Consider the following 288,358-nt stretch of genomic DNA (forward strand, 5'->3'; position numbering starts at 1 on the left):
TGAAGACAGCAAGTCTTCTGATCTATCTTCGGGAGTCACACAGCATCACTTCTGTGGCGCTAGACTGGTGACCGATGAGTCACAGGGCCCTCACAGATTCAAAAGAGGGGGCTGACTATACAAAAAGCATGACTGCCAGGAGGTGTGGCTCACAGGGGACTGTACTGGGTGGACTTGTGTTTCCTGGAAAGGATATGTCCAAGTTTCCAGTACCTGTAAATGTAACTATTTGAAAATAGAGCCTTTTCATGTGCAATAAAGTTAAGAATCTCGTGATGACATCATCCTAGAAAGGAGAGGGAGATGACTCATGGGGGGAAAGACAGATGCAGACATCAGAGTGATGCAGCTACAAGCTAAGGGATGCCAAGGATTACTGTAAATGTCCAGGAGTGAAAGAGAGGTATGGAATGGCTTCCTTCAGAACTTTCAAAAGGAACCAACTCTGCCAAACCTTGATTTTTGACTTCTGATCTCCAGAACTGTGAGAGAATAAATTTCAGTTGCTTTAACCTCCTGGTGTGTGGTCATGTCTGAAAACAGTTCTAGGAAATTAATAAATGGGCAATCTTTGGAGACTGCTAAGTCGCTTCAGTCGTGTCGGACTCTGTGTGACCCCAGAGACAGCAGCCCACCCCGCTCCGCCGTCCCCGGGACTCTCCAGGCAAGAACACTGGAGTGGGTTGCCATTTCCTTCTCCAATGCATGAAAGCGAAAAGTGAAAGTGAAGTTGCTCAGTCGTGTCTGACTCCTAGAGACCCCATGGACCTCAGCCCACCAGGCTCCTCTGTCCATGGGATTTTCCAGGCAAGAGTACTGGAGTGGGGTGCCATTGCCTTGGCTAGCTATTACAAAGTATAAACTACAAATTGGTACTTGCCATGGGCATTTGCCATCTACCTCTACAGGGATTAAATTATGTGCAGCTGCTGACCTTCAACACTCCCTGGTAGGAGTTCGGGGTGGAGAGCAGAAACGAGGCACTTTGTGCTCTGGGAAAAGCAGGCAGGACAGGTCTTCAGATAGTTAGGTATTTTCAGAAGCCGATTCTATGAACCCAATTCTTGTATCTCCTCATATCTAGAAAAGCACTAATATCTGTCCTGGTGACGACTGTTCTTTATAACTAGCAGTAACCTTCTACAAAAAAAAGTGTGCTTGACTACATGTACTGTTCCTTCACCAAAATCACATATACACTGACCTTCCCTCCTGCCTCTTTGGAGCAGCTTCTCGGAGCTATCTGAGGCGCTGTCTTCTGGGCTGCAGTCTTCATTTTGCCCCAGATAAAACTTCACTTGCAACTCTCACGTTGTACATTTTTTTAAGTCAACAAAAGTTTAAAATTTTTTCACCATCTTACTGTATACAGATTTTTAAAATCATGTACATGATTGTGTTGCTAAGATTACTGCAACAAAAATAGAGGTGAAACTTTTCTTAAATGAAAATGAGACTTTGATTTTCTGATATACAAAGAAAATAAGGAAACAATGAACAGGCCGGGGAAACAACATAAACAGGCCTGAAACAGTTAAGTAATCCTGGCTATTCTTTAGCTGTTGCTACTGACAAACACTTGTGGCTGGATTCACCCTTCACAAGGCCAAAAAAAGCTAATTACTTTCTGACTCCGTATGAATTGTACTCTGCACCTGGCTTTCTTCTCCCCCTACACTCTCTGGGAGCATTCTGCAATTTCAGAAAGAAGATCAGGTCTGATAACTTCGGGGACACCAGACCCAATTACTGACTTGCCTGATGCTGGCAGTGGCCATTTTGAAACTTTGCAAAAGAAAAAAAAAAAGCAAGGCTTTCATTGAGATATAAAATGTCCCCCTATTCCCCAGAGAAGGGGGCACAGTTCTTGAGGCACTTGCCTGCTGTGTATTCCCCCTTGCCAGGCAAAGATAGAATCCATTTTTCTCATTCCTCCAAAATTCTGTCTCCATATTTCTTTTCAGCATTGGTGCACAGAGAGTCAAGATTTTTGGCATCAGTAGCAGTTCTCTCCTCTTGGCTATGCCTCTTATAGAAGGCAGTGCAGAGAAAACCATAATTATAAAAGTTGTCTACAAAAGTTGTTATTTATATGTGCCAGATTTAGCAGATACTAAAAAGAAAATGGTGATTATGGATAACTTATTTTTCTTCACAACTGCTGTGAAAGTTCTACTAGAAAGCTCATGTGGACTGAAAATATCCTTAGTGTTTTCAAGTTTAAAAGGAATATTTTATTTTAAAATACTTATAGGTAAAAATTCTGCAGTTCAATAATTCATGGAAAAGGAAAGCTTGATGTGAAGAAAATATAGATTAAAAAATTACAAGCATAATAGGTCTTCAGTTTGAAAATGCTAGCACATGACTCAGTGAAGCAAATGCCCAATTTGCATTTGATCTGTTTCATAAGTTCAAAAGTCAAAAGAGGACAATGTTTTCCCTTCCCCATCAGTATCTCATCAGCCTGAGGCCAGCTCTGTGTAGAGGCTTCAGAAAACACTGCATTCAAAATGAAGTACTTTAATGAACACAAGACTTAGAGCTACAATAGATGATGCTAAAAAGTTAGGAAATGTGCATCTCCGTTTTCAAAAGCCTCTGACTGAATTAAAGAAACCCACAAATTAAAGAAACCCAGTTCATGTTTAATTGAACATCACCAACAGTCTCTATGGAGAAATGATGTATCAATTTCTTCAGGAGTACTTGGATACTGTTAAGAAATTTTACCTAGTCAGCATGGAATCTGCTGTCGTAAATACTGCAGAAGAAAGCAATAAGATTAATTCCTGGGTGAAAAGCAAACAAATGAAAAAGTATCAAGGACCCATTTTCTAAGGCTTCACTCTGCCATCCTGGCTCTGGTGGGATACAGTCTATTTCAAAGGGCAGTGCAACCAGGACCTTGATAAAGAAAACACGGAAGGGGGAGAATCTTAGCTGAACAAGGATGTGAGCAAATCCATGCAGAGGATAAAACAAAGCAAGTCCTTTAATTTCACCTTCCTAAAGGATGTGTAAGCCAAGATTCCGGAAATACCATACAAAGCAAGCATCGTTTTGCTGATCCGAGCTTCATCGATCGTGCTGAGCCAAGCATGACTTGGCTGCTGCCAAATGGAGTAAATTGTCTGCAGAAGCTTGAGGATAAACTCACCACTGAGAAAGTAACAGCCTGGGCAAGCTCACAGAATATGGACAAGAGTGATGTGGATTTGTACTTAACCTCAGTTGAAACTGGAAAAGAACTGGGGCCTCAAGGGCTTTCTGGGAGACTTGGGAATGGTGGACCCCTTCAGTCAGTGGGACACCAACTCCTCAGGCACCATGGTATCTAAAATCCTGCACGAATTCTATCTGGAGGTGACTGAGAAGGGCATAAAGGCTGCAGCTACCATTGGTGTGGAAACTGTTCCAGCATCATTACCAATTTATGAAAATTACTATTGTGATCACCCTTTCTCTTTATCGAACATTAATAAAACCAACAGCATCATGTTCTTTGGCAGATATTTCTTCCCTTTAGATGCTGTTAGGCTGTCGTACTTTTGGGAAAAGTTCACCAAGTGGTTCCAGTAAATTGATTGCTAGAAATGATGAGTTCTCTTTGCTTCATTTCCCTTTCCAATATCATAGTCATCACTAAGAATTTAATAGATTGAAGTAGAATGTCCATCAATCTCTCTCCACATACATGAGAAATCCACTTTTTTCCCCATTACAATTCCCTTTGGACAAAATTTTTAAGGTAAAGGAGTATTTCAATACTATTATCTTCTAAACTTGAAATATCTGTACCTTCTAGTAGTCACTCTCATTTCACTTCAACCCTTAAAATTAAAATTTTTTTAAAATAAGAGCTTTTATCTGTTTTTTGGCTGTGCCATTTGGCTTGCAGAATTTTAGTTTACCGACCAGGGATTGAATCCAGGCCCTCCACAGTATTCTAACTAACTGGGGTCCTAACCAACTGGACTGCCAGGGAATACCCACACCCCCACCCGCCTCAAAAAAAAAAGCTTTTATTTATTTATTTTTTTTGCTTTTAACGACGTGGCCCTTGCCTGCCTCACCAATCTCACTTTTAACACTCTTTCTTTCGTTCACCTTACTTCAGCCTACTCTGGCTTTCTTTACATTTTTGTTTTTTTATTTCTCTCCTCAGAGACAATTATTCGCATTAGTAAACCCAGCTCTTGATATTGTTAACCTCTCTCCATCCAGTTTTCAGCTCAGACATCACTCCTCGGAGAAGACATCCCCACTCTATCTACAGGGTATCTTCTTCCTGGCCCCCTCCCGGCCCCAGCTGCTTCCCAGCTCTTCTTCCTCCTTGGTTTCCTGTTTAGCCATTTTCCACCATCTAAAATAATTTCATTTCCTTCTTATCTGTATCATATTATATATAATATTATCTCTGTCATTGCTTTACAAGACCATGGCTCAACAAACAGACTTACATCCACTGTTGAAATGTTCAATACCGAGAGCCATGCCTAACATACAGCAGGTGCTCACATCTGCTGCCTGCGTTTGGAAGAGCAGAGTCTTAACCACCGGACCACCAGGCAAGTTCCTCAAAAAATATTTGTTGACTAAATGAATGATGGAATAAATAGAGGCCAAGGTGAGAGAAAACATGCGGGAACTTTAAATGGTTGAGTGTGGCTGCAGTGTTAAGTTGGTAATCAGAGGTGAACCCAGAGAAGGAAGAAGCTGTCACATCAAGAGGCTCATATGTCAGGATTTCCCTGGTGGCCCCGTGGTTAAGCCTCCATGCTTCCAGTGCAGCAGGTGCCTGGTTTGATCCCTGGTTAGGAAACTAAAATCCCACATGCTGCATGCCAAAAAAGAGGGGTTCATGTCATTATAATTAACTTGCATTTTATCCTAAAGGCAATAGCAAGCAATACAAGATTTCTGAGGAAGTAAGTGGTATTAATGGATTTTATTTTTTAAAAAAGTGAACCTGGGGCCAGTGATAGATGGGTTGGAGAGGAATAACAGTGTAGAAAGGAAGACTAGTCAGGAAGACGCTGCAGTGATTCAAGGAAGAAATAAAGGAGTATGAGTGTGTAAATTAATATATAAGCAATGGGAGTAAAGAGAGGATGCAGACTTCCAAATACACCACCTGGATAACTCAAGTTTTTATACAGGAGCCTATAGAAAATTTCTTCAGAGTTATTCTCACATTGCATTTAGATTTTTTTTAAAATTAGGTTTAGTTCAGTGTTTTTAGATAGAGAACTCTGTTCTTAGAAAGAGGTAATTGCCAAACATGGCCAGTTATCAGGATCAACATGGGCATTTGTAAAATAAAGAGGAGTAGGCAAGAATCTGCCTGTAGTGTGGGAGACCTGAGTTCGGTCCTTGGATTGAGAAGATCCCCTGGAGGAAGGCATGGCAACCCATTCCAGTACTCTTGCCTGGAAAATCCCATGGACAGAGAAGCCTGGCGGGCTTCAGTCCATGGGGTCGCAAAGGGTCAGTCATGACTGAGTGACTAAGCACAGTGTAGTACACACCGGCAAGAATTACGAGTTTTCACACATGACAATTCAGAGACACCTGCAAAACATCAAAGCAGGATTCTGGGTATAGAAATCTAGAGTTTGATTATTCTAAACTAGATACAGAAATTGGAATTCTAGGTAAAAGACCCATCAATGAAGTCATTATTTGTGGATTAGACCATCTGGAGAGAACCTAGGACAGAATCATGGTGAATACAGACAATCATGGAAGGGGAGACAAAGAGAAACCAAGAAAGGAGACTGAGTAGGAGTGGCAAGCAGGGAGAAGAGGAAAAGCAGGATAGTGAGAAGAGTTCATTGTAAGGGGCAGGGGCCAATGGTGTCAAAGCCACTAAGACTTCTTCCTGCTCGACTGTGGCTGTCCTGGGAAACAGTACTCCATCATCTTCTCTGCTGCTGCTGCTGCTGCTAAGTCACTTCAGTTGTGTCTGACTCTGCGTGACCCCATAGACGGCAGCCCACCAGGCTCCCCCAACCCTGGGATTCTCCAGGCAAGAACACTGGAGTGGGTTGCCATTTCCTTCTCCAGTGCATGAAAGTGAAAAGTGAAAGTGAAGTCGCTCAGTCATGTCCGACTCAGCGACCCCATGGACTGCAGCCTACCAGGCTCCTCCGTCCATGGGATTTTCCAGGCAAGAGTACTGGAGTGGGTTGCCATTGCCTTCTCTGTCATCTTCTCCAGTGAGCACTATCTTCAAGTGACTGCTGAGTCCCCATCTTAAAATACACAGAATCACAAACTCATTCCAGAAGAACGTCTACTTCTGCTTCATGAACTACACTAAAGCCTTTGTGTGGATCACAATAAACTGTGGAAAATTCTTAGAGATGGGAATACCAGACCACCTTACCTGACTCCTGCAAAACCTGTATGCAGGTCAAGAAGCAACAGTTAAAACTGGACATGGAACAACAGACTGGTTCCAAATTGGGAAAGGAGTACGTCAAGGCTATATATTGTCACCCTGCTTCAGTTCAGTTCAGTTCAGTTCAGTCGCTCAGTCGTGTCCGACTCTTTTCAACCCCACGGATTGCAGCACGCCAGGCCTCCCTGTTCATCATCAACTCCTGGAGTTCACTTAAACTCAGGTCTATCAAGTCGGTGATGCCATCCAGCCATCTCATCCTCTGTCGTCCCCTTCTCCTCCCGCCCCCAATCCCTCCCAGCATCAGAGTCTTTTCCAATGAGTTAACTCTTCGCATGAGGTGGCCAAAGTACTGGAGTTTCAGCTTTAGCATCATTCCTTCCAAAGAACACCCAGGACTGATCTCCTTTAGAATGCAGAGTACACCATGCGAAATGCCAGGCTGGATGAAGCACAAGTTGGAATCGACATTGCCGAGATTGCTGGGAGAAATATCAATCACCCTAAGATATGCAGATGACACCACCCTTATGGCAGAAAGTGAAGAGGAACTAAAGAGCCTCTTGACGAAAGTGAAAGAGGAAAGTGAAAAAGCTGGCTTAAAATTCAACATTCAAAAAAACTAAGATCATGGCATCTGGTCCCATCACTTCATGGCAAATAGATGGGGAAACAATGGAAACAGCGAGAGACTTTATTTTCTTGGTCTCCAAAATCACTGCAGATGGTGATTGCAGCCATGAAATTAAAAGACACTTGCTTCTTGGAAGAAAAGCTATGACCAACCTAGGTGGAGTATTAAAAAGCAGAGACATTACTTTGCCAACAAAGGTCCAACTAGTCAAAGCTATGGTTTTTCCAGTAGTCATGTATGATGTGAGAGTTGGACTATAAAGAAAGCTGAGCGCTGAAGAATTGATGCTTTTGAACTATGGTGTTGGAGAAAACTCTTGAGAGTCCCTTGGACTGCCAGGAGATCAAACCAGTCAATCCTAAAGGAAGTCAGTCCTGAATATTCATTGGCAAGACTAATGCTGAAGCTTAAGCTCCAATACTTTTGCCACATGATGCAAAGAACTGACTCACTGGAAAAGATCCAGACACTGGGAAAGATTGAAGGCAGGAGGAGAAGGGGGCGATAGAAGATGAGATGGTTGGATGGCATCACCAACTCGATAGACATTCAGTTCAGTTTGATTGAACTGAATTGAACATGATTACCCAAGGGGAAACATGGGATGGGAGATATGTTACAAATTAGGATCTTGTAATTAACATACACACACTACTATATATAAGATAGATAACCAACAAGGACCTACTCTATAGCACAGGGAACTCTATACTCTGTAATAACCTATATGGAAAAGAATCTACGTATGTATGTGTGTGTATGCGTGTCAGTCTCTCAGTCTTGTCTGACTCTGGGACCCCAAGGACTGTAGCTTGCCAAGCTCCTCTGTCCATGGAATTCTCTAGGCAAGAATACTGGAGTGGGTTGCCATTCCCTTCTCCAGGGGATCTTCCCAACCCACAGATGGAGGTCTCCTGCATTGCAGGCAGATATTTTACCATCGGAGACACCAGAGAAAGCCAAGGTATGTATATGTATAGTTGAATGGGTTTGTGGTACACCTGAAATTAATACAATGTTGTAAATCAACTATACTCCAGTAAAATATAAAATGAAAAAACAGTGAATAAAAATTTAGTTTCTGTAAGAAATATTGGAAATATGCAGTTAAAACTGTTAGGGTAAGCCAAATACTATTATCATCATATGGATATACCCTGTTCAAATGTGTTAATGATCTTATTTTGGAAATATAGAGTTAAGTGTAAAATTTTCACTCATATTAAAGTATTATGCAGGACAACAACAAAGAATCAAAATCACTGGGCTGTGAATTCATATTTTTTGAAAAGCTTCCCAGGTAATTTTGACATGTAGTGGGTTAGGGGATGATTAAGTTAAACCAATCGCTTAATCCAATAACAGAAAAATTATTTAAAAGCATGGGACAGAGACTTAAAAAATAAAAAAGTAGGCAGAATGTCCAAATAATTTTGATAGCATATATTATAATCTCCCTTTAGAAGGAATAGGGTCAATTACCTAATTTTCCACAGTTAGGTTGCATTATGATGCCGTAAGATTAAAGTAATGCCCACAGTAGAAAATATATCATTTTCAAATAACTTGAGACAAAAAAAGCTGGTGAATAAGAGAGAGAGCTCAAAGTAAATAATTATAAAGAAACATTTCTCCAAAATCTGTTTCTTCAACATATACAATGACATTTTAATGTATTCAGGATGGGAGTAGGGAAACTTTTTACATTACACTGAAAGACAAGAATGAGATTCAGGTAACAACTGGTTCTATGCCCTAGAGAAATCTGTTTACAAAATAGGAATGTTGATTCAGCAATGGATCAGGACAGCGAATTGGAAATGAACTTTTCTTTCACTGCTCCAAATAAAAGGAGGAAAAGAAATGTGACACGGAGTGACTTTGCAAATTTTCCAGATGTCAAAATTGGTCTGGGTGATTGATTTATCAAGACATTTAAAAATTCTATTTTCTACTCCTAAGTAATCAAATGTAAACTGGTGATCAACAATGAAGTAAAAGTGGAGCTCAAATTCCATTCAGTTAATTTTAAAATGTATTATTTTTGAGAACCAAGTCCTTCTCCTGGCTGAGTTGAGGAGATTTCCCTTCAAGGAACAAGGGCATTTTTAACAGACTGGGGGACTCGACTTGCATAATAGTCATAATTCCTCAGTGTGGCCAGGACTCCGGCCGAGTTCATGTGCTTCACTTCCTTGTTATACTGAAGGGCATTTCCATGGATATCGGTTAACTTGCCTGTGGAAAAAACATCAATACAATGTCAATGACTGATCAGATCATCTAAGTGTTTCTTGCTTCCCTATGTAATAATATACAATGAATGTTGGATAAAATAAGGAAGATGAGAAGGGACCACAAAGCTTAAGTGTTAATTTCACTTGCAGTTTAAGACTAACTAAAGGCTATCATTATTTTTTCCTCCTTGATTAAAATAGTTTTTGTTTTTGTTTTTTGCCTTACTGTGCAACACGTGGGATCTTATTTCCCCAACCAGGGATTGAACCCATGCCCCCTGCATTGGAAACGCAGAGTTTTAACCACAGGACCATCAGGGATGTCCAATGCGAGTAGGGAAACTTTTTACATTCCTCTGAAAGACAAGAATGAAATTCAGGTAGCAACTGGTTCTGTACCCTAGAGAAATCTGGTTTACAAAACAGGAATTTTGCAATTTATATTTCTTGGTATCAATTAATTTCTTTTTTTCTGGAGTGATTATTTTCCTATTGATTATATTCCATCACCCACAATTCCTGCTTTCTAAAGTATTTCCTTCATTCTACCATTTATCAGTAACACTTTATTTGGTAAGAGTTGAAGTATGTTCATAAACTATAACTGTGTCATATTACAGTTTCATTGAACATTTTTGTTTGTTTTCTGCATTTTCTCCTGCCAGCCCCTCTCCCTCTTTAAAGTGTATTTTTAGCTGCACTGGGTCTTCGCTGCAGCTGACAGACTTCTCCAGTTGTCAGGCATGGGCTCAGTAATTGCAGTGGGCAAGCTCCATTGCAGAATGTGTGATCTGAGTTTTCCAGCCAGGGACTGAACTTGCATTCCCTGTATTGGCAGTGCAGAGTCTTGACCACTGGACCACCAGAGAAGCCCTAATGAGAATGAGAATGGATCATGATGTATTTACCTTCCCTGTCATGTAATGTGCTAATGAGGTATTGATGCAATAATGTACTAGGAGAAATGACAGACTGAAAATCGAGCGTTTAAGAGTCGATGTGATCACAGGCATTCCCTGGCAATCCAGTGGTTAGGGCCCTGTGCTTTCACTGCTGTGAAAGTGAAAGTCGCTCATTTGTGTCCAACTCTTTGCGACCTCATGGACTATACAGTCCATGGAATTCTCCAGGACAGAATCCTGGAGTCTGTAGCCTTTCCTTTCTCCAGTAGATCTTCCCGACCCAGGGACTGAACCCAGATCTCCCTCATTGCAGGGAGATTCTTTACCAGCTGAGCCACAAGGGAAGCCTGCGGCCGGATTCAGTTCCTGGCTGGGGAACTAACATCCCACGAGCCACGTGTTGTGGTACCCCTGCCCCAATATAGATGTGATCTGATGTCTATCTGAATGTGAAAAATCATCTTGCTATGTATGTATCTATAGTATTTTTTGGAGTCAGAAAAAAAATTCCAAGTCTATGATCTTCAGCCCTAGCCCCGAGACATTTATCAATATTGGCTTAGAAGAAACTAACTGAGGTGAGGATAATCACAATAAATATTCTACTTTTCAAGAGGAAAAAAAAACCCTAAAAGCATTAAAGCCATACATTAATAAGGATTTCATTAAGTTAACTACGTGAAGATCAAGGTCCAAAGGAGAAACTAACTCAAGAATGAGTTTGCTGGAAATCTACTTTCTTACCTATAAAATGCAGGGGTTGGACTGTATAACCTCTAACTTTCCTTCTATCATTTACATTTTAAGAGTCTAGGTAAAGTAATACTACTGAAATATTATGTCCCAGCATAATATGAAAACTGTATAAAACCTGTATAATTTTTTAGCATAATATGAAAACTGTATAATTCCCCCCAAATAAAATGGACTAACCTCCGACAGCATGTAAAATGACTTCTGGAGCACAGGTGTCCCACTTCTTGCATCCTGGACTTGCAAATACATAAGCAGAGGCTTTGCCTTCAATCAGCTGAATTATCTGTAAGGTTAAGAGAGTAATAATCCCTTGACCATGAAATGACTGAGGTACCAATAAAGGGAAACTGCTAGTTTTTTTTTCTCAAGCATTTTGATTCCTCAATCAGACTCGACTTAGGTTAAAGCCTTCAGCAGGTATAAATGACATGAGTATTATGAAGAAACATACAGAAAGACATGCATAATTTATACAGTGATCTGAGGAGGGGGGGAAGTAGTCAAATAAGCTATAAGGAGGATATCTGCAGCCTCTTCATATTCCAAGTTAGGAAAATAAAGTTTTCCCTTTTTTATGGTGTTTGTTTTTCTTTTTATTGTGAAAGCTATATGTATTTTGTTGTAGAAAAAGTAAAGTTTTTTAGTCTTGCAAAAATTTGACCATTATTATGTAAAGAAGACAGAAATATCAGCCAGCACAGTAATGTATAAGTTGTGATAAGTTCTAATAGATGTGTGATGCTGACTAATCCAACAAACAGTTTCATAAGTCTTTGTTTAGGAATCATGTGTGTGTGTATGCTCAGTCATGTCTGACTCTTTTTGACTCCATGGACTGCAGCCCACCGGGCTCCTCTGAACATGGAATTTTCCAGGCAAGAATACTGGAGTGGGTTGCCATTTCTTTCTCCAGGGGATCTTCCCAACCCAAGAATCGGACTTGTACCTCCTGCGTTTCCTGCATTGCAGGTGGATTCTTTACCACTGAGCCTCCTGGGAAGCCATGTTTTAGAATCATATCTGTTACTGTTTCTGCTACCAAAGTGTGAATTTTAAAAGACTCATATTACTAACATCTGTAATATTCATATAAAAATAAGGTTGCCAATAGAAACTGTGTGACTCTAAACATAAACTTGCTATCAGCCCCTCATTAGCCACTTGGCTTATTTTTTGGTTACACTGTGAAACAATTAGTACTATAAAATTCAGAATGCAAATATCGAGATGAAAAGACCAGCCCAGGAGAATGAGAAGAACCTCAGTGAACACAAGGTAACCAGCTATTCCTTTTAGGATTACTGTATTCAAGAACACCTTCAAACCATTAAACCTTGCTGTAGACTTCTGAGTAAAAGCTTTCTCTTTCTTTGAGGAAATCTGTGTCAAGTCTTTATTATGTGCCAAGAACTGTGCCAGGAATACTTTTTGAGAGAAGAGGGGCTAGTTGTAACTTTTGTTAGATTTTCAAAGAAGTCCTTGATGCAAAAAAGTTAAGAACTGCCCAACAAAGTCTTTTCATAGAAGAAAAAGAGGTGGGGGGTTGTGCAGGATAGGGACTTTGTTCCAATGGGGAATGGTACCCCTTGGGAATAAAAGAGGTAATGGGTTTTGTAGTTATAAAAGGAGTAAAGAGAAATCATATTTCAGGGAATACCAGGAATATATTTTTACTTTTAGATGTTTAAAATTTTTTTTTCAAAATACTGTTACTTCCAGTTTTAACCCTCTTACAAGCAAATGCTTTTGGAAAAGGATCTAGAAATAGCTGATTATTGCTTCCAAAGGGTGTGTGTGCTTAGTCGCTTACAAAGTCGCTCATGTCGTGTCCAACTCTTTGTGACCCTATGGACGGTAGTCCACCAGGCTCCTCTGTCCATGGGGATTCTCCAGGCAAGAATAATGGAGGGGGTTGCCATGCCATCCTCCAGGGGATCTTTCCAACCCAGGGACTGAACCCAGGTCTCCCGCATTGCAGGCAGATTCTTTACCATCTGAGCCACCAGGGAAGCCCACTTCCAAAGGATAAGGGAGGAGAAATGAATTCCATTCAGTTCAATAAATATTTATCATTTGTCACCCTTGACATACAAGTGGGAAAAACACATGCTTGGGGGCATTTGGGTGTCAGGATATAGAGGCATTTACATCCCATTCTCAGCTGCTGTGAGGTGGAATCACCCAGGGATGTGGTGCAGGGGAGTGCCATGATAAGCTGTGTGTTTTCATCGCTCTAGTGGCACTGTGAGGACATGGCCTTGAACGGGGAACCACTTTGGAAGCTGCCGTAAAGTTTGGATGCGGGACGATGACAGGTTTCAACTAGGGCACTGGCAGTTGAGACAGATGAGACTTTAGAGGAGAATTAAAAAGATCCATAAGTAGGATCAGATTGATAGGATGTGAGGAAGGAAGGAGGATACGATGACTTTCAGGTGTCTGGCTAGAAGAGTTAGGAAAATGGCGATGCCATTAAGCAGATAGGAAGTAGCGAGTGGAACACATCTGGGTGCTGGTAGAGAGAGGATGTGCTCCAACTGGGGATACTGAATTTGAGACGCCTGAAGGATGTCATCATGATGATAACCAAGGGGCAATCAGATGAGAGGAGATCAGGGATGGAGATCAAACTGTGTTTCATTTCACCATGTTCTCAGGATGTGGGCCTAAATGAATGAATGGGGGAGGCATCCAGGGAGGGGCAGGCAGGCCCATCCTTAGAGTCTGTAGAAGATCTAGGAAGTAATCCAAGAGGGTCCTTGAGAAAATAAAGACTGGCAACAGGCATGGGGCCTTATGCAAATGACTTATATTATCACTGAACTCTCTTAGGTTAAAAAAAGGCTTGAACCACGACATTTAAAAAAAAAATCAAATGTTGCTGAAATGTGTCTTTAATGGCAGATAACGATCTTTCTTCTCTTCTCCCAAACTCTGATTTCACATTTTGTAAAAGCTCAGTTATTTCTTTCAATGATTCAGTTGCATTTCAGAGGAGATGATGGACACATTTTCATACCTTATTTCCTGCTCCTCCCACTCTCAGCACATCATCAGGGTTCATAGCAGTGATGCAGTCCGTAACCAACTGGCTGTTATGGGACCGGGTTGTTGTGATGATGTGTTTGCCGGCGGGCGCTTCTTTCAGCTGAAACCCGAAGGCACCTAAACCCAAAACTCCCCAGATAGTTCTCCCCAGCACAGCATCTGGTCCTGCCTGTGTAAACAGATGGAACAACAGCAAAGCTTGTCATCACTTAGAGAAAAAGGCTCATTATAAATACAACATGTAGTTATATTAGGAGCATGATTTAAAAAATGGTAATGTTATAAAGTACAAAACAGTATCATCAACAAAGAAATTTTCCTGAGAGGATCAACTGATTATTCTCATTGTTGTTTTGGTTGATGATTGGGAGTTCCCTTGTGGCTTAGTGGCTAGGATCTGGGTTTCATTGCCATGGTCCAGTTTCTACATCTGGTTGTGGAACTGAGATCCTGCAAGACATGCAGCACAGCCAAAATAATAATAATAATCACTGGACTTCAAAAGTATGGAAAGAAAAAAAAAAAGTGTGGAAAGAAACTTCTGGTTATTGCCTGGAGTCTTCAGGAAAGGCAATATCACATACTGATTCCTGGTCCTCTTAGAATTATCCAACGGCCTCATTATTGTATTTGCAAAGAGCTGTTTTGCAAAAGGTACATAAATTCCCAGGAAATGAAATATCACGTATTGATTACTTTTCATTGTCCAAGGAACAACAGGGATCACATTACTATGCGAACAGGAAACGGTGATAATACATTTGGCTGCTACAGAGACAAAGTGACTGAAGAAGCTAATGCTGAAAAGTGGCCGTGGATAATGGGGTCAGGGTTAAAAAATTTTACTGACAATTACGGTGGTAAAACGACAATGACAATGCAATCCCAGAATCTGTATTTTCCTTTGCAGAGCTCAAAGAATTTTCAACCACATTATTATAACGATAGACTTTGCATAGAAAAACATAACCTGTATTTCGAGGAAGCTAAACCTGAAGCCTACAATGGTTAACACAAAGTCATCGAAATATCACTATAGCAATAGAGTGGATATACAGACATGTATTTTTACTGAATACTAAACATGTACCAGGCACCATACTAAGAGCTTTACATGTATTATCTCATTTAATCCTCAGAACAGTCCCATGTAGTAGGCATTATCATCCTTATTTTACAGATGAGGAAAATGAGTTTTGGAATCATTCAGTAACCTGACCAAGGACTCTATAGTATAGAGTATAGTGAAGTTGCTCATGTCCGACTCTTTGTGACCCCATGGACTGTAGCCTACCAGGCTCCTCTGTCCATGGAATTTTCCAGGCAAGAATATTGGAGTGGGTTGCCGTTTCCTTCTCCAAGGACTCTAGGGAGATCATAATCAAACTGAGGCTCCTCTGTGTTCAAAGCCAGTATCTGTTATCACTGAACTAGACTATCTACCTCAGTGTACTTGTCAAAATGCTTTCACACACATCATTTTGTATACCCTAGAGCAGTACTCTGGGTGCTGTTACAGTGAAAGACGCTTGTGTTGCAGGGTTGGATTCCCTGGGAAGCTGGCTCTGAGTTAAGAAGGGTGTTTATGAAGGACTGCCCTTGGGATCCACACTGTGCAAAGGAGGGGAGGTGGTGTGAGTGGGCAGAGGGAGAAATTGAGCTATGATGCAGACCCGACCACAGCTTCAGCCGACCCCAGGGGGAGCTCTGGAGCCCGAACGGCTCCTCAGGGTTATACCAAACTGGGGAGAACTGCCGGGAGCCAGCACGGGAGTTCCTACCCGTGACACAGGTCATGCGGAGAGGCCTGATATGCAAAGGCAAAGGCCTGATATGCAAAGGGCCCCCCTGGATCTGCCTGAGCATCTACCCCAAAACCAGAATCTGTTTTACTATTTTACGACTTTCACCAACTCCTCTGACATTAACGGGGGGCTATCCCCGACCACCTTTCTCTAAAGGAATTCAACTTAGAGCTCTAGTTAATTAGCCTCCTGGGCATAATAGGAGTGTTTCAATCCAAACCCCTCAGATGGCTCTCTAACTTGCCTGACAGGTTTATCCGGACTCCTACAGCTACGCATACGATTGTTTACAGCCTCCCAACTGCGAGAGGCATGGGAAGCTTAAGGTATTCAAATAGTATAGAGCCTCTCGGAGGGTTAGAAATTGTTAGAATAGAACTAGTAGAAGATTTCATTGTTGAGCCAATGCTTGCCGCCAAGTTTCCACATCCCCTGTATTGTATCCTTGGAAGTGTATTAATTAATATAGTTGGTATATAGAAAAAATAAGTAGTGGCCTTGGTGTTAACTACTTTAGACCCTCAAGGTAATAAATTCTTTCCTTTGTTGTAAGCCCACTGCACCTTTGCCCTATAGGAATGCAACTTTATCTAACACCTTCGGAGGATGGCGCCAAACTTTAAAATAATTACTCTTAGAGAAAATAAGTCTTATGGTTGACAAACCTTTATCAGAGTCATAAAATGTTAACAGGTCTTCTGGCCAGAAGATGATGTAAATCACCTAAAGCATTTGTATACAATGATAAGTTTGCAGAAAAGAAAGCCTGGTTTCGATAAGGATCAAAGACTGCTGACTTTGCATGATTTTACACCCCCTGTTATCCTCTATGCACAACTTAAGGTATATAAGCTCCCTTTGAAAATAAAGCTATGGGCCTTGCTCAAAGCTTGGTCTCCCCGTGTCGTTCTTGCCTCCTTTTCTTCTCTGTTCTTCCTTCAGGGTGACAGACTTGGAGCGTGGGGGCTCTCTTGAGACCACTTACTTGCCTAGGCTTCTAAGACCCACTTGAGAAGGTGCCCAGGGTGAGGCACCTTCCGCGATTTGAGAGGGCGCCTGCGGCCTCCATGGTCTGAGCAAGTTCAGTGTCACGAACTTTATTAGTTTCCCACATAAACCAGTCAGGTCAAGCCTTTGTGTCTTTCTCCTTTTAACTATCCTTTTAATCGCCAACGCCATCCTCCTGAGGGAATCCCTGGATCCAACCGGGGCTCGACCCCGGTAGAGAACATATCACAAACTGGGATGAAATGCCAGGCCTTTACACCTATCCAATCATCAGCCACTGGAAATGGACGGACTGCCTGGGGGAGGGCCGTGTCACTGGCGAGGTGGTTCTTTACAGGCGAGGAGGCTGGCCTCCAAAGTGCTGAGAGCACTCTGCAAATGGGGAAACAGAGGAACCAAAGAACAGGCACTGGGGCTCAGTGCATGCTCGCCTGCTTTTCCTGTTTGCTCTAGCATCTACACCCTAGGAGAAGCTGGACTTTTCAGAGTACTGACAGGCTCCGGGTACTCATTACACTTCAGCTCAACTGCCGAGACCAACTTCATGCTCTTAAGAAACCTATTCATGGGGACCTCCCTGGTGGTCCAGTGGTCAAGATCCGTGCTTCCAATGCAAGGGGCGTGGGTTAGATCCCTGGTTGGGGAACTAAGATCCCAAGTGTTGTGTGGCCAAAAAATTAAAAATATTAAAAAAATAAGTAAATAAAAACATTAAAAAAAAAACCCCTACTTATTAATTCAGCTCTCCAGTCATTCTGAAAAAGAAAGGAAAGCATACTTAATAGGGGGATATGAGTATTCTGGGCCCTAGAAAACTCACACGCCCTGTGTAAATAAACACGAAGGTAAAGAGGACGGGACCATGGACTCTTGGCACCCTGGCAAGGTAAATGCAAACCCCACGAGGCAGCCGGCTAGCCTCCCTCTGAGCTCCTGATCTCTCAGCCTCTCTCACTATCTCTCCCATTCAGAGTAGCCACACCAACTGTCTGGGTGTAGTAAAGGCTAACACTTTCATCTTACTGATGAGACAAGTAAGATTCACAATGGTTAAGGAGCTAGCTCTGATGTTCAGACAGACTGGGTTTCTTTGTACTTTGCCATGCTCTTTTTTTTTTAAATTTTATTTCCTGTTCAGAATTCTTCTTTTAAAAATTTTTATCTGAGGATAGCTGCTTTACAATGTTGTGTTAGTTTCTGCTATACGGCAAAGTGAATCAGCTCTACATACACATATATCCCCTTTCTTTTGGATTTCCTTCCCATTTAGGTCACCACAGAGCATCGAGTAGAGTTCCCCGTGCTATACAGTAGGTTCTGCCATGCTCTTTTAATTAGAGTGCTTCCCAGCTTCAGTATCTGTTAGAAGCAATAATGCAGTCTGAATTGTGAGAAGTGCTTTATGTGACTAAGAGAGCAGTACAGACTGCGGACTGTGGTTTAGATCCCAGATCTGCCAGTGACCAACCAGGGCAAGTTATCTGTCTCAGTGTCCTCATCTTTTGAATGGGGATGAAGGTGTCCTTAAAGAATGATGGTGCACCTTAGAATGAGATAATGCATGTAGATCCTTGAGTCTGGCAGTACACAGGAAGCTCTTGATAAACGATGAAGATCTTAAATTGAACATTCAGCCTTGAAAACTACCAACAAAGCTGAGTGACTTTTTCTCCTTGTTGCAACAAATTTTAAGGCATAAGCAAGAGAGAAGGAAGAGACAAAGAGAAAGGGAGTGTACAGAAGGAAAGGTGGTAAAGGGACAGGTGACAAAGGAGAGAAGCAGAACAGGGGAAAATGAGCTGGGGAATGGCACAGACACTGGCTTCCTGGGGTACCAAAGCTGCCTACTTCTTTCTACCTACCAGTGGAGCCAAAAGCCTAGCTATTTTTCTCACCTTTGCGTCATTCCTGGGTTCCCTTAACTTCTGATTTTCATTGTTCTGTGGAAAGTGAATACAAGTATTCTAACTTCAGAAAGAAATGATGGAAATTTTTAGTAACTCCAAAGCACTTAAACCTTTTTTTTTTTTTAAAAGGTGCCATGCATTGCAATATTATCTATGAATTAAATGCCCCTCTTTTAAGGAACAGTATTAGCTTACCTTAAAGTTTACATGACACTCTTAAGAAGCACACGACTATAACTAAAAAAGTTATAATGATATACACAGTAGGAAAAATCCAAAGTTATCTAAGAAGTAGAAATCCTGCTCTTAACTCAATCTGGACATTCAGAAGTAATAGTCCCTGTTCTAGTTACTTTTTTCTCTAAAGATCTATCAAGGTTCAGTTCAGTTCAGTTGAGTCGCTCAGTTGTGTCCGACTCTTTGTGAACCCATGAATCGCAGCACTCCAGGCCTCCCTGTCCATCACCAACTCCCGGAGTTCACTCAGATTCACGTCCATCGAGTCAGTGATGCCATCCAGCCATCTCATCCTCTGTTGTCCCCTTTTCCTCCTACCCCCAATCCCTCCCAGCATCAGAGTCTTTTCCAATGAGTCAACTCTTCACATGAGGTGGCCAAAGTACTGGAGTTTCAGCTTTAGCATCATTCCTGCCAAAGAAATCCCAGGGCTGATCTCCTTCAGAATGGACTGGTTGGATCTCCTTGCAGTCCAAGGGACTCTCAAGAGTCTTCTTCAACACCACAGTTCAAAAGCATCAATTCTTCGGCACTCAGCTTTTTTCACAGTCCAACTCTCACATCCATACATGACCACTGGAAAAACCATAGCCTTGACTAGATGGACCTTTGTTGGCAAAGTAATGTCTCTGCTTTTGAATATGCTATCTAGGTTGGTCATAACTTTCCTTCCAAGGAGTAAGCGTCTTTTAATTTCATGGCTGCGGTCACCATCTGCAGTGATTTTGGAGCCCCAAAAAATAAAGTCTGACACTGTTTCCACTGTTTCCCCATCTATTTCCCATGAAGTGATGGGACCAGATGCCATGATCTTCGTTTTCTGAATGTTGAGCTTTAAGCCAATTTTTTTCACTCTCCACTTTCACTTTCATCAAGGTTACACTAATGTAAATACCTTAAGTATTTTATTTCAACAATTTCCTTTAACATTTCATGTGATCTAATGGTAATATTACTGATTTGGAAGTACATTAGCCTCTTGTTCTACAGAAGACAATATCTTGAGAGTATAGTAGAAAGTCAAAGCAGATTAGAGAGAAAAAGTAAGAGGAAACAGTGCAAGAGCATATTTATTTAATGCTGACCATAATTTAGGCATTATGTAGAATTACCTGCAAAACAACATGGCTAGCCTCTTTTCTTGATTGAAATGGTTCACTTCTTCAATGTGCTTCAAGCACCACCTGTAAATCAGGTGCCTCAATGACCAAGCTAATCAAGAACCATATCAGTAATTCCCAATTTTGCTTATGATTTGAATCATAAGGCATATGTAAAAAAACATATACAACACATACAGTGTGTCTATGTATAGTCCCATAAATACATACATATTCCTGGTATCATCACCCCCAGAGGTTCTGACTCAGTACATCTGGGGTGTGACCTGGGAATCCTTACTTTGAAAAGTTCCCCCAGACTGCAGGTGCAACCAAGCTAGAAACCACTAGATTAGATAGCATTAAGAATCATAGAACACCATAATTATTTATCTGAAAAAATATTTCAGTATCATTTAAGAGTAATACCTGGTAGTTGTAATATGGCTGGTTAATAACTCCTGCTATGGCTTTTCCTTCATAAGCAATTCCAATAAGTACTGTTACATTGTCAAGAAGACCTAAAAAGAAGAAAACTCATATCAATTACATAACTCATGTTATGATTCATCAGCAGCACATCAATGCCTTCCAAGTTACTTTTGCAATAAAGGTAAGGAATTTACAGTGATTCAACCAGAGATCAAATTGCCAACATCCGTTGGATCATGGAAAAAGCAAGATAGTTCCAGAAAAACATCTATTTCTGCTTTATTGACTAGGCCAAAGCCTTTGACTATGTGGATCACAATAAACTGTGGAAAATTCTGAAAGAGATGCGAATACCAGACCACCTGACCTGCCTCTTGAGAAACCTATATGCAGGTCAGGAAGCAACAGTTAGAACTGGACGTGGGAACAACAGACTGGTTCCAAACAGGAAAAGGAGTACGTCAAGGCTGTATATTGTCACCCTGCTTATTTAACTTCTATGCAGAGTACCTCATGAGAAACGCTGAGCTGGAAGAAGCACAAGCTGGAATCAAGATTGCCGGGAGAAATATCAATAGCCTCAGATATGCAGATGACACCACCCTTATGGCAGTAAGTGAAGAGGAACTAAAAAGCCTCTGGATAAAAGTGAAAGAGGAGAGTGAAAAAGTTGGCTTAAAGCTCAACATTCAGAAAACGAAGATCATGGCATCTGGTCCCATCACTTCATGGGAAATAGATGGGGAAACAGTGGAAACGGTGTCAGACTTTATTTTTGGGGGCTCCAAAATCACTGCAGATGGTGACTGCAGCCATGAAATTAAAAGACACTTACTCCTTGGAAGGAAAGTTATGACCAACCTAGATAGCATATTCAAAAGCAGAGACATTACTTTGCCAACAAAGGTCCATCTAGTCAAGGCTATGGTTTTTCCAGTGGTCATGTATGGATGTGAGAGTTGGACTGTGAAAAAAGCTGAGTGCCGAAGAATTGATGCTTTTGAACTGTGGTGTTGAAGAAGACTCTTGAGAGTCCCTTGGACTGCAAGGAGATCCAACCAGACCATTCTAAAGGAGATCAGCCCTGGGTGTTCTTTGGAAGGACTGATGCTAAAGCTGAAACTCCAGTACTTTGGCCACCTCATGTGAAGAGTTGACTCATTGGAAGAGACTCTGATGCTGGGAGGGATTGGGGGCAGGAGGAAAAGGGGACAACAGAGGATGAGATGGCTGGATGGCATCACCAACTCGATGGCCATGAGTTTGGGTGAACTCTGGGAGCTGGTGATGGCCAGGGAGGCCTGGCGTGCTGCAATTCATGGGGTCGCAAAGAGTTGGACACGACTGAGTGACTGAACTGAACTGAACTGAACTGACTGATCCTTGATTACGGAGAAGGCAATGGCAACCCACTCCAGAACTCTTGCCTGGAGAATCTCAGAGACGGTGGAGCCTGGTAGGCTGCCGTCTATGGGGTCGAACAGAGTCGCACATGACTTAAGCGACAGCAGCAGCAGCATCCTTGATTAAACCTACTTTTGGCAAAATACACAAATTATAAGAGAGTGCTGACCAGGGACAGGAGTAGGAACTATGGCCACTTAATTGAATTGATTGATACACATGGTCTCATTAGTAACAATCTGTAAACCAATTAAGTAAATCAGCCATAACTCCACAGCCATCATTAGATTCCTCTGCGCTCCCCACCATCACCATCTGACTCACTTCTGCCTGCTAGATCACTCTCGATTCCAGGATCACCATCAAGATTTGTATTTCAAGCCTCTAAATTAAGATTTCTCACAGTGTGGACGATGAACTAACAAGCAGCATCAGAAAGAAAGTGCAACAAAGTGCTAGTCGCTCAGTCGTGTCCAACTCTGAGACCCCATGGACTGTTGCCCTCCCGGCTCCTCTGTCCGTGGGATTCTCCAGGCAAGAATACTGGAGTAGGTTGCCATTCCCTTCTCTAGGGGATCTTCCTGACTCAGGAATCAAACCCAGGTCTCCCACATTGCAGCCAGATTCTTTACCATCTGAGCCACCAGGGAAGATGCCATTAGAATGAACGGGCTCAATTTTTTCAATACAGATTCTTAGGCTCCTTTGTAGAGCTAGTAAATCAAACTTTCTGGACGTGGGGGCTGAGATCTGAACCAGTTGTTAGCTGCTCTTATACTCACTTAAACTGTCTAGAGCTCTCCTATTTCTCAATGGATTATAGAGACGTTTTCTGGAAAAACACACATACACACTACAGAATTCACTTGTAGATGTGTCTCATCTAAGGACAGAGAAAGTTTTTTCTAGTGATTATGAGACATTTTCTTTTTTTAAGCCATGAAGCTGAGAACCGATACAAGAAAACCCACGCTAATCTTTCTTTCAAAAATAAGAATCTAAGCTTATGCTGTGCTCCTAAAATCTACCACTCTGGCTCTGAGCCTGGTCCATTTCACTTCAATGTTGCCAACTTTAATTTGCTGCTTTCTAAGTCTGCTGATCTTAGATAATTTCAGGAGGGAGAAATATTGCACTATGTTTCAAAACCCATCTTTAGAGGTGATGCTGTGAAGTGAGACAGCAGTTCTCAGAGGAGGGGAGTGAGGCATGTGCACCATGGGATGCTGGCAGAGCAAGGCAGTACAGCAATGCTCTTGGTTTCCTACCTAATAAAGTTGGGGGTTCAGTACAGTCTCTTTGGTTACACTGGCTTAATGTCAGTTATTCTTGTGTATGGGACCTTCGGGTTGGTTGTAGTGGGGGGATTGGTATTTGAACTGGACGTCATATACTAGTCCTATAGCTGCCAAATACAGATACAAAAGCCAAATACAAAAGAGATACTAACCTTCAGTATATTCCTTGGTCCCATCCAGAGGATCAACCCAGACCACAAGCTAAAAAAGAGAACATGTCCAAATTAAGCATATAAAATTTTAAAAAGTGGAAATAGCCTGATGGTTCAGTGGTTAGGACTCCTCACTTCCAATGCCATGAGTCCAGGTTTGATTGCTGGTTGGGGAACTAAGATCCTGCTAGCCTCACAGGACAGCCAAAAAAAAAAAAAAAAAACCCAGAAATTAAAAAAAAAATTGATTTAAATAGATAAACTAAAAACTATCTTTTGCATTTCTGAAATTATGGGAGGCTTAAGCCAATGTCATCAGTTTTGTAATAATCAAAAAAAATAGTAAAAAAAGTATTTTGTAACCAAAGATACACAACACTATAAATCAACTGTTCTTCAATAAAATTTTTTTAAATATAAAATGCTGAACTGGTAAAAGTTTATTGTCACCTAAACAACTACAACACATTGCCATGAATATCCTGAGCTCCAGATTGTGATACAAGGAAAACTTTAAAGTGGCAGCAAAAATGTGTTGTGTGGATACTACTCATATATAAATGCTGATTTAGAAAAAATAACGACAGTTTGACTATCTTAGGGACACAGTGTATATATGGCCAAGAAAAATGAATTGTTTATAAGACTGAAATAGAATAGACAAGAAATCCTCTCTTCTTAGGACTTTCAATATGATTCAGGATACACAGTCATGAACCACTAGAATTACAACACTTGATGTGAATTTATGAGGGCATATTTCTGATGGAAGACATCATGTCTTTTCTTTCCATACTCCATATCACAGAACAAAGCACCTGACTCATAGTATGTGTTCAATGAATGTGTGTTAAATAAACTAAAACGTGAACATTAAAGAAGTGTGATAGCTATCTGAAGTCACAGATTTAATTTAAGCAACTATAAAGAGCAAGGGGGGTAATTTTTATGGCCTTCCAAAAATATAAGGCAGCGATCCATTTCATCACTTTCCAGTTCCAATTACCCATGAAAAGTTTTACTATCAAATCTACTAAATAACAAATTAGATTTTCTTCCTAAAAGTATTATCATTATCATCATTATCGGCCATACCATGCAGCTTGTGGTATCTTAGTTCCCCGACCAGGGATTGAACCTGGGCCCCCATAGTGAAAGCACAGAGCCCCTAACCACTGGACCACCACGGAATTCCCCCAAATGTATTTTTAGTAACAGTTTTAGAGTGAAGAGGAAATCAACAGAATGAGAAAATGAACTCAAAACCAACAGGTGAGACATCCCGTATGGTTGCCAGACATTTCTATGTTGGCTCTAAAAGATTTCAGGTTCCTGGTTGCCCTGTTTTTTATAACTACCAACTTTTTATTATGATGGCAGATTTTATTTCCTTTACTACAACAAAAACAGAATATTAACAGAGGGGTAAGTAATAGTATGGGTCATACATCTTCCTCCTTGATAGCACTGTACTGTGATGGGCACGGCTGCTTCAGTATCTCCTCCCACTGACCATCTTCAATCAGCTCTTGATCCACGTCTTCAGGAGGCAGATCCTAAAGCAGGGAATACTGGTGATGACCGAAGCTATTTGCTCTTTACAGAATACCCTCTGTCTCAGTAACAAGTAATGCAGCATCATAGGTTTCACTAGGTCTTTCTGTTTACCATTTCTATTTGGAGCTTTTAAAGCTAACGGAATAAAATTGCAAAAACAAATCATATATGGCTCATCAAAGTTGATTACAAAGGGTCCTAACTTCATTATCCTGAAAAGATTAAAAACAAAAGAACGTTTAAGTATTACACATTTATCTACACAAGTGGCTCTGATATCAGCTATGTCTTACTCTCAGATATATGAGATGTCAACTCCTTCACATTCACAGTGTTAGTCTTTGAATAAATAGGCAAGTAAATGTTAACTGAAAAAAAAAAAAACACCAAAAAACCAGGAACAACAAAACTCATTTTATTTCAAAGTTGGAGAATTCTGCTCATCTTATACTTTGTATGCTGAATGTCACAAGCGTAACCACATTGTCTATGGTCAAGAACTGAGACATCTGGTCTAGAAATAAACCAAAATATTAAAAGCAGACATTGCCTGAAAGTTCAAGGAACATCACAGCTATTTTTATGTTAAAACACAAAAATACAATGCTTGCAATCATAAAAGTAGTGTATAACAAAGTGACAATTACAAATCCATATGGTGAACAGGGATAAAAAAAAAAACATGGTATCCCTGACAAGTCTTACCTCTTCCCCTATAATTGTTAGTTTGGGGAACTTCCGTGCCAATGAAGAACATATGCTCACTTGAACTAATCGGTCAGCTTTGGTCTGCAAGTCTGTTGCACAGGTCTGCAACAAAGAAAGTACATTTTAGCAGAACTAATAAAGTTGTTCTTTGATGTCTCATGTGATTATCTATATCCATTTAAATTACAGTCTGTTTTAAGACTGATGGAGCTTAACATCATACGAGTCAGCTAATTTCTTGGCTTGGTTTTCCTCATGGGACTTCTAGTGGCTAAAGTTTGGAAACGAACTTTTAAATTATTTAGAACATTTTCTGCCCCAGCTTACAAATTCCTTTTATCAGATCTCTACATTAATCTTTTGCTCAAACAGGTTGACAGGAAATTTATACATTTTTCAAGGCAGTTAACAGTATTCTGATATGGATTCTTCTATAAATTTCAGTCACGAATCCTAATTCTAGTAATTTAAGAGGTCCTCAGAATGATTATTTCTTATTTCAAAATTCTTTGTTTTTAAACTATAAAAAATATGAAAGTGAACAGCAGTAATATTTACTACCTAACTCACCTATGGCATTCAACTCAATCCACATGTCATAAAATCACACTTGTAAAACACAGTGACCACTTTGTTATCTTGTTTTCAACCAGTTAGGATATGTCACAATTTATACATGCCTGTTTAGGTGGATTTACAGATTATCTTCAACAGGAAGAACTTTGGTAATACTTTGTAATGAGATAAGGAATGACTGTGAAAATCAAATTTTTTTTCTGCAACACTGAAGTTTGCTGCTTATCTCAATGCAAAGAACAATTCTGCTAGAATGCAGGGCTGCAAAGACAGAGAACTTTGTTCTATTTCTTAAAGAACTGTGCCTGGCACATAGTAGGTGCTCTGTAAATAACTGTGGAATGAAACTACGAGAAAGGTCTGTTGAAATTGAAGATTACTCACTTAGCAGTCAAGTTTAGAGAGCACTACTTCAGAGGGAAAGACACAATGACAGTTATTCAACTCTATGAGGAAAGCTATCCCAAAGACTCGCTAGGTAAGACATTTCCTGCTCTTTCTACTGACACAGTGCCAGACCTCACCACTCTGGATATTTTGTGTGACAAATCTGATTTTTTCCTGTCTCTTTTAAAATGAGGTGTCAACAAGTGGATATGAAGTACCAAGAGTATCTGACCAGTAGAGAGGACAGTGACATTATTATCTTTTATCTTTTCTTTCTTTTTTAAAAAAATACGTATTTATTTATTTGGCTGTGCCAAGTCTTAGCCGCAGCATGGAGGATTTTTGATCTTCGTTGCAGCATGTAAATTCTTTTAGCTATGGCAAGCTAACCCTTAGCTGCAGCATATGGGGTCTAGTTCCTCGACCAATGATCAAACCTGCGCCCCCTGTATTCGAAGTGCAGAGTCCTGCCTCTGTATCACCTAGGAAGTCCCTATTATCTCTTTTTCTAACTTGAACACTGTATTGCTATGACTCTTTAGCTATACACTACAAAGTGGCCCATCTAATATAATCACAACAGAAAATCAATTTAAACAAAGTAAGTGAAGCTAAGGGGAAAATATGCAAAGATATGATCCAAAATATTGGCAGTGGTGGCCTGATAGATGATTTTGTACTTTTTGCTAATTTTTTCCACTTTCTATGTTTCATAATAGAGAAAATGATAAGAAAGACAAGATAGCAAGATCAGTAGCCTTCTAAAGTAGCTGTTTTACACTGTTAATCTGTCATTGAGCATGTATGTGATCAACTAAAACCTCTTTTTCAAACAAATTTGAATCAGACTCACTCCTAAGTACTTGAACACAGAATATGGGACTCTATAATTATTCCTATTATAATATCTTGTTGAATTTGGCCCATCTTTCTCAGAGTTGGCAACTATTTCACATACTTATTCTGTGATCCAATACATTAACTAGCCCTCCCAGCTTCATTTTTATTGACAAATTTGATTAGCATCCTTTTTTTTCAGCCTCCTCTTTAACAACACTTTGGGAAATACGCATTCAATAAATTTTTTATACTGTATTTAAGTTAATGGCTAAAGAGAGAAAGACAGTCAAGAGCAGAATCCTCTGATCTGTCACCAATGACCCCTTTCCAGGGTGAAAGTGTATAATGAAAAAAACTGGAGGGTAACTGACATTGTTCAGAGTTATGAGTACATTAACCAAGGTTCAGGATAAGGGATGGAAGATGTCATTTATGTATTATAAAAAACTTGAGTACTTTCTGAAAATGGAAAATGAGGTACTATAATATTTTTTAAAAAGTTTGATTCAAAATCAATTTTGACTTCAAGATCAAAATACCCTATATATCTTTTTCCTATACTATTAAGCCCATGAATCTATCAAAAAAAGAAATAAGATTTATTTTACTTGTTCTTGTGATTTTTAGTCTTAATTTTTAAGAGCGGTTATGCTAAAAATCTTATAATTAGTTCACAGGAACTTATTTCTAAGTTTTTTTTTTTACTTGTATATAAGGTCCTTATTTTTTATATAAGTAGCCTTAAGTAGATGCTTGACATCATAAAGGAGTGTTTAAACTACATCTCTATTTCAAACCATTAAAATGTTTATAATATCCTAAATTTTCCCACTTTGGTAAAACTACAATACAATTTTTCTTAAAGATTATGATGAGAAGTCAAATTTGTAATGTGAAATAACAAATCCTGTGGAAGAAATTATGTTTTAAACTAGAACACATATAGGGTGGACTTCTTTTAAAAATCAACTACCATTCTAAACTATCTTTCTGATAATTTACCCAAGTTTTTAGTTATTATACTGGAAAGAAAAACTTTGCTTTAGGTTTCTTTTCCATGAAGAAAAAAAAAATCTAAAGCTTGAATATAAGGGATACTTGTTTAAATGCCAGATTTGACCAAATATGTTAAGTTCACTAAGGACAGCATGACTCTGCCTGAAGCAGATTATTTCAGGATATGAAGCTTGGTTCCAGTGCTCTGGACCTGGACAGTGGTCAGAAGACCCAGTCATACAAATAAAAGCTCTGGATGTCGGAAGTCCGGAGCCCTATTCAGAGCAGAAATGGAACCCATTTGAACTAAGGGTCTTGCAGGCTCCATAAGGAAGCCACTGACTACTTCAACTATTAGTGTGTCTAGATTGGTACATCCTTTTACCTAAACCTCAACGAACAATAATGGAGGTGGTATGAAATGAGATGAGACTTTCAGTACCTTCTCAATGATACCCAGGTCTCCTTCGGCGATAACACGCCTGACTATCGTTCCTGCCTTTTGAGCAATAGAATATGCTGAAGCCACCAACCGCATCAACACAGTGGGACTGGATGCCATGATGGGCCCTAAAGGGAAATCAAGAGAAATGTTCTGTTACTTTCAAAACCAGCTGCTGGTTTCATTTACCTGAATTCAATTCAACATGTAGATATTGAGCTCTTCCTTGGGACGGTTTCAATTAACTGTGTAGATTCTCTAATAAACATCTACTGAAAGAGACCTGGGGAAAGGCTCCATTTCAGCATCAGCTCTCCCAATAAATTCAGCAGTATTCTTTTTCTCAGCAGGTGGGAAAAAGAGGTATAGAGGTAACTGGTTTAGGCCTATGAGCATGTGAAATGTTTGATGTATGATGTGTGTAATGTGCAAATGCTGTCCATTAAAAGGTGGTTCAGGGGCTAAAAATATACTATGTGCCCTGCTGCTGCTGCTGCTGCTGCTTCTGCTAAGTCGCTTCAGTCATGTCCGACTCTGTGCAACCCCATAGACGGCAGCCCACCAGGCTCTTCTGTCCCTGGGATTCTCCAGGCAAGAATACTGGAGTGGGTTGCCATTTACTTCTCCACTAATGAGAGCTAATATTTTGTTGGGCTGCGGGTGAGATACTGTAACCTAATGTCTATAAAACAGGTAATGCCAAGAGAGGGATGAATAGCATAAGGGACGTTTGCGTACATGGGAAGTGTATGTATGTGTGTGTTTAGTCATAGCCAACTCTTTGCGACCCCCTGGACTGTTGCCCATCAGGCTTCTCTGTTCATGAAATTTTCCACGCAAGAATACTGGAGTGGGTTGCCATTTCCTACCAGGAATCTTCTCAACCTAGGAATGGAACTCAAGTCTCTTGCATCTCCTGCATTGACAGGCAGATTCTTTACCACTGTGCCACCTGGGAAGCCCTTATGTGGGACGTATTAATAGTTTAAAAGGGGAGGGGTTGCATGTGATTACATTTAGTTTCTGAAACCCAATGAATATTCCTTTAGACATTAAATAAAATTTCACCCGCTGGTTATTTACTACCATTCTCACCAGGGGCTTCCCTGGTGACTAGAATGGTAAAGAATCTGTCTGCACTGCAGGAGACCTGGGTTCAATCCCTGGGTAGGGAAAATCCCCCGGAGAAGGGAATGGCAATCCACTCCAGTATCCTTGCCTGGAAAATTCCATGGACAGAGGAACTTCGTGGGCTACAGTCCATGGGATCAAAAAGAGTCAGACAGGACTGAGCAACTAAGACTTCACCAGCAGCCAAATAGAACAAATAGCATGGTCACAGGAGTGAAGACCAATCATTTGGGAAAGTGAGGCGTGTCATGTAGCCCCTGGCCCAACAAAAAATATGGAAAAACAGTCTTTAGGATCAAGTATGGGACTTCCCTTGTAGCTCAGTCGGTAAAGAGTCTGCCTGCCTGCAATGCAGGAGATCAGGGTTCGATTCCTGGGTTGGGAAGATCCTCTGGAGAAGGAAATGGCAACCCATTCTAGTATTCCTGCCTGGAGAATCCCATGGACAGAGGAGCCTGACAGGCTACAGTCCATGGGGTGACAAGAGTCGGACACAACTTAGCGACTAAACCACCACCACCAGGATCAAATATATTCCTCTTTGAAAATACAGATTCAAATCCTGCAATCTTACTGACTTTTAAAAATTGAAGTATAGCTGACTGACAACGTTGTATTAATTTCTGCTGTAGAGCAAAGTGATTCAGTTATACATATACATACACATTCTTCTGTACATTCGTATTGATGGTTTTGATGCTGAAATACACTACTCACGTCCCCTCTGAGGCTGAATCGCTTACTTCCCCATTTGCTGAAAGGGCTGTCCACAGATGGCCTTTAGCTGCCACCTTTCTTAGGGAATTTATCTGAGAAGGGTCATTTTACCCAAAACTGGTCAACAGGCAGACATAAAGGCCACTGCTCATTCCAACTGGGCTGCTGCCCCAATTCCAATGGGCCATTGTAGCTTCCAAATACCCACTGGGTAGGCTGAGCCTTAGCTGGGGCTACACCACGGCCCAGCTTCCCACCCCCACTGCCCGCCGGCTCATTCCTAGTTCCTTCACGCTTCCCATGAGGAATCCTGACAATACTCCCTAATAAATCTCTTGTGCTCAATCCTTGTACTTTGTCTTGTATTTGAGGCCTAGGGGGAACCAATCTGGGACAAAAACTCTCTCACTTCTGACCAAATCAAGTCACCATGATCTCAATGCAATAAGGGAACACAACACAGAATAGAAAGGACATTATTAACCTCAGTTCAGCAATAGCCATCATTTTCCCACCAATTTCTGACTGCATGTTTAATCTGATGCACTTTTTAACCTCTTGACACCTTTTTTTCTATCATTCACATTCTGTTCACGGGGATAATGAACATAATTGAGACAATAAACATGTGAAATATTTGAAACCCCTCAGAAGGAAGACAACTGAAACTGATGTAATAAATAGCATACTGGGACCAGTATGGAACTAAGATAAAAATAAAATGGGTTTCTTTGTATCTGAACACATAGAAATTGTCTGGAACTAAGATAAAAACAAAATGGGTTTCTATAAATCTGAATCCTGTTTATCTTATTACATTATAATCAGGTTAGATTCATTTTCTTGGCATACTGAGCACTAATGTGGAAAAACTCTTTACAATGATAACTATTAATACTTCAGCAATAACTCAGAGAGAAAACAGGAGAAGGATTTAGCAAACACTTCGTTGATCTATCTCTACTCCCTTATATCCATGACCAGCCATGGAATTGATTTTTTCTGTGCTGAAAAAAGTAGTCTTCAGGTAGCTGATCTCTACTCCCCAGGTGTCTTAACCACTGAGGATATTTTAATGTGCTCGTGGGCTCTTTCAGTCCCCATGTTTTATACAATGCCATCTGTGAAAGGCGGATCATTTTCCCACACTGTATAGTGTTCTAACTTTTCACAGATATCATTTACCTTTGGACCAGTTCAGTAACCATCCCAGCCTTGGCAAGCTTCATATATGACTAAAACCACTTGCTTTTCTGCTTGCCAAGGCCACAGTATTTTCTTTCTAAAGAACAGCTTTAGGCTTTGTCTTATTACATTCCTCAGAAAATGAATGTGCACCATACTTATGAATCACCCTTTAAAACAAATACCAGTTTTATAAGAATGTAAAAAATCAGGTTTGATGTAAAGCACAATGATTTATAAAGACATCTTGTAAATCACTTTTAGTTAGCAAAGGAGAGAATATTTCTACTATTTTCTCTGAAGTACTTCTTTGATCCACACTGAACTACTGATAAAATATTAGGCTGTCCCCAAGCCCTAGTAATTCTCTTAAGTATTTTTTAAATAAATGAACAGAGTTTTGGCTCTTTGTGTAAAGAAAACATAGCTAATCATATTATTGCAAAACCTGTAAAAGACCTTCCTATTATAGACAGGATAAGTCCCCTCCCACACCCTAAATGAGAATTACCTGTTGATGGCAAAGGTGAAGGCAAAGCAAGGCCAAAAAGCTCCTTCTGCAAGTTCGTCACTTCCTTACAGCAGTTCAGATTACATCCACTGTACTTCCTTCTCTATCAGTTTTACACCTTCTGGGTCCTAAAACACTGTGTTTTGTGAGCATGTCTCTCTGAAAGCTCACTCAAAAACAGTACAGGGATTAGAGATCCTGATACTGGGAAAGATTGAGAGCAGGAGAAGAAGAGGGCAACAGAGAATGAGATGGCTGGATGGCATCACTGACGCAACAGACGTGAGTTTGAACAAGCTCCAGGAGTTGGTGATGGACAGGGAAGCCTGGCATGGTGCAGTCCATGGGGTCACAAAGAGTCAGACACGATTGAGTGACTGAACAACACAAAAGGGGTTAAAGACACAGGCACCGGAGCCTGTCTCCTGTGTTCAATTCCCGGCTCTGGCGCACATTAGCTTTGTGACCTTGGGAAAGCCACTTAAATTCTCTGTGCCTCAAGCGGTAATAAGGAACTAACAGTAATATTGTAACATAGAGTCGTTATAAATATTAAATCAGTCCTGGCACAAGGTAAACACTAAGTAATGCTGGCTAACCATGATTACGATGACTGTTCTCATTACTGACTATCCTGCAGGGACATTCAGTTCAGGGACATTAGGACAGCGTTAAGGGCAAAAAAATCCCTATAGCTTCTGCGACGTTATTTTGACTGAGGATATAAAGTGATAACCAGTATGACGGTGAATCGCACACAGTTCAAGCTCTTTTCCACAACATTCTGGGCTTGAGACTTAGAGCAGGGAAAAAAAAAAAAACTGTATGACATTTAAGGCAATCAACCTAACATCTATCACTTAAGAAATCTTTATAGTTGCTAACAGGGCTCATTCAGAAGGACAAAAATAACAGAAATCAAATGATCCATTTCTTCCCAAAGCTTGGGAGTGGCTTCTTGAACTCAATACAAATGTGGTGAACATATGGAGATTAGGAACTGAAAATACATGATGAATTCCCTATCAAAATACTAAGCTTATTTCTCTTTTGGAAACTGACTGTAACAGAGCAAATTCTAAAAAAAAAAAAGCAATGGGCAGAGATACTCTCCTCACCAGTTATCAAAATAGGATATGATATAAAATTATAGTAATTAAAAGTTTAGTCCTGGACAGAATTCGAGACAAATTAATGACATCAAATTCCAGAGTTAGATCCAAATACACTAAAGGTTGTAATTTAAACCACGGAGGAAACTTAATTGTGCAAAACATCGTTTATTGCTAATCTTCTAAAAAAAATGTTGGAATTTTTTGCACTCTTTATAGCAATGTAAATTCCAGACCAAACCATGATTTTAAGACTAGACAATGAAAACATAGAAGTATAAGAATAAAACATGAGTGAAATGTTTTATAAATTTGGAAAAGGACTTTTAAACATGACTAAATCCATTGTAGAATAAATTGATAAATCTGACTGCATAAAAATTAAAACATTTATATAACCAAAACACGGTAAGCGAACAGATCAGTGACAGAAAGAGAAAAAAATTTGTATTACGTACTAGACAAATGAGCTAATTTTTGTTAAAAGGACTTACATATATCAATATGCAAAAGATGAATAATCCAATAAAATTGGGTAAATGACACCAATAATAGGCAATTCTTAGAAAAATAAAAGTAAAAGCCTTGAATCATGACATGTTCAAGTGTTAGTCACTTAGTCATGTTCAACTCTTTGTGACCCCATGGGCTGTAACCCACCAGTCTCCTCTATCCACAGGATTTCCAGGCAAGAATACTGGAGTGGGTTGCCATTTCTTCCTCCAGGGGGGGATCTTCCCCACTCAGAGATCAAACCCAAGTCTCTTGCACTGCAGGCAGATTCTTTACCATCTGAGCCACCAGGGAACCCTCAACTTCATTAATTATGAAAGAAAGGCAATCTAAACCAATGAGAAAGGATTGTTCATTTGTAAGACAGGCATAGGTAAGAAAATTTGGCCAGTGTTCACTACAGTGTGAGGGAAAATCCTCCTGATCATTATTACCAAGGATATAAAGTGGCGAAACCTCTTTTTTGAAAATCTTATGAGCAGTAAAATATACACACCTTTTAAACTAACATCTACATTTTCAGGGAATCCAAACATATCAAGCAAGTCTACAACCAGAAAAGACAGTAGGAAGAACGTGTGCTAATTTAACGAAATTTAATTTTAGGCGTAAGACAGTCTCTACAAGGTAATGGCAAGCCACTCCAGTACTCTTGCCTAGAAAATCCCATGGATGGAGGAGCCTGGTGGGCTGTATTCCATGGGGTCGCTACGACTCGGTTGCGACTGAGTGACTTCACTTTCAGTTTTCACTTTCACGCAACGGAGAAGGAAACGGCAACCCACTCCAGTGTTCTTGCCTGGAGAATCCCAGGGACGGCGGAGCCTGGTGGGCTGCCGTCTATGGGGTCGCACAGAGTCGGACACGACTGAAGCGACTTAGCAGCAGCAGCAGCAAACTCCGTCCAGGTTTGCCTTGTTATTTCAACAATATACAGCCATAAAAAAACCCAGGGGCATGAAAATAATAGCATGGATAAATAATCAAAATACTGACACTGAAGAATCTAGGTCCGAAGTTGAAGTATCTGGAGAGGCACCCTGACTGACGTAATTTTTACTATTATTATTATTTTTTACATAAAGCCCTTGAATCTCTTCGTATCTGTGCAGAGGACTGGAGTTAAGAGGACGAATAAACTACTCAGATCTGCCTAAGGCCCTTGCGCTGACCCGAAGGGGACAAAATTACTTACGGTGACAAGACTGGGACCAAGTCAGACGAAACACCCTTCAGGGGTAACCAAAAGAGCGTTATCAGGCACCAGGTCCCGGGCAGCGTTCACCCTCCTGGGATAGGTCAACAGTAGATGCAGAGCAAACCTACCTCGGCTACTGAGCATGCGGCTAATTCGGCGCAGGCGCAGAACAGCTACTTGGTCATCCCCGGCTCTGACTCCCCACCTTCAGGAAAACTCCACTTTCGGGTTTTCTTCAAGCTCTACGTAGGTGCCAGTCTCCTGAAGTCAAAACGAAAGGTGTATTAACTATTCAGGAATCATTCTGGCTTGCAATGGCACCCACTCCAGTCCTCTTGCCTGGAAAATCCCATGGACGGAGGAGCCTGGTAGGCTGCAGTCCATGGGGCCGCTAAGAGTCGGACAAGACTGAGCGACTTCACTTTCACTTTTCACTTTCATGCATTGGAGAAGGAAATGGCAACCCACTCCAGTGTTCTCGCCTGGAGAATCCCAGGGACGGGGGAGCCTGGTGGGCTGCTGTCTCTGGGGTCGCACAGAGTCGGACGCGACTGACGCGACTTAGTAGCAGCAGCAGCCCTCCAATCCACTTTGTGCGCACAGTTCATCCTTAAGATACTTGTCGGGTTATTGATAGCGCCCTGCGGCGGCGGGCCAGCTGCGTAACCTCCAACACTTGGGCGTCCTGGACACCCCCACCTTTGCTCCCCTAAAGAAAATTTTATGCAGAAGTGTGTTACTAGCGCTTACTTTTTTTTTTTTTTTTAAGCACTTTACCAGATTCATAAAAGTGCCTGTGACTTTCATTTGCCTGATGATAAGTCCTGGAAGATTGTCTTCCTAGTAGAATGTATCATATTAGTTTTTTTTTTTTTAAGCATCGAAAAAACAACAACAACAACAACCCAACCTAATTACGATTTTTATTGCAATGCTGAAAGTTAAAACAAGCCAAAACAAAAATTGTCTGTGTATTTATTTAGGCTGTATTTCTGGTGCACGGGAGAGCTGACCTGTGGTGAAAACAGCACTGTTTTTTTTTCTTTTTCTTTTCTTCCCAGTATTCAAAAGCATGGCACCATGATTAGAATATGACAGAATAAAATAATATGGCAGAGTTAATAGCAAAGGTATCAGTTGCAACAATAAAGGTAAATTGTTTAAACTCATCCATTTAAAGACAAATTTTCTGATTCATTAGAAAGCCAAACCCACTCTTTTATCAGAGTAGAATTCAGGGTGAGAAAAATTATCAAAGGAAACAGGGAGTTTGCATTGTTAAAGGTATCCTTCATATTAATAAATATACTTTATTTTTAAACATTTTAAAATTAAATAATCCATGACCACAGTCTCATTGCTCAAACAGAAAAAAACTGAAAGACTCCACAGCCATCTGCTCAGGCCTTTGCTTTTTTCGCCCTAGTTTCATATGCTTTATTTTCTTTTCAGTTTTTTAAATTGAAGGAAGATTCATTAAGTTCTATAGTGCTTTACAATTTTCAAAAATTTCATGCAGAGTTTCTTATAATCCCATAATAACATTTTTCTCTCTGCTGCTATATTGCCCGCCATCACTAGTTTTTCTATATTTATGTCTGCTTTTCTGTTTATTGACTAGTTTGTTGTATATTTTAGATTCTATATATAAATGATATCACACAATATTTGCCTTTCTCTGACATTTCGCTTAGTATAATGACCCCCAAGTTCATCCTTGTTGCTGCAAATGGCAAAATGTCATTCTTTTTTAAGGCTGAGTAATATTCCATCGTGTGGCAGGAGAAATATCAATAACCTCAGATATGTAGATGACACCATCCTTATGGCAGAAACTGAAGAGGAACCGAAGAGCCTCTTTTTTTTTTTTGAAGAGCCTCTTGATGAAAGTGCAAGAGGAGAGTGAAAAAGCTGGCTTAAAACTCAACATTCAAAAAACCAGGATCATGGCCTCCGGTTCCATCACTTCATGGCAAGTAGATGGGGAAACAGCGGAAATAGTGACAGATTTTATTTTCTTGGTCTCCAAAATCACTGCAGATGGTGACTGCAGCCATGAAATTAAAAGATGCTTGCTTGGAAGAAAAGCTATGACCAACCTAGACAGCATATTATAAGGCAGAGACATTATTTTGCCAACAAAGGTCCATCTAGTCAAGGCTGTGGTTTTTCCAGTAGTCATGTATGGATGTGAGAGTTGGACCATAGAGAAAGCTGAGCAGTGAAGACTTGATGCTTTTGATCTGTGGTGTTGGAGAAGACTCTTGAGAGTCCTTTGGACTGCAAGGAGATCCAACTAGTCAATCCTAAAGGAAATCAGTCCTGAATATTCATTGGAAGGATGCTGAAGCTGAAGCTCCAATCCTTTGGCCACCTGATGCGAAGAACTGACTCACTGGAAAAGACCCTGATGTTAACATTGATTGAAGGCGGGATCATTGAAGGCGGGAGAAGGGATGACAAGAGGCTGAGACGGTTGGATGGCATCTCTGACTGGATGGACATGAGTTTGAGCAATTTCTGGGAGTTGGTGATGGACAGGGAAGCCTGGCGTGCTGCAGTTTCCATGGAGTCAGAGTCTGATAGGACTGAGCGACTGAACTGAATTGGCAAATTGCAGTCCAAATGGATGGGGATACGCTGTATGTGTAAATTACACAGCAATTTTCTAAGACTTGGAATGAAGAGAAAGAATGTAAAATATTACATTTATAATTTTATATTAATTACATGTTGAAGTGGTAATGTTGGTTATACTGAATTAAATAAAGTAAACTTTAAAAGGAACGCGCCATGATTGAAACGTGAGCTTGTGGCGCGGGCCACACCTCTTCCCGCCCTCGTAGTCGGGAAAGCTGCCGCCAAGATCCGGATGTGGATCGCTCCCCGGGCCGCGTTGCGCTCCCCGCCTCTTCCCCGCCCCGCGCGCGTGCGCACTCCCGTAAGGCTCGTCTCCGTACTCTAGGCTCCCCGTTCCCACAAAGCCCGGCCGGAGCCGAGGCCCCGGCGCCCTCCCGGACGCTGGGGTTGGCCTGGCCCGCCATGCGTTGGGGGCTGCGCCCTCGCGGTCCGGGGGAAGCGGCCCTGGCCGCGGCCTGGAATTTGTGGGTGCCACCCCGCCTTCCTTGTCGACCTCGCTGGCGAGGGACAACTGGGAGCCTTTTGGTGCGGTCAGTCACCGGGGCCAGTAACCAGCCGCAGAACTCGAGTAATGGCAGCTATCGGGACACGGTGTTGCTGCCGCAGACCAGCTTCCCCATGAAGCTGCTGGGCCGCCAGCAGCCCGACACGGAGCTGGAGATCCAGCAGGTACGGGCGGGCCTGTGCTCCGCGGGGGCCGGGAGCGGGGCCTCGGGAGGGGTCACGGGCCCTCCCTGGAGCCACGCCTGGGCCACCCACATCCAGGGCAGGGCAAGGCAGGCCCGGCCGCAGGCTCCAGGCCCTCTTGGGCCAGAGGTGTTGCGATCAGACCAGTGGGAATCATGCACTTCCCACAGGTTGTTCTGGGTGAAAACACAGGTGCAGAAACCTCTAGACAAGTCCACTAGAGGTGGCGGGTTCCAGACCGGAGTGCTAAGCCGGGTCTCCTGCATTGTAGGCAGAGCCACCCACCTACCGTCTGAGCCACCAGGCAAGTCCAGCGGTCAAACAGCTATGCTCAGATAGCATGGATGGAATACAAATGCCAGTTTTAGCTTATACAAAACTAGTCGAATTTGGGCTCTTGTCCAGTGATTTTGTTTAAAGTAAATTAACATGTACACATATAAATAATGCGATCCTGAGAAGAAGTTGAAGTTCACTTTTATGGTATCAATAGGTCCTTAGTTGGAAGGTGGCTTGTTTGAAGGGTCAGGTAGCTGTGGTTACTTCGTCTCAGTCCTCTTCCTCACCTGTGCTTCTGTCTCCTGTATTAAACTGAACTTTCTAAGGCCAGAAATTCACTTGTTAGTTTGTGTAATTCTAGGGTCTTTAAAAATCCCTGATATTTTGGATATATGGGATTCATGGGGTCGGAAAGAGTCGGACACTACTGAGCGACTGAACTGAACTGAACTGAAATATGCTTAGCTTAAATATTCTTATGACAGCTCTCAGAGTTCCAGACTCATAAGCCTGTTTTGGCCATCTAGTTTTTTAAGTGTTCCATCCAGTACCTTCTGTATTTCTGAAATTGTGACAGTTTCAGATACCTTCTTGTATAATCTTCACACCAGCTTGGTGGGTTGAATATTATTAATTTTTTTTTTTTTTTCAAATGAGGGAATAGGCCTACAAAGGCAAAGTGACTTGGCCATCGTCACACAGAAGATGAGGGAAGGGGAGTGGGATTGCAATCAGTGTTTTTCCAGACTGAGAGTAGCAAGTATTGAGGCCAGAGCATAACAGGAATAAGATATGAGAGAAAGTGTGTGTGTGTGTGTGTGTGTGTGTGTGGTGGGGAATCTACAAGTCCTTCAACATGGAGTGGAGGGGGATGGAGTTCTGAGACAATGACCAAGAATTCTGTGGTACTAAACCTTTGTAGGGCTTCCCAGATGGTGCAGGGGTGAAGAATTGCTTGCCAGTGCAGGAGACACACGTTCAATCCCTGGGTTGGGAATATCCCCTCGAGGAGGGCATGGCAACGCACTGCAGTATTCTTGGCTAGACAGTCCCATGGACAGAGGAGCCTGGCAGGCTACACCCCATGGGGTTGCAAAGAGTCCGACATGACTGAGAGACTAAGCACAAACCTTTTAGGGTGCTGTACACCTTCATACAGAGCTTAGACTTTAAACTGAAGTCTGCAGGGTAACTGTTGAAAACTTTTAAAAGATAAGTACTCAGATGTGTATTTTATTTATTTTTTATGTTATTAGAAGGAGTGAAGTTTTTTTTTAATAAAACATTCTTAAACTTATTTTCTAATTGGAAGATGTGCATTTTAGAAAACTCACCTTGTGTTTTAGAGTTGAAGATATTGGAATGTGATAGGAAATAAACTGGTGCTGAGTGTTATTTATGGCAAGATTAAAGTGTATGTGTTTATGTGATATGCAGACATTGTTGTTCTTTTTAAACAGAAATGTGGATTTTCAGAACTTTATTCTTGGCAAAGAGAAAGAAAAGTGAAGGCTGAATTTTGTCTTCATGATGGACCTCCTTATGCAAATGGTGACCCTCATGTTGGACATGCTTTAAATAAGGTAATTTATAATTTTGGATATAAGATGTGGGGGAAAATCTTTATTTAAATACACTTTGGAAAAGAGTATATTCTAACATTACAGCAATTATGTAAATTTGCATTGACATAAACTAAAATGTCTTAATAGAAAGCAGCAATGAACAGTTTTAGTACCGTGTGAAAAATAACATCACTGGTATTTGCTTTGAACTTATTTTATGTTAATAAGTATCATATTATTCAATAAATAATTAATGAGCATCTGTTATGTGCCAGATATTGTCTAGACTCTGGGGATAACAGTGAACAAAATAAGGATAAGTCCTGTTTTCATGGAGCTTGTGATCTAAACAGGAAGGCACAGAAGGATAAGTAAAATGTTTAATATGGTAGGTAGTTGCTAGAGACTGAATATTTGTCTCCCTCCCCTTGCAAATCATATGTTGAAACCTAATCTCTAATGGTGTGTGGAGGTGGGGCCTTTGAGAGATGATTAGGTCACAGAGCTCCCTTGTCCCTGTATGCTATGTGAGGTTACAGTGGGGAAAATGGGGGTCTATGAACCAGAAAGTGGCCCTTACCAGATACTGAATTTGCCAGCCCCTTGATCTTGGACTCCACAGCCTGTAGAATAGTGAGAAAGACATTTCTCCTATTTATGCCACCCCATTTATGCTAATTCTCAGACACTCTGCTGATGTCCAAGAATTGCTTGGTTGTATGTGTGGGAACCCCCCCTGCCCCCCACCACACACACAATCACACATACAGACAGACGTATACACACACATAGAAATTCTTCTCAACCCAAACTGACTAAGAGATAGTAATAATAAGTACTTTAGAAGAAAATATAAGAAAGGGAAAACTAATAGGGCAGGTCAGTTGGGCAAAGTGCAGTTTTACTGAATTGATCTGGGATGCCCCCTTCACTGAAAAGATGACATTCCTGTAAGGTCCTCAAGGAAGCAGGGGGGTAAGCTGTGGGGTATTTGGGGTAAGTATAGCTAAGTGAAAGAGGAGAGTGAAAAAGCTGGCTTAAAACTCAACGTTCAAAAAAACTAAGATCGTGGCATCAGGTCCCATCACTTCATGGCAAATAGAAGGGGAAAAAATGGAAATAGTGGCAGACTTTATTATCTTGGGCTCCAAAATCACTGTGGATGGTGACTGCAGCCATGAAATCAAAAGATGCTTGCTCCTTGGAAGAAAAGCTATGATCAGCATATTAAAAATCAGAGACATCAATTTGCTGATAAAGGCCCATATAGTCAAAGGTATAGTTTTTCCAGTAGTCATGTGCAGATGTGAGCGCCGAAGAATTAATGCTTTCGAGTTGTGTTGCTGTAGAAAACTCTTGAGAGACCCTTGGACAGCAAGGAGATCAAGCCATTTAATCCTAAGGGAAATCAATGCTGAATATTAACTGAAGGACAGGTGCTGAAGCTGAAACCTCAATACTTTGGCCATGATGTGACAAGCCGACTCATTGGAAAAGACACTGATGCTGGGAAAGATTGAGGGTAGGAAGAGAAGGGGCAACAGAAGGTGAGATGGTTGGATGGCATCACTGAATCAGACGGAGCAAACTCCGTGAGATAGTGAAAGACAAGGAAGCCTGGTGTGCTGCAGTCCGTGCGGTTGCAAAGAGTCGGACACAGCTTCATGACTGAACAATAGCAATAGCTAAGTGCTTCCCATGTGGTTCAAGTGGTAAAAAAATCTGCCTGCCAATTCAGGAGACACAGCAGACACAGGTTAGAGCCCTGGGTCGGGAAGATCCCTGGAGTAAGAAATGACAACCCACTGCATCCGTGTGTGTACTGAGCATACACACACAGTGCCAAGTACAAAGGCTTGAGGTGAATTTTCTTGGTGTGTTTGAGGAGGATAAAATGAGGTTTTGGTATCAGGGTGATGCTGGCCTTCCAGAATGAAGGCTTCCTGCCCTCATCACTATTTTGGTTTCTATTGCTATAATTTTTTTTTTTTTGCCAATTGCAAAATTTCAGAAGGTTGAAGCATAACAAATTCTTCTATGTCTGGCTTCTTTTACTTGTGCAGTGTTTGATATTCATACATGCTGTTATGATGTCAGTAGTTGATTCCTTTTTAGTTGTCAATAATTGTAGAGAAGCATTCCATTGAGAGAGTGTACCACAATTTATTTACTATTTTTTTCAGTCCTTTATTTTTATGTGTACTTTAATGGAAAGTTTGGAGAGGACATGACCTTGGACATCTGTCTGTATTTTCACCACCAGAAATCTGGTCATTGAACAAGTCAGTGTTGCTATTAGAGCAGAATTATATTATAATATGTATTACATATTGTATTAGACCTTCCATGGCGGCTCAGACAGTAAAAAGTCTGCCTGCAATGCAGGAGACCTGTGTTCGATCCCTGGGTTGGGAGGATCCCCTGGAGGAGGGCATGGCAACCCACTCCAGTATTCTTGCCTGGAGAATCCCCATGGACAGGGGAGCCTGGTGGGCTATAGTCCACAGGGTCCCTGAGAGTCAGACACGACTGAACGACCAACACTTTCTTTAACTTTCTTTCATTGTATTAGACCATTTAATTGTATTGAAAACGTCTAAAACTTTTGAGATGTTACACATATTGCACATTTCTTGGTATAAAGTTTGTTAGCTTCCACAGAGGCCAAATCATGCTGCTTGATAGCTCATTTTCAAATTATTAGGCATATTACATCAGATGGTAAAAAAAGCATTTATTTCTTTTCATGGATAGAACTGAAGTGCTTTTTTTTTTTTTAAGTGCACACTATTTGAAAGCAATTTCTTTCAAATTTTGTTTTAGTTAGAGTTTATATTTGAAGTAATTATAGATTCAAGTGCATTCGTTAAGAAAAAAATAGAGAGGATTCCGTATACATTTTACCCAATTTCTCCAGTGGTAAAATCCTGCAAAACTGCAGTATTATATCATAACCAGAATGTTACATTGATACATTCAAGATACCGAACATTTCCATCAAGAATCCCTCATGATGCTCTTTTATAGCTATATTTATTTCCCTCTTTTCCCACCATCTCCTTAACTGTTCTCTACATCTATATTTTTGTCATTTCAAGAATGCTATATAAATGTAATCATACAGTTTTGGGGGGTTAACTTTTTTCACTCAGTGGTATATATTGTATATTTACATCTCAATTTGGACTAGCCAGTTTTGATGCTTATTACTGCTGGTGGCTAGTAAGGACTGTATGAGATACCACAGTCTAGAGCATATGTGCATGCTTTCCTTTATTCAGTTAAGTACTTGTAGAATAGGGTGTATATGCTTAGTCGTGTTCGATTCTTGTGACCCTGTAGACTGTAGCCCGACAGAGTCTTCTGTCTATGAGATGCTGCAGGCAAGAATCCTGGAGTGGGTTGCCACTTCCTTCTCCAGGGGATCTTCCCAACCCAGGAATCGAACCCAGGTCTCCTGCATTGCAGGCGGATTCTTTACCGACTGAGCTACGAATAGTGGCAGTCACCATTCTAAATGCTGGAAGTTTACAGATGAAGACAGATGGGAGCTCTGATTTCAAAGAGTTTGTATTTTCCAGGAAGGGACAGATAAATAAATAAAACAACTTCAAATAGGGATAAATAGAAAGGATGTTATTTATATTGATTGATGTAAGTAATATACATAACAAAGAGTATACAAATCTTAAGTATGTATCAGTAGATGAATGTTTTTGTTATATGACTACCCCCAGATTGCAAGGCCCCCTGCCCTTTGGTAAGAAGTCTAAAGGAGTTTTACATAGAAGTTGTGAGAGGAATGTGTATTATCTTTTCTACTTTTGAGAGACATGGAAGGGAAGATATATTTTTCTGGACTACTGCATTATTTAATTTTGGGAAGAAGGAATTGAGCCTGGAGCCAAGTCTGTCCTTTGCCTTTGAGCCTCCATTTTTCAGTGGGTATATATATTTTTTCAAATTTGCTGCCCGGCAACCCACTGCAGTACTCTTGCCTGGAAAATCCGATGGATGGAGGGGCCTGGTAGGCTGCAGTCCATGGGGTCGCTAGGAGTCGGATAGGATTGATCGACTTCACTTTCACTTTTCACTTTCATGCATTGGAGAAGGAAATGGCAACCCACTCCAGTGTTCTTGCCTGGAGAATCCCAGGGCCGGGGAGCCTGGTGGGCTGCCGTCTATGGGGTCGCACAGAGTCGGATACAACTGAAGCGACTTAGCAGCAGCAGTATCTTAAGATGAGCTAGTAAACAGTTACAGAACTTTACTAAGAGATCTACTGTGTTATTTAGGGTTTTAGTAGTAACAGAGTTAAGCATAATATTTCATACTCTAAGGGCATTATAAATTCTGCCTTGATTCTGTAATATTTATGAGCTAAATATACATAATATTATATATAATATTGGATTATTCACATAAATAATTTTTTTCCATGAGAGTAAAGCAAATTATAATTTTTTACTCTAATTTTTAGGAAGTTCAGATTATTTCTTAAAGTGGTAGTGTGGATTGCTTATTTGCATACTCCAACTTAAAAAAAAATTAGTAATCTTGGATATAATGTTTTTCACTTTGAAATCTTTTGTAATTTGATTTCTTCCTGGGGGAGTTAATGACATTTTAAAAATCAGATATTTGTTATGCTTGTATTTATGTAGAACATAAGTTGATTTAATAGGTAATTCTATATAAATCCTTTAAAGTTGGATTTTATTAGTGTTTTAAAATGATACTAAGAGAACATAAGTTGTAGGCCACATGCTTTTTGTATGAATGATGATTATCATTTCATCTTTGCAGATTTTGAAAGACATAGCCAATCGATACCATATGATGAGGGGTTCCAAAATACATTTTGTTCCAGGCTGGGATTGTCATGGGTTACCCATTGAAATCAAAGTATTATCAGAACTTGGTGGAAAAGCTCAGAATCTTTCAGCTATGGAAATTAGAGAGAAAGGTAAGTAATCTCTATTTCTGTTTCAAAATGTTATTTGTAAACCATAGTTCCTTGGAAAAGTCAGGACTTTATCAAAGACACTTGTTGCTTTTTGTTTTTTGCTATTGTTTTTTCACTTATAATGAGATCAGTTGGAAACCACTGTGTCACAGAAGATTCAGATTTTGTGTAATTGACTTTTGTGAGAACTTTGAAATTATTATTTTTGTTATTGTTTTTATTTACTTTCTTGGCTAGAACCTGTTGACCTATACCTAAACCAAAAGTAAATTTTAAATTAAAATTTATTTAGAAGTCTCTTTTTCGGTCCTTTCCTTCAATAGAGTGAGTCAAGGAGGACTCGTCTGATCTTATCTGTTAAACTATTGTATAATTGGATATGATTTTGAAGATCTCATACTTCTTGTGAAACAGTATGATTGGTTACACTAATTAATTGTGTGTGTGTGTATGTAATGAAATAATTATTCTCTGACGTTTTCTTAAATTATGAAGTAAGAGTAACTTTTCCAGTTTGTTTTTTTTAAATGTAAGATCATTTTATGATCTCTGAATAATGGAAGAGACAAATTTTTATAATTTTTGTATATTTTTTTATAATTTTTAAAAATTTTGAAATTTTAGTTAATTTTAGAATTTGTTGTAAGTTATCTGCTGAATACTTTTAACTTTGAGGATAACTTTACTTTTAAACATTTTTATAGTCTAAATTTTGTGTAATACCTGCATTTAGAGAGATACATGCTAAGCTGTATTCAAGAATTTTAACTCATTTTCAAATTGTGTGTGATGCTTTCATTTAGAGATATACATGCTAAACTGTGTTCAAGAATTTTAACTCATTTTCAAAAGGCTTTTTGTTTATTGATTTTAGCTAGATCATTCGCCAAAGCGGCAATTGAGAAACAGAAATTGTCATTTATTCGCTGGGGAATAATGGCAGATTGGAATAATTGCTACTATACTTTTGATGGGAGATACGAGGCCAAGCAGTTGAGAATTTTCTACCAAATGTATGATAAGGTAATAAAGTTTTTTTTTTCCCTTTGAGTATGTTGAATTACCTGTTACAGAATTCCAGCTTTCATATATCTTTGTCTTTTATAGGGCTTGATTTATCGATCTTACAAACCTGTGTTTTGGTCTCCTTCATCAAGGTATTTATGTGTTTTGGGTAGCTAAAGTGGAGAATTTTGTGGGACTTCCAAATATTTATGTTTAATGTTTTTAAACCTTAGGACTGCATTGGCTGAAGCAGAACTTGAATATAATCCGGAGCACATCAGTCGCTCAGTGTATGTAAAATTCCCTCTCCTGAAACCTTCTCCTAAGTTGGCATCTCTTCTAGGTAAGATTTATCCGTTGTTTGAGTTTATTAAACTTAAGGAATTAAAACATTTGATTTGCTAGCATATTTGAAATTTTATTTTCACAGATGGTTCATCTCCTGTTAGTTTTTTAGTCTGGACCACACAGCCTTGGACAATTCCAGCCAATCAAGCTGTTTGTTACATGCCAGAATCAAAGTAGGTATATTACAGCAATCTTTGTTTTGTCCACAAATAGGATCAGTTCCATTTTTTAGCATTATTTTGATCTTATTGCATCCTCATTATCCTCTTAAAATTAGTGAATTATCACTTAGTTTTTATGTTCATATAGATTTTATTAAGCTTTAGAGAATACTACTTAAGACCTTATTTTCCAGCTTCTTTGGAAAAGAAAACAGAAATGTAAGGAATGAAGTCCTTTGAAAATAGTACTTTTTTTAATCTTAGTTAGTTTTTCTGAAGTGATTCGAAACGTTTAAAATGTTATCTGTGGTTTTTCCTTTTTCATTGTTAGCAGCTTACTCCTCAATTTTATTTTAGGTATGCTGTTGTGAAGTGTTCCTCATCTGGAGACTTGTACATTCTAGGTGCAGATAAAGTAACATCTGTTGCTTCTACTTTGGGAACAACATTTGAAGTTATTTCAACATTTTCAGGTGAGGATTTACAGATACTCTGACAGTCAAAGTCATTAGAATACTGGGTTGATCTGCATTCAGTACCTTGCTGAACATTGCTCATTGTGAATAAAACAAATATGGCTTCTGCCTTTCTAGAATATATTTTATATTGATCAAACTGAAGGAGAATATACATTAAACATGATAGGAGCATAGAAAATATGAACATTGACAAAGTCACAATAGTTGAAAAAAATATTTTTGACAAATATCCAGTGGAAAATTAGAAAAATGTCCTCTATACAATATAAAATGTGCAAATTTTCCTTTAAATTTTTATTCAAAAGTAAATTACTGAAAACTATTTTTATCTGATTTGATCAAAAGAGCTAGGAAGGAAATAAATCCCATTTATTTTGGGGTATATGATTTTAATAAGGAAACTGAATAAATTCTGAAAGTTATTTCCAAGATAGCATTTCTGTCAAAAGAATCCTTAGTAAGCTATAATTTGGGACTCCTAAAGTAGTGGCTGATTTTGAGATATAACTATGGAAATCTAAGGAAGTTTAAAATAACCTTTGATCTTTAGGGATGGTATATCTTTGAGTTTCTTATGAAAGAAAAAAGATCACAAGTTCAGTTCAGTTCAGTTCAGTTCAGTCGCTCAGTCATGTCCGACTCTGCAACCCCATGAATCGTAGCACGCCAGGCCTCCCTATCCATCACCAACTCCCAAAGTTCACTCAGGCCTCCCTATCCATCACCAACTCCCAGAGTTCACTCAGACTCACGTCCATCAAGTCAGTGATGCCATCCAGCCATCTCATCCTCTGTCGTCCCCTTCTCCTCCTGCCCCCAATCCCTCCCAGCATCAGAGTCTTTTCCAATGATTCAGCTCTTCGAATGAGGTGGCCAAAGTACTGGAGTTTCAGCTTTAGCATCATTCCTTCCAAAGAACACCCAGGGCTGATCTCCTTCAGAATGGACTGGTTGGATCTCCTTGCAGTCCAAGGGACTCTCAAAAGTCTTCTCCAACACCACAGTTCAAAAGCATCAATTCTTCGGCGCTCAGCCTTCTTCACAGTCCAACTCTCACATCCATACATGACCACAGGAAAAACCAAAAATGGAAAGATTGTCCAGCTGAATAGAGAAGACCTCAAAATGTATCAGTTCAGATATAAGCCAGTTAGAGGTTTAAACAATCTTAACAAAAATCAAAAAGTTTTTAATGTCAAAGGCATAAAAGAAGCTGCAGAATGTTTAGTATTTAATACCATTTGTATCTTATTGGTACATTCGGTAAGTTAGAGGATCTGGTATATTCTTAAGTGCATACCCTTCACTCACCTCTTTTTTTAAAAAAATTGATATATATAGCATTGTATTAGTTTAGACATTTGGTATAATGATTTAATATTTGTATGCATTGTGAGATGATCATCATAATAAATCCAGTTAACATCATCATCACACATAGTTAAAAAGTTTTTTTCCTTGTCATGAGAACTTTTAAGGTCTATTCTCTTCAGTTCAGTCACTCAGTCATGTCCGACTCTTTGCGACCCCATAGACTGCAGCACGCCAGGCTTTCCTGTCCATCACTGACTCCCAGAGTTTACTCAAACTCAAACTCAAACTCAGTACTCAAACTTGAGTCGGTGATGCCATCCAACATCTCATCTTCTGTCGTCCCCTTCCCCTGCCTTTAATCTTTCCCAGCATCAGGGTCTTTTTAGATGAGTCAGTTCTTCGCATCAGGTGGCCTAAGTATTGGAGTTTCAGCTTTGCAGCAGCCCTTCCAATGAATATTCAGGACTGATTTCTTTAGGATGGACTAGTTGGATCTCCTTGCAGTCCAAGGGACTCTCAAGAATCTTCTCCAACACCACAGTTCAAAAGCATCAATTCTTTGGTGCTCAGCTTTCTTTGTAGTCCAACTTTCATATCCATACATGACTATTGGAAAAACCATAGCTTTGACTAGACGGGTCTTGTTGGCAAAGTAATTTCTTGCTTTCTAATATGTTGTTTAGGTTGGTCATAACTTTTCTTCCAAGGAGCAAGCACCTTTTCATTTCATGGCTGCAGTCACCACCTGCAGTGATTTTGGAGCCCCCCAAAATAAAGTCTATCACTGTTAACTTTGTTTCTCCATCTATTTGCCATGAAGTGATGGGACCAGGTGCCATGATCTTAGTTTTCTGAATGTTGAGTTTTAAGCCACTTTTTTCACTCTCCTCTTTACTTTCATCAAGAGGCTTTTTAAGAGGTTCTGTTCTCTTAGCAGCTTTCAAATATACAATATAGTATTATTAATTACAGCCCACCTCTTTTTTAAGTGCAGAAGATAGTAATAGACTTCATTGACATTTTAGATGTTGTTACAGAAGTTGAATGGCATGCTCAAAAGGTTTGTAAAAGTATAAGGTTAAATTTAAAGATCCTTTTTCTAGACTGCTTAACTGTTTCAAATTATCACTTTGTAGAGAATTGATGGATTGCCATTTTGATCCACCATGTTTCAGAGCAATTTGTATACTTTTCATTTCTGGCTGAATAATCTAAGAACAGCTGGCTTTCTATTTACTAAAGTAGTAGGAATGTTGAACAGCTGAAATGGAACATTTTTGGGGGGATAGATTTTCTTTCCAGAAAGAAATGTCAATTGTTTCTCAATCATCTGGGGATCTTTGTTGGGAGGTGAGGAAGAGTATTAAGTATTATAAGCACTAAGTATTGGGGCTAAAGGAAAGTTCATAGATAAAGTTTACTTTGCTCCAAAGCTGTGGTTTCCATACTAAAAATGCGTAAAGAGTACAGCATAAGGTTGTAGAGACTGGTGTTACTTGTCAATCTGATTTCTAGAAAAGGAATCAAAACACAAACTAAAGAGTTGATTTCTCTAAAAATCAGTGCTGACTTTTTCTCTCTTAACAGCATTAAAATTTGCATGGAAAAGAATGCATCCTAAAGTAATTTCCCTAGTAATTCAGGTATTTCCTGGTTATAAAATGCCAAGTCATCCAAGTGAGACAGCAAGGAAGGCTTGTGATTTTCTTCAGAAAAGGGAATTTTGTCAGGATTTTATAAGAAAATGTCAGTTTTTCTCACACCTCTTACCCATTGTGCTGTTTTAAGCAAAATGAAATCAGCAAAAGAGCTGTCTTTTCTATGAAATGTCCAAAGTTAAAAGATTTGTGTTCTTCTGGTGATATGTCTAGGCAGTATAGTTTTTATTGCTCTATGGCTAGAAAAAAGGATCATAGAAGTGGAGAAATTTATAAAGGCAGTTTTTTTTGTTGTTAAATATCATTTAGTTTGGAAAGATGAAGAATGATTTGTGGGGAATATCTGAGGCATAAGGGGGCCATTGACCATTCTTCAGTTATTAATGCTAAGAACTAGATAGAATAAACAGACCTATTTAGTATGTTGGGCAAGTGGATGGGTAGAACCAGTGAATCATTTTAAAGCTTGAAACCGTTTATTTTTAGAATGTATGAAAGAAAGATTAGTTTGTGAAGCTCAACTCAAGAGGCAGTAAAGTTGGGAAACAGCAATGGTGTAGAGGGTTTCCCTGGTGCCTCAGTGGTAAAGAATCCACCTGCAGTGCAGGAGATGCAGGTTTAATCCTTGGATCAGGAAGATCCCCTGGAGAAGAAAATGGCAACCCACTCCAGTATTCTTGCCTGGGAAATCCCATGGACAGAGGATCCTGGAAGGCTATAGTCCATGGGTTTATAAAGAGTCAGATATGACTTAGTGATTACGTGATAACAACGACGACAGAAAACTTCATAGATGATGGGTATGGTATATTATTAAAGGGAGCTAGAGTTATGTACAATATTAGAGTCAGACTTGCCTTTGAACTTGAATTCAGTCATTTGTTAGCCATGTAACCTCAGACAAATTGCCTATATTTTCTTGTTTTCTGATTTGTAAATTGGAGATAATGTTAGCTGTTTTGTACTATTATGAAGGTGAGGTCAGAGTTTATGTTGAGTCCAGTGTACGGTGGGTACCCAGTAAATGTCAGGTATTATTTATCAGATCTTACCTTTTCAGGGTAACATTATGAAAAGCAACAGCAATGAGTTCCCATAGAGATAGTATTAGAACCTGCTGGTCGTTGACCCACTGATCTAGAATTTTTTTGTCCTCTGTTCTAAAAGGCACATAACTGTACATAAATTAGAGGAATGTTCTTGAGTTCATTTGATTATCTATTTAATTTAATAATTACCAATACTTTAAAGCATTTACAGTGCAGCAAGTATTGTGATATGTTACCCAAAATGCTTAACATGCATCAACCAGTTTATCCTCACAGCAGACCTGTGAGATACAAACTGTAATTACTTACAGTTTATAGATTCCTGAAAGTCGCAGAACAAGTAAAAGGGAAAGCCAGAATTTGAGCCCAGCCTTGTCTCAGATTTTGCTCTTCTCAGCCTGATATCTGTTGCTTTCCTTGAAGAGATAGAAGAATCGCCATATAAAATAACTCTCAACTGTGCTTTTCTTTCCCCACAGGTGTGGACTTGGAAAATGGTTCTTGTGCTCATCCTTTAATTTCTGAGAGGGAGTCTCCTCTTTTACCTGCCAATCATGTGACCATGACAAAAGGAACCGGGCTGGTTCACACAGCCCCGGCTCATGGTATGGAAGATTACAGTGTAGCTGCTCAACACAACTTGTCCATGGTACTGCTCCTCCTTTTTCCTTTTTAATAATTGCTTTTGTAGAATTGAAGTGATAAACCCTAACATCTTTACTTTTTGATAATAAATGATAATTTTTGTCTTTATAGTTAAGTTGTGAAATGCTTTTGTGCAGTAAACCTCATTAGCTCATACTAACTAAGAATCATTTCCTAGAATCAGCACAGAATTGGCACAGAGTTGAAATTGAAGAATACATAGTAAATAGGGGCATTTTTTTCCAAGTACTAAGTCACGTAGACAAATTACTTTCAAGCCCTGAAAAATGGTGAGTGGGTTTTGCTTATGTGAATGTGTGCTTAAGTCGCTTAGTCATGTTCAACTCTTTGCAACCCTGGGGACTGTAGCCCACCAGGCTCCTCTGTCCATGGGATTTCGAAGGCAAGAATACTGGAGTGGGTTGCCATTTCCTGCTCCAGGGGATCCTCCCTGACCCAGGGATCAAACCCGCATCTCCTGTGTCCCTTGGATTTGCAGGTGGATGCTTTACCACTGAGCCACCTGGGATACTGGATAGTTCCAAAGAGCCATTTTTTTCAGACTAAACCATCCTCTCAAAATTTATTTTACACATGAGTTACTTAGCAAGTTTTTCTATTTAGTTAAAGACAAGTCTCAAAGTCATCACAGTGTATATACACGGCCACAGATCTGTAAGTTAACAGAAGTTTTTAGTATATCTTGTTACTTTTTATTATTAAATTTTAGGTATGTGCTTTAGTAATACAGTTTGCCTTTTTGGTGATTTAAGTGTTTAAATTCACAAATTCTGATTGACTAAGAAGTGATACCTAAATTTCAGTACAGTGAAAGACTAGACTATAATGAGATGTTTTATACATTATATATTGTTTTGCCAGATATTGTCATAAGATAGAAAGTCTTGATGCTTTATTTTAATTGTTCAGAACGACTCTTTGTAGGATTGTTTAGTGAATGAAGATGGAGTTTTCACAGATGCTGCAGGTCCTGAACTTCAAAACAAAGCTGTTCTTAAAGAGGGAACAGATGCAGGTGAGTCCTGTGTATGTTGATATTGTATTTTTTTTTTTTTTCTTTTTTATGTTGATATTGTAAATATGCATTTTCTGAGAAGCAGCCAGCAGTAATCTTTGCTGACAGTTCTCTCAATCTTGCACTTTCAACAGAAGCAAAAAGCGGAAATTGTATTTTATTTTGCCACGTGGTGTAACATGGAGTTTGGCACTTTTTTCATCTTTCACTTTGAATTGCCCTACTTGTTTAATCACATCAGGGCCGTCAGCAGGGAGTGGTGTTACCTTAGAACAGCAGAGAGAGTCATTAGCAGTGTGAGTTTTGTGGAAGGATGAAGTCCACCTTGGAGCTGGATGTTGACTGAATCACTCACTCACTCCTCTAGTAACTCATATCACTGACCTACACTATGACCTACACCTTTCTTTGCCCACACCACGACTAAGGCCAATTAGATCTGGTGTATTAATTCTCCTAGGCTCTTGTCACAAACTGCTATAAGTTTGGTGGCTTAGAACAACAGAAACTTATTCTCTCACAGTTCTGGAGGCGAGAAGTCTGAAGTCAAGGTGTCAGCCAGGCTCTGCTCCCTCTGAAAGCTCTGTGAAAAAGTCCTTCTTTGCCTCTGCCTAGCTTCTTTTGGCTCCGGTAATCCTGGGCTTTCCTTGGTTTATAGCTGCTTTCCTTGGTTTATAGCTGTATCACTCCAGTCTGCCTCCATTGTCCCCTGTCATTTGCTCTGTGTGTCTCTTCTCTGTGTATTCTTTCTTCTTCTTACAAGGACACCAGGCATTGGAATTAGGGCCCACTCTAATCCAGTGTGGGTGGTTTAGTCGCTTAGCTGTGTCGGACTCTTTGTGACCCCATGGACTGTAGCTCTCCAGGCTCTTCTGTCCATGGGGTTTTCCAGGCAAGAATACTGGAGTGGGTTGCCATTTCCTTCTCCAGGGCATCTTCCTGACCCAGTGATTGAACTCACATCTCCTGTGTCTCCTGCATCACAGGCAGATTCTTTACCCACTGAGCTATCAGGGAGGTCCAGTGTGACCCCATCTTAGTTGCAGACTGCATCTGCTAAGTCACTTCAGTCGTGTCCAACTCTGTGAGACCTCATGGACTGCAGCCTACCAGGCTCCTCCATCCATGGGATATTCCAGGCAAGAGTCCTGGAGTGGGGTGCCATTGCCTTTTCCGAGACTGCATCTACAAAAGCCCTATTTCCAAATAAGGTCACAGTCACAGGTCGTAGGGGCAAGGACTTAGGGGACAAAATTCAAGCCAGTATACCTGGTTTCTTTGGATTACCTGGAGACCATTTGAAGATTCATAGTATGAGAGACTGTGACTCTGGATTTGAGATATAGAGTTCTAGGTGTGTTCTGTTGTCTTTGAGAAGAGCCCATGGGAATGGCATACTTTGGAGTCTGCTTAAGGTTTTACAGTTTCTGCTTTTTTTGTCTGGAGATTCCCAGATTATGCCTTTGCTCCCTGGTAGATGGCTACTCTTCCTGTCACCTGTTGGCCCAGATTTCGTACTCCCTGGAAGTTTAGAGAGTTATTAGGGTTTTCATAGTACTTTTTCATTGTGTCTAATGTAAGTTGTTTTTTGTTTTTTAAGTTATAATGATGCTTCAGGCTGCAAAGAATTTGTTGAAAGAAGAAAAATTGGTACACAGCTATCCCTATGACTGGAGAACTAAGAAACCAGTAGTTATTCGTGCCAGCAAGCAGTGGTTTGTAAATATCACGGATATTAAGACTACAGCCAAGGTATAAAGGGCATCCTGCTGTAAGGGTTGGGTTTATCATTCCCTCATTCATCCCTTCCCCAGGATGAAAGGTTTATCTGTGAGGTTGGGGTAGGGTTTTGAGGGTAGAAGGAATTAAGGCTATTATTAATTGGTTTCATAAAATTGTGGAATTTTAGATGTGGAGGGACCTTGGGTTTCTCCATTCCATCATGACATATGTGGAAACTCATGCTTAAAAAGGTTAATTAGTTTGCTCTAATTTCCTGCCCAGTGTGAAAGTAGCATAAAATTATGACCTGAGTTCAGCAAATTGTTTAAACTCTCAGAACCTCAGTTTCCTCATCTGTATAAAGGTGATAATAATGCCTACCTCATGAGATACGTGAATAAGAGTTCCCAGAACAGTGTCTGGCACATAATAGGCATTTACCAAAATTCTTTTAAAACCCTTTGCTTGAAGGGTTGAATTGAAATCACAATTCATTTGAAAAGCTATTACTTTGAGCTAACAATTACTTTATAGCTGGCATTTTAAATATTAATTTAAATTAATTAAAGCTCTTTCATTCAATACATAGATGTATCTGTGTGTGTGTGTATCTCATGAATAACTTGATTCTATTAAATGAAAGAACTCAAATACCATATTTTGCTTTTGTTTTTCAAATATATATTTGTTGACCATGCTGAGTGTACAGATACTTTGCTTTACAGCTTGCATATAGCAGTACTGTTATTAGTTGGTTCATTTGTTGGCCTGGCAGTTTGGGGCCCTTGCCAAAGCTATGGAGGCAGTTAATACTTTCTACATTCATGTAGATTGGAGAGCTGTGCTATGGACTGTTTCTTTGCTTTGTTCTGTTTTTTTTTACATTTCTCTATAAAGCCTGTTTTTCTTACCTGTAAATGTAGTTTGTGACTTTCAGCTCTGCATAGATTTTTGTTGCAGAACATCCGAATCTGATGCTGATACAGTACGCTGAAGACAAGTTTGTTTTCTTAACTTCCTTATGGAAAATTTTTAGTTAATCTTTGCAGAAATAGAGAAAATAATATACTGCCATGTTTCCATCACCCAACTTCAACAATAATCAACTTTTTGCCAATTTTATTTTTAGCTACATCCCTACTCATTATCTACACTTCCTACCCATTGGATTATTTTAAAGCAACTTTTAGGTATTATGTTTTCCATAAATATTTCATCATATATATCTGACATTTAAAATTAAAACATAACTTTCATGCTGTTATTACCACCTTAAAAAATAATAATTATTCCTTAACTAAACCGTACTACATAAAATTAGGTTGTATTTCAGTATCCTTGTCAACCTAAGACAGGAGCTTATTTCTTAAACATTTAAAAAAGAAACCTGGAAATCAAGTTTGAATTGAGTTTAACTGAAGTTTAATAACGTGTAGTACTTCTATTAAACCTGTTATTACCAGTTTTGATCTAGGAGTGTTTAGAAATTAGTATAAAATCGCTTGTCACTTCTTCAAAGGTGGAGTCTGCTCTTGATGTTATTTATTAGATCCTTTGTGGCCCTGTTTTAATATCGCCTTGTTTGCTCTGAAATCTATGGTTTTTTTGAGATTAGTTTCTCTTTGGCAGGGAGAGGGGGCATGTAAATGCCTATAAACTTCCAAAATAAGGAACTGTATCATGATAAAGAATGGGAGTTCTAGAAAATTTGTTCTGCTTTCTCTCACTGAACTTGATTTGTGAATCAATTGCAGGAATTGTTGAAAAAAGTGAAATTTATTCCTGGATCAGCATTGAATGCCATGGTTGAAATGATGGACAGGCGGCCATACTGGTGCATATCAAGGCAAAGAGTTTGGGGTGTTCCAATTCCTGTGTTTCATCATAAGACAAAAGATGAAGTCTTGATCAACAGGTAGAACTCTTTCAAAATTTTTCAGCACTTTAAAGTGAGTTGTATTTTCTTCAAAAATGGAAAAATAGTGGACTATGGAAAACTCTTGATATATGTTAAATAAAATAGTCTAAAATAACTATCTTTTTTAGGGAAGTAAAATATAAATTTCAAAAAGATCCTTTCAGATGGGTGAAGTTTTAACAAATACTGGATTATTTTCAGTATTGATAACTCAGAATTAAAGGCATTGACTTTTTTTCTTTGAGAATTCATTATTCCTGACTGTGTGCCTAGCACTGTGTTGGAGTAAGGTGTCAGGAACCCAAAGTGAGCAGATTGAGTGGCCCAGTATGTAATTTTGATTTAGGAATCAGTGTCGGTCTTTCACTCTGAGTCTGTTTTTTCTCTCAGTAGAAATGGTGTTAGGTAATTGTACAGATAATTTAAAATTTAAGAAACTATAATATAGTTGAATGCACTAGTTATTTCTTCTTTTTTTGTTTAATTTTCTTTTTAATTTGGAAAGATAATACGTGAACCTAGTAAACAATTCAGAATAGAAGAGCTTATACAATAAAAAGGTTTTTTTTTTGCTGGTCATACACTAGACCCTTTTTCTGAGGCAATAGACAAGACTGACATGGTCCCCGCTCTTATTGTGGTAATAACCTAGCTGGTTTATCTTCTGGCAAATTAGGGTGGCTTTCAGGATTGTTACTGTTATTAAGAGATGTGGAAAAGGGAATATTAATCATTTCTTTTGGGAATATATCCTGAATTTTCATTTTTTTGAAAGTAATTTTGTTTCAGATTTTTTTTACTAAGTTATTCTGTAATATGAACAAAGAGTTTGACTACATTTTGGGAAGTATTTTCACATTTTATCAGTTGAGGATCCAGTGAGGATTTTGAGGGCACGGAGGCAGCAAGTAATGGAGAATTCAGGAGACAGCGAGGGGAATTCAACATCATTTTTGTAAAAAGGTTGTGCTTTTCATTGACTACATTATTAGTATGCTGTACGTGGTGTTTTTATGAATATATATATTTTAGTTTTTTTTTAAATTGTCGATCCCAGTGTTTTGTTTTAAATTACCTTTCACTGCATGTTGGGTAGTTCTGAGTATCCTTGGTGTGAAGGCTCCTTTTCACTTTGAAATATTCTTGTGTCACGACTTCAGGGAAAATCTGACACCTTCTGGCAACATGCCTCAGAAAGAACTAAAGGATTTGCTTTGAACCCAAAATAATTTGTTTGCTTCCTTTGTAGAGGATATGGCATTTGAGAAAGGCCTTGAGAATTGGGCAGGAAATGGGGGAAAGTACTTAGCAAGTAGTGGTATTAGAAGCTGAGGAGCCAGAGTGGCAAAAACATAGCACGTATAGGACTGTAATGGGGCTTTGGGGTGTGTGTGAGGGGAGCAGAGAGGTAAACACCCGAGAAAGCTTGACTGGGGCAAACTGAAGTCAGCCTTGAATACCAGGCTAAGGAGTTTAAACTTTTAAGTAGGAGTGAGGAGTAAGAGTGTGTTTTAGAAAAAGAAGCTAGAAGTTAGAGATCAGGAAGTGATTGTAAGATTATTGCAATATTATTACAGTTTCGAGCTAAGACTCTTTGACCCAAATACTGTTGCTTATATTTTTAAAATTTAGAGCTTGATCACATAAAAACTAGTATCTTATTTTCCCTACTGAGAATTAAAGTTGAGATAAATTTACACAAGTATTGCTTAAATTCCTTATCAGGGAGTTTTCCTTGAAGGAAATGTTTATAAAAACACTGTGATTGTTCCTCACTCTTTTCTGCACTTAGAGAGCAAGATTTTTAGGGAGTTTCCCTGAAGTGATTGAAGTGTACCAGTTGTACATATTAGTAAGTAGAGCAAGCTGGTTTATTTGACCATTATTTAATCACTACAACAAAATGGTACCTAGGTCAATTGGTCAGTGACGTAGGTGAAATAAATGTGAGCTTTGTCAGAAAAAACAAGCAGATTTTTTTTAGGTATAATTTGTGTTTTATTTTCAGTCAGTTTGTTTACATGGTGAGTAACAGATTCTTTTCTCTGCATTGAGCTTTGTGTTGCTTGCGTGGTATAGTTGATTTCTGATTTTGAAGTCGCAGAGATATACAGAACATTGGCCTACAGAAATGACAGACAGACTTAGTCACATTGTCTGTCAATTCATAGGTCATTTTCCTGTACACCATTTCTGAATAATAACTCTAATCCTCTTCCATTTTTGGTCCTTTAAGTGACATAACAGTTGATTTTTTTTTTAATGGATGTTAATTCTTAATTATTTGTCAATTTTTAAATACCACATGAAAGGATGTCTGTGTTTTTTCCTGAATCAAGTGAGAATCAGGTGACCATGATTTTCTTGGTCTTCCTTGAATGTGCCTTTACACTGCAGTGAATTGGCAGCCATCAAAAGTAACAGCATCTCCACTGGAAATTGACGCACAGTCCACATGGAGTTGCTGTTACAATCGATGACGCCGTTAAGAACATCAGAAGGTTCCCTTCGCTTTGCAGGATGAAAGTATAAATTATCTCTTATGTAGTTTCACAGAAGAAAATCTTGATTTATTCTTTCCTACAGAAGTTGAGAGACTGGTAGATATGAAACTTTGATGTTTAATTTTTATTTTGAATTAATGTTCTCATTTGTACTTTATATTCATATTTGTATTTTCTCAAGAAATAATTCCACTTTTGACTTCAGTATCATTGATCATTTATCTTAATCTGTGATATAACATCTTTATAATTTAGGTGGAAATCTATTACTAATTAGTAAAGACAATTACTCTTTATATAATAAAGATAAATATAGAAACTAGGAAGGAAAAAAAGTTATTAAGTTTCTTTCATTTCAGAACATTTAAGTGTTAATGCAATAGTTAACATGCATTTAGGAAACTTAGCCCCTGATTTACAGAAATATGAGAAATTTCATTAGAAACATGCAAGGAATTTCAAATTTGAGTGTTAGATTTAGCTACCTCAAATTTTTGCTTATGTTAATAATAATGACTTATTTGTGAAAAAGTTCGATAGTATTCATCAAGTAAAAATTTCTCCAAAATTGTTTCCTGTCATCTTCAAAATATAGGATTAAATTAAAAACAGACACCACCCCCAATTTCTAGAATTAAATGTAGTAAATAAATATGAAACATTTAGCCTCTTACCTCATTCTTAATTCCAGTGACTTCCAGAAGAAAAAAATATTATAGTCCTTAGCATTTTTGCTTTTATAAAGACAAAACGCAGGGAACTGAAATGACAGCAACAGTTTCTTCATTACCTTATAATCTTAATGCTGTTTGATTTCTAGGAACACGCTAAATAAACTTGAGCCCAGTTGATATCGAAGTTCAGAATGATTGGTTGATGTGGCAGTGGCTGGTTCTACCTAGTGCATTTTCACAGATTGAAACCCAGGAAGGACACATAATATGTGTATTTAGATAAGGCCATTGCGTAAAGTACAAAGTTTTATGATGGACTTATTGCTTTATGAAATGCAGCATTAAGATGGAAGCATAGAGATTATGTAGTGATAAGTGGTTTCACCCACTTTTATTAACAGTAGTTTATACTGATCTTTAGGTTATAAGTTAACTGTGTGTTTGTGTTAAGTTTAGCATTTTATTAACAAAGGGGGGATTTCTTATATTTCAAAAGATAAATTTTGACTACTTCTTATGTTCTATTTTTCAGAAGAATAATATCACTAGAAATTGTTTTAAAACTTTAAAGCACAATCTCAATTTTGTAATAAGAAGTTACACTTCTAAGTATTTATCCTAAGGAAGCAAAAGGACTAACATCTCTTATACACTAACATCTCTTGTATAGATATAGATATATAGGTAGATAAATGTAGGGATGTCTAATACAATTGTTTATGAAGAAACATGATATGAAAAAGAAGAAATAAAGTCAGTTTGGGAAGAATTAATAGGTGGCCATTAAAAATTAATAAATTAATAGGTAGCCATTAAAAATGGTAGCTTAGCTCTTTTTTTTTTTTATGGTTTTGATAGATTGTTTAATAAAATAGCTACAGGAAAAAAGTCTAGAACATCGTATTATATTCTCATCTTTGTAGAGCTACCCCAAATTCCTCATGAAATTATCCTCATTTAATTTCAGTTTTCAAATTAGAATTTTATCTTCCTTACATTCCTTAGGGAGCCCCTAAATAATTACTAAAATCTGAGCTTATCAGCAGGGGGAGTTAAAAATGAGAATCATCTGTCACAGACTTTAATCCAAGCAGCCTAAGTAGCTTAGCTCTTAATGGTTGCCTGACTCCCTCTGTATGAAAATCAAATAAATGTAGCCCGTCCCAACATTTGGCTGTTTCTAAGTTTTTTACAGTGCTGTAATGAGTACTTTCTGAGCACTTATACAGCATTTACTTGTATTTCTTACCCAAATTACTTTTCAGATTTTGTTTGAATATTAAATTTATCTTTATTTTGCAATCCACTGTGGTCATCTCAAGTGTGAAAGTTATATGTGCTCATTTATTTTTATTGCAAATTTTATTTTTAAAACTGCCACAACTTTTTGGGACATTCAGATCACCAGAGTATATAGGTCAGGAGAAAGTTCTCACTTTGTTATACCAATTCCATGCACTTAAATTTTGATTTGTTTGGGTTATGAGAATGTTTTTATCTTTGAAATCTGCTTTCTTATTTGTTATAAATTTTGTTCAGCTTTTATACTCTAATTCAGAGTTGTCTTTATTTTCCTTTAAAAACATATGTAATATAGTTGTCTAAGATCTCAAAATAGAGTTAAGTTGCAGAAGAAAATGCCTTTAGGGTACATTTAGTACATCATATTTTTATATTTCATGATAAAAAGGAAGGAAGCAAGTCTTGCTCTAAATGTTAGTAAGACTTGGTCTATTAATGTGGCAGAGCTTCTCTCCCCTCTTAAAAATGCTTTGTATTTGTTTTCAGTACACTGGAAAAAAACATTTTTTTTGTTCATCTGTGTATGTTGGGAAGAACACAAAATAGTCATTTTCTTAGTAGTATGTATTTGATTTATGACAGGCTTTTTGAAATTAGATTTTTTAAAGCTACTACAGGATTATTTTCATTGGTGTAGATAACATTGTGTGGTTACATCAATTTTAGTAAGTATTATTAGGTAAAGTAAAAGAAAAACAAAATAAAACTTTCCTCGTCACTGAAATAAGGGACTTTTATGTGTTAAAAAGCATATTTGCAAATAAGGTTTACATACTACAATACTAAACTTTTTATATTGGACCATTATTTTGTATATGTAAATAAACTACCTATATCTTTATAAGGAAATGTAGCAATTAAAACTTCAACTTTAGTTAGGCTAGAAGTGGTTAACTAAACTTGATGGGATTCTATAATAATAGTTACCTTAATAACATGTCAGTTGCAAAATTGAAATCTTTCTTTGCTGTTGGGTATTTTTCATTACAGACTCTCACTAAGATACTTGAATATAGTTAAGTGATAATTAAAATATAATTCTGAAACTTCATTGAATTTATCTGTGACTTAGCAATATAAAAAATAATTTCATTATAGTTGGATTAGGCATTCTGAAATGGATATGCAAGTATCATCTACAATTGTAAGGAGACTAAAATATTAGGACTTTTTTTTAAGAATAAAAATTTTCTAGCCAAGATGTGGAAGCAACCTGTGTCCATTGATTGAGGAAGGGATAAAGGAGATGTGGTACATATGTACAGTGGAATATTATTCAGCCATTAGAAAGAATGAAACAGTGCCATTTATAGGAACATGGATGGACCTAGAAATTACCGTACTGAGTGAAGTAAGTCAGACAGAGAAGGAGAAATACCACATGGCATCCCTTATATGTGGAAACTAAAAAGAAATGGTACAGATGAACTTACAAAACAGAAAGAGACTCACAGAAAATGAGCTTATGGTTGCCAGCAGGAAGGGGTAGTTAGGGAGTTTGAGATGGACATGTACACACTGCTGTGTTTAAAATGCGTGACCAGCAGGGACCTGCCGTGTAGCACATGGAACTCTGCTCGAGGTAATGTGGCAGCCTGGCTGGGAGGGGCGTTTGGGGGAGGATGGACGCACGTATATGTGCGGCTGAGTCCCTTCACTGTTCACCTGAAACTGTCACAGCATTGTTAATCGGCTGTACCCCAGTACAAAATAAAAAGTTCAAAAGAAAACAAAAAATAAAAATTTTCAAATAGTCTTCCTTCTCCCAGCATTCCCAATATCCATAGAAACTGAAGCTCAGAAGAATAACGTGATGTATTCCTGTCAGTATCTAGTAAGTTGCAGGTAGACTCTGGTCTTTGGACTTGGTGCTTGCTCTGTCAGCGCACTTGTCTCTGGAGACTTCCTGCTCCTGACTTGTCTCTGGTTCACGCCTTCATCCTGCATGGGTACTGAGGGTCTTTTTGCCTTTGCCCAGCAAACCCCAGAGAAGGGGAGTATGAGTTCACAGATGCAGTGTTTGTCTTCGTAAAAGAGTTAGAAAGGCTGAAAGTGAAAGTCACTCAGTCGTGTCTGACTTTTTGTGACCCCATGGACTGTAGCCCACCAGGCTCCTCTGTCCATGGAATTCTCCAGGCCAGAATACTTGAGTGGGTAAGCCGTTCCTTCCTCTAAGGGATCTTCCCAACCCAGGGATCAAACCCAGGTTTCCCTCATTGCAGGTGGATTTTTTACCCTTTGAGCCACTAGGGAAGCCCAGAAAGGCTGAAAGGAGAAGTAAACCAGAATTGAGCCATGATTTGGGAGACACAGTTTCAAGGCCTCGCTTTTAATTGTGTTACTTGCTTATAAGGCCCAGCATTTAAGGAACCCCAAGACACAGAACAGTTTATCTGTCACTTTAGCCATTTTTAAATGAATCCAATTAGAGAGGTCTTATAAAGTCCTTTTATTAATAAAGGTATACACATAAATATATATATATAAAACTTGTATATACACAAAAACTATTTTGAGTAATAAAATCCTAACATCATGGGAACCCACTCCAGTATTCTTGCCTGGAGAATCCTTTGATAGTATCTCTTTTTTGTTCTAAGAGTAATAGCGTTAGATTTATTCAGATTTTCTATTATAGTATATTCAGTTTTCTTAACTGATACAGTGTTCTGTGTAAACTATATAAAATAGTAATATGTAACTAAATATTGTCATATAACTAGGTAGTTATTGCACAAAGTTTTTATGGTCTCATGTCACAAAAAGTTTATCTTTACTGTTAAAGTCCATATGAAATGTGTGACTGTATTAGAAATATGGACTTGTGCCCATTTACACATCCTTATGATTTATAATTTCTTCAAAATAAATGTAACATCATACTTTTTCAGTCTATTCTTTGAAGTATAACCAACTTAAGTATTTTGGTTTTCAATTTGTAGAGCATATTTAAGTTATAACACTCATTTGGTTTTTGCCTCCCATAGCAATTTTTCATAAACACTTCATTTTATCTGAATTATCAGACTTAGAGAGATTTAGTGATTCATAATACATGGTCATGATTAATAACAAGTAGATCCAGGTCAGGAGCATAGAGGTTTTTTCTATCCACTCCTTCCATTTCTACCAACTCTTGTAGACCTGCATTCTTAGTTACTTGTGTTAATGGAGTGTGGTAGAAAGGAGGATAATTCAAAAGTTGGCTTTAGTATACATACTTTAATCTTTAAATATTAATATGTATGTGTGTGATATGTGTTTTGGTAATTGGTTAACAAAATTAACTGTAAAGTTTCCTGACTTCAAAGAATCAGTTTAAATAATAGATATTGATTACATCAGATCAGATCAGATCAGTCGCTCAGTCGTGTCTGACTCTTTGCCACCCCATGAATCGCAGCACGCCAGGCCTCCCTGTCCATCACCAACTCCCGGAGTTCACCCAGACTCACGTCCATCGAGTCTGTGATGCCATCCAGCCATCTCATCCTCTGTCGTCCCCTTCTCCTCCTGCCCCCAATCCCTCCCAGCATCAGAGTCTTTTCCAATGAGTCAACTCTTCGCATGAGGTGGCCACAGTACTGGAGTTTCAGCTTTAGCATCATTGCTTTCAAAGAAATCCCAGGGCTGATCTCCTTCAGAATGGACTGGTTGGATCTCCTTGCAGTCCAAGGGATTCTCAAGAGTCTTCTCTTACATTCTTCTTCTTATTATTATTCTTCTCTTATTATTGCTTACATAATGCCCATTAATATGTGCCAGACACTGTTCTAGGCATTTTGCATATAAGCTCAATTAATATCCATAATAGCTCTCTTAATGATACTTTATTATTTGCATTTTTGCAAACTAAGTAAGGTACAGAATATTGAGTGCTTTGCCCAGGGTCACATAGCTAGTAAGTGATAGGGTCAGGAATTAAATGAAAGTTCTCTGGCTCTGGGGTCCATGTTCTTTTTATAAATTTATTTTATTGAAGTATAGTTGGTTTACAATGTTGTGTTAATTTCTACTATATAGCAAAGTGACTCAGCTGTGTGTGTGTATATATATGTATACACACACACATTCTGTTTCATATTCCTTTCCATTCTAGTTTTTCACAGGACCCTGAATATGGTTCCCTGTGCTATGCAGCAGGCCCCTGTTGCTTACCCTTTCTATATGTAATAGTTTGCGTCTACTAACCCCAAGCTCCCAATCTAGCCACGCTCCCCTCCTTGGCAACCGCAGGTCTGTTCTCTGTGTCTGTGAGTCTCTTTCTGTTTCATGGATAGCTTCATTTGTGTCACATTTTAGATTCCTTGTATTAGTAGTATCATATAGTATTTGTCTTTCTCTGTCTGACTTCACTTAGTATGGTAACTTCTAGGTTCCTCCATGTTGAAGCAAAATGGCATTATTTTGTTCTTTTTTATGGCTGAGTAATATTCCGTGTGTGTGTGTACACACCACATTTTCTCTCTCTGTTCTTCTATTGATGGATATTTAGGTTGCTTTCATGTCTTGGCTGTTGTAAATATTGCTCTGTGAACATAAGGGTACCTGTATCTTTTCCAATTATAATTTTCTCTGGATATGTTCCCAGGAGTGGGATTGTAGGATTATACGGCAGCTCTATTTTTAGTTTTTTGAGGACTCTTCGCACTGTTTCCATAGTGGCTTCACCAGTTTACATTCCTACCAACAGTGTAGGAGGGTTCCATTTTCTCCACACATGCTCTGTTTTCTTGACCACTGTATTCTGACTTGGTGGAAAGCAGCTGGGGAAGTTGTAATGTTCATAAAGCTGTGATAATAAATTAAAAGTATATTATTCCTGTGAGAAAATTTAGTGTAGAATTTTCCCTGAGTTTAATTTTCAAATGATTTATAACTATGTATCTTTATCTTCCCAAAGATATGATCAGTTTCAGTATGCATTTGATACACATTTACTGGCTTTCTTTTGTGTGTTAGGCATGCATTAAGTTTTACTGGATCATCTCATCTAGTTTGTAGTCATCCTGACAAAAGTATCCAGGATCACTAAAATGCAAGTTCCACTATGGTGGGAATCTTATCCGCCTTGTTAACTGCTGTAACTCTAGTGCCTCGAACAGTGACCAAGATGTTGGAGTACTCAGTAAATGTTTTTGAATAAAAATTGTACTATTAGTCTTAACAGAAGGGACAGTCAAAACTTAGAGAACTTTTACTACTGTGTGTGTCATGTATATGAAAAGTAGCAGTTGGGAGATAAGCCTGGATATCTGTTACCAAAACCCATGCTCTGGTACAGCATGGCCTCTTATGCAGATGAATTTGGATTCAGTCCTGTAAGTAGTGAGGGGGCACTGGAAGTTTCTGAGACAGGGTTGGTGTGATAAAAGCAATTTTAGGAATGCAGAGATGTATCCTATAAATTAAATTACATGTGTCATATAAAGGAATGCGAATAGGGGAAAAGTCAGACCATTGCACCAGTCTGGTAGGAGGCAGAGAGGTTGGACTAATACTAGTATCTGAACAAAGAACAAATTTGAGTACCATTTTAAGGTGGAACTGAGGGAATGTATTGGCTTAATTTGAGCAGAAATTGGAGGAGGTAGATAATTAAGAGGTTTTGAATATAGGTACTTGGATAGAAAATAGAAACAGGGCAATTAGTAACCAAAAAAGAGGTATCAGGAGATATCCTTATTTAAAAAAAAAAAACTTTTTTTCCTTTTTCTTTTAAGGTCTACTTATGACCAATGACAGTAGCAACGAAGTAATCAAATAATTGAAGATAATATGACTAAAGTTTGGGGGAAAGATAGGAAAAAATGTCCTGCATATTGGGAAAAATACCCTGCAGATAGGGGAAAAAAATCACCACTTTGTAATTTTTTAAATGTTTGCTATTAACCACAGTAACTAATTGAACAGTTTTGCTTTGTCCACCTGAAAATAGCCAAACCATCGAGCACATTATTCAACTAGTGGAAGAGCATGGCAGTGATATCTGGTGGACTCTTCCCCCGGAGCAACTTCTTCCGAAAGAAGTCTTATCTCAGGTACGTTTCCCTTGGACTTAAACAGCCTTTGTGTGTATTGCATGATTTAATGACAACACGAGAGGTTCCTGAGAGTTAAAAAGTGGTGATGCTATCATGTCAAGTTCATGAGTTTAGTCATCATAAACTAGCAGCCAGAGCAGTTTGAGAGTAGACAGTTTGATTTCACGAGAGAAGCTGGGTGTTTGTGGAGCAGCAGAGGCTGAGCGGGGGGGGCGGTTTGCTGTCTCCCCGGGGGCCAGGATTGACTGCAACTGCTCTGTTGGTTGTGTAGAGACACGTGTGATGTGGGAGAATAGTGCCTAACACTGGTGCATCAGGGCCTTCATAGGACATGAGTTCAATGGCATCGTACATGGAGAAATCCAAACTGGAAGATAATTGCAAGAAAATGAACACAATTTACATTTACATTAATACATGTGTAGGTGGCCACAGTCACTTGTACATGTAGATGAAGTAGTGAAGTAGTTGTCCCTAATGGCAAAATACTTAAGAAATGTCAGTGTAAAATGTGAATTTAATGGTTGTATTTCATTTTCTTAAGACTTTTTTTGGATATTAATTGTAAGTATCATGGTCTTTGTGTAATTAAAATGTTTTTACGTTGTCTTATTAGGTCGGTGGTCCCGATGCGTTGGAGTATGTGCCAGGTCAGGATATTTTGGACATCTGGTTTGATAGTGGAACTTCATGGTCTAATGTTCTCCCAGGTAATCTAAAACAAGAGGTCTATTGCCTGTCAGGCAGTTTTGAAAATTAATGCTATCAGAAGAAATCTCTAATCAAGAACTTTTTTTTTTTGCTTTTTTTGGAAGTATATCTCCTACTATAGTATAATTTTAAACCTGAAAGAGCCACTGGCAATCATTTAATCCAGTGTCTTCTATGAAATTTTATATAGAACCATAATACATAAGATAAATAAAGGTGGGAATTTTCTTCTTCCTCCCAATCAGCTCGTTCTCTTTGACCTCCTTGGCAGCCCCAAGGTACTGAGTTCTGTAAAACCAAGTGTGGAAATCACTGAAATAGCCTGACTGCATCTCATTTTTCAGAAAAGGACACGAGATTGAATTAGAATCACATTAGTTGGTGGTCACACAGGTTAGTGTCAGAGTAGAACTCGGGCACCCTGCTTTTCCGTTCTTATTCTTTGGTACTCCATTACCTTCTCACAGCTTTCTCCCCTCTTGCCACAGACAACTGACTGGTTTCTCCTTGCTCATGGTTAGGGTGAGCTTTTGACTCCGTGGATAAAGAGGAAGGAGAGATTAGGCAGGGATCAGAAGGGAGTAGAGCAGGTACACAAAGGGTGCGTTTAGATGTGAGCAGATGCCTTCAAGGATACTAAGCGAAAGGGGAGAGGTAAAGTGTCCTCACTGAGAGCTTACGGACAGGTACAGGGAGGTTACAGGGATGAGGCGGTTTCCTTTCTGGAGCAAAGGAATATGGAAAAACGCCTTGCATGCTCCGCTCACCATTGTTGAAGGGATTGACCAAAATCGTGGTAGGTTTTACTTGGGGTATCCTTCTGGTAGTAGGCCTCGTTATTGAGAGGACATTAGCATGATTCCTAGCAGGTAAATGTGTTCCACTGTTTGGGCCTTTCTTTCCGCCTAGGAAATTTGAGAAGTAAAATACGCATAAATTCATGTTCACTCTGTTTTATAGCTAAAGTGTACATAAAAATTCATAATCAAATATAAGTTAATGTATAGTATGATTTTTATGTAGTAATGTTCAGTTGTAGTAATGTTTAATAGCAACAATATTAAATAGTTTCTAATATTGTACTCAAGAGAAAATATTGCCAGTTTAGGCACTTTGTTTTCCTAAATTATATTGAAAATGTAAGCAGATAACACTCCATAAGGTTGGTAGGTAGGTTAAGTAGTGTTATAAACAGGAAAAAGAGTTACCTCCTACTGTGTTTAGAGTAACATCCTGCATTTCAAAATTGCATATGCCATATATGAAATAGTGCTTTTGAAGTATTTTTCAAAGTTCATTAGCTGCTTCAGCCTTGATGCGATAATGTTGATTGTAAAAACTCCCCTCTAGAGTTACTCTGAGAATTAAATGACAACAATAAGGTTATTAGATACTCAGCAAATAACTGCTGAATTAATAAAAATAGTAGTTTATTTTCACTAAAGATTTAACTGGTAATACTGATAATTGACAGTCATTATGAATTAGTTTCTAATTTAGATAATATTTTAGCTGTCTGTTGTTTGGAAGATCATACTGCAAAGTTTATTTATCTTGGTTAATAAATTGACAGTAAAGGTAACAGCTGAGGTGAATGTAGTGTGGCCATTGGGTGGAGGATGACACAAGAAATAGGCAACATGATTACTTTTAATATTTTAATAAGTATTCATTTCCATTTTTTAACTTTAATTGACTTAGATTTCTGTGTTTTTTTTCCATATTTATTTTGGAGGTACTGACCAAAGAGCAGATTTGTACTTGGAAGGAAAAGACCAGCTTGGGGGGTGGTTTCAGTCTTCCTTATTAACAAGTGTGGCAGCAAGGAATAAGTCGCCTTTTAAGTAAGTATTACACCTGGGCTGAACGAGTGAGCATACCTTGAGTATTTCTGCTGAGTACTTGCCAGTGTGAAATAATATGTGCTGAATAATATGTATGTGATAAAACACTGCCCTTAGTTAGTTTACAGGCTTCAATCTCATGAGAGAAATGTTTGAAGTAAAAAAAAAAAATAAGACACAAAGGAGACAGTAATACAGAAAAGTTCTTTCACTCTGATACAGATCCTAAGTCCCAGAAGTAAAACCGGCATTGACTGGCGTAGTAGAGAAACCCACGAGAGCTTGACCTTAAATATGGTAGACACGGATAGATGTAGAGAGGATACTCCAGTTTCACTAGGGACAGTCTTGATCAGATACCTTATATTTGTAATTTCCGCAAGTGGTTAATGAACTGAAACATTTTTTTAGTGAATTTTATTAAATTTGGGGTTCTTATTTCGTTACAGATAATAGCTTTTCCTTATTCAAATATGTGGATTCTACCCAGAACGATTCTTAAATGGCTTAAGATTTTTGCCATCTCAAAATGAAAACTCTTCTGAGTAATCGGCATGTTTATGTTTCTAGTATAACATGCTTTTAAAAGTCAATGGAACAGATATATTTCTCAAATTGCCTTTTTGAACAAAGATAATTTTGTGGTGATAATTTTTTTTAAGACATACTTTTTCTGGTTAGTTTTAATGATCAAAATCAGTACATTATAGATGATCAGAAGACAATTGTTTAGTGAATGTAAGCATAAAAATATTTTCTGTGTATAGAGAGGTTAGTATTTAATAATCAGGATAAATAAGCAGCTTAGAATTATACTTTGAAGAAAAATTTTCATATATATTCTGGCAAGAAAAATTTTTTATATTTGTGTCAAACTAAGACACTCTTTTTAAGCTATAAGTCATCTTCAAAATGTCCATCATAATTGTGTTTATTAGTATGGTAGCTCATTTGTCTTCTTAGGACAGTGGTTGTTCATGGATTTACCCTTGGAGAAAAGGGAGAAAAGATGTCCAAGTCTCTTGGGAATATCATTGATCCTGATGTTGTCATCAATGGAGGACAAGTAAGTGGTTCCCTAAAAACTCATTTTATTTTTGTTTTAAGGCTCTTAATTTGGCAGCAAGACCCTTAATATAGTTACTTCAATGTAAAAAAAACTCACAAAACTGATTTTTATACTCGTAGCAAACGCTTTACCATGTTTTAAATCTAGACTCTTTAAGTTTTGTGTGACTTTTTTGAAAATGTGAAGGATTGGGATTGTTGTGGCTTTTTTGACTTATTTCAGGTCTGAATCTCCAGTTAGGTTCACGCTATCCCTTTTTTAATGGTCTGAACTTTAAAACTTTATAAACTATGGTTTTACAGTTAAATAGAAACAGTATAAGAAAAAAAATGAGACAGCAACTTTCATTCTTGGACATTATACACTTTAAAGCAACTCATTAAAGAATATCAAATCTGGGGCTGCTGGTAATTTGGTTTATTTTGGAGTTGCTTTCAGAAAAGATACTGCTTATCTGTTCTTTAACCCTGTCGGCTTTTAACTGCCCTCCTAGAGTCCAGTAATCACATCTCTTGGTCAGAGTAGCCTGGGCATACCGAGAGGGAAGCACCACTCCTGCTCCACCCCGGCCCGTCCCCCATCGCAGGGCATCCAGGGCAGTACTCTGACTGCCCGCCTGCCGTAGTAGCTGTTTACAGATACCTCAGGGAAGACACTGCACCAGGCCGCAGGCCATACTCCCCCTTTTCCAGTTGCGTTGTTTTTTTAGATGCAGCCGGATCTCTGAAATTGTTAGCTTATTTCATTACAATACAGGTACATTTTATGATCATGTTGTATTCAAGCATGTCAGAATAGGAGTCTTACCTAAACACCTGTTCATCAAATTGTCATCAAAAGCTATTTATTGGTATGTTTTTTTTTTCCCTCAATGAAAAGGATCACAGCAAAGAGCCCCCCTATGGTGCTGACGTGCTTCGCTGGTGGGTTGCCGAGTCCAACGTCTTCACTGAAGTCACAATTAGTCCATCTCTACTGAACGCTGCCAGAGATGACATTAGCAAGGTCGGATCACTCCTCTTTCTGTTCCTTACTATTCCTGAATGAAAGGTTACTGAGTCCTTGTTAAACTAATGAGGTGCGTTTTGTTGGCACTTGCACAACTGAATGAAAATGCGTTCTCCACATGTTGTGAGCTTTAAAAAATAGCGTATGTTAATTTATTTGTTTAGACATGTAAGTGGTAATGTTAACATTTTTATATACTGTCTTTTTAATATTATATGTAATTACGCTGATTTTAATATACTTTCTGTGTGCTCAATGACCATTCACATTTATTCCATTTATTTTTACCTGCAAAATATTCTCATCTACACTGATGAACAGACTGGGCCACTGACAGGTGATTTGCCCTAAAATTTTAAAGAAATATAAAGAAAACTCAGTTTTATTTATAAATTACAATGGTTGTTTCTATAACTGAGCTTTTGAAATGAGATGGTGTTTTTTTTGCACTTTGTCTTATTTAAAAGGAATGATATAAAAATAAAGTATTCCATTAGGAAGGTAACATGAGTTGGATAAAAATTATAGAAAAATAAAACAATTTCAGTAATAATTGAAGGACTCATATTTTTTGACTGCATATTTCTTTTTTCTCAATGTTTCTAGCTTAGGAATACACTCCGCTTTCTTTTGGGAAATGTGGCTGGTTTCAACCCAGAAACAGATTCCATCCCTGTCAACAGCATGTATGTCATAGACCAGTACATGCTACACTTACTGCAGGATTTGGCAAACAAGGTGAGTGAGCATTAATACGCTTTTGGAGGTAGCACAGTTGGGGTGCATGTTGAGTGGAACCAACTTTGTTAGAAACAGTAACTAAAGCACTGAGGAAAGTTATACTTGATCAGTTCCACATGTTCCTAGGTTGACTAGGTATGAAGTCTTAGAATTCTTCTGGTTTCTCAAAAAAGACGAGAGTAGTGCCTGGTGGCAAAACTAGGCCAGGCTTCTCCTCAGACCACATTTTCCTCTGAAAATCAGCTCCATGTATAAGAAGGAATAAAGTTGAGGTGTACTTTTATTTGTCTGCAGATGTATAGAAATAGCCATCTCAAAAGTACAGCAGTAACTGAAATGACAGTTCTTAATGTGTCTTGTAAAATACTCTCTCATATATAAACACAAGTAATTTGTATTTTCTCAAAAATTGGAATTGCTTGCACTTAAGTCAGAGTTGTACATATAGACTTTTGCCCAGTTTTATTTTTTTTTGTATAAATTAGGGAACATTGGTAACTTTTACCCTTTGCTGTTTTAGAATAATGCTGTTTCATCACTTAAAACTTGATCTTTTCATTTGATGCCTGTTCTTTTGTAGAGTCCAGGGTAAATTATTCTTTTTTTTTTTTTCTGAGGATAGTAGTCTTTCATATCCAGAAATAACCTTTCAAAGATCCTTAAATGCTCTCGCATTTTTCCTGTTTTGTGTTTGTCTGCCTTTGAAACGTATTTTTGAAAAGGAACATATTCTGCTCATGACGACTTGCATTTTTATTTGCTTATCCCAGCTTCCAAATTTATTTTGGTTTTGTTCCCTAGATTAATGATTCATATAAGCAGTATGACTTTGGAAAGGTTGTTCGGCTTTTACAAGCATTTTATACCAGGGAACTCTCCAATTTTTATTTCAGCATAATCAAAGACAGGTATGTATGACTGAACATTCAAATGCTTAACAAACAGTGCTTGACTGTCTACTCTGCTTGGCAAATGTTGGAAAGCAGAGGCCAGCAGTGGGGGGCCTGGGCCATTATTAAGAAGTTGGATTCTTGAGTCAAGTCTGATTGGGCAGTTTCACCCTGCTACTTGCTAGTTTGATGAGCTGAGGCAATTTATCCTATAATCTCAGTTTCTTTATTCATAAAATGGTGATGATAATACCTATCTCAGAAAGTGGAAATGAAAAGATACAATATGAGTAGCATACTCAATGCTGTGTTTGACAAAGCAAGTCCTCAATAAGTAGTAGCTGTGACTGTGAGGGCATGAACACAGTGCTTGTTTTCAGGAGTTTGCTGGCCTTTAGGCGGGAGAAGTATTCAGGTAATTATTAATATAATAACATCATATAACATCAATGATGCCCTTTTAGAGGCAGGCTGCATGCTGTCTTCATGTTTTGCTCCTGTAGTAACTCAGCCAGTGTGAAGTGCCCGCCCTACTCATCAGCACCTCAGGGACCTTCTACTGGGATTACAAATCCCAGTCCTTCCCTTGACGTGCTGATAGGGTCATAAGTAAGGGTGGGGTGCCTGCATGCTTGCTAAGTCGCTCAGTTGTGTCCTACTCTTTGTGACCCCATGGACTGTAGCCCGCCAGGTTCCTCTGTCCATGGAGACCCTCCAGGCAAGAACACTGGAGTGGGTTGCCATGCCCTCCTCCAGAGGATCGTCTCAACCCAGGGATCAAACCTGGGTGCCCTGCATTGCAGGCAGATTTCTTTTACCACCTGAGCCACCAGGGAAGACTGTAGGCCTGGGGACTCGAATCTTAAATACCATCATCTGACGTACTCATTTTCTGTTCACTGAGTTGTCTAGATTCTAGCTATTATCGATCTGTAAAACAGAATTGGACATAGCATAGCTCTGAGTTTTTGAGGAGGTGAGCACACCTGGAAGGAGTCAAGTGGAATAGAGGATGTAGTCAGAAGCGCTGTATGATGGAATATTTTATTCTCTAATTAGAAGACAGAGCCATAGGCTTAGGCACCTTCAGAATAAGCTCAGCCTGAGGCCGGTCCCACCTTGGCCGTGATTGTGTACAGCATGTTGTCAACTGCTCAATAAGTTGTTCTTGTCCAGGCTTTATTGTGAAAATGCAGATGATCCCAAACGACGCTCTTGTCAGACTGCATTAGCTGAAATTTTGGATGTAATGGTTCGCTCTTTTGCTCCCATTCTTCCTCACTTGGCTGAAGAGGTATTCCAGCACATACCCTATATTAAAGGTAAGAAATATTGATTTGTTCTCTGAGTGAGAAAGACCCGGGCTGAGGGTGCAGCATCTCCTTTTATCTGCTTCAAGTAAGAGGCACACACTCATCTATTAATACAGTGCCTGCTTTGTGGCACCATGCGTCTTGGTTCAGCAACTTTAGTTTCTGCATCTCATCTGTGTGTAGAGGACTAGGATGAATTTCAGCATATCTTTCAAGCCACTTTAAAATGCTTTCCGAAATATATTAGCAGCTTGGCTATACTGAGAAGTCACTTTTTCTTATATACCTTTATAAATGTCAGAAATATATTTTCAGTTCAGTTCAGTCGCTCAGTCATGTCCGACTCTTTGCAACCCCATGAATCGCAGCACACCAGGCTTCCCTGTCCATCACCAACTCCCGGAGTTCACTCAGACTCACGTCCATCGAGTCAGTGATGCCATCCAGCCATCTCATCCTCTGCCGTCCCCTTCTCCTCCTGCCCCCAATCCCTCCCAGCATCAGAGTCTTTTCCAATGAGTCAACTCTTTGCATGAGGTGGCCAAAGTACTGGAGTTTCAGCTTTAGCATCATTCCCTCCAAAGAACACCCAGGACTGGTCTCCTTCAGAATGGACTGGTTGGATCTCCTTGCAGTCCAAGGGACTCTCAAGAGTCTTCGTATAGTGCCTGCTAGTGAATAGTTTTCTAATTTTTTTTCTGTCTGATTACATTAAACTTAGAGAAAATTAGAAATTTTACAGTGAGGATGTCACTCCTGATCTTATAACCCACAGACATCTACTGTAATATTGGGATATTTCTATTTTAGTTTCTTCTGGGCATCTTCTGAGATCTTACTGTATATCTTGTCCTTTGTTTACATTTCCAAATGTTGATGTAAATATTTGGTAAGCATTTAGGATGCCAACAAAGGTCCATATAGTCAAAGCTATGGTCTTTCCAGTAGTTATGTATGGATGTGAGAGTTGGACCATAAAGAAGTCTGAGTGCTGAAGAATTGATGTTTTTGAATTGTGGTGTTGGAGGAGACTCTTGAGAGTCCTTTGGGTTGCAAGGAGATCAAACCAATCAATCCTAAAGGCAATCAGCCCTGACTGTTCATTGGAAGAACTGATGTTAAAGCTGAAACTCCAATACTTTGGCCACCTGATGTGAAGAGCTGACTCATTGGAAAAGACCCTGATGCTGGGAAAGATTGAAGGCAGTAGGGGAAGGGGACAAGAGAGGATGAGATGGTTGGATGGCATCACCGACTCAGTGGACATGAGTTTGAGCAAGCTCCAGGAGTTGGTGAAGGACAGGAAAGCCTGGCACACTGCCATCTTATGGGGTTGCAAAGAGTCAAACATGACGTAGCAACTGAACAACAACCATATTAATTATTACCCACAAATAACAATCCTTATTTCCCATGAATACTAAACGTGTGATGGTTTGAGTTTTATATACAGTTTAAAAATATATATAAATTGGTTTAACTTTTTTTTTTTAAGAACCCAAGAGTGTTTTTCGTACTGGGTGGATTAAAACCAGTTCTATCTGGAAGAAACCTGGACTGGAAGAAGCCATAGAAAGCGCGTGTGCAATGAGAGATTCATTTCTTGGAAGCATTCCTGGCAAAAATGCAGCTGAGTATGAGGTGATCATTGTGATTGAGCCTGGGCTGCTTTTTGAGATCATGGAGGTGAGTCACAGTTTGTTCCTTTTGAAATGGGGTTCATATCAAAGTGCTCCATGTAAAATCTGGTTTCAGAAGACGTCGATGTAAATCAGTTCAGTTCAGTCGCTCAGTTGTGTCCAACTCTTTGCGACCCCGTGAATTGCAGCACGCCAGGCCTCCCTGTCCATCACCAACTCCCGGAGTTTACCCAAACTCATGTCCATAGAGTTGGTGATGCCATCCAGCCATCTCATCCTCTGTCGTCCCCTTCTCCTCGTGCCCCAAATCCCTCCCAGCATCAGGGTCTTTTCCAATGAGTCAACTCTTCACATGAGGTGGCCAAAGTTTTGGAGTTTCAACTTCAGCATCAGTCCTTCCAGTGAACACCCAGGACTGATCTCCTTTAGGATGGACTGGTTGGATCTCCTTGCAGTCCAAGGGACTCTCAAGAGTCTTCTCCAACACCACAGCTCAGAAGCATCAATTCTTTGGTGCTCAGCTTTTTCACAGTCCAACTCTCACATCCATACATGACTACTGGAAAAACCATAGCCTTGACTAGATGGACCTTTGTTGGCAAAGTAATGTCTCTGCTTTTGAATATGCTATCTAGGATGGTCATAACTTTCCTTTCAAGGAGTAAGTGTCTTTTAATTTCATGGCTGCAGTCACCATCTGCAGTGATTTTGGAGCCCAAAAAATAGTCTTGACAGTGTTTCCACTGTTTCCCCATCTATTTCCCATGAAGTGATGGGACCAGATGCCATGATCTTAGTTTTCTGATTGTTGAGCTTTAAGCCAGCTTTTTCACTCCCCTCTTTCATTTTCATCAAGAGGCTTTTTAGTTCCTCCTCACTTTCTGCCATAAGGGTGGTGTCATCTGCATATCTGAGGTTATTGATATTTCTCCCGGGAATCTTGATTCCAGCTTGTGCTTCTTCAGCCCAGCATTTCTCATGATGTACTCTGCATATAAGCTAAATAAGCAGGGTGACAATATGCAGCCTTGACGTACTCCTTTTCCTATTTGGAACCAGTCTGTTGTTCCATGTTCAGTTCTAACTGTTGCTTCCTCACCTGCATATAGGTTTCTCAAGAGGCAGGTCAGGTGGTCTGGTATTCGTATCTCTTTCAGAATTTTCCAGTTTATTGTGATCCACACAGTCAAAGGCTTTGGCATAGTCAATAAAGCAGAAATAGATGTTTTTCTGGAACTTTCTTGCTTTTTCCATGATCCAGCGGATGTTGGAAATTTGATCTCTGATTCCTCTGCCTTTTCTGAAACCAGCTTGAACATCTGGAAGTTCACGGTTCTCGTATTGCTGAAGCCTGGCTTGGAGAATTTTGAGCATTACTTTACTAGCGTGTGAGATGAGTGCAATTGTGTGGTAGTTGGAGCATTCTTTGGCATTGCCTTTCTTTGGGATTGGAATGAAAACTGACCTTTTCCAGTCCAGTGGCCACTGCTGAGTTTTCCAAATTTTCTGGCATATTGAGTGCAGCACTTTCACAGCATCATCTTTCAGGATTTGAAATGGCTCAACTGGAATTCCATCACCTCCACTAGCTTTGTTTGTAATGATGCTTTCTAAGGCCCACTTGACTTCACATTCCAGGATGTCTGGCTCTAGGTGAGTGATTACACCATCGTGATTATCTTGGTCCTGAAGATCTTTTTTGTACAGTTCTTCTGTGTATTCTTGCTACCTCTTCTTAATATCTTCTGCTTCTGTTAGGTCCATACCATTTCTGTCCTTTATCGAGCCCATCTTTGCATGAAATGTTCCCTTAGTATCTCTAATTTTCTTGAAGAGATCTCTAGTCTTTCCCATTCTGTTGTTTTCCTCTATTTCCTTGCATTGATAGCTGAGGAAGGCTTTCTTATCTCTCCTTGCTGTTCTTTGGAACTCTGCATTCAAACGGGTATATCTTTCGTTTCTCTTTTGCTTTTTGCTTCTCTTCTTTCACAGCTATTTGTAAGGCCTCCTCAGACAGCCATTTTGCTTTTTTGCATTTCTTTTCCATGGGGATGGTCTTGATAGTACATTAAAAAAAAAATTTGTAAGTTAGGATTTCTGTCTTCTAATCCTAATATTAATCACTGATTCTTTGTTTCCAACCTCTGTGTGTTTCCTTTTTCTTCTCTTACAAAACATGTACTCTGTTGCTACTTATTTTTTATAGGTTGGGACAGGAAGGTTTAATAAAGTTCTATTTGAAACATGAGCCCTCAGGGCTAGTTAGACAACAGGCAGCACCTGGCAGTAATATCTGAATACACAAAAATTGGGAGTTTTGTGTTAAGGGTCTGGTTTTCTGAGAATTTTATCCATCTGGACAAGACTCAAAACAAAAAAATTTTTTTTCATCTTTTACTCATAAGTTCTGAAGAAAATTCATTTGCGCCAGCAAATTTACCATGTGATCTCAAAGCATTCATCTTTTTATTTTCAAAAGGGCCATCAAAAGTTTCCCCTTGAGATCTTAGGGGTTGATTGACCAGATTGACTTAGAGCCTAACATACTGACTCAAGATTTTTTTTTAGTTTTAATGTTTGAGAAGAAAATTTAGTTTTGTGACTTATGTTTTAACATTTGACTGGTATTATAGTCTACTGAAAAATGACCATCTCAGCTGGTTGGAAGTTCAATCTAAATTTTTAATAATGTAATCAGGTTGATTAAGATTCAGGGCTTGAAATAGCTAGTAGGTATAAGATGGTTGCTCAGGTAACAAAAGTTTGATAAGATCCTGACGTTTTAAAATTGGTAAGTTGGGAAGCTCATGATTGCCATTTTTTAAGCCAGGAAGCTGAGGCCTGTTGAGGCTGTGACTCGGCTGAGGCTGCCCAGCCTGGCACTGAGCTTTCCTACTGCATTCTCATGTTGCCTTGGAGTCATTAGTTCTGAGTAGTAAGCTGAAAACAGTACACCTTGCTTGGATCATTGATACTTGAAAAAAAAAATTCAGGATTTAAAAAAACATGAATGTATTTTCCTTAGAAATTATACTAACTGGCTGTCTGATGGAGTCCTGGATCTGTCACTTACTAATGGTGTAAATGCAATCTCTGAATCTCCTATTTTCTCATGAGTTGGTTTTTTTTTTCCCAAGGGATTTTGTATTACTTAGCTCACGCACTTACTTTGAAGATCAGAATTAAAATGAAAAATGTACAAAAGTGCTTATCAGATATCCCAATTCAGTGTGCTTCAGAAGAGTTCTGAGCATTATTCAGGCTGCCACCGTTGGTCTGCACCGCTAAAAGCAGATCCTTGTTGAGATAGCATCTTAACCCCTCTCCTGTAGGAAGCATGATACAGGGATAAAGTGTGGGCTTTGACGCTAACAGACCTCGGCTGGAATTGCAGCGCATCACTTACTGTTTGGGAACCTCCCTGAGCAAGTTTCCTCATTTGTAAAATGGGGATTAAAAAAATGCTGTTGCTGTTTTGTGAGTTACAGGTAATGGGTGGACATTTAGCATCTAGCAAAGTGAAGTGCCTCGAAGGCGGCGATGGCACCCCACTCCAGTACTCTTGCCTGGAAAATCCCATGGATGGAGGAGCCTGGTAGGCTGCAATCCATGGGGTCGCTAAGAGTTGGACATGACTGAGCGACTTCACTTTCACTTTTCACTTTCATGCATTAGAGAAGGAAATGGCAACCCACTCCAGTGTTCTTGCCTGGAGAATCCCAGGGACTGGGGAGCCTGGTGGGCTGCCGTCTATGGGGTCACACAGAGTTGGACACGACTGAAGCAACTTAGTAGTAGTAGTAGTAAAGTGAAGTGCCTGGCATACAGTTGTATTCTCAATGGATACTATTGATCAGGAGTTTTTAGTTAAAAGCTTTCATACTAGTAAGATTTGATTTATATAATAGTATTAGCTCAGGAGGTGATGGTCCCAAGAGTTCCTCACCAAACATAAGAACTTGCAGTGTCTTTTTATAATTGTTGTGGTAACCTTTGTGGTAACAATTTAGATAGTAACTTTCAAATACTTATGCCCAGATGCTACAAGCTGAGGAGACTTCCAGTACCTCTCAGTTGAATGAATTAATGATGGCGTCCCAGACAACTTTGCTTTCTCAGGAACCACGAGGAATAAGTGAGGATGTGACTGAGCTTAAAGGGACATTTCTAATCAATTTAGAAGGTAAGGAGATGAGAATGATAACAAATACCAGATAACAATGGTATGTGGACAACTGAACAATAATTACAGGTCATCTCCAGCTTAAAGGCAGATACACACTTGGTGAGTGCATCTTTCTACAGAAAGTGAAAACAGTGGCCAGGTTTCTGAACCAGCTAAGTGCCCTACCTGGTGATCTTGGGAACACAGGGGTAGGGAGAGGAGGGAAAACGTCATAGTCACCGTATGTGGTCAGTCTGCCTTACCTCAGTTGGCCTGTGTCCTTGTCCTTTGACCAACCCTACCATCCCTCTCATGTTCAATCTACAATTTATTATGCTCACCCCAAATTACAGTATCGTAGCCACTCATAATGAGTCAAGGAAGTTTTATTGAACTCATTCCCACAGTGATATCTTATAAGCAGACCTTTTGTAGGCATTTGTTTGATTTGAGGATCTTTTGTCAACTTACTTCATTCTCATTGATGGAAATGAAAGCTGAGTAACGTTAACAGAACAACATGAGTATATCTTAGGAACAGTGATGCTGTGTATTTCATAGTAGCTTTTAGGCACCAGCAAGAGGTGGGAGACTCATCTATAGCCATCAGTTTAAATTGGAGCCCTGGCAGCACTGATCATGTAGTAGACTCATATTAATCTGCTTTCCAGAATGTTATATTCTCTGTGCACTGACTAGAAAATGATTTATTTTCTGTCTGAGGTCTATTCATTATGGACAAATGTTTGTTTCCTTTTGTCCAAACCAAGAAGTTTAATGTGGGGGCACTGCTCGTTGTCCCTCTAATTTGGCTCTTTTAAAATTCTTAAGAATGTAGCTGGAGAGGAGAGGCAGTGTAATTATCAGAACTGGACACAGATGAAGAGCAAGCAGGCATGCTCTGCCTGAGTAGGTACAGAACTCCCATGACCTGTGGAAAAATCAGCCTCTCAGGGTCTCAGATTCCTCCTCACCAGTCATCAGGTTGTGTGAGCCTACCATCTTGGCTGTTTCTGTACAAATGTGTAAGGGAAGCAGTATTTCCCAAGGCAGGGAGGAAGCTCTGAAAAGGGGGCACCTGGAGAAATACAGAGATGTACAAGTTTAGTGGCCTGTGAGGAATACTCTCCACATGTTTTTCTTCCACAGGTGGCGATATTCGTGAAGAGTCTTCATACAAAGTAATTGTCATGACAACTACGAAGGAAAAATGCCCTCGCTGTTGGAAGTACACGGCTGAGTCATCAGACACACTGTGTCCCCGATGCGCAGAAGTTGTGAAAGGGAAGTAGGACCTCAGTGTGTGTCGACGGCTTTCTGAGCAAGAACCTCCTGACAGGACTGAGTAGGGGTCTAGATGGGTTGTTTACAGTACTGGAGAGAAATCCAAGATTGAGGATGAGTCCAAGTCAGAGCTACAAGTGTTTTTCTGTAACTAGATAAACAATAATGTGTGTATATACGTATGGAAACATATACATTTGCAGGTGGATCCATAATGGACTTAACTCAGAACATAACACTGAAAATGCTTGCCTCTACAAATGTGCTGAGCGGAAAATGTTTTATATTTTATAAACTTTCTTCACTCAGTATTTAAGTTCTATAACGTCTAAAAATAAAGGCACCTGGAAAATTACTGACTGGTGGTGGTACAAAAGTTGTGAATAGCAAGTAAAAAAATGTGTTTTGAACAGCAACAGTGCAGGGGTCTGTCACTTAGGAGATGAAGAGAGTAATTTCATTCTGCCTTAACAGCAAACATCAACCTTTTCAGAACAGCTAGCTCTTTGGGCTGCACATCAGAAAAAGTCACCAAATATGTCTCATATAAGAGGGGAAAAACACATTAATACTATATAAATGTTAAGGAAACAACATGAAAGCTGAAAATTTATTTCACTAATATACATAAGTTCACAACAATGAACAGACACAGAAAATAGCAGTATATACAGAATTTGACTACTTACAATACATTACAATAGATAATATGGAATAAACAATTCCATATAGGATTAAAATCTTTCCAGGGATGGTTAATTCTATTTAGCAGAAATATAACAAATCCATTCCTATCAGGGTGAGGGAGGGCTTTCACTGTTGCTATAGAGTACTTTTAAAAATATCTGCCTAAGTGAAATGAACCACAATAACTGCTAAGAGAACTGATTCCCTGTATGCTTAGTATTATTAAATGAGTTTTCTGTGATTTTAAATTGTAATCATTTTTTTCAAGAAAACTATTTAAATTTAACTGTTTACCTTGACCCTAGTTGAGTTTTTATAACAAAGGTGAAACTCTTTTCTCCACACCTCATTTTTCTTTTTACAAAAGTAGGATGTATTTAGAAGCCTGGTACTATTATTTCTCTCCATCTGCATTTATCCTGTATATTCTAGTTCTACATCTAAACACAACTTGTAATGCAGAAGTTATGATTATTTGAACCCTTTTGACTTCCTTTGCATTTACAACAGAATTGAAGAAGGTACAGAATGCTTACTTAATGATAACAAGGAAACGTATATGAGGATGGGAGTATATCTAAGAAAAAGCTACTCACTGGTAAATCGGCTTTGCACCAATAACTGCAGTAAGTGCAATGCACCTGTTTCAGAAACTGCCTGTTCTGTGTGAAACTTGATTCCGTTCTTTGTGGCTCTTCATGGTTACAGACTGTATACACAGGTATTTGTTTTCCTTTCCTCTACCAGATTTATTTTAAAAGCCCTTAACGAAACAGTAAAATATTTAACTGCTTTTCTTAACCATGCAACTGAGAATTCAATTTTAAAATTCTCTCAATGGCAAATTTTAGGAGTATAAATCTAACTAGAGACTCAGTGATTTGTTATGGTCCTAGGAGCCGTATTCCAGCTTATTAATATATTCTCAATAATCCCAAAATTTGATTGTGTGTCCTATCAGAGTTCAACCAGTGTTATTATCTAAAATGCTTGTTAGATACCCCCCAAAGTGATAATGGAATCAGAGTGAGTAATTTACTCTTTAACAATGCCTGTAATTCCAAGTTTCTCTGACCAGCCTCCAAGGTTCAGAACTACTTTCAGAGTATCTAGACAAGTCACGGAAAGAACTCATCTTGTAGAGTGCGTGTAACAAGTGACTACAGAATGCCTGATACTCAGAAATCACGTGAATGTGTCTGGATGGGGTACCAGCGATCCCAGCAGAGGCTGAGGGGCTGGACCGCCTGGAGGCCTTTTTCAGTGTTACTGCTGCAGAGCGTATGCCTCGGTCAGACACATGGGCCTTCACCCCAAACACTCAAGGCACCTGAAAAATTAATCTCTCACGATTTAAAATGAAACAGTAATTACCAGGTTTTAGACAGTTCTTATTTGAATGTGATCTCTCTGTTAAAAAGAATTTACATTGGGATATTCTCAGACATCAGACTTTTCCTTTATATTCCTGAAAACAACGCCTCAAATTTGCACAATTGCAAGAGCTGGCTTCTTCCTGAGGAAGTGAAGAAACAAACTTTTGTATCACAACGAGTTGCTACGTGTAACAACTGTGACCCAGGACATGTCAACAATTGCGCTGTATGGCTACATTCCGAAGATTTACCTTGATAAATACTTGGTATTTGTACAGCTCAAAGTACTTTTTTTTACAGAGTTTTGGTTAATTTGGTTTTAATCAACAAATGATTATTCAGCACTTGGACTGCTCTAGGCACTGTAGGGTACAAAATTAGTTGTATTCATCCTCTCAAGCCAGCAGTGAGGTAGGTTTGCTGAGCTGTAGTATCATCACTAAGCATTTTCTATACTGTTCCTAAGAACAGGAAACATGACCAGATCCCAGAAACAGACATTTCTAAACACTTGTAGGAAAAATAAAGTTGGATTTAAATTCTTAGCATCTTTGCCCTTTTTTTAAACATAAGTTTTACAAGATAATACATTTTTACAGTTACCTGATATGGATACAATTTTGAATCTTGGCAAAAAGCAAATCTTAACTTGCATTATAATTAATTTTGCTGGGTTAGATTGCATCTCAGATTCTGTTTTGGCAAGTGCAACAGGTTAAGGGTTCTACTTAGTGTCCATTCTGATGAATATGATGGTTTTGAACCCATTATTCCTCCTCTGATGGCACCAGCATAACCTCCTCTGGGAAAGAAGCCTGTCAGCATCCAGAACTCCAGGGGGCAGTCCCCCAGGATGGGATTAAGCATGATAACAAAAGCATTTTCCCAACATTTATTAAAACAGAGTGAGACAGTTCTCTCATTTTACTGATGGGGACTACACATGAACACATTTAAATTTAATTACAATAACATTTTGAGTACGAAATATAGACTCTTATAAGAACATAATCTGTAAATTATAACCAGTTTTAAATAGCAAATTTGGACAATAAAGCTACTTAAGTGCTTAAATCAAAAATAAACAGGAAAACAGCTTCAAGAGAAATTGATAGTATAACTGATACCTGTTTATATTTTATTGTCAGTATTAACCAAAGGTGGAATTTAGCCAAGACTGCACTTTTTAAAAGTAATGTGTATTTTTATTTACTTTACAAAAGAAAAAAACATACTTCCTCCGTAAAATTCCAGATCTTATTGTGTAAAATAACCATGCACTAGTTCATATTAGAGTCACACAATTTGAGACTGTTTGTAGGAGATAAGTGTCATAAAGGAGGAAGAGATATGGCTTCCACAGCTTCAGTGAGGTGTAAGGCTAAACTATACTGCCCGTGGTTTTCTGGTAAAAGCTCAATGACTTTATTTACTAGTTTAGCTGTTGTTGCAATGGGCACTTCTGTGTTTTGAAGATCCTGGGGGTTCTGCAAATGGAACACAAAAATAACCCATCAGTTACATACAACCAAGTAATTGCTACTTAAGAGTTAGCAGGAGAGTAATTTCCCAATAAAAATGCTTTTGTTCAGAATTAAGAAAATCCCATTTTTCTCCACTATTAAAAATGCATAAGAGAAAGCCTCCAGTGGCTTGTCTGCCTCCCTCATGCCCAGCACTCACCATGGCCTTCAGCCAGGTGCACAGCGTGGGGGGCAGCCTGGCGAGCAGCTCCAGCCCCTCCCTCGTCTGTGTGCGGAGCACGGCGTGCGCCAGCCGCTGCCCGATCAACACCAGCAGCTGGGAGGCCAGGACCTCTTTGTCCTGAACCTGGAGGATGGCCTGCAGGGAGGAGCGTGGACAAACGTACGGACTTCATGTTACTTCTGCCTCTGGCAAGGGTCCCAGTTTTCTGAGTGGCTGGCTCCTTCCTGTCCTTGGGGCTCAGCTCAGAAGTCACCCCTGATCATCCTATTCTACTGCTTATTCACATGATCTTAGTGATTTTCTTCACAGCATTTACAGCTCAATCCAGAATTGAGCGTGCTTCTCAGCTCCCTTAAGTAGACTGCATTTGGAGGAAGGCACCCTGTCTGTTTACTGCTCTGTCCCTCTGCATAAAACAGGTCTGGCATACTGCATGAGTTATACTAAACACTGACCACAAACAGGAATTTGATTAGTTTCTATTAAAAAAATTTTTTTTGGCCAAGCTGTGCAGCATCCGGGATCTTAGTTCCCTGACCAGGGATTGAACACAGGCCCTCAGCAATCAAAGCGCAGATCCTAACCACACTGGACGACCAGGGAATTCCCTAGTTACTTATTTTAATCCTGTTCTACTATTGTGCCTAGGAGTTGTAACAAAGGAAGGGAAAACAAGCTTTACTGGCAACTTTACTGATTCTTTACCCCAACTGCCAGTTTTACAACTTGAGCCCAGAGGACACTCATAGGCTGTTTGTTACCTCCTCTCCTAGGTGGTCAGCTCCGTAGTTGTAGAGTTCCCCCACATAATGCCTCCTGACAACATCTTCATTGACTTGAAGGTGATGGGCCAGGTCCACAGCCAGCACTGGCCAGTCCTGGTCTTTATCAAAAGGGGCGGTTGCTGCCTCTTCTGTGGAGTCTCTGTCTTTTGCAACTGTGTGTCGGGCCTGGACAGCTGCACTGACGACTTTCAGTAAGAACTTGAAGGTGGAGAAACAGATACAGCAAAATCTTGTTAGTATTTTCATTAAAAAATATGCAATTCCAAGTAACTTGGCTTTTCTGTCATTTAGAGTAGTTTTTCCATTATATTTAGTTATCAAAAAATGATACAATTTAAAGAGAAACTAGTTCTCAAAAATACCTTAGAGCTGGTCATCCCAATAGCTGTAATTTACCTGTTGTCGTACAGAAATAAAATTTGGATCCATTTCCCCACTAGGTAATAACTGAATTGAAGTTAAGTCTTTGAAAAATGCATTTTTCCCCTAAAGAAAAAGAAAAGACCAAGAAAATTGATAAGTATGGGCTGTTATGGGGGGGAGGGGGTATAAAGAATAACTCACATACCCATGGCCAATTCAGGTTGATGTACAGCAAAAACCATCACAATACTGTAAAGTAATTATCCTCCAATTTAAAAAATTAAAAAGAACTCATGATTTGACTTTGTCTTTGAACACAACACTTCAGAATTCTGTTCTTTTGATTTTCGTAAGCATTATGGTGAAAGCAGCCTTAAGGGTGAACCCCAGGGGTGCCCTCCTCTCGGTACCCAGGCCTTGTGTAATTCCACTCCCCTGATGTGGGGCTGGTGAGCAGGGTTAGGCAGAGAGGACAGCCTGACACTTTGAAGATCAGGTGACACAGGGCTGTGGCTTCTGCCCTAGAAGCTCCTGTTCACTCTCACTTGCTCTGAGGGCAGCCACCTGGGAGCTGCGCTGTGCAGTGGCCCACGTGAGGAGAACTGAGTCCCGCCAACCTCATGGAAGCCTGTGAGTGCATTTTGATCCCCGCTCTGGTGGAGTCCTGGCTGACACACCAACCGCAGACAAGAGAGACCTTGAGCCAAAGCCGCCTACACTAGGGGAACACGGATCGGGACTCACAAAAAAGACACGTTTGCTGTTTTCAGCCACTGAGTTTGGGGATCATTTGTATGTAATGGGGCTTCCCTGGTGGCTCAGGTGGTAAAGAATCTGCCTGTTAAGTAATAATCGGTAACTAATATATGTATAGATGTGTGAATTGGACTGTGAAGGAAGCTAAGCACCAAAGAACTGATGCTTTTGAACTGTGGTGTTGAAGACTCTTGAGAGTCCCTTGGACTGCAAGGAGATCCAACCAGTCCATTCTGAAGGAGATCAGCCCTGGGATTTCTTTGGAAGGAATGATGCTAAAGCTGAAACTTCAGTACTTTGGCCACCTCATGCGAAGAGCTGACTCTTTGGAAAAGACTCTGATGCTGGGAGGGATTGGGGGCAGGAGGAGAAGGGGACGCCAGAGGATGAGATGGCTGGATGGCATCACCAACTCGATGGACGTGAGTTTGAGTGAATTCCGGGAGATAGTGATGGACAGGGAGGCCTGGCGTGCTGCAATTCATGGGGTCACAAAGAGTCAGACACGACTGAGCAACTGAACTGAACTGAATACATCGTAGGTATTTGAATCCTCTTAAAAATACTTGTTGAACTGTTTAAAAGCACCTGTTTAAGAAAATAGAGCCAAAAAGGAATATCAGAAAATACGGTTTAGAAGTTCTCAAGAAGGAAAAGCTCTTTGCAAGAGCAAAGAGCACTGGCCTGTAAGTTGTAAGATCTGGGCTCCAAGCCCACTCCTTGCACCCAGGTCATCTTGAACAAAGGATTCCACCATTCTAGGGTGCTATTCTTTCAGGTCATGCCAGATATTGCCTAAGGTACTTTCTAGACCTAACCTGTGATTACAGGTCATCTGGAGGGACTGCCAAGAAGCCATTCATCCTTTGGTGATAGAACATGCCAGACTTCTGAGGGCAACCTGCTCCCTCTGAACATCACCTTTTGAGAGTTTTCCCATGCACTCACTCACAGTCTGTAGTTTCTACCTGGAGGTCTTAGATATCGGGGTCTGTTCTACAGAAGGGCCTCCGGGATGGGCAGTATGTGTGCCTTTATTATTTACTATGTTCCAGACACTGTTGAGCACTTGGTGTTGAGTATGTCATTTAACCCTAAGGACAACCAGGAGTCATGACTCTCAGGCTAGGAGAACTGAAACAACTCTACCAGTAAATGCAAAGGTGGGAGGGGCTCTGTGTCACCTGCCACAGCACACTGCTTTGGTACCTGCACGTGAGTCACACAGCTGCCCCAGGCCACTCAAGCACAATCTGGGCTGGGACTAGCATCACCACCATGCCTGTCCAATGCTGGATGTGGTCTCGTTTTGAGAAGTCCCTTTTTGAGGGGAGTACTGAGCTAGACACTTTATTTTTATTTATTTATTTTTTTAAATCAAATTTTAAAGTACTTGTTAGAAATGAATTTCTTAAAATACACTATTTCTGCTTATATTTATTCTCAAACTCATCATGTCCAGAACCCTTCTAAATGGGCTTCCTTTAAATGGCATGTCCAGTCCCCCAAACTTGATATTGGGTTGAATTTTCATCCCCTCTCCTTCACCCTGCACTAGTCTGTCATAAGGTGGCTTATTCCTCAAAATCCCTCCATGATCTTTATTATTTTTTCCCAGGCCACATGGTCACCAACTCCTGATTCCCACTGGCTTCTCCAAGAGGCTTGATTTCCTTGACTGCCACTGGCTTCTCTACTCACCACCTGCCCCATCCCTTCTGCAGACCTCTGTCACATAACTTCTCTTTATCATCTCCTTAATTATGAATGTACCAAATATTTATCGGGTTCCTATTATGTACCTGGCACGGCACACAGACATGGGGACATGGCCAAGAGGTGGTCAGTTCAGGAAATGTAGACAAAGACTCTGAAGGGGAGGTGACACTTAAGTGATAAGTGAGTAACAAACAGGAACTGACCGCATGGAACAGCTGGCTGTGAAAATGGAACAATACAACAAGACAAGAGGTGAGAAAAATGCCTGCCTTCTCCTAGGGGTGGAAGTGGTGAGCAGTGGCTAGAGCATGGGGTGTGAGGAATGGACAAGCGGGAGGAGAGGTAAGTCAAGGGGCGGGAAAGCCGCCTTCTTGGGCTCCACATTTCCACGCGGCAGGAAATAGTAATAACATGGTTAGTAACAGTAGTTGTAACAGTAACAGCAGGTCTCTGCTCTCCCCCTGCACTCATTGCTCCCCACAGGGACAGTGCCTTTGGGAGGAGGAACTGAGCCCCGGCAGCACCCTGCTTTCCCCCTTCTTGAGGGGGGCAGTCCTGCTGCAGGGGCTCCTGTCCTCTGCTCCCAGCACCAGGAGCCCGAGGGGTCTCCAGCGGTGGTCTGGCTGCAGAGTGAGACCAGCACTATGGACACAAGCCCGGGTGGAGAAGCCAGGCAAGGCTGTGTCTTATGTCCCAGCATGAATCTAGTATGACTGAATCTTAGTTTGGGAAGGAAGGTCTGGCAGCAGGGACTATGGAGGGAAGCTGGAGACTGCTGGACCAGCCTAGGGGAGACGATGAGGCCTGAGCCTGGGCCACAGTGATGGAGAAGGATGGGCAAGAGGGGATGCAAGGAAGAACCGACGATGAGCTCACGGTGGCTCTGGGACCCGAGGAAGGGGACTGAGCTAGATGTTTCCCAGGCTACTAGTTTCTGCCACATCACAGATGGTGACATCACTCACCAACTGACCAAGCCAGTGAACTTGGGGGAACAGCAAGTGTAGGTCAAGGGTGGGTAGGGGCGGGGATAGATATTTCAGGAAGGAGGTATGTGCAGCCCACCACACAGGCCGATAGAGGCATTCAGGAGAAACACATGCCCCAAATCCTGGGGACAGGTCAGGCCTGAACACACACAAGAGGGAGAAAAATAACTTATTGAAGATGAATGACGGGTAGAGACGGCTGAGAGGGCCGAACCCCGGGACACCCATATTTCAGGTAAGTCAGAACAGGGAGCCTGACAAAGAATAGAGGACCAAGACCCCCACAGCAAATAATCCTATACAAGACACAAAAGACCAAGTGACTTCTCTCTGATAAGACAGTTCTGCTAGACCCTCAGCTCCAAGAGGATCCCAAGTGCTCTCCGAATTACCTTACTGTCAAAAAGAGAGAGTGGCTTCACGGTCTTGAGAGAGAACCTCATGACAGCGTAGAGGATGGCGCCCAGGACAGAATGGTGCACCACCAGCGGGTAGTGGATGTGCTTCTGATCCAGGGCCAGCTCCACGATGGAGACCGGGCCTTCCACAGTCAGCCAGGCGTCCTCCGTGTCCAAGACGGGCACCTGCATTTCATCCCGGCTGACGTCTGCCTGGGTGTTTTGAGAAGGGAGAGCTATGTTCAGAATCGGAGAAATGACAGTTTGCCAATATCTTAATGAGCTTCTTACCAGCAGCAAAGTAGAAACCCGTATTTTTCCCCATCCCTCAAGTTATAATTAAAAAAAAAATACTAATAAGATACGTCACTATTTTTTAGGCTTACGTCAAAACTTCGAAGAGAATAAACAAAAAACAAGCTCTTTTTATATAGTTCTTTCTGAAGTCCAATGAGTTTCAAAATACTTGATATCTTAGAGACAGTTCAGCATAAAAACACCACCCTTCTACCTCCATTAAAGTCTGAAGAAGATCCCAGCAGCAGCCGAGGAAGGAAGTCACTGCTGTGTCGCTCATCCCCACATCCTGTTTGTGAGAAGGGACATCATTAGCTCCAGCAGGAAAACTGGTAGGTTGTAATCAGAAGAATAAATAGAACATATGCATCTAGTTAACTGCCTTTCCCCACTGAACAGACAGGTAAGAACTGAAAGTCAAGGCACTCGCACATTTTAATCTCTCTGTGTAGAGTCAGCAGATTTTAAAATCTGGCTTTTAAAAAACATGGTTCTGCTCTCAATTTTTAAAAACTAAGTATCTTTCTGTATTGGAAAGAGGCGGTGTTGTCAGTCAGCCACAGATGGCTTGCGTCTGGCTTGCTTAGGCATCTGCTGGCCAAACAATCATGGTGTGTGTGTGTGCAAGAGTACACAAGACAGGCCAACCTGGAAAGTTCCAGGACAATAGCCTGATCTGGTTTCAGAGCATCTTTCAGGAACTGAACCCTCTGAACTAAAGTAAGATCCCCTAGCTGGTGAAGTAAACACCAGACTGATGGTGTGGGCAATGGATCTTTCCTGAAGGGGCCTGTCCAAGGGGCCACTGTGCTCACATGAGGTCTTCTTAAAACCAACAGCCACAAATCCCTGACATCCCTAAGTAATTCATCCTTAAGGAATACAGCATGTGTGTATGTGTGTATTTACACACATATTAACAGTAGTCACAGAGCCACACTCAAGAGCATACAGACAAATTCTTCAACGATGGAGATTTTTCAGGACTAAGGGCCTATATAAAGGCTGGATTCCTGTGTCCTAGTATTTCTTAAAATATCTGTGATAATATTTCAAAGTTTTGAGCAACACTAGCTGGAAAATCCTATGGATGGAGGAGCCTGGTAGGCTGCAGTCCATGGGGTCGCTAAGAGTTGGATACGACTGAGCGACTTCCCTTTCACTTTTCACTATCATGACTGGAGGAGGAAATGGCAACCCACTCCAGTGTTCTTGCCTGGAGAATCCCAGGGATGGTGGAGCCTGGTCTATGGGGTCGCACAGAGTCGGACATGACTGAAGCGACTTAGCAGCAGCAGCATTACTAATCACTGACCTCAAATATAAACCCCTGTATCCATGGGTAGAAACATCATTTAAGACTGTTTGTACAACAGCTATTACATAAAGGTAGATAAAGTTCACTACTCATATGAATCCACTTCAATTATAAATTTCTAATTTGAAAGACAGCAAAAATATGCAATTTTTTTTTTGTGGACCTCCTGTCCACAGTCCAAAGTTGAAGACATCTTGGCAAACTTAGTTTAAACATACTATTTGATGATGTGGAAAGGTAAATTAAAATTGACCATAGGTCATAACCAGTTTCCTTATTAATACAGTGTTCTCTTTCCATTTTTCTTATCTCTCACTACATCATCAAAATGGTAAAAGGCAAAGTTCACCCCCACAGTTAATAAGGTACTATATAAAGTGCAGAATTAACAACTATTCATCTAGTTAAGGAAGATTCACTTACCCTTCGGCATAATCTATCCTTTGGTGCTTTTCCAACCTAAGACAAGAGGACACAAAATGCTGCATTTAATTAGAAATTTAAATCAAAAGGCATTAAACTATGGTATAGAAAGTAAAAAGTAACCAAATTTTAAAAATATACATGCAGCTATAAGTAAATGCAGTACTAGTGTCATCAATTAAATGTTGGTTGTACTAATTTGTAGCATAAAACAATTAATTTTGTGGTGGAACTTAAAAAAATACATATTATGAAAATACATTACACTGGGCTCACAAATCATTCTTTTCAAAAATACTTATTTTTGAACTATTAAATAAGAAAACCCCCAAAGATCAGGTTCCCAATTTCCATAATCAAACTGTGTTGCCTTAAAACCTATTTAGAACCAAACTGAAGGTTACGAATAAGGAGCAGCTAAAAATTCCGCTTGTTCATAATGATACACAGTACTTTTAAAAGGTCAGAAGGAATAACCATCTATAGCAGACAGAAGCTATATTACTGGCTCAGAAAAATCAGCTGATGTTCTTATTCCATAAGTAATTCCTAAGATCCTACTGTACACTTTATACGGGGTAGTAAGTGGAAGATAAAGTTCTGCCCTTCAAGAATATTACGTGACAAGAAAATTCACAGGAAACAGAAAGTGAAAGGACAAAGGCCTCTTCACCTCATCACCTCTCACTGTGATTACTTCAACAGCCTTCAAAACAACCACGTTCAGCCCACCCCAATTGCAACATACTTCATCCTGCTGCCCAAATCATCTTTTAAGATGCAAATCTGATCATATCATTCTTCTGCTTAAAACTGCTCCAAGTCTCCAAGATAAAAATAACAGCTACCGTTCAGTGTGCCCTCCCCGACTGTGCCAGGCCCTCTGCTAAACAGCTGACATACACTAGAAAACCCCAGATCCATAGCCCACAGAGGAGGTTCTCCATGGTCCACTTCCTGCTCCTGTCTCTAGCCTGACCTTCAACCAATCAAAGCTACTTGCAGCTCTCCGAATCTGACACGCTGTCTCCCATCTCCAGGGCTTTTTGTGTAAACATTTTATTCTCACCCTTCTTTTTACTGATTCATACGTATATTCATCCTCCAAAATCAGCCCAGAAGCCTCCCCTTGTCACTCACGTTCCTCTTCTGAGTTCTAAAAGCACCCTATTGCCTGTTTACCATCTTTCCGATGGTGGGTTGAGGGCGGGCTGTGACTTTATTCTCTGCAACCACAGAACCTGGCACCGTCCTTGGCACAGAAGAGATACTCATAATAAATATCTATTGAATGAATGATTATAAACTCTCTGCTTCCTGGTTTAGGGCTGCTAAACCCAACTCAAGTTGTGAGGGTGAGATGGGACAGTTGGGGTAGAATGCTGAACATCTGCACAGCTTAACACATGGAAAAGGCTTTGCATTATGTCTCTCAAGACGGTGGTCAGAGTTGTGAAACAGAGCAACAGTACACAGGCCAAAAGGAGTGAGTTTCAAGAAATAAGCAGGTAAATGGGCAAGGAAGATGAGCACACAGGGAAGAACAGTTAGATTTAACTAAAAAAAAAAAAGTTACCAGTGATGTCAAAGTATTTTCTACAGAAGTCGTGGCCTATAGTGGGGTCTGAGCCGTAGTGCTCTTTATGGTTTAGGAATGTCTGTCACTGTACATTTAATAGCATATGCTGTCATTATGGTGGTAGCTCTCCCAACATGCACTTAGCTGCTGCTGGAGTAACCGACATTCTCCACTGGCCTGCGAGGTGCGCTGCCGCTCAGCTTGAGGCCCAGAGGCAACGCCAGCAGCTTCTCTCCCACTGGCTGAGTTACAGGCTTACCTTTTATATCTGTTCCCAAATCTACCTATGCTGGTTGTACATATTGTAAGTCTGTAATTTAATTAAATAACTAATAAAATATGAATGAGGAAAACAAGGGAGTTCTTTACATGAATACTGTGCAGACTGCTTTAAAAAGATTTATGGAAGACAGTAGCTCACTCCAAGGTCTACTGGATTAGATATAGAGAAACAACTATAAAGAGTAGGGGACAAATTACAAAAATCCTAAGATTTTATACTCAGATGGCATCATTGTTTTAAAGAGACAGGATTTAGAAATTACAGGCAATATATCATGGGTGAGGTTAATGTAGAAAAACTTCAGTAAAACTGCAATCAACCCTATTTAGAGAAAATATCTTGGCCCTACATCCCATGATCAATGAGAAATTGCGTGTTTATATGTTTTAATTTAAAATACAAATCCATGCTTGAATTCACCACTGGTCCTAATCACCTGGGTTAAGAGGCTTTTACAGGATATTGCTCTCTTTCAAGGATTTGGGCTCTTCAAGTCACCAAAATGCCAGGACAACTGAGCATAAATAAAATGCAGTTATCAAATTAAAAAAATAGTCTAACAAGGCCTAATGTAAATAATCTTTCTTATATCAGCCAATTATTAATGGAGCCAAATAAACAAGAAGTCATTATAGGAAACTTCAAATTTAAAATGACCTTACCTTATCCATCAAGTACGTAGCAGCAGAAAACCTTTTGACTAAGAATGTGTTCCACATCATCAGCGCAATGCCTGGATAGCAAGTGAAGTAAAGAAGAAGAATGCTTATATGTCTCCTCTCTCACCATACACAGCAAACTGTTTTCTTCATTAAGTTTATAAAACTACCTGTGTTATTTAGATATCACTTCTTATATCTTATATAATATTTATAAAATTAATAAAAACCTTTATCATCTATAAAAATCAGAACTGGGCTGTGTGAGAGGCTATCCAAATGGCCAATAAGCATAAGAAAAGACGGCGTCATTAGTTATAAGAGAAACAGAGATTAGAACTACACAGAGATATCATTACATGACCAACAGAAAGGCTAAAATTTTTTAATATGACAACACCAAGTGTGGATGAGGATGTGGAAACAGTGGGGCTGCTCACACACTGCTGGTGGGATCACCACCTGGAAAAACCCCTTGGAAAACTGCCTGGCCCATATCTACCTAAGCTACGTATGCCTACCGTGTGACCCAGCAAGTCCTCTGCAGAAACAATCACAAAAATATGTACAAGAGAGTCAACAGCCAAACACTGGAAACAACCCTAAAGGATTTTTCTTATATGTAACCACTAAATAAAGCAATATACAAAAAAAGTATTAAAAAGCAAAACAAAATACAAAAAAAAAATATTTAAAAAGAACTCAACCAAACAAAAAATCTGGGCTTTACATGTCCATAAACAATAAACTGTGGCACTGATACTAGAATTTCTGCAATAGCTGTCAGTTAGGCAGCATAAACATGACATTTCACATATTGCCTTATTACCCACAAAGCTGCTTCTGTAACTAGGAGTGAGGTTATGCAGAAGCCAGGAAACTTACTCAATGTACAAATTGGGTAAAGTGTGTTTTTCTTTTTTAATTGAAGTAAAGTTAATTTATAATGCTGTGTTAGTTTCAAGTGTACAACAGTGATTCAGATATATATACACACACACATACACATCTATGTGTATATACACAAACACACACCCCACTCATATTTATATATATATATTCTTTTCCCTTACAGGATATTTCAAAATATTGAGTATAGTTCCTTGCGCTATACAGGAGGTCCTTGTTGGTTATCTATTTTGTATGTAGTAGTGTGGTAGTGTGTTAATCCCAAACTCCGAATTTATTCCTCCCGTGACAAACTGGGTAAAATTCTAACTTGAATACCAGCCTGTGATCAATGGTAACTTAATTTTATCAGTAAGGATAAATCCTCTAGAGACCTTATTTTCCAAATGAGCCACTTTAAATCCTTTTTCCACCCTTGGAAGAAAGTTAAGAGTAAAGAGATGAATATACAAAATAAATTATAAGTTCTTATCAAGTAAAACAAGAATTTTAGAATTTCTGCAATTTGACCCCATATCACCTGCAAGAAGGTGTTACAGAAGAAGAAATAAACAGCTTCTCTACAATGTATCACAGAGACAAAAAGGTGATTATCTCCCCTTATCTGGACCCAAATCCAGTTTCACCACTTAGTACCTTACTAACTTCCTATCTTAGTATCTCACTAGTTCATTACTGAGTTCCTTGATTAATTCTTACAGGGAAACTCTTCTATTAAATGCAGCCAGCAATCTGGTGACCATTTTTCTACAATAATTTGTAACATTTTTTTCAAGAAGACAACAGCAATCCCCGTGGTAAAGAAGCCAATGGAGAATGCTCATGTTCATTAAAAGAAGCACAAGATGGGAGGGATAGATTTGGAGACTGGGATTTGGCAGACACAAACTACTACATATAAAATAGGTGAACAACAAGGTCCTACTGCACAGCATAGGGAACTATATTTAATATCCTATAACAAACCATAGTGGAAAAGAATATGAAAAAGAACATATATATACATGTGTATGTGTGTGTATAACTGAATCACTTTGCTGCAGACCAGAAACTAACAGTATGGTAAATCAACTCTACTTCAATAAAACATTTTTTGAAAAGACAATATTGATGCATTTATTTTGTAAACAAATGAAATAAACTTAGATTATCAATAAATAAAAGAAAAAGAAGCAGCACAAAGTAATTTCTAGGATACAGTATTATTAGGCTTTGGCTACCCTAACTTTTTCATCAGGACTTACAGTTCTGAGCAGCCCATTCCTCGTTCCTTATCTACCCGTGAACTAGAGGGGGAATTAATAATTCATGCATAATATTCTCCTCACTACAGCTAGCAACAGTCATCAGCTCGGGAAACTGATGGGTGGGGAGAGATGGTGATAATTACCACCAGCCCCCATCTCCTTTCTGGACAGCATTTTTCAAGCAATTAAAACAGCTGGTACTGTGTATGCAGCCACACACAGTAACGTGTTAGGTGGTAGGACCTACTTTATTTTTATCAAATAAAAATTTACCAGGATGTGAATTTAAAGAGATTTGGCTCTGTGAGGAAGGGGATGGGATAGTTAGGGAGTTTGGGATGGACATGTACACACTGCTATATTTAAAATGGATAACCAACAAGGACCTACTGTATAGCACAGGGAATTCTGCTCAATGCTATGTGGCAGTCTGGATGGGAGGGGAATTTGGAGGAGAAGGGATACATGTATATGTATGGCTGAGTCCCTTCCTGGTTCACCTAAAACCATCACAACACTGTTTGTTACCTGGCTATACCCCAATACAAAATAAAAAACATTATTTAAAAAAAAAAGAGATTTGGCTCTTTTGAAAGAAACAGTTACATTTTAAACACCTATTTACTTACCATTCTGAATATGGGCATTAAGAATATGCTTCAAGTGTTCTATTGACCTAACAAAAAATCGTGCTTCCTTGCATAGAGGAAGCAAGAAGAGAGAAAGAAGAGGTATTATTCAATAGTTGCTTCAAATATAAATGGAGACTTCTTACATACATTTCTACATAAACCCAAGAATGTTACAAGAACATGGAATTATTATATAAGAAGAAATTCTGCATAAGATAATGTTAATGGTCTCCCTTACAGTATCTATATAATGACTGATTCCCGGACATCTGGATTCAAAATTTACTGTGGTCTGTACATCACAGCAATGCTCTCTCCAATAAATAGTTGAATTTCACACAAATGTAAAAACAATAGGTTTATTTTCTTTGTAAATATCATTAATTAATTCTTCAACAACTATTTATTGAGCAACTACTATGCACCAGGCTGCTAAAGGCAGCAGACACACTGTAATGAACAAAACAGACCCAAATCCTTGCCCTCACTGAGGTTACGTTCTAGTGACAGAACTAGATGATAAGTACGGTAAGTAAATTATAGAGGATGTTTATAAAGGATGTTAGTGCTAAGTGCCAAGGAGAAAATATTAAAGCAGTGAAGGGAAATAGGAAATATAAGAGGGAATGCTGAACATTCAACTCTTTTTAATCAAGGCAGTTTAAAATTGTGGCCTGTACATTATTAAACATAGCAACTTTGCTAATGTGTGTCAAAAGTTCCCCAAAGGTAACTTCAATTGTTTTGAACCTAGTAAAACTGTGTGTGTAAAATGATGAAACTGGGATAGGGGTTGTTGGATGGGGCAAGGAGATAAATATTTAACAGGAAAAAAACAAACAAGAAAAATGACTATTGATTTTAAATGTAAATAATTATAATAAATGACAACGGCAACACAAATCAAAATGTCAGGCACCATGTGTGTATTTTCTTTAAGCTGCTGCAACTCTTCGAGATGCTACTGTTACGGTCCTCATCTACTTAAGGAGAAAATTGAGAACAAAAGGCTCAGAAACATTCCCAAAGGTCACACAGCCAGGAGCCATGGGGCTGAACAGTGTCTATTATGTAAAGTGCCTTTGGTTTAGAAATGACCTCTGTAGGACAAAGATTTTTAACTTAAATATCGTTTTCTTAAACCTGAATCTGGAACTAATTCACTCAGATTTTAGAAAGTATCGTGCCTTTGTTCTAGTCCTAAGGTTCTTATATGGGACAAAGAGTTCTTATAAGGTTCTTATAATGGGACAAAAGTGTCCCATTTAAGGAAGAGACTAAACTTGCTCCCGTTTAGGCTGTGGGGAGGTCAACTGAAGAGTGATGAGAGGGGCATTTTTTGGTCAAAGTTTAATTGATCAAAGAACATTACTTTGTTTAAAGCACTTATTTTTAAAATGTCTTTATTTAAAATGAAAGTGATTACATGTTCAAGACAACACTGTTTTATTTAGAGCAAGGAAAAATATCATTATCATTAGTATGCATGCTTATGTGTTGAGCTGCTTCAGTCACGTTTCTGTGACTTCACGGACTGTAGCCCACCAGGCTCCTCTGCCCATGGGATTATCTAGGCAAGAATACTGGAGTAGGGTGCCAGGATCTCCTCGAGGGGATCTTCCCCACCAAGAGATCGAATGCATCTCTTATGTCTCCTGCCTTGGCAGGCGCGTTCTTTACCACTAGCGCCACCTGGGAAGCTCCTATCATTAGTATTTTAGTGTGAATTACTTAATCAGTGAGATTTTTCTTCAATGCAACCTGATACAAGGATGATAAAGGAAAGAATTTTGATTGAGGTTAATTTACCAAAGAACTAAGGAGGCCTATGCTCTGAGAACTGTACAGCCAAGAGAAATATACAGCAGGCATTTTCGCATCTTATTTTATCCAGGTGTCAATCCTGAACAGTGGCACCATCATTAAAAAAGGGTGGGAAGAGAAAAACCAGATTCAAGAGATTCAGTGACTGGCCCAAACCCAGACACCTGTGTGGAGCCCTCAAGTCCAGGCCTCCTGTCTCCAGGCCTGGACGGCCTCTTGCTGCTTCCAGATTGAGAATGTCTGGGAGGGAAGACTGCTGGAAGGGGCAGAAAGTGATGCCCAAGCAGACAATCAGGCTGGCATCAGGATCTTTACTCTGGATTTGATCATGATGACTACAGTGTGAAGAACTGTGTATAGGTTGATGCTATCTTACATAGAAATTCCAAAGGAAATAAAAGATGCTCATGGCAACTTATTAAGAATAGGATAGAACACACTGGTGTTGAACACAGAGAAATCTACTAGGCTTGAATCCTGGCCTGACCACTGTAAGCAGTGTACTTACAATCTGGGCAAGGAACCTGACTTCTCTGAGGCTGTTTTCTCTTCTCTAGAGTGGGAATAATGATGACACTGACACTTCATAGGTTTACCGTGAGGATTATATATGAAAAAGGCCTTGTATAGCTCCTAGCATGGAGACATTCCAAAGGGGAAAAGTCAAGTGCTATAAGCAAAGGGAACAGTCCCATGGAAGAGGTAACGAGAGTCGTACCTCCGGGTCTTTATTCCACTGCACGACGTACTCCCAGCAGCAGTGTGCGTGCAGCACGTCCAGCTCGAGGCTGCAAGGGAACTGCTTGTAGGCCAAGTGCAGCAGGTCTGAAAGTTAGAGACAGCAATGTATTACTCCTGCCTGAGGGAGAGCTCCAGCTGCCTTCTTCATGCTGGATTTCCTGTTTACCTATGTTTATGTCTTACCTGGAATGGCTCCCAAGTCCATCTCCACCTCTGACACCTCAAATAAACCTCGGTTAATACCTTCTCTGGGTTCATCTGGGTTTTCTGCATCTCTTCCTTTATTAGCCAGTTTTAGCACTTCAGGGCTGAAGTCCTGTTTAAATATCCACTTGGCTACACTGTCTGCAATGCCACCTACAGTTTGGAGACAAGAAAGAAAATGAACACTGGCAGCATTTGCCAAAAGGAGCCCACAGAGTGCAGGATCTCAATGTCCTCACAAAGACCTAAGTGCCACATTGGGTTAAGCCTGAAGTGACCCCAAAGCCATGAGATTTATAGCAGTGTCACCACGTACCACTCACCATGTGAAGGCGAGTGGGATACTGGATCTCTAAAGGCATCTTTACACTCTTGTAACATATTAGCTAAATATTAATGTCTATACACAATACCTTCAACGTCCACAAATTCAAACTGCATTTTACCAGGCACAGATGAAGGCATGAATACATCTTTAAAATGCTTTCATTTAAACACAAGTGAAAACAAACTCATTAGCATGCTACTTGTGTCAAGCCTTCTTAGGGCAAAATACTATTTTTAATAGTCAAGAACTTGCCTCTCGAATATTTGAGGGCAAAATTTAGCCATAGTTAATTAATGGCATGATGCTGTACCATGTTTCAGTCACCAACATAGTCCAGAAAGTTATAAATCATAAAAAGCATTCACGATGAAGAGTCCTGCCTACTACCTAAAACAAATACAAGCTTCTGTAATGTATTAAAACTTTTCCTCTCAGTATTTCTTCCGTAAACCTTTTTAACAACAAGAATACAAAATCATGATTATCAGCGGAAATAAATGAGACCAGTGTGCCAGGTGATCTAATTTCTTATGCTTGGCTTCTAAATCATTTGATAATTCCCATTCCAGGATCAAGTCCTGATCCTACTGCTCAAGTTAATATTAAAATGGTGTTCCTACAGTTTCACCAGGTGGCAGAACAGAGGATAGTTTGAGTTTACAATTTGGAAATCTTCACAAATCTTATACAGAATGAAAAGACGAGTTAACTAAATTAAAACCATAAATGCCATATTAAATCCAGAAATAGTCATTCTAGTATCAAACGTCTGACAGAGATGCTGGTAATAAGGAGAGAAGTATGTCATTATAAATCCAATATTTTAAGATATTTGTGGTCCTACAAGATGTTTAAGCACAGGAATCCAATGACTTTGGAATAGTAGAAAGTGATGCATTGAAAATGAGGTATAAAGTTCCATAGATATTAGGAGGAAGAAGAGAAAATCCGCAGTTAGTAGGTCATGAGAGGCTTCCTGGAGGAGGCAGCATTTGAGATGGGCCTTGGAAGTTGATAAGAGGTAGGTGGTGGGTTATTTATTTACTTTTAAAATCTGAGTATATTTTTCTTTCAGTCATTTCTATTTAAAACAAAACAAAACAAAGCCCCAGAAAGCTCATACCATAAAAATATAGATATATGGCTACAAATGCACAAATAACTTCAGGTTACCTTTTCCTCCTTCTAACAGCTTTTTCACAGAAAGCTTCGGGAGCGGCTCAGCCTGAAGTGAAGACACTTTGGAGGTCCGGGTGTTCGTTTTGCTGTGAAGCAGAGTCTGAAGCAGGAGACAGTCCTCCAGCTGTTTCAGGAGGAGTTTCCAGTATTCCGTGTCAAGAGAAAGGGCCTCCCAGGAATCAGTGAGGGCTTCCGAGTCAGTTCCTGAAACTGTTTGGGAAAACTAATAGAAAACACCCAGTTGATACTCTGGCTAAGAGTCTGGATCAACATTAACTTGAATGAACTTTTAACATGAAAGCCAACTGATCATCAGGATACATCACAAAGCGATATACAGATGTTGGCACACAAACATTACTACTTGGCTGGATGGAACATGAGGGTGAGGAGTAGACTGGAGACTTAGGGGCAATGCTGATGGAGTTCAGACATTTATGAAGAGACCTGTAGTGAGGCCCATGATTCAACCGACATGCACTGCAAAGGTTTCAGGCCCATCCCTGCAAGTTCCCAAATACTGACGGTTCTTCAGAATGTACAAGCCAACATAAAAAATGTATCTTAAATTTCTCTCTCTCCATTATTAGAAACATCATAAACCAGTCATAATGAATTTAGCCCCAAACTACTGAGACTGACAATGTTGAGTGAATCTCTACAGACCTATTTAAGTATCCTATCCAATTCAATGCAACATCCCCCTAGAAAAAATTTTTTGATTCACCACGAGATACGAGGGCATTAGTCTTGTCTTAATAAATTTTAGTCTTCAAGAGATGGGGAAAAGCCACAAAGTAAAAGGTCTACTGGAAGCTATCATCTGAGTCACTCAACACTACGTGCCAAAACCACCCTTGTTTCTAAAAGAGGGATATAAATGCAATTGTAGAAATTAAGAGCTGAAAGAAATCTGAGAAATAATGCTGTCTAACCCTGAGCCTTTTGAATGAGGACCTGCCTTCTAAAGGCACTCACCACAGACCACCAGCTGTGAACACTAGGTCTCTGCCCTGACTCCAGTGCTTCTCCCCTTACGCTATGTGGAGACTAGGTTCAAGGATGCATGTCATCTGAATAAACAACTAAAGAACCACTCATCTCCAAGAGACAGACAAGATCCTGCTGGACACATATCTCAAATCCTAGATGTTCCACACACTGACGACAATGCAGCCCAGAAGGGGAAAGCGGTCGGGAGCCTGCTGGAGGGGAGCCCCCCTAGAGCCACCCCCCTGCCCACTCACTTTCTTCTCGGTCAAGCTGTTGGATATCTGGGCAGCGACAGCATGCCCGACGTGCGCAGACAACAGCGCAGCCCCGTTGTTCTCGGACTGAATACAGACCGTGCGCATCTGCTGCCACCAAGGGGACACTGACTGGGAATCCCAGGTCTCTTCGATGGCCACTACAGGCAAATGGCAAAAAAAGAAACTCTTAGCTTGGCAAATTTTCCTTTTTAACCTTTGATGTTAAATATAATGTTAAAACCAAGTTTCCCATCGATGTATGTGTGTATTTTTGAATGAACTGGAAAAAGAAGTCTTTATTTTATTCAGAACACTTACATTCCATGCTCTTAGGCATCTTGCTCTGAATCGATTGTAAATCTCTGTTTGGAATACTTTCATCACTGATGAAAACTACTACTGAATGTTTTAATACAACAGATTATTGTTCTCATCATGCCAAAAATAGTAAGAAAAATATTACCTTCAACCACAGACCACTCAATTCACCTCACTGAACTCAGAAAACACACTGTTCGCTATCATTTTTGATGTTGATGCAAAATGTAAATTAAATTTTCATAAAGCACACTTTGAATGTATTAAGAGTTTTCTATGACTACATAAAGGATTCTCTCTAGTGAAATGTTTTGTACCTTCTAGTCTCCTTTTGTTACAAGGAAGTATACTCCCTCCCTGTTTTTGTGGAATTTCAATACTGAACGTTGTTTCTGGGAGTGGAGACCACACTCCCGAGGAGCCAAACCTCAGCGTCCACAGTGCTCACCTTTCATCTTGCTCAGGAGGTACAGCATCGTATGGAGACAGCAGACAGACTGCGGTTTGTCCAAAATATCTTTTTCCTTAGAAAGCCAAACACTCAGGAGCAGAGACTGAAATCAGATTTAAATCTTTATTGTAAAAAAAATATTTACCATAAACAAAATCTTGTACAATTTTAGACCATATGTGTATTCATGAGTGGTTCAGCCTTTCTGGTTGGGAGGTAAGTGCTTGCTTGTTACATGATGTAGTGTGAGGAGAACAAGGAACAAGGTAGCTTGTCTACCTTAAGAGATTCCTTATCTGTTGGGGATCAAAATCTCCCCATTTCCACCACTTCTTTAGGTTCAATACTACCCTTCAGTGCAAGCTTCTATTAAAGAACAAATCAGCAGAGAGGGTACTGACAGTGAGCATGGATCACAGAAGGCTGGCCACAGGTTATGACAGGAGGGCCTGGAGCTGTGGCTCTAGCCCTGGCCTTGGTCATGCAAAGAAACCGGGGACTTGGCAGTGGTTGGTGAGTACGTAATACTATCAAACTCCAATCTTCAAGTCACTGAGTCATGACAAACAGATTTTAAAAGCACTTAAATCAACAGAGTGATTTTTTAAAAATGAGCATATCTACTTAAAATTTTTAAAATTTGGGTTCATAAAATCTGTACACAGATAATTCTGGGCTAATGAAAACTTGAAAGGCATAGTGTCACATCTGTTAAGTGCTGGTGTGTGTGAAAGGTTTTGATTGCCTATAATTCTGCAATGTCTTTATGTTAAAAAAAAAAGCTCTAATAAAATGAAAGGCTGACTACCAGTTTAAACACATTAGTATATACAATTTTCAAAATTAAGAAGAGTAGGAAGCTGAAGGAGAAGTGTGTGAAGGAAATTAACTCAGGAGAATGACCTAAGGCAGATAAGTACCCGACAAGCGTATCTTCCCATTCGACAACAACAACCTCTTGGGGCAGGGCTGACTACTGGGGTTTTACAAATGATAAGTAGAAAAAATAACTTACTTACTAACTTAGAACTAAAGTTTGAACTTAGATCTGCCTGATTGTACAAATATAAAAATATACACACACACTTTCTCCTATTTCTCCCCTTTTTGGTTTAACTTGTCTTTTAACCCTTTCACATCTCTCCCTTGATTAGCCTCCTTTATACTTCATCCTATCCATACACCTTTTCATTTTTTTAAAACTGGGTATGTCCTTTCATATTTGCCCTCATATCATAAGACAATGACAGTATTAACAACAATCAATGCTAATGGTTATTTAGAGCTTATTATGAGCCAAGCCACTAACTGCCTTCGTAAGTTAAGATACACAGAAAGCATTATGGAGGGAGGACAGGATGGGGGTTCACTCTCACAAAAATGGGGTCGTATTATACCATGTTCATTCCACTTGCTACATAATATCCTCTGTCATCCACAAAATTTTGACTGATGCTAGCCATTTATCAACATTATTCCCTCTGTTTTAAACTTCTTCTTAACCTCATACAGCACCGCTGTTTATAACCACAAGGCAGGCTAAAAAAAATGAATTGCCTGCATGGACAACAAAGACATTCCAGAATCATGTGAAAATTACTTCGTCTCAGTGTCTTGCGCACGCACACTGTGAAGCAAATCAAAAGGAAATGAGGGGAAGTGGCAGAATTTACCTACTAGGTTCATGGCCAGGTTGCCATTTGACTCACCCTGATTAACTGTGGAGGCAAAATGTATGTCCGGGGGTTATGTTAAGAGTACACCAGGTTTCTAATGCACTATGTTTCTCAAAGTCTGATTTCATGTCCCCAACAGTAAGGGTTTCAAAGTGCTCACAAAGATTGCCAATCCAAAGGGCTGTTTTAAACTATGTTTACACAAATTAAATGTCATGCCTTCACTCTCTCTTTCCACAGCACTCTTCTCATTTTTTCTTCAATTAACCGCTTCCTCACCCATCACTACATTTAGCAAGTCCTGAAACAAACAAAAAACCTTGTTCTTCTGCTTAACTCTCCTTTTCGTGTCTCTCTGAGATCTGCTCTTTCTATCTCTTGCCCAACTAGGTAATCTCTGCTTATAAGCTAAAGAGTGTTCTTGTTTTTTTAAACTTAAAAAATTCCAAACCAGTTACGCTTTTGTTTATGCGTAGAAAGTCAGTGTAAACAGAGGATGCTGTGGGCGTCTTTAGAACGGATGAGACAATTTTAGAATCAAGTGACAGAAAGATTTTTTAAACTTCAGGAAAAATTAAGGGGAAAGGAGAAAAATAAGCCAAGTATAGAGAATAGAGAGAGGAACGCAGATACCTCGTAGAATATACACACAGACATACACAACAGGAAAAGACGGTACCTGGAAGGTGACTATCCCCATAACTAGTGAATACAAAATAAGATATATTTTCAAAACATCACAGCAAAGAATGTTAGATTATGTATTATTCATAATGTAAACATTTGTATTAGAGATTCACACACTGTAAGTGTGAATCATGTTGTTTCATAATTGTTAATTCACATATATTTGAACAAAAGACTGAATAATAGAATCCTTGAACAGAAATTTACTAAATTCTTCTAACCAAGGAGTATCTAAGACTCGTTAGAACTTCCGCCCAAGAAAAAAATAGAAACTTCCAGGGATCTTTGGTCGGTGCGCCCAATGAGTTTTACCTTTTGCAAAATATCCTCCTATATCATTTACATCCTTAATGTTTTAGTCCTTCACTCAACGGAAATGCTGGCATACCTAGTGTGAGGCCACCTGCCAGCCTTGCCTGCCTATACTTCAAAGAAATCTATCTAGTCAGTCTTTTGGATGAGCCTTATTTCCTAGTCTTTCCTGAAAACTAGGGTTTGTTTTAGGTTACAGAATCTGAAACTTTATACAATTCCATTAAGGATAGTTTTAGACGTTGTGAAAAACTATCAGCTGTTGCCTGTGAATAACATCATCTGTGATTATACTAGATTGGGAAATCTTTTCAAATTAAAAAATGTATACAAGCTAGATTATAAGTACCAAGTTTTCTCATGTACATAATTTCAATAAAACTATTTTTTCAAATATTTCAGAAGGAAAAAGAATTTAGAAAATAATTATCAGGAAAGAATAGAAAAAGCTAGCATTTCAAATAATGTGCCTTTAAAACACTAGTAATAAATTTTGCTGTAAGGCCTATCACTTTTTATTCATGACTGTTATATGTCTATATTCCTCAAAGTCTGTTACTCTTTTAACATTAAATAATAGATGTTAATCTATATTCTCTTTAAAAAAAAATGACTTGAATTTTAATAACTCCAGAAAAATGTCACTGGTCTATATCGTGGCACTGGTTATTAACTGCTTTGGGAAAGAGCAAGATATAAGCAGAACACATACCTGTTGCCTGGTGTACAAACCCATGCACTTTATCTTCCCACAGCCAGATGGTTGAGTAACAGTGTGAGTGCGGGGGCTGCTATTTTGTCTAATCAATGTCACCACAATGACCAAGCAGGCTCTTTTAAAACCTAGTCTTACTGTACACTCAGTTTCTTACTTTAATTCTTGGGCTTTCCCCCCCCCCCCGCCCAAGAGAAGCTCCCTTTTCCCTTCCCATTCATTATAGCCTTTAAGTGAAAATGTCATATTTTTCTCCTTTTTACTCTGCACTCACAGGATTTTTTTAAAATTAGTTAATTATAAATTAAGTAAGGGCTTCCCTGGGGGCTCAGACAGTAAAGAATCTGTCCGCAATGCAGGAGACCAGGGTTCGATCCCTGGGTCAGGAAAAGCCACTGGAGGAGGAAATGGCAACCCACCCCATTATTCCTGCCTGAACAATGCCATGGACAGAAGACCCTGGCAGGCTACAGTCCATGGGGTCAAAAAGAGTTGGACATGACAGAGTGACTAACATACAAATTAAGTAAACTAAAGTGAGTAAACTGTTTTTAAAATACTTTAAAAATACAGTATCTTCTATTACATTTGAAACAAAAATACTTTAAAAATAAAACCCAGCCATAAAACATTTGTCTAGGAAAAAGAATTCAGCCATTTGGAATGTGTGAAATAGTCTCAAAAGAGATGATTTCTTAAAAAGTGTTTAAATTTTAGCCAATTTTAGAAATTTAGTAGCGCAATAATACAGGTCACAGCCTGATGGGTTTAAAGCACAGAAATTTTCCATATAATACACATCACTCTATCACATTATAAAACACACACACACACATACACACACACACACACATATCTATAAAGTAAAGTTTACTAATTTTAAGTTGGGTAAATAATACCATAAATGTGATAAAGTACATCTCCACCCAAAGTTCCCTTGTGCCTCTTTGACTCAATCTCCAACTCCCACTATCAACCTCTAGCAAACATTCATCTCCTTTGTTACTCTATTTTTGCTTATTCTAGTATTTCATATAAAATCAACTGAAATCATCGGTAGGTACTCTTTTGTTTCTGGATCTTTTCACTTGGCCTAATGCTTTTGAGATTCATTTATGTCATTCTGTGTATCAGTAGTTCATTTCATTGTATGGTTACACCATACTTCATCCATTTATCAATTATTGGATATTTGAGTTGTTTCCAGTCTGGGTTGTTAGGAATAAAGCTGCTGTAAATAGTTTATGCCAAGTCTATGCAAACATACATTTTCATTGCTCTTGACTAAGTACCTAGGAGTAAGACTGCTGGATTTTACGGTAAATCTGTGTCCAACTTGATAAGAAACTTTCAAACTGTTTTCTACAGTGGTTGTATCAAGTTGCATTTCCATCATCTGTGTTGAGCATTCTGATTGCTCTACATCCTCATCAACACCGGATATGTCAATCTTTTTAGTTTTAGTCATTCTCTGGGACAGAGGCCATCATGGTTTTATTTTTGCATTTCCCTAACGGCTAATTCCTGAACATCATTCAGGTAATTTTTTGCAATTTGTATGTATGTTTTGGTGACATATCTGTTCAAATCCTTTGCTCATTTTTAAACTGTATTGTCTCATTACTGAGTTGTACAAATTCTTTGTACAACCTGGACACAATGCATTTATCAGATCTATGTTGTGTAAAAGAGACTTGCCTTTTCAATTTCTTAAAAGTCTTAAAAAACAAAAGTTTTGACATTTCATGAAGCGTAACTTATCAGTATTTTTCTCTTATAGTTCATGCTTTTTCTACCTTAAGAAACCTTTGTCTAAACCAAGCTTTCTCTGATGTTTTCTTCTATAGATTTTGTAGTTTTATCTCATATTGATATTTACGTTCCATTGGATTTAATTTTTTTAATATACGGCTTGAGGTATAGGTGTGAGGTTTGTTTCTTCCAGCCTTTGATCAAATTGCCAACATCCACTGGATCACAGAAAAAGCAAGAGAGTTCCAGAAAAACATCTACTTCCGCTTTATTGACTTCGCCAAAGCCTTTGACTGTGTGGATCATAACAAACTGTGGAAAATTCTGAGAGATGGGAATACCAGACCACCTTATCTACCTCCTGAGAAACTTGTATGCAGGATAAGAAGCAACAGTTAGAATTGGACATGAACAATGGATTGGTTCAACATTGAGAAAGGAGTACATTAAGGGTGTATATTGCCATCCTGCTTACTTAACTTATATATGAAGTACATCATATGAAATGATGGTCTGGATGACTCACAAGCCGGAATCAAGATTGCTGGGAGAAATATCAACCACCTCGAATATGCAGATGGTACCACTTTAATGGCAGAAAGTAAAGAGGAACTAAAGAGCTTCTTGATGAAGGTAAAAGAGGAGAGTGAAAAAGCTGACTTAAAATTCAACATTCAAAAAACAAAGATAACGGCATCCAGTCCCAACACTTCATCACAAATAGAAGGGGGAAAGGTGGAAACTGTCAGATTTCATTTTCTTGGGCTCCAAAATCATGCAGACAGTCACTGCAGCTATGAAAGAAAAGCTATGACAAACCTAGACAATGTATTAAAAACAGAGACATCACTTTGATAACAAAGGTCCATATAGTCAAAACTATGGTTTTTCCAATAGTCAGGTATGGATGTAAGAGTTGGACCACAAAGAAGGCTGAGTGCTGAAGAACTGATGCTTTCGAACTGTGGTGCTAGAGAAGACTCTTGAGAGTCCCTTGGACAGCAGAGATCAAACCAGTCAATCCTAAAGGAAATCAACCCTGAATATCCATTGGAAGGATTGGTGCTGAAGCTGAAGCTCCAATACTTTGGCCAACTCATGTGAACAGCTGGCTCACTGGAAAAGACCCTGATGCTGGGAAAGACTGAGGGCAAGAGGGGAAAGGGGCAACAGAGGATGAGATGGTTGGATGGCATCACCGATTCGGTGAACATGAGTTTGAGCAAGCTCCAGGAGATAGGCAAGGACAGAAATCTGGTGTGCTGCAGTTCATGGGTCACAAAGAGTTGGACATGACTTAGCTGAACAATGACCTCAGTTTTAATGTAAACAAAATTTAAATGAAACTGATTAAGCACAATAGAAAACAAGTAGTATACCATATTCATCTATTTCAGCATCTCAATTCTGAATGACAGGTAATAGTTATCTCCTTTTTAAAAACTTTTAAATTTGCAATAATTATAGAGTCATTGGTGGCACAAAGGAGCACAGGGAGGTCCGTGGGCCCTTCCTGCAGTCTTCCCTCATGTTAACATCTTTACACAAAACCAAGAAACTGCCATTGGTGAAATCCATAAAGCTTGTTCAAATTTCACCAGTGATACAGGCACTCATTTTGCAGCATGCAATTTTATCATGTGTAGCACTGCATAACCGTCACCATGCAGACACTCCACCATGGCACAAAATCTCCCTCCCGTTAATGCTTTATAGCCACACCCTTCTCCCTGACATTCACCACTAACTCTTGGCAACCACTAATCTGTTCTCCATCTTTATGACTGTGTTATTTTATGAATGTTATGAAAACAGAATCATGCAGTATGTATCTTCTTTGAAATTTTTTTTCTCTTTGCATATTTTCCATATTCATCCAAGCTACTGCTTCTACTAATAGTTTATCCCTTTTTATTGCTGAGGGGTATTCCATGGTAAGAATGTGCCACAGTGTGTTTATCCGTTTATCCACTAAAGGGCATGGGGCAGGTTTCAGTGTCTGGCTATTATGAACGAAGCCACTTATGAACAACCATGTGCAAGCAATGTGCACCTTTAACTGTACTTCCTGACATCTATACTGCAAAGGGAGGTAGGGCAAAACCCATTTTTAAAGGACTTACATGTTCAACTAAAACAATATCGTGGTCCAGTTACGTAAAGAATCCATGTGCCCATGCAGGGGACATGGGTTAGATCCCTGGTCCAGGAGGATCCCACGTACCTCGGGGCAACTAAGCCTGTGCCCTAGAGCCCGTGCTCCGCAACAAGAGAAGCCATCAGAATGAGAAGCCTGTGCACCGCAACTAGAGAGCAGGCCCTGCTCACCAGAACTAGAGAGAGCCTGTGAGCAGCAGCAAACACCCAGCACAGTTAAAAATAAACAAACAAATGAATAAAAACTAATGTTAGCATAGTCAACAAGTTCTTAGAGGTAAAAGGCCCAAATCCTGGCCAAAACTTGAGATGTGAGTGGGCACGTGATAAAGGGTGTGCACGTGCGTATCTCTACATGTGGGGGGCAGTCAAGAGCAGAACAAGTGATGTGGGGTAACTCCCTTGCCCTTTTCAGAAAGCGTGAAAATGTAGTGCTATTTATATTTGTTATGGCACAGAGATTAAATCCTAACACATATTCAAGGTCTGGGAATGTCTGATAATTCAATAATGCTTTAAGGAAACAGTTTTGTTCTCTAGATAAGATCTTTTTAGGCTAATATGAACATTTTTTTCTGATGATCCCAGTCCACTGTAAATGTATGCATACACAACAGATTCTAAATTTATTTTAGGCCAACCTTGTAATATGCTGGTTATAATTTACAGAGAATGAGAAAAATCAGATATTATTATTCAATTAAATACATGACTATACATTTCCTTGATCGTTTTTAGAAAGTCTTCATGTATGCTCTATAATACACTTTAGACAAGAGTAAAAAAAAAAAAAAAAAAAAAAGAGACAGCCACTTCCAGATGACATTAATGAGGAAGAACAGCATCCAGCAACAAGAAACCTTACCAACAACAGCTGGGGGCTAAGTCCAGCCGACTCCAAAGTGTGACACATTTCCTCAGTGGAGCTTTCTCCACATAAACACTTCCAAAAAAAGAAACTGCCTGGTAAAACAAAAACAAAACACGTCAACCAATGCCTGCTTACCAAACTCAAAATCTTCCTGAATTGCAATCTAGATCCCTAGAGGAGCAAAACAACAGCAGAGAAGGGAAATCAATGGCTCAGTTTGCTTAAGTGATTAAAGCAGAAAGCAAATCATTACATGTCTCACACTGTCTCCTAAGTATACTTTTTAATTCAGTACAACTTTTATAAGACAGTGCCCACCTATCCAGAGAGTCTTCCGTTGACTGTAAAACATACATTCAATTCTTTGGTTAATTAATTTAAAAAGAGGGAGGATTCAGAAAGTAGTTTATCATTCATTCTACCTACCCAAAGCCACATATTCCTCTTCACTTGTCTTCTTTATGTTGACCACATCTTTCTCATATTCTAAATATTCCAGGAATGTTTTCACAGGCAACACACCATCCTTATCATCAGAAAATCGGACAGCAGTCCTGTTGTTCTCTTGCTTATACTTCTCTAACAAGGCCTGGAGCTTAAGGAGTTCTTTTTCATCCAGCCTTAGTAACACGGCCAAGTCCTTAAATTTAGGGAGGAAGGAAGTTATCAACAGACCATTTCTCTTTCTACGACTGCCACTATGTGTCAATTATCTGTCATTATCTGCCATTATCATCTGAAACAAAATCCAAGACTATAAGCAAAAAATGATTTCTTAATTAATATGATAGCTATGGTGTGCTCTGCTGAAAATGTTACTCTCAACTGATAAGTAGGATGTTATTTAAATAAAATAATCTTGAAACACTACATATTACTGGAAGTATCATTCTTAGAAAGTTTCTTGAGATTATTCAATACCCTTCTAAAATGTCTGAATTTTAATAAACATATATTATTGCTTAATCAGAAAAAAATGTAAGTGGTTGTTAATTGCCAACTCTTGTGATTCTGAGGAAACTAAAGAACTATTTGATATTTAATACTTGTTTTAGTAAGCAGCACAAACACTATAAAATAAAAGCAGTGGGCAACAGTCCTCACTGTATCTGCATATAAATCCTCTATATGGCTCTCAGGGTTGCAGAGGTTAAAAAGTAACAGATACAACCTGCCAGTCTTTCAAACTGTTTTCACATCAGATGTGCAGAAACATCTCCTGATACTACCACTGGTGGCGGCGGCAGTTTGGTCGCTCAGTCGTGTCCACCTCTTTGAGACCTCATGGACTGCTGCCCACCAGGTTCCTCTGTCCATGGGATTCTCTAGGCAAGGATACTGGAGTGGGTAGCCACTCCCTTCTCCAGGGGATCTTCCCACCCCAGGCACCCTATAGGTATAACTTAATCAACCTGAACTTTTCTGCTGCTTGAAAGTATTTTTCACTATTGGAGAAGTAATGGCAGAACAAAATCTCCTAAAAAATGGCCTTGTCATTTATCATGGCATTCATAGAGTAGTATTATGAAGAGATCGTTAAAATACTTTATAAAATTCATCTATAATACCAAAGATTAAAAAAAAAGTTAGAATGTGTGCATTATTTTCAATACTGAGAGGAAATATTTTCAGTATTTGCCAATTCTCATTTTTGTTTAAAATTTCTGTTTATTTCTATACATGTATTTACAATAATAGGCAACTGTTTTAAAATTCAATGAGCTTTCAGATATACCAAATATGTTTTTTAAAAGCGTTACCAGTGCCTTGACAAATCACTAAAGTCACTTTAATGGTTTTCCTTTAGATAAGTAAAAGACATGAGACCCTGAAGCCACCAATCTGCGCACGGTCACACAGTACTTGAGGGAAGAGAGGACAATATTTCTCTCTGTTCTCTATCACGAGAAATTCTACTTCTCTGCAGAGAAAGTAGGAGTTTTGTATACTCTCCTAGAAATGAGCAATACTGCACTTGTACTATAATAAGGATTATAAGGTCCTATCACTTTTTTACATTTTGAAGAATAAAACCATATAACATTTTCTACAATTACTTTAAACACACTGATGTAAGATGGACTATCTTAAAAATGTATTCTATTATGTAGTAAACAACAGCAGTATGAGTTTACTAACAACAACACAGAAAAGCTGGTCTCTTCTGCTTGTTAGAATCATTTTCTTTAAAAGAAATATAAAATTTGCTACTTCCGTTCATTGCACAGTTTTGATTAGCAAACCCTGTCAAAAAGAAGTTGTAAGAAGCAATTTTATAAAAGAACTTAAGGAAAACCAATGGATTAATAACAAGCTCAATATTCAAGCCTAAATAACATAAATTTAGGAGCAAGGCACAGAAGCCAGCAGGGATCTTTTAAAGAACATAAACCTTTACACATTAAAAAAAAAAACCTTAATATTTGTACTTCTTTACTATCAATTAAAAAATAATAAATAACCAAAGAGATGATTTTGTATAATGAATAATGGGATTACTCACATTATCAGAGAATGGTGTATCTGAATGAAAATCAGTGGAATTTAATTGACTAACAGACTCATAAAGATGGAGTAATTTCAATTTATTGGCACAAAATTGTAGCAGTCCTTCATCAACAGACTCAAGCTCTACAAGGTAGAAAGAAAAAATACATTAAAGAGAGATATTTAACAGACTGATAAAAATAACTTAATTTTACATAATTTCTTGATGTTCCATTTTATAATATTGCTATATTTTCAATAACAAATTAAGAAGGCAAAAATAATTTTTATATCATACAAAGTGTCTACATTTTTAAATGAAGGTGCTATAATAGTGAGAGAGGAGAAAAAGAAAGAAAACAGAAGAGATATTTTAGTCTAGTACTCAAATTTAAACAAATATTTTGGAAACAGGTTTGAAAACATCCTTCCCTCACTCTCTAACTCAAATGTTGTCTATTATTCTCATACCCTGAGAAAAGACAATTGGAAAGCTGCCTGGCTCTTCTTATCACAGTGCTCAAAGATACTATAATTCAACCAGAAACTGGACTGTAACACATGCATCCTCAAGAGAGGCTGAGAAAGAGACCAAAAGTAGAATTCCACCCACATCAGTCAGGTTTCTTGTCGAGATTATCGCTGGAAAAATACCCACTCTCTGCATAATACATTCCTGTATGATAAAGGCAGACACTGAAAACTTCAAGACTCTGTTATGGGATACAATAACATGGAAGATTGTCTATGTTCTCACAGCCAAAATAAAATGTAGCATACTCAATATTTGTCATTTTTAGGACTCTCATTTGTGGGTAGAACTTGAAGCTAGTGATGTTACAGAACTCCGACAATGGTGTTTGGTTTACTCCTAGCCCAGTGCAAGGTAAATTTTAATAATTTTTTTGATGTTTTAAAAAAATCCTTAGGGGGACAGGGAGATTTTAGAAGTGCACTATACACCTGATCTGCCTCTTGAGAAATTTGTATGCAGGTCAGGAAGCAACAGTTAGAACTGGACATGGAACAACAGACTGGTTCCAAATAGGAAAAGGAGTTTGTCAAGGCTGTATATTGTCACCCTGTTTATTTAACTTATATGTAGAGTACATCATGAGAAACGCTGGACTGGAAGAAACACAAGCTGGAACCAAGATTGCCGGGAGAAATATCAATAACCTCAGATATGCAGATGACACCACCCTTATGGCAGAAAGTGAAGAGGAACTCAAAAGCCTCTTGATGAAAGTGAAAGTGGAGAGTGGAAAAGTTGGCTTAAAGCTCAACATTCAGAAAACGAAGATCATGGCATCCGGTCCCATCACTTCATGGGAAATAGATGGGGAAACAGTGGAAACAGTGTCAGACTTTATTTTTCTGGGCTCCAAAATCACTACAGATGGTGACTGCAGCCATGAAATTAAAAGACGATTACTCCTTGGAAGGAAAGTTATGACCAACTTAGACAGCATATTCAAAAGCAGAGACACTACTTTGCCAACAAAGGTCCATCTAGTCAAGGCTATGGTTTTTCCTGTGGTCATGTATGGATGTGAGAGGTGGATTGTGAAGAAGGCTGAGCGCCGAAGAATTGATGCTTTTGAACTGTGGTGTTGGAGAAGACTCTTGAGAGTCCCTTGGACTGCAAGAAGATCCAACCAGTCCATTCTGAAGGAGATCAGCCCTGGGTGTTCTTTGGAAGGAAGGATGCTAAAGCTGAAACTCCAGTACTTTGGCCACCTCATGTGAAGAGTTGACTCATTGGAAAAGACTCTGATGCTGGGAGGGATTGGGGGCAGGAGGAGAAGGGGACGAAAGAGGATGTGATGGCTGGGTGGCATCACCAACTCGGTGGACATGAGTCTGAGTGAACTCCGGGAGTTGGTGATGGACAGGGAGGCCTGGCGTGCTGCGATTCATGGGGTCGCAGAGTCGCACATGACTGAGCGACTGATCTGATCTGATACTTTTTAAAAGAGGTATTTCTAACATGTTGTATGCACTAAGGGAGGTTTCTATTTGCCAAAAGTCAATTTTACATGTGTTAAGAAAAAAATTTCAAAATCAGGATGCTTACTGTCCTGCAACAGCATTAATATTTATTTATCTGTTTAATTTTTGGTCATACCATGCAGCATGTGGCATCTCAGTTCCTCCACCAGGGAACTGAAGCAGTGCCCCCTGCAGTGGAAGTAGAGTCTGAACCACTGTACCACCAGGTAAGTCCCCTGGAACAGCATATTACGCTTTATCTATTAAGCCACTCTGCTGCTGCTGCTGCTAAGTCGCTTCAGTCGTGTCCGATTCTGTGCGACCCCAGAGACGGCAGCCCACCAGGCTCCCCCGTCCCTGGGATTCTCCAGGCAAGAACACTGGAGTGGGTTGCCATTTCCTTCTCCATAAGCCACTCTCGGCTGGCTTAAATATGAAGCCTCCTGGCAGTTCAGGGGTTGGGACTCTCCCTTCCTACATAGGCGTTGAGGGTGTGATTTTTGGTCAAGGAGCTAAGATCCCATGTGCCTTGTGGCCAAAAAAACCCAAAACATAACACAGAAACAGTACTGTAACAAATTCAATAAAGATATAATTCACACAATAAGCAAGCAAAAAATCACAACTAGATGAAGTCAGTATACCACATACTACATTTTTAACTGATGTTAGGAACTCAGAATAAATTTTTCTAGCTCAGCTGGACAGAATATGGAGTTACAACCCCACAGTTACAGATGTAATTCTTTTCCAGACAAATATATTCTGAACTGTAAAAAACAATCAGAACTGGTCATGTAATCATAGTCTGTGATTCTGGAAGCCCTAGTTCCATTCATGAGGGAAGTGGATGAAAAAATATGGATTCCATACACTGACAAAACATTAATCAAAGCATAGAATTTAGAAAAAAAATCATTATCATGGTCAAAACAACATTACTGAGAGTTAAAATACAATGGCAGCAAGACAGCCTGGTTGTTTTTTTGCTTACCACCAGCTATCTTGTCCCCACATGCCAATGGCTTTCAAAACGCTTTACAACTATTATCACAATAGTCACTTCCCATCATTCTATCTTTCCTCATAATAGATGGATTCAAATGAAAAATATTTACAGTAAGAAAGAGAGTCAACATACTCAGAGAAAGATCAGTAGCACACACTGAACAGGGAATTTTAAAAGTCCCCAATGACAAAGGTATGAAATAAGTTTTCTTCTTTCTTATACATTGTTTCTTATACATATTACCACATCAAGGTAACAGAAGGGCATCATAAACAGTTAATACTTCCTATGGTCAGAGTTACAGAATTTGAGGTGAGACCATAAACAAACCCTATTACCTTGATTTTTTAAAGTGTCCATTAATGTCTGAGTGATGTTTTTAAGGCAGGAAAATGGTAAACGTTCGCTTGCCAATATGCTTTCCAATGCCTAGAAGAAAAAGAGAAAAAAGAAAGTGAAGTCGCTCAGTCATGTCTGACTCTTTGAGATCCCATGGACTGTAGCCTACCAGGCTCCTTCGTCCATGGGATTTTCCAGGCAAGAGTACTGGAGCAGGTTGCCATTTCCTTCTCCAGAGGATCTTCCCAACCCAGAAACTGAACCCGGGTCTCCCACATTACAGGCAGATGCTTTTACCGTCTAAGCCACCAGGGAAGCTGCCTACAAGAAAGATAAGGAACAATTTTCGTACAAGGCAAAGATCTTGGTTTTTCAATTTTACATTTATGCCCATAGTTTCACTGCCCCAAGTTTCAAAGGGAAACTCCATTTTAAGATGTATTAATCATCCAAGAGCTTAAGTTGCATCATAAGTAATATGTAATCAATTTCATGTCATGCCAAATATGGTACCATGACAAGAAGTCCAGACTGAGAATGAAACAACTTGGAAAGCAACTGAGGTTCAACAGGATGGCTGAGCAGAGACAAAGTTATTCACCAGTAAGAGTTTTGTATATATGCATAAATGAAAAGCAGACATTGCCATTGTCATGCCAATAATAAAAGCTGACAACTTAATTACTGCTATGTTACTGTGCTTAAGCATGGCTGGCTGTATCCACAGGCCAATCTAGATGAATATATTTCCCACCTCTCCACGCCTACTCTCCTTCTGCCTACTGGTAGGTATTTAAGAATCTTCATCATTACTTCACTCCTAAAAGAGCAACCATCAGAATCACTAGTGGGTTACACACAGCACTTAAAGTTCACACTTGTCCTTTCATATCAGCATGTTAAACTGAATTTTGAATTATGAGATTAAACAGTATAAAAGGTACGCTATGAATGTGGCATGAGACAAATAACAAATAACAGACTTCATCCAACAACAACTCTGTGTGTCTGTTGGGGAGAAACAGGTGCAGAGAGAGGGCAGCTCTGGAGGTTGGGCCGGCCTAGCATGAGGCAAATGCATGGAGGATATAAAGAAAGTGACCCAGGGACTTCCCTGGTGGCCCACTGGTTAGGAATCCGCCTTTCAATGCAGGGAACACAGGTTTGAGCCCTAGTCAAAGAAAGGCTGCCTGCAATGCGGGAGACCCGGGTTCAATCCCTGGGTTGGGAAGATCCCCTGGAGAAGGGAATGGCAACCCACTCTAGTATTCTTGCCTAGAGAACCCCATGGACAAAGAAGTCTGGTGGGCTACAGTCCATGGGGCCACAAAGAGTTGGACACAACTGAGCGACTTCACTTACTTACTTACAAAGAACGGCTGCCAGGCAACTAAGTCTGAGCACAAGAGCCTGTGTGCCAAACTAGAGAGGCTGTGCACCACAACAAAAGATCCCAAATGCTGAAACGAACATCCTACATGCTGCAACTAAGACCCAAAGTAGCCAAATAAATGAATAAAATATTAAATAAAAAGACAGAAAGTGATCGAAAAAGGCAAATACCTAGGAAAATGTCATCTGCCTCTGTTTGTCTACTATCACACAAGTTAGCGGCTCACTGCCTTACTAATATTATTCAGTCTTCAAAGTCTAAACTGGTTTCTTTCCTCTCTTAACTGTTGTAAAACAATACACAAATTTAACTATTAGGTTGTTTAGTATTTTTTATAAAATTCATAGCTTCATACGAACTTCAGTAGTATTAAAAAAATTAAGGAAACAGTTTGTACTGTTCTAAAGTTTCCTGATTTTATTGTTCTATGATGTAAAAAAGATGGTATTAAAATGAGAAAAATTATGTGGGTTCTGACCCTCCCTTTCTAAGATTGAAGCCCTAAACTGCTCTCTACATGCTCACTCTGTCAAAAGAATCACATTTAATAATGGAAACTTTGCCCCAAGGAAAATGAGAACCTATTAGTACTGTCAGTGGAGTGGAAAACACAATTAAAAGTCAGAAACCTGTCAGTTTTACAATAAAATGATAGTGTTTTTAGAAAATGAGTGCCATAACAGAATAAGAGGGATAGAAAGAAACCAGTATTCACTAAATCATCCTACTATTCAGATGCTGTGTATTATGAAAATGACGCATTTGGTAAGGTCCTATTTGAAGGAGCTTAAAAGATATAAAGAGGAAAAAGCTGGGGAGCTAGGACTAATACATATGAAATAATCAGAAAACAAGTGTAATCAGCCCTCTGTATCCATGGGTTCCTCATTTACGGATTCAACCAACCACAGACTGAAAATACTCGGAAAGAAAAAAATTCCACAAAGTTCCTAAAAGCAACTGTGAATTTGCCCCATACTTGCAACTATTTACACAGCACTTACGCTGTATTTACAACTGTTTACATAGCACTTACACTGTATTAGCCATTACAAGTAATCTAGAGAGGATTTAAAGTATACAAGAGGATGTGCGTAGGTTATATGCAAATACTACACAATTTTATGGGGCTTCCTTGATAGCTCAGTTGGTAAAGAATCTGCCTGCAATGCAAGAGACCCCAGTTCAATTCCTGGGTCGGGAAGATTCTGTGAAGGAGGGATAGGCTATCCACTCCAGTATTCTTGGGCTTCCCTTGTGGCTCAGCTGATAAAGAAGCCACCTGCAATGTGGGAGGCCTGGGTTCGATCCCTGGGGTGGGAAGATGCCCTGGAGAAGGGAAAGGCTACCCACTCCAGTATTCTGGCCTGGAGAATTCCACGGACTGTATAGTCCACAGGGTCACAAAGAGTTGGACACAACTGAGCCACTGTCACTTCACACAGTTTTATAAAGGGACTTGAGCACCTTCAGATTTAGGTATTCACAGGGGGTCCTGGAATCAACACCCCCAGGGAATCTGAGTGAGACTGCAGTCATTAGCCCTCTGTTCTGATTAAAAGCAGAGTTCAGAGGGATCCCTGAGGACCAACGAGCCATGTCAGAACCCAAGCAGCAACGGCAGGGATTTGGGTAAGAGGAGTGGCAGTAACGTAACGAGCTACCATATTACAACCAGGAGCCTGGAAAAGGCAACAAGTCTTGATTATTCCATGAGAAGCTAAGAAGCAACAGGGCCTCTTCTACAGTATCAATGTGAATGTAAATTAGTACAAGTATTTTGAGAAGTAATTTATCAACAACCAGCCAGAAGCTCATACCCTAGAGATTCCACTCTAAGGTATAAACTCAAGAGAAACTCTTACATTTGTGTGCCAGGAAACATTGTACAAGGATAATCATACTCTTATTGTTGGTAACAGCAAAAAACTGAGAACAACGTAAATGTCCACAGACAGTGAATAAATAAATGACAGTCACAGAGTGTAATTCATACATTACACGAGTTAGCTGCAGGCAGCAATGCAGACAACTTCCAGAAACACAATGGTAAGAGAATGGAGTAGGTCACAAAGAAGACAGAGTAGGACTCGATTCACTTCAAGTTCAAAAAAGTGGAAAATGCATCACTATGTTTTAAAGGAGTCATACAGAAATGCTGTAACTACAAAGAAAAGCAAAAGAGGAACACAAAATTCTAAACACTGGTTACTGTAGGAATGGGAGAAGGGATGGGAGGAGGAGGGACATGCAGGGAGGGCTCTTCAGAGTTCCTGGTAACATCCTGTTTCCTAAGGGGGGTGGTCATACACAGCTTTGTCTTATTATTATTACTTAATTTGAATATATGCTATGTATGGGTTTTCGTGTATATAAAACACACATACTTCCATGTATGGTAGTATTACTTAATCAAAAAAGAAGAAAGACAAAAGAGACAATAGAAACTTTTGCATAGGGATGTAAAAAAAGGATGAACATGCATAAAAACACAGAAAGAGGATTTTGGCCTGTCATGTTTTTGGAAGCAAATAGGAAAATACAGATTTTATTAAGAAGGGAATATAACAGTCACTTGGCAGGAAAGATCTTTTATTTTATACACTTACTTGTTTTTTGGTTGCAGGGTATTTAATATCAAGAATTAATTCCTTTATTTCTGTTTCAATCAAATCTAGAAAGAAAATTAACCAAAATAAAATTTTGGTTCACTTTTACGACAGGTAAACTTTATTCTAAAGAAAAACACATGTATTTGCACTATCAGTCAGTCTGAAGGATTTCTGAGTCCTCTTGGAAATTACTGTTTTATTGTTACAAATTTTAATAATCCCTCGATGGCATGCTTCATCCTTCAGAATAATTCCAATAAAAGCTATACATGATTACTTGTACCTCATCTCATTCCACAAAGGAGTTGCAACAGCTTATAAATGCACTAAAGTGTTTTGCTTGCTCCATTTAGAATATTCTATTAACTTTAAAAATGCCATGACAGTATCCTTCATTTTTATTAAAGGACACCTACCAAGATTGGGACATTTTGCTTTCAGCAAGGTTCCCAGTTTCTTCACTAAGTGCATGTCCTTGGCTCGTTCACTCTTCTTATCGCTAAAACAAAAAAATACAACAAGTTCTTAAAGAAAGTGAAGCTGTCTTCCTTCTAATTCTGATACATCCAAATTTCTTTTTCTTTTCTACGCTTCCTATTTAACTTTAAAGGGATCAGTCCAGAGAGAAATAAAACAATAGCTACAAAACAAAGCTATATTTAAAATGAACAACCAACAAGAACCTACTGTATAGCATAGGGAACTCTGTTCAGTGTTGTGTGGCAGTCTGGATGGGAGTGGAATTTGGGGAAGAATGGATACATGTATATGTATGGCTGAGTCCCTTTGCTGTCTACCTGAAACTATCACAACAGTGTTAATCGGCCATACTACAGTACAAAATGAAAAGTTTAATATATATATATATAAAAAAAAGGACTGGGAAAAGTCAGTAGAGGGACATTAATAAGCTGGCATGCGATACAACTTACCTCAATGCTAAGTGGAAAGGAACACTGACTGTTTTCACACTTCCAGACACTGGATCAACCAGGCAGATCTGGTAAGTCTGGGGCTGCCAACTCTGACTAGTAATGTTATTTAAGCCCATTATTTTATAGCCAGGATACAGAAGCCTGAGGAAATCACAAACCAATATGGTAAGCCACGGAGTTTATATGCTGCAACAAAAGATCCACGTGATGCAATGAAGATCCAGGGTGCCACAACAAAGCCCCAAGGCAGCCAAATAAATATTTTTAAAAAAGTAAAATAGAACCTAACTGCCAGGGTTCTACCTTGTTAAAGTGTGCTAGAAAATCACATAACCAGGCTGATGTCGCAGTGGCAAACAAAGCACTCACATGACTTCGTATCATCACCAGGGGAATCGGAAAGAATCTTTCCTTTCCAGCCTCCACAGTGTAAGAAGGGATGGGGACAAGTGGGGCACCAAAGCTGACTTTAATTCAGTAGTGTATCACGGCCTCCTCAGTCAGATTCCTTTGTTATTAAACACTTAATCCATAATTACATAGCAGCCACTCATGGGGAAAAACCACAATAAAGGACATTTTAATTCTCAACCAACTTGCAATCTAATTAAGTAGCTTTAAACAGAAGCTTTACTTGAACAAAAGCATTTCTTTTTGCTGCCAGGAAAAGGCTAGGGTTTGCGGCTTACCTGCAGTACTTTCCCACGTTGAAAGCGCCAACTCGAGGGCCCTGCTGTGTACTCCACACTTCTAAAATGCCCCTTCGTGGTGCATAGATCACAAGGAACTGAGCCACTCGACTTGGACCCTGAGGACTTCCAAATGGGGAAAAGTCTCCCTTTTCTGGCACTCTTTCGTGGAGGTCCTCTACAATCTGGATCCAACCAGTCTGTGCATCTCGATACCCTTAGAGACAGAGGAAAAGGAAAGCCACTTAGATATGGAATCTAGGTTTAGCAGAGCCTTCTGAAGCACTCCGTAATGTTTTAGTCAGGGGGGCTCAAGAAAAGCAATAAATGTATATTCTCTTTTATTATGAAATATATTAAACACAAAAAATTATAATTATGACAAATCCTAAATCGCCAAGTCTCTTTAAAATGTCAGTTTGCTACAGTTGGTTCTGATCACTTTCTTTTTTAAGAAGAAATCAGTTATCATGGAAGGTTCCCTGATTTCCATCCCTTCCTCCCTCTCTTTAAAAAATTCTGGAGAGATTTTAAGGTTCAGATTTAAAGTATAAATCCAATTAAAATAGAAGATCAAACTGGTTTCCTGCAATTCAGGTCCCCTGGTGGCACACAGACAGAGGGAGGACATGGGCTGCAGAGCAACGGGAAGCAACGCCGGCCTGTGAGAAGGAAAATGCAGCTGACATGCCTTCCTATTCCCTCTCTTCCCAGTAACGGGGAGGAAAAGGACAGAGTGCGCCAGCTGCAGAAGACAGGCCACACGGCAGTCATAGCATCACCAGAGTGGATCTGGACCAACTGGTATATATTCTGGAAAAGTCTTGCTGAGAACATACCCTTGAAGTTATTTCAGAAAACAAGCACCAGGTCGGGAGAAATGATGTATCTGCTACCTTGAAACCTATTTCTAAAGACATTTAAACATGTGGCAAGTAAACACTGCAGGAATTCTTTGGCAAGAAGGTAAAAGTGGCCTCAGTCAGGTCCAGAGTTTAAATTTAATGCCCTCAAATCCATTATTCCTCACAATGCTAAAAACAGACCAGATTGCATCAAAATTGTGGTTTCTAACTAACAGTCTCTGCTTACATGTTAATATTAAAGATGATTACAAACAATGAATTCTCCTCTCCTCCTTCGTCAAAAGGATTTATTTTATTCAGGTTGAAAATGTGCCAATATATTTTTAAATCTCCCTTATAGTTAGGTTTGCTATGTGACTAAGTCCTAAATAATGTATTGCAGAAAAAGCTTCGCAAGATTTCTGAAAATAACTTCAAAGTAGACTAAGGTGGTAGTCTTTCTGTCCCCTTCTTCCTTCCTGGGATGCATGTAAGATGGCTGGAGCTTCAGCAGCCATTTAGACCATGATATAACCTTCATGGGGAAGCTACATGGAATAAGACTGAGTTCCTGAGGATGTCATGTGATATCATACTGATCCTGTACATAGCTCTGTGCTTGTCACTAAATGTAACTTCTAACAGACAATGTTACCAAGACACTTAAATGAACTGACCCAGGCATATGGATATGGAACTCAAATTTTAAAAAAATGAATCTTGCTAGGTTTTGCCATCTTGAATCTGAAACACCCAGCATTCTAGTTTTGGAAAGATTTGATTCAAGCACGGCCCTGCAAACTGGAATGAACCTTGCAGGGGCAAGAAACTGAATTCAGGAACTGACAATGTGAGAACTGAAAAGAAGGACATAAGGAAGAGTTTTTAAGTACCTATGCGTTGGTCAAACTTAAAGGATGTGTCAGTTGGACTATGGGTCAAATGTTGTTGATATGATCTGAGTACATGATTAAAAAAAGAAAGAAAGCAAGCATAAAGAATTAAACACTGTTATCAATGAGAAGCTGAAGAAGGATAGCACTGTTCAGCTACTGGGGTAAAAAGCTAACTAACTTTTGTCCTGGATTTTTGTAAGAAGTACCTTTCCACATGCGTATTGCAATTCCTCTAGCTACATCCAACAAAATAACTCTGCCAAAATCATCTGTTACTGCTGCCAGTGTGTTACATGGAGACAGACATATACTTTCACCATGGCGTCTAGAATCTGGAAGCCCAAATCTGATATTTAAAAGAAAAAAGAAAGCAGAAATCAAAGTTCAATCTAGAAATAAATAAAAGAATAATGAAATACAGCAACAAAACAGACTGAATCTGATTTTACATTAATATAAAGAAATATGAATTTTGTATGGATTAATAGTTAAATTCATTAACTAATCACAACAGACATTTTATAATACAAAATACATAAGGAACTTTCTTCTATTATATAATAATACCTAAGTCTTATCTCAAAGATATTTGATACAGAATACCCACAACCTTATTTTTTCAGAGTATCAAGTACAACTATATCTTTCCTTGATTAAGCAATATGTCATATGAAACTACCCTGACAACCAATTAATTTTAGAATACTTTGCTCCTACACTCGCATCTTTGTCTATATTTTCTTATTTCTAATCTTTTCTCTTTCTTCTTCTCTAGATAGCATATCCTGCTGATATCAGTGTAACTGCCTGAAGCAAGAACTTTCCTTCTTCTAAATAGTTATCTGTATACTGTTCTTGGTCTATAATCAATCCTATTAGAACTGTGGGTAAAATAAAAGTAAGGAAGTACTGAGAAAGAACCAGAATAGCTCATTTTGAAAAAACTTCCTGAGACAAAGTACTCAGAAACTTTGTTACATCCATGCAGTGCATAAGGCCATTTGCCTTATTTCTTCATACTTGGGTGACTGGGGATGTGATATGTTAGATGGAAAAAACTCTAGAAGATAATCTTCAATACATTTTGAAGTGACGTGAAGTTGCTCAGTCGTGTCCGACTCTTTGCGACCCGGTGGACTGTAGCCCACCAGGCTCCTCCGTCCATGGGATTCTCCAGGCAAGAATACTGGAGTGGGTTGCCATTTCCTTCTCCAGGGGATCTTCCCGACCCAGGGATTGAACCCAGGTCTCCCGCATTGCGGGCAGACGCTTTAACCTCTGAGCCACCAGGGAAGCCCCAGTAGATAATTAGCTACATCTCTTCAGTTGAAGAACATCTAAAAAAAGGGATAGGTTTTTATTTCCCTTCATGGTGGTACTTTATATTGAGTAATAAAAAAGGATATAAAAACAGAATCAAGCAACACTCATGCCCTCTCCCTGCAAAACCTGACAAATCCACTAAATATCCCCCAGTACTGCTGGAACAAACAAGGAAGCATAAGCCAGCATTATTCAAGCATAATGCTTGAATATATGTGATCCCATTTTTACTTTTTTTTTTTAAGAAATCACTATGTCCTTTTTAAGGTTCTACAGCTTATCAATAAACTAAACTTTTTACTGAAAGAAGTTCAATAGCTATCAAAAACCCAATATTTCTACTGTACATCTAAGTGTACAGTGTTGTAAGCACACACCCAACACACACACACAAAATAAGCCATCTATTACATGATGGGGAGACAAGTGTCATTAAAACAGATAGGAACCACTCTTCTCATGAAGTTTACATTCTGGTAGAAAACATCAGTCTCACATTAATGACTCATAGGAGCTCCAAAGACTCAAGAAATCAATAAATCAGCTAAGCACATGGAAAGACCATACATTTAACAGTCCATTTCTAAAAATACTAAAATGCAAGAGCAGCACGACAGACTTGCCTTACAGCTAATGGGGTAGCTGGTTCCACCTTGGGTTTTTGCTTCTGGAAAGCTTCTTCTTCATGCTTGCTCTTCCAACCAAGCCAACCACTGAAAGAAAGAGCATTTAGACTAAAACCACGGATTCCAGTGTTTTAATGTGCAGACCATCCAAATACAAGTTAAAACTAAGTGAGATGAAAATTAGATTATTTAAACTGATGTCATTACCTGGCAGCATTAAATAAAGCGGAAGTGAGTTTACTTGCCACTGCAAGTGCAACGTGAGATAATAGTGGTTGCGTGCTTCCCTGAAAAACAGAACATTTGAAAGATGACAAATAAACAAAATACACTTTCTAAATGAGATGCACTTTAAAAAGGTAGGGGGTAGAAATATAAGCAGAAGTTTTAACTCTACAGTTGAAAAGTAAAATCACTAATAGTTTATAATCTTCATGATTTCCCTCTTTAAATTGTAGTCAATTAAAAAATCTAAACTAGGACATTGCTGCTGCTGCTGCTGCCAAGTCGCTTCAATCGTGTCTGACTCTGTGCGACCCCATAGACGGCAGCCCACCAGGCTCCCCCATCCCTGGGATTCTCCAGGCAAGAACACTGGAGTGGGTTGCCATTTCCTTCCCCAATGCATGAAAGTGAAAAGTGAAAGTGAAGTCGCTCAGGTTGTCTACTTGAAAGCTATACAGTCGTGTCCAACTCCTAGCGACCCCATGGACTGCAGTCTACCAGGCTCCTCCATCCATGGGATTTTCCAGGCAAGAGTACTGGAGTGGGGTGCCATTGCCTTCTCCGAAACTAGGACATTAAAATGGCCTTATTCTAACAGGGCTATTGATTTCTCATCCATACCGAACTAGCTCTTTTCCCTCTTTTTAAAATATTTTTTTCAGTCAGTTTTTATTTAGAAATACTTCATATTGTACAAAACTTATTTTAAATTTAAGTATAGCTGGTTTACAATGTTGTGTTAGTTTCAGGTATACAGCAAAGTGATTCGGTTTTATATATACACATACATTTCAGATTCTTTTCCATTACTGATTATTACAAGATACTGAATATAGCTCCCTGTGCTATATAGTAAATCCTTGTTGGTTACCTATTTTATATACTGGAGTGTATATCTATTCATCCCAAACTCCTAATTTATCCCCCCCCACCTATTTTTTAAAAATATATTTTTGTTAAAGTAAAAAGACTGTTTGGACAATTCTGAGAAGGGCGCTTTTTATGTTAGAAATCAGAGCTGCCAAGTCTAATACTGCCAAGTCTAAATCTCCCCAATTTTAGGGAGCAGTTTCACCACTTCATCAGCTATAGTTGGCAGCTCATTCTATCTTTACAATTCCTCATTTACTCAACTCCCTCATGGGCCAACATCACTAACAACTCTAAGCTTCTGACTAACTGCACCAATATTTTAAGACAACTCAACTAAGAATTCGGGGCATCAGAAACAAAGAAGGCTGCTTATTTTACATTGACTTTAGTACATTTTCAGTTAATCTAAAGAATTTAGAAGAAAGTGAGTTGAGACTAATTTCAGCTTATACTGAAACTTACAAATGTAAACTGCTTAATCTTTTTAAGGCTATTACCATATCCAATTTGTATATACGTTGAAAATCAAAATCAATGATGAAACACTTACCTCTAAAGCATAGAAGAAGCCTGTAAATGGACTGGACCCTACAGTGATATACTGAGACATGGCTGGTGGGCTGTTTTTAATTGCTGCATTATATCCACCGATATTGGAGGCAGTCTTCATTTGATCAAAAGGGGACAGAGTCATAATACCTAATGACAAAACAGCAACAATATGTAATTTTAATGCACTGAAATGACACTGTCATTTTAGATTACTAGATTTTTATTAGAACTCCATTCTAAAATGCTAACTGCTGAGTGTCATTTAATAGATAAAAGTCATTTTTCAAAGCTACAAGATCAATGCCATAAAACATCCATAAGATATTAAAATTGCCATCTACAATTCCTCTAAGCTATAAAATGTATAAAACAATTTAAGCATTAATTTTTTAAACAGATAAAAACTTCAAATGGTACAAGAAGTATAGAATCTACCAATATCTCCAGGTATAAGTATACTTTTTTGAGGTAACAACTGAAATATTTTCTTACATTGCTTTCCAGAAATGTAGGTACATAAATGACAGCACACCAAATCAACTGATGTGTGCCTTGTTTTTTAAATTTAATAAAATATCAAGGAGACATGCCTCATTCTTGGCAGTCACTCAGAGTATTCCACTGTGTGGTCATGCCATAATTGATCCGACCTTCTGATGGACATCTGAGTTGGTTCTCACTTTTACCACTACAAATAATGCTGCAATATATGACCTTGACAGATCTTTGTATACCTATGTATAAGCTCATCTGTATGGCAAGTCCTCATCAACAGAAGAGCAGGCTCAAAAGGGGATCTACATTTGTAAACAATTTTATTAAGTGCTGTGACACGGCATTCCACAGAGGCAGTGCTGCCTCACGTCCACACCAGAAAGGCAGTAGAGCACCTCTGCTCCCATATCCTCTCCCGAAGTGAAAACAAACCCTTTCAAACATCTGCTTTTTAGTCCAGAAATCCCCAGCCTTCCATAATGAAGAGTTACTGCTGATCTCCCCATGGCGCTAAGAGTAAATGTAGACAATGCTGAGGAGCAGTAGAGGAAAAGCCAACATCATTTAAATTCACCTGGGCGGGAGAGAGAGGAGGGGGCAAGTGAGCTTAGAGATCTAGAAAGTAAAGATCTGCTGCTAGATTTCGTCTCGGGTGATGTCTTCCAGCTCAGATGCTCCTGGTACATAAAGACAGCCGGTTCTGAACACAAACATACTGCAGAATGGAACAGGAGTTATTCTCATTTTCCTATGTATGTACTGCCTCTATTTTGAATGCACTGCTCCTGAAAGACAGTCCTGGGAAAGGAACTGCTTTTCAGGTGTTCATAAGTAAACGTCTTACTGGATTTAGGATTTAAAGTCATCAAATTTTAATCCTTACAAAAGTTGACCTATTCTGAAAGATTAGAATGCCTGTTCTGTGTTTATGAATGAATTCATGATTCAATATACAAAGTGTTTTTATGACATGATTAAATATGCTGACTGTACCAGCACAAAATCAAAGGCTGAATGGTATCACATATAAATTGAAATTTTAAGTTTCAAAATGCTTTCTCTTTGTACTCTACACACTATAGGTGTGTGATTTTGTTTTTTGAGTCACCAATTTTAGCATTATTTTTCACTGATTGAAGATAAATGAAAATATAACTTACAGTCCTTCTTTTTCTCTCCATATTCTTCCAATATAACCATATCTCAAATTTTAAATTAAATTCACATTCACCCTTCTCACTATAAAGAACTCTAAGCATTACTGCTGAGACGAGCTGCCTACTGTAATTACAATGCCTTAAATGCACATTTTTTTTTTCCTTCTGAATTTGTTACTACCTTGTCTTTTAGGGTTTTCCCTGAACATCTGAGGCCTTTCCACACTGTGAAACACCTTACAGTTCTTAATGTAAACTTCCGTAAGGTTAAAGTCACTGGATAATTCTCGAGGCCTGTATACTGGCTAAAGAAGGTCACTTTGATAAAATGGCATTTGAACAGACACCTGTTTGAAGTGAGGGAGAGAGCCATCTAACTAGCTGGGTAAAACTCCAGGCAGAAGGGACAACTGCAAAGGCTCCAAAGTGGGAGGACGCTTGGTGTAGCGGAGGATCAAAAGTAGATCAGCGTGGGGGAACACAGGGGTGAGAAAGGGGCAGTTCTGCAGGAGATACAAGGCCTTTGGGTTTTATGAGGAAGAAGATGGGAAGCCGCTGGAAGGTTGTGAGCAGAGAAGTGGCAAAAATATGAATCATATTCTACCAGGATCATGTTAGCTGCTACTGGGTAAAGACATTTTAGGACAAGAAGAAAGGCAGCAGAAAGACCAGTTAGGATTTTCACTTCCTCAGTAGCTCAGGCAAAAGGCAACGGTGGTGTGGCCTACCATGCCGACAATGACGGAGAGGAGACGTGGTCAGATCCAGATTTTCCGTGAGGGCAGCTGAGACAAAGGTGGACTGGATGAGGACCGGTGAGGAAAAAAAGAGAATCAAGGATGACTCAAAAGCTTGTGGTGCAAGCAAGAGGAGACAACAAGAGAGAAGCACAGAGGAGGACCAAGTTTGATGGGAGAAGTCAAGAATTAGGTTTGGGATATGTTAAGTTCGGATATCCCGGGGGAAGCGTTCACCAGGAGCTGGAAAATGAGTAAGAAGTTTAGTGAAGTCAGGACTGGAGTCAAAATGGAGATACTGTGAGCTGATTTCTTGTTCTTATGTTTCAGAGCTTTGAAAATAGGGGGTGGAAATAAATATTTATTCTTAAATGTACTCCGATGCAGCTTTCATTCTCACCATTCCACTTAAACTTCTAAGAATCAATGAATGTTGTCAAATCTCCCTTCTTGAATTCTGTAACGCATTCCACAGTTAACCATTCCCTCCCAAATTTATACTGATAATCTGGACCTCTTCCCTGACCTTTAGACTCATGTATCTGTCTACCTGGCATCTCCATTTGGAAGTCTGCATCAGAAGTTAACCTGTAAAAACCATAACCCTCCACTCGTTCACTCCTACCGCTTCCTTCTCCTATCCTCTTTTCAGCCACAGCCCGAACATTCACCCAGTTGCTCACACTTAAAAACTAAGAAATCTCTGATTCTTCCCTTTCTCTCTTTTCTAATATCCATCCCTTAGCAAGTGCCAACTACATCTCCAATCTGTTTACTCTCTAGCACCACTGCCTCCTCCTGAGACAAAATCCTCCTTCTCTCTTGTTCCAACAAACTCTTTGCTGGTCTCCTTGCTCTCATTTCATTCTCCTTCAGGTTTTGACCGCATGCCATCCCCTCTCCCCTCTAGACCAGGCCTCTGTCTCTGCTGCTTTCTCTCCCAGAATGCATATCCTACGTTCACACAGTGGCTGCTTCCCATCCTTCGTGTCTCAGGAGAGGCCTTTGCTCACCTGTGTACCTAGTCCCCTCCTTCCTTTACTTCTGTCATAACCCTCTGCTTATTTTCATGATGCTCACTAACATTTTGTTATTACCGTATTTATTCATTTGGTTTAATTGTTTCTCTTTTGTCTCCCCATCACAAGAATCTAAGCTTCATCAGGGCAGCGGTCCTGTCTGCCTTGTATTTCTAGCACCAAAACTAGTGTCTGGGACACAACAGGTATTCGTTCACTTCTTTGTTGAATGAGTTAATCAGACCTTTACATAAAGATGTACATGGAATAAAGCTCATGGCATGCCCCCTCTTTTTTATTTTTCCATTTTGTAGGCTGGGAGATAAATGAATAGAATAAAATTTTCTATCCAGTCATTTCTCCTAGCCTGTTTCAATGTTCCAAAGTTTAATTAACAGAACAAGGAAGTCACCTTGAACTGAACTCAACACTTTGGAGTTTTGCAACATTTCTGTGTTCATAAAAAGTAAAGATAAATGGAATGTCTACCAACAATGTGCTTATTACAGATTATAGGCAGACCTTGGAAATATCGCAGGTTCAATTCCAGACCATCAAAAGAAAGTATCGCAGCCAAGTGAGTAAATGAATATTTCGGTTCCCCAGTGCAAATAAAAATATGTTTATACTATACTGTAGCCTGTTAAGAGTACAATGGTATGGTGTCTTAAAAAACAATGAACATACCTTAATTTAAAAATACTTCATTGCTAAAAATTGCTAACCATCATCTCAGCCTTTAGTGACGCCTAATCTTGTCGCTGGTAGAGGAGTTTGAAATATTTCAAGAATTACCAAAATATGACATAGAAACATGAAGTGAGTAAATGCTTTTGGAAAAATAGCACCCAGAGATTTGCTTGACAAAGGGCTGCCACAAACCTACAATTTGTGAAAAATGTAGTATCTTCGAAGTGCAATAAAGCAAAGTGCAATAAAACAAGGTCTATCTGTATTCCATACAAGAAATGCCACAACACACAAATGAGCTCTGTGTTAGGTATCTTCAGTTCACCCCTCTGGATTCACACTCCTTCCTTCTCTCCCTCCCGGTGTGTGCATGTTATGAACCCAGACTCTGAGCTGGATTCAGACAATGGGAAGCCCCACCAGGAGGTCAAAGACAGAAAAGAAAATGAAGTCAGGATACGTATTTCCTTGGGACCATTGGCCAAAAACCACCCTGCTCTTAAGCTGCTGATTCTACTCATTATCTCGAATGAGTAGAATTTAGGCCTAGGAGGAGCTAACAGTTGCACTGCTAATGAGCCCTGAGACACTGGACTATCCAATTCAGTGTGGTTCTCCTATACTACGACTGTATAAGTAGTTTCTCAGCAAAACCTCATCCAGTTATCTTATTTTTTCTTTATCTTTTATGTGCTATTTGAAAACTCTAACAAGCATATAATATTAAACAGAAAAAATAGGAATATATTTAAAAATAACATTTCCTTCTTCTCTACCGCCATTTCTACTCTTAGGTCAGAAGCCCATCACTTCTTACTGAGATTATCATAGCTTTCTTACTGCACTTAAGTTTCTCGTCTTGACCCATTCAAGTGATTTTTCCAACAGGCTAAGTGATAGTACCATTTTCTTGTTCAGAATCTTTTAAGGACTCTCAACATGGTGATGAGAAAAATAAAACTTCCTGTGCACAGTATCCTAGGCCTTCACAATCTGGCTGCTCCTCACAGGCTGGCCTCACTCGGGCCAGTTGTCAGTTTCTCCTGCACACAACGCATTTCCACCGCCATGTGAACCTTGTTCGCTAAACTGCCTCCCTGATGCTTGCCCTCCTGGCCAAATCCCACTCATTCTTTCAATCTCAGATTGAGGTCAACCTCCAGTTCCCTGATTCCCTTGGGCTTCTCCTCTGCCCCCACCCCGGAGGAATAGGTCCACTTGCTGATTCTGACAACTGTCACATGCTGCTGCTGCTGCTACATCGCTTCAGTCGTGTCCGACTCTGTGCGACCCCATAGACCGGCAGGCCAACAGGCTCCGCCGTCCCTGGGATTCTCCAGGCAAGAACACTGGAGTGGGTTGCCATTTCCTTCCCCAATGCATGAAAGTGAAAAGTGAAAGTGAAGTCGCTCAGTCGTGTCCAACTATTAGCGACCCCATGGACTGCAGCCTACCAGGCTCCTCTGTCCATGGGATTTTCCAGGCAAGAATACCGGAGTGGGGTGCTACTGCCTTCTCCCTGTCACATGCTGTGATACTGTAATTGTTTTCACATGTTTCTCCCAACCAGCTACATGCATCCTGACAGCAGAAACCAAGTCTCTCCATCTCTGCATTCCTCACACCTAACATAACAAGCCTTCAAATACAGGTCACAAGAAGACATACGCTTTGCTCTATACTTTGTTGATCTAAATGTTACATTTTTAGAAGACTGATCTGGCAATTATATGAATCAAACTCATCTGTATAAAACTTAAGTCAAATAGTGGGTGATCCAAGACTGTACAGTAGGGACTTCCCTGATGGTCCAGTGGTTAAGATTTTGCCTTCCAATGCAAGGAGGTGCAGACCTCCCTGGTCAAGGGAGCTAAGATCCAACATGCCTCATGGCCAATAAACCAAAACATAAAACAGAAGCAATACTGTAACAAATTCAAAAAAGATTTTAAAAATGACTCATATTAAAAAACAATCTTATAAAAACAAAACAACAAAAAAACTGTACAGTACTGCTTATGCTAAGGGCATAATTACTAAAACCACTACCATTCCTTAAAGACATTAACTTCATCTCTAAGTCTAAACTACCCTCCAAATGTCTCACTGAAGACAATGATTTTCTTTTCACATGAGAATAAATGTTATTTGCTACGTTGTGACCAACTCTTTGCAACCCCACAGACTGCAGCCCACCAGACTCCTCTGTCCATGGGATTTCCCAGGCAAGAATACTAGAGTGGGTTGCCATTTCCTTTTCCAGGGGATCTTCCAGTATCCAGGGACCAAACCCATGTCTCCTGCATTGGCAGGTAGATTTTTTTTTAACCACTGAGCCATCAGGGAAGCCCTGAGAATAAATCTGCATTTCCAATAAATGAGATACTTCTATTAAAAAGTATAAGAAGTTCCAAAAGAACTGGAACTAGTAATGGCTTACCAATACTAGCATGATCAATAATTGTGTCAATATCTTGTAGACCCCATTTCTTATACGCTAATGGTGGTGGCTGGATGTTCTCATTGCCTGATGCTGCAGCTGTCAAAGATAAAAATTAGACAAACCAAACTTAAATATAATGGAGAAAATGAAGTTTTACCAAAAATCATTAAAAATATAATAACGACTTATTATTCTAAACTAATTAAAAATAAAGTAATATAAACCATGCATACAGTGAGATTTACTCACACGAAGACAATATACATAAAATACATATATTAAAAGACTAACCTGGCTGACATAAGAGATTCTGGAACACTTAAGGAATTAAAAAACACGACTAAAAACTCTAGACTACCATCAAAAATCAAGGTGAATTCAAACTGCAATTGAAGCCAAGTATGCAATTTCTCCCTCTTGAGAAAGACAGTGAATAAAATCCCTGAAGCAGCAACTAGTGTCTTAGTGAAACCTGATGGTACACCCCGCAGAAGCACACATGACAAAACAGAAGGATCTCAGATGCAAATAACTGAGACCAGGCTTGACAGAAAGATACGCTAACAGCGACAGCACTGCCAAGAAAATGAAGGAAATGCTGATCACCGACCATGGCATTTCCACCTAGGGAGAGAGGAATGAAAAGAAAAACAGCAGTTACACCTGGGGCCACAGGTTCATGCACAAGACCCCATGTGTCAGTACATTCTCAGGCTATGTATTAGAATACAGCTGGATTCTTGTCATTTATTCAGGAAGATGAAGAAAAGTACTCTGACAAAGGAAAACAGTAATCCTCTAAGCACTTCAGATTTGAAAGTAAGGCCAACCAGAGAGAGTTTTCCTATACTGTGAAATAAAAGTCACAACAATCTGTAGCTAAGTAATCAGATATTTAGAGCAACTTATAGTAAGAGGGCAGTAAATGGCTTACTTACTTGCTAGGAGATAAAATGGCTTTATGATCTCATACATAATAAAATAAATGGCAATTCAAAAGTAGTAAAAATGAAATGTCTAATGATACCAATTAAAGCATAACTATTTCTAGTTTATTTTACTGCAGAATTCTTATGCATAGAAAATTACAAAATTCTTAAACCTATAGAAAATTCTTATAGAAATTTCTATAGAAAATGACATATATATTAATGGTGACTATTTGAAATTTCTCCAAAATAAAAGACATTGAAACTTTACATGGACTAAATTTAAATAATTTAAAAGATTATGAAAATAGGTATAAAAATTCAAACAAATTCTGACTTTAGAGAAAAGCATGTACTACTAAAGAACCACCCAAGAAGATACTGATCATATATATCCACCTGTTGAAAAAACAGTGAAAACTGTTCTATTGCAATGTGAGATGCTGCATTCTCTCCCTGGAAGAAATTGCTTCTTCTGTGTCTTACAGTTTAGTTCTGGATTTATGAACAATCTTTATGAACTGGATAGCACATCTGAATTAAACTCTGCTTTATGGGAGCTAAATCATTTACAAGCTAAACTTTGCTCTTTTTAGGGCCATGAAGGCTCCTTTATTCTAAACCAGAAGAAAATGGGGTAAGTCAGCACCAACACTGGTATCTGCACTGACTTGGGGCTTTTTTACTTTTATTTTACTATCTTTAAAACTGGAATCTTAAAACTGATGGCGTGACTCTTACTGGCAGCATTTTTGCTTCTTATTGGAACAGAAAATAACAGTACATCTTGATTTTTAATGAAACACAATATCCTCAAATAGCCTCAGAGTTTAAACTAGGGGTAGGGAAGGTTAAAGTGCACGGTTCATGCCAAAGTCTGGAACTGACATAGTTGCCTACATAGATTATATTTAGGGCTCTTAAGTTTTTTCTGTTCAGAAGTATTTCAAGTTAGCTAAAAGCAGCTCACGCTGCCTGCCTGTTGAGTCCTGCCTAGTGTGAGGAAAACGCCCCCTGCACACACTCCGCTTTCTTCGCCCCAGAGAGTGGAAGCAAGGCAGAATCACTTGATTTTACTATGCTGGCCCAAGTGGCACTCATTTAGTGAGAAATCTGGTTCCTCAGTGAGACACAACTGAATTCTCTATCCCAGTGCTGAACTTCTCTCTTAACTGGCCAAGACATATTGCTGAATTAGTAAAAAAAAAAGCCAACCATTCAGCTGGCAACACGAGAGCTGAAGATCTAGTCCTCTCCTTTATCTTACTAATTAAGCAATCTACTGTGCTTAGTCGCTCAGTCATGTTCAACTCTCTGCAACCTCATGGACTGTAGCCTATCAGGCTCCTCTGTCCATGGGGATTCTCCAGGCAAGAACATTGGAGTGGGTTGCCTTGCTCTCCTCCAGGGGATCTTCCCAACCCAGGGATCAAACCCAGGTCTCCTGCACTGCAGGTGGATTCTTTACCATCTGAGCCGCCAGGGAAGCAATCTACTACACTCTCATTTCTATAGTAGTGTGTTTTTTTTTTTTTTTTTCCTTCTCTTTAGAACTAGTTCAGAAGCCCTTTTTAATTTAGAAGACATATTTTTCTAAGTAGATTAAATTAAATAAGACAAATATCACCACAAGTTAGCTATTTCTTGCCCCAAATTACCTTTTGCTACCTGATTTCGACAAGCACGAAGAGACTGAAAAAGGCTAAATCCATCAATAGTCACAATGGCAGCTGGATATAATATACTCAACTCTTCATTCTGTTAAAGGAATAAGAAAGAAGAAAATATTTCCATTATTGCCAAATAAGCATATCTATGTTTCTGTTATAGCTGAATATCACGATTAATGTAAAATAAAGGAATACTATAACTAAACAACCATCAAACACCCAACACACAAGACAATAGCAGGCAGAGGAACAGTAAAAAACAAATAGACTTTTTTTTGAATGCCTTTTGGTCAAGGACTTAAAATTCTTCTCAAATATGAGCCTTTGTACATGGTGAATATTTTCAGGATAGACAAAGGGAGTAACCCAAAAAAGTACAAGTTTCATAAAAGTGAAATTTAGTCACTACATGGATGCAAACAACACATAAAAGTAAAAAGAAGAGAAAAACTCACCTGAAATCCCAGACGTATTTCAGTATATAGGGTCATACATAATCACACACTTTTGTACAAGACTATACCATATACAGTATTCTATAACAGGTTTTTCCTTATTCAGTAATATATCAATGATATTCTTCCATTTCAGTAAGTGAGCAAATCAACTTTTGTTGTGGCGATGCTGTATTGCATCATATGTGCCAAAATTTCAATTACTGATGGACTTTAGTTTGGTCTGCTGATTCCAGTCTCCCTCTTTACCATCCACACTCCACAGCTGGAGTGATCTTCCTGAGACACAGCAGAACAAACTACTCTCCTGATTAAATCTCTCCACTGGCTCCCTTCTGCACTTAGAATAAAACCTGAACTCTACCCAAGCTTCAAGATGGGGCCTCTCCCTCCAACATCATCTCACCCCTCTCCCCCTGCACCCTGAACACAGAGGTCATTGCACCTTCACCTCCCAAGTCACTGCCTGCCTTTCTTTAGATCACTCAGGTCTTGGCACAAATGTGGTTGCTCTGAAAGGCTACTCCTGAGTCTGTCTCAAACATCAACTCCATTTCCTTGTCTCATTTCAATCTCATCAACATGATTACTTCCCTCACAGAACCTATCAGAGGCTGGAAACATCCTGAAAAATCTCCAGCTGTTCATCATTGGTTACCCTCCGTCACCTCCAAACTGTAGGCTCCACAAAAGCAGAAACCTTGCATGTCTGGTTCAAAAATGGATTCTCAGTGATTACAACTAGGCTGGGTACATAACGGGCAGTAAATAAATGTTTATGAATGAATGAAATATTTTCATTATTACGAACATCACTGCAGTAAACATTCTTTTGTATATATCTTTTCACATCACTTTGATCTAAATTCCTTCAGGGAGGTCTGTTGGGTCACAGAGCATTCACAATTTTCATTTTCATTCATATTATTAAACTATCTCAAGGAAGTACCTATCCGTTTATAATTCCACCGACAATACATGACAGTGCCTGATTCTCCCTCTGTCACCAAGTTTTGTTAATCTTCACCTTTGCCAGTCTGAAAGGTGAAAACTTATCCAAATGTAGCTGCTTATAATTCTGAGATTATCAGTATCATTCACAAGTTTATCATATGCTGTCGATCAGTTATATTTCTTCTTTGGAGAACTGCCTTGTCCTTTTTTTCTACTAGACTGTTGGGGTGTTTCCATTTTTAAACAACATTTCTGTGGGCCACAAGGGGTGGGAGCTGATGTTGGGGTTCACATGACACTTTGACAATGCCTAGCTTACGCAGTCCACCGAGCATGGCAGTGGGGGAGAGGTCCCTGACAGGGAAGAGCTAACCACCAGCTAGCCAAGTATCTCCAAAACAAGACTGTTTTCCTGAAAAAGATACTCTTATAAACACCAATGTCCAAAAGCTGCAGAAATTGAGCTAAATGATAGGGATCTCTGTGCAAAAACCACAGAAGAGGTTTCTTTGGCATTCCAGAAAAACATCTCCCTTTAGAATCTTCTCCTGCAATGACCAGTCGTCCCACCTACTATACTCACTGCCCCCAGTTCTGAATTACAAGGAAATCTGCTCTTGTGATCTTTAATAGATGTGGGAGTGCACTAAAGATGCAGCAAATAGATATTTCTGATATACAAACTGATATATATTGGAACGAAAGATGCTTATGTAAAATACAGAGTAACAACAAAGACTTCCCTCCATGTGTTTAATAAATATTTTTCAGTGAAAAGATTTTGACTCACAAAAGCAAAGAGCAAGTATTTAAATGTGAGTTATATTTTTCCACCAGCTCTAAACACAGATTATTACAAACACAGTCAAGTTTAAAGTATTTAAAGAACCTTCATCTTCCAGGGAATTTGTTTTTTTTTTTTTTAAATGGCTCTTGAGAGGCAGCTTCAATAAACAGATCACCGTCTTGGATTTCCAACAGTTCCTTGTTTGTTTCCTGCAATAGTTCCATTTTCTCCCAACTCCTTACGATCAGCATTGTAACTTAAGTCTTCAGCTTTCAGTTTCATTTTCCTATAATGGGTCCTGGGAAGAGTTCGTTCAGTATCTGTGACTTCAGTCATCATCTTCAATCTAGTCTTTGTACCTCTAGGGTAGTTCTGTATCACTACAGGCATGATGGCATTTCATTTTATTTCCTACTATCACCTCAAACATGTACAAAATCAAATGCCTCAATGCAGGAGATCTTAGAGCCAACTCATTTTCTCTTTAAATTTGACACCTTGGGACTTTCTTGGTGGTAGTGATTAAGAATCTGCCTTGCAATGCAGGGGATGCAGGTTCAACCCCTGGTAGGGGAACTAAGATCCCACATGTAGTGGAGCAACTAAGCCCAGACGCTGCAAACCCTGAGCCTGAGCACCACAACTAGAGAGTCTGTGTGCCACAGCCAAAGATCGCACATGCCATCACTAACACCAGATGCAGCCAAAAAAAAATTCAGCATCTCGATACAGTACCCCGTCCTGTCAAATGTTCCTCCCTTTTCCCACAGCCATTCCAGTCCTGGCTCGCAGCACTGCATTCTATTACTGATAACTGAAAAAACAGGATAACTAGCCTCCCTGATTCCAGATTCTCACAAGTCCAATTCATCCAGAACAAGGTCCTTCAAGATCCCTTTGATGATACTACTTCCTTCTCATATCTCTGCTAAGTCACTTCAGTCGTGTCCGACTCTGTGCGACCCCACAGACGGCAGCCCACCAGGCTCCCCCGTCCCTGGGATTCTCCAGGCAAGAACACTGGAGTGGGTTGCCATTTCCTTCTCCAATGCATGAAAGTGAAAAAATAAAGTGAAGTCGCTCAGTCGTGTCCGACTCCCAGCAACCCCATGGACTGCAGCCCACCAGGCCCCTCCGTCCATGGGATTTTCCAGGCAAGAGTACTGGAGTGGGTTGCCATATCTCTAGTAGCTTCTAAATCTTCTGAAGCAATTCTGATTTTCGCTTCACTTTCAAATTTATGAAAACAATCTGGTCACTCAGACTATTGGACAGTTTCTCAGTTTCTAACACAGTTGCTGTCTCACAGTTCCATGTTTGAATCTTTCCTGATTTTTTTCCTAACTACCTAAAATATTTTCCCTTCTTTTCTAAGTTCTATACCCATTTTCAAGGCTTAATTCAAACTCTACCTCCTCAATGAAATTTTCCTTTATTACCCTAGTCCTAATTGAGCTCCCTCATCTCTAGATTTGCACAGAAGTTATTCTGTTCATGTAAATTAGCAACTCATAAGGTAATGCTTAATACTACTGATTAACTCAATCACCAGTATGAACAGATATTAGTCTATTCTTACTGGTTAAATTTCACTCCAGTCTATCACACAATTTACGTCCACAAAGGAACACAATATACATTCATCTGCTTACTTCAAACCTCTTGGAAGCCGGACAGCACCAAGAGAGAAGGCATATTATATAGTTTTGATGATGTACCACACAAGATGTGCTGAACAAGAGCATATTAGTTCATGTGCCTCTACAATTACTGTAGACACAATCAAAATTTTTGACTGTGAGACAACCAAAATCTCACACAGCACCTAGGAAGAAGTGAAAACTGTGGAGTGCCTTAGACACTCAATAGTATTTTCTCTATCAAAATTTTCAATGAATATAAAATATTTTCCACAGTAAATAAAAACTGAATAACCCCTTTTCTGAGAAATAGATTAGTGCAATATAGTAGCACTATTAACTCTGTTGTTAATAGTGCTAAATCTTTTACTCTACATACTTTTAACACCTACGTCCAAATAAAAAAGATATAAGGTTATATAAAGCCAAGGTTATATAAAGCCATTTTTACCTTAAGTCACTATTAAGTTCTAAAAATGAGAAAATCTTTTGGTTTCCAACTTAAGTGTTTTATTTTACTGTAGAGCAAAGCACACGAAATTTCAGTAAGTAAAAGCAAGACTGGTGTTCCTTACTCAGCTATGAATAGCTTCTATTTCTAAAGTCTGACAGCAGAGCTCACTGTGCCACGAGAAGATACCTTAAAGTTTCCACCCAACAAGAAGGAAGAAACCACTTCAGAGTAAAGCCACTGTCCCTCTGGACACAATCTCTTACGCTACCTGCTCAGTCACACCAGGATGTCGTGGGATTTCGTAGGTCCTGCATTTGAGCTGAAGCACTGAGTCCTCGTTCAGGAGCTGAGCGAGCAGCAGCACGCCGTTCTAGGAGGAAGCACAGAGACGAGCCCTGCTTGTTTTCTTACCAATATACCTGAACAGGTGAGGCTGGGCAAAGAGCGGCATTTCCCCCACAGGTTTTCCACGGATGCCAGGTGGTCAGTCTGCAGAAGAACATGGCTTCTCTTCTCTATAGTTTACAGCAGAACTTTCTACCACCATACCTCCCCTGTCCCAGCCTTCACCCCCATAAGTAATAACTACACATTCAAGTGGCAGGGAGTGAGTCACAAAGGAGTGTGATGGGAATGCGGAACCAGGTTTTCCAGTCAAATGGTGCCTTTCAACTGCGTAATGTTCAACTCACCTCTGTGTAGAAGCGTACGTAACCCGAAGTAAAGCCCACCACAATGCAGGTCCAGTCTGGACGTCCAGTGGAACTCCTGTTACAAACAAAATCAATGATCTTAAGAGTTCATACATCAAACCAAAAAAAAAAAAGCCTCACTTGACTCACTTATCCTTACCTCTTCTGGCTTGCTAGTGGGATGCACAGAGCACTGGTTACACATTCCCTAAAAACAAAGACAAAATCATATGTTTACCCAATCAATTTATCAATGTCTTTTCTATCTCTATGTTTGGATGTTAAAGGACAATTAAGTGGAAGATGAGTTCTGTGGACCAGTTGTATCCAATACATAAATTTAAAAAATGAGCAAAACTCCACCATAAGGAGGGTAATAAAACCCATTCACATAAAAGCTAACGTCACATTCACTCGAGGTTAATAAAAAAAACAGTATTTTTCATTCTGTATTGTCATGAAAAGCATAAAAGTAAAAAAAGCAAACCTTTACCGTATACAACTGATTATACACAAAAGTAAGAAAACATCAAGGGATCACCAAGCAGTCATTTCCCACTGTTCCCTTCTCCTCCACATAAGTGAAGAACTTGGGCAGAAGGTGGGAGGAACTGGCAATCACATAACAGGCAGACTGCATTTCTGTTGAGAACATGATTCTGGAGACTTGCCATATTTCAACTGGCTGGCTTCTTTTTCTTTTTATATTTTGCAGAAATTGCTGCTGATAACCTATTTCTAAGCACCTGATGAGCTGGATGGTCCCTAAAAGATTTTTTTTTTCTGACATGCAGATTTGAGAAAAATTTGTCCCACGCACAGAGACAAGCCTCAAAATTAAAACAATGCCTACTGACTTCTTCCTTAAACTGTCAAAACTCAGGACCATCACCAGTTTATTCAACAAAGTATAAATCCTCTTCCCCATATATCAAACTAGACACCAAACAAAATGAATCTTTTTGGTTGTTTGTTGTCTCTAGGTAACTGAAAACATTAAAGTAACACACTAGCATAAGTGGGTGAGGCTCTTGACAGCCTCGGGCCCTCCTGTCATGCCTGCATGCTTAGTCATGTCTGACTCTTTGTGACCCTTTGGGCTGTAGCCTGCCAGGCTCCTCCGTTCATGGGGTTTTCCAGGCAAGAATACTGCAGTGGGCTACCATTTCCTTCTCCAGGGGATCTTCCCAACCCAGGGATTGAACCCAAATCTGTGTTTCCTGCATTGGAGGTGGATTCTTTACCCACTGAGCGATCCGGGAAGCCCTAAAGTAACTGAACCTTGCATGTGCATTTCTGACAGAAATTAAAAGTCTTCTAAATGCTTAGACTAAATGACTCAAGGAGAAATAGCATTTATTTTGACAAGAGTAGAAAATAATTCACCGAGTCTCTACAGAGTGTCAGGCATGTACTATGGATTTCTATTTGATTGTCTTTTATCTGAATTTAAAGTCTAAAGAACCTTATTCATTCCAACTAGATAACTTTCAGTCATAAAAATTTAACTGAAAACAATTTTTGGCTGCAGGTTCCAGGCTAGCAGCTCCATCACAGAACCATGCTAGAAATCTGGTTTTAAAACTCTAACCAGGTAGGTAAGAAACTTGAATTTACTAACTTGCATTTCTTAAGTATTTATGAGTTTTAACACTTAATGTAGCACTGTCCCCTTTAAGTACAAGCTCAGTGCTAACAAAGCAGAGAGGACCATGGCAGCCCTTGACGTTTTGGCTGAATAAAATTAACAATGAGGGACTTCCCTGGTGGTCCAGAAGTTAAAAGTGCATACTTCCACTGCAGGAGACACAAGTTTGATCCTTGGTTGGGCAACTAAGATCTCATATGCCATGTGGTATGCTTAAAAAAAAAAAAAAGAGAGATAATAATAACAGAGAGCTAAGGAAAAGATTGTTCGTGGGGTTCTCAAGGCAAGAATACTGGAGTGGTTTGCCATTCCCTTCTCCAGGGGACCACATGTTGTCATGGGGTCGCAAAGAATCTGACACGACTGAGTGACTGAACTAAAGGAAAAGACAAAATATAGACAGGATATTATGGAGTTCTCTCTGAACTCTCCTGTAAATCCTCTCCAAACGCAAGGGTTGTTTTTTTTTTGGTTCTTTGATTAATAATTACATGGTTAATAAAATTAAAGTTTACTGCCCAAATCATGCTCTACAATCTCTAAAGCTGCAATGAACATACATTTAATCAACATTCCAAATGACGAAACGTCTTAGCAGACTGATATACAAGTCAAACAATTTCACATATACATTTAACATATGGAGAGACAAAAAGAACTAACTGGTCCCTACCCTTCTTCAACACTTAAAGAACCACTCCAACCAACAGCAAACTGCATTTCTTCCTTCCCTTTATCACTATGTTTCCATTTTGCTGAAAAAAAAAAAAAAAAAATCATCACACAAAATAACTTTAATTACAGCATACTAAAACAGAATTTATTAATTTCATTATTTTACTTTAGAATGATAGGTGCAGAATTTAATAGTTCTATATTAACTTATGTAGGTCTTTCTATAAGTAAATATAAGATAAAGTTTAAAAATTTTTATAAGATTGTTACAAAACTCTTTAGTCTCTCTTCCAATGCAATCCATATAATAAAGTTATTAATTCTATGTATTACCCCATCATTTTTATTTATAAAACTTTTATCTTCAATTGGCAAAGAAAAATTTTCTAATAGATTTATGCTATTGGAGAGCAAATCTGCTTAATAGCGCAACTCCGTACCCATTTAATACAAGACCTTATTTTGATCAGTGAGGTTTTCCACCTTCTATATATAGCCAAACTTTAATCTTCAACAAAAATTGTAAGCTAAGCTTATACCCCAAAAAGGAAACAAGAGTACTGTGAGCTTTCAAATTAGAGTTGAAAGTCACCCAATTCACATTATTGCTGAGAAGGGGGCAGTGGCCTTTTTAGCTCTAACTGCCCCTTGTGAGAATTGGGCAATGCCCAAAACTGCTTCTGAAGTGCCAGACAGAGACAGCTAGAGTATCTGCAGCCAAAATTGAAAGACAGAGAGGAAAGAAACAGAAGAGAAAGGAAAAGAAAGGGGAAGAGAAAGAAACAAAAGAGAATCAAAAGTGCTGTGCAACATATCAAGCTATCAAATGCTACCATATAATGGAGAAGTAACACTTTTTCTTTCTACCTAATTCATTTTCTATTCTATGCATTAAAATAAATGAAAATTATAGAGTACTTACGCACTAGAAATACAGCTTTTTGTTCCCGAGCTATAACCATAAGATCATTGGTTGGAGATAATGATAAAATACAATCTTGAAGCCAGCAAGTTTTTTGTGGTTTGCAAGTATTTCCTTCTTCTTCCTGTGAGTAAAACTACAATTACTTCCATGGAAAAATATCAAGAACAGTTCAACTCACCACGTCCACCTTGAGAAGCAACGGAAAAGAAACCTTCCCAATTCTTTTATAGTCTCAATAATATTTGTTACCAAAACATGTCAAAGATGACCAATAAAAAAATACTCACCACAAGCAGATCTCAATTTTGAAAATTCATGTAAAAATTTTAAATAAAACAGATAGCAAGACATTAAAAGAATCTCACATAGGGATCATTCCAGGAATGATTTAGTTAGGAAATCTGGTAACTAATCCTACTTGAGACAGATAGCTAGGGCATCTGCAGCTAGACAGCAAAGAAAATATTACCTGGCACTTATGGCCTGTAAAGTGTAACATTTCTTTTTATGTGATCTGAAAGGTGTTTTATTTTTTTCAACTGAATATGTACTTACTATATAGGTAAATTCCTATGGTTAAAAATTCACAGATCCAAAAAGGTCTTTGCAAAGTCTGACAATTCCTGTGTCCCAGCCACCCTGCTGTTCACTCTGGAGACAGCAGTGCGACTGTATCTCATGTGTATTTCCAGAGACACCATGCACATAGGCAAATATAATTAACTACCCCTTTCCCCTTTCCTGACACAAATGGTAGCATGCTACATACATACTTCTATATTTTTTTTCTCTTAACATATACCTTAGATTTCACTCTACCTAAAGTTCCTAAATTTTTTAATGGCTGTAGCGCATTCCATTGTAGAAACACCCCAGCCCCCACTGATTGACATTTGTGTTGTTCACAGTCTTTTGCTGCTACAAATGATGCTACAATGAATAATTTTATACATTTATCAGTTTATGTGGGAGGATGCCAGTAGGATAAGTTCCTAGTCAAAGGGAATGTGTGTTAGTAAATTTGCTAGCTATGCCCAAATTGTGCTCTGCAGAAGTTGTGTTAACTTATAATCTAACCCAGCAAGTTTTGAAAGTGCTTGCTTCCTCAGGGACTCTTCAAAAGCGCTTTAACTCTGATTTTTGTCCAACTAGCACATAAAAAGTAGTATCTTAGTCTACAGCATTGCTCTTATGAGTGAGAATGGGTATTTTTTCATATGCTGAAGAGACTTTTCTATGAACAGTATATTGTTCCTTTCCTTTGCAGACCCCCTGTTGGGTTGCTGATCTTTCTCTAATTGATTTGTATATACCTTTTTTTACATAAAGCATTTATTTTTCCTGATAACATTGTATTGCTTATTGGAGATTTATTTTGTTTTATTCAAAACACAGAAAATAGAAGGGGAAAATCACCCACAATTGGGACACCACTGAATTTTCATACTATCATCCTAATGGCTATAGAAGGTTCTTTTCCTTAGAAACTGCCTAACTATTCTGCTATTTAGGTGCATGTTTTGACATTATTTAAAAAAATGCTACAACAAAACCTTTACATACCTTTCCCTTCTTTCGTTTTCTACTTAGCATTTTTACATACAAAGAAAATTGGCCCTTTGAACAAAAGCTTTCCCCAGTTCATGTCATAGCTTAGTTTTCTTCATGCAGAATTTTAAAATTTTATGTCTTAAAATTACTGATCTATTTATATTTACTCTCTTATAGCTCCTTATAGCTCCTAGGTTTTATGTCATTTGATCTTCCACCTTACTCAACCCTACCCGACAGCTTTTGGATTGAATTAACCAAGATGAGAGGGAAGAGGGGGGGAAGAGATGCAGAATGCTGGCATTAAAAAAAAAAAAAAAAAATTATGGTTTTTAAAGCTTTAGGACTTCTCTGGTAGCTCAGATGGTAAAGAATCCCCCTGCAATGTGGGAGACCTCGGTTCTACCCCTGGGTTGGGAAGATCTCCTGGAGAAGGGATGGGCAACCCACTCCAGTATTCTTGCCTGGAGAATTCTGTGGAGAGAGGAGCCTTGTGGGCTATAGTCCATGGGGTCGCAAAAAGACATGATTGCGTGACTACCACAAACAATAAGAATATATTGCTAGTACAATGAAATTTAAAGGATTTTAAAAACAGAAAATCATCCTAATCAGAAATATTATGGCAGTATTTCTAGGAAAGATAAATATTTCTTGCTGTGATACTATCAAAGAAATGTTTAAAACAGAAATAAAATACGGATTATAAGAAACCCTTAGGAAAATCTCCAAGTAAGTCTGAAACCTCTGGAATAGACATCGAATTATTTTTCCTTCTCAATGGAACACTGAGGAATCAACCATATTCCTCTTTCTTCTGCAAGGTACGCTAAAGAGGTTGCACTCACTCCCAAAAGATAGGGAGAAGAGTCATACTGGCACGATCCCTTATTTTAGTAAAGCTACAATTTTTAGGACTTTTGTTATCTAGTCTGTTGTTTTTAATGTGTATTTTTCTACATATAAGCCAGGGAGAAAATTATTCCCTAAAAAGTGAAAGTTATAAGGTAAAAGTTGAGTTGTAATTCACTTCTCCCCTGACCCACAATCTCCACCCGAGTGCACAGTCTCTGTTTGGCCGGCACGCACCCAGGACTCCTCACAGCGCCTTGGCCGCCGAGGGCATCACTGCCCTATGGTTTCCTCTACTTCAATGAGATCCAATTACACTAACTGACGTTCAGGAGTTTTCAAGGGAAAACATCCTTCAGAAAGAAGAATCAAAGCAGGGAGAGTGATACAGGGTTATTATTTAAGTGTTCTGTTTGATAAGAAATTAAGAGTATCTAAACTCTTTGACTGCTCTATAAAATTTCCATCTCATTGTAATAGAAAAGAAATCCAAACAATGTTCCAGAATAGGGATAATACAGCTCTACTTTTGGCAAGCTCTATAAAAAAATTTTTTTTTAAATAATAGAACATCTATACAAATGGGTTCCTTCCTTTTATCATACTTCCAAAATTTTGTTCAAACAGTAAACTCCAAAAAGTTTGTAAAAATTACTTTTCAACAAAGAGTATTATTCCTGTTTTTATCCTGTTTTCAAAATACTGTCACTAGTAAGGATGAGAGCTGTGTTTACATTTGCCCAAAAGACAAAGAGTTTAAGAAATTCAAAGATGGAAGGCATTTAAAGACTAACTGGCCCACACCTCATTCTACAATAAAGATAAAAGTCTTGGGATGGTTAAAAATATGTACTCCCTGCCACACAATCAGCATCTGAGGCCAGAGGACAACCACTCTCATCTTGGTGGGTGACTGCAACAGGTCTTTAAGAAGCCTTAGGATTTGACGCCCGGAGAAGGAAATGGCACCCACTCCAGTACTCTTGACTGGAAAATCCCATGGACGGAGGAGCCTGGTAGGCTGCAGTCCATGGGGTTTCGAAGAGTCAGACACGACTGAGCAACTTCACTTTCACTTTTCACTTTGATGCATTGGAGAAGGAAATGGCAACCCACTCCAGTGTTCTTTCCTGGAGAATCCCAAGGATGGGGGAGCCTGGCGGGCTGCTGTCTGTGGGCCGCACAGAGTCGGACACAACTGAAGCGACTTAGCAGCAGGATTTGACTCCAGTCTCAGTCAATGAAAAGTGTGTTCTCTAAAAGAACTGCCCTATTCCTTATCGCTAAATAGCAGACTGGGCTTCCCTGGTGGCTAAGAGGTAAAGAATTCAACTGCCAATGCAGGAGATGCAGGTTTGACTCCTGGGTCGGGAAGATCCCTCAGAGAAGAATGGCAACCTGCTCCATTCTAGCCTGGGAAATCCCAGGAACAGAGGAGACTGGCTGGCTATAGTCCACAGGGTCACAAACAGTCTGGACACAACTTAGCAATGACACAACAACAATATACCAGGCTACTCTTCCTGTGGTTCTGCAAACTGATTTAGAGCTGTGAGGAACCATATTTGAACATGGGAGTCAGCACATTCTTGAGGCACTGCTCTGAGTTCTTCCTTTAGAAAGATTCTTTCCTCTTTTCTATCTGTCCATCTCACATGCCAGTTCCTACTGCAATCTCATTCTCCTCTGACTTTACCATCCTTCGGATTTATTGCCATGAAAAGTCTTACTATTCTCTGATGTTTCTTCTGTGATTGCATTTCTCTAACCCTAGACTAGACGTCTTCGATACTTTCTATGACTCCTCTACTCCGCTCACTGCACAACCGCAAACGTGAGTGAATAACAGCTTTCCAATTCCTCCTTATTTATATTCACAAAGATACCCGAATTACCTAGTATTTATTCTTACACATGAAACTATATAACAGTGAGCAATTGATTCAAGACTAGTATGCTAAGTAATGTATCCATAAGGAATAATAGTATCTTTAGTAATATTTTTCCTTAAGTAATTTTATGATTTAACATTTTAAGATTATGGCTGATGTACCCATGCAAAGAATCGCACAGAGTCGGACACGACTGAGCGACTGATTTGATCTGATCTGATCTGATCCATGTAGGTACAATATCCATGTAGGTACAAGTAAACACACTAAGAACTACTCTCTCTATTGGGTTTAGAATTCAGTGTCAAATTATAATCAAGCTTTGTCTGCCACCATGTCCAGCAAGTGGACTATAAGGTATTTCAGCACAAACATGAGTTCTGCCCTGTAAGAATTAACCAAGATGAAAGCAGAAGAAGTAGATATCACTGAGAAGCAAATTCAGAGAAACTACTCCACAATGACTGGTTACATCCCCACCCTTGCTGAGCCATCTCAATCATGTACATTTTTACTAATATGAAACCACATGGATCAGCATTCCAATTTCATCTATTGATGATGAGGGCTGGTGGGGGAGGGGTGAGAAGATGGCAAAAACCAATACCTTCCATCACTCTTCACTCTCCAACTCTCCATCTTTCCTGTGACTGTGGGACTAAAAGCAGATCTTCCTAGTCTATCATGGCAAAACTGACTGAGTACAAGTGGGAGTTCCATATACCAAAATTAAGTTATACAACACTCACATGACTATCTTGTATAGGCAGAGGTCAAAGATACTGTGGGTTCAGCTACAGACCTCCACAATAAAGCAAACACCACAACAAAGTGGGTCACATGAATTTTTTGATTTCCCAGCACATATAGAAGTTATGTTTATATATACTATCCTGTGGTCTATTAAATGCATAATAGCATTATGTCTAAAAAATGTACACTCTGTAATTTAAAAATACTTATTGATAAAAAATGCTAACCATCATCTTAGCCTTCAGCAAATCATAATCATTTTACCAGTAGAGGATCTGAAATATTTCAAGAATTAGAAAATTGTGACAAAGAAACAGGAAGTGAACAAATGTTGTTGGAAAGTGGCATCAATCACTTGTTTGATGCAAGGTTACCACAAACCTTCAATTTGTTAAAAAGAAAAATAAACCACTATATCTGCAAAGCACAATGAAATAAGGTATGCTATTCCTTGTTGTTGTGGTTAAGTCACCTCCAACTCTTTTGCAACTTCACAGACTATAGCCTTCCAGGCTCTTCTGTCATGGGACTTCCCAGGCAAGAATACTGGAATACATTGCCATTTCCTTCCCTAGGGCTTGTACTATATTAGGTTACATTATATTAAGATATCATATTATCATTAGGATTTGACATGTTATAAAATTCTAGATTTAAAGCTTTAGTCTTGCTGCTTGGGAATGATGCTAGCTTGTCACGAAATCCAATGGTGTGTGCTCTTAACACAAGTTCGATAGCTCTTTTGATCCACAGCCACACTGGGGCTGGGTAGGAGCAACTACAAGTTCCTGGTCACATTTAATTCTGAAGATACAATATTCAATGTATCAGATTTGATAAAATAAAAAGCCTTTTAAGGACACAACTAAAAACAAGTATTATCTTTAAAATTATAAACAGAGCTAAAATGTGTTATTTCTCCACAGGCTTAGCTATTTTGCCCCATGCAGTGTGAATTTTTATCAGAAAATGATAAAGCAAATGGAAGAACTGAAAACAACTGGGAGTGGAGGTGGGCGAAGTACTCCTATAAATCAAATGTCTTTCAATAAATCCTCAAAAAGAAAAAGAAATCCCTTGCTACATCTGAATCAACAACTAATATGCTGTACACAAAGGCAGGCAAAGAACAAAAGGACGGGAAGTAGAAGTCCTACACTGTTCACTGTCCTAGAATGCCTGCTACTCACACCCGAGCAACGTGGCAGGAATGAGGCCAGTCACGTGAAACCTCCTCTCACGATACAGGAATCCTTTGGCGCCACCCTAAGCAGAAGACAGTGATTCCATCAGAGGAAGTGTTTGCCCCAGATGTGTGTTTGGGTTTGGCCACCTAACTCAACAGGAATGACACAGGGCTGACATCAGTGACCTGGATGATGTACAACAGGAACATCTGCCAAACACTAAGTGCCAGACGCTGTGTTCAATACTTTACACATAAATCGTACTTAATTTTCACTGTTGCTCTCCAAGAAGGTTCCATTACTCCTCTCCTTCCCTACATCACACAGAGGGAGCAGGGATTTGGACGCAGGCATCTGAACGCAGGCCCTGGGGTGCAACTGCCTGGACAACCCCCTGTGCTGTTTCCATGCTGCACTGCCCTGAGAAGCTGCGCCCTAGAAGCAAAACAGTCACAGCCCCTTCAATTCCGCTCTGCTCTGCGTTCAGAATGAAGGGGGTGACAAGGAGCTCTAGTCTTCTAACTGAAAGATGAGGGCCCCTCGATGATTAAAAAAGTAAAGGGAGGAAAGTGGGCTGTCAAGGTCTCGTAAGAATGTGCCAACACACATTTGCTGGCTGGTAAGATGCAAGCTCATACTGTTTTGTACCATAAGGGCATCTGCTACCAATTAAGATTTTTCTGAAAACCTCCCACACGAATATGGGGCCTGTGGCTAGGAACAATGCTCCCTTGAAGGTAATGATTCTAAAATAATGTGATCACGTGATAAAGTACTTAATTTTCCTAGTGAGGCATGATATTTAAAAAAACAAAACAGCACCATCAAGGAATACCTTGGCTTTCCACAAAACTCAGCATGCACTCAGATACTAAAGTTAACATTAAATTCACCCATTAGCTATAAAACACAGCTCCTGCTTAGGGGTGAGAAAAGAGAATGTATAATTTTCTTTTAGCATATCCTAAACTTCAAAGTTTTTTCTTTGCCTTGAGATTAGTAAAATATTTTCTTAATCTGCACAAATATGGAAGCCATCAATGTGGATTATGAAAGGGAATCCATTCTAAACACTAGGACTGTAACAAATATGTAATTTAAAATTTTATTTCTTTTGATGTTAATCGCACAAATTCATCAAACGATTAGTCTTTCACAAGGCAGCAGATGGGAAAATGTAGTAATTTAACCAACCTTTCATTATAGCTGGCCACCACAGGGGCTGGTAAATATCACTCTGAAGAGTGGCACATGTTTTGTGGTGCATCAACCACTGTGATGACTAGAGAGCCCCGGCCCAGAGTAATTTTTCAAGGCCTTCAACTTTAGTTAATAAGTCCATCATGTGCAGTTTTCATTGTCACTGTCACTGTGCTGTCACAGACACGCACACGTGACAGTGGTGCCGACAGAATCCAGTACAAATAAGGGACTGTCAGCACAGTCAGCGTGAATTCTCAGTATTTCACTTCCTAATTCATGGGCATAAACTAGTCAGCTACACTTTCTGACTGATGTTGAAGCTGAAGCTCCAATATTTTGGCCACCTGATGTGAAGAGCTGACTCATTTGAAAAGACCCTGATGTTGGGAAAGATTGAAGGTAGGAGGAGAAGCGGACGACAGAGGATGAGATGGCTGGATGGCATCACCAACTCAGTGGACATGAGTCTGGGTAAACTCCCGGAGTTGGTGATGGACAGGGAGGCCTGGCGTGCTGCGGTTCATGGGGTCGCAAAGAGTTGGACACAACTGAGCGACTGAACTGAACTGAACTACACTTTCTAAACCAAGAGATGTAAGTGCTTGGCAATTTTGAAACACAAAGAAGTAAATAACAATGCTATATAAGTTGTCTTTTTTTTCTAGTTTCCTATTAGCATATGTACTACCCAATGCTTCTCAAACTTTTTTTTTAGGTTGCAGGACTTTCTTATTCCCAAACAAAATTTTATACAGTATTTTAACATATGAAATAGATAAAATCAGAAATGAGGAAGCATCTCTGCAGAACCTTAGAGCTTTCTCTAACACAGCATGAAAAGTATTGGTCTTGGCCATTTTCCAGATCACAGACTAAAATTCTCAAATCAAACATCTTAAATTAAGGTCTTGTCAATATTAAAATGAGGCAAGGCAAGAGCTATAATGTTGGTTACAAATTTCATTACAGATAAAACAAAGGAAAAAAATTTACAAACACAGTCACAAAAACCTCTGACTTCAATCTTTCAGTTTTTAAAATTATTTCTCTTTCTAACCTTAGAGTAACTTAACGATCATTCAGTAACCTTTCCAGTTTTATTTCAACTGTCAATTACAGTAGGATTAATTCTGCTATTATTTTAAATTGAATATATATGATCCCATTTTTAGAGAATTATCTGTTTGCCCATTCATCCAACCACTCAGCCAAATATGCCCACAATTACAGCTTCTTAAAGTTAGTAATGATGACTATTCTTAGATGTCAGAAAGTTGACTATCTTATTCTTTATATTTTTTTCCCTACCTGAATTTTCTATAAACTTCATTTTTACAAAACAAATTCATTACTCACAAAAAATTCACTTCACAAATAATTACAACAAAACACCAAACATAAAAATCAAACTTCTAAAAAAAAAAAAAATCAAACTTCTTTATTTTTGAGACAACACTTAATACTAAAATCTATGTGCTTCCTGGGATATAAGAAAGTACTAAACAATTATTGCTCAAAATCTTTACTATCTAGTTGGACAAATAAGACTCAATAAACAAGAAATAATCAGCACCCAACATAAATAAGAACAGATCTGACAGTTAAACTATGCTATGGACCTTAAACCGCTATTAGTGTTCACACACACACACACACACACACCAGTACTGCTGCTGCTGCTGCTAAGTTGCTTCAGTCATGTCCGACTCTGTGCGACCCCATAGATGGCAGGCCACGAGGCTCCCCCGTCCCCGGGATTCTCTAGGCACACACACACACAGACACAACAGTACACATTCCCCCAAAAATATCTGAGTAAAAAGATGACCAACCTCACTCATAAATTTAAAAATAAAATTAAAACACTGAAATTGCATTTCACATCATTCTGATTTTGCAAAGTATATAGTTTGATAATCTACTAGGGGCCAATGATTTCGAAAAGTACCGCAGTAAGAAAACACATCCATCTCTCATTGTCTTGAGTTTCCCAGGATTGATAAAAAGAGGCATACAGAGAAATATTTCATTTTTTACAAAATAAATAGCGTACAATGATGGAAAGCAATTAGCTCAGAGATGTTTTCATTTCTGTGACACAGAGAGGGAAGGAAGACAGTCTCACTATGTTTGGAATATATGCTGAGGCAGGCTTTTAGAAGCACCATTTGGCAATTTCTATTCAAATTTGAAATAGACAGGTATACCTTTTCGGGATTCCCTGGTGGCTCAATGGTAAAGAATCCGCCTGCCAATGCAGGAGACATGGGTTCCATCTCTGGGTCAGGAAGGTCAACTAGAGAAGGAAATGGCAACCCACTCCAGAATTCTTACCTGGGAAATCCCTTGGATGGAAACTGGCGAGCTACAGACCATGGGATGGCAAAAGAGTCAGACATGACTTAGTAATAACTAAAACAACAACAACATGTATACCTTTTAGGAATTTATTCTAAAGGAAGAATAAGAATGGGTAACATTTACTGAGGCACATACTGTGTATGTTCCAGGTACTATTTTAAGCACTTCTCATTTCATCCTCCTAATAATCCTATAATTTTAATCCTATGACTAATAATCCTATTAGTCCCACTTTAGGAATGAGGTAACTGGAGAAGGCAATGGCACCCCACTCCAGTACTCTTGCCTGGAAAATCCCATGGACGGAGGAGCCTGGTAGGCTGCAGTCCATGGGGTCGCTAAGAGTCAGGCACGACTGAGCGACTTCACTTTCACTTTTCACTTTCATGCATTGGAGAAGGCAATGGCAACCCACTCCAGTGTCCTTCCCTGGAGAATCCCAGGGATGGGGGAGCCTGGTGGGCTGCCGTCTATGGGGTCGCACAGAGTCGGACACGACTGAAGCGACTTAGCAGCAGCAACTGGACTGAGAGAAGTTATAGAACTTTTCCAAGGTTCTACAGTCACTGAGTGGCAAAGACAAGATAGAAATTCCGGCAGTCTGACTTTCAGTCATCATACTGCACACACGTGTAACCAAAGAGGCACAGTAGATGTAAAGATGATTACAGCACTGCCTGTGACAGAAAAGAACAAGAAAATAATAAAATGTCTCTCAATAGGGGTGTGCCTGAATCAATCACAATACATCTAGACAATGAAATAGTACTACTTTAAAAGAACTAGATGATTTAAATATGGAGACACAGAAAAACCTCCACATTACACTAAATGGAAAAGGCAAGACTTAGAACAGTATGTAAAAATGAAATCTATATGGACCTTGACATAAAGAGAACTAAATGTATCAATTTTACTCTCACTTTCCCCAGCACTCTCAACCCCACTAAAACCAGCAGGAAAAGAGTTTGCTTCAAGTATGGGCAAAAAGAACAAGAGGAGAAAAATCACTAAAATTTGAGAACTAGAAAGCAGATGGACAGGAGGTAACTGATTTTACAGTCCTTAGAAAACTAACTCCCACTAAAGTGATGCCGGGGAAAGCTGAGAAGCAACTCCAGTTGCACTGCAAAACTGCCAACAGGCTTAGGAATTGGTGCCAGCTCCCTGTGGAAGGGAGAGCAAAGAGTGGCTAAAGTCAGAAGTCTTGGTTGAAAAAGTGCTTAGGCAGAGGCAGGTCCCTAGATCCCTGCCCTGACTCCTCATACTCAGTCGCTGTCCCTCTCTCCCTGCCAGAAGACCAGAGGGCCATCACTATGCAAAACCAACTCCCAGAATCTAGCCTGCAGGAATGCCTGAGGAGTCCAGATTTGAACTAAAATGAACACCTGTCGAGAGCAAGGAAAAGTGGTGACTAAAATATGGAGACTAAATATGGAGACTAAAAATAGGTTGCTCTTAAATATTTAGGCATTAATATTGCCACTAAGACTGAGCCTGGACTGTTGGTTGGTCTGTGGCCTAAGACCCAGGAACAGCTTACACTGTTTGCTGGTGAACAGTTTTTTAGCTGCACTTTTCATACGAGCAAACCACTCCACCGGAATCTACTAAAACCAAACTCATGGCCATAAAGATAAAAAGGGTTTATTCCCCCCTCCTTTTTAAAAAAAATTAAATAACTTTATTTTTTATATTGAGGTATGGTTGATTTACAAGACCAAAAGCTTAGAGGCCCCCAAACAAGGCCAAGAAATTTTAGAGAACAAAAGGGGGTAAAGGTGGGAAGAAAGGCTGAGACAGTTACACAAAAAACCACGGGCTTTCCACGATTTCTATTCCTGAACTCCAGCATGACTAACATTTTGGGTGGCCAATCCAGTTTTGGAGGATGCCCTGTGCCCTGTAAGACACCTCACAGCATCCCTCCAGTTAGCACCTCCCCCCAAGCTATGACAAGCCAAAGTGTCTCGAGACATTGCCAAATGTCCCCTCAGTGGCGAAATCACCCCCAGTTGAGAAGCACTAGGCTAAACCCAGCTTCGTGTTAATGTGGAGAGGAAGGACACTGGGAAACAAAAGTGTTTCTAATAGTCCAAAGTCCTGATGAGGCCCACCTTAGGAAAGAGACCCTCTGCGACCACACCCCTCACAGGAGAGCCTGGGGCGTGCCCGCAGCATCCTGTGGGTGCTCTCCTGCCTCTGGCCCAGCTCATGCTTATGGCTCTTCTGTGCCAGATGGCACCAGAGTCCACTGGCACTAAAATAAGGCAAGATATTTTCCAGCATTACCCCAGATTATTGCTTGAGATGATAAAGAATCTGCCTCCAATGTGGGAGGTCTGGGTTGGGAAGATTTCCTGGAGAAGGGAATAGCAGCCCACTCCAGTATTCTTGTCTGGAGAAGCCCATGGACAGAGGAGCGGGCTACAATCCATGGAGTCACAAAGAGTCCGGCAGGACTGAGCAACTAACACTTTCACTAATGCTCTAAGAATCTCTAATCAGGTCGTGCTGTCTCCTCTGGGGCCTCTATCTGGCCAGCATGCTTATATTCCCATTAATGTGTGAAATCAGTAGTGCCTCTGTAAACGGCATGCTATCACCTTCTGTAAAACAGATGGAACAAAGTCCTAGAGTGTCTTTTTGAATGGAAATTTCCCATGCTGCCTACCTTAACTGAGGACCTTAACCCAAGACTTTTTGTGTTCCTGTTCCAGAAACTGCTGTCAAGCTAATCCTTGATTCTGTACTTCCAACCCTTTGGTTTTAATGAAAGAAAGCTCATTCAATCTGCCTTGCTAGTTAAAATTAAATTAATCTGGCAAGTTTCTTCCCACTGCCTCAACTCTCTTTATAGCATGAGGCTGAGCAAAATAGCACCTTACTCCCAAAGCAAAAAATTACACCCCAACTAAAAGCCCTTGCATGCATGATATGTAGCTTCAGTCATATCTGACTCTGTGTGACCCCATGAACTGTAGTTTGCCAGGCTTCTCTGTCCATAGGATTTTCCAGGCAAGAATACTGAAGTAGGTTGCCATTTCCTTCTCCAGGGGATCTTCTTGACCCAGGGATCGAACTCGTGTCTCTTGTATCTCCTGCACTGGCAGGTGGGTTCTTTACCACTAGCACCACCTGGGAAGCTCAATTCCCATTACAGCATGAGGCTCAGCAAAGTATCACCTCCTTCCCAAAGAGAAAACTATACCCCAACTAAAAGCCCTTGTGCTGTGCTGTGCTGTGCATAGTTGCTCAGTCGTGTCCAACTCTGCAACCCCATGGACTGTAACCCGCCAGGCTCCTCTGTCCATGGGGATTCTCCAGGCAAGAATACTGGAGTGGATTGCCATCCTCCAGGGGATCTTCCCAACCGAGGGATCGAACCCAAGTCTCCCACATTGCAGGTGGGTTCTTTACCATCTGAGCCACCAGGGAAGCCCATTATAACACTGTAAAAAATACAATTTATTATCTGTCATACATCATTAAGTGATAGGTATTACAGTACAATATCTTCTTTCCCCATTTCCCCCAGTCAGGTACTATCTGTCATGATGCCAACTTAGAATTCAATATGGGGAAAGATCTTTGTTTAGCCTTTTCTTCCATCCTGAAAACCTATTCTGTTTGTCTTTCAATCTTTTAGTGTACTTACTCACGGGCGAGGAGGAACTTCTTAACCTTATTCAATGCACTTCTAGACATAAAAGTTACACCTGATATGGATCTGTTATTTGGGGCACTGTTAGGACTGATTTGTATCCCACCGCCAAATTCACAAGCTCTAACCCTCAACTTGACTATCTGAAGATGGGCCTTTAATGAGGCAATTAGGGTGAAATAAAGTCTTAAGGGCACAGCCCCAACCTGTTACATTGGTATCCTTATAAGAGGAAGAAACACCAGAACCCACTCTCTGTCTTCACACACAGAGGAAAGGCCAGGTAAGGACGCAGCCGCCTGCAAGCCAGGAAGAAGAGTCTCATCAGAAACCAACCCGGATGGCACCCTGCCCTTGGGATTCCAGCATCTGGGACTGTGAGAAAATGAATTTCTGTTGTTTAAGCCACCCAGTCTGCAGTATTCTGTTATGGCAGCCGAAGAGACTAACAAAGGCATGAAATATCTACAGGAGAAGGACATTTGTCCTTTTCTATAATGGAAGTCATGCTTAAAGTTCCAAAGCCTGCCATACAGATGAATGCCTTCTTGGACGCGGCTGGCTATTGATGATAATAGATACTAGATTATGCTTTCTTCACTGAGTCCTCGTTCTACTTGACACCCCAGAAGCAAAATTAAAGAGGCTTTCTCTTTCCTTAGCAAAGCCTTATCCAGACCCCTGGTACTAAATCTCTCTGATTACAAAAGCTTTTTACTCCTTTCTGCCATAAAAATAAACTACTATCAAAGAGTTGACAGTCTCCTGGAGATTAAAAGCACTCTGACTTTTTATAGCTCTTTTGCTGGACTCAACAGCAGTGAGCTGGCCTTCAGGTCGGCAGTCAGTGGCAGAGGCTGCCATACTTTACTCTTAGGTACCCTTCTCTGTGGTTCACTGACACACCACTGCAGCCTCCTGAAGACCAGAACACGACTCGTCTCTTAATGTCAGACTAAACAAGAATGAAAGCCTACTTTCATTACTCTGCTAGTCACAGTAACTGCCAATGGCAATTGGTGGAGAAGCCTCTCATTGTTTTGATAGTGACAGCACCCTGACTTAAAGCCGCTCCACTTCTTCAATCCTGTTCTCTCTCATCTTTAAGGATTGGAAGAAGTGGTCTCTCTCATCTTTAAGGGCTTCCCTGATAGCTCAGGTCTGCCTGCAATGCAGGAGACCCCAGTTTGATTTCTGGGTCGGGAACATCCCCTGGAGAAGGGAGAGGCTACCCACTCCAGTATTCTTGGGCTTCCCTTATGGCTCAGCTGGTAAAGAATCCGCCTGCAATGTGGGACACCTGGGTTCGATCCCTGGGTTGGGAAGATCCCCTGGAGAAGGGAAAGGCTACCCACTCCAGTATTCTGGCCCGGAGAATTCCATGGACTGTGTAGTTCATGGGGTCGCAAAGAATCAGACCATGACTGAGTGACTTTCACTTCACTCATCTTTAATGTGAACAAGAACTTTCAAGGGACTCATGGAAGGCAGGGTTTGGGTTTGCTGTCTGTACACGACAAGAGAGGGTAGGAAGTTCCCTCTCCATTCCAACTAGGTGGTTACACCTACTACCCTGACTATAGCGTGCCACTTCTGCATTTCACACATTCGACAAAATGCACTCTTGATTCTTGCTAGGCCCCTGGAGCTGGCTGTGCCTTTGGAGTTGTTAATCACCGTAGATGGTAGCAGAAGTAACAGAAGTCTCTTGCTTCAGCTGAGTAAAATTACTAATAGTCCTGGTTATAAAATTTTTCTCAACAGAACTTCATAATGATGCTACACAGAGAAAGTTCTAGATGCTGCTGCTGTGTCAGGCAGAGGTCACATCCTTTTCTCTGGCCACAGTGCCATGTTGTCTTGTTTTGAAGACTGGATCCAAATTCAAAGAAGCTCTCTTAAACACTGCAGGATGACTTGAACATCTGAATAACTGCCTTAGTGTTCTAGCCCACTTTTGTTGTCATCCAAATACCTTCTCCCTCACCATATATATGAGACCATGACAGGGCAAAGGGTTCAAACAGGAATGACTGGTACCCCCAAACTGTTGTCAACAAGGCCTAACTATACTGCCTTACTTGCTGCATTTCAAGTCCACAGTGTGAGCAAATCCATCAAGACAAAGAGAAAAAGCCACCCTCGTTCCCAAGGGTCACTTGTGAATACTCAACTTTTATGTGAATCAAGCCATGCTCACATGTGAGTAATTTCATGTGTTTTCAGAAGGAGTAGAAGCATATTTTGGCTTTTAACTGAAACAGTTAAGCTATGTCATCCCTAGATTTAGGATCACCTTCCCAATAAAGAGAAGACAACATACTTACATGTCAGATTCAAAGGAGGTTGGTAACACTCACACAGTCTAACTAGGCTGTCATTGTCCATGTCACCAGGATCAGCTGGGAAGGTGCAACATCAAAATGAAGTACTGAACAATAAACAACCCATGACCTTTATGAGCATGGGAGGTAACCTATCACACAGAGCAGCCAAGGTGAGCTTCAAAAACCAGAAATTAGTGTGGTTTCTGATCACAGGTAGAATAAACTTCAAATTCACAAAGACTTACCAGGCCTGCCTGCTTCTCTGACCCCAGCCTGTAGTGATCCCATGGACTGCAGCCCACCAGGCTCCTCTGTCCATGGAATTCCCCAGGCAAGAATACTGGAGTGGGTTGCCATTTCCTTCTCCAAGGGATCTTCCTGGCGCAGATATAGAACCCGGGTCTCCCACATTGCAGGTGGATTCTTTACTGTCTGAGCCACCAGCAAGTCCCATTTTCTCCTATGTTGGCTTATACGCCATGAGAACCTGTGAGCTTAAGGAAGGCAAAACCAAAAAGCGGGTCTATGACACACAATCAGTGAACCCACCCCAGTAATATTATCAGGGAAGATGTAGCAGATCTTTGTAAGGAGAACTAGCCTTGCACACAAATCCCCAACTGCGTCATTCACAAGTAAAAACCCATTCCAAATGGACCAGTAAACTCTTTAAGATGAGGGAGGGCCTCTGGGCCTCTAAATAGGTACCAAAACTCAGCACCAGCTTATTTTTCTGTAGTTTCCTCTTTTTTTTTTTTGCCACACCATGTGGCATACGGGATCTTAGTTCCCAGATCAGGATAGAACCCATACCCTCTGCAGCAGAAGCAAGAAGTCCTAACCACTGGACCACCAGGGAAGTCCCTGACCTCACATAAATCTACGCACTGCACCCCCCACCCAAATATCCTACACTGGATGCTGAAGAACAGACTCAGTAAAATCCTCATATGAGCTCTGAGGGTGAAATGAAAAGGAGAAAGAATTGAAGACAATCTAGAGTCTAAGTTATGAGTAAGTCAGTCTTATTAGCAAATGCAGAGACAGTATAACTGAGTCTCCCTGTTGACACAGGACTAGAGCAGAGAGGGACAAGGTGGTGTTTGCGGAGGTGATGGGATAACTAAGTTCCTTGAGCTGCACCGCATCCCAATCCTCCTTGAGGTCCTCTGAAATGGTTCCCTGTTCTGCATCTCCCCTTGGAGCTTTGCTACAACTCTATATGACATTTACATGCTCTGCTGCTCACATGATGCTCTCTCATTTCTCCTCCACATCTATTCTTTTTGTCTTTCCCAACAAGGTAAGTGATACACCATGCATTCAGTAGCTCAAGCCAAATATCTGGAAGGATTTTCAAAGACCTTTTATTATGGACAGTTTCAAAGATTGACAAAAATAAAGAGAATGGTACCTATTACTCAGCTTTAGGGAGCAGCAACATCTTGTTATACTTTATCTACTATACACCATGCCCCAGATTAAAGAAATTAAATCTAGGTTCTTCCTTCCCCCCTCATACCTCACAGCCAATTCATAGGAATGTCTTAGCATTATCTCTCAAACTCATCCTGAATCTACCAATTTCTCATTTTCTCTATCTTAATGCAAGTCACCATCATTTCTCAACTAAACTCCTCTAGCAGCCTCCTAATTGGTTTTCCTTGCTTCCACTTTTGCTCCCTACTTCAATCTATTCTAAACAGCAGCAAGATGAACAATAAGGAATCAGATCAATGTGGTTTCCTATTGCATTTAGAATAAACTTCAAATTCATGAAGTCTTTAATCAGGCTGGTTTGCTTCTCTAATCCCCTCTTGTAGCCACCTCAGTCCTGCCAAGCCCCACTGGCCTTCTCTACCTTCCTTCTAATACCAAGCCCATCCTGCCACAGGGCCTTTGCATGAGCTGTTGCCCTGGCCTGCGATGCTCTTTGCCAGACCTATACTTCGCTGATTCCCCGCCATCTTTCAAACCTCAGCTTAAAGTCACATCCTTAAACACCTTCCCAGGCCACCCAATCTACAGTTGTTACATCACCATTTGCATTCTCTACTACCACCATTTGATATTTTTCATGTACCTTAAAAAAAATTTTTTTCCCCTCTCTCGCCAGCTGGGCACAGGGATGATAAGACCTATCCAGTATATAGGTTCATTTCTCTTTCGTAAAAAAACAAAAAAAAACAAAAAAAAACTAAACCCTGATTTTGTTCAGGTATCAACTCCTCCCCTGTGCAGCCATGGGCCTCAGGAAAAGCTGACCCTCTATCCTCCAACTTCAGGAATGACTGATATGATTGACTGACGAAAATCTCATATACCTTGCTAGTGGCTAGTTCAGAAATGAGCCAAGGAGATAAAAGGCAAGGAAGAAAGCTATGAAAAGCCCCAGCCTTTTTCTCTCTCTGGGCAGGAATGAAAAAACAAGTTGCCCCACCACACCTGTGAGAGCAACAAGCTTTAGGATGAAGTCAACATGGTGTATGCAGAATAGAACGTGAGTCTTTGATGACATAGTTGAATTGCCTCGTCAACCCATCTGGGAATACATAGTATCTCTGACTTCCTTTTATGTGAGCTAATAAGTATCCCTCTTATTTAAGCCAGTGTAGGTTAGATTTTGTATTATCTATAGGTAAAAATACACTACACACAGGGACTCTGTTTACTTGCTCAATGCTATACTCCCAACACCTAGAATATGGTGGGCACTTAACAAATCTATGTTGAATGAATAAATTCAAGAGTCTGAAAGAATAACCAATGAAGGAGAAAGAATCCTAAAACAATTATTCTCCACTGAGCCCAATGACTGAGCTATAAAATGTCATTAAATCCTTAAGAACAGGCATCTACTTAAGTACTATTGAGTAAGCAAAAAAGGTTCTTGATAACGATTTTAAAATGTTGACCTAACACTGAAATATGTCACCATCATTACAAAAGGAAAATGCCACTATCAAAAAGCATGCATATTTTTGCAGACTTACAGGTTCTTGGGGTTCTGATTCTTCCCATGCTCCCCAACCATCATCTTCCCAGTTTGATTTACCTGTTTTGAAAAAGATGAAAAGTGCTTACTACGTAAAATATAGAGCTTAAGTTATTTTAAAAACATTTCCTCTAAACATAATAGAACCAACCTCATATTAAGGAAGAAAACAACGGTAAACTATACTATACTAGGTCAGGATTTTGCTATATGTAATAATATTCAGGAAACATCTGACCCAGATTTCCACTATGTGATAGTAAAAGTGTGCGAGTTGGTTGGATTTTAAGATATTGGACATCAAGTTTACCCACATTTAAATCAAACTGCAAAGGTGACTTTTTAAAAAATCTTAAAATGACAAGTATCTGTTACTTCATATATTAGACAAGTTAAATGTACATAGTGGCCAAAAACACACCTAAAATTTCACACAGATATCTTTAAAAGTGTTTTAATAAGATAATGTATCAAAGATTAAGAAAACAATTTTGAAACCAGATTGGTCTACTATTTCCCACCTTTTCCTGACACTCTGGGAATTCTTATACATGATAACACTGTCTTGGATTAAAATAAGATGTCCAACCACCACTGCAATGGGGAATTAAAAATCCCAAACTGGGGGCTTCCCTGGTAGTCACTGGTTAAGAATCTGTCTTCCAATGCAGGAGATGAGGGTTTGATCCCTGGTCAAGGAACTAAGATCCCACTTGCTACAGGGTAACTAAGCCCACGCACAGCAAGTAGAGAAGGCCCACGTGCCGCAACAAAGACCCAGCACAGTCAAATTTTTTAAAAAATGAAAAAAAAAAAAAATCCCAAATTAATGAGTACATTTTTATATAATTATCTTTGAATTTATTTTATATCATATCAGAAGAGAATGAATAAAACTATCATTTTTAAAGGAACTATTAATATTCTGAACCAAACACCAGATACTCTATATGTATGACTTCAAATCAAATTAAAAAACAAATCAAAGTTTCCCTAAGTGTGAAAAGAGCAGAGAGTTGTCTAATTATAAGTTTAGCCCCAGAATCAGATTACCTAGGTTCATCCTGGATCCAGCCCTTATCAGCTCTGTGACCCAGAACAGTTACCCCGTATTCATAAGCTTTAGCTCTTTTACCATAACATCATAGAAAATGACAGTACCTACGGTTAGTGGGATTGCCATCAGCATGCTAAGTCCCCAGTACCTGATACATAATAAGTTCTTTTTTAATATAAATTTATTTTAATTGGAGGCTAATTACTTTACAATATTGTATTGGTTTTGCCATACATCAACATGAATCCGCCACGGGTGTACACGTGTTCCCCATCCTGAACTCCCCTCCTACCTCCCTCCCCATCCCATCCCTCTGGGTCATCCCAGTGCACCAGCCCCGAGCATCCTGTATCATGCATCGAACCTGGACTGGCAATTCGTTTCACATATGATATTAGACATGTTTCAATGTCATTCTCCCAACATAGTAAGTTCTTAATACCAGTCATCAGGATTTAGCTATTAAAATACTACAAAATATAAATAAAATATTGTATTTAAACCAATTAGCCTCAAAATTCTGGAGGAAGAAGCAACCTAAAAGATGGGACTGAACATGTTATCTGCTGACAGGAGGATGGAAGCAAAAAGAACTTCCACTTATCTACAACGTTCCAAAAGCTGCTAAAATCAACTATATATTAGATGATTAAAAAAAAGTTACAGTATGGTACTTGAAATCATTGCTCAATTAGCTCTGTGGCAATATCCCCGTCTTTGGTACTTAAACACCAAATAGCTACTTTATAATGTGCCAAGCACACTGCTAGGTATAACATAGTACTAATCATTTATTTAACACTGTACAACTAATAGAAGATTTCCATACACACATCAATTGAACAATTTAACAAATGTTCTGTTAAATACCCTGTGCCAAATCCTGTAGTAGAAACAGAGAAAAATACAAACATATGAACTCCTTTTCTTTTTAAAGAATCTGTGATCTAGTGTAGGAGAGAGACAAACAAGTAATCGTTATGGTGATGGCTGTAACTGACTACTGACTACTATGGAAACTCAGATGAGGCCGTAAAAGAGACCAAAAACTACAGGGAGGAGTCATCTTAAATGAAATCTTATAAAAAGTGGCTAGAGGGACTTCGCTGGTGATCCAGTGGTTAGGACTTCGCTTTCTAATGCAGGGCTTCAGGTATGATTCCTGTTCAAGGAGCTAAGATGACAACGTGCCTTGGGGCCAAATATTGTAACCAGTTCAATAAAGACTTTAAAAATGATCCACAGATTTTTTTTTTTAAGTGGCTAGAAACTTTTCAAAGGCAAAGAGACCAAAAAAAAAAAAAAAAGGCCATTCAGACAGAGGTTATCATAACAACAACTAACATGTTTTCAGCATTTCTATATGCTTAAATGCTTTATTGACATTAATTCACATAAGCACGACAAGGATCCCCTATCTCTCTCTTTTTACAGAGAAAAGCAGATTGCCTAGTTTACATCACTTGCCTAAAATCCAGAGGATTAAATGGAGGGGCGGGGTTTGAATCCAGTTCTGCCTGAGTTCCAGAGCCCACGCTGCCTAGTATTCTCCCATACTTACTCCTACGGCCTGTGAATAAGAGTAAGATTAGGAAACAGTGGGGCTTACAAGTAAGACCAAAAGCAAGATTTCATTACATTAACATGGAAATATTCCTGTGATCTTGAACCTTGGAAATTTCTTTTTTGTAACTTGGAAAACTACAGTTGCTCTTTGGCAATCTAAATTTGCTAGGCAATCCCTTTAGTCTGCTCATTTTTCTACTGCATAGAAAGCAACTATCTTCTTATGGGCTAATGGTAAGGCCATCCGACTGATAATGTCTTTTGTACGAGAGAGCAAAATGTGTAGTAAAGCTTATTGCTCTAAGGTCCACAATTCAATGTTAAAACTGCTATAAAAATATCAAATTACCAAACTCTCTGGAAAAGCATGCAGAATTTAAAGTACTTCATGAAGGCCAGCTAATCATGTATTCATTCATGCATTCAACAAACACAACCCAGCATCTCTTCTGTGTTGGGCCCTGTGCTAAGTGCTGGACATACAAAAGCAAAATAAGCCTTCAAAGAGCTTAGTCTGTGCACATAACCTCTGTTGAATGCTGTTGAAAAGAAAACTATTAAAAAAATGTGTTATTTCTCCTCCATACTGGTAAAAAAGTACCCAGCTCCATTCACAAATGACTCATTCAATCAGGAGAAGACAGCAGAAATTTTGATTATCAGCCCCTGCCGAGACCCAGTTCTCTCCATAAAGCACAATTCAAAACATTCCAGGAAGAAAAAAAACTCTGAGAAATACCTTCTTTTTACAAAACAGTGGTGCTCATGACGGTTTACCCATGTCTCAATGTCTCTGCCTGGGGAATTTCTATTAACTGGAGGCAAAGAAAAACTAATCAGGCACCTCCCACTGTCACAGGAATACATTTCCCAAAGGGGTCATGGTACAAAAAGGTTAAAGGAAGGTGAAGGTGAAAAACAGAACTGTTACTTGGAGAGCTTAAAGATATTTTTGAAGGTTGGTTTAGAATTCTCAGTATTATTTATAATAATGTAAGAAAATGGACTCCAAATTTTAGTCAACTTAAAAATGAGAAACACAAAAAAAAAATCAAAGATGGAAACATCAGTAAATAAGGTACTACCTTCTGGCTACTGTTACTCAGTGTCAGTGATGTAAAGTTTGTAGCCTCCTGACTTCAGTTAAAATTCATCTGATACTGTTTTGCAGGCTGCTATTTGACAGCTACTGTTGAAGTATCAGAATCGTAGTACCTTACCAAGGTTATTTCTTATGTCCTCAAATACGAAAGCAGGTCAAGCACAATCTTCAAAAAAAGTTTATATTGAAAAAATAGCTGCTGAATGTCTAATAAAGATGCCATTCATATACAAAATTTTATTCAGGTGGTCTTTCCTTCTGGTAACTTTTCTATGAGGGATGCTCTTCTTCAATCCATGTCATTATCAGTATATTTTAATCGATTATTGATCAAATTTGTGAATAACAAGAGCAATGTGTTTTACATTTGAGAACTGGGCCATTTAATGTCAGTAAGGAACATTTACTACAAAACTTTAAGGTCTATAAATTTCTACATAACAGGAAGAAATAAGACATCAAAAGATGATCATCTGTTAGAATAAATAGATCAAAACCTTCTATAAGCCAGGGTGATTTGAAAGTCCTAACTCTTGTATGTGTTGAGATGTAAGTCAGTTGAAACTCATTTGAAAAGATGTAAGTCCGATGTAACGCATTTGAAAAGATCCTGATGCTGGGAAAGATTGAAGGCGGGAGGAGAAGGGGACGACAGAGGATGAGATGGTTAGATGGCATCACCGACTCTATGGACATGAATTTGAGTAAGCTCCGGGAGTTGGTGATGGACAGGGAAGCCTGGCGTGCTGCAGTCCATGGGGATGCAAAGAGTTGGACACTACTGAGCAACTGAACTGAAGTCAGTTTAACAAAATGTACTATCACGGATGGACACTCAAGACATAAACTTCTTTAGGGTGATCAGGATCCAGTGTAGAATTCCCAAAACTGCACAAATCACCAAATCATCCAGTTCACCTAATGAGCCAAGTGGCATGCTTTTCAGTCTAAGGCTAGGCTATAAATTATGGGGTAATTTTAAGTATTTACCATCCCCCCATTTATTAAATAAGTAAGTCGTAACCACCTCATCTCTAGAAAGCAATCCTTTAAATGACACTGTCATCAACTGCCTGTATCCCAACAACACTGATCAGAATATTAAGAAAATGGCATCCACATCCATTGCCTTTACAAAACTGGAGCTACAGTCTCTTCTGCAGCATGGCCTCTCTAGGGAACCTTAAAATCTCTGCAAAGAGATTAAAACAATGAATTAGGGATGACTCAAGTTTCAGGGTTGACCCCATCCTGAAAATGTGAGGCAGGCTGTCCATGGATGACGCTCTGAAGAATACTAGCTTCAAGGATAAACTTCAATGCCAATCTAATCTGATCTAAAATCTGTTTTCCTCTGCCTGCCCTCATCCTTATTTCTATTCTGTCACTTCATTAGCCTCTTCATTTACTGGAGGGCAGTCTTTAGCAGCACGGTCCAATAAAAATGTAATACAAGCCACACATGCCCTGCTAAACTGACTAGCAGCCATATTTAAAAAGTAGAAACAGGTGAAGTTAACTTTAAAATGTTTTATTTAATATGTATAGCCCCAAACGTCATTTCAATATGTAATCACTATTAAGTTGTTCACGAGCTATTTCACATTGGTTCTCAAAGTCTTAAAGATCCAACACGTATTTTACACTCAGCGCACATCTCAGCTGGGACCAGACATGTTCCTAGTGCTCCACTGCACAGTACGAGACAGCACAGGTCCAGAACAACTGTTAGGTGTCTGGTGTCAGCCTGCCTGGGTTTGATACCCAGCTTTACCCCTGAGGGGTCATATATCCTTAGGCAATTTAATCTCTTCCCTCTCAGCTTCCTCTTTAGCAAAATGGAGTTAATAACTGTATCCATTTTTGTTAAGAGTTAAAAGAGCAGTGCTTGGCACATACACACCCTTGATGGCTGTTAAAACGATTACTCTCCAAACACAGCACCCTCTTTCTTCATTCTTACTCTCTGCATTAGCCTATCCCTTATCTGTCAACTAATTTAAGTATTCCCATTTGTCTCCAGCTCTCCAAATTCACCTTCTCCTTCAGGACTTGGATTAATTATTTATGAAGTTTTATTGCATCTATCAATGATCTTTCCCTCTTGTGAAACCACAGCATTTGATTATATTTTCCTTTCAGAATTATAAATTGCGTTGGGTCATTTGTTGTGTTGTTAACTTGTCTGGTTGATCTTAAATGAATACCGTGTCAATACAGCTAAACATTTAAGCCTTGGAGGACAAGGAATATACATACTGTGTGTGCTCAAACTCTTACACACACACATATATGCATCTTCAAGAACATTGTAGGTACTTAAATATTTATATCCATTTAGGACATCAAGTCTTTGAAAATAACCTTCTTACCCAAAGGTTTCCCCATATATCCCTATAAAAGAAGCAGGATTTAAATTAACATATTTAAATATAGTAAACAAATCAGATGTTGATTCTAAATATTTTAAATTTTCACAGAAATACAAAAACATTTTATTTTTATAAACTTTATATACAAAGACTTTATATTCCAAATCAAAACTATCTTTTGTAAATAAGTTTTCTATGTAAAATTATAAATATATATTGATAAATTTTGATAATTCTCTATTCCATTTTAGTCAGAAAAAATAATTAACCATCTTTAGCTTTAGTTTTGATTAAGAACAGAAGAAACAGAATATTTTTGTTCTAATTAAAGTCTAAATGGCAGAATCTGACAATGTAAAAAAAGATCCTCTAGAAATATTGCTAAATATAGTTGGCCTAATATGGATTAATGGATCTTTGTATCTGACAGATACACACACACACACACATGCACAATGCATATTTCAACATTTCAAAACAAAACTTGTATCATTGCTTTAAAAAGATCTTGCATCAGTAAAGAAAAACCAATACATTCAATTAAGCATTTACGTTCAATCTGACTTTTTGGTAGGCTAGAAAAAACAATTACAAAGAACACTGAGTTCCCAAATAAACACCATATCATTTTGAAGACAAAAAAGAACAACCACATCATTCTCAAAATGTGTCTGTATTCTATTATGCAAATATTCTTTTTGCCAACAGTGAATAAAACAGGTTATACTCAAAACAGCTAAGAAATGGCAAATATTGCCTATTGGAGACATCTACAATTAGATCATGAGACTGCCTCCCTAGGTTTGTTACTTTAGTGCTATGACTCATGTGCCAGATGCTGCTCCTAAAGCAGTGATTTTACAACTATATAGCACAGCAGGACAGCATCAGCTGTAAGCCAAATATTTCAGATGTCCATGTTTCAACTGGGCTTTCCCACCTCATTTCCAGTACAGCCTACTGAAAAAAAAGGCACTTTCAAGTACATGAGACATGACTATTGAGCCTGTGTTTGAGAGCAGGGGAGCCACAACTACTGAAGCCCTCGTGCTCTAGAGGCCGTGCTCCGCGACAAGAGAAGCCACTGCACTGAGAAGCCTGCGCACTGCAACTGGAGAGTAGCCCCTGCTCACCACAACTAGAGAAAAGCCTGCACAGCAAGGAAGACCCAGGACAGCCAAAAACAAATTAAAAAAGTAAATAAATAAACAGTAACAATAAAAAGAAGTTTGCCAGTTTAGATTACTATGTTAGTTATAATTACTATGTCATTACTACTTCATTTGCTAAAATTACCCCTCACTCATATTTTATACCACACCTTGAATCATACTTGCTCTCTATTTAAACAAAATTCCTAAGCTTATCTCCAATCAACTTATATGATGTAGAGAGAAATAAACACGAGCAAAATGAAGTTATAAGTATTAGTAATGAAAAGCAACAACCTCCTCATTGACAAGTAATTTGACTTTTCAATCATTTTTTAATACATATCACTGAAGAGGACTATTTTGAACTGTCTAGAATAACTGGCAACATAAATTCTTGTTCTTACCCTTATCAGGTAAATGAATAAAACCAATGGCTTTAAAACATAAAATGTAACTACAACTTCCTCTAGGGAGAATTTTTTCCCTAAAGAGATTAGATTATACTAGTATTAAAAAAACTGTTCAGCTTCTCACTTGATATCATCAGTCATTTATAGTCACTGAAACCTTCGAACTATGGAGAAAACATTGTAATTCAAGCATCAAAAAATAATAGATGTCTTTTAAGGTATATTTCCAATGAATGAATTATTTTACCAACAAAAGCTTAAATGAGAAATTCAACTTTTGCTTTTCACAGTTCTATTTAATTTAAAATATACATTATTCCAATTTGCTTCTGAACAGTCTGTCCTCATAAACTGAGTAATAGTTTCACATTTAAAAAGAACCTGAAGCTAAAAGGGAAAATGAATTCTAGAAGTGGGCAATTAATTTGACAGTATTTGCTTTCTTCAATATAAGTATGTCAGGATCGAAAACTAAATGGGAAACTGAAATCATTAAATGTTAGGAAAAAGAAAATTTAATCTCCATGGTCTAAGAAAAGATCTTACTCGCATTGAAGCAAATTCATTTCCATTCTTCTAAAACAGGAAAAAGGGAATGTACTTGTTTCTATAAAGAGCACCAACCTCCAGAACTTGTAACTTGTAAATAATTCGTAGGTTCAACAATTTTAGTTGGCTATTCTTGGCCAAGCCACAGAAAGCATCACATAGCAATACAAAGAAAAAAAAAAAAAAGACTAAAGAATAGAGAAGCTACTTCATTTCCTATGCCTCAGAATTATTCATCTTTTTCTATTTCTAAAGAAATGGAAAATGGGAATATAAATTTTATATTAGCATATCCTCTCAGCACATAAAAATATGCAGCAATCTAAAATGAGGAGGCTCCCATTTTCAACAAACATCAGTTTCTTTCAAAACACCAGGATTAAATCAGACTAGGTCTGTAAGGCCCCTTCCAGTTCCAGATTTCTAAGGACTCCTGTTATCAAATAAGTGGCCTTCTATATCACTCAAGGAAAATGTTCTGACAGTTCAAAAAAGGACAGAACTGAAAATATCTTTAAGCAGAAACAAAGTGTATCCTCTTGCTCTAAAGGGCTTCCTTGGAGGCTCAGATGGTAAAAAAAAAAAAATCTGCCTGCAATGCAAGAGACCCAGGTTTGATCCTGGAGTCGAGAAGATCCCCTGGAGAAGTGAATGGCTACGCACTCCAGTATTCTTGCCCAGAGAATTCCATGGAGAGAAGAGCAGTGCATAGACTTGCAAAGAGTTGAAGACAACTAAGCAACTAACACTTTCACTTTTCTTGCTCTAAATAGTTACAAAAACACAAGTATGCTTCTTTTGCTCCAAATCTAAGAAATCTTTAGACTCATCCTAACAAAAATGATAAAAACAAACTGTAGACTTGAAGAAATTTAACATGCCCTATTCTTCTTTCTACTCATTTTATTTTTTAAAGGAAGTCACTGACTAAGGGCAACAATATATTTTGTATATTAGATAGAACTTACGCTACGGTTTTTCCAGTGGTCATGTATGGATATGGGAGTTGGACTGTGAAGAAAGCTGAGCGCCAAAGAATTGAGGCTTTTGAACTGTGGTGTTGGAGAAGACTCTTGAGAGTCCTTGGACTGCAAGGAGATCCGACCAGTCCATTCTGAAGGAGATCAGCCCTGGGATTTCTTTGGAAGGCATGATGCTAAAGCTGAAACTCCAGTACTTTGGCCACCTCATGTGAAGAGTTGACTCATTGGAAAAGACTCTGATGCTGGGAGGGATTGGGGGCAGGAGGAGAAGGGGACGACAGATAAGATGGCTGGATGGCATCACCAACCTGATGCACGTGAGTTTGGGTGAACTCCGGGAGTTGGTGATGGACAGGGAGGCCTGGTGTGCTGCAAGAGTCGGACACAACCGAGCAACTGAACTGAACTGAACAGGGAACATAAATGAAGGTGCAGGTATATAAATACTGCTCACCAAAGCTAATTTCTGCAAATTCTAAAGCCAATTCAGTATTTTCCTTACTTATTCAATTCTAATATGATTGTCCTTGTGAGAAAACTTTCCTCATAGTTAAGGTAAATTCTTCCAATACCAGCTTAATCTTGCTATTACTTGTTGCTTTTAAAAAAAAACACAGATAAAGTCTGATAATAACATTAGCATCACCTAAGAACCATTTTTCATTTACTGGAAGAGCAAAAAGCAAAGAAACTGATAACACAGGAAGATGACAAATGTGTGTATAAATGAGCATTTCTGTTTACCATGGACAGGAATAAACCTGACCAATTTTTAGACTAACTATGTGACTGTGCTCAACAACTAAAATGTGAATTTCTATTATCCAGCAATTCCAATCCCAGAAATTTACATACAGAAATATTAACATCATAGGTAAAGCATGTATAAGGATGCTTACTAGAACATTTTCTTGTAGCAAAAATACCGGAAATACTCTAAATGTTCATTGATAGGGGAATGTTTAAAACCTGGTAGTCTTCACTGAAATAACTGTACAGGCATTAGAAAAAAAAAATGCTACAGTTATATACACAGGTTGAAAAAGAAATTGACATTTTGACACTGTCAAAACAGCTGACATTAAAAATTAACCAAAAAAGTTCCAGAAGGTACATTTTACAAAAATGAGGCCATAATATAAAATGTAAAATAGAGAAACAAAACATCCCAGCAGCATGTATGTTTACTGTCTAAGCAGAAAGTCTGGAAGATTCTCGCTAGGGCAGCACTTTATAATGACAGAATTTTCCATAATGATGGTGGTGTTCTGTATCTGTGCTGTCCATTAGGTAGCCAATAGGTAGGTACATGTGGCCACTGAAATGTAATTAGTATGACTGAAAAAGTGAACTGTAATTTTTACTTAATTTCTATTAATTTATACTTAAACAGCCACATGTAGTTAGTGGCTACTATACTAAAAAGCTTAAGACTAAAGTTTTAACATCTGGAAGGGGGGATATGAGTAGCTAGAAGACAGATTTTATGTCTGACTTTATACACTTAAAAAAAATAGAGGCGATGTAATAATAGGTGATTATCTCTCTTGACCTGAGAGTCTCTCTTCTGAAGAATTTATATGTGAGGCTTAGGCTCACATGATACAAACAACAATGATCTGTGTTCAAAGAACTGGTTTTGGTCACCTTTTCAAAACAGCAATATGGTATGGCAGACACCCAAGAATTTCAAGAGTTCTTTCTCATGAGGAAAGTTCATTTAGGGTCTCAATAGTCCCAAATGATATTAACACAGTAGTCATACAAAAACACTTACTGTCGTACAGATCCAGAACTGTCCCTGTGTAGACCATTAAATACCATCTGAAGAATACCAATCTAAGGAAAAGATTCTTGACAGACACTACAAAGGCCACCCAACTGGTCATTCTATTTCCACTTTCACCCACCATTCCCATTCATTCTCTTCTTTGCTAACACAGAAATGTCTTTCAAATATTAACCTGGCTGTCCTATTTCTCAGTTCAAATTCCTTGCACAGGTTGCCACTGCTATGTTTCTCAAGTTTCAAACGCCATCACCCTGCTACTGCCTTAGTCCTGTCTTTACTTCTGAAGACCCTGATCTAGAGTTGTATAAACATCTCCCAAATGATCACCTACCTCTAACTCAGAACTACAAAACCTATCCTTTTCAGAGCCACCAAACCCATCTCTCTGCAAATCAAATCTTGAAATGCTATACTTTTGCCTTACATCAGTGGTTACCCTCTGCCTATAGCAGAGATGCCCAGGGAACTGCAAATGGATTACAGATGAGCCAAGATATTGATCCTCTCGGCTCTCAGGATAGCTTGGTAGGGCCTGGGGCTACTGGAACTTCTAGCAGGTCACTTCTCACCATGAACAGCTTTGTTTTACATTTTACGACCTATTTATTATCATACTAGTTTATATATTTTATTGACACACAACATAAAAGCTATCAGAACCATTTTTAAGTGCATTAGTAGTGTTTACTGACATTGTTGTGAAACAGAGCTTCAGACCTTTTCCATCTTGCAAATCTGAGACTGTAATGCTCACTAGACAAGACTCCTTTTCTCCCTCTCCCTAGCTCCTAGTAACTACCATTCTACTTCCTGTTGCCATGAATTTAACTGTTTTAGATAAATGGAATAATTTAACTTTTAGATAAATGAATCATGCATTTATTTTTTCTGACTGGCTAATTTTTCACACAGCAGAATGTTCTCAAGGTCATTCATGTTGTCACATGTGATATGATTTCCTTCTTTTTAATGGCCAAATAATATTCCATCTTATACATATATATACCCCATTCCATTCATCCATCGACGGACATTTTGGTTGGTCCCACTCCTTGGTTTTTATGAACGATCCCTCTATGATTATGGGTGTGCAACTATCTCTTCTAGATACTATTTTCAGTTCTTTTAGATATACACCTCTAAGTGAGATCGCTCAATCATATAGTAATTCTATTTTATTTTTAAATATGGTTTTCCACAGCAGTTGCACAATCCTAGCAACAGTGTACAGAGTTCCAGTTTCTCCATATCCTCGCCAACACTTGTTATTCTGTTTTTAGTTTTTTAATAGAAGCCAAGCTAGTGAGTGTGAGGTGATGCCTTACTGTGGTTTTCATTTGCATTTCTCATGATTCATGATACTGAGTATCTTTCATATGCTTACTGGTCATTTCTATAACATCTTTGGGAAAAAATCTATTCAAGTCTTTGCTCAGTTTTTACTTGTATTTTGCTGTTACTAGGCTGGAGAAATAAGGTATTGTGAATACAGATCCTTTATCAGATATATGATTTGCAAATATTTTCTCCCATTCTGTAGGCTGCATTTTCACTTTGTTGACTGCATCTTTCAATTCACAAGTCTTAAGGTCTGATATAGCCCCATTTACCTATTTCTGCTTTTTTGCCTGTATTTTTGGTGTTATAACCAAAAACCCACTGCCAAATCCAATGTCATGAATTTTCCCCGGATGCTTTCCTCTGAATTTTATAGTGTTAAGTCTTATATTTAGGTCTTTAATCCATTTTTGTTAATTTTTGAATGTGGTATAAGATAAGGGTCCAACTTCATTCTCCTGTATTTGGATACGCAGTTTTCCCAACACCATTTGTTGAATAGACTGTCCTTTCCCCCTTGAGTGGTCTTGACACTCTTGTCAAAAATCACCTGATCATATATGCAAGGGTTTATTTCTGAGCTCTCTCTAATCCATTATTCTGTCTTTATGCCAGTACCACATTTTTGATTACTATAGCTTTGTATACATTTTGAAAATAAAAAAGTAAAGTCCTCCAACTTCTTCCTCCTTCTTTAAAATTGTTTTCACTATTCAGGGCCTAGGTCTCATTTTTTATGCATGTTATAATGAAAAAGAGAAAAAAAAAAAAAAACACACTGGGAACAACAGCTCCATAGAATGTCTTCAAGCTTTCTGATTATATACACCCCAAAAGAATTTTTCAGTAATATGTGCCTCCTTGACAAAAATGTAATTTCTGATATACTAAACATGGATATTTTAATATAGTATTTATATCATCCTTTTAAATTTATTCAGTGGATTCTAAATACTTTTGGGAAATAATACCCACAAATACCCATTTTAAAACTATGATTAGTGTCTCTAAGAATAATTTTATAAGTTCTTTTTTCTCACTGATTTCTTATCTCCATTCTATTTCCTCCACAGAATGCTATTTTAATGTAATACAGATATATATCATCAGTCCGAAAGTTTCTCTGCAAAAAGAGTTAAGAATTCACAAAAAAGTTTTCTTGGGATCTAAGGCTCTAAATATTATTGTTTTATTACAATTATTATTAGAAGCAGATAACTGAAAAAACATACATTATCACAACTTTGAGAAATAATTATTAAACATTAATAGCAAATATTATTTGGAAATCCCTTGTTGAGATGGATGGGGGGTGGAGTTTACAGAGACTTAAACACAAATTTTTGCTTAAATGCTTTGGAAGCAACTTACTATAATAATATTTAAAATGTGTGAGAAGTAAGCCTTTGTGTAGTAAAGCAGAAGGGAGGGTGGGAAAGTAGGCATTTACACAGGTGCATCTGGAAACTAATCTATTTAAAACTATCTGTTCCCAAGTAACCCTAAGCAAATTTCCTTGTAATTCCTAAGTATTCTTATTTCCTTTCTACTGCATAAAATCTAAATTCCTCTGCCAATCTCTCTCTTTACCCTACCATATCCCACTCTTCCACCAGAATTTACTATCTCCATCTTTCTGAACCCCATACTGTTTCACATCCCTTGCCTGGCCATTTTCTCTCCACCTGAACCTCTGTGAAACTATTAAGACATGGTGAAAACAGTTCCTTCGTGAAGACTTTTCTGAGTCCACTATACAGCATTAGCCAACACCCCTTCATTCTCCAACTATCATATGCCAAATTATAGCACAGTACCTCTAACACTTCTTTTACATACTGATCTCCTTTATTGGCTCAAAGGTCCTTGAGGAGAGGGACCTATTTTATTTACCTTTAGGACTACTTTGTATGTAGCAGATGCTCAATAAGTACCAGCTGAATAAAGGAATTAACTAGTCCTGTGTCAGTTTTGTCATCGACAGAAATTTATCTCCTAAGACCCTCTTCCAACCTTAAACAGCTACTGAAGTGCAGTAACTAGAAATTTTCTGAAATTCTTATAAATATTCTACTTTCAGATTACTTTTCTCTCCCTACTATGATCACAAACAAATGAAAGCATTTCACTCAGTATAAAAAAATGGGTACTTTATACCATTTATAATATTCCAAATTGAGTCCATGACTTTAGGTTATCCTAAAAAGCATACTTTTCTTAGTGACTGGACAAAAACAAACTTTAATTGATGACTCCAAGGTAATTTCCTGTATGCTTTATCTTCTTCTATCTTTCTGGTAAAAGAGCAAGAAGGAAAGTAGAGGCTGCTCTACCTCATTAGAATGTTAACAGAAAATTAACTTACTATTAGGTAAATTAATGTGCTGTGCTTAGTTGTTCAGTTGTGCCCAACTCTTTCCGACCCCATGGACTGCAGCTTGCCGGGCCCCTCTGTCCATGAGGATTCTCCAGGCCAGAATACTGGAGTGGGTTGCCATGCTCTCCTCCAGGGGATCTTCCTGACCCAGGGATCAAACCCAGGTCTCCCGCATTGCAGGCAGATTCTTCACCAACTGAGCCACCAGGGAAGCCCAGGTAAATTAACAGATCCACAATATTATAATATGTAAATTACCTCCAAATAGTCTGATTCTCCCTATCTGTACATGTATTTCTTCCCTTCTCTCTCTCTCTTTTTTTTTTTGGCCTAAAAAAATGAAAATGAGTCACTCAGTTGTGTTTGACTCTTTGCGACCCCATGGATTGTAGACCACCAGGTTCCTCTGACCATGGAATTCACCCAGAACACGAGTGGGTGGCTGTTCCCTTCTCCAGGGGATCCTCCCAACCCAGGGATCGAATTCAGCAATTACAAATATCAGAAAACTCTGGTACAGAAATCCAATCTCCCTGGAAACTGTGTCACTGTAGGCCAGGTGGGGACCTATACTATTGCCCATCTCCAAAATGTCAAAATATGAGAGCAAATTTTATGTCTAAAACAGCATCTGATTGAGTAGAACCAGTTATTAATCGCTTGCAATGAGGGAGACCTGGGTTCAATCCCTGGATTGGGAAGATCCCCTGGAGGAGGCAATGGCAACCCACTGTAGTGTTCTTGCCTGGAGAATCCCATGGACAGAAGAACCTGGGGGCCTACAGTCCATGGGGTCAAAAAGAGTCAGACACGACTGATCGACTAAGCAGAGCACAATTATTAACATTTATTCGGAGAAGGCAATGGCAGCCCACTCCAGTACTCTTGCCTGGAAAATCCCATGGGCGGAGGAGCCTGGTAGGCTGCAGTCCATGGGGTCGCTAGGAGTCGGACATGACTGAGCGACGTCACTTTCACTTTTCACTTTCATGCACTGGAGAAGGAAATGGCAACCCACTCCAGTGTTCTTGCCTGGAGAATCCCAGGGACGGGGGAGCCTGGTGGGCTGCTGTCTCTGGGGTTGCACAGAGTCGGACACAACTGAAGCGACTTAGCAGCAGCAGCAGCATTAGTATAAATTAATGTAAAGACTGGGAAATAGGGTTCAAGATCTCTTTTAAAGCAATAGACGACAGTCTCATTTTATAGTTGATGATACAAAGTAACATAAAGTCATACTGTTATTTATTCTCTGACAATTCAAATATAGAGGTGTAGTTTTGAGTTCAGGGTTCCCAGTACTAGGTCTCACTTTGTCAACAGCAGCCATCCACATTAAAAAAAGAAACAAACAAACAAAACCATTAAACCAACAGACAAGTCTTCAAAATTATCAGCTGCCTAGGACAAATCATGACAAGTAATTCAGTTTTCTATTTTTTGCAGGAGGGGGCTGTTTATATATCCTCCAGAGATGAGCTGGTATAAGAAATTAAACTATATAAGCTTGAGGCTTCCCTGGTGGTCCCATGGTTAAGAATCTACCTTGTAATGCAAGAAACAAGTTCTATCCCTGATTGGGGAACTAAGATCCCACATGCAGCAGAGCAACCGAGCCCACGCGCCCCAACTACTAAGCCTGAGTGTCACAACTAGAGAATCTGTGCTTTGCAACGAAAGATCCTTCATGATGCAAAGAAGATCCGTTATGCAGCAACCAAAGATTTCAAATAAATATTTTTTGAAAAGATACATACTAAAAGCAAAACTATATAAACTAAATAAAATGATCTCATGATTTCTATTTCCCAATAATCATTTACAACAAAGTGAAGAAAAGCAAAACCAAATAACCACCATAACTTCATTTTTACAATACAAATTTTCACCCTCACAAAAATTTAGGTTCAGATTTTCTTAAAGATGAACTCTTCACAAAGCCTGATGTTTTGTAAAAGATGGGCAGAGACATTACTGAGATCTATAAACCAGTCATTCCAAGAATTCCAAGTAAACTATTTACAACAGGACAAGCTATTTTTTAGACTTTCATTTCTAAATTAAAGCACCATTTTAACTGTAAAATACAGATCTGGCAAAGGGGTTCACTGATTAAGAGGGTTTTTTCTCCACTTATCTTCCACTTGAATTGCTAGTAGCCACAATAATACCAACATACATATACCAAATAATTTTATTTAAAAGGGTAATAAATTAAATTGTATTTGAAAACTCACAGGCATATTATAAATTAATCTGATGTCTCAGGTATGATTATATTCCCAAACGCCTGGATCAAATTCATAGCCTATGGCTACTCTCCACTGTGTGACCCTGCACAAGTATTCAATCTGTAGCTGCCTAAATTTCAGCATTCATAACCATGCCATACAACATGGTAGCCACCAGCCATATCTGACTATTTAAATTTAATTAAAATTAAGTAAAATTAAAAATTCTGTTCCTTGCAGCAACTGCCACATTTCAACGGCTAGTTCTGGCAAGAAACAACCGTACTGGACAATACAGACTTGGTGATGAAAATAAACAACATGAAATGCCTGCAAGTAACAAATGAGAAAAAGGGATAGTGATGCTGTTTTAGATTACATACTCAAAAAAGGTCTCCCTGAGATGCACTGAGCATGCAAGGATCTGCAGACAACATCCAAGGTGGGGATAAGAGCAAGGGCAATGGTCTGAGGTACAAACGAGCCTGGTGGGTTTCCCTGGAGGCTCAGAAGGTAAAGAATCCGCCTGCAATGAGGGAGACCTGGGTTCGATCCCTGGGTTGGGAAGATCCCCTGGAGGAGGGCATGGCAACCCACTGTAGTATTCTTGCCTGGAGAATCCCATGGACAGAGGAGCCTGGCAGGCTACAGTCCATGGAGTCGCAAACAGTCGGACACAACTAAGCAACTAAGCACATCACAGCTTTAACAACAAAAAAGTGTCTGAAGCATAAGAAATAAGGGGAAAAGAGTATGAGGGTACAAGAAGCGGCAGGAAGTGGGGTCTCAAGGTCCTTTAAGCCATGTGAGAACTTTGGATTTTATATTAAGTGCAACTGAAACCACAGGCAGTTATAGAGAGAAGACTGTTATGATTAAACTGTCTTCAAAAGTTCACTTTGACAGCTTTTGGAACTAACTACGAGTTAACTAACTAACAAGTTAACTAACAAGTCTACAAATTAACAAGTCTAGAGAGGGTATGGAGAAAAGGGAACCTTCTTACACTGTTACTGGGAATAAAAGTTGGTTCAGTCACTATGGAAAACAGTATGAAGGTTCCTCAAAAAAAAAAAAAAAAACCTAAAAATAGAACCGACTTATGACCCACCAGCAATCCCATTCCTGAGCATGTACCCAGACAAAACTGTAATTCAAAAAGCTACATGCACCCCTATGTTCACAGCAGCACTATTCGCAATAGCCAAGACATGGAAACAACCTAAATGCCTACTAAGAGATGAACGGATAAGGAAAATGTGGTGTGTGTGTGTGTGTGTATATACACACACACACACACACACACACCACACACAATGGAATATTACTCAGCCATTAAGAAGAATGAAATAATGCCATTTGCAGCAACATGGACGGACCTAGAGATTACCATACTAAACAAAGTGAGTCAGAAAAAGACAAATACCATATATCACTTACACGTGATATCTAAAATACCACACAAATGAACATATCTACCAAAGAAAAACAGACTTAAGGACACAGAATAGACTTGTGGTTGCCATAGGGGAGGGGGTTAGGGGCGGGAAGGATTGGGAGATTGGGATTAGCAGATACAAACTATCATACACAGGAAAAAAACCAAAACCAACCATAGAAGCAGGAAGATCCGTTAAAAGACCAGTTCCATCTAGCACGTGAGAAGATGGTGGCCTGGACAAGGGGAGTGGCAATGGGATAGAGGAAATGTGTTCTTTCCTCTGCATCCTTTATCAACAGTCCTATATCCACCATCATTCACAACCTGGCTCCTTGGAACAGGCAAATTTATTTTTTAACTCCTCTCCCGCCCTTCCCCTGAAACTGTCCTAAGGTCCTAGTCACCTCCATCCACCCAAAGCCAATGAGCACTTTTCCATCCTCATCCTAGCTGATCTCTGCTGTGTTCACCACTACTGACCACTCCTCCCTTTCATCAGATTCTCTCTCACTTCTGGGGCATTACGTTCACCTAGTTTTCCTCTTTCTGTTAAGTCTTCTTCCCATTCATCTCTATTTGACTTAAACTTCAGTGCTCCTCTATGGTTACATCTTCAGTCCTGCATTCATTTCACTATATTCATAACCCTTGAGACGGACTGACACTTTTTACTGGTAACTCCTGAGTTAACACCTCGAGGCCAGGGATCCTTATTAAGTTTTAGACCGGTTCGACTAGACACTGCATACATTTAAAACTGGACAAACTAGAAGCATTTAAGATGCAAAAGATCCAAAACCGATCTCCTTCATTCCCTTTCATTAGAAACCCTTGCCCAAGTCAAAAGCCAAAGGCAACCTCACCTCCCTCTCACTCACCAGCTACAACCCCCAGCACCAGATCTTCACTAGGTCCTGCAGATTCTTTCTTAATATCTTCCTGATTTAGCTGCTGATCTCAAGTCCTGCTGAAGCTACTTTAGTCCATGCTTGCATCATTTTTGCATGGGTTATTGAAATATCCTCAGAATGAAGTTCCCTGCTTCCTATCTCTCCTCCATACTGCTGCCAACACACTTAACAATTATGCAAGAATTTTGCTGATTCCATTAAGGACAAATTTTATCACATCATTCCTTTGCTTAATGTCTTCAGATGTATCTGACTCCTTTCACAAGGCTTCTCATGATCAAGCTCCTTATTACCTTTATGACTCTTCTCCTCACACCGTCCTCTTCAGTCATTCAGCCTCTCTTAGCTAAATACCATGCCATTTCAGGCCTCCCTTCTTCTACAGGTGCTATTCCCTCTCCCCTATTCATCTAAGGGCCACTTCAAAGGTAGACTTAAGTACCTCCACTTCAAAGACTGTATCACCTAGTGCCATATGTATATATACGGCTCACACTGTACAGGAGGGGTTAACTTATTTGTCCGAGTACACTATACTGCTCCTAGAGGACAGAGACCACCAGTCTCACTTGATTGGCAGCACTACCGACAGCACAGAGCTAACAGTCATAAACAGATGTGATTTGATACTTTCTAAATTTTAAAAACGGAGAGAAACTTATTTACTGGGCTTTTCATCATCATTCCAATACAGCACAAAGTAACAGCACTTTGGACATATGGCTTTGCAGTAAAATGGAAATTAAAAAAAACTGACACACAAAACATACCCCCTTTAAAAGGTAAAACGTAGGAAATTCTGAGGAATTCTGCGGCAGAATAAACAGACTTGGGGTTTTACACTACGTGGGCAAGTCACGCTGTTTGATGATAATAACAAGCAGAAGGCTTCTCATCTCATTAACTTTTCATGGCCAAGCTGCTGTGATTTTAACTCCTGATGTGGCTTCTCACTCCCTGACAGGTTATTTTCCTTTATTTGGGAGCCTCCAACTCACCACCTCAGGAGTCTCTCACTTGTCAATCACTTATTTTCTAAACCTGAATGGGAAGAAAGAGGATGGAAGAAGGCAGAGAGTGGGCGATGACAGACACTTTCAGAAAGAGAAGCAGCAGAAGGCCACACAGTCCCAAACACGGAGGAGCGTGGGGGCTGAGGCGAAACCAGGATAGCGCGCTGACAGCTGGCGAGGAGTGGGGAGGAGGATGCGATCACGGGGCAGGCAGTGTAGAACGGGGGACCCCGGGCCGGAGGGAGAGGGGGAGACGGAGAAGAGACTCAGAAAAGTAGGAGTTGCGGGGTGGGGAAGTGGGCTAGGCAGGGAGCAGAGCAAGCCAGATGCAGTGTTTTGGCTGAGGGCGGAGTGGCTTAGGCGAGAGGAAGACAACACCGACGCAGTCGGGGCAGACGGACACGGCTTCAGGACGCACGGCAGGGGATCCGCGCGGAAAGGAAAGGGGAGGCGAGAGAGGAACTAGGAGCGCCGGGGCGGGCAGGAGACCCGAGCCCGCCGCGCAGGTCCCGCGGGAGGAGGCGGGGAAGGGAGCGGCGAGGCGGGGGCACTTACTGGGGTCCCTCCTCACGGCGCCGCTGGGGGTCTCCTCCCGCAGATGAGGGAAGAGGAAGTCCCGGGCGGCCTGGAGGTCCTGGAAGGAGCAGAACTGGACAATGGAGCAGGCCATGGCTCCGGGAAGCCCGCTCGGGCATTCACCTTACCTCACCACGCCCTGCCCCCCCGCCACCCCGCCGCTGCTCCAGCCGCCACCGCGGAGCCCGAAGAGCTTCAGCTACACAGGGGGCGGGGAAACCAAACCGGAAGCTGTCAGCGCCCTCGGTTCCGCCGCCCGGAGCACTGCGCATGCGCGGGACAACCCAGGCGCTCTGGCGGGCGAAAGCCGAATCACCTGACCGGCGGCGTCCGCGGGGTGTAACGTCGCGGTGGAGGCCGGGATCCGGCTTCAGTCCGGGTTCTGCATTCGCACCGGGGGTGAACCCTTTTAGTCATTCTGGCTCTTAGCCAGAGGTGACCTCATTGGACGTTGTCCGCGCCGGCCTTTGAGCCATTTAACCAGTCTTCTAGATGGCCTGGTAGAGAATAATACCTGTTAAGCTACTGCCAGGCCAGTGGGGGACGGTGTCGTGCAAGTATCTGAGTTTGAAAAGATCAAATTCTCTTCTGGAAGTCAGCTCCGTCAAGCCTAGTTCTAAACGCCTCATATAAATTCTCGTCACACTATGCACGCCTAATACAGTACTTATTATACTGTATTGTCCTCTGTTGTTTTCCGACATCCGTTTGCTTTTTCATTCGTTTCTCCGTCCATTCAACAAATTCATTGCTCCTCTTCTGTGTCAGGCACGCAAGGCTTCAGTATAAAGCAGAGACCAAAAGAGGTGAAATACTTGTTCCATGGAGCTTAAAATTCTGATGGTTGACATGGATAGTAAGATATTAATTACTCAACTATTTAACTGAAATTATCATGATGCTAGGAAGAAAAGAAGTAAGTTCATAGCATAACAGGGAACCTCACCAAGTTGTTTTGTTTTATTGGGTTGGAGGTGTTGCCAGTTTCAGGAACAGACTTCATTGTAAATTCCTGAAGGTTGGGATGTCATTTTGTGTCCTTTATATTCAGTGTCTCTTCCCAGGACTTGGCACATAGTGCTCAATAAATATTTCCTGGAGGAATAAATGAAATGGAATATGTACATAAGGTAAATAGAATAACCCACTTCTTTTACAAAGCACTTTATATTTTTTTAAAGTATTTTTCCACACACTTTAAAGGTAGGTAGTCACAATGCCATCCTGAATGTGTCTTATCTCAATTTTTTTAAATGAGATATATGTGTGTGTATCTGAGAAGACCCTTTGTTATTCAGTTGCTAAGTTGTGTCAGACTCTGCAACCCCATGGACAACAGCTCGCCAAGCTTCCCTGTCCTTCACTATCTCCCTGAGTTTATTCAAGCTCAGGTCCATTGAGTTGTTGATGCTATCTAACCATCTCATCGTCTGTCACCCCCTTCTCCTCTTGCCCTTTCCCAGCATCAAGATCTTTTCTAATGAGTCAGCTCTTCGCATCAGGTGGCCAAAGTATTGGAGCTTCATCATCAGTCCTTCCAATGAATATTCAAGGATGATTTCTTTAGGATTGACTGGTTTGATTTCCTTGCTGTTCAAGGGACTCTCAGGAGTCTTCTCCAACATCACAGTTGGAAAGCATCAATTCTTTGGCACTCAGCCTTTATGGTCCAACTCTCATCTGTACATGACTACTCAAAGAGAAGACCCTTTAAGCACATTTAAATGATTTTTCTAAAAAGTAAAAGCTGAAAAAGATAACATTCCTTCTTGATCTCATAAGGGCACTCATAAGGGCACTTGATCTCATGGCACTTAGAACTGGATTATGTAAGCTGTCTATAATATGTCATTTTGTTGCAGGAAAAGGGACCCCTTCCAGGGCCCAAGAATGGGCTGACACATGGAAGTGAGTTGACTGAGGAAACACAGGTGTTGACAAAGTAAGAGACTTTATTGGGAAAGGGCACTCTGGTGGAGAGCTGCAGGGTGAGGAAACCCAGGAGAACTCTTCTGCCATGTGGTTCACAGTCTTGGGTTTTACAGTAATCTGGTTGGTTTCAGGTTGTCTCTGGCCAATCACTGTGACTCAGGGTCCTTCCTGGTGGTGTGCCTGTCACTCAGCCAAGATGGATTCCAGCAAGCAGGTTTCTGGGAGGGTGGCAGGACATATGGACTGGAGTCTCTTCTCTCCTCTTGACGTTTCCTGAATTATTCTGGTTAATGGTAGCTTGTTAGATCCTTGTTCCTAACCAGGACCTCCTTTTGTAAGGATAACTCATGCAAGTGATTACTATGGTGCCAGGCCAGGGCAGGCAGTTTTAGTTGGTAGTTCCCCTAACAATTTGATGTAACCAGCCCTCTGTCTCAAAAAACATATATAATGGCACTTTGACTTCTAATTAGTGGAACAGTTTTCAGAGTTTTCTGAGATGCCCTTTCAAAAGTAAAATAATTTTCACAAAATAGATAATTTTATCAAATGTGAGGCCAGTTCTTTACGTCTAAAATATATGGTTGGTTTAGATGTACTGGGGCTTCCCTCATAGCTCAGTTGGTAAAGAATCTGCCTGCAATGCAGGAGACCCTGGTTCGATTCCTGGGTCAGGAAGATCTGGTGGAGAAGGGATAGGCTACCCACTCCAATATTCTTGGGCTTTCATTGTAGTTCAGCTGGTAAATAATCTGCCCGCAATGCCAGAGACCTGGGTTCGATCCCTGGATTGGGAAGATCCCCTGGAAAAGGGAAAGGCTACCAATTCCAGTATTCTGGCCTGGAGAACCCCCTGTACAGTCCATGGGGTTGCAAAGAGTCAGACATGACTGAGTGACTTTCACTTTCACTTAAGATGTACTGCGAAGTTCCTTCAACATCAAATACCTATAATTGTAAAATCAAATCTTGCAGAAAAGGCAAACTTTCAGTGCTTCCTTCTTCCATTTGAAAAAAAAAAAAATATAACACTTCCTCAGATCAGCCCTGATGATTAAATCCTAAAATATAACACCAAGACCATACTAGAATAAAATTTAAATTTCAATTCTTAGTTTTATAAGATGAGCAAAGAACACATGACATTTTTGGAAAGGATACAGTATCATTCCTTGAAAACCCTTCAAGTTCCTATTCAGGTAAATGCATTTTGTAGAAGTAACTGCCCTTGGCTGATTCAGCTGGTCTTTGTTCTGCCCTGAGGCGTTCATATATCTCTTGTGTGGCTGCTATTGAATGGCATTACTGCTTAGTGTCAATTGTGAAGTCCCTGACTTCCTTCCAAGTAGTACTGAAAAGACCCATTCATGACTGCTTTTAAGGATGCTAGATCCCCTTTACAGAAATTACTTCGTGTTGGTGAATGGAGCTCTTCCGCCCCAGGAAGTTGTAAAACTGCAGGGTGATGCCTCTGGAGTTCTGCTGCCATGGTTTCTGTGAAGTGTGGGAGGTTTGTTATGCTGTGAGGATCAGTAACCACACAGCCATGGGAAAGCACTTTGCAGAAAATGTGTAGGCTTTCCGGATCCCAGCCTAGACAGTGTCTCTGTGTTCAGAAGCTAGGAAGAGACTGACCAAACAATCGCCAAGAGAAGAATGAATGCGAGCTCCCCCCAGGATCTGTTCCTGAGGGTTAGAGCACTGGTAACTCTTGCAAAGAGAGAGATGCTCATGGAGTACCAGAGGCCAGTCCTTGCCAATCTTTAACAGCAGCCAGAGACTGGAGGGGCTGAGAAACAGGGTGGGCAGCAAAGTGTGAAAGAGCGAGCAGTGGACTTAGAGTCAAGAGACTAGTTTCCATCTCAGCTAGGCCTGCTAGTAGGTCACTTGGACTTGAGCAATTCATGTCGCCTTGATCTACAGAATGAGAAGATTGGAGTCTAAAGTGCATCTCAAGGAAGTGTAAGTTTTGGTAAGAAACTGGGAAGGAAAAGATCTGGGCATTCGACTTGCTCAAAAGGAGGGGTCTATGTGCGCACCCCAGTAAGGGGTCTAAGGAAGGCAGAAGTGAATGAGAGGGCACTGAGCATCTGTAAGTAAAAGAAAGAGGATATATATATATATATATATATATATATATTTATATAAAATTTGTGGCTGCACCTCACAGCCTTAGTTCCCCAACCAGGGATCAAAACCATGCCCCCTACAGTGGAAGCATATAGTCAACCACTGGACCACCAGTGGTTGACTGGTGGTCAAAATTTTAAAAAAATTTTGGTGACACAGCTTGTGGGATCATAGTTCCTTGACCAAGGATTGAACCCACATCCTCAGCAGTGAAAGTGCAGAGTCCTAACCACTGGACCAACAAGGAATTCCCAAGTATATTTTATTTTATTTTGCTATGCCATGTGGCATGCAGGATCCCCTACGAGGGATCTTACCCATGCTCCCTGCAGTGGAAGCTCAGAGTCTTAACCACTGGACTGCCAGGGAAGTCCCTGAAAGGGGATATCTTGAAGCACCGAAGGCTTACCTCATAGCTGTGCTGAGGGTTATCCTTAAATTGAACTTCAAATTCTGTGAGCAGAAGCGGAGGCTATATACAACCCATATTTATTCAATAAACATCCACGAAAGATAACATCTATCTTCTTCCACTAAAGATACTCCTGTGAGCACAGAGGGGTGATAAGAACCAGCCCTCCAGAGATTTACCACCTAAGCAGGGAAACAGACAAGCACAAATAGCTCTAAAAACAGAGTGTAATGAGTACCACGGGTGACTTTGAGTAGTCATAAAGGGCCATGGGAGAATTAAGGGGGAGATTCATTTTGATCGCTAGGTTGTCTTATGGAAAAGGAGTAGTGGGGAAGAAATATGAAAGGCGATGATCAGATTGGATCCAGATTATAGAGAACTGCAAAGTCCAAATAGAATCTGAGCTTTATTCTGTGTGCAAGGTATAGCCAATTGATACTATTTTGAAGAAGTATGGTATGATGGATAACTGTATGTGTGATGCATGACTGACAGCAGAGAGACACCTCAAGATAACAGAACATTATTCTGTCTTTTAAAGGTTTCAATTTTATTTAAGTAGTTGACTGTGCCAGGTCTTAGTTGTGGCATGAGGGATCAGTAGTTGCAGCATGTGGAATCTAGTTCCCTAACCAGGGATTGAACCTGGGCCCCCTGCATTGGGAGCACAGAGTCTTAGCCATTGGACCAACAGGGAAGTCCCAGCATAACATTATTCTATAATAAGTGAGAAGTAATGGCAATGGAAAGGTGGTGCTGCTCTGGAGCTGGATTTTTGGTATGTGATTAGATATGGATGGCAAGGAGGGAAGATGAGACCCAAGAAGGCAATGGCAATGTCATGTTAGCAACCAAAAGAAGGCAAGAAGAGGAATGCATTTGAGTGTTAACACGAATAGGGTGAATTTAGTCTTGGATTCCTTAAATTCAAAGTGTCTGCGGAAGATCTAGGTTAAAAAAAACCACACATGTTTTTTATCAACAGAAGTTAGAAATGTGGGATTGGAGCAGTCATTCACACAACATTATATTGAAGGGTGGGAGTTAAAGTGTCACTGGACTTCACATGGGATATGAGAAGGATTGGGTCCTGGAAAGAAAATGAGAGCATTGCTTTTTTAGGAGTGCCTGGAGGAAGAAGCTCTCGAAAAGGAGACTGAAAAGAAGCAGTCAAAGAAATAAACCAGGCATAATAGAACCATGTCAGAGAGGCCAAGGGAGGGAAAAGAAAATTTCATGAACAGTTGAATCTACTGTGTTGAATTCAATGAAGAATTTAAGGGCAGTGAATGCTGAGACAAAGTGATGGCATTTAGTAGGTAGGAAGTCACAAGTAATCAGCTTATGGATCAACCAAACTCTATCCTTGGAAGAAAATTTATAACCTCTCTTCAGAAGTAGGTTATTTTTCCAGGAGCCACAGAGACTGGTTATGGCAGTCTTTAACTCTGGGTAAAGGGAAAATTGGAGGAGGAAATGGAAACCCTCTCCAGTATGCTTGCCTGGAGAATCCCATGGACAGGGGAGCTTGGCAGGCTACAGTCCATGGGGTTGCAAAGAGTCAAACACGACTTAGCAACAACGCAAAGGAAAAATGTTTTATTGAGGGTAAGAGAAGTGTTTTTGTTTTTTGCTGACATTTATCAGTTATGAAAAAAAAACTTTAGGTTTTTTGAATATAAAATATATGTGTTTTCAATATTTTCCAATTTTTATATAAGGGCAAAATCTACTTAAATAGCATAAGAAAGGAAGATTAAAAATAGCTTAAAAATTTGAATGCTATAGTGCTTTTAAGTCTCCATAGTTTGAGTGTATGTGTTATTGATAACTTTTTTGAGATATAATTGATATATAATGTTATATTAGTTACAGGTGTAAAACATAATGATTCTATATTTATATATTGTGAAATGATCATCTCAATAAGTAGTTAACCTGCATCACCATACACAATTACAAATTTTTTTCTTGCACTGGGAACTTCTAAACTCTACTTTCAGCAACTTAGAAATATCGTTACAGTGTTATTATGGTGTTATTAAATCACCATGCTGCACATTACATCCCCTTGATGTACATTACATCAATACTGTACAGTACATCCCCTTGATTTATTTATTTTATGAATGAAGTTTTATCTTTTGACTCCCTTCATGCTTTTTGCCCATCCCCCACTCCTGCCTCTGGCAACCACCACTCTGTTCTCTAAAAGCTCATTTTTGGTTTTGTTTATTTATTGTTTAATTCTACATGTAAGTTTCCTTCTTCTTGACCTTACTGCATTTAAGACATGTTAGGTAAGGAGGTCACAATATTTAAAACAGTGAGAAGACATGTGGAAGAGATTACTAGCCTATTATCCATACCCCGTTTTTCTTAACAAGAGAACTGCTATATTACTGGGCAAGCTATGTGTTCAGATTTAAAAACAAATCACATTCCTCAGTCTCTCTGGGGCGCAGATGGTAAAGAATCTGCCTGTAATGCAGGAGACCTGGTTCGATCTCTGAGTCGAGAAGATCCCCTGGAGAAGGGAATGGCAACCCACTCCAGTATTCTTGCCTAGGAAATCCCTTGGACAGAAGAGCCTACTGGGCTACAGTCTATGGGATCCCACAGAGTTGGACAGGACTAAGCGACTAACACTTTTACTTTCACTGACTGGGTGGATCCAAATGACTAAGTGCTGGCCAATGAGATGGAGCATAAATTGTTGGAATTGTTGGGAGGGATTTCCAGAAAGTTTCCTTAAAGAGGAACAGGCAGCTAAGGACAACTCTGTGGTCTTTCTTTCCCCTCTTCTGTTTCTTTCATGGAGTTTGACGTTATGGCTGTAGCTGCAGCATCCATTTTAGACCATGAGGTGACTTAAACTATGGCAGAGCATGGAGGCAAGGCTCCAGGCTTCTTTGTTGCCCAGAGCTGCCGTCTAAGCTTGGACTACCACATGGAGACTTCTTTTACAGAAGAAAATAAATCCTTCCATGTTTTAGTTACTGTTATTTTAGGTTTTCTGTTACTGTAGCTGCACCTAATCCCAACACAGTATGACCTAAGTAACAAAAAGGAACTTTTTCAAGGAGGAAGCTTGGTCTCTTCCATCTGTGTTGTTGAAATAAAAGCATTTTTATTTCTCTGACATTTTTCCTTAGCACCGTTCAGAAGAGATTAAACCAGTTAACAGGACATGTTTAATGACTTAAATATGTTGGTTTCATTTGGACATAAAAATATGCTCCAAATGACTGAATATTTCTTGTTATTTTTGGCACAACTGATCCTTAAAAGGTTCTGTGAAATAAAGGAATATTCCCAGTGTTGTTGAGTACCTGAGTGGTAAGTTTCAACCATCAATTTTCATAATGGAAAATCAAGGGCAGGTTAGGAGGAAGGGGAACTGTTGGAAGGAGTTGTATTTAAATCTGAGACCCTAAATCCCAAAAGCCATTGCCTTGGGGTTTGTGAGCTAAGATAACTGAGGCTGACATCTTTCTTTTTTTTTTTTTTTTCTGACCGCACCATGCAGCTTGCAAGATCTTAGTTCCCCTAGAGGGATTGAACCCATGCTCCTTGCAGTGGACTTATGGAGTCTTAACCACTGAACTGCCAGGAAATTCCCTGACATCTTTCTTGACTTTGCTGTAGCGTTCTTACTCCGGACCACACTTTGCTTAAAGCTTTCCCAAACATTAGCTTCAGTGAAGCTGCATCCTCCTGGCCCCTTTCTTCCTCTTTAATCATTTTATGTCTGGATATTTTATTAGCTTCTTGCTGTCTTTCTCTCCTCCTCTAGTCCTTCCTCCAAAGTCACCCTCATTCTAGACTCCTTTCTTTTTGTTAATGGTATAATTCTTCTGTTGATGGGTTACTTAATAACAGAAAGACTAAAAATATGATTTATCTCCCTTGTTAAAGACTCCATTGGTTTAACTTCAAAGGCCTCCCAGATTGATCCCCTCCTTACAGTCCCCATTGCCATCTCCTTAATCTAGATCTACATAACCACTTTCCTGAGTTCTTTTTATAGCCCCCAGTTCTTCTTGCTTCTGGTTTTGATGTCTTCACACTTTAATCATCCTGCACATTGCTGTCAGACTTGTCCTCCTGAGGCATAGGTCTAATCATGAAAAAGTGGAAGTTAAGTGAAAGTGTTAGTCGCTCCGTTGTGTCCAACTCTTTGCAATCTCATGAACTATAGCCAGCCAGGCTCCTCTGTCCATGGAAATCTCCAGGCAAGTGTGATGGAGTAGGTAGCCATTCTCTTCTTCAGGGGATCTTCCCAACCCAGGGATCAAACATGGTCTCCTGCATGGCAGGCAGGTTCTTTGCTGTCTGAGCCATCAGAGAAGCCCCATGTCTAATCATGTTAGAAATCTTCCAGTAACACTTTAATATATTCTTTTAATTTATTCATTTATTTTCTGGGTGCCCGTTAGGTCCTAGGAATAGCTAGAGACCCTATGAACATAAATATAAGTAAGACCCTCTACTGGTAGAGTTGGTAGGCTACTAAGACAAAAACAGGCAAAAATATTACAAGGGCACAGAGCAAGGGAAAATACCACAGCCTTAGGATTCATAAAAGGCTTTTTGGAGGTAATGTTTAAGCTTTGTCTTTAGCTGGTTAATGATGGTAGAAGGGAGATAGGAGAAAGTAGCCCAGGCAAATGCAATAACATCATAAAAGGCTTTGGCGTAGTGATGATTTGTGTGTGTGGACAAACAAGCAGCTGTTTCTGGTATGTGAATTGTGACATCATGGTCAGTAGTGAGTCTAGAGCAGTAGCCTGAATAATTTTAAACTTACTCAAATTTTAATTTCTCCAGAAATTAAGGACTAATCAATATTTCTTCATTTGCCTAAAAGTGAGAAAAGCCTCCTTTTGGTCTTTACTGATACCACTTTTCACATCTTGCTTGCACTCTAAGGGCTGTGGAGGGAAGGTTTTATAGGTTGGGAGTCATACATGTCCAGCTCCATGACATTCTTAATGATTTCCACCAGAGTCTAGATTCATGTTGAATGTTGGCTTTCTATTCATCATTGGTAAAACTTTCATGGGTTATAAGATTCCAGAACTGTGGAACTTTCCCTTATGTGTTCAGTGAAGAATTCCCTTCTCTCAAGCCTTTTAATTTGTGCTCTTTACATTGAATGGCATAGGCAATCAACTGTTTCACTCTTCTTGATGCAGTTTCTTTCCTGTAGATGTAGTCAGTGTTAATAGTCTTGCCAGAAGTCATTGGTTTGATTTATATTTGATACTATTGAATCTTTTTTTTTTCCCTAGGCTTCCCCGGTGGCTCAGATGTTTAGGAATCTGCTTGCAATGCAGGAGACCTGGGTTCAATCCTTGGATTGGAAAGATCCCCTGGAGAAGGAAATGGCAACCCACTCGAGTGTTCTTGCCTAGAGAATTCCATGGACAGAGGAGCCTGGCTGGCTACAGTCCATGGGGTCACAAAGAGTCAGACATGACTGAGTGACTAACACACACACACACACAGTCTTTTTCCAAATACAGTCCTTCCCTCCTTCCCTGTTTAGTCACGTCCTTCATTTATGGTCAAACTCTGGTCTTTTCTTTCTTGCACTGAAAGGCATCTGGAAGGTCTGAAACATTTAGGACCATATAGACCTGTACAGAGCTAGGCTGGAACATTCAAAAGGAGTTAAATCACTAAGCATATGCTACGAGCCTCTTCTCTCCTAGTACATCTTGAAAGCCTTCAAAACTCAGCTCAAATTTCACCTCCTTAGTGAGGAATTTGTCTTCACAGGCAAAATTAATCCCTTTGGAACCCCATAGCTTATTTGTCTATGTATTTACAGTAAATCCCCTACATAGGAACAAGCTCCAAGAGTGTATTCATAAGTCCAATTTGTTCATAAGTCCAACAAAGTTAGCCTAGGTATCCAACTAACACAATTGATTATATAGTACTGTAATAGGTTCCCTGGTGGCTCAGATGGTGAAGCGTCTGTCTGCAATTCAGGAGACCCAGGTTCGATCCCTGGGTTGGGAAGATCCCCTGGAGAAGGGAATGGCAGCCCACTCCAGTATTCTTGCCTGGAAAATCCCATGGATGGCAGAGCCTTGTAGGCTACTGTCCATGGGGTTGCAAATAGTCAGACATGACTGAGCGACTTCACTTCACTTCACACAAGTAATACATAAAAAACAAAAAACATTTTAAGTCTTGGCGTACAGAACCTTGAAAAGTACAGTAGTACAGTACAACCGCTGGCATACAGAGGCTGGCACTGAGTGAACAGGTAAGAAGAGTTACTGCCTGGAGGAGGGAGAGGAGGTGGGAGATGGTACAGCTGAAGGATCGTCAGCAATAGGAGATGGAGAACAAGCTGCAAATTCACTCACACCTGATGCTGATGGAATGCATGTTCACATCTTTGAAAGTTTGAAACTTGAAGGTTTGTACGTAGGGGACTTGTGTGCATGTCTGACTGTTTGTGATCCCATGGACTGGGGCCAGCCAGGCTCCTCTGTTACGGGATTTTGCAGACAAGAATACTGGAGTGGGTTGCCATTTCCTCCTCCAGAGGATCTTCCCAACCCAGGGATCGAACTGGAGTCTTGGGTGTCTCCTGCATTGACAGGCGGATTCTTTACCACTGAGCCATCTGAAAAGCCCCTGTGTCATAAAATGTAGCACCTCGTACGATGGTTTATCTATTTGAATGTGTATCTTCTCCACTGGCGGCTTCCCCGGTGGCTCAGATGGTAAAGAATGCCTGAAATGCAAGAGACCTGGGTTTGATCCCTGAGTCAGGAAGATCTCTGGAGAAGGAAATGACAATCCACTGCAGTATTCTTGCCTGGAGAATTCCATGGACAGAGGAGCCTGGCAGGCTATATAGTCCATAGTGTCGCAGAGTCTGAGCAACTGATACACACTCCTCCACTAGATGGTGATGTTCTCAAGAGCAGGAATTTCGACCCACTTACCTATGGACATTCATTCATTCATTACCTTGTAAAAAATACCGCTAGGTACCAAAAATACCATGAACATGCACATGACTCATACCTAATACACAACAGCAGCACATATCTGTACTAATAGATAACAGATTTCCGTGACGCGCACAGATAGACAACTGTAACTCCATTTTGAAAGTGCAATGTTGTGAAAAGTACAGAGGAGACCATAAAAAGGGTATTCCACTTTGGATATCAGGGAGGGCTCCTGGAGAAATACCATTAGTCTGAGACCAGAAGGATTGAGTCAATGTTGTTCAGATACAAACTGGAGGAAGGACAGAATAAGAGTAGGGTGGGCAAAGCATTCTTAAACACAGGAAACAACTCAGTACCCTGGAGATGGGAGGACTTAGTGTGTTTAATGGAGAAGGCAATGCAACCCACGCCAGTACTCTTGCCTGGAAAATCCCATGGATGGAGGAGCCTGGTAGGCTGCAGTCCATGGGGTCACTACGAGTCGGACTTGACTGAGCGACTTCACTTTCACTTTTCACTTTCATGCATTGGAGAAGGAAATGGCAACCCACTCCAGTGTTCTTGCCTGGAGAATCCCAGGGACAGAGGAGCCTGGTGGGCTGCCGTCTCTGGGGTCACACAGAGTCAGACACGACTGAAGTGACTTAGCAGCAGCAGCAGCTGTGTATTTAGAGAATTGAATATCTTTTAGTCTGTCTAGAGCTAAAAGAAAAGTGTTGAGGTTAGGTTGGAGAGGTAGATCAGATCAGATCAGTCGCTCTGTTGTGTCTGACTCTTTGCGACCCCATGAATCGCAGCACGCCAGGCCTCCCTGTCCATCACCAACTCCTGGAGTTCACTGAGACTCATGTCCATCAAGTCAGTGATGCTATCCAGCCATCTCATCCTCCGTCCACTTCATGGGAAATAGATGGGGAAACAGTGGAAACAGTGTCAGACTTTATTTTTCTGGGCTCCAAAATCACTGCAGCTGGTGATTGCAGCCATGAAATTAAAAGACACTTACTCCTTGGAAGGAAAGTTATGACCAACCTAGATAGCATATTCAAAAGCAGAGACATTACTTTGCCAACAAAGGTCCGTCTAGTCAAGGTTTTTCTGTGGTCATGGTTTTTCCTGTGGTCATGTATGGATGTGAGAGGTGGACTGTGAAGAAGGCTGAGAGCCGAAGAATTGATGCTTTTGAACTGTGGTGTTGGAGAAGACTCTTGAGAGTCCCTTGGACTGCAAGGAGATCCAACCAGTCCATTCTGAAGGAGATCAGCCCTGGGATTTCTTTGGAAGGAGTGATGCTAAAGCTGAAACTCCAGTACTTTGGCCACCTCATGCGAAGAGTTGACTCATTGGAAAAGACTCTGATGCTGGGAAAGATTGGGGGCAGGAGGAGAAGGGGACGACGGAGAGGTAAGGAGGGGCAAAATCTTAAAAAGGACTCATGGTTCATTCAAATTTGTTTCTCATTCAGACTCAGAGACAATAGTTTATTCAAATTTGTTTTCATCTCCAGTGTCTAGCAGATAAGTACTTGACAAACAGGCAGCTTGCTAATAGACATTTGTGGAAGGGAGGAAAAAAGAAAAGAAAGAATGGTCCAATAGCCAGGGGGTGGAGATAAATGGCATGAAATACAGATCCTGCCTGCCCACAGGGCTGTTGGACAGATAGACATTGCTGTCTAAACAGATAAATCAAAAGAGGTCCCATATGATTATATAGTGAAAGAAAGTGGTTCAGGCAAGCATGGTTCTGTCTGGAGAGATCGCTGTGCCAGGAGGCTGTCGGGGGACCTGTGTCAAGAAGGTGAGACCTGCCCTGCATCTGTTGGATGAGTGTAGTTTTTAACTAGGAAGAAAAGAAAAAAAGGACATTTTGAGTTTTACTGCATGGAACTGAGGACATGGAGGACAAGATGAAGGAGGAAGTGTAACCCTTCTAAACCTGTTTTGGTTCCTTTTCCTATCAACTTCTGTTTAATTAGGAGCTGTTTTCAGAAGTGCACCAAGGTGTTTGCTGAAAGACCCCAGAGTATGCGCCAGGGCACTCTGTTGAGGAAAGCCCATTTATAGGGTCAGAGCTCGGGAGACTCAAATTCCTATAGTCGGCTTGAATATACTTTTTGGTGGGGATATGTGCTCTGAGGTGGGGTAAAAAAAAAGATGTCCAGAGATACAAAATGTGCTCAGTGTTCATTAAAGCAAAAATTATTTTTTAAACAGGATCATTTTCTGCTTTACAAAAGCAACCAATACCCTGAAAATTTCAAGCAATTTTTAACCAAGAAAATTCTAGAACAGCAAAAGTCTGTAGGTACTTCCACAGAGGCTGTGTAATAGCATTTGAGTTCTACCATCCTGGCTAAGTCTTCTATCAGAGGCTCTGGCATTTTGGCCCATCATCTTGTCAACATATTTTCCTGTTTCTGCTTGCATATCACAGTTGGGTATCTTTGAATTTTTTATTTTTCCAATTTTATTGTGTGAAATTATTTTCTCAAAATTTACTGATTCACATTTTATGAAGTTAAAATGTATTTTCCCCTGTTTTTTTTTCTTTTAAACTTAAAAAAATTTGGCTTTCTTTTCAGTCTTTGCTGTTGTTTGTGTCACTCCCAAATTTAGAATAATCTCTACCTTTCCTTTTGAAGCTTTATTTTCCCTCTCTCTTAGAAAAACCTTTGAAAGCTGACTGCCACATTTCACATTATTTATAGACTATGGCTTAAAACTGCTGGATTCCCTGTAGAAGTTCAGTATTTACTTTAAGACAATATCCTGACTTATTATTACAGATTTATTATTCCTCTGTACATCCTTCTTTTAAATAGACTGGCCATACTCTTATATTTGCTTTATGATAGTTTTTTTGTTTTTGTTTTTTGATATAAATTTATTTAATTGGAGGCTAATTACTTTACAATATTGTATTGGTTTTGCCATACATCAACATGAATCCGCCACAGGTGTACATGTGTTCCCCATCCTGAACCCTCCTCCCACCTCCTTCCCCATACCATCCCTCTGGGTCATCCCAGTGCACCAGCCCTGAGCATCCTGTATCATGCATTGAACTTGGACTGGCGATTCATTTCACATATGATATTATACATGTTTCAGTGCCCTTCTCCCAAATCATCCCACCCTCGCCCTCTCCCACAGAGTCCAAAAGACTGTTCTATACATCTGTGTCTCTTTTGCTGTCTCACATACAGGGTTATCATTAATGATCTTTCTAAATTCCATATATATATTAGTATACTGTATTGGCAGAGAAGGCAATGGCACCCCACTCCAATACTCTTGCCTAGAAACTCCCATGGACAGAGCAGCCTGGTAGGCTGCAGTCCATGGGGTTGCTGAGGGTCAGACACGACTGAGCGACGTCACTTTGACTTTTCACTTTCATGCATTGGAGAAGGAAATGGCAACCCACTCCAGTGTTCTTGCCTGGAGAATCCCAGGGACGGGGGAGCCTGGTGGGCTTCCATCTATGGGGTCTCACAGAGTCAGACACGACTGAAGTGACTTAGCAGCAGCAGCAGCATACTGTATTGGTATTCTTCTTTCTGGCTTACTTCACTCTGTATAATAGGCTCCAGTTTCATCCACCTCATTAGAACTGATTCAAATGTATTCTTTTTAATGGCTGAGTAATACTCCATTGTGTATATGTACTACAGCTTTCTTATCCATTCGTCTGCTGATGGACATCTAGGTTGCTTCCATGTCCTGGCTATTATAAACTGTGCTGTGATGAACATTGGGGTACACATGTCTCTTTCAATTCTGGTCTCCTCGGTGTGTATGCCCAGCAGTGGGATTGCTGGGTCATAAGGCAGTTCTATTTCCAGTTTTTTAAGGAATCTCCACACTGTTCTCCATAGTGGCAGTACTAGTTTGCATTCCCACCAACCGTATAAGAGGGTTCCCTTTTCTCCACACCCTCTCCAGCATTTATTGCTTGTAGACTTTTGGATAACAGCCATTCTGACTGGTGTGAAATGGTACCTCATTGTGGTTTTGATTTGCATTTCTCTGATAATGAGTCATGTTGAGCATCTTTTCATGTGTTTGTTAGCCATCTGTATGTCTTCTTTGGAGAAATGTCTGTTTAGTTCTTTGACCCATTTTTTGATTGGGTCATTTATTTTTCTGGAATTGAGCTGTAGGAGTTGCTTGTATATTTTTGAGGTTAATTCTTTGTCATTTGCTTCGTTTGCTATTATTGTCTCCCATTCTGAAGGCTGTCTTTTCACCTTGCTTAGAGTTTCCTTTGTTGTGCAGAAGCTTTTAATTTTAATTAGGTCCCATTTGTTTATTTTTGCTTTTATTTCCAATATTCTGGGAGGTGGGTCATAGCGGATCCTGCTGTGATTTATGTCGGAGAGTGTTTTGCCTATGTTCTCCTCTAGGAGTTTTATTGTTTCTTGTCTTACATTTAGATCTTTAATCCATTTTGAGTTTATTTTTGTGTATGGTGTTAGAAAGTGTTCTAGTTTCATTATTTTATAAGTGGTTGACCAGTTTTCCCAGCACCACTTGTTAAAGAGATTGTCTTTAATCCATTGTATATTCTTGCCTCCTTTGTCAAAGATAAGGTGTCCATATGTGCGTGGATTTATCTCTGGGCTTTCTATTTTGTTCCATTGATCTATATTTCTGTCTTTGTGCCAGTACCATACTGTCTTGATGACTGTGGCTTTGTAGTAGAGCCTGAAGTCAGGCAGGTTGATTCTTCCAGTTTCATTCTTCTTTCTCAAGATTGCTTTGGCTATTCAAAGTTTTTTGTATTTCCATACAAATTGTGAAATTATTTGTTCTAACTCTGAAAAATACTGTTGGTAGCTTGATAGGGGGAGAAGGCAATGGCACCCCACTCCAGTAGTCTTGCCTGGAAAATCCCATGGGCGGAGGAGCCTGGTAGGCTGCAGTCCATGGGGTCACTAAGAGTCGGACACGACTGAGCGACTTCACTTTCACTTTTCACTTTCATGCATTTTTTGGAGAAGGAAATGGCAACCCACTCCAATATTCTTGCCTAGAGAATCCCAGGGATGGGGGAGCCTGGTGGGCTGCCGTCTATGGGGTCACACAGAGTCGGACACGACTGAAGCGACTTAGCAGCAGCAGCAGCAGCAGCTTGATAGGGATTGCATTGAATCTATAGATTGCTTTGGTATACTCATTTTCACTATATTGATTCTTCCAATCCATGAACATGGTATATTTCTCCATCTATTAGTGTCCTCTTTGATTTCTTTCACCAGTGTTTTATAATTTTCTATATATAAGTCTTTTGTTTCTTTAGGTAAATATATTCCTAAGTATTTTATTCTTTTCATTGCAATGGTGAATTGAATTGTTTCCTTAATTTCTCTATTTTCTCATTATTAGTGTATAGGAATGCAAGGGATTTCTATGTGTTGATTTTATACCCTGCAACTTTACTATATTCATTGATTAGCTCTAGTAATTTTCTGGTGGAGTCTTTAGAGTTTTCTATGTAGAGGATCATGTCATCTGCAAACAGTGAGTTTTACTTCTTATTTTCCAATCTGGATTCCTTTATTTCTTTTTCTGCTCTGATTGCTGTGGCCAAAACTTCCAAAACTATGTTGAATAGTAGTGGTGAAAGTGGGCGCCCTTGTCTTGTTCCTGACTTTAGGGGAAATGCTTTCAATTTTTCACCATTGAGGATAATGTTTGCTGTCGGTTTGTCATATATAGCTTTTATTATGTTGAGTTATGTTCCTTCTATTCCTGCTTTCTGGAAGGTTTTTATCATAAATGAATGTTGAATTTTGTCAAAGGCTTTCTCTGCATCTATTGAGATAATCATATGGTTTTTATTTTTCAATTTGTTAATGTGGTGTATTACATTCATTGATTTGCAGATATTGAAAAATCCTTGCATCCCTGGGATAAAGCCCACTTGGTCATGATGTATCTTTTTAATGTATTGTTGGATTCTGATTGCTAGAATTTTGTTAAGGATTTTTGCATCTATGTTCATCAGTGATATTGGCCTGTAGTTTTCTTTTTTTGTGGCATCTTTGTCAGGTTTTGGTATTAGGGTGATGGTGGCCTCATAGAATGAGTTTAGAAGTTTACCTTCCTCTGCAATTTTCTGGAAGAGTCTGAGTAGGATAGGTGTTAGCTCTTCTCTAAATTTTTGGTAGATTTCAGCTATGAAGCCGTCTGGACCTGGGCTTTTGTTTGCTGGAAGATTTGTGATTACAGTTTCAATTTCCATGCTTGTGATGGGTCTGTTAAGATTTTCTATTTCTTCCTGGCTCAGTTTTGGAAAGTTGTACTTTTCTAAGAATTTGTCCATTTCTTCCACGTTGTCCATTTTATTGGCATATAGTTGCTGATAGTAGTCTCTTATGATCCTTTGTATTTCTGTGTTGTCTGTTGTGATCTCTCCATTTTCATTTCTATTTTTATTGATTTGATTTTTCTCCCTTTGTTTCTTGATGAGTCTGGCTAATGTTTTGTCAATTTTATTTATCCTTTCAAAGAACCAGCTTTTGGCTTTGTTGATTTTTGCTATGGTCTCTTTTGTTTCTTTTGCATTTATTTCTGCCCTAATTTTTAAGATTTCTTTCCTTCTACTAACCCTGGAGTTTTTCATTTCTTCTTTTTCTAGTTGCCTTAGGTGTAGAGTTAGGTTATTTATTTGACTTTTTTCTTGTTTCTTAAGGTATGCCTGTATTGCTATGAACCTTCCCCTTAGCACTGCTTTTACAGTGTCCCACAGGTTTTGGGTTGTTGTGTTTTCATTTTCATTCATTTCTATGCATATTTTGATTTCTTCTTTGATTTCTTCTGTGATTTGTTGGTTATTCAGGAGCGTGTTGTTCAGCCTCCATATATTGGAATTTTTAATAGTTTTTCTCCTGTGCTGCTAAGTCTGCTAAGTCGCTTCATTCGTGTCCAACTCTGTGCGACCCCATAGACGGCAGCCCACCAGGCTCTGCCGTCCCTGGGATTCTCCAGGCAAGAACACTGGAGTGGGTTGCCATTTCCTGCTCCAATGCATGAAAGTGAAAAGTAAAAGTGAAGTTGCTCAGTCGTGTCCGACCCTTAGCATGGACTGCAGCCTACCAGGCTCCTTTGTCCATGGGATTTTCCAGGCAAGAGTACCGGAGTGGGGTGCCATTGCCTTCTCCTTTTCTCCTGTAACTGAGATCTAATCTTACTGCACTGTGGTCAGAAAAGATGCTTGGAATGCTTTAAATTTTTTTTTAATTTACCAAGGCTAGATTTATGGCCCAGGATGTGATCTATCCTGGAGAAGGTTCCATGTGTGCTTGAGAAAAAGGTGAAATTCATTGTCTTGGGGTGAAATGTCCTATAGATATCAATTAGGTCTAAGTGGTCTATTGTATCGTTTAAAGTTTGTGTTTCCTTGTTAATTTTCTGTTTAGTTGATCTATCCATAGGTGTGAGTGGGGTATTAAAGTCTCCCACTATTATTGCATTACTGTTAATTTCCCCTTTCATACTTGTTAACATTTGTCTTACATATTGCGGTGCTCCTATGTTGGGTGCATATATATTTATAATTGTTATATCTTCTTCTTGGATTGATCCTTTGATCATTATGTAGTGTCCTTCTTTGTCTCTTTTCACAGCCTTTGTTTTAAAGTCTATTTTATCTAATATGAGTATTGCTACTCCTGCTTTCTTTTGGTCTCTATTTGCGTGGAATATCTTTTTCCAGCCCTTTACTTTCAGTCTGTGTGTCCCTTATTTTGAGGTGGGTCTCTTGTAGACAACATATGTAGGGGTCTTATTTTTGTATCCATTCAGCCAGTCTTTGTCTTTTGACTGGGGCATTCAACCCATTTATGTTTAAGGTAATTATTGATAAGTATGATCCCGTTGCCATTTACTTTATTGTTTTGAGATTGAGTTTATACACCCTTTTTGTGTTTCCTGTCTAGAGAAGATCCTTTAGCATTTGTTGGAGAGCTGGTTTGGTGCTGCTGAATTCTCTCAGCTTTTGCTTGTCTGTAAAGCTTTTGATTTCTCCTTCATATTTGAATGAGATCCTTGCTGGGTACAGTAATCTGGGCTGTAGGTTATTTTCTTTCATCACTTTAAGTATGTCCTGCCATTCCCTCCTGGCCTGAAGAGTTTCTATTGAAAGATCAGCTGTTATTTTATGGGAATTCCCTTGTGTGTTATTTGTTGTTTTTCCCTTGCTGCTTTTAATATTTGTTCTTTGTGTTTGATCTTTGTTAATTTGATTAATATGTGTCTTGTGGTGTTTCGCCTTGGGTTTATCCTGTTTGGGACTCTCTGGGTTTCTTGGACTTGGGTGATTGTTTCCTTCCCCATTTTAGGGAAGTTTTCAACTATTATCTTCTCAAGTATTTTCTCATGGTCCTTTTTTTTTTTTTTTTTTTTTTCGTCTTCTTCTTCTGGAACTCCTATGATTCGAATGTTGGGACGTTTAACATTGTCCCAGAGGTCTCTGAGATTGTCCCCATTTGTCTTAATTCATTTTTCTTTTTTCCTCTCTGATTCATTTATTTCTACATTCTATCTTCTACCTCACTAATCCTATCTTTTGCCTCCATTATTCTACTATTTGTTCCTTCCAGAGTGTTTTTGATCTCATTTATTGCATTATTCATTATATATTGACTCTTTTTTATTTCTTCTAGGTCCTTGTTAAACCTTTCTTGCATCTTCTCAGTCCTTGTCTCTAGACTATTTATCTGTGATTCCATTTTGTTTTCAAGATTTTGGATCATTTTCACTATCATTATTCGGAATTCTTTATCAGGTAGATTCCCTATCTCTTCCTCTTTTGTTTGGTTTGGTGGGCATTTATCCTATTCCTTTACCTGCTAGGTATTCCTCTTTCTCTTCATCTTGTTTATATTGCCGTGTTTGGGGTGGCCTTTCTGTATTCTGGCAGTTTGTGGAGTTCTGTTTATTGTAGAGTTTCCTGTCTGTGGGTGGGGTTGTACGCGTGGCTTGTCAAGGTTTCCTGGTTAGGGAAGCTTGTGTTGGTGTTCTGGTGGGTGGAGCCGGATTTCTTCTCTCTGGAGTGCAATAAAGCGGCCAGTAATGAGTTATGAGATGTCAATGGGTTTGGAGTGACTTTGGGCAGCCTGTATATTGAAGCTCAGGGCTATGTTCCTGTGTTGCTGGAGAATTTGCGTGGTATGTCTTGCTTTGTTGGCCCTTGAGTGGTGCTTGGTTTCAGTGTAGGTATGGAGGCATTTGATGAGCTCCTGTCAACTAATGTTCCCTGGAGTCAGGCGTTTTCTGGTGTTCTCAGTATTTGGACTTAAGTCTCCTGCTTCTGGTTTTCAGTCTTATTTTTACAGTAGCCTCAAGACTTCTCCATCTATACAGCACCGTTGATAAAGCATCTAGTTTAAAGATGAAAAGTTTCTCCACAGTGAGGGATACCCAGAGAGGTTCACAGAGTTACATGAAGAAGAGAAGAGGGAGGAAGGAGACAGAGGTGACCAGGATGAGATGAGGGGGAATCAAAAGAGGAGAGAGCAAGCTAGCCAGTAATCACTTCCTTATGTGCACTCCACAGTCTGGACCGCTCAGAGATGTTCACGGAGTTACACAGAGAAGATAAGAGGGAGGAAGGAGACAGAGGTGGCCAGGAGGTTAAAGGGGGGAATCAAAAGGTGAGAGACAGATCCAGTCAGTAATCAGTTCCCTAAGTGTTCTCCACCATCCAGAACACGCAAAGAGATTCACAGATTTAGTTGGGTAGAGAAGAAAAGGTGGAGGGAGGAGATAGAGGCGACCTGGTGGAGAAAAAGGAGAGTCCAAAGGGGGAGAGAGCAGTCAAGCCAGTAATCTCGCTCCCAAGTAAAAATGGGTACTGAAGATTGGGTTCTTAAAGGTACAAAATTGATAACAAATACCAAAAAGCAAAGATTAAAAATCTAGAGTAGAGGTTGGATTTTCAAAAATACAATATTAAAGAAAAAAAGTCAAAAATTATAAAATATATATATATGAAGTTTGCTTTAAAAAATAGGGTCTCTCTCTCTCTCTTTTTTTTTTTTGCAAAGTAATAGTAGGTTATAAAAATGAAAATTTAAGGAGTAATAGAGGACTTAAAATTTTTAAAAATTAAAGAATGATAGTAAAAGTAGTAAAAATATATCTAGGACTTTCTCTGGTGTTGTTGTGGGCAGTGTGGGGTCAGTTCATTTTCAGATAGTTCCTTGATCCAGCTTATATTTCTCAAGATCTATAGGCCTTTTCCTATGTAGTCGGTACTAACTACAGGGTTTTTAATCTATTGCACCTGTCATGTCCAAGGAGGTTCCCTCTGTTTTAGCTTCTTCTGTTTGCTGGTCTCTTCAGTGTCTAATTTCCGCCCTGACACAGGGGGAGGTGGTGGACACTTTTTTAGGCCCACTTGTTCAGTCGTGCTATGGGGAGGGAGGAACACTGCAAACAAATAACACGCGTGCTCGCAGTGTCTTGGCCACCCTGGGTTTGCCCTCACTCACAGTGTGTGTGCTTTCCCAGTCTACCCTGCTTAGGCTCTAGGTTGCTCTGCTGGGAACAGTCTGATGCCGGCCCTGGGTTGTATGCACTTCCCAGGTCTAAGCCTCTCAGGTTCAGGCACTCGGGTAGTCCTCAGAGGTGCAGACTTGGTTGGGCCTGAGTTTTGTGCCCTTCCCAGGTCTGAGCAGCTCAGGTGACCAGGTGTTTGGCGAGCGTGATTGCTGCAACTTATCGCCTCCCCCATCCCTGCAGCTCAGTTTTCGGGGTGTACAATCGGCGCACCTTCTCAGGCGGATGTTGACTGTCCGGAATCCTAAGAAGTCTTGGTTAGCAACAAAGCCTGCTTGCAGTTTGATAGATGCCTCTCTGGGGCCGTGACTGCCCTCCTCTGGCCTGGCTGCCCTCTCCTGTCTGTCACCAGAGAGGGGGGATGGGCCGATCTGCAGCCAGCTAGCTCTGCTCAGTCCTTTGTTCTGTGAGCGGACCTGGCGGTGTCTTAGGTTAGGGCTTTTCACGTGGTAGCTATCCCACAGTCCGGTTTGCTAGCCCAGGTTAGTTCGCTCAGATTGACCTCAGGGCATTCAGGCCCAGTCCTTACTCTAAGCAATGCAGCCCGCACCTCCCTGCCCAACCCCCATTTGCTAGTGGCGGATGCAGGCATCTGCGCTGCTTCTCCGCTGGGAGTTACTGTTGGGTTCGTAATCTGTGGGTTTTAATTATTTATTTATTTTTCCTCCCGGTTATGTTGCCCTCTGTGGTTCCAAGGCTCGCCACAGAGTCGGCAGTGAGAGTGTTTCCTGGTGTTTGGAAACTTCTCTCTTTTTTAAAAAGACTCCCTTCCCAGGACGGAGCTCCGTCCCTACCTCTTTTGTCTCTCTTTTTATCTTTTACATTTTTTCCTACCTCCTTTTGAAGACAATGGGCTGCTTTTCTGGGTGCCTAATGTCCTCTGCCAGCATTCAGAGGTTGTTTAGTGGAATTTACTCAGCGTTCAAATGTTCTTTTGATGAATTTGTGGGGGAGAAGGTGGTCTTCCCGTCCTATTCCTCCATCATCTTAGCAGCAATGACTTTGATAGTTTTATCAGTTTTTAATCTTCCTTCCCAAGACAATTTGAATTAATATTGCAAATGAGACTTTATAAGATAATCATGCGATATAACAATTTCTTTATGATTGGTTAACATTTACTGGCAGTGGTGTACTCAAGATGTCTCCTACTAGTTTGCCAGACCTGCTTAACTTTTAAGAAATTCATAAACCAATTGCTTCCACTTTGGTGTCTGGAAATCTGCCATAGTAGTGAGAATATTTATACCATAGAAATCAGCAAACACTACCACGATTTACTTTCCTACCACTCCCAAGTGAAAGTGATAGTCGCTCAGTCGTGTCCAATTCTTTGCAAGCCCATGGTCTGTAGCCTGCCAGGCTCCTCTGTCCATGGGATTTTCCAGGCAAGATTACTGGAGTGGGTTGCCATTTCCTTCTCCAGGGGAACTTCCAGACCCAGGGATCGAACCCAGGTCTCTTGCATCACAGGAAGATTCTTCCCTGGTCTGAGCCAGCAGGGAAGCCCTCCCAAACCAGTTGTTAAATAGTTACCAGGACATCATTGACTGTGATCAAGCTAATTCGAAAAAAATAGATTTTTAACTTACTGTGTTTTCTTAATGCAGAGCTTTTATTATTATTTTTTTTAAATCTCAAGCAGGCTTTCACAATCACGTGACACTTATTTTTATGTAAAACTGATACTTTTCTGCACATTTCTCAATTCTTGCTCCTCTTGCAAGCCTCATACAAATGTATAAGATGGTGTAGTCTAGGTAAAGTGAGAGCTTTTTCTAAACCTTAAGGTTGAGTTCAGGTACTACTGTTTTTAATGGTATAAGCAGCCACAGTATTCTAATCTCTTTAGATTCAATTTCATCACCTGTAATATGGGTACATTAACATGACCTAATTCATGCAATCTATTTAGTACAGATTCTACCTGTCATTTACTATATTTCATTGAATCTAAGATATTATTGCTTAAAAGATATATCATTATTTAAATACATTGTTAAACTATAATATAGCTTTTTTTTTTTTTTTTTTTGTAAAATGTGTCTCTATTTTGGCTTCCCTGGTGGGTCAGTGGTAAAGAATCCACCTGCAATGCAGAAGACACTGATTCACTCCCTGGGTGGGAAAAGATCCCCTGGAGAAGGAAATGGCAACCCACTCCAGTATTCTTGCCAAGGAAATCCCACAGACAGAGGAGTCTGGGGCTACAGTCCATGGGGTTGCAAAAGAGTCAAACACAATTTAGCGACTAAACAGCAACAACAAGTTCTATTTTAGAGTTGTTATAGTGTGGGAAAATATATCTTAGAATCAGTGATATATGATAGTGAATTCTCAAGTATTTTCTACAATTAGAACATTTGACAGTGAGAAATTTTCTCAATGTGCATGCATGCTAGGCTGCTTCAGTTGTGTCCAACTCTTTGTGACCCTATGGACCCCGCCAGGCTTTTCTGTCCATGGGTTCTCCAGGCAAGAATACTAGAGTGGGTTGCCCTGCCCTCCTCTGGGAAATCTTCCCCAGCCAGGGATGGAACCCATGTCTCCTGCAGCTCCTACAATGCAGTCAGATTCTTAACTGCTGAGCCACTGGTAAAGCCCAACTTTTAGAACAATGAATACATTTTCTTTTTTAAAAAACACAGATATCCCCACACTTTTCTGTGACATTGTCTAAAGTATTTTGGATGACTTAGTTTATTTATGGTAGTTTTACGCTGACCTATTAATGGTAGTTAACCTAATAAAGCTAGTCAGTTTATTAAAAGTAAAGCTAGTAAACCTAGTCAAGCTAGTCAGTTGATTAAAAGGCACACGTGGTGCTTATTACTAATGATTTATTTCTATTTCTTAATAATGAAGTTCTCCCTCTTCTGCCAAATCTTTTCTGAACTTAAAAGGTTAAGAAAAATTTTTTTTTCTGTTTTCTGTGATAACCCTGGAGAGTTCTTTGTTCCTAACAGAAAATCAGGAGCACAGAACTAAATATTTGATTGTCTTTCCAGTCAGTTAGGTGATTTATATCTTATTGGGAAAAGAGTCACTTTTGTGATGTATCTACCAGCTATTTAAGGTGGAATTTAACTGTGATCCTTAGGGAGACAAGCATCAAGGATTATATATTATACTGCACACTCACTAAATTAGAAATACAACTTGTTCAGCAGAAAATTTATGATGGCTATGCTTTTAGTCGATACTAACAGAGATTCAAGCAATTGCACCATCATGCACATGGCAGAAAACTGAGGAGGCAGTAAACACTACTTTTTAAAAGGTCAAAATTCAAAGCAAACTGAAGCATTGAATCCATTTCAAAAACTATACTTAATAAACGTTGAGTTTGAAAAGACAAAAGGTTGGATAATCATTTGTAATCAGGAAAATAAAATATAATTTCTTGTTGCAGAATTCAAAAAAAATCAATGCTATGACTTTTAGATTGTCCAGTCATTTCCTTTGCAACTAGTACTTTTTAAAATGTAGCTACAAAATAGTTTGCCATTATCATGAAATATTTACTGAATGGTGATTTACATAGAAACGGAATAAAAACAAGAAATACTTATTATTTAATTTATGCTCTGTGTAATCTTTCGAATCTCACACAAATGCTTTTTTACTGGTGAGATAAGAAAATGATTTACTGGGCTCCATTTAATCAGAAAATAGACTCTGACTCTGATAAGTATAATAACTGTCAATTTTTAAAATTACTACCCGTGATGATGATACAAATCAATACGGGTTTTATTTGTGGCACTGAGCCATCTACATTTTAATTTTTTAAATTATTTGATAAAGTGTAATCTCATCTTACATTTTATGGACTAATTTAGCCACATACTATTAATATCAATCCTTTGATATCCATTCCCATTCTATTTCCATTTGTCTATTTTGTCCCTCCTCTCCTTTTCCCCCATCATCATTTCATCCTCAGACACTGTATGCTGTCTATGAGCACAACACCGTACTATATGCAGCCCTTCTAGCTAAATCACATTTGCTGAAAATCTCATCCTTTGGAGAATAGTATTTTTTGTAAGCTATGACATTAAGCTCTGTAAACATGGCAGGATCCATTCTGAGATTTTTTTTCCTAAAGAAATGAAATCTCAAAATCAAAAGGGCTGAGATGTTAAGTAATGAATAAAACAAGGGAATAAATAATTCACTCGTATTAATAAATATTTCAGTACTGAATGGAGTCCTGGTTAATGCACGTTAATATCTTGGTAAGTGAAATTCTTTTACTGTTTTATATGTTACAGCTTAACTATTTAGCACTATTGACCATGCATGGGTCTCTAGATAAAGTATTTAACAAAAGTTTGTAATGAATATGAAAAGAACACTTTAAGGATATTTTAATAAATGAGCTCATTAATAGTGTAAGACATTTGAAGGAAAAGATATGTATTTATCACACCCTAAGTCTGCTTTCATTGTATTTATTAGAACTCTTCCCTCTTAAACTAGATTGTCAAGGTGATTCTAAACACAAATATTAAGGGAATCATTGCTATTTCATTAAACTTACAGCTTCTCTTTATGTTACACCTGTGTCCCTGAAATGTCTTCAGATGGACTTCTTAAAAAGTCAAATATTATTTTTATTACTTTGTCCTTTAGCAGTCCATATTTCAAAGTTTGACATTATAATGTAAGATGAAGAATTTTTAGCACCATCAACTGCAAAGTTGTCCCCTTGGTCACCGTACTGCACAATGGTGATATTGTATAAATGCTCACATTCAGTGAGTAAATCTAATAAGTTCCCTAATGTTTGTGTGCACGTCAGAATATAATTTCGGGAAGTGTTTTACAGCAGGGTGCTCTTGACATGTGGGGCCTGATCATTCTCTGAATAGAAGCAGTCCTATCCTATACATTGTAGGATGTTTAGCAGTATCCTGGCCTTTTTACACCAGACACCAGCAGCTACCTTCACCCCACTGCCCCACTTGTGACAACCAAATATACCTCCAAACATTGCCAGACATCTGGTAGGGGATACAGTCACCCTCTGTCATGAACCACTGGTTTAGAATTGAAAGAGACACGTGTACCCCAATGTTCATCTCAGCACTGTTTATAATAGCCAGGACATGGAAGCAACCTAGATGTTCATCAGCAGACGAATGGATAAGAAAGCTGTAGTACATATACACAATGGAGTATTACTCAGCCATTAAAAAGAATATATTTGAATCAGTTCTAATGAGGTGGATGAAACTGGAACCTATTATAAAGAGTGAAGTAAGCCAGAAAGAAAAACACCAGTACAGTATACTAACGCATATATAGAATCTAGAGAGATGGTAACGATAACCTTGTATGTGAGACAGCAAAAGAGACACAGTTGTATAGAACAGTCTTTTGGACTCTGTGGGAGAGGGCAAGGGTGGGATGATTTGGGAGAAGGGCATTGAAACATGTATAATATCATATGTGAAACGAATCGCCAGTCCAGGTTCGATGCAGGATACAGGATGCTTGGGGCTGGTGCACTGGGATGACCCAGAGGGATGGTACAGGGAGGGAGATGGGAAGGGGGTTCAGGATGGGGAACACGTGTACACCTGTGGCAGATTCATGTTGACGTATGGCAAAACCAATACAATATTGTAAAGTAATTAGCCTCCAATTAAAATAAATAAATTTATATTTTAAAAACCCACTGGTTTTATTTGTTATTATTTTATAGTAGATTCTTTCTGATTATCTATTTTAAATATAGCAATATGTACATGTCAATCCCAAGCTCCCAATCTATCCCTCCACACTGACCTTCCCCCTGGTAACCATAAATTCATTCTGTTTATGTCTGTTTCTGTTCTGTAAATATTTGCATCATTTTTTTAAAGATTCTGCATACAAGGGATATCATATGATACTTGTCATTCTCTTTGTCTGACTTCACTTAGTATGATAAGCTCCAGATCCATCTATGTTGCTGCAAATGACATTATTTTATTCTTCTTTTTGTTTTTTTGGCTGCACTGCATGGACTGTGGGAATCTTAGTTGCCTGACCAGGGAGCAAACCTGTGCCCTCCTGCAGTGGAAGTGTGGATTCCTAACCACTGGACCACCATGGAATTCCTCATTCTTTTTAATGACTGAGTAATACTCCGCTATATACGTGTACCACATCTTCTTTATCCATTCAAGAACCACTGTTTTTACAGTAACAAGAAACTGATACTTAGGAGTCATGACATAAGAAAGTGTCAAACATCTTTTAACAGAAAATTGTTGGTAATCGATACCATCGTTCTTGTAAAATCATTTCTTACTCTTATAAAGTCATCTTTATTGAAATGTAACTTACATACATTTAAAATTGTGAAGATTTAAGTGCACAGTTTGATGAGTTTTAACATCTACACCCGTGTTGCCTTGACCCCAGTCGATATGTAGGACATTCCCATCGCCTTAATCAGTTCCTTCCTGCTGCTTTGCTGTCAGTCCTGATTACACTAACCCAGCCCCTGCCCCATCTCTCAAAAATGGTAATTTTCCCTGTTCATATAAATTGAATGAGATAGATATACTCTTATGTCTGACTTCTTTCACTCACCTGAATCTCTGTGAGATTTGTCCCTCTTGTGTGGATATCAGAAATTTGCTTATTTATGTTTAGCAGTACTAGTTATTTGTTTAATTATACCAGAATTTGTTTATCATTCACCTTGCATGAATTTTGGGTTGTTTCTAGTTGTTTCTAGTTTGGTGCTATTATAAACAACTATTTTGAACTTTTATGCACCAGTCTTTTTATAGACATTTATTTTTAGGTCTCTTAGGTAAATACCTAGAACTAGAATTGGTGTATCAGAAGATAACTATTTTATCACCATTATGAATAAATGTGCCATCTACACTCTTATGAACAATGCATAAGAGCTCTGGTTTTTCCACATTCTCACTAACACTTGGTATTGTCAGTTATGTTGATTTTAGCTATTTTCATGGTTCTCTGGTGGTATCTCATTGTGGTTTTGATTTACTTTTTTCCTGATAACTAGTGATTTGGGGCGTATTTTCATGTGCTATCTAGCTAGTCATGCATTTTCTTCTGTGAAGTGTCTGCATAAGGTTCTTGCCTATTTTCAACTTGTTATTTTCTTGTTGAGTTATAAGGGTTCCTTACATATTCTGGATACAAACCCTTTGTCATATATGTGTGTAAATATGTATCCACATGCACAAGCATATCTATAGTGACTATTTCATCCTGGTCTTTTATTAATAGATAGGCTTTTTGTGACAGGACCACTACAAAGATTGTATTTAGAGGACTTCATTATTTGAAGTAAATCCTATGAGATTATTTTTGTAAAGCAACCACCTAACCACAAGTTTATTCTATTTTCATGTAAGTGGTTTGCCTAAAGGAAGATTGCATAATCCTAAATTATAGTAGTTAATGCTAATATTCCCCAGTATAACTGCTAATATCTCTGAAATTGTAAATAATCAAAAAATTTTAAGAGCAACAACTACTTCATCAAATGTCCTGAAATGTTTCTTTTGAAGAGATGTGTATGTATATGGCTCAGTGTAAAGTAACTCAATAAAGGATATTAAACCAGTGAAGACAAGTGATGTTGATACAGTATAATCCTTTGTAACTTTCTCACACAAAATACAGAACTTGAATATAATTCCTTTTTCTAGAGAAATCACCTTTAGAATCATAGAAATTTAGAGCGGGAAGGAAATCTGGAGACCATTTGGTCCAGTATTCTCTCTCTCTTTTTTAGTATTTATTTATTTGGCTGCATCTGGTCTTAGTTGCAGCATGCAGGATCTTTCATGGTAGTGAGCTGGCTTCTTTCTAGTTGTGGTGCACGGGGCTTCTCAGTGCAAGGGCTTCTCTTGTTGTGGAGCACGGTCCCTAGAGTGTGTGGGCTTCAGTAGCTGTGAAACACAGGTTACTTGCTCCATGGCATGAGAGATGTTAGTTCCCCGACCAGAGATCAAACCCTCATCCACTGTACTGGAAAGCAGATTCTTAACCACTGGACCAGTATGAAAAGGCAAATGATAGGATACTGAAAGAGAAACTCCCCAGGTCAGTAGGTGCCCAATATGCTACTGGAGATCACTGGAGAAATAACTCCAGAAAGAATGAAGGGATGGAGCCATAGCAAAAACAATGCCCAGCTGTGGATGTGACTGGTGATAGAAGCAAGGTCCGATGCTGTAAAGAGCAATATTGCATAGGAACCTGGAATGTCAGGTCCATGAATCAAGGCAAATTGAAAGTGGTCAAACAAGAGATGGCAAGAGTGAATGTCGACATTCTAGGAATCGCGAACTGAAATGGACTGGAATAGGTGAATTTAACTCAGATGACCATTATATCTACTACTGCGGACAGGAATCCTTCAGAAGAAATGGAGTAGCCATCATGGTCAACAAAAGAGCCCAAAATGCAGTACTTGGATGCAATCTCAAAAATGACAGAATGATCTCTCTTTGTTTCCAAGGCAAACCATTCAATATCACAGTAATCCAAGTGAATGCCCCAACCAGTAATGCTGAAGAAGCTGAAGTTGAATGGTTCTGTGAAGACCTACAAGACCTTTTAGAACTAACACCCAAAAAAGATGTCCTTTTCATTATAGGGGACTGGAATGCAAAAGTAGGAAGTCAAGAAACACCTGGAGTAACAGGCAAATTTGGCCTTGGAATACAGAATGAAGCAGGGCAAAGACTAATAGAGTTTTGCCAAGAAAATGCACTGGTCATAACAAACACCCTCTTCCAACAACACAAGGACTCTATACATGGACATCACCAGATGGTCAACACCGAAATCAGATTGATTATATTCTTTCAGCCAAAGATGGAGAAGCTCTGTACAGTCAGCAAAAACAAGACCAGGAGCTGACTGTGGCTCAGACCATGAACTCCTTATTGCCAAATTCAGACTTAAATTGAAGAAAGTAGGGAAAACTACTAGACCATTCAGGTATGACCTAAATCAAATCCCTTAGGATTATACAGTGGAAGTGAGAAATAGATTTAAGGGACTAGATCTGATAGATAGAGTGCCTGATGAGCTATGGAATGAGGTTCGTGACATTGTACAGGAGACAGGGATCAAGACCATCCCCATGGAAAAGAAATGCAAAAAAGCAAAATGGCTGTCTGAGGAAGCCTTACAAATAGCTGTGAAAAGAAGAGAAGTGAAAAGCAAAGGAGAAAAGGAAAAATATAAGCATCTGAATGCAGAGTTCCAAAGAATAGCAAGAAGAGATAAGAGAGACTTCTTCAGCGATCAATACAAAGAAATAGAGGAAAACAACAGAATGGGAAAGACTAGAGATCTCTTCAAGAAAATTAGAGATACCAAAGTAACATTTCATGCAAAGATGGGCTCGATAAAGGACAGAAATGGCATGGACCTAACAGAAGTAGAAGATATTAAGAAGAGATGGCAAAAATACACAGAAGAACTGTACAAAAAAGATCTTCACGACCCAGATAATCATGATGGTGTGATCACTGACCTAGAGCCAGACATCCTGGAATGTGAAGTCAAATGGGCCTTAGAAAGCATCACTACAAAAAAAGCTAGTGGAGGTGATGGAATTCCAGTAGAGCTATTCCAAATCCTGAAAGATGATGCTGTGAAAGTGCGGCACTCAATATACCAGCAAATTTGGAAAACTCAGCAGTGGCCAAAGGACTGGAAAAGGTCAGTTTTCATTTCAATCCCAAAGAAAGGCCATGCCAAAGAATGCTCAAACTACCACACAATTGCAGTCATCGCACACGCTAGTAAAGTAATGCTCAAAATTCTCCAAGCCAGCCTTCAGCAATATGTGAACCGTGAACTTCCTGATGTTCAAGCTGGTTTTAGAAAAGGCAGAGGAACCAGAGATCAAATTGCCAATATCTGCTGGATCATGGAAAAAGCAAGAGAGTTACAGAAAAGCATCTATTTCTGCTTTATTGACTATGCCAAAGCCTTTGACTGTGTGGATCACAATAAACTGTGGAAAATTCTTCAAGAGATGGGAATACCAGACCACCTGATCTGCCTCTTGAGAAATTTGTATGCAGGTCAGGAAGCAACAGTTAAAACTGGACATGGAACAACAGACTGGTTCCAAATAGGAAAAGGAGTTCATCAAGGCTGTATATTGTCACCCTGCCTATTTAACTTATATGCAGAGTACGTCATGAGGAACACTGGACTGGAAGAAACACAAACTGGAATCAAGATTGCTGGGAGAAATATCAGTAACCTCAGATATGCAGGTGCCACCACCCTTATGGCAGAAAGTGAAGAGGAACTAAAAAGCCTCTTGATGAAGGTGAAAGTGGAGAGTGAAAAAGTTGGCTTAAAGCTCAACATTCAGAAAATGAAGATCATGGCATCCGGTCCCATCACTTCATGGGAAATAGATGGGGAAACAGTGGAAACAGTGTCAGACTTTATTTTTCTGGGCTCCAAAATCACTGCAGATGGTGACTTCAGCCATGAAATTAAAAGACGCTTACTCCTTGGAAGGAAAGTTATGACCAACCTAGATAGCATATTCAAAAGCAGAGACATTACTTTGCCAACAAAGGTCCATCTAGTCAAGACTATGGTTTTTCCTGTGGTTGTGTATGGATTTGAGAATTGGACTGTGAAGAAGGCTGAGAGCCGAAGAATTGATGCTTTTGAACTGTGGTGTTGGAGAAAACTCTTGAGAGTCCCTTGGACTGCAAGGAGATCCAACCAGTCCATTCTGAAGGAGATGAGCCCTGGGATTTCTTTGGAAGGAATGATGCTAAAGCTGAAACTCCAGTACTTTGGCCACCTCATGCGAAGAGTTGACTCATTGGAAAAGACTCTGATGTTGGGAGGGATTGGGGGCAAGAGGAGAAGGGGACGACAGAGGATGAGATGGCTGGATGGCATCACTGACTCGATGGACGTGAGTCTGAGTGAACTCCGGGAGTTGCTGATGGACAGGGAGGCCTGGCGTGCTGTGATTCATGGGGTCGCAAAGAGTTGGACACGACTGAGCGACTGATCTGATCCGATCTGATTTGAACCACTGGACCACCAAGGAAGTCCCCAATACTCTCCTTTTACAGTTGAATAAATGGAGACAGAATAGTGGACCCATTTTAGAACTAGAGCTCAGTGTGGAGATTGTTAAATAAGACATGAATAGCTAGTATACAGTACACTCTATACACTCTAGGCTATACTTTGTACATATGTAGATTATACTACATTTAATGTAATGATATAATGGTGATGATGATGGCGATTCTTACTATTCTTTAGTATCCCTTCCCTCAGGAGGGCCTGTATTGTCAGATAGTGTACCCTTTGTCAAATGAGGTGCTATAGTGTTGAATGGATAAGGTTTTCTGGGTTGCATTCCTGATTAAGCCACCTCCAATTACAGCATTTCCAAATTAGTCTGTAAATTTTCAGGAACATCTACTCTATTCATCCAAATAAAGAAGGGAGTAAATGATAGCTTCCTTGGGGAGCCCTCAAGGAATGTGAAGCTTGCAGTAAATTCGGACAGTCCTCAATTTTGGTTGTTTCTACATTCACTGTTTTGCATTCCCAGCATTCATTCAGTTTTTCCCAGCTAGTACCATTTTGAGCATTGAAAGGAAGCATAAAGATACAAAGGGATTTATGTCATTTTTCCTTCCTCATTTAATGATGTCACTGCCTTCCTTCTGAATGTTCTTTGGTACTCAGTGAGTCAAGTTCAAACTTCTTAGATGAGAGAATATATGAAAAGCTCCTCTGCGTGCTTGGCACACAGTAGGGTGCAAAAAAATATCAGTTCCTAACTTTTTTTTTTTTAATTTGGCTGTACCGGGCCTTAGTTGTGGCACGCAGGGTGTGTAGTTGTGGCGTGCGGACTCTTAGTTGTGGCATTGGGACTCTTAGCTGTGGCATTGGGATCTCATTTCCTGACCAGGGATCAAACCCAGGCCACCTGCATTGGGAGGGCAGAGTCTTAGCCACTGGACCACCAGTGAAATCCCAGTTCCCAGATTTTGATCATGGAATCAGGAGCCTTCCCAAGCTCTCTCAGATCTCTCCCACCTCCCTTCCTTCCCCTACATCTCAGTGCTTCCCCAGAGCACATCAACACTGGGGTCTTCTCGGTCCTGTGCACCATCAGACTCTTCTCTTTGTCTGTGTTGTCACTTTGGTCTCCAGTTCACCCACATCCTCCTGTCAGCCTCCTGAATTCCCACTGCTTCTTTAGAACCCAAATCAGTGTCAATTCTAAAGCTTCCCCTGATTCTGCCCCTCTCCATGTCAGCGCTCATGCACAGTGAATGGTTGCCTAACCTTGGTTTTGCACGCAGTTCTATTAGAGTGCTGACCACATTGTGGTAGTTATTTGTTTGTAGACTTGCTTCCACTGATAAATGATGGGCTCTTGGAAAGTAGAGACTGTTTCTTGTATAATTAGCTTATTGTTGTTCAGTTGCTAACTTGTGTCCGACTTTGCAACCTCATGAACTGCAGCACAGCAGGCTTCCCTGTCCTTTACTATTTCCCTGATTTTGCTCTAACTCATGTCCATTGAGTCAGTGAGGCCATCCAACCATCTCATCCATTGTCGCCCTCTTTCTTCTCTTGCCCTCAATCTTTCTCAGCATCAGGTCTTTTCAAATGAGTCTACTCTTCACATCAGGTGGCCAAAGTACTGGAGTTTCAGCTTTAGCACCAGTCCTTCCAATGAATATTCTGGGTTGATTTCCTTTAGGATTGACTGGTTTGATCTCCTTGCTGTCCAGGGGACTCTCAACAGTCTTCAACACCACAGTTCAAAAGCATCAATTCTTCAGTGCTCAGCCTTCTTTATGGTCCAACTCTCACATCCGTACATGACTACTGGAAAAACCATAGCTTTGACTACATGGACCTTTGTTGGCAAAATGATGTCTCTGCTTTTTTTAATATACTGTCTAGGTTTATCATGGCTTTACTTCCAAGGAGCAAGCATCTTTTAATTTTGTGGCTGCAATCATTGTTTGGTGATTTTGGAGCCCAAGAAAATGAAATCTGACACTGTTTCCACTTTCCCCCCTTCTATTTGCCATGAAGTGATGGGACCAAATTCCATTATCTTTGTTTTTTGAATGTTGAGTTTTAACCCTGCTTTTTCACTGTCCTCTTTCACCTTCATCGAGAGGCTCTTTAGTTCCTCTTTGCTTTCTAGCTTATAGCTCAGGGTCTAAAACATGGTGTGGGTTTCGTAAATGTTTGCTAGTTTGAACTGAATTGAATTAATATGTGGGCCACATTTATTTAAGACTACAGCCCCAAGATCACCGGTCAGTGGTTTCATGTAAGACGCAAAGAGAGATGGTGTTAAGTGAACTGAGACAGGCAGGAAAAAGTGAGAAAAGTTTATTAAAAGTTTTAAAAATTAAAAAATAAGGCACCATACCCAAAGATAATTTTTCTCTAGATTTTTAATTTTTTTAAAGGACGTTTAAAAAGAGGACCTGTATAAACATAAAGAGCAATACCTACACCTTGGGAAAAAAAGCATTGCCTCCAAGGAACCTACTCTGAATATAATGCTCATGTTTGTATAAAAGTTATTTTATTTTTCAGAAAAATAATATTTCAGGATCTCGTCCTTTTGAAATATTTTACTGTCCTTAATGCTGGCTGATAGAAAGAGCACGCGTGGTGGTGCTGATGAACGTATTCACAGGGCAGCAGTGGAGGCAGGCTTGTGGGCACAGTGGGGGAAGGAGAGGAAGGGGTGAATGGAGAGAGTGACATTGAAACATACACATCACCATATGTAAAATAGATAGCCGGTGGGAACTTGCTGCAGGGAGCTCAAACCTGGTGCTATGACAACCTGTAAGAGTGGGATGGGGTGGGAGGGAGGCTCAAGAGGGAGGGGATATGCATATACTTACGATTGATACATGTTGATGTATGGCAGAAACTAACACAATAGTGTAAAGCAATTACCTCCAATTAAAAATAAATTTATTTTTAAAAAAGAAAAAGCACGCATGATTCTGGTAATGGGTATAATTCACTATGAAAAGCAAAATATGGCACTTGTCACTGAGGCAGAAACATATATGATTTGTAAATTTAGGATCTAATTCATTATTTTGAAATTAAAAGTACCTTTTCTCTGTGGTTGCTTGTACATTTCCTTTTGTTTTTCGGTGTTCTGAAAGTATTTTCATAATGTTTCATAATGTTTCTATGTGTAGAATTATTTACATTCAGTGTTTATTTACATTCAATATTTATTTACATTTGCAATGTTTACATTTATTTACAACAATTTATTTACATTCGACATTCACTGTACTTCTTGAACCTAGTGATTCACGACTTTTTTATCAATTAAAAAAGTTAGCCATTAATTCTTTGTGTATTGCTTTTCTCAATCACCTCTATTTCCTCTTGGAACTTCATTTCCACCCACCCTCTTCTTTTAGCTTGAGCTGCATTTGGGACACGGAGAAGGCAATGGCACCCCACTCCAGTACTCTTGCCTGGAAAATCCCATGGACGGAGGAGCCTGGTAGGCTGCAGTCCATGGGGTTGCTGAGAGTCGGACACGACTGAGCATCTTCACTTTCACTTTTCACTTTCATGCATTGGAGAAGGAAATGGCAACCCACTCCAGTGTTCTTGCCTGGAGAATCCCAGGGATGGGGGAGCCTGGTGGGCTGCTGTCTATAGGGTCACACAGAGTTGGACATGACTGAAGCAACTTAGCAGCAGCAGCATTTGGGACAATTTCCTAACACTTGTTTTTCAGTTCACTAATGCTCTTTTTAAACATGTCTAGCTTATTATTTAACCTATTTCTTGCAATTTTAAACTTTGATTACTATGTTTTTAACTTTTAGAGATTCACTTCACTTCTTTTAAAAGTTTTCCTTTTTTCAATAGTGTAATTGCATTTTATTATGTTTTCATTTCTTATTTTATATCTTTAATAAATTCAAACATACTTTTATGTTTTTTCTTAGATTATCCTAATATCACATGTTTTGGAGGTCTAGTTTTGACTCTCATGTAGAGTAGATTGTTTCTTTGTGTGTCTCATAATTTGGGGCTGATATCTCGTCTTTAGCAGAGCCTTATATGAGCAAATTGGGTTGAAGGCATGCTCATCTAGAGCAGAGTTCGGTTTGCTCTTATCACATGTCATGGGGTATCAGGAAGTTGGAATCATTTTTTTGTGCTAATTCCTCTGTTTGAGGTGGTGTTTAATTCTCACAAAGAATTTTTCACAGAGAGCCAGGACTACTCAAACAAGTGCCTTTCGTATCTACGGTAGAAGGTGGAAGCTTTTCTAAATTACTGCTTAATTGAGGGGGTAGCTCTTTTTGAATTTTAGTTTTATGAAGCACGTTCTCAGTTCCAGATCTTGTTTTGAACCAGCCTGAGGCATAATCATCCTTTCCCAGACGAGCACAAAAGTTGCCCTGGTTACCAACACTGGTAATGCCCACTGCTCCAGCACAGTCTGTGTGTTAATTTACAAGCTCACGTCTGTGTTTTTCAGTTTTTTGGTTTGTTTGTTTGTTTTTTTAATTTCCAGGTCCTGAAGCTTTCCCTTTGTTTTTGTGCTCTCAGCTATGACTGAAAAGAGTATTTGCTATATTTTACCCAGCATTTTGAAATGCTTAAAAGAGTCTCAGATATGTTAGTCCTCCTTATATCTGGAAACAGAAACTTTCAAAATTATTTCTTTTTGAGAGCTTTAAATTTGGCTTTTATTCAAAACAAAGCTTTAAGATATTTTTTTCCATTGTGATGGAAGAAATATCATGAAAGAGCAAAGTTTGAAAACTGGAATGAAAATAAAGCCAGTATATATATTTAAAGGGCATAGAATCTTTGGCCTGCTTTCTGTATTAACCAGTTTGTTTCTAAGTGTTAAGGGAAGCACCATAATGTGTTTGAAGAAAATGGATTGTTGCCTTCTGGGTTTGAGTCGTTGCCCTTCATAGAACACTTTATTTAACCCTAGATATGTCCTCCAAAGGCCTTGGCTTTCACATTTAAAATAGGAGCAGTGATACTTGTTTAATTCTCTTGTGGGACTATTTTGAGGTTCAAATGAGATAATGTATATAGTAGGTGACAGGTTTCTGAAGACATGATTCAAATTACACTTACTGCTATTTCAAGTAGTAATGGGACTACTGAATTATACTTGCTTTTATTCCCTATACTGAATTCTTCTGAGGATTGTGGGTCTTAACCCACTTATCTGCCTTTTTTGAATGCTAGAACTTTTTCTAAATAAAAGAGAATGGCTAGATTAAACTCTTCACGGAATACTAATTCTAATTTATTCATGTTGAAAATTTTATTCCCTGTATCTCAGGTATAGGGAATAAATAAGATTAAATTCTTAAGGTTATAGGAAATAGGAATAGATACACACAGGAATAGATAAATTCCTAAAGCTAAAGGAAAAAATCTCCTTCTTTTTCTCATCCAAGAGCAAAGACTTCTATGATTTGGGTTGTGTGCCATAGATTTTATTATGTGTCTCTTCTTACTACCTATTCTCACATTCTGGGCAAGATGAATGCCAGACTAGTTGAGAACCTTGGCCACTGCTGTGTACATCAAGAAACAGTAGTAGTATTTTTAACAGATTTTTAAATGGTGATAAAATAGACATAAAATATACCATCTTAACCATTTTAAAATATACCGTTCCGTAGTGGTAAGTACCTCCACATCGTTGTGCAACCAATCTCCCCAGTGCTTCATCTTGCGAAACTTGAAACTTTATGCCCATCAAACTCCCCTTTCCCCTTAAGACCACCCTCTGGCAACCACCATCTACTTTCCGTCCCTATGAAATTTACTACTGGGTGTTCACACCTCACATAAGTGGGACCATACAGTATTTGTCTTTTGTGATTGATTTATTTCACTTAGCATAATGTCCTCAAGGTCTACCCATGCTCTGGCATGTCAGAATTTCCTTCCTTTAGAAAGTCGAATACTACGTGGTTGTATGGATATACCACACCATCTTCATTCATTCACCTGTCAGTGGACACTCAGGTTATTTCCACCTTTTGGCTGTGTTGAATAATGTCATGAACCTGGTTGTACAAATATTTCTTCAAGACACTGCTTTCAATTATTTGTGTATATACTCAGACTATAGAATTGCTAGATCGTATGACTTAATTTTGTAAGGCACCTCAATACTGTTTTCTTTAGCAGCTGCATTATTTTACTTTTCTGCCAACAGTGCCTAGGGCTTCAATTTCTCTATATCCTCACCAACACTTGCAGTTTTCTTTCTTCTTCTTTTTAAAAATAGTAACTATCCTAATGTGTTTAAGTTTTGGTTTGCATTTCCCTAATGATTAGTAATGTTGAGTATCTTCTTCATGTGCTTGTTGGAGATTTGTATATCTTTGGACACATGTCTTTTCACATTCTTTTGCCACTTTTAAGTTGGATTATTTGGTTTCAGTTTGTTGAGTTGTAAGAGTTAGTTATATATTCTGGGTATTAACCCCTTATCAGATATATAATTGACAAATATTTTCTTCCATTTTGTAGTTGCCTTTTCTCTCAGTTGACTATGTCATTTGATGCACAGATGTTTTTAATTTTGATGTAGCCAGTTTTTCCATTTTTTAAATTTTGTTGCCTATACGTTTGGTATTATGTCCAAGAAATCACTGCCAAAAGCAATAATATTTTTATGTAGCTTCACAGTGAGACTCTAGATGAGAAGGAGCAAAATCAGTATTGTCTGGGATTATAATTGTTTGAGAACTTTTCTAAGATTCAAATCAACATTTTCCTTTGGGAATTTTTACACTTTATGAATATTATGGAATGTGGAATCTTTTCCTAACTCTGGAGGCCAATTAGGTCAGATATTCAATTCCCCGACCTGCTTCTCACTGTGGAGAGTGGGCACGTGACCCTGGCCCTGCCCATCAGACACAGCTGTTCCTTGCAGTGACAGTGGCTGCAGAAAACCTGAGTTCCTGGGAATTAACAGACAGGGACAGTGGAGCAAATGATGGTGTCTCATGTCTAGTGTCTGCTATGTGTGTCAGACGCCTCTAGGTTTCTGTTCTTCCTTTCATCCTTAGTAACAACAGATCTTAATTTGTTTAACATAGGCATGTGTATTTTTTCATTTTTTAATCTCTTGGTTTTTACATTTATTTATTTGTCTGCGTTGGGTCTCTCTTGCAGCACGTGGGCTCGGTAGTTGCGGCCCATGGATTTAGTTGCTCTGAGGCATGTGGGATCTTAGTTTCTGGACTAGGAATTGAACCCACATCCCCTGCACTCGAAGATGAATTCTTAACCACTGGACCACTGGGAAAGTCCCCTATTTTTTTTTTTTCATTTTTATACGGTTTTTAAAGTTTGCTTTCCATTTATAGTTATTATAACATATTGGCTATATTCCCCGTGTTGTACAATACATCTTTGAGCCTATCTTATACCCAACATTTCTCCCCCAAACCTCTTTTTTTTTTAAACTTATGTATTATTATAATTGAAAGCTAATTACTCTACAAAACTGTGGTGGTTTTTGCCAAGCATTGACATGAATCAGCCATGGGTAGGCATGTGTCCCACCATCCTGAAACTCCCTCTCACCTCCCTCCCCACCCCATCCCTCTGAGTTGTCCCAGAGCACCAGCTTTGAGTGCCTGGTTCATGTATTGAACTTGCACTGGTCATCTATTTTACGTATGGTAATAAACAGGTTTTAATGCTATTCTCTCATATTGTCCCACTGTCATCTTCTCCCACAGAGTCCAAAAGTCTGTTCTTTACATCTGTGTTTCTTTTGCTGTCTTGCATATAGGGTCATAGTTACCCTGTTTCTAAATTCCATATGTATGTTCTAATATACTGTACTGCTGTTTCTCTTTTTGGCCTACTTCACTCTGTATAATAGTCTCCAGTTTCATCCACCTCATCAGAACCGATTCAAATGCATTCTTTTTAATAGTTGAGTAATATTCCATTGTGTATATGTACCACAGCTTCCTTATCCATTCATTTGCCAACAGACATCTAGGTTACTTCCATGTCCTAACTATTGTAAACAGTGCTGCAAAGAACATTGGGGTACATGTGTCTCTTTCAATTCTGGTTTTGTCAGTGTGTGTGCCCAGCAGTGGGATTTCTGGGTTGTGTGGCGGTTCTATTTCCAGTTTTTTAAGGAATCTCCACATTGTTTTCCATAGTGGCTGTACTAGTTGGCATTCCCACCAACAGTGTAAGTGTCTCCCCAAACCTCTTTTTTTTTTAAGTGAGCACATGCCACTCAGGATAAAGACCATATCACCCTGCTCCATTGAGGCAGGGATTGACTAGTTCTGGCCAGTGCACAGTACAGGGGAGCTCTTTCTGACTTCTTCCGGGATGCCTCTTTCTAAAGGAGCCTCAATACTGTTCTCCATATGGTTGTTTCCTTCTGATCTTTCATTGTTAGCGCATAGGAATGCAAGAGATTTCAAATAAAAAATAAAGGACAGCTGGGACTTCATCCCTTCCCTCTTTATGTTGGCTAGAGTGGGGCTCAGGATGGCTGAACTGGAACAGCGATCACAAATCATGAGGTAACCATAGTAACAGAGACTGCACGGGAGAACATGAACATAGAGGGGGCTCCAAGGAACGGAGTTTACCTGTCAGCCTTGAGGCTCCAGGCTTTAAAACAAGAAAGAGGGGTCTTTCTTGTCTTTCTCTTATTTACAGTCTTGTAACTGGGGGGTCTCTGGCAGTTAGTGTTGAAGGTAATCTCACCAATGCACTCTCTCAGTGGTGCAAGTTGCAATGTGGGGCAGGGTCGGGGAGGGGGGTCATGCTGCAGGGACCCATTCTGTAACATGATTTCAGGCTTCTTTCTGGATTCATCACCCTGAACTGGTTCTTCAACCTTATTGTGATTCTGTGTGACGTACCTCTCATTTTCACCAATTCCCATTTTCCTTAGAGCAATTGGAGTTGTTTTGGACTGTTTGCAAGAAAGAATCCTTATGGGTATAGGATGATGACTGTTAAAAGTTTTTATTTTCAGAAACTGAGGCTTGTTTTCCAATACAAATTTCTGCCTTAAAGGTCAACCACATTTTAAGAAAACCTGGTGGGGAAAGTCCACACACAGAAACCATTCAGTTCAGTTCAGTTCAGTTCAGTCGCTCAGTCGTGTCCGAGTCTTTGCTACCCCATGAATTGCAGCATGCCAGGCCTCCCTGTCCATCACCAACTCCTGGAGTTCACTCAGACTCATGTCCATTGAGTCAGTGATGCCATCCAGCCATGTCATCCTCTGTCATCCCCTTCTCCTCCTGCATTAGGAAATCTTAATTTTGAAAAAGGACCCTCATTAATCTTCCTTCAAATATGACCTTTAGTGTGTTGAAAATGATTTAATTCCCAATATATTCTCCTTGATAAATGTGCCGACTCTATGAAATAAAGTCTCAGTTGTAGGAGAGAGTGATTTCAGTTCCTGTCCTATCTTGACACCTGGTTCAGTGGCCCTCAGACCACCTATCCCTGAACTGGGGTTGGTTTTTCTTCATCTTTAGAATCATGGAAAATCATACTTTATCCAAGAGTCTCAGCAGCGGGACACAGGAAGCCTGCGATGCTGAGAGTGAGGATGCTGCTAAGTCACTTCAGTCATGTCTGACTCTGTGCGACCCCATAGACTGCAGCCCACCAGGCTCCCCCGTCCCTGGGATTCTCCAGGCAAGAACACTGGAGTGGGTTGCCATTTCCCTCTCCAATGTATGAAAGTGAAAAGTGAAAGTAAAGTCGTTCAGTTGTGTCCAACTCTTCTCGACCCCATGGACTTCAGCCTACCAGGCTCCTCTGTCCATGGGATTCTCCAGGCAAGAGTACTGGAGTGGGGTGCCATTGCCTTTTCCGGAGGAGTGAGGATGGCCAACAACAAAAAAATGGAGGTGACTGTGCTTGGAATTAAAGATCTCTTTTGAGTCTTAAAACTCTATCAGCATCTCAGTTTTCTGATGGACGTGACACCCTTGTCATCACCTAGTTGTTGGACACACCAGCAGACTAAGCTCTTTGTTCACACATCCATTCAACTGAGTTAGGAACCTACTCTGGGGACTTCCTTGGTAGTCCAGTGGCTAAGACACTGCACCCCCTAAACAGGAGCCCTGGGTTCAATCCCTGGTTGGGAAATTATACCCCACGTGCCAACACTAAGAGCTTGCATGCTGCAACGAAGATTGAAGATCCATGGAGCTGCGACTAAGACCCGGTGCAGCCAAATAAATTAACTAATTTTTTTAAAAGCAGGACTTTCTTAAAAAAAAAAAAGAACCTACTCTATGCAGGGCATTGACTTAGCACCAACCTTCTTCCTGCCCCTTGTCTCCATATCGAAGTCGGCAACACTACATTCTGAATGAATTCAACAGATGAGGCTGAAGAGTCTGAGGGAAGCAGCTTGCACTTGCTGGCATTTACTATCATTATTGCCAACATAGGCTGGATCACAGAAAAACAAGGGAATTTTGAAAAAACATCTCCTTCTGCTTTTTTGACTAGAGTAAAGCCTTTGACTGTGTGGATCACAACAAACTGGAATATTCTTAAAGAGATGGGAATAGCAGACCACCTTACCTGCCTCCTGAGAGACCTGTATACAGGACAAGAAGCAACAGTTAGAACCGGACAGGGAACAACAGACTGGTTCAAAATTGGGAAAGGAGTATGTCAAGGCTGTATGTTGTCACCCTGCTTATTTAACTTATATGCAGAGTACATCATATGAAATGCTGGGCTGGATGAAGCTCAATCTGGAATCAGGATTTCTGGGAGAAATATCAACAACCTCAGATATGCAGATGATACCACTTTAACGGCAGAACATGAAGAGGAACTAAAGAGCCTCTTGATGAAGGTCAAAGAGAAGTGAAAGAGCTGGCTTAAAACTCAACGTTCAGAAAACTAAGATCATGGCATCCAGTCCCATCACTTCATGGCAAGTAGAAGGGGGAAAAGTGGAAACAGTGTCAGATTTCATTTTGGGGGCTCCAAAATCAATGCAAACAGTGACTGCAGCCGTGAAGTTGAAAGATGCTTGCTCCTTGAAAGAAAAACGATAACAAACCTGCACATTGTATTAAAAAGCAGAGACATCACTTTGCCAACAAAGGTCCATATAGTCAAAACTATGTTTTTTCCAGTCATGTATGAATGTGAGAGCTGGACCATAAAGAAGGCTGAGCGCTGAAGAACTGATGCTTTTGAACTGTGGTGCTGGTGAAGACTCTTGAGAGTCCCTTGAACAGCAAGGAGGTGAAACCAGTAAATCCTAAAGGAAATCAACCTTGAATATTCATAGGAAGGACTGATGCTGAAGGACATTCAGCTGAAGCTGAAGCTCCAATACTTTGGCCACCTGATGCGAGGCGTCGACTCATTTGAAAAGACCCTGATGCTGGGAAAGATTGAGGGCAAGACAAGAAGGGGACGATTGAGGATGAGATGATTGGATGGCATCATCGACTAAATGGACATGAGTTTGAGCAAACTCGGGGAGATGGAGAAGGACACAGAAGCCTGCCATGCTGTAATCCATGGGGTCGCAAAGAATCAGACACAACTTAGTGACTGAACAACAACTATATTTATGTATAAATATATATTTATAATAAGATGTATGTACACTTGTAAATCAAAATACCACACTGTTGAAAGTGAAAGTTGCTCAGTCATGTCCGACTCTTTGCAACCCCATGGACTGTAGCCCGCCAGGCTCCTCTGTCCATGGAATTCTCCAGGCTAGAATACCAGAGTGGGTAGCCGTTCCCTTCTCCAGGGGATCTTCCTAACCCAGGGAATGAACCCAGGTCTCCCGCATTGAGGGCGAATTCTTAATCGACTGAGCCACCAGGGAAGCCCTGTTAGCACTCTTAAACCTGAGCTTAAAGATAACTTCCTCAGACAGATCTTCTCTGATACCAAAGTCAAGGGCTGGGCCCCCTGTTGTGAGCTCAGAGAACACCTTAGATTTTCACTTTCCGACATTTACTATCCTTATATTTATGGATACTGTTTTTGTATCCATCCATATGTTCTGTGTATGTCCTATATTAGAATATAAGCTTTGGGAGGACTGAAACTGTGAATTCCCTTATCCTCAGTGCTATCAATCAGTTAGTGCCTAGGACAACAGTACATGTGCAATAAGCACTTCAAGACAAATGAATCTCGATCAATAGCATTCACGAGACTAACCTCTCTCTCCCTCTCGTCCTCTACAGTCTGCAGAGGTGTTTACACTCTTCTACAATTTTTTCTTCCTCTGTGGTCAGTTTCTTATTTCTACCACCTCGGTTGGACACACGTAGTGACGTGGAGAATCACAATGTCAGGGTTTCTGCTACATTTCTGGGCAGGAGCTAGGCTGCCCTTGGCACTTCTCCAGGGCTTCTATTGAGAAAGCTATGAACTAGTCCTTTAAATGGCACCCCACTCCAGTACTTTTGCCTGGAAAATCCATGGACGGAGGAGCCTGGTAGGCTGCAGTCCATGGGGTCGCTAGAGTCGGACACGACTGAGCGACTTCACTTTCACTTTTCACTTTCATGCACTGGAGAAGGAAATGGCAACCCACTCCAGTGTTCTTGCCTGGAGAATCCCAGGGACAGGGAAGCCTGGTGGGCTGCCGTCTATGGGGTCGCACAGAGTCGGACACAACTGAAGCGACTTAGCAGCAGCAGCAGGCCTTTAAAACTTTCTCCGAGGGAATGTGCTTGTCAGGCTCGGTGGAGAAAGTTGTTTCCCTCTTCATTTGAAGTTGGAAGTAGGCTTTTCCTACTTTAGCCACTAGAGGGGGCAGTGACACATAGGCTCTGTAGCAGCACCTGCATTGCACCTGAAGGATAGGGCCAGATGGAACTTAGTGATCTCGTGGGCCAGCTTCTCCCATTTTCTAAACAGATGGAGAGATGAAAGGACTTGCCTAAGGTCGCAGAGTTGGTTAGTGACAAAACCCAGACCACTTGCTTTCTCTCCTAGCACTCTTAATCACTGGACAGTAAGTCCCCTGCACATGAACTTCAAGTTGTGAACTTTCAAAGATGTGAACGTGCATTCCACCACAAGGCGTAAATGAAATTGCAGCTTGCCCTCCCTCTCCTATGCTGACGATTTTTCAGCTCTACCTTCTCAACCTCTTTTCCCTCCTCCAATCAGTAACTCTTCCTGCCTGTTTACTCGATGCCAGCCCTTGTATGTCAGCGGTTGTACTGTATTACTGGACTTTCCAAAGTACTGTACTGTAAGATTAAAAATGTCTTCTTTATTTTTTGTGTCTATTTTATGTATTATTTGTGTGAAAAGTATTATAAACCTATTACAGTACAGTACCATATAGCCAATTGTGTTAGTTGGGTACCTAGGCTAACTTTGTTGGACTTATGAACAAACTGGACTTCTGAACTTGCTCTCAGAATGGAACTCATTCATATGTAGGGAACTTACTTATACACTGTCTCTTGCCCTCCTGTCCTTGGAAGGTTCTTGCAGGATTCATTGATATAGATTGATTTTGACAAGGCTGTTTAACTTGCCAAGAGATCCCTGGACCACCAATGTCATCATCCAAGTTTATTAGCAGTTCATTTCTGTGCATGTGGGCTAGAGGGAGGGGGGGCATGAGGTAATGCCAGTTTTGCTGAATGACAGCACTTACAGGCATAAAGATGCAATGGAAGGAGCTGGTGTAGCTGTGGTCTTTCTGCTATACAAGCAAGCTTTCCTATTACCCCTTATTCCCTTTTCCTCCCCCACTCTGAGACATGAACCTGTAGCATAGGTCTGGCTAATCATAATTTCCTGTTTCTCCCAACTCAGTGATGATTCAGGAGAAGATACGACATCCAGCTGGGCCTGTGCTGTGCTGTGCTTAGTCGCTCAGTCGTGTCTGACTCTTTGCAACCCCATGGTCTGTAGCCCACCAAGCTTCTTTATCCATGGGGATTCTCCAGGCAAGAATACTGGAGTAGGTTGCCACGCCCTCCTCCAGGGGATCTCCCCAACCCAGGGATCGAACTTAGGTCTCCCGCATTGCCAGTGGATTCTTTATCATCTGAACCACCAGGGAAGCCCAAGAGTACTGGAGTGGGTAGCCTATCCCTTCTCCAGGGGAACTTCCCAACCAGCTGAGCTACCATGGAAGTCCCCAGCTGAGTCTATCAGAGTCCCTTCCTGGGATTCCCAAGTTTGAAACTGGAGGAATAACTGTCTTGTCTCAGAGGTTATGGTGCCAGAAAGATATAAAGTTAGATGACTGTGGTCCACTTTCTAACTAAATGGAGAAGACTTGCTGTAGGAGGAGATACAAAAGTTAACCACAGACCCAGAGATAAATGCCAAATGGAGGATTGACTCCCAATTCCTGATTCTGATTCTTCAGGTTCTCTCATTCTTTGAATGACCCTAATTATTATACTTAGCTCCATGAGCTACATGTGTGACTGAACTGAACTGACAAGAGCTGAGATCAGTTCCTTTTGTTGTCATTTAAAAATAGCTTGAGGGAATTCTCAGGGTGGTCCAGTGACTAAGACTTTGCCTTCCAATGCAGGGGATGTGGGTTTGATCCCTGGTCCAGGAGGTAAGATCCCACACGCCTCAAAGCCGAAAAAACCATAACATAAACAATGGAAGCAATATTGTAACAAATTCAACAAAGACTTTAAAAAATGGTCCAATCAAAGTCAACATTTTTAAAAATTAAAAAAAAAAGTTTGAGGTTGATTTTTGTCATAACAAAAAATTTTGTTGAGTGGGAGAGGAAAAGAGTTTCATAGCGTGGTATCACCTTCCCTCTGACCATAAACAAAGGGATAAACCCAGAGTCCATCTTTCAATGCAAGACTCATGGGTGAGTGATGATTAGTTGTTGTTTTCGCTGATTTTTGCCATTTTCTCACTGGTATCTGTCCTGGTTAGCTCAACCAAGGAGAACACGTTGCTAGTGTGGCCAAGAGCACAGGTCGTGTGTTTCAGTTAGTTCTGCTCCGTCTGCAACACAGACCGTATCCCTGAAAATAGCCAGCTGTTTTGCAACCCATGACCTTGACTATGATGTGAACCGTCATGGCCCGATGCACCTCTACACTGATTCTGGAAGGAGCATAAGACTGAGCCGTGAGTGGTAGTATTCTAGTCCCGACTTCACCCTTCCTTATTGGGAGAGCCCAAGTGAGTCATCTAACTTCCCAGGGCCTCAACTTACCAGGTTACAGAAGATCAGATACTTGAGCCACATCATCCTAAAATATTATCAGACTCTGAAATGACATTATTCCCAAAGAACAACTGAAGCGCATCCTAACAGTCTGTTTGTGTACCAAAAAGACAATACATTTAACCTATCTCTTCATCAGTCCTTAGGGCAAGTAGAGAAAGAATTACTAGGCATCTCTCAAATAGAACTCTCTGCTTCTGGCACCCAAATGCAGTCCCACCCTCCTTGGCACATGATTTACTACCCTTGGGCTGAGTCCTCAATATGCCAAGGAAAGCAAATCCCTTCTTCTGTAATATTAATGATTATGAAGCAGCAATTCTTTACTCCAGACCTGGGAGAAAAGAGCCTTCCTCATGGTCTCATCTCTGCCCTCCAGGCTCCCTTTGACACCCCCACTTCCCAAGCTGTGGGGAGCTGAGTGTTGCTAGGAGACCAGGGCTGCAGCAGCAGGCAGTGATCAAGAGGGCCTCAGCGCACTGGGGGAGCAAGGAGGGTGAACACAACTGTTAAGTAAGTAGGGAAGCAAATACTTTCTGGACTCCAGATTTAGTTTTAAGAAACAGAGTTAATTGCAGGGAAGAGAGAAAACTCACTATTTGAACTGACATGATATTCTCTGGTAGAGGGCTTCCCTGGTGGCTCAGATGGTAAAGAAGCTGCCTGCAATGTAGGAGATGTGGGTTTGATCCCTGGGTTGGGAAGATCCCCTGGAGAAGGGAATGTGTACCCACTCCAGTATTCTTGCCTGGAGGATCCCATGAACAGAGGAGCCTGGTGGGCTACGGTCCATGGGGTCGCAAAGAATCAGACACAACTGAGCAACTAACACATTTCTCTCTGTCTATGGTAGAGGCCTCTAAAGTCTCCACAGAAAAAATATTGTTATTATTTCTATTGTTCTATTGATAACTATCTTTCAAATGGATATTGGCTATTCATCTTTTCCCTCCACCCTCAAGTTCTGCATCTATAATTATTTTGAAGTAATTATGAATTAGAAGTTTCTTTAAAGTATGCCTTGTCTTCTTTTAATGCCCATCTAAAGGCTTCTTGTCCTGATACGTTTACTCGTGAGTTTTATATTCAGAGTCAGTCTCTTTCCACCAGTGGACAGTGACGATTCACTCCAACATCTGCCCACATAACCCCAGCTTGACCAACTGAAGTGCCTGACTCAACAAAATGTGAACCACAAGATACCACATCTTGGCAGGGAACACCCACCTTGCTTTCATTTCAGATCTGCAATTGCAGAATGTTTCATGAATGTTTAATATGTTCTGTGACCTGCCACCAAGGTCCCTGCGTTAGGGGGGGGGCAATGTGACCTTCAGATGAGTCTATTGTCTACACAGCCTTGACCACTGACATGTGCAAAGTTGACTCTGCTACGGTGATGGCTTGTTATTCATAGCGGTGGCAGCAGCAGCAATCTCTGCATTAGAAGGACTCACATCCTAAAATGACGTCATGCATCCCATTGCATGGTGGTTGGGTCACGTGAGGTCTGACATCACCTAGGGGTGGGAGCTTCCAGGAATGCCACCTCTAGCAACTTTGCCTGGCAGACACTGGATCTTAGCTCTTTTGAGAGACAGAAAAGAAAGCAAAGCAAAAGTGTGTGCCAGCTTCAAAAATCTGAGTAGTCAGATCACAAGGGAAAAGAAACAGTATTGTAAAACTTACTTGGGAGACTCTAAACCCTTACCAGTTCACATTCAAGCACATTTACAATTGAAAGGACCTTGGGAGGCTTACCTGGTTCAACTGTGTACTGTTAGGAAGTGAAAGTGAAAGTGGCTCAGTTGTGTCCGACTCTTTGCGACCCCATGGAGTATACAGTCCATGGAATTCTCCAGGCCAGAATACTGGAGAGGGTAGCCCTTCCCTTCTCCAGGGGAATCTTCCCAACCCAGGGATCAAATCTAGGTCTTCCGCATTGCTGGCAGATTCTTTACCAGCTGAGCCACAAGGGAAGCTCAAGAATAATGGAGTGGGTAGCCTATCCCTTCTCCAGGGGATCTTTCTGACCCAGGAATCGAACCAGGGTCTCCTGCACTACAGGCAGATTCTTTACCAACTGAGCTATTAGGGAATTATATCTAAAACTTCAAAGTGTGTAAAACTCTTGAGGAGAATGATGGTACATAAGCTGCTTTTAGTCTGTGGCTCCAGGGTCCCTACCCCTAGAACAGTAGCTCTTACTTGGACTGGCTGAATGTCTGGGAGCAGTGGTGAGGGGAGAGCTTGGCCTCAGCCAACAGCAAAGATTCGTATGTTTTCTAAATGGATAGCGAGAGAGAATCTTAGGGATGGAAGTGCAAGGGGGTGGGAAATGAAGCTTCTACAAACTCCCTGTACGGACCAAGTATAATATTTTGAAAACACAAAGCTTTATTAATCACGATGATATTTTTAATTGAAAAATTTCAAATATGCAGAAAAATGAGATTGCTAAAAGAAATACACATATATTATCATTCACTTAGATTTGCCAGTTATTATTTTTCTATATGTTTTATTTTCCTCTCTTTTTCACACACATACACACACACACCCTAAAGAGAGAAATAAAGCAAAATTTATATCTATCTTTCCATCTATCATGCACATCTACTTTTTTTTTTTCCTGGCCATGCCACATAGCCTGTGGGACCTTACTTCCATCACCAGGGGTCAAACCTGTGCCCCCTGTAGTGGAAGCATGGAGTCTTAACCACTGGAGAGCTAAGAAAGTCCCTACATCTAATTTTCTGAACAACAATGGTAAATTATTTAAAATTTTCAAGTCAAATGTTGCTGATCTTTCCCTTCTTGATCCTGTTGAGAATCTCTTCTTTAGAATTAAGGGGTTTGTTTTTGTGTTTGGTTCCTTCACACTTAAACTATATACTTCCACCCCCCACTCAGTATAAGAAGAGGACAATATAATGGTCATAAACACCCTATCTCTTTCTTGTGTTTCACTAGAGAAGAAAGGAAAGTACTGAACCGTAAAATGACTTCTCAGTTCAGTTCAGTTCAGTCTCTCAGTCATGCCCGACTCTTTGTGAGCCCGTGAACCGCAGCACACCAGGCCTCCCTGTCCATCACTAGCTCCTGGAGTCCACCCAAAACTGGACAATGGCCAGAATTCAAATATTTTCCTTTTCTACCTTTTTGTACCAACCAGGTGAGCTTAGGTTGCTCAGTGACACTGATTTCTGTTCTTTTCTCTATTCAACAAAGTTTCCATAAAGAACTTCATAGACAGAGTGCTTGCCTATCCACTGAGCTCTGAATTCTTGTCTCTGTTACCTAACTCCCTCTATGTGTGGAATTTTTAATAGAAAAGAGATGTGTTTTCGAAATATCTTGCTGCTGGACCCCATCTTAGGCTTCTAACCAGTCTTCCCACTTCTCCAGCACCAACATACTTCAAATATACGTGTGTGCATCACCACTAATGCTAACTTAAGTCAGCAATAGCTTATGGAGCCTCTGGCTATGGATTGGGGTGAGGTCCTAGAGATTCTTGACATAATCCCTGCCCTCATGGAGTTTATGATCTAGCTGAGAAATAGATATTAAATAAATAATTGTATTTGTGGCACCTGTTATTGTATTTGTGACATATTGAGCAGCAGTCTCCAGCGTTTTTGGCACCAGGGATCAATTTTATAGGGCTTTCCAGGTGGTGATAGTGCTAAAGAACTCACCTGCCAGTACATGAGATGCAAAAAACGCAGGTTTCATCCCTGGGTTGGGAAGATACCCTGGAGGAGGAAATGGTAACCCACTCCAGTAATCTTGCCTGGAAAATTCTATGGACAGAGGAGCCTGGCAGACTACAGTCCATAGGGTCGCAAACAGTCGGATATGACGTAGCACATGTCAGTTTCGTGGAAGACAGTTTTTCCACAGACCTGGGGTGTTAGGGGGCTGGTTTCAGGATGATTCAAGGGCATTACATTTATCATGCACTTTATTTGTAATCTAATGCCACCACTGATCTGACTGGGGACCCCTATGTAAGGAGAAGTATGAATTTTCAGAGAACCCAGTGCAGGGGGAGGTGAACCTGGTCTAGAGAAAGGGAAGGTTCCCCTGAGGAAGAGATGTTTAAGTTGAGATTTGTAAAAAGAGTAAGAGTTAACCAGGAAACATGAGTTTGGGATGGGACTCACTGTGAGGATTTGATAAGGAAGAACACTGCTGTTGGAGGAAAGACCTGTGTGTAGCCCTGGGGGCAAGAAAAGGCAAGGCACACTTGAGGGACAAAAACAGTGATCAAGGAGTTGTCTGTGGTCAACACTCACAGGGTATGCAGCGATTTGCTACTTCCACAGGTGGGATGGGTAACATGTGCATGTTCCTGTCTCTTCTTTCTAAGAGGAAGGTGTCTTTAAAAAAAAATTATTTGTTTATTTTATTTTTTGGGTGTGCTGGGTCTTCGTTGCTGCACAGGTTTTTCTCTAGTTTTGGTGAGCGGGAACTACTCTCTGGTTGTAGTGAGCAGGCTTCTCATTGCAGCGGCTTTTCTTGCTGCAGAGCACGAGCTCTAGGGCACACAGGCTTCAGTAGATGTGGTTCGAGGGCTCAGTGTTGCAGTTCCCGGGCTCTGGAGCACAGGCTCAATTGCTGTTGCACACGGGCTTAGTTGCTCTACAGCATGTAGGATCTTTTGAGCCCAGGGATCAAAGCCATGTCTTTTGTGTTGGCATGCAGATTCTTTATCCCCTGAGCCACCTACCCCTTTCCTTGGTCCAGGCATTTGCCCTAGAAAGTTAGCTTTAGTACCAACAGCTTGGCAGGGCAGAGGCAGATAATGTCTCAGGAAGCAGTGCTTTCTGCTGTATTCCAGAAACTGAGCCTCAAAGAGGGTAACATCCTGAAGATCACACAACTGGTAAGAGGCAGCTTGAATCTGAACTAGTGAGTCTGACCCCAAAGTCCACATTCCCATGTTGAGATACCATCGATGCTCATTTCTCAATATCTGAGAAAGGCAAAAGCAGAACCTGTAGGGATATTAGGAGTATGCTGACGACCTTCCAGATCAGAGATGTAGGAGTCATGAAGCCTTGTGTGAAAAGGAGCCCAGCTTCTGTCTTTATCCACAGTACACACTGGAGTTTGAACACATGTGTACAAGCTACGTTGTTTCAGTTGTGTCTGACTCTTTGTGACCCTATGGACCATAGCCCGCCATGCTCCTCTGTCCATGGGATGCTGCAGGCAAAAACACTGGAGTGGGTTGCTGTGCCCTCCTCCAGGGGATCTTCCTGACCCAGGGATTTTAGCCGTGTCTCTTACATCTCCTGCATTGGCAGACGGATTCTTTACACTAGTGCCATCTGGTAAGCCCAGAGTTTGGATAAATCACTTTTATTTTCCTTTTTTAAAAATGTATTTGCCTGCTCTGGTTCTTTATTGCAGCATGGGGGCAGGGTCTGTCTTTTTTTTTTTAAGTTGCATGCAGTTTCTTCAGCTGCGGCATACGGGCTCATAATTGCGACATGTCGGATCTTAGTTCCCTGACCAGGGATTGAACCTGGGCCCCCTGCATTGGGAGTGAGGAGTCTTAACCTTTGAACTACCAGGAAAGTCCCTAAATTCCTTTTATCTTAAACACTGGTTTTCATTATCTGTTGAATTTTTCTGGTCCAACGGATTGTTTAGCTTAGCTATGTGTTGGAATTATAATAGGAAATTCCTCTATGTGAATCTATTCTGGCAGAATCTTCTCTCCATTCCTAAGAATGGGGAGCTCATTTTTCTAGAGCTAATATTTGAAGACTCTGAGCAGCCTGTCAAAATAGAAATCCAAATCTTCCCCGGATCAATCCAGAGCAAAAGCATCTTCTTTCACTTACACCTTATCTCATAGTGAGAAATCAACCTTACTAGCACTTAGGCTGTTAAGTTTTTACAGATGTCATACAGTTTCCCATTGAAACACCCCACTTTTTTCTATGAAGTAGAAGTGAAGTCGCTCAGTCGTGTCTGACTCTTTGCGACCCCATGGACTGTAATCTGCCAGGCTTCTCTGTCCATGGGATTTTCCAGGCAAGAAAACTGGAGTGGGTTGCCATTTCCTGATCACTAATTACTTGGTGGGGGGGGGGGGGGTAGAACTAGTATCACAATAAAAAATTGTCCCTTTTAAGATGTTGAATTAAATTCTGTTGTATGTGCACTGAAAACGGAACAAAGTTAAAAGTAAGAAAATTTAGGGCATTCCATAGCCATTCAGTGGTTAGGACTCTGAGCTTTCATTGACGAGGACCTGGGTTTGATCCCTGGGTGGGGAAATAAGATCCCGCAAGTCTCACAGCACGGCCAAAAATTTAAAAAATAAAAAATTCTGTCAATCAGATTTTAGTTTCAGCTTTAATGAAGTAGCTGATACAGACGTTCCTTCCTACAGCAAACAACTGTAAAACTGGGCAGAATATATGAAGCAACTTTTCAGTTATTCAGCATTGAACACTGCAGGGATAAGGTTCTTAAGGAAAGGGAAACACATTATGTAACCATCACATTCACCTTGGTTTTCTCCATGGGGCCTTCTATAAAGATGGCATATAGAAATGAAATCAGAGAGGAGATAAGACAGAAACTGGGACTCACGGACAATAAGACAGTTGACATTTTTGAGTCAGGTACTTGGGAGAAGTACCCAGATATCAGCAAAGAGTCCTCCTGGATTCTTGGCCAAACACGAAGCTGCACACATGGATGGAGAGACTCCAGGAAGCTGACTGAAGATTCTGGGATTTCACAGTGCTGCGCAGACATCTGAGAACTCAACAGAGGACAGCTGAATGACATCTCCACAATATTGGAAGAAAAAAAAAAAGAAACTAGCAGCCCCAAAATCTGATTAATAATCTAGGCTTCTACTCAGCCAAGCTAGCATTCAAGTGTGACACAAGATAAAATATATTTTCAGATGTCTTCAGTTCAGTTCAGTTCAGTTGCTCAGTCGTGTCCAACTCTTTGCAACCCCATGAATTGCAGCACGCCAGGACTCCATGTCCATCACCAACTCCCGGAATTCACTCAAATTCACATCCATTGAGTCGGTGATGCCATCCAACCATCTCATCCTTTGTCATCCCCTTCTCCTCCTGCCCCCAATCCCTCCCAGCATCAGAGTCTTTTCCAACGAGTCAACTCTTCGCATGAGGTGGCCAAAGTACTGGAGTTTCAGCTTTAGCATCAGTCCTGCCAAAGAACACCCAGGGCTGATCTCCTTTAGAATGGACTGGTTGGATCTCCTTGCAGTCCCAGGGACTCTCAAGAGTCTTCTCCAACACCACAGTTTAAAAGCATCAATTCTTCAGTGCTCAGCTTTCTTCACAGTCCAACTCTCACATCCATACATGACCACAGGAAAAACCATAGCCTTGACTAGATGGACCTTTGTTGGCAAAGTAAATAGATCTCAAATATTTTTTATCCTTTTCAAAAAACTACTGAAGGATGTGCATCACTAAAACAAAGGAGTAAGCAAGAACTAAGCCTACAAGGAAGAGAGAATCTAACTCAGGAGCAGGAGGAAGAAAGTTCCTAGGATGATGAAAATGGAGGTGTTCCGGGTTCCTGACTGAGTATTAAGATTAGAGCAGATCCAGGTCAGATTGGAGGAGGGCAAGAGGCACCAGGAAGATGTCTCCGGGGGTGAGAATGAATCTGATGGGATATCTGATACTTCTGCAGAGGAAAAACATTTCATGAGGATGACTTCTTAGGCTTTCTTTGCAGTTAATAATGAACATGTCACATAAGTCTGACCAATGATATGCAAGCTGCATTCTACTGGGTGGAAATTCTAGGAAATAAATTGTTTCCCAGCTGGCAGACTTACAGTGTTGTCCTTATCTCTTCCTCTTGCCTGGAATGATCGTGTTGTGTCTAGAGGACATAGAGGCACCATCTTGAGTCCATGAGAACAAAAACCACACCATAAGAATTTTGTAGTATAAAGCAAGGATGCTGGAATGCAAGTTATATGATAATGACCAAAAAAATTTCCCAAAGCGTGATGTGGAATGGGATCCCACCACATTTAACTGTCCCCTTCATAGATCATAGCCTATCATGGTGAAGGGGCTTGTATAACTCCAACAAAGCTATGAGACTTGCCATGCAGGGCCACCCAAGATGGACGGGTCATAGTGTAGAGTTCTGTTAAAACGTGGTCCGCTGGAGGAGGGAATGGCAAACCACTCCAGTTTTCTTGCCTTGGAGAACCCCATTTGTTGTTGTTGTTCAGTTGCTAAGTTGTGTCTGACTCTTTGCAACCCCGTGGACTACAGCACATTAGTCTTCTCTGTCCTTCACCATCTTCCAAAGTTTGCTCAACTCAAGTCCGTTGAGTCGGTGATGCCATCCAACCATCTTATCCTCTGTCGCCCTCTTCTCCTCCTGCCCTCAATCTTTCCCAGGATCAGAGAACTCCGTTCATAGCAGGAAAAGACAAAAAGATATGACACTGGAAGATGAGTCCCCCAGGTCAGAAAGTGTCTGATGTGCTATGGGGAAGAACAGAGGACAATTCCTAATAGGTCCAGAAAGGATGAAGCAGCTGGGCCAAAGCAGAACCAACACTCAGCTGTACACTGCCTTAGCTTAAATAACATTGAATCAAGCATATCACATCATTATTACTACCCAGTTTTCTTTGCTGAAATGACTGGTTTGCTTAATGCACATATAGTCCCAGCTATTAATAATTATTGCCACCTCCTTCAAAGTAAGCGTAATGTAAAAGTCCTGTGGTTCATAGATCAAAATAGAAGAATATAGAATTGTTTTGATAAGTCTTTTGAAAGAATATCTTTTTAAGTAGATGACTAAGAAAAGATATTCTGAAATTTACTGCTTAACCAACTAGTCAAAGCACAAGAAGTGGTATTGCATGAAAAATAAAATTTCACATGGCCCTATTACATTCACTGTAATTAATGTCCCTATACTGTAAGAGGAAAATATAAAGGAAATAGCAGATACTCCAGTTCCAAAATAACTATTTCATCAAAGATTATTCTGCTTCCTAGTATTAAATTATGAAAATGACATCCTTTCGTCTCATAAAGCTGGTTACTCTTTCAAAGTTCCTCCCATTCACTTCTCCTACCTCAAAAAGCATTTGAAAATAAATGGCCTGAGACAAAGTATTCATTTCTCCTGATCTTGGTGTGACTTTCATATATAATGCTCAACCCCAGACCCTGGGGAAGTGAGTGTCCTGTCCCACTCAGATTTGATGAGACAACAAAAGGATTTCAGGGGAATATTGAAAAATTTAATTGCTGGCAGCAAGAACAAAAGATTCAACTCCAGTTTTCCAAATGTGGGTGGATTTAGTCCACACAGATACCATTTAAAATTTAATGTTAAATCCTTTGAGTTCTTCAAAAGAAGATATTTAATGAACTGAGGATGCTGATGACAATTTTAATTATTCATAACTTTCATTTCTTGGTGAAATGATGCATGCTTCAAGAGGGGGAAAACAAAATACCAACAATTTGCCAGGTACCGAACCTCCTTTAATTCTTTTAACTACCTTGAGGAATTGTATTATTATTGGTGACCAGTTGGGGCTCAAAGAAGTAGGTAACTGAGCCAAATTTACTTAGCTATTAAGTGATGAAATTTGGGTTGGAACTCAGATGTGCTTGACCCTAATTTTTTTTGGTATTCCTCTACACTGGAAATTTTGACATCTTTACTGATGTTGAATTTCACCTTGTGATTTATTGGTCTTTTTATTGACAGATTGACCATGGGCCCTTTTTAGAAGTGATCATTGAACTGATCACATTAGATATTTCTCCTTAAACTTACTGGCTGACTGCCTTCCTGTGCATAAAACCCTGTACTATTAAACATAAGGGAGAAAAAAAAAAATAGTAGACAAGTCTTTACTTTGAAGGTATGTAAATCTAACCAAGTTCTTCTTTTTTTTTTTTGCCATGCTATGTGGCATATGGGGTCTTAGTTCCCTGACCAGGGATCAAACCTGTGCCCTCTCCTTTGGGAGTGTGGAGCTTTAACCACTGGACTGCCAGGGAAATCCCTTCAAGGTATTCAAATCTAAATGGAAGAAAGAACTTGGAAATAAAATGTATTTCTTTTCTCTGTCACCAGGTATTAAATAATACTGTGAGGACAGCCTGACTGCTTTTCTAATATTTTTCTTATTCTAAAGATAACAGCTACACATTGTAGGAAAATCTCTAATTCTGTCATTTAGTATGTTTTAACTCTTGTTTTACAATGCACATATGTATATATATTGAGACATTTAAAATTGAGCTATACTTGTACATATATGTACTTTTTAAAAATTCAATATTGTATCATGAGCATTTTACTAGGATATTAAAACTATTTCAAAATATAATTTTAGTGGTGGCATAGTATTCATAGTACTGTAATTTATTTATTACCCACCTATAATAAATAGAACTTCCATGGTGGCTCAGATGGTAAAGAATCTGCCTGCAATGCAGAAGACCCAGGTTCAATCCCTGGGTTGGGAAGATCCCCTGGAGAAGGGAATGGCAACCCACTCCACTATTGTTGCCTGGAGAATTCCATGGACAGAGGAGAGTGGCAGGCTATAGTCCATAGGGTCACAAAGAGGGTCAGACATGACTAAGCAACTAACATAACATATAACAAATAAATTATAGTGCATTTATAGTTTCCACTATTTTTATTTTTTATGAATAATATTGCATTAAACATCCTAGACCACAAATAGTTACCCTTGTCTCTACTTACTCATTTAGTACACATTCATTTTAGAGGAATTGAGAATAAATTTTTGGAAACTCTCAACACGTGTTCGAAAGATGTTGCATTGCTTCAGACACCCAGCTCTGGGGGCTAATGTACCACATTATGTCTCCGATTCACTCACTACTTTGCTTTACATTTCTTTGATTTCCTTGAATAGAGCTTTCTGTCCATTGGAAAGTACATTTCTGGTGGTATTTATAAAATTTTATGGTTAACTTTTGTGCTGGAATGTGGTGTGACAGAGTTGGAATTCTTTGCCGTTTCTGTGTTTTCTACCTAGGACATATATATCTCATTGCAAGGGTCTGGAAGGGTCCATCAAGCTCTGATTGGCTGAGGTCTTGTATCTAGCCTCTGAGTACCTGTGAGGAGAAGAAACTAGCTCTAGATGAGACTCTTGAGCACCAACCTCCAAACCTGGAAGGAGTGTCTATATTTGCAGGCTGCCATCTGTCATCAGCCCTGATAATCTGATATAATAAACTGTGAGTTGTTATCAAAGACAAATGGCTCTGGAGGGAATTATGGATGATATTGTTGGAAGATGGGCTCAAGACACTTAAACTTTTATGAAAAATTATTCCGACAAGCTGATCTTAAGGCATCACCTTCTTTACTCCTGCGATGTGTAGGAGTGCCACCTGGCATCAAGAAGGCAAGTATAGACTCCAAAGATTCTTCAGGTCAGATAGGTCTCTGTCTTGCTATGTTATTTCAGGAACCCAAGTGTGTTCTGAAAGGGTGTTTTGATATTAGTAACAACACATACCACTGAATTGCTATTCAGGAATGTATAAATTTATGCTCCCATCATAAAAGCATGTATATGGACTCTCACGTTATTTTCTCACTAGCACTGAACATTATCTTAAAAATCTTTGCAGGGAATTCCCTGGGGGTTCAGTGGTTAGGACTCTGAGCTTTCACTACCAGGACCTATGTTCAATCCCCAGTCAGGGAACTAAGATTCTGAAAGCTGTGTGGTGCGGCCACAACAAGACAAAACCAACAAAAGCCAAACAAAGAAACAGCCTTTGATATCTTATAGATCGTTTTCACGAAGTTCTGTGTCTCAGGTTGTTGGAGGGAGCCTAGGGCCAACAGAACCATAATCCTGGTTTAAAGCCGACCAGTAAAGTTGAGAAGCACTAGAGCACTAGCAATGGCTAGCCTTGGCTGAAACTGGGTGAAAAAAGGTTTAGCAACAGGAAGAGAAATGATGAGTTCTGTGTAAGATGAAATAACTTTGGATTGCCTGTGGACATCTGAATGGTGACATCTGGCAGGTCACCGAGTATCTGTGTATGGAGCTAAATAGATGTGAGATGCAATTAGAACATCCAGAGTATTCATATATGGCAAGTGGGCAAAACCATAAATAGAGGTGTGATTGTGTAGGAGCATTTAGGACAGTTGAAAAAGAAGACTAAATTAAAGGTATTTTTAATGAACAGTCAAAGAAATAGGAAACTCAGAATACTGTCATGGAAACAAAGGAAGGAGACTTTCAGAAAGAAGGGGATGGGCAGCATGTCCTAAAGAAAAGAAATGGATAAAGTGTCGTTCATTGGGAGATGAGGTTTTAATGGTAGTTAATATTTAGCCTCCCAGAGTCACCTCGTCCCAGGCCTACCTGCTAGTCTCTTTCTTTCAGGTTTTCCAAAGAATTAGTATATACAGGAATATCAAATAAAAATCAAATTGCAGTTTTTATTAAGGACCAAACCAAAGGCAGTAACACTCAGCGCAGCTCTGGAGGCGATAGGGGGACATCTGGCTTAGGCTTGAGGCATAATTGAGATTTCTGATCCTGCATTTTCTCTCTCCTCCCCATAAAACTAAGCCTTAGAATCTTACCTACCTCTGGCTGGTTGCATCACAGAAGGACTGTTTTTTTTGGAAGAGACATTTTACTTTATGTATTTATTTATTTTTTGGCCACAACAGGTGGCATGTAGGATCTTAGTTCCCTGATCAGAGGTAAAACCCGGGCCCCTTACATTGAAAGTATAAAGTCTTAACCACTGGATCACCAGGGAAGTCCCATCATCACAGAAGCATGTTGAGGTGAGCAACTAGACAGGGCCTCCTAGGTCCTCTAGTCCATCAAGCCTCCTGGAGAGGAAGAGAGAGCTCAGAGGATGAGTCTGTGCCTCCTGGGCCCTCAAAGACCTCACGCATTGGCCACTGAAGCATCTCTGCCTCCTGGGCAAGTGAGTGGGTTCTTAAAAGACTCTCTGCTTTGTCTTCAAAGACAAAGGCTGTCTGCTGCATCTTGTTCCATCGGCAGGAGAAAGCAGATTACTTCTGTGCTCCAAGAACTCCATACTAGCACTGCTCAGATAATAGCCTTTAAAAAACCATCATCTTCTAAGAATAGACCCCTTCATTCATGAGGATACATTCTAGAGTTGTATTGTTTAATGGAATCTTCTGTGATAATGGAAATGCTATATAAATCTGTAAGGTAGCCACTAGCTATGTGTGGCCATTAAACACTTGAAATGCGCTTCATGTGACTGAGGAAATCATTACAATTAAAATTTAAATGCCACATGTGGGTCATCGTGATCAGATTAGACAGTGAAGTTCGAGGGCTTTCAGGGAACTGTGAAATCTGCTGAGACTCTCCGACTCATGACAGACTTGTTTTCTCTTTTTAGCCTTTTGATTTTTATTTGATCTCTTATTCCCAGTTATTTTAGGTCTGACATTAAAGGGATCTATTAATATTCAATTCAGACCTAATATAACTCATGGAGCCTTTGTTTCCTGATCTCCAAAATGAGAGCACTAATAAGCAGCAGTCTACTACTATGGAGCTTAAATGACATAATTGAACCATATGTTCCAAATATGCAAATGGCTTTCTCAATTGGTTTGCAACTTGTCAGTTTTTGGCATCGACTTTTGTGATTTAGGATTCAAACCCCCTCGAGGCAGCCATAGATCATGCTTCTCAAGTTAAAGCAAATCCCCATGAGTGATGGAGATGTACAGGTGGTGGTGGTAAGGTCAACCAGGATTCCACTGAGGTCCAGGGCAAGCCACCCCAAAATGTGCCTCAATGATATGCTGATTATTTTTTTTTAACCTGGATTTTAACGTTTGTTGAATAAATGAAAGTACAGTTTTTAAGGATCAGAGAGACGTGTTAACATGGGGTGGGAGAAGGTAATATGATGAAGTAAAAGCAGACAAGGAAGAGCATCCCTGATTACAGCCAGGGCTCAACTCCTCCCCATGAAGATCCCATGGCAGCTCAGGAGCAGTTCTTGAACCTGAGTAATCTGAGTCATCTGGCAGCTCTGATGATCTCAGCAATGAAAGTCAGTGCCCTTCGGTTCCTGCAGTTCCTGACTTCTTCCTGCTATTCATTTCTCAGCAGTACTCTTCTGCTTCTCTTGTTAACTATCCATCGTGAGGGAGTTTTGAAATGACCAATGCAAGAGAGACACTGTGACCCTTCTCCCTGTCTCTCTGAAAACAGGAAATAAAAACCCTCATGTGAGAGGTGCACTGCCTACATCTGGAAGTCGGACACTGTTATTACCAGAGGTGGGAGATTTGAGCCCAGAAGCCTGTATAAGCAAACTTTGTTACTTAATTTGCTATCCCAAGCCCAAACTCCATTTAGATTCTTCACTAACTGAGCACCCAAACCCAAGTTTCTTACTCCTGTCAATTCTCACAAATTTATTGTTTGTCTAAAAAGCATCAATACTGCCAGCATTGGCTACTTCGGTGCCATTTCTATGAGACCTTTGTGCACATGAATTAAAATTCGTTTCCTAGGACTTCCCTGATGGTCTAGTGGCTAAGACTCTGCTTTCCCAATGCAGGGGCCCAGGTCTGCTCCCTGGTCAGGATACTAGATCCCACGTGCCGCAACTAAGAATGCATACCACGAACAACTAAAGATCCTGCATGCCACAGCTAAGACCTGGTGCAGCCAAATGAATAAATAAGTATCTTTAAAAAAATTGTTGCCATTTCTTCCATCAGTCTGTGTTGTGTTGAAAGAAAAGTTTGCTCAGTTGTGTACAACTCTTTGCGACTCCATGAACTGTAGTTTACCAGGCTCCTCTCTCCATGGGATTTTCCAGGCAAGAGTACTGGAGTGGGTTTCCATGTCCTTCTCCAGAGGATCTTCCTGACCCAGGGATCGAACCCAGGTCTCCCACATTGTAGGTGGACGCTTTACTGTCTGAGCCACCAGGGAAGTCCTGTGTTGTGTTGAACTTATTATTAGTTCAGCTGCAAGAACTCAAGAAGGCTAGAGGGAAAATTCTCTCTCCCAGACAACCCATAGACAGGGAGAGATGGGAGAAAACCTCATTCCTGTTCTCATAGGTTAAAACTCCCATAGAAACTCAGGTGAAATCTGATTTTGATCCTACCAGCAGGTCTTCAGCATTAGGCTTTCTGATAAACAAGAAGACATTTTTTCTCAAGGGAGCCCCCTAAATATTATCTGTCCCTCAAAATATGGGAAGTCTTCTAGGGCAATTGATGCCATCCATTCATCACAATGGGCTTCCCAGGTAGCTCAGATGGTAAAAAATCTACTCACAGTACTGGAGACCAGGGTTCGAATCCTGGGTTGGGAAGATCCCCTGGAGGAGGGCATGGCAACCCACTAAAGTATTCTTGCCTGGAGAATCCCATGGACAGAGGGGCCTGGTGGGTTACAGTCCATGGGGTCCCAAAGAGTCAGACACGACTCAGACACACACACACACACACACATTCATCAGAGCTCTCCCTGATTCCCTGATAGCTCAGTTGGTAAAGAATCTGCCTACAATGCAGGAGACCCCGGTTTGATTCCTGGGTTGAAAAGATCTGCTGGAGAAGGGATAGGCTACCCATTCTGGTATTCTTGGGCTTCCCCTGTGGCTTAGCTGGTAAAGAATCTGCCTGCAAGGCAGGAGACCTGGGTTCGATCTCTGGGTTTGGGAAGTCCCCTGGAGAAGAGAAAGGCTACCCACTCCACTATTCTGGCCTAGAGAATTCCATGGACTGTATAGTCTATGGGGTCACAAAGAGTCAGACATGACTGAGAGACTTTCACAAGAAGACATTGTAGGGGGGACAGAATATGCATGAATTCTCAGAAGTGGAGAAAGTATTAATCAATAATAGTCTAGCTCAAGGGAACTGCTTCGTGACACCATCATCCTATTCATTTCTAAAGCTGAGGATAAACAAATTTGAGACTTTAATTTTGACAACATTTTAGCAAATCAGTGATAATAGAAATTCTTCTTTCAAGGATCTCTCCAGTGTTTTACTTCCTCTGTGTGTGTGTGTGTGTCTGTGTGTGTGTCTGTGTTCACTGCCCTAAAGGCAGGATTGCACTGAGGTCTAAGGGCTAAGTCCTTTTAGCATGGCTAACTGGAGTCAGGGGTTGAACTCAATAACCTTGCTCAAGGCTAGTTTCTTGTTTTATTGTCCCATGATGAAGTTACTGGAGAATGCTTTTGGTCCCTGAGGATTGTTTTGCCTTTAAAAAATCAACTTATTCACATGTTCCATTAGCTTAAAGCTTAAATAGAGTTTAGAAATGATTTAAGCGTTCCCTCTCAGAGAGAGCTGAAGGCTGTAGAGATTATGAGTGAAAAGGCCAGGACCAGAGCCCAGGATACTCACCCCCTCCGGTCAACCTTTCTTAGTAATTTGAGGATCAAGTTTCCTTTCGGTTCTTCTCTTTTATTTTTCCCTGTTTATTATAATATGGTATATGCCCCAACCAGTAATGCTGAAGAAGCTGAAGTTGAATGGTTCTATGAAGACCTACAAGATCTTTTAGAACTAACACCCAAAAAAGATGTCCTTTTCATTATAGGGGACTGGAATGCAAAAGTAGGAAGTCAAGAAACACCTGGAGTAACAGGCAAATTTGGCCTTGGAATACAGAATGAAGCAGGGCAAAGACTAATAGAGTTTTGCCAAGAGAATGCACTGGTCACAGCAAACACCCTCTTCTAACAACAGAAGAGAAGACTCTACACATGAACATTACCAGATGGCCAACACTGAAATAAGATTGATTATATTCTTTGCAGCCAAAGATGGAGAAGCTCTATACAGTCAGCAAAAACAAGACCGGGAGCCAACTGTGGCTCAGATCATGAACTCCTTATTACCAAATTCAGACTTAAATTGAAGAAAGTAGGGAAAACTACTAGACCATTCAGGTATGACCTAAATCAAATCCCTTAGGATTATACAGTGGAAGTGAGAAATAGATTTAAGGGACTAGATCTGATAGATAGAGTGCCTGATGAGCTATGGAATGAGGTTCATGACATTGCACAGGAGACAGGGATCAAGACCATCCCCATGGAAAAGAAATGCAAAAAAGCAAAATGGCTGTCTGGGAAGGCCTTACAAATAGCTGTGAAAAGAAGAGAAGTGAAAAGCAAAGGAGAAAAGGAAAGATATAAGCATCTGAATGCAGAGTTCCAAAGAATAGCAAGGAGAGATAAGAAAGGCTTCCTCAGTGATCAATGCAAAGAAATAGAGGAAAACAACAGAATGGGAAAGGCTGGAGATCTCTTCAAGAAAATTAGAGATACTAAGGGAACACTTAATGCAAAGATGGGCTCAATAAAGGACAGAAATGGTATGGACGTAACAGAAGCAGAAGAGATTAAGAAGAAGTGGCAAGAATACACAGAAGAACTGTACAAAAATATCTTCATGACCAAGATAGATAACCACGATGATGTGATCACTGACCTAGAGCCAGACATCCTGGAAGGTGAAGTCAAGTGGGCCTTAGAAAGCATCACTACAAACAAAGCTAGTGCAGGTGATGGAATTCCAGTTGAAGTATTTCAAATTCTGGAAGATGATGCTGTGAAAGTGCTGCACTCAATATGCCAGCAAATTTGAAAAACTCAGCAGTGGCCACAGGACTGGAACAGGTCCGTTTTCATTCCAATCCCAATGAAAGGCAATGTCAAAGAATGCTCAAACTACCACACAATTGCACTCATCTCACACATTAGTAAAGTAATGCTCAAAATTCTCCAAGCCAGGCTTCAGCAATACGTGAACTGTGAACGTCCTGATGTTCAAGCTGGTTTAGAAAAAGCAGAGGAACCAGAGATCAAATTGCCAACATCCACTGGATCATGGAAAAAGCAAGAGAGTTCCAGAAAAACATCTATTTCTGCTTTATTGACTATGCCAAAGCTTTTGACAGTGTGGATCACAATAAACTGCGGAAAATTCTGAAAGAGATGGGAATACCAGACCACCTGACCTGCCTCTTGAGAAACCTATATGCAGATCAGGAAGCAACAGTTAGAACTGGACATGGAACAACAGACTGGTTCCAAATAGGGAAAGGAGTATGTCAAGGCTGTACATTGTCACCCTGCTTATTTAATTTCTATGCAGAGTACATCATGAGAAATGCTGGAGTGGAAGAAGCACAAGCTGGAATCAAGATTGCTGGGAGAAATATCAATAACCTCAGATATGCAGATGACAGCACCCTTATGGCAGAAAGTGAAGAGGAACTAAAAAGCCTCTTGATGAAAGTGAAAGTGGAGAGTGAAAAAGTTGGCTTAAATCTCAACATTCAGAAAACGAAGATCATAGGATCTTGTCCTATCACTTCATGGGAAATAGATGGGGAAACAGTGGAAACAGTGGACCACTTTATTTTTCTGGGCTCCAAAATCACTGCAGCTGGTGATTGCAGCCATGAAATTAAAAGATGCTTACTCCTTGGAAGGAAAGTTATGACCAACCTAGTTAGCATCTTCAAAAGCAGAGACATTACTTTGCCAACAAAGGTCCGTCTAGTCAAGGCTATGGTTTTTCCAGTGGTCATGTATGGATGTGAGAGTTGGACTGTGAAGAAGGCTGAGCACTGAAGAATTGATGCTTTTGAACTGTGGTGTTGGAGAAGACTCTTGAGAGTCCCTTGGACTGCAAGGAGATCCAACCAGTCCATTCTGAAGGAGATCAGTCCTAGGTGCTCTTTGGAAAGACTGAAACTGAAGCTGAAACTCCAATACTTTGGCCACCTCATGTGAAGAGTTGACTCATTGGAAAAGACTCTGATGCTGGGAGGGATTGAGGGCAGGAGGGGAAGGGGATGACAGAGAATGAGATGGCTGGATGGCATCACTGACTCGATGGACATGAGTTTGGGTGAACTCCTGGAGTTGGTGATGAACAGGGAAGCCTGGCTTGCTGCAATTCATGGGGTCGCAGAGTCGGATACGACTGAGCAACTGAACTGAACTGAACTGATATTCATTAGAGAAATATTGGAATGGTATAGGGAAGTGTTAAGAAGAAGAAAGAGAAAAAAGAAGAGAAGGAGGTGGATGAGGTGAAGAGGAGGAGACAGGTGCTACGGGTCGTGGGAAGGATAGTTGGAAGGCTCCTGATGTTTCTTAGCAGACAAGTGCTAAGAACAAATGTTTCCCACATGAACCTGAAAGAGGAGAAACTGATTTTGAGCCAGGCTGGAACCTGGGACCTCGGACCCTTCGGAGCAGTGCTTGCACCTGGACAAACGTCTCCTCAAGCAGCAGAATACAAACTAGAAGGAACTAAAAATAGTGCCCCTGAAGAATTGATGCTTTTGAACTGGTTCTGGAGTAGACGCTTGAGAGTCACTTGGACAGCAAGGAGATCAAACCAGTCAATCCTAAAGGAAATCAACCTTGATTATTCATTGAAGGACTGATGCTGAAGCTCTAATACTTTGGCCACCTTATGAGAAGAGCTGACTCATTGGAAAAGACACAGGAAAAATTGAGGGCAAGAGGAAAAGAGGGAGACCGAGGATGAGATGGTTCGATGGCATCATTGACTCAATGGAAATGAGTTTGAGTAAACTCTGGGAGATAGTGACGGACAGGGAAGCCTGGCATGCTGCAGTTCATGGGGTCACAAAGAGTTGGACACAACTTAGCAACTGAACAACAACAAAAATAATTGCATGCATGGGCAGTTGAGGCAAATTATGAACAAGACACAAAAAGACCAAAACCCCAGCTGCCACTTCTGAGGTGAGGGGAGCAAAAATGGGGGACTGCACGTGCCCCCTGGACACAATACCTCCAAGGAAAGGGGTAGGCAGACCATCCAAGCCACCCCTCCGCCTGACCCATGACTCTGCCTCACCACTCACCCCACCTAAGGAACCAGCTCCTTCACTTTCAGGGAGTGGGCAGGGGCACTTTTTACTCCTTTTTGCTCCCTAAGCTTCAGCACAAGTCCGGGTAAAGCCTGGCCTGCATTTCTTGTCTGGACTCATCAATTTCTACTGGGCTTCCCTGGTGGCTCAGAGAGTAAAGAATCTGCCTGTAATGCAGGAGACCTGGGTTTGATCCCTGGGTCAGGAAGATTCCCCTGGAGAATGAAATAGCTACCTACTCCAGTGTTCTTGCCTGGAGGATCCTATGGACAGAGGAGCCTGGCAGGCTATAGTCCATGGGATCACAAAGGGTTGGACATGAGTGAGCTACTAATACCACCAAAGAGTCCAAGAGTTCTGAACTGGTAACAGTTTCTCTTGCTTCTCTTTACCTGAATGAGAGGACTTTCATTTGGCGTTGTTACAGAGGTGTCCCATCTTGGAGGGACAGTGAATATGTCTGGGTATAGATGTGCCAGAAAGTACCATCCCAGGGTGAAAGGATCACAAGCCCCAGACAGCTCAGCCGGAGGACCCCACTCTGTTCTCAAGCCCTCGTGTTAGAGGCAGGCTGCCTGTGGCCAGCTCCAGATACCTTGATGCTTTCATTCCTCCAAGGGGCCAGGACAAATAAGCAGGGTTTGAGAAGTAGAAACACTTTCTCTAGAGAGTCTTCACATGGGCGCTCCTCTGGAAGCAGAGGAGTTACCCAAGGAGCAGGTTGGGTTCTGGCTGGGTGCTCTCATGCACACAACTCTTATGATACGTGTTTGGTTGGTGTCTAGACTATAATGTGTTCTCTCCTCTATGTGAGATCATCAGTAGGCTTCACTCTGAGCCTGTTCCTACTAGTGGGAATGAATTTGCACAGAACCACACACTGCCTCAGCCTCTCTCCTGCCCACCTGTCTGCAAGCTGGCCATGACAGAGGAAGATCAGCCAGCTCAAACAGTTCATCGGTCCTTGACTTTGGCACAGTGTTTTAGGCAGCTGGTAAACCATCCACACCCTTAATGAAGGTGTTCATATATTCACGTCTGCTGTCCCTCTCTCTCATACATTACAGATGGTTGTTCCCCTGGTTGTGAGAGGAAGGATTTATCTGTACCATTCACCCATGTAAACAACCTGGATGAGTCATTCTTAGTTGCCCCTCGATCCCAGGCTACTTTCCCCATCCTCTTACTAGACTTGAGACATCCTGACCCTCTTTTGGACCCTCAACCACCACACTCCTTTCTGCCTCAGTACCTTTGCACATGCTCTCCCTCTTCCTGGTGGGACTGGGCTTTCTCTCTTGCATGCAAACACTCTGATCAAGTGCTGCAGTATCATTTCTTCAGAAAAGCCTTTGCCTTAACTCTCAGATGAGGTCAAGTCTCTATCTGAACACTTTTGTAGGCTTTACTTTGTATTACTTGTTACCGAAAAGGAAGTGAATAGATATTGTGGACTTTACTCGAAATGTTTTCCATAGTAAGCACCTTTGCAGCAGAGAACTGCCTGTCTTCTTCTCCCTGTGACAGCCCCATCCCCTCACTGCCACAGGGATGAAGATACCATCCCATCTAGGACTCAGTGGGCTGGTCCACTTGACCCTTGTCTCAGAACCACACCACATGCAAAAGGGGTATTCATTTTCAGTGGCCCTGGAGCAACTTGGTGGAACTCCAGAGAAGACTTTTAAAAGTGCTTAGTGCCTAGATGATGTATCTGACGAAAACTGTACTTGATATGGAAAAGGAATATCCAGCCTTGGAGGTTTTAAACCCTTTTCTTCTGGTAATAATAATCCTAATGGCTTAGTTTTGCATGATACACCTATTTGTTTACAAAACTCTTTTATGTACATTAATTTATTTTACATACATAAAGTAAAATATAATAAAGAAAACAATAAATATAGCAAGTAAAACAAACTGTTTACATTTGTCATCCCAGTCACAGAAAGCAAATGCTGCTCTTCTGAATCAAAAATACATTAAAAGGGGGCTTCCCTGGTTGCCCAATGGTTAAGAATCTGCCTTGCAATGCAGGGGACACCAGTTCAATACCTGGCCCAGGAAGATCCTACATGCCATGGAACAACTAAGCCCATGCACCGCAACAACTGAGCCTGCTCTCTGGAGCCCACAAGCCACAACTAAAGCCCATGCTACCCAACGAGAGAAGCCACTGGAACCCACACACTGCAACCAAAGAGTAACCCCCACTCTCTGCAACTAGAGAAAGCCTGCACAGCAATGAAGACCCAGCACAGTCAATAAATAAATAAATATAAAAATTAATTAATTAAAATACATTAAGGGACCCATCTGTATACATATAGCTGATTTACTTCGTTGTTCTACAGAAACCAACACAACATGGTAAAGCAACTAGACCCCAATTTTAAAAATACATTAAAGAGAGAGTGTGAAGGGGAAGTGATTCCTGGTCTTCAGCTGGGGCTTAGACTGTGGTACCTGCTGCTGGAACCCAGGGATGTAGCCTAACCTCTCTCAACTCTCTCCCATCTGACATTGGACTTTGGAAAGGTTGGGCCAAGACTGTGTCCACTCTTAGTTGAACAGGCAGGAGATGTGCTTTTGCCATGGGGTCGCTCACTGTAGAAACCAGACCATAAAATCTCAATGTAATTCATACCCATAGCAATGGTAGGTACTGTGTACTAGATATTTCAAAATAATTATCTCATTTAATGCTTACTCTAGCTTTGGGAGGGATGTATTGATCTCAGAGGGAGAGCAGTGAGCAGTCCTAAAGAGAGATCTTAGTTCCCTGCCCAGGAATTGAAGGTGGGTAGCCTAGATTCAAACCAGGAACCCTAGCCACCAGACCACCAGGGCTAGAGGTTAGAAGCCAAGTGGCCCTGGCTCTTTCCCCTATTTAAAAGCAAGAATGTTTCAAGGAAGCAAAAACTGTAAAAACAGGTCCAAAGTCTAATATTAGAGACACAGCACAATGCATGGGAGAACACACAGTGAAACAGGTTGTTTATTTCAGACAGAAGCAAGGCGGAAGCGCACACCTGAAAGGGAGTGTGGACCCCCTGAGTGAGGAGCACAGTAAGTCAAAAGCTAGGCAGAGATACACACCTGGAGAGGAAGGGCATGGGCGTCCTCTCCAGTGAGGAGGAGCGCAGTTAAGTGAGAAGTCAGAAGCTAGGCAGAGATACATACCTGGAGAGGAATGCAGGTGTCCTGCGTGAGGAGGAGAGCAGGGAAGCGGTGGTGTAAATCACGTATATAGAACAATCCTTCTGAGTCTTTGTATATCTTGGCCGATTATCTTGTTTGTTTCTTCACACCTAACTGGTCCTTGAACCCTTCCCAGGATGCAAGCGCAAATTTTTTCTAAGATGGATCCTACTGCAGAAGCCTATGGGTGCATGTCCAGACTCATTATGGGTGGGGACCCCTCCCCTTTTGACCCTCAAGTAGGCTTCCAGCATATATACAGACAGGGAAATTTTCCTTGACCTCAGGAGTGGGCACTTTATCTCTGCTTCAGCAGAGCTCAGCTTCTGCCACTAGCTTTGATCTTGGAGTGTCTGGGTGGGTACAAAGATTCAATTTTACTCCACTTGACAAATACCAGGTGTCCAGCCCAGATGCTCACTCTCTCTTACCTCAATATGCTGATCCCAATTCTCCAGGAAACTGAACTAAATGAAGGCAAAGAACTGGCCCAAAGCTCCAAGTTACTTAGTGACAGTGGTAGGATTTGAACCTTCGTCTGTCCAGCCTTCAAGTCCCTAAGTTTAGAACCTCCGCCTCTAGCCTCACACCAGCTCTACTGCTGCTACTGCTACTAAGTCGCTTCAGTCGTGTCTGATCTGTGCGGCCCCATAGACGGCAGCCCATGAGGCTCCCCCATCCCTGGGATTCTCCAGGCAAGAACACTGGAGTGGGTTGCCATTTCCTTCTCCAGTGCATGAAAGTGAAAAGTGAAAGTGAAGATGCTCAGTCGTGTCTGACTCTTAGCGACCCCATGGACTTCAGCCTACCAGGCTCCTCCATCCATGGGATTTTCCAGGCAAGAGTACTGGAGTGGGGTGCCATTGCCTCTCACACCAGCTCACCAGATCCTATTTTCTTTCCCTGGTTCCATCCCATTCCCCAGGGGATCCCTCCTGGCCTATTTCCAGCAAGTCCAAATTCTTGTTTCTTTACTAAGAAAGGGCAGCCAACCCATGAAGACAAAAGAATCCAGAAGAACAAAAGAATCCTGGTTTTTTGAAAAGCAATTGTGACATCTATAGCCATGCTTCTCCCTTTCTCCCTTACATATATATTATCTCTGTATTCAGAACAGCTCTCTGAGATAGGAATTATGACTCTCTTTTATGGAGGAGAAAGCTGTGTCCTAGTAAAATACTGGGCTGGCCAAAAAGTTTGTTCTGGTTTTTCCATAAGATGGTATGAGATTTTTGGCCAACTCAATAATATGTCTAAGACCGCACAGTTTTTAAGCAGATACGATTTTTAATCATTTCCATTTGACTCCCAAACTAGTGTTCTCCCTTGCTATTCTTAAAGTGTGCCAGAGACTCCAACATCTGTATTCTAAACTGTGCTTCTCCCGACTGACTCATGCCCCTGGGAGCAGTACAAAGATCCTTTTTTCAGACCACACGTCCTGAGCTTTGGTTTGGAAAACAAGGTCAAAGACAAGCAGCCTTGCAAAGAGACTAAGCAGATATTCCTTCCTGACCCTTCTTCACCAGTGACTTTCTCCAGGCGGGAGGATGGTTGGTGGTCTGGGGTGGCCATGGCCCAGTCTTCCCATGAGCCAAGCTAATTGCAGCCCTTTCTGAGTGAAGAGAGAGGAAAACCACAGAGAAGAACAAGGAGCTGCTACTTTAAAAAAAAATCACTGGAGTATAGTTGCTTTACAATGTCATGCTATTTTTCTGTTTTACAGCAAAGTGAATCAGATATATATGTATACACACACATATATATACATATATCTCCTCTTTTTTGGATTTCCTTTCCATTTAGGTCGCACAGAGCACTGAGTAGAGTTCCCTGTGATATGCAGTTCTCATTAATTATCTATTTTATACACAGCAGTGTGTATATGCCAGTCCCAAACTCCCAATTCATCCATGGACTATTACTCAGCTATAAAAAGAAACAAAAATGTGCCATTTTCAGAGCTGTGGATGAAACTAGAGTCTGTCATACAGAGTGGAGTAAGTCAGAAAGAGAGAAACAAATATCACATATTAAGGCTTATATATGGAATCTATTCGGAGAAGGCAATGGCACCCCACTCCAGTACTTTTGCCTGGAAAATCCCATGGACGGAGGAGCCTGGTGGGCTACCATCTCTGGGGTTGCACAGAGTCGGATACAACTGAAGTGACTTAGCAGCAGTAGCAGCATGGAATCTAGAAAAATGGTACAGATCCACCTATCTGTGAATCGGAAATTGAAACACACACATAGAGAACAAATGGATGGACACCAAGTAGGGGAATAGGAGGTAGGATTAATTAGCAGCTGCTACTTTTAGTTTTTAGCTGTCTGGAGGCTTTACTGCGGAGGCAGTACTCAGGAAAGAACACACATCACAGGCGCTAATTGGACTGTGTAGTCTCCTCCAGCCTCGGTGTTTCCTCTCTTGTGGTTTAGGTTCTGCTGCCGGACTCTCCCCACAGCCCAGAAGCCATGACTCAGCAAGGGTCGCTGTGGAGCACACCAGCCTCTTACCCACTTGCTGAGGGCGAGTTCAGCCATGAGGAGATGCATCTTAGGTTTGTGACTCCTGTGAATTCTGCCTGACAGCCATAAATCAGTTTTTCCAACCTGCCAAGTAAAGGAAAGCTTATGCTGAGAAATGGCTTCAACACATCCAATGTCAAGCCCAGACCTACAGAACACACCATCCCTTCCCTGGTCTCAATCCTGGTCAGATCCAGAGAAGCTGAGTCAAGGAGCCGGTCATCTCCTTTATGCAGTTCCTCTCTTTGGCAACCATAGAGATGATATCCCCAGGAAGGCTCCCAGAGACAGCTGGCCATGTGCAAACAGCAGAAGATGCACTGGTAATCATCATTTTATCATGTTTTTGGCCTCTACTTAATAGCTAAGAATAGTTCACACAAGTCATTATCTGCCCTGCTATCCTATAAAATATAGACAGCTTTAGCTCAGATCAAAAATTTAACTCAGAGTCCAGGTGCTCTGTTTATACCAGATCACTTCCTTTATAGTCTTGGTGAAACAACTTTATAATGGATGAAACAAATCATCCATTTGAGAGTGAACTCCAGGAAAGACAGAGTCATCCACTGGGTCTGTCTTAGGGTTGGGGGCGTGAAAGGAAAAAACCCTCCAAGACCCACACTTAGACTGAAATCTGGAGCAATAACTTCTCTTTCTCTCTCTCTTTTTTTTCAGCCATGCCACATAGCTTGGGGGATCATAGCTACCAGACCAGGGATCCAACCCAGGCTCTTGACAGTGAGAGCTTAGAGTCCTAACCACTAGACTACCAGGGAATTCCCCAGAGCAGTAACTTCTCAAAGGTGACATCTTGGAAAAGTACTGCCAACCTGGGAGACAAATGAATGAGTTCCTCTGTTCCCATCTCTGATCACAAAGTGAAAGTGTCCATGGATGTTGGCTGGAGGACCAATGGCCCTTGTGAGAGAAGATCCTGGCATGGTGACCACCCATTCTGAATTCCTCAACAGTCCCAGTTTGGTCAATTGTGATTCCTTGCAGTAAAAGCTGTTCATAAAATATGGAAGTGAGATTTAACTTGTCTTCCTAAGAACTTTCAGACTTCATAAGAAAAACAAGTCAAAAATATGTTTTTCTTAGACCACTTGGTAGCATTGTTGGTTGGGAAAACCCAAACAAGGCAAGAGAAGAGCCAGCTGATGACTGGGGTCCTGGTGGAGAAAGATCATCTGGACTGCCGGAAGCTGGCCCAGAGCTTTGAATGGAGCAGGACCAATAGGCAGGTATAATCTCATTAGGATGACCTTGTGGCCCGCAGAACAGGAGGTGAGTGAGACCCAGTATAGGGCAGGTGTGAACCTCCACCTGGACCAGCTACGATCTGGCCCAGATCTGACATTTATAGTCACCACCAGGAGCCAACTCTGCCCTCTGTGTACATGGTGAGTGGTTCCTCATCCCATTTAAAAATATACAGCTTTTCCGTTTACTAAAACATCTGTATGCAGGAAGAGATGGAGGGAGGGAAGAGCAGCTAGGCTGCTGTCGAATTAGTTTTAGGGCCCGTTTCACAGCTGAGTGCAACTCAGTGTCTTCTGACCCTCTGACCTTTCCAGAAACATACAAGGAAGGGAGCCCCTTGGACTGCCAGTAGACAAACTTCAAAGGTCTGATGATAGTATTGAAGAGCAATTCAAGTATACACTTTGAAAAAAGGGGGAGGGATAGGAAGTGAAATCAAATAAACCTTTGAAAAGACATTCAGAGAAATATTTTGAAAACCAGGGTGGTCTCTATAAACAAAATAAAATATGCATCTGAGAAGAGATTGCGATACAGATTTGAAAACCACAATATTTGTCACAATATTTTGTCTGAAGGGCAAGGGAGAAATGGCCTTGAAAGAGTAAAACATTATAAGTGTTTATTAGTTCTGAATTTGATTGGAGGGAGAGATGCTTTCTCTCTCCCTGCCACCACTTTATAAATCCACACATTTATACCTGTTTATCTGTTAAGTTGGACTTCCAGGTTGGCTCAGAGGTAAAGAATCCACCTGCAGTGCTGGAGATGTGAATTCCACCCCTGGGTTGGGAAGATCCCCTCAAGAAGGAAATGGCGACTGACTCTAGAATTCTTGCCTGGAGAATCCCATGAACAGCAGAGCCTGGCAGACTACAGTCCATGGGGTTGCGAAAGAGTCGGACACGACTTAGTGACTAAATCACCACCACCACTGTAGTTTAATCTTTCCAAGGATTGTAATGTTACGATCACGGCATGAGACCCTGGAAGATTGTGAATGGCAGTGAAAGAAGGTATCTGGGTACACACTTGAGAACCAGAACTACCAAGTAAAACTCTCTTCTTATTTTTAAGTATATTTGATTTTTCAGCAAAATTGAGCAGAAAATACAGAGGATTCCCATATTCCTTCTGCTCCCCTCTACACATACAGTCTCCCCGCCATCAACATTCCCCACCAAAAGAGTGGTACATTTGTTTCAATTGGTGAACCGATGTTGACACACCATCATCACCCAGAGTCCACAGTTTGCATTAGGGTTCATTCTAGCCTCTTTATTTTCTGAGGGGTCTGATGTGCAGGCTCAGTCCCATGACCCACATGAGGTTGGTCCACACGTGACATGACCCCTGGAGCATTGCCATCCTCTGAGAAGCCCTGAGCTCACCCACAGGGCCTTTGGCGCCCTTGCCAGACGCTATCTGATATCCTCACTTCGTGGCCGATACTGTCAAGGCAGGTCCAAAGTCTTGGCGTTTCCCAACTCTCTTCCCACATCTGAGTTTTTAATTTTGTCTCATTTCCCTGCAAAGAAGAGGTACAGTGCTTTTCAAGGTCATATCTAGTTATTTATACACACACGTGGGCTAACGTGCTAATGAGTGAGATTGGAGGCAAAAGAAAGCTCTAGGAGACAGGCTTACCCAAAGGAAGGATGCTCAAATCCTGTGAGTTTCAAGACTCAAGCTCTGGAAAGCTGAAGGAGTAGATTTTTCTGGGCTCTAAGCCTTGGAGTACTTCTCAAATTGTACAAGGTCAGAGGCTTCCTGCTCTACATGTATAAGGAGAGAGCCCTGTGGTTTTTTTTTTTTTATATGTAGATTTTTCTTCACTATTTTAAATCTAAAGTGTGAGAGACAGGCCTGCCTAGAACCATCCCTGTCTCCCAGCCTCCATTCTTTCTTCCTTCCTTCCTTTCCTTCCTTTCTTTTCACAGGTGGGAAAATGGCTTGCTACAGGTCTCCTATGGTTATTGACCTTAAGTAGAGGTGTGCTGGTAATATTTAAAGACAGGCTGTCAAAAAAAAGTAGTTTATGAGTTTATTATGAGTTTTATCAATATAAAAGGAGTGTGGGGTACAATTTACAAATAATAATAAATATACAGCGTTGTGAGAGTTGGACTGTGAAGAAAGCTGAATGCCGAAGAATTGACGCTTTTGAACTGTGGTGTTGGAGAACACTCTTGAGAGTCCCTTGGACTGCAAGGAGATCCAACCAGTCCATTCTAAAGGAGATCAGCCCTGGGTGTTCTTTGGAAGGACTGATGCTAAAGCTGAAAGTCCAGTACTTTGGCCACCTCATGTGAAGAGTTGACTCATTGGAAAAGACTCTGATGCTGGGAGGGATTGGGGGCAGGAGGAGAAGGGGACGACAGAGGATGAGATGGCTGGATGGCATCACCGACTCGATGGACGTGAGTTTGAGTGAACCCTGGGAGTTGGTGGTGGACAGGGAGGCCTGGCGTGCTGCAATTCATGGGGTTGCAAAGAGTTGGACACGACTGAGGGACTGAACTGAACTGAACTGAACTGAATACAGCATGCTTTATCGTAAATTCCACAGAGCCACTGACCCTTAGTAAAGGCTTTTGCTGATTTTGTCGGAATCATACATCCATAGTCAACCTATGATTGCAATTCAGCCATGACCTGACGAACAGTGTTGTAGCCCAATTCGCTAAATCCTTACCCAATAAATCTATTATCATAACATCTGTTATGCAGTCTACTGTTGATGTAGTATTTATCACCTTTATACAAATTATAACCATTAAACTGACAGCTCTTTTAGCTCTAATAACATTTGTAATATAATTTTAAAAAATAATGGTTTCATTTAAGGACTGGCTTGAAAAATTCTTGAAAATTTAGCATCTAACTCTTATAAGCCAAGCCAGCTCCAGCACACCTCTGCCTTAGGGGCTGGCAGTCACCTTGCTTGATTCTCTTCAAATCTTCTTTAAAGCAGGGCTAGTATGTAGGAGTCAGTAATCAAAACACCAAATGGTGTTTGCTTTCTGTCGTGCTGGACCAGGGAGTGTCTGCTGACATCTTGCTAACTTTACATCCTGAGATGCCTGGAAACCATCTCAAAGAACAGACTGGAGCCTGAGATGAGGGTATGTACTTCTTTATGAAGTGACAGCCTTGCCCTTTTTCTCCCAGAAAGGCATCCCAGCTGAAAGCATGGCCAAGGCAGAAAGGGAGGGCAGGGATTTAAAGCAAATGACTTTCAGTCCATTGTCTTCAAGCCTCATGTCTTTCTACCTACCTGCTTGGCACAAAGTCAATGACAGTGACTGGGTGGCTTTTTAGGGATCAATGTGACAACCTCAATCCAACCCCAGCTCCTTTTCGGCCCGCCAGTCATTATCCTTCTTCACTATCCAAGTGGCTTATCCCAGTTCTGGGAGGTAAGATTTTTTTTTAAATGGTCAGATCTGTATATAACACCAATATGCATTTAGGGGAGGTGAGTTGAAAAGATCCAGATACATTTCTTTAGTCTTTAATCTCCCATCCAGGAACTTACAGTTCTATGTCTGCTCCAAGTGGAAGCACAGTCTCCCCTGAGGCTTGACTGAAGATCATACGATTTCCCCTTTCAGATTTTCCATTGATTCAGCAGACAGTCAATTGCCCTAAAGCTGAGTTTTGTGTTTTTGCCAGTCTGGTTGCAGTGAGCTGCATTTAATTTCTGCTGTTATTAATGCTATAGCTTTAGGAAAGATGAATAGGAGACAGAACAAGAATATGTGTGGCAAGCAAGGCAACAGATAATAGTAAGTTACCTTTGAAAGTCAGAATATTTAAAAAATTGAGTCAAATTCACTTAACATCCTTTTAGCCATTTTAAAGTGTATGATCAATAGTATTTCATGCATTCACAATGTTGTACAACCACCACCATAATCTAGTTCCAGAACTTTTTCATCATCCCAAAAGGCAACCCTGTACCCATTAAGCGGCAGTCATTCCCCTACCCCCATCTCACACCAGTCCCTAGGCAACCACTAATCTGCTTACTGTCTCTATGGATTTGCCTGGTTATTTCATATAAATGGAATTACCCAATATGTGGTCTTCTGTGTCTTGCGTCTTTCACATAGTTTAATGTTTTTAAAGTTTATCCATGGTGCAGCATATATTTTAAGTTACTTTTGAATTTTAAAAAATTGAGAAGAAAAGTCACAGACCCACTTCACCTGGCTGGATATTTCCTTCCACTCAGATTTGCGAACCTCTGATTTAATGCTTTATCCAGTTCCAAGGAAATGGGAAAAGGGGATTAAAAGAAACAAAGAAAATCTATATGTCTCAGGTAAATAGCTATTCCTCCAGGGGTGCCAAATGAACTTTTTTTGGGGGAAGTTTTAGTCATATTTTGGTTTGAAGTTATATATACTTAAAGAACATTGTGTTAGCAAAGTTTTGGCTCAATAAGAACCGACTTAGTATAATTTGTTTTCTTTTCCAATAGCCACGGGGAAATAAAAAATAAAACCATGGTAATGCAGAAATAAAAGTTATAAATATTGCTTCTCGGCCTTTTGGCTAAGATCAAGTGTAGAAATAAAAGTTATAAACAAAAACCTGTGAGAGACTCGGAGAGAAAAATGGGTAGGGTTGCAATGACTTCACCGCTTGTGAAATAAGGACTCAACTCTTGGCAATACTGACAGAAGAACAATACTATACAATCGTCGCTTAAACATTTCCTCCTGGCTCAGTGCCTCATCACGAATGTCTACAATAGGAAAATGCAGTCATTTATTAGGTTCCTGTTTATCTTTCTATTGTCACTTTCTCTCTAAGCTTCTTAGTGAATTGCTAGTGCTTTGGGAGACAGATCTATGTCTGATTTTGTATTCTTGTAACCCAGACCTCAGATGGTTCAAAGGCCCTCATCTGTTTAATAATAGGACTTCAGACATCCCTTTATGTTGTATTAGTCAGAGTAATTAATGTTAGCTGCAGTAGCAAAACAAGCTCAAAATCTCAATGGTTTACACGGTAAATGTTTATCCTTTGCTCACATCACAACTCCCAAAGCAAGTCTGCCAGCTCTCCTCCAAGTGATGACTCAGGCATTCAGGCTCCTCTGTCTTTTGAGTTTGCTGCGCTCTATGGCCCTCCATGGGGGCTTCCCAGGTGATGCTAGTGGTAAAGAACCCGCCTGCCAGTGTAGAAGACGTAAGAGACGTGGGTTCGATCCCTGGGTTGGGAAGATCCCCTGGAAGAAGGTATGGCAATCCACTGCAGTATTTTTGCCTGGACAATCCCATGGAGAGTTGAGTCTGGAGGGTTACAGTCCATAGGGTCACACAGAGTTGGGCATGACTGAGTTGGCTTAGCAGGCACACACGCATGGCCCTCTTGGAGTCCTCTGTAGAGTATCTGAACAGAGCTGACCAGCGAGCAAGGGAAGACCAAGAGAGGGTATCATGGAGATTTTTAGGGTCCAGGCCTGATAGTGGCCTACCTCAATTCCAGTCGTGCTCTTTTCATTTTTTGGCATATAGTTGCTTTACAATGTTGTGTTATTTTCTGCTGTACAAAGTGAATCAGTCACCTATATACATGTGTCCCCTCTTTTTTGGATTCCCTTCCCATTTAGGTCACCACAGAGCCTTGAGTAGAGTTCCCTGTGCTCTACAGTATATTCTCATTAGTTATCTACTTTATACACAGTATCGATACTGTATGTATGTCAATCTCAGTCTCCCAATTCATCTTACCCTGCCCTTTCCCTGTTGGTGCCCCTATGTTTGTTCCAGTCATGCTGCTTCGACCACTGCAAGGGACCTAGGAGATGCAGTCTGTGTGTTCAGGAGGTGGCAACAGTATCATTGAGCACCTAGCGCTTCTCAGCCACAAGGGTTCCTTCCCCTTCCGTGTGCTCAGAAGGAGGTGAATGGGAAGGGTCTCATGTGGTTTCCCGCTCGATCATGCCACACCTATGCCTCTGCTTTGCAGGATTCCAGACTGGTGAACTCCATTCTGCCTCGGACCACCATTCACTTTCCTGCTGGTCACTTTCTGCATTTCTAGAACTTTCTACTTTCCTTCAATCAATGCTGCTGCTCTGATGAAGCTAAACTAAGGATAAGAAAAGTCTATTCCCTCAAAACAACTTTACACAGATCCTTACCTTAGGTTTTAGACAACCCAAGGCCAGACTGTAACAACCCAACTTTACTGAGGGCTTGAACGTCACAGAAGGAAAATGCAACGCAGAGAAATGTGAAACTAGAATCATTGATAGATACACCTGTTCTCAGAGGCAATGGCCGAAGCCTGACCTCACTTGTCATGGTGGATGCCAACTTTCTCCTTCCCATGTTAGAGGAAAGACCTCAGGCATCTCCTCCTCTGCTGAGCCATTGGTTCGTGGTCCCCAAATCCATTAAAGGTAAACGATTCTCTGCCTTCTGAGTCTTGTCTTTCTGGCCCTGGATCTTCCCATTTCCATATGCCAGGTTCTGGAAATTTCCATTCCCTTTAGAAAAATAGGCAACCCCAGCCCATAGAAGGTGGCTTCTCTCCTCAGAAATACAGTCACTTTATTCATTTATTTTTTTTAATTAAGGTGTAATTGATGTATAGTAATATTATATAAGTTACAGGGGTATGATATAGTGATTCATAATTTTTAAAAGTTATATTCCAAATGGCTACCCACTGCAGTATTCTTGCAGAGAAGCCTGGCAGGCTACAGTCCATGGGGCCTGAAAGAGTCAGACATGACTGACTGACACTTTCACTTTCAGAGTTATTGTAAAACAGGACTCTGTTGGAAGGAAGTTTATGCCAAGCACAGAGTCTGGGAGTGAGAGCTCTGTGCTGAAACCAGAGAAGTTCTATGATTCCCCTTCACATATAGCTCTAGGTCCTTTTTCTGCCATGCTTGCATCTGCACAGTCCCAGGGCAGTTCTTTACATATAGCAGTCCCTCAGCTAATACTCTGGATGAATGAATCGTCAGTTCATTTGAATGGGGTCTTTTCCATCTGCTAGCTTCCAGAAGAATTGCCAGTTCACTGACGTTCAATGTCTCAAACTTATCTGTCTTTTCCTCACTGTGAATCCATGAACTTTAGCTGATATCCTTTGGTCCTTTGTCTTTTGAAACTTTCCTAACTTTCTTGATAGTCAGAACTCATTGCCACCGCCTTGATGCTCTATAGGAATTGGTTTCTGTGGTTAGTAAACCATTTGCATATTAAGTTCCAGTTACTCACACCCAGGTCTGCCTACCCAACTAGAGTATGACTGCCTAAAGGTGGGGATTCTTTTCCTGAGTGCCTGGTACATGTTAAATGCTCAAAAGGTGTTTCTTGAAAGTACGAATCAGTAAATGAGCAGACTTTGCTTGCTGGGGTATACCAGCCTTAGGGAAAAAAAAATTGAGTCACTGTAACAGTTTTTCTTTAGATGTGCCTTCTTCCCATTATGCACCCTTTCATTTCCGGTCAGATATTTCTGCTGTTTTTGCAGGGTGAGTGTTACACACATTTTCTCATGCATTCATTCCTCATATGTACTTTTATATGTCTATTAGGGGCAAATAATATATAAGCCCTGAGAACATAGTGTGATGATGATCTTGATGATGATGTTCCTGTGAGTATTTAAGAAGCTCAACAAATAGCATTTCTCTTTCCAGAATTCTGAGCCAATCCAGAAATAAGACAAAAGAGCCAGCATTTACATTCAAAGTTATAACTTTAAAAAAATTCCCAATTAAGCTTATATTGGAGACTGAACCTTCTGTCTGTGGACAAGTGGGCTTCTAGATACTAAGTGTGTGTGTTAGTTGCTTGGTTGTGTCCAGCTCTTCACAATACCATGGACTGTAACCAGCCAGGCTTCTCTGTCCATGGAATTCTCCAGGCAAGAATATTGGAGTGGGTTGCCTTGTCCAGGGGACCTTCCCAACCCGGGGATGGAACCTGGGCCTCCCACATTGCAGGCAGATACTTTACCATCTGAGCTACTAGGGAAGCCCTCTAGATACTAAGCCTGAGGATTAAATAGATTTACCCACCCAGTTACAGGGAGAGACTTCCCATGAAGACTGTCCTACGAAATTCACCACAGAGAAACAGAAAGTGTGCTCTCTGAGGGAAGACTGGCCCCCAAGTGAAAGGACAGGGATGGATTAATCAATGAAATATGACCCTTCTAGTTATCCCATGGCTACTGCAATTTTCTTGCCATTGGTGAGCTTTCTTGTAACCAGTGACAGCTCAGCTGTCAATATGCCCGGAAGATGCGGCCACTGCTGGTGTCAGGTGAAGGCACTTCCACTGCTATGATGCCCCAGGAACACCCAAGCCAAATCCGCTGACGTCCAGTCCAGGCGATAAAGTCTGAGCCAACTCCGGTGGTTGCCAAAGAAGCCAGAGTTGCTGAAGAAGTGTTGGCCCCAGCACATTTGCAAACTCAGCGTCTCTCAGAGCTTGCGGATAAAGAGCTCTTGTGGTTTCGACTTGTCCTTTTCCTGCAACCACCCCCCACCCCCCCGCCCCCAGGCATAAGATTCGGGCTGCGGCAGTGAGGACTGAGCAGGAGCACAATCTGAGGGATGCATAGAGCCAGCCACAGGACAGTCGCGGGGATGAAGCCATAGGTCATTCATGCCATCTCAGAGAGGCGTCTCCGAAACAGAAAAAGGAGCACTCGCCATAAAGCCTTTCTTCTGTGTGTCTGTCTGGCTCAGTCCACCTGTACTGAATGATGAATTAGAAATGCTTGACTTAGAAATCCTGTAATTACCTTGTGAATATCTGCAATGTGTTTTTATTTTGGTGTTAACAACATTAATATCTGACATGTACATGTTATATGTAAACTAGTAAAATGTGACTGTTCTTTATAACCCAGTATTGATATTAATTAATGTTGTAGTATTTCAGAGGCCTCAAACACCAAAAGAGTTTGGGGCTCCCTCAGCCTCCCCGAGATCCCCCCCCTCACCCCTTTTGTTCATTTACCACTTCCATTCTGAACCTCTGAAAGTGTTAGTTGTTTATTTGTGTCCGACTCTTTGCAGACTCCGTGGACTGTAGCCCACCAGGCTCCTCTGTCCATGGGATTCTCCAGGCAAGAATACTGGACTGGGTTGCCATTCCCTTCTCCAGGGGATCTTTCTGTCCCACGGATCAAACCCAGGTCTCCCACATTGCAGGCAGATTCTTTACTGTCTGAGCCATCAGGGAAGCCTGTATCAAATTTGTTTGCCTTAAAATCCCTTTCCTGAAAGGGAGTCATTTCCCAGAAGGTCCCTCCACACCTCATTTAGGTAGATCCAACCCCTCACCCCTGCCAGTCCTTGTAACACGCCTCAACTTGCCCGAGTCCTGGAATGAACTCAGCTTAGGCTTGTGCTGGATTTCCTGCCTGAGCAAGGGGTGGATCAGGAAGGGCTTACCTGAATTAATCCAGGAGCTTAATTAAACTAATAAAAGCAACTTCCACAGGGCAGATATAAAAAGGACGCTGTTTCTTGGATTTGTTTCTATTCTTTTTCCAGCTTTAGCTTCTATTCAATCTTTAGCCCTGACTAAATCAGTATATTTCAATAGTCACACCTAGAAATCTGGCAAGTATGATCATAATTTTGAACACAATTTCTTTGGGGATTTGAATGAACAAAGCTTGTTTGGGAGTTCTAGATCTTACTGCATATTGTTTCTTTTCACAGAAGTCTCACTTCTGCTTATTTTATGTTTAGGACTCAAATGTATTAATGATTTGTGTTTCTCTGAATTCCGTGGTGAAGGTGCTTATTGAAAAGACTGAGGTTCAATATTCTGTAATGACCTACATAGGAGAAGAATTTTAGAAAGAATGAATGCGTGTATATGTATAACAGATTCACTTTACTGTACCTGAAATTAACACAACATTGTAAATTAACTATGTTGTCGTTTAGTCCCTAAGTTGTGTCGAACTCTGCAACCTCGTGGTCTGTAGCCCGCCAGGCTCCTCTATCCATGAAATCCTCTAGGCAAGAATACTGGAGTGGGTTGCCATTTCCTTCCTCAGGGAATCTTTCCAAGCCAAGGATCAAACCCACGTCTCCTGCATTGGCTGGCTGATTCTTTACTGCTGAGCCACTGATCAACTACACTCCAATAGTTTTTTTTTTTCTTTTAAAGAAATAACTGAGAGGCTGGAAGCAGGTGGAGAAAGTAGATAAAATTTCCATACTTGACTTCAAAAAATGTAAATAATCATGATATTTTTATTACAGATCAAATAAGTGTTACTTTTTACCAGCTCTCCTGCTGCTGACCAACTGATCTAACCAATCCCTCTCCCACACACAGCATCATCCCTCAATTTAGAATGAAGCCCATAATTAATGACAATTTTGGGGTGGTTATGGCCACTGCTGCCTCACTGGCTATTTTAGCTGAAGCCATCACTAGCCTATACCCGCCTCAGGCACAGGCTGAAGGCTGGGTGGCCTGATGCTATCTTTACGTAACTGGAGCATTGCTTCTGCAAGTGAGGAGTTGCCTTTAAATTATTCCAGTGAGCCTCTCTCCAGTTCACCGGCATTTCCCAACAATAAGGAAAGCAGGAGAAACTGCCAAGATGGTCTTGATGCAGCAGGATTTAAGGGGAGGTGAAAAAATAAGGAAGAGTCATCTGTTGGAAGATGCCAAGCAGGCCCAGGGATGTTATACAGTCTAACACTGATCACCTCTTCTCCAGGTAGGAATGTTGGCAGAGCCAAGGGGAGGGTGCAGTGGTTCTCAGTCAGCGTTCCTGGCACGCTTGGGGGCATCTGGTAATGTGTGTGTTAATGTGAGTGTTAAATGTGTATGGACTTCCTTAGTGGCTCAGATGGTAAAGCATCTGCCGACAATGTGGGAGACCCAGATTCGATCCCTGGGTTGGGAAGATCCTCTGGAGAAGTAAATAGCAACCCACTCCAGTACTCTTGCCTGGATAATCCCATGGACGGAGGAGCCTTGTAGGCTACAGTCCATGCGGTCGCAAAGAGTCGGACACAACTGAGCGACTTCACTTCTCTTCTCTTCACTTCACTTAAATGTGTATACTGTTCACAAGACTGTTTTTTACTAGATTATTTGCACCTTGGGGGCAAGGATCTTACCTCTATCATTTCAAAGGTGTATACCCAGCTGGGCACTTCCCAGGCTCTTGATAAATATATGTTTAATGAAATATGCTCTTTTTGAAATTCTCCTTTTAGCTCTGTTCATATGCTAAAAAAATAACAAAATAAGTCCATTTCTTTATTATTTAACTCATAGTTCTTGAGATAATTTTGTTGACTGGGAAAAAATGCACAACCTAGAAGTTAAGAATTATGTCTTATTTGTGGACAAAACTGAGGACTTTAGCCTGAAAGACAGCCTCTTAGATACCTCTGAGGGACTGCTCCGAAGAGATAAGGGAGGAGCCAGGATATACAGAAGTTTTTGCAATAAAAACTAGGTGACTGGAACATCAAAAGATTACTGTTACTTACAGCCAGCCAGACATCTCAAGTTAACGAATCTAGCATGCTTTTCTGTGTCTGGGAAGATGGAAGAGACTGTGTGTGTGTGCTCAGTCATATCTTGACCCTTTGTGACTCCATGGACTGTATACACTCAGGCTCCTCTGTTGATGAAATTCTTCAGGCAATAACACTGGAGTCGGGTGCCATTTCCTCCTCCAGGGGATCTTTCCAACCCAGGGATCGAACCCACGTCTCCTGCATTGGCAGGTGGATTCTTTACCACTAGGGCCACCTGTGAAGCCCCGTGTCTGGGCTCACTAAAATCATTCCTTTGATATGCACCTTAACTGTCCTAGACAGGATCTTGCCTTACTCCACCCTGAATCCCCTCAGGGTGCACCTTTAGGGGAGGCTGCAGTGGGTGATGGTTTGTTAGCTGTAACATCCTTGGTTTATTGATATGGTAGGTGACGACTTTATCCATAATTTGAATAAGTATTTTCCTCTAGGTTGAATAGACCTTATCAGGTGCCAAGTAGTTTAAAAAGGATTAATTAGTTGGAGGATAAACTTTGAAATATTTTTTTAAGACAATAGAGAAAAAGCACTCCCAGTGTTATTGGCCACCATGTTAAGTGCCTCTGAGAACTTCCCATCTCCTGCTACAGATGTTGTATCACCATTCTTCCTACAGCAGGATAAGTTTTAAAATTAGATGTTCTTGAGTTTACATGATCAATATGCATTGAAGCAACAACGCTCATTTCAGCAGGTCTGTAGCAATCCTGGTATTGTTAGGGTGTTTCATCGGACAGGGTCCAAAGCCCTCAATTATGTACCTGGAGTAAGTTCATTTACACTCTTTCATGGCAGGCAGACAATAGACTCGACTTCTTATCACATGTCCCAGCATGTGGGGTGACACAAAGTGGAAAGAGCATGGCCAGTTGAGTATGGGGAGCTCAATATGACAGGAGTATTAGCTCAGTTCGTAAAGAAACCACCTGCAATGCAGGAGACCCCAGTTCAATTCCCAGGTTGGGAAGATCCCCTGGAGAAGGGATAAGCTACCTACTCCAGTGTTCCTGGGTTTCCCTGGTGGTTAAAATGGTAAAGAATCCACCTGCAATGCAGGAGACCTGCATTCGATTCCTGGGTTGGAAAGATCCCCTGGAGGAGGAAATGGCACCCGACTCCAGTGTTATTGCCTGAAGAATTCCATGAACAGAGGAGCCCGGCGGACTATAGCCCGTAGGATTGCAAAGAGTCAGATATGACTGAAGCGACTTAGCACAGCAGATTGTGTCTATATGAAACGTAGAAAGAGCTAATGCTCTAAGCTGGATGGATGGACATTTGTCATTTGCCTCCCTGGTATCCAGTCCTTTTGCTGCTATCAGTGGCCCCTATTTTTATTTTGAGATCCACTCCTGCTCCCTTTCATTCCTGTGGCCTAGAGTAGGCCCTTGCTCTTGGGATTGAAGTCTCAGCCAATGGCTGTAACATATTTTCTTGGCATAAGACCTAGCCTAATCTAGTCAATATGTTTCTGTGGATTTTTCTAGAGAATTCTGAGTCAAAGATTCCCCACTCTTTTCTACCAGATTTGGGCCTCGTAGGAACTTATTCCCAGAACACGTAGCAGCCACTTGGGGGTTCATACAGGGAGAGCCTTCTTGAGAATGGAATCAAAGTAGAGTTAGTTGAGTCATGGCACAGAGGAAAAAATGGGTCCTGGAGATATCACTTGAGCCCTTGCACCATGGTGCACCTGAAATTCTGAAATTTCTAGTTGCATGAGACAATACATTTCTTTTTTGGATTAGGCCAATTTGAGTTGAATATTCTATTACTTGGAACTGCAAAAATCCCAGTGTATACATTTGGTCAGCCAAATTCTTTTGTCAAGTCCAAAGGGCAAGCACAGGGTGAAGACTTTGAAGAAAAAGACGAGCAAATTGTAAGAGGACATGTGGCCGTGAAGTAAGAGGATCTCTAATGATGGCCTTGAATGGGGACATGCAAATGACTGGGTTGGCTGTGAAAATCCTACTTTTCTCACAATTCTTATTTTTAGTTCAAATTCTGGATAAATCCCAAATACTCTTATTTAAAACATAGCTTTAGAAATCTAAATATGGGATATAAACCTTCCCAAGGCCTACTGACCTTCGGAGAAATATTTGAACCATAAAATCCCAAAATAAACTAAGTCCACTTTTTAAAAGATTCAACCATCTGAAAATCCAAAAGGACCATAGTTTCCTCTAATTTAATTTACTGCAAGTCTCAGTTACCAAGAGCAACAGATAATTATTTTGAATACAGCTCTCTGACACTCCTCTCTTTCTCTGTACTCTTCTTGGCAAATGGGTAGAAAATCTGTAGTAACACCCCACAGTGAGAATAGAATATAAGATTATTTCAGACAGTCATAGACACAAGATAAAACTACCCTTCAACTCCTAACCAGTGTTCAGCATCTATGGCTTCAGTTCCACTGATTCTTTTCCATTCATGCTGAGCATGATTTCAGACATACAGTGAGAGAAATAGCTTGCGGTGAACGGCAGTTTGAAGTGAGATCTTAGTGCCCTGACTTGTGATCAAACACCAGTCACAGCAGCAAGAGCGACAAGTCCTAACCACCAGACCACGAGGGCCAGTGACTAGGGTCTGGGCCCCAGACCCTGTCTACCTTGAAAAAAATATTCTGACGGGGAGATGGAAGGCAGAGATGAAAGCAAGGGGTTTATTAGAAAAGCAGAGTACATGTGGATAGACACACGCTTGAGCTCAGAGAGAGAGTAAGGGGTAAAGTCTTCCAGGTCTTTGTTTTCCTCTGGCCGATCGTCTTGCTTTGATCCCATGGCTAATCTGCCTCAGAGTTCTCCCTTATGTGTGTGTGCATCCTTTAGCCAAGGTGAATTTCAGCTCAAGGGCCACTGGTGGAGTTAGCACAACTTATTATGGCCTGGTGTCCCCTCCCTTTGACCCCCGAGGAGCCTATCTGCGCATGTGCAGTTGAAATCTTCCCAGCCCCAGGTATAGGGAAGTTGTGATCTCCTGATCCTTTACGCCAGCAGGGCTTAGCCTGTCTCTGCGCCTGCTGTTACTATTATCTTAAAGTGGCCACAGGAGACAAAGTTCAGCTACTCACCCTGTTGCTGTTGTTATTTCTATCTTGAAGTATAAACAGGAAGCTGGACATCAGTGTCTAACCTGGGGCCCATCTATCCTCTGCCTCTAGAAATATGAACAGAAGTCTAGCTGCAAATGTCTAGCCTGGAACCCATCTACGTCCTGCCTCAAATCAGAGCACAGGGTTCGCTCAGGGCTAGAGGTTCAATGTAACTTACATACAGAATATGATGCTGATGCTCAAGTGAATACTCCATGGAGGAAAATGAGTATACAATGGATTTCCAAGAACCACTCCTGGGAGGGAGATGATGATTTGGGGCTGACTGGGAAATTTCAATGTCACATTTTCAAACTGCTACAGAGTCTTGCCTTTCCCTTTCTCAAGAGTGATGGTTTATTTTCACAAATCCTTTTCATTCATTTCTAGGAAACAGGTTGGTATTATTTTCTAGCCAGAGAATGCATCTATGACCCATCTTCAATGCAGCTCTTTGTACCTAAGGTGGAGGTGAATTAATATGAATAGTGTTGTATGAAGGTAATTTTCATTTTCAGCACACTGGAACTTTCTGTTCTCTGAACACATAGTCCAAGTAATCGAGCACTTAATTATCCCTCTAAGGGTTTCATGTGTGTTACTTTTGTTGACTAAAAAAAAGAAAAAGAAAAAAAGAAAACCTGCAATTTGCTAGTTACATTTTATTTGGGGACCTTACTGAGGATGATAGCCTGAGAAGGCAGCCTCTCAGGTAGTTCTGAGGAACTGTCCCAAAGGGGTAAAGGAGGAGTCAGAATACATAGGAACTTTTGTTGGAAAAAAAAACAAAAACCCAAAAGCCATGTAGTCGAACAACAAAAGATTACTGTTCAGATCAGATCAGATCAGATCAGTCGCTCAGTCGTGTCCGACTCTTTTCGACCCCATGGATCGCAGCACGCCAGGCCTCCCTGTCCATCACCAACTCCCGGAGTTCACTCAGACTCACATCCATCGAGTCAGTGATGCCATCCAGCCATTTCATCCTCTGTCGTCCCCTTCTCCTCCTGCCCCTAATCCCTCCCAGCATCAGAGTCTTTTCCAATGAGTCAACTCTTCGCATGAGGTGGCTAAAGTACTGGAGTTTCAGCTTTAGCATCATTCCTTCCAAAGAAATCCCAGGGCTGATCTCCTTCAGAATGGACTGGTTGGATCTCCTTGCAGTCCAAGGGACTCTCAAGAGTCTTCTCCAACACCACAGTTCAAAAGCATCAATTCTTCAGTGCTCAGCCTTCTTCACAGTCCAACTCTCACATCCATACATGACCACAGGAAAAACTATAGCCTTGACTAGATGGACCTTTGTTGGCAAAGTAATATCTCTGCTTTTGAACATACTATCCAGGTTGGTCATAACTTTCCTTCCAAGGAGTATGTGTCTTTTAATTTCATGGCTGCAGTCACCATCTGTAGTGATTTTGGAGCCCAGAAAAATAAAGTCTGACACTGTTTCCACTGTTTCCCCATCTATTTCCCATGAAGTGATGGGACCGGATGCCATGATCTTCGTTTTCTGAATGTTGAGCTTTAAGCCAAATTTTTCACTCTCCACTTTCACTTTCATCAAGAGGCTTTTTAGTTTCTCTTCACTTTCTGCCATAAGGGTGGTGTCATCTGCATATCTGAGGTTATTGATATTTCTCCCGGCAATCTTGATTCCAGTTTGTGTTTCTTCCAGTCCAGTGTTTCTCATGATGTACTCTGCATAGAAGTTAAATAAGCAGGGTGACAATATACAGCCTTGACGAACTTCTTTTCCTATTTGGAACCAGTCTGTTGTTCCATGTCCAGTTCTAACTGTTGCTTCCTGACCTGCATACAAATTTCTCAAGAGGCAGATCAGGTGGTCTGGTATTCCCATCTCTTGAAGAATTTTCCACAGTTTATTGTGATCCACACAGTCAAAGGCTTTGGCATAGTCAATAAAGCAGAAATAGATGTTTTTTTGGAACTCTCTTGCTTTTTCTATGATCCAGATTACTGTTAATCACACACAAAAACAGACATTTCAAGTTGATGATTTTTTGTGCTTTTCTCTATGTGGGAAGATGCAGGAGTCTGGGCTTATTGAAATGATTCCTTTGATATGCATCTTAACTATCGAGAGCCTGTATCTTCTTTTTTTTCCATCCCAGCTTCCCCTCAGGATACGCTGTCAAGAGTGGCTGTAGTGGCCAATGGCTTAATGGTGGGTAACATTCCTTGTTAACAGGAATATTAAGCAGCATTCTTTGTTGGTAAGCAATGGCAGGCAACAGTTTTTTGTCCATACTTAATCTCTTCAACTGGGTCATGAGATAGAAAGGAAAGGCCTTCCTCTGGGATGGAGAATTACTTTCCCAATGTCTTTAGCCCTCTTAAGGCCACCATGTACGTGGTCTCTGCTAGCCTGCCTGAAAATGTGAACTCACATAGGCTGGATTGTCTTCTCTCCTCGCCCCTTCACTTGAGTTCCCCTGGCTTTTAAGCATCACATGTTGGACTCCTCAGCTGCCTCTGTAGCTGAAGTAGGTATATCCAGCCTTCATCCCTCTTCATTCTAGTTTCTTGTTTTCAGTTGCTTCCTCCTCATTGATCCATGCTGCTGAAGCTTAAGCATACCTGCTCACCAGAACTCACTAAATTATGACAGGTCAGAATAAGAAGATGCAATAGTCTATGTGTTGTGTACTGTTACCTAACAAATCAGCCCCAAACTTAGTAGTTTAAATTAACATTTATTCTGCTTCCACGCATGCACTTAGTCACTCAGTCATATCTGACTCTTTGTGATCCCAAGGACTGCAGCCTGCCAGGCTCCTCTGTCCATAGGATTTCCCAGGCAAGAATACTGGAGTGGGGTGCCATTTCCTTCTCTAAGGGATCTTCCCAACCCAGGAATCAAACCCACGTCTCCTGTTTTACTGGTGGATTCTTTACCTGCTGAGCCATTGGGGAAACCTTTATTCTGCTTATAAATCTGCAATTTCAGTAGAGCATGGCAGGACCAGCTCATTTCTGCTCTACCTGGCACCAACCTGGAGTGGCTGGAAGTCTGGGGGTTCACATGTCTGCTGGTTGATGCTGAGCAGACTCAAGCAGTGGCAGCTCCTTGCTTTGTTTCTATGTGACCTCACCGTGTGTTTTCTTCATGTGGTGGCTTCCAGGTAGCCAAACTTCTCAGTTGTCAGTTCAGGGCTTCCATGATGTGTTTCGCAAGAGAGAGAGGCCTGTGGATGTTGTATTGTTTTTTCTAACCTAATCTCAGAAGTCATGCAGAGTCAATTTCACTGCATCATATTTATTAAAAGTGAGTCAGTAAGGCCAACCCATTTTCAAGGGGGAAGGCAATTAAACTCTGCCACACTTGTATCTAAGAATTTCCAGACATGCTTTCACACCAGGTGACTCTTCTCTGCTCCACGTGGTGTAAGCATCCCCAAGACCTTTCTTTCCACATGGTTCTCACCTTCAAGGAGGTTACTGTGGGCTTGTTCACATGGTATCTATTTAGGGGGAAGATGATTTGAAGCTGAGGTCTCTAGAGGCCTGGGCTCAAACTGGCAGAGTATCATTTTTCCCACTTTCTATAGGTCAAGGTGGTCTCAAGTCCAGTCCAGATGTAGAGAATGGGAAAATCCTCTATCTTCTCATGTGAGAATTTAAAGCCCTTGTGGCTATTTTGAGTCTATCTCATGTGCCCATCCAAACTTCTTTCCTTGAACACTAAGAGTTAAGGACCTAAGTCCTAAGATGCAAGGAGGGTTAGTTATCCTCTCTTGTCCTTTCCTTGTTTGTAAAGTGCATAGCAGGAGAGTTTGTTGAAAAGAGTTTCTGGGCATGTTTCCTTTCTGTCTTGTAGGGAATGCCTCTTCCTTTCTTCCCTGGAGAAAGCTTACCCATGAACCCTGCCAGACCTTTAAGCAGACTCACCAATCAACTAACTCTCCACCTGAGAGATGTTAAGGCAAGTAGGGGTTTGCAATCTTCAGGGGATGGTCAAGTAGAAGTCCTCAGTATTATCCTTTTCATCCTCCCCAAACCAAACTCACATGCTGAATTGTGAACGAAGCATTGAACCAGTACCTCAATATTTTACAGGGTGTAGGATCAGAAGGTGTGAGTTTCCTTGGCTAACTGCCTCCACTATAAAGGTATAGGGTTGGATGAGACAGAGTGAGCTGAGGACAGTGCTGAGCCTCACTGAGTGGTCTTTCATCTCCTCTCCAATTATTCCTGTGTTCTTCCCACATGAAGAATATTCTCTTTAAGGCCCCTTTCTTCTTGTGGGGATGCTGTACTTCCCCACAGATTCAGGGAGGCCCAGGCCCAATCCTTCTTGTCTTACACCCACTCAGCCACCTGGGGCTCCAATCAGAGTCAGTGAAATCTTCCCTGTGGGCTTCTGCTGGCTCTGAAGGGAGGGGGTGGGCATTGCTGAACTCAACCTTCATCTCAGCTCAACTCGGATAGAGAAGTAAGTGGGGGCTCCAGTCTGGCTCTGGGCTTCCCAGGTGGTACTAGTGGTAAGGAACCCGCCTTCCAGTGCAGGAGACATAAGAGACTCAGGTTCAATCCCTGAGTCAGGAAGATTCCCTGGAGGAGGCCTTGGCAACCCACTCCAGTATTCTTGCCTGGAGAATCCCATGGACAGAGGAGCATGGTGGGCCACAGTCCATGGGGTCGCAAAGAGTGGGACGCAACTGAAGCCACTTAGCATGTATACCAGGCTGGCTCACTTGTGAGCTGACACCACCCCAGTTTCTTTCCAGCTGCAATAACCATGGCTGTGTGGCATGCTCAGTCATGTCTGACTCTTTGCAACCCCATGGGCTGTAGCCCGCCAGGCTCCTCTGTCCATGGGATTTTTCCAGGCAGGAATACTAGAACAGGTTGCCATTTCCTATTCCAGGGGGTCTTTCTGACCCAGGGATCAAACCTGTGTCTCTTGCATCTCCTGCATTGGCAGGCAAATTGTTTACTACTGTGCCACCTGGGAATCCCCAGTGAATCCCCATGGCTAATTCATCTTAAATTACCCAAAAGCAATCATACCCCACCATGGAGAGAACTAGTTTTGCTTTTTCATTGACCTTGAACACAATTTTTACCCTACTTCTTTTGAAATAGTAGCCCTGGCAGTACTACTGTAGAGGTTCATTTATCTCATTTTCATTATAGACATCTTTACATTCACTGCTTCCCAGGTGGCTTCACAGGTGGCACAGTGGTAAAGAATCTGTCTGCCAATGCAGAAGACAGAGGAGAAGCGGGTTCAATCCCTGGGTTGGGAAGATCCCCTGGAGAAGGAAATGGCAACCCACTCCAGTATTCTTGCCTGGGAAAACCCATGGAGGAACCTGGTGGGCTATAGCCCATGGAGTCGCAAAGAGTTGGTCACATGCATATTTACTGCAAAGGTCTTTATTTGGTCTCTGAGATGAATGACACAATGTTTGACTGGGTATCTCTTGGGTTCTTGGATTTCCTTCCTTGAGTGGAGAATCCCATGGACAGAGGAGCCTGGTGGGCTACAGTCCATGGGGTTGCAAAGAGTGGGTTGCAGATGGAGTTTGGGGGTATGTGGCAAGAAGCCTGGGAGGTTTCAGTTTATTTCCTGAAAGAATATCCCCTAAGGGGATCAGGGATCAGGTTGGAATGTCCTTCCCTACTAAATATATTTTAATTAGATCTAAGAATCCCAGGAGGATAATATGGCATAGGACAGGGGTCATCAAAAGAATGTAGGTATAAAAAAAGTTACAAATGCACTTATTTACAACAGAAACTCAGACATAGAAGACAAATTCACAGATATAGAAAACAAACTTATGATTACCAAAGAATAAGTACAGGGGAGGGTGATTTTAAAATTCTAAAGGAAGACTACATAAGCATAGTTTTCAAATATAGACAAGTTTATAACAGGTAGTGGGGTATGTAACTAGCACCACACCACTTGTTAGATATACTACAGTGTAGATGTAATAGAAGAGGTTTGTTTTGAAACAATTTCCCCAGAAAAAGGTTTGTACTTTAAAGTTCTTTCTAATTATGAGAAAACATTGTAGACCAAGTGTCTTCCCAAGAGGTGTTGGAATCTTACTGTTGGATGTAAGCAGCTTTCTATTCTTCCTCCTTCCCTTTATTCCTTCTCTTTCTTCCATTGAATAACTTTTGGAGTATATCTGTGTGCCTGATAACTTCACTAGATTCTGGAGATGTTACAGTGAACCAGGAACAAAATTCTTGTCCTCAGGTGCCCACAATCTAGAGATCTTGAGGATCGTAATAGATCTTGACCGCGTGTGTAAAAACCATAAGGGAGCTATAGTGTAGACTGTATTGAATGAGCTGCTGTCCTGATAATCTGCCCCAGGACTTCACTAACCATGTCCCACCACCCCAGTCTACCCCTGGATTTTTCTGCCCGATTTTCTGATTAGCCCCAACTTTGCCATTTCAAACTAGGAGGCAGAACTCAGAAAAATCATAAAGCATCTTCCTATTTTCTTTTGGGCTTCCAGTGGCTTCGATGGTAAAGAATCTGCCTGCAGTATGGGAGACCTGGATTTGATCCCTGGGTTGAGAAGATCTCCTGGAGAAGGGAATGGCAACCCACTCCAGTATTCCGGCCTGGAGAATTCTATGGACTGTACAGTCCATGGAGTCACAAAGGGTCAGACACGAATTTCACTTTCACTATTTTCGTTCAGATCAACATGTTTGCTAGGCTTTTAGCAGCAAAGTAACCATGGACCACTGATTGCTTTTGTAAATTGAATTTCATCAGCTTCATGATTAATAGAAATATCTCCAAGATGTGGTAGCATGATTGTAAGTCCTATTTTTATTTAAAAAATATATTTCTTTTAGTTTTATTGAGATATAATAGATATCTGTGTAGGTTTAAAGTATACAGCATAATGATCTGATTTACACACATCATGAAGTGATTATTACAATGTTTAACATCTCATATAGATCAAATTATTAAAATTTTTTCTTGTGATGAGAATTCTCAGGATTTACTCTCTTAACAACTTTCATGTATAATATATGGCAGTGTTAATTATGTTTATCATGTTGTATTGATATGTTACATCCCTAGTATTTATCTTTTGATCACCTTCATCCAGTTTCCCTACCTCCTGCAGATAACCACAAATCTGATCTCTTTTTCTTTGACTTTGTTTTGAAGTATAATTGACCTACTACACTATGCTAGTTCCTGTTACACAAGACAGTGATTCAGTATCTCTGTACATTTCAACGGATCACCACAAGAAGTCTAGTAACAATATGTCACCATACAAAGATGTCGCATAGTTATTGAGTAAGTACTAGTTCTAGGTGGTGGTGGTCATTATCTTTTTTTGTGTGTGTATTTATCAAGCATCTCAGAGGTATTTGAGAGAGAACGCCTTGGAGCTGTCATATAGATGCCTTTGTAAAGAGGTTGATATATTTTATTTCTAGATATTTAACCTTTATTCTTTACTTACAGCATTAAAACAACTTGAAATCAAGAGCACTTTCCAAATGTCACTTTAACCCCACCCCCATTTCAAGGAATTCTTATGACAACTCTTAAGTATCTTTTCCATAACTAGAAAGGCCAAATTATACTCAGGAGATTTTTGTACACATTCTATTCTATTCCAATCATTTGGAAATTGATAATCCCAATGTCCATCTAGTCAAGGCTATGGTTTTTCAGTGGTCATGTATGGATGTGAGAGTTGGACTATAAAGAAAGCTGAGCACTGAAGAATTGATGCTTTTGAACTGTGGTGTTGGAGAAGACTCTTGAGAGTCCCTTGGACTGCAAGGAGATCCAACCAGTCCATCCTAAAGGAGATCAGTCCTGGGTGTTCATTGGAAGGACTGCTACTGAAGCTGAAAGTCCAATCCTTTGGCCACCTGATGCGAAGAGCTGACTCATTTGAAAATACCCTGATCCTGGGAAAGATTGAGGGCAGGAGAAGAAGGGGATGACAGAAGATGAGATGGTTGGATGGCATCACTGACTTGATGGACATGGATTTGGGTGGACTCGGAGTTGGTGATGAACAGGGAGGCCTGGCGTGCTATGGTTCATGGGGTCGCAAAGAGAGGGACTGAGCGACTGAACCGAACTGAATCCCAATGTAGGGCTTCCCAGGTAGCGCTAGTGGTAAAGAATCTGCCCGCCAATGCAGGAGATATAAGAGATGCAGGTTTGATCCCTAGGGTGGGAGGATCCCCTGGAGAAGGAAATGGCAACCCACTCCAGTGTTCTTGCCTGGGAAATCCCATGGGCAGGGGAGCCTAGCAGGCTACTGTCCATGGGGTCACAAAGAGTCAGACATGACTGACCATCTGAGCAGTCCCAATATAAAACAATTGACATCTTTCTACTGACAGGTCACAATGCATATATAGCATTTTATTTTCATAAAAGTTGTAGGAAGAAGGGATAATTTTGTCTACCAAGTTACTTCATAGCAAATTAATTATAATTAACACTGACCTTAAGTGATATCTTGATAATTTCATCAAGAATTTCACATTTTGCTCAGGCAGGGAAGTGAGAAGGCTCAATTCTTCATGTTTGCAGGATTCATTAATTTATACATGTTATAATTAAGGGCAGTAATTGTGTTTATTGTGGCAGTTCAAGACAGAGGCCAGAGATATATGGCAGAAATCTTGCCCAAGAACCCTATACCACTCAATTTAATCTTACTTATTTTCCTTTGCTTTCCCTGAGCAAAGTATTGATCCCTCATGATTTGAAAGTAAAGAAATCTTTCTCCTTTTGGAAAGACCATGGAGATCTAGGTTTAGTTCATTCGAGGAAGTGTGTTCAAAGATACAGATAGCATCCCAGAAAGCAGTGGTCCAAATCTAGGAGGCTTTGGGTCAGTAGCTCTTCTAGCTTAAATCTGTCTCATAGAGTAAAATATAAATGGGAACTGAGACACACAGCACAGCATTGCAAAACACGAGCCAAAACATGCCTCCTGAGTCCTGCCACTCCTTAGATCACAGCGGTTAAGCTCTGGCCATCAGATGTCCATGGCAATGCACTCTTGTCTGGAGGCGTTTGTTCAACAAGCATTTCATCTTGTCATCCTTTATATCTGCACAAAGCTGAAGAGGAGGTAAAGAGTGAGGTTTGCAGAGTTGAGGGATGGGAAGGGAATGAGTAGCTTAGATGTTTTTTGCCTTTGAGTTCACAGGGAGATGCTGGTTGGAGCTGGGACAGGAGCACAGTTTCCATATCAATGTCAGACTTTTTATATGGGGGATTAAATCCAACATAGAGAGAAGCCGAATTGTTTTGCTGTAAAAATAAGCCCTAACAACACAAAGTTTGCAGTAATATCGACCCTTAAACAACACAGAGCTTAGGGCTACTGATCCTCACAGAATCGAATCTGTGTTAAATTATAGCTGGCCCTCCATTGCCCTGGTTCCCCCCTTTCACGGTTCCATATCTGACGATTCAATGACCACAGACCATACTGTGATATTCACTATTGAAAAAAAATCCATTAAGTGTTCCCAGGCAGTCCAAACCCCATGCTGTTCACGGGTCAACTCTATTTCCTATCAAAGACCAAATGCAAGAGTAGAAAAGTATGCCTTCCTTTCCTTAAGTAAAGGGATCTTCTTAAGGATGCTGAGGGGGTACCTGGGGCCTGTGGGTGATGAGGTAAAGCCTCTGAGCAGAGCTGCTCCCCAAGTGTGAGGGGTTCTGGTCAGCTTGTTGTCAGAGGGAACACAGGGGCCACATCAAGCCGGAGTCTCACCTTGGAAACGGCTGGACATTCACATCCACTGGACACTCCTCTCTGCCAGCTCCCAGCTCTGCTCAACTCTACTCCAGCCCAGATTTTCAAGCACTGTATCTCCTCTTCCTTTCCTGCCTCTGACCATCACTCCAAACCTCATTCCTAGGCAGGACCCTTAACCAATCTTTGTGTTGCTACCCTTGCTGCTGGCTTATTGCTCTGTATTCTCCAGCTCTTCCATTACCTGGCAACCAGGGCCTTCCACATCCTTCCCGGTCTGGATGCCCCAGACACTCAGATATTCTCCTCCATCACAGCCTTCCCAGCAAAGCTTCCGCATTTGTCTGGCAAAAAATGTTCGGCTTCTTTGAGGTTGAGTGAAGAGTCTCTCTAGCAGTGGTCCTTGTTCTATTTTTGTTGACTCAACTCTGCTGAGGGATGTGGGCAACTGCATCTGTAATAGTGCCTCTCCAGTCCAGGGATGTTCAGCAGGGGAGGATGGAAAAGTTTGGGCATGCCTTCATGAAGGGGTACCAAATTCCTTTACAGTGGGAGAGAAGTTTTAATGGTAAAAATGTTCCTCCTCCCTTGCCAGATGCTTCTGATATATCTCCAGGGCAGCAAGCCTTCTTTCCACTACCCGTTTCTCCTTAGGAATCACAGCTAAAGGAAAGGCATCTTTTAGTGGAGCGGGCCAATAGCTCATATTTTTCCAACAGGAACCTGAAAGGAAGGAAAACAAGGGCTACAGTTCAGAGTTTGTCTGGAGTCTCCTTCCCATCAGCAAAGGACATGCAGAGTATGTGTGTCTTGGTCCTAGCTGTTTTTTTCCTCTGTCTACCATGAGTAAAAGCCATTGAGAGCAGGAGTGGGTAATCACTCCTCACAATGTCGCTTCAATTGTGGTGAATATGTTTTCCCTGCATTCTGTGAATGAAATGAATGATCTGGAAGGAAAATACTAAGTGAGAGAGACTGGCTGTAAGGGTGGCCAGAATTGGGCGAGAGGCAGGTGGGGGAAAAGGAGAAATTACTTCTTGCCACCCACTCTCCTGAACTGTCATTTGCCTCTGGGCAATACTCTCATTATTTCTGACCTTTATTCTCTAAGATAAAATTTGTTTCCTGTGGTCAGCAACACAAGGATGTCCTTGAAATAGCCATTGATGCTTCTGTCCCCTGTTTGCATCCTCTAGGACTCTGTGTCCATAAAGTATCTTTCTGGTTGTTACTGATGTTTATTAAGGTTGCTATCAGCTCTGAAGGGCTGATGGAAAAATTGCTATTCTGTATCCATAGTCCTTTTGCCTTCAATGCAAGAGACACAGGTTCAATCCCTGGGTTGGGAAGATCCCCTGGAGAAGGGAATGGCAACCCACTCCAGTATTCTTGCCTGGAGAATCCCATGGACAGAGGAGCCTGGCAGGCTACAGTCCATGGGGTCACAAAGAGTCAGCATGACCAAGTGATGAGCACACATCCGTAGTCCCACTTTTCAGAGAGAAAGTGGTCATCTCCTAGCAGTGCAATTTTTCAGAGGCAAAATCAGTCATGTGACATAACACACCCTGCCGAACAATGGAGGGAGGGATGATAAGGCCTTCAGTTCAGTTCAATTCAGCCGCTCAGTCGTGTCTGACTCTTTGCGACCCCATGAATTGCAGCACGCCAGGCCTCCCTGTCCATCACCAACTCCCGGAGTTCACTCAGACTCACGTCCATCAGGTCAGTGATGCTATCCAGCCATCTCATCCTCTGTCGTCCCCTTCTCCTCCTGCCCCCAAGCCCTCCCAGCATCAGAGTCTTTTCCAATGAGTCAACTCTTTGCATGAGGTGGCCAAAGTACTGGAGTTTCAGCTTTAGCATCATTCCTTCCAAAGAAATCCCAGGGCTGATCTCCTTCAGAATGGACTGGTTGGATCTCCTTGCAGTCCAAGGGACTCTCAAGAGTCTTCTCCAACACCACAGTTCAGACTAACTGTGGCATATTAGACAAGAGTAAGTCTGACTAAGGAAGGCTATTGCAAACTGTTACTTGTCTTTCATTCTAAAAATTGAATACTGTCTATAATCGTCAGTTAAGTCTACTTGCAATAGATAAACATATCAATACAGTGTATTTAAAGGGATTATTTAAGTATAGACTTTACTTTTATCTTGAAAAGTTTATTTTTTCTTTAACTTATTTACTCCTCTTGTTGTGGTGCACAGGCTTAGTTGCCCTATGACATGTGGGATCCTAGTTCCCTGATCAGGGATCAAACCTGAGCCCCCTGCATTGGAAGGTAGATTCTTAAGCAGTGGACCACCAGGGAAGTCCCTACTATAAACTTTTTATGTTTTTTTTTTTAA

General features: G+C 40.3%; 3 protein-coding genes and 1 non-coding gene across 8 annotated transcripts; 1 reads left to right on the forward strand and 3 right to left on the reverse strand.

The window, feature by feature from the left end:
• Positions 1–8,679: 8,679 nt before the first annotated feature.
• On the reverse strand, positions 8,680–35,595 carry BPNT1 (3'(2'), 5'-bisphosphate nucleotidase 1). Of its 5 annotated transcripts, none has more exons than XM_027564465.1 (10): positions 35,328–35,583; positions 28,833–28,960; positions 25,589–25,693; positions 24,775–24,882; positions 23,327–23,375; positions 20,470–20,561; positions 18,692–18,736; positions 13,955–14,152; positions 11,113–11,218; positions 8,680–9,278 (listed from the first exon to the last, which is right to left on the reverse strand). In XM_027564465.1, exons 1-10 carry the CDS (start codon positions 35,341–35,343, stop codon positions 9,130–9,132), a joined length of 996 nt encoding a protein of 331 aa, XP_027420266.1. In that variant the 5' UTR covers positions 35,344–35,583; the 3' UTR covers positions 8,680–9,129. The 5 variants fall into 5 exon arrangements, with proteins under 5 accessions (XP_027420266.1, XP_027420267.1, XP_027420268.1 ...); XM_027564466.1 differs by having other exon boundaries at positions 35,197–35,340; XM_027564467.1 differs by lacking the exon at positions 35,328–35,583 and adding an exon at positions 32,377–32,483.
• Positions 35,596–38,122: 2,527 nt separating this feature from the next.
• On the forward strand, positions 38,123–82,216 carry IARS2 (isoleucyl-tRNA synthetase 2, mitochondrial). Its single transcript, XM_027564472.1, has 23 exons — positions 38,123–38,508; positions 40,266–40,388; positions 45,177–45,336; positions 46,211–46,359; positions 46,444–46,493; positions 46,575–46,684; positions 46,772–46,862; positions 47,208–47,323; positions 51,830–51,999; positions 52,941–53,031; positions 54,632–54,783; positions 56,508–56,668; positions 67,090–67,192; positions 67,812–67,905; positions 69,642–69,750; positions 70,714–70,816; positions 71,699–71,824; positions 72,434–72,565; positions 73,370–73,476; positions 74,635–74,780; positions 76,267–76,457; positions 80,450–80,594; positions 81,726–82,216. Exons 1-23 carry the CDS (start codon positions 38,242–38,244, stop codon positions 81,866–81,868), a joined length of 3,039 nt encoding a protein of 1,012 aa, XP_027420273.1. The 5' UTR covers positions 38,123–38,241; the 3' UTR covers positions 81,869–82,216.
• Positions 82,217–82,456: 240 nt separating this feature from the next.
• RAB3GAP2 (RAB3 GTPase activating non-catalytic protein subunit 2) lies at positions 82,457–186,521 on the reverse strand. The gene is made up of 35 exons (XM_027564471.1): positions 186,255–186,521; positions 165,402–165,463; positions 146,616–146,739; positions 145,692–145,773; positions 143,531–143,578; positions 143,371–143,446; positions 142,947–143,048; positions 138,377–138,476; positions 135,787–135,885; positions 129,247–129,395; positions 127,806–127,885; positions 127,596–127,685; positions 125,856–125,995; positions 123,909–124,125; positions 123,217–123,360; positions 122,701–122,783; positions 122,282–122,346; positions 118,279–118,369; positions 114,956–115,083; positions 112,879–113,092; positions 112,447–112,544; positions 104,280–104,385; positions 103,511–103,671; positions 102,258–102,486; positions 100,736–100,909; positions 100,530–100,636; positions 97,985–98,051; positions 95,203–95,273; positions 92,679–92,714; positions 91,152–91,226; positions 90,635–90,853; positions 86,812–86,901; positions 86,392–86,613; positions 85,607–85,765; positions 82,457–85,410 (listed from the first exon to the last, which is right to left on the reverse strand). The coding sequence occupies exons 1-35, from the start codon at positions 186,367–186,369 to the stop codon at positions 85,255–85,257; spliced, it is 4,179 nt and encodes a 1,392-aa protein (XP_027420272.1). The 5' UTR covers positions 186,370–186,521; the 3' UTR covers positions 82,457–85,254.
• LOC113907091 lies at positions 132,963–133,094 on the reverse strand. Its single transcript, XR_003515085.1, has one exon. It is a non-coding gene; the product is annotated as a small nucleolar RNA SNORA36 family (small nucleolar RNA).
• Positions 186,522–288,358: the final 101,837 nt, after the last annotated feature.

The sequence above is a fragment of the Bos indicus x Bos taurus genome, chromosome 16, assembly GCF_003369695.1.
Source record: "Bos indicus x Bos taurus breed Angus x Brahman F1 hybrid chromosome 16, Bos_hybrid_MaternalHap_v2.0, whole genome shotgun sequence".
NCBI lineage: Eukaryota > Metazoa > Chordata > Mammalia > Artiodactyla > Bovidae > Bos > Bos indicus x Bos taurus.

Excerpts from the sequence above, each read along its gene's own strand:
- RAB3GAP2 (XM_027564471.1), bottom strand. The coding sequence starts at position 186,369 with ATGGCCTGCTCCATTGTCCAGTTCTGCTCCTTCCAGGACCTCCAGGCC. Across the intron at positions 102,487-103,510 it reads ACAGCTTGACCGAGAAGAAA|TTTTCCCAAACAGTTTCAGG; the intron begins GTGAGTGGGCAG and ends GTTTTCTATTAG. Across the intron at positions 92,715-95,202 it reads CTACGTACTTGATGGATAAG|GTTGGAAAAGCACCAAAGGA; the intron begins GTAAGGTCATTT and ends CTCTTGTCTTAG.
- IARS2 (XM_027564472.1), top strand. The coding sequence starts at position 38,242 with ATGCGTTGGGGGCTGCGCCCTCGCGGTCCGGGGGAAGCGGCCCTGGCC. Across the intron at positions 38,509-40,265 it reads CGGAGCTGGAGATCCAGCAG|AAATGTGGATTTTCAGAACT; the intron begins GTACGGGCGGGC and ends CTTTTTAAACAG. Across the intron at positions 70,817-71,698 it reads TTGTCATCAATGGAGGACAA|GATCACAGCAAAGAGCCCCC; the intron begins GTAAGTGGTTCC and ends CTCAATGAAAAG.
- BPNT1 (XM_027564465.1), bottom strand. Across the intron at positions 18,737-20,469 it reads AGCCATATTACAACTACCAG|AACAATGAAAATCAGAAGTT; the intron begins GTATTACTCTTA and ends CACTTTCCACAG. Across the intron at positions 9,279-11,112 it reads CATTTTACATGCTGTCGGAG|GCAAGTTAACCGATATCCAT; the intron begins GTTAGTCCATTT and ends TTTTTTCCACAG.